The following is a 266,543-nucleotide window of genomic DNA, read 5'->3' as shown; positions in this document are numbered from 1 at the left end:
AGATTCACAGAATCATAGAATCCTTAAGGTTGGAAAGACCACTAAGATTATCTAGTCCAACTAATCAACTAATGACTCTGATCACTCTAGATCACATCACTCAGTGAGACTACCTTTTTCTTGAAAACCTTCAGAGATGGTGACTCCACTACCTTCCCGGGCTGCCTGTTCCAGTACCCCATTCTTTCTGAGAGGATTTTTTTCATAATATCGAAGCTGGACCTCCCTGGTGTAATTTAAGTTCATTATCTCTTGTCTTATTGCTAGTTACCTGGGAAAAGAGATTAATCTCCACCTCACTACAGACTCCTTTCAGGTAGTTGTAGAGAGTGATAAGGTCTGCCCTGAGCATCTTTTCCAGACTGAACAATCCCAGCTCCTTCAGCCTCTCCTCATAAGACTTGTGCTTCAGTTCTTTTACCAGCTTTGCTGTCCTTCTCTGGACACACTCCAGGGCCTCAATATCTTTCTTGTACTGTGGGACCCAAAACTCAACACAGTACTCAAAGTGTGACCTCACCAGTGCTGAGTAAATGATCTCCCTAGTCCTGCTGTCTGCACTATATCTCATATAGGTCAGGATTACATTGGCCTTCTTGGCCACATGGGCCCACTACTGGCTCATGTTCAGCCGGCTGTCAACTAACACCCTCAGGTCCTTTTCCTCCATGCCGCTTGCCAGCAACTCTGCCCCAAGCCTGTAGCTATGCATGGGGTTTTAGTAAACGACTTGGCACTTGGTCATAGAATTAGCCTCAGCCCATTGATCCAGATCCCTCCCTCTGTAGGGCCTTCCTCCCCTCAGGCAGATTGCCGCTTCCTCCCAGTTTGGGGTCATCTGCAAACTTACTGAGTGCATTTAATGCCCTCATCCAGAGGGCCAGCCCCAGTACTGAGCCCTGAGAAGCACCACTCATGACCAGTCACCATCCGGATTTAACTCCATTCACCACCACTTTCTGGGCCTGGCCTGCCAGCCAGCTTTTTACCCAGCAGAGAACACAACTGTCCAAGCCATAGGCTGCCAGCTTCTCCAGGAGAATGTTCAGATTCTATCTCTTCCAGTGAATTTACCACAAAAGATCCAGAACTTGTTTCTTGCTGCAAACTTCTCTTCCAACCCTTTCACTACTCTTTTTCCTCATTTTGGCCATGCGCAAACAATTTCATGGGAACTTTTATTCTTTTAGTAATCCTCTTTGAAAGAAGATCAGTGATAGATGAGTGGATTTGCTCCAAATAGCAGCCCTTCTCTTGCCATCTCCAGACTCATAATGCCTGGTCATTGTTTTGTGGGCACCTTTACTGATCAGCCCAGACCCCAGGAGCTGCCTTCAGCCTCTTAAAACAGGTGCTTACATGCCTGTAGGTAATGCCTTTTTTTTTTTTTTTGGCAGTACAGGTTTGAGCTCTTTGCATGAATCACAGTGCAGCAGTACTGAGTTGCCCATGCTCGCAGCCATTGCAGATCCATATGAAGCGTGCAACTGAGAGCTGCTTATCTTGCTTAGGACCTCATCTCCAGCTGAAGCAGATGCTTGGAGAAGGGGGAACTACAACAGCATAGAACAGCCCTTCCCCTGAAGCTACCTTGCTCAAGATCTTAGTTAATAATAAGAGAGGACATAAGTAGCCAGAGTCTAAAGAAAGAGGAAATTGAAGGCTGAAAGAACATACTGTTCCCATGGGCATCAGATTGTAGGCTTGAACTGCACAGGCACACATAAGTTTTTCAGCAAACTCACTTGTTTACATTTTTCTCCTCTTATATCTTTAGACACGTAATCAACATCTGGGAATGCTGCACACTGCTGTCTCTGTCTGCCCAAGAAGCGTTCTGGAAGTCATTTGAGCAGGAATTGCCACATTATCATATATATGATCGTCACCTCACATAACCCTTTATAAGCACTTTGGAAAGAGGTCTTCATATAACTTACAAAAAATCAGGAGCACAAGACCAAAGTGTAGGGAAGCCACTATGGAGAGTAGGAAAGTCTTTCTTTGCCCACAGTTTTCATGCATGTGAAGTTTCAGTCTGTCTTTTGATACTTTTCCTACATAAGGTCTACCTTGTCCAATCCTTCTTAGTGAATTGGATGGGACCTGCCTGCTGCACCAAGATCAAGAAACTAGAAAAAAAGTGCTGCACAGGATAAACAGTGTGCATGAGAGATGTGGAACTACAAGTCTCCCATATCAGTTGTGGCAATGCAGATGTGTCCTGATCAGAGACAACCTGAAAGTCACAGAACCACAGAATTGCAGGGAATTGGAAGGGACCTCAAGAGATCACAGAATCACAGAATCACAGAATTGTGGGGGTTGGAAGGGACCTCCAGAGATCATCAAGTCCAACCCCCCTACTAAAGCAGATTCCCTACAATAGATCACACAGGTAGGCATCCAGAAGACCAAGGGGGGTGATCCTCCCACTCTTTTCTGCAGTCCTCATCTGGAGTATTGTGTCTATTTTTGGGCTCCTTGGTACAAAAAAGACAGAGATCTCCTGGAGAGAGTCCAGCAGAGGGCCATAAAGGTGATAAAGGTCCTGGAGCATCTCCCCTATGAGGAAAGGCTGAGCAAACTGAGGTCTGTAAATTTACTTTCTGTAAATATCTTAAGTGTGGGAATCAAAGAGACATGACTAACCTCTTTTCAACTGTCTGTTGGGACAGGACAAGGGGAAACAGCCATAACCTTGAGCATAGGAAGCTCTGCACCAATATGCAAACAACTTCTTCACAGTAAGGGTGATGGAGAACTGGAATAGGCTGTCCAGGGAGGTTGTGGATTCTCTTTCTATGGAGATATTCAAGACCTGCCTGGATGCCTACCTCTGCAGCCTGCTGTAGAGTGGCTGCTTTGCAGGGGGGTTGGACTCGATGATCTCTCGAGGTCCCTTCCAGCCCCTACAATTCCATGATTCTGTGATTTCCCCTTGGTGAATCCATGCTGACTGCTCCTGATAACCTTCTTCTCTTCCAATTGCTTGGAGAGAGTATCCAGAACAAGTTGTTCCATCACCTTTACAGGGACAGAGATGAAGCTGACTGGCCTGTAGTTTTATGGATCCTCCTTCTTGCCCTTCTTGAAGACCAGAGTGGTTATTCTCTCCCATTCACCAAGACCTTTCAAAGATGATAGAGAGCGGTTCAGCAGTCACCTCTGCCAATTCTCTCAGCACACGTGTGCATCCCTTTGGGCCCATGGATCTGTGTGCATTGATTTTGGCTAGATACTCTTTGACCAGATCCTCTTTGACCAACAGGAAATCTTCCTTTCTCCAGACTCTTTCTCTTACCTCCAGGGTCTGGGATTCCTGAGGGCTAGTCTTATCATTAAAGACTGAAGAAAAGAAGGCATTCAGAATTTCAGCCTTCTCAGCATCCCCTGTCACCATGCACCCAGCTCATTTAGTGGAGGAACCTCATTTTCCCTAGTCTTCCTTTTATTGTTAACAAACTTGAAAAAACATTTGTTCTTATCCTTTACCTCCTTTGCAAGATTTAATTCCAAGCGGGCCTTAACCTTCCTCATTGCATCCCTACAGGACCTGACAAAATTCCTTTATTCTTCCCAGGTGGACAGGCTCTTTTTCCACATTTCATAGACCTTCTTTCCTTTTAGTTTATCCATGATTTCCACACAGGCCTCCTGACACCTTTCTCCAATTTCTTATGCTTAGGTATGCACCGATTTTGAGCCTCCTTACCTTCTAATGCTCTAGCCCATAGGATTCATCCAAGTAGCTCTTTGAAGAGATCACAGTTAAATATCAGGATGGTTGAAGTCCCCCATATGAACCAGTGCAAACAATTCGGTGTTTTTTGGCTCCAGTGTTTTCTGGAAACTTTGAACAATGTCAAATTTCATTTTGATACTGAATAGAAACAAGAGTGCAGAATTTCATACAGGAAGGATGTAATAGGTTTTAGTTGCCTTATAAAAGGGGGGTATTTGGAAGTGGGAGGAACTGTGATTCAAAAACCCCTATGAAGGGTTATAAAAAAGAATCATGCACATACGCAAATTTTCATTCTGAGTAGCATTCATTAAGTAGAAAGCTGCTTGGTTCATGCAGCAAAGCTGAAACTACACAGGGCTTGTTTCGTTAACTTTTTACACCATTGCTCCAATCCACATAATTCCACCAATGTTGGCAGTGCTGAGAGATGCAATTTTGGTTGTGTTTCCATTGACTCACTAGCATGCTAACCACTATGCCTTTTTCCATTCTGACCAGTGAGTCATACTGAGCAGTTGAAGGCACTGAGCAGTGGCTAGTAGTTTAGAACAGACTTGAGAAGAGCTGCAAACTGGTCAGCAGATGTGTGACTTTGGGTGGCTTTGCACTAAGTGCATAATTCAAAGGTGTTCAAAAATCTGTCTCTCTGAAATGATCTCCCCATTAATATGAGTTTAAGCTGCCTGCCTTGCACATTCCATTTTTGAAAAAGCAGAAAATATCAATGAAGTAGCAAATACGAGGTGCTAGGGCCAACCTTTTGATACTAGTTCCTTGCTATGAAATGTATATTGGCTGGTGATTTTATTCCCTCTTAGTTCTTAGAAATGCTTCATTTAATCCACAAAGAAGTGTTTGTTTTCTGTCTTACCCACTGATGGCAGATAAAAGTGATTGTTGTTTATATCCCCCCTCTCTGGCCCAACTTTGAAGTTAGCTCTTCTTTCAGCACAGTTTGGGCTAGAAACCTTAAGAGAGATGACCCTTCCAACCTGAATTATTCTGTATTTCTCTCCTGCTGCAGATACTCTATGCAGCATTACCTAGCACTGCAGGCATTATGAGTGCTTTGGAGCCATTATGAGAAGTGCTGCAGTATTCTCATTCATTGCCATGCTGTAGCCATGAAATACAGGAAGATTGCAGTGCTTGGAACTACCATCACTGTTCCAGCAGTGTTATTCAAATGAATAACAATAACCATCTTGAGGGGGGTTATTTTAGCATTTAAGCTCTATGCAAAAATAGGGGAAAGAAGATAAAAGCTTTATTTATTTTTGGTAAATAATAATTTGATGTTCTTTCATCTGCAAAGGTGTAACTCATGGATAACCATTTTTTTTGCCCCTCTCTGAAGGCAGAAGGGGCATGTAAACGTGTTATTCACAGCACTTGGTTCTTATGATGCATGAAAATAATTTCATCCCATGTAACACAGGACTATAGCTGGAAGTGAAGCTTTGCATTTTGTACTGGGGAAGGAGCCTGAATCTGTACCCCCTGAATCCTGAAGTTCTCCATACACAAGTAGGGCTGAAGCAGCAGCAGCAGCAGTACACTGTCTGATTCCCAGCTAATGAAGCCATGTCATGGCAGTTCACAGTAACAGTGTTTTTCATATCAACTCATTGCATCAGTGGGGTCACACATTTTTCATATTTCATTATACATTGTCTCAGAGTGCTGCTGGCAGTCCCAATAAAGCAGAGCAGCTTGGATGAGTCAGGGGATGCTGCTGGAGCTGTAATTTGAACTCAGTTGCTGATTACTTTTCTGTGCCATCTTTGCAGTGTGACATTTTCTCTTATAAGCTTTCTGTGCTGTCAGTTTTCATAAAGGTGTGAGGATTTAGGGTGCCTTGTTACGATTTTGAAATGAGGTTACAGAAGCCTTGGCAGTGTGGGGAAAGATGAAGCTGCTGAGAGCCATGCTTCACAAGGGGCATGTTCCTTGTCAACTTCATATCTCAACATTGTTACCTTCCTTCTGAGTAATATGGGGAAGGTTGGAGTTCCTTTGTCAAAATTTCCTACTGTTAACTGCATTTTTTCCTAACACCTTTCACTTGATGTTCTCAAAGTACTTTGATTAAGTTCATTCACATTCTTGAAAAGCAGGAAATGTTGAAAACTCCTTATTTTATGCAGTAGGCTCAGTGGTCTGCCCAGTGTCTGACACCACCTCACATCTAGAAATAGATTTTAATCTCCACAGTCTAGACCATCAGCTTTTCCCACCTCCTTCTTGCTGCAACTTCCCTACAGTCACACTTCTTCAGCTTCTGCTTTGCACTGCTGTCTGTGTAAAAGGAGAGTTACTGTTTAAGACTGAGGGATATTAGAGGATACCAGAGCTGTTACCTCTTTGGAAGTAGCTGTAGAAAATTCTGATGTGATGCCACCTGTAATAATGCTCTGTAGAGCAGTGTTGTTTCCAAGGTTATCATAAGCCTTTTGGATTACCTCTGTAGGTTTCTGCCTGAACGTATGGTATTAAATCACTGTTTTGTTAATAGAAAAAGGAAATGCAAACCTTAAGTCATAGAGTCCCTGAAAAAAAAGAAAAAAAAAAAAAGGATAAGGAAGCTGCACTCATAAACATTAGTGAAGTAACAACTGAAGCAAGTTTTCGTGGGCTGGGAAGCTGTCCAGATGCTGCAATATATCTTTTCTGTCTGCAAATCTGAAATGTAATGCCTTGGAAATCATAGAATCATAGAATGGCCTGGGTTGAAAAGGACCACAATGATTATGTAAGTTCCAGCCCCCCTGTATGTGCAGGGTCGCCAACCAGCAGACCAGGCTGCCCAGAGCCACATCCAGCCTGGCCTTGAATGCCTCCAGGGATGGGGCATCCACAGCCTCCTTGGGCAACCTGTTCAGTGCGTCACCACATCTGTGTGGAAAACTTCCTCCTAATATCTAACCTAAACCTCCCCTGTCTTAGTTTAAAACCATTCCTCCTTGTCCTATCACTAGACACACAAACAGTTGTTCTCCTTCCTGTTTATAAGCTCCCTTCAAGTAGTGGAAGGCCACAATGAGGTCTTCCTGGAACCTTCTCTTCTCCAAGCTGAACAATCCCAGTTCCCTCAACCTTTCCTCATAGGAGAGGTGCTTCACCCCTCTGATCATCTTAGTGGCCCTCCTCTGGACCCATTCCTAAAGCTCCACATCTTTCTTGTGGCTGTTGTTGTCATTGGTGATTTACAGAACTCTACACAGAAATAATTTCTAATAGATTTACTAGGGGACAGTTGGCCCATGCTGGCACAGCCATCCCTCAGACTGTGGCATGAGGAACCATGTAACTTGACTATTATACACATATAGCAAGAAGTCATGAGTAGCTAATGAACAGAAGAGTACGCATTATTTGTTTAACTCTGCTAATAATAAAGAAGTTAGATGATCCTTGCTCTTTAACCTCTGGCACAGTTAATCATAGCAATGCAGGCTTTTGTCAGAGCAGCAATATAACTGCTCCTTCCCTCTCCACACATCAGGCTGTGAAAGCTGCCCCAATAAAACTTGTAGTAACTCTTGCAATTTGTGCTAATAAATTCATTCCCTAAAGTTGTTGCAAATTACAGAGCTGTTGCGATTACTCTTCCAAGATCATTACAGTGAGGAAAAGCCAATTTGACGAGTGTGTGTAATTACAGTTTCAAATGTCAGGACAGGGCACAGTATTTTTCCAATTACATATCACTGCTGAAGTCCGGGTGGCTTTTCCTAATATCCTTTCTTAAAAGGTCTTTTTTTAAATTGCTGTTACTGCTATTGTCATCACTATTTACTTTAGCACGTATGCCTAAAATCCAAACCAGTTCTCTAGCTACAGTCCCATACTGAGCCAAGTCAAACAGGGTACTGCAGTATTTGAAGGTAAAAATGCCAAAAGGAAAGAAAAAGTCCTCAGGGCTGCAGCAAATGATGGCATTTATTCAGGAGCTAAGACAGATGCTTCGGTCTGAGTCAGTGCTGAACCCCTTCACAAAATTAGCAGGCAGTGCTTTTCTAGGACCTTTTTATGCAGGAGCTGAGTAACTGAGTCCCCTTTTTCATCAAATACGTCCTCATCTTTTTTTAATATTATCATTTATGTCTATTCTGTGGGCTAAATTCCAGCTCAACTACTTTGGTGCTATCTAAAAATTGGTCATTTGTACTTTATATAGTTTTCTTGGAAGAGAGAGCTTTCTTGGAAGAGCAGTCATCACCAGATCATCAAAGGCAGAAATATTCTGAAGCTTTTTATGATTCTTTCAGAAAGATACTTCTTCACTGAGCTTGTTGGATCTTTGAATAAAATTGATATTAAACATATCTTTTGTCAGTGGCATGCAGCTCATGTGCAACTTGATCTCTGCTTCATCAGCAGTCGTGTGAGAGCTGAATTTTAAGCCCCAGCACCAGGAGTGGGAAAGAAAGGCAGGAAAGCAGTGTTGGTGAAGTTGGTGACACCAGTGAGGGTGGCTTCTCCAGCACATGGCTTCTGGTCACTGCTCTTAGCTCTTGTGATGGTGAGAGCGGAGCATAATTATGGCAGAAAGAGCAGATAAATAAATTTATGTATTTTTAAGTTATTAGTGTCCGAAGGAGGTCTACAAAGATGGGGAAGGTCAGGAGGGCAAGATGTGTAAGGAGGGCCTGAAGTTCCATGGTGTGTTCAGCCCAGAGCAAAGGAGGCTGAGTTTGGACAGCACTCTCAGATATAGGGTTTGGATCTGGGGTGGTGCTGTCTGGAGCAGGGGGTTGGACTTGATGATTCTTGTGGGTCCCTTCCATCTTGGGATGTTCTGTGATCCTGTGATTCTATAATGCATGTGGAGTTTTGAACAGATCTGTGAAAACTATCTTCTTCTCCAAGCCTGCTTAAAGTTTAGCTTCAGAATGTGTAGGTTCAGCTGATTCTTGAAGTCTGCTGTGATAAAATAGTTAGGAAAAAATGTTAAATTCTAATGCAGAATAAATTAGAAAAAGCAATCAAAGTATTTTAAAGCTATTTTTCTTAATCTAAGAAGTGATACAAAATAGGCACGAGTACTATTTTCTCTGTTTTGTAAGTCTCACACAAAACCTGTTTCCATTTATGGCTCAGTTTAATCCATGAGACATTTTTTAAAGGAGGCTGCAGTAGCCAGCTGTAGCATTTCCAAAATCTGTGGACCTGGCCTAGAGCTGAACATGGGTCCCCAAATTCCAGAGGTGTGAGTGTAGCCATCTGACTGCATGGCGTGAAGAGCTCAGCTGTGATTCGTGTCATGGAACTGAGATGTCAATGGTGAGCGGGTCTCTCCTTCACATCATTTTGGTATCATTAGAAAGCTCTCACATGGCATTCTCTAGTACATACCGTGACTTACAGATCATAATATCGCTGTGAAATGCTGGGGGGGAAATTCTGAACTAATCACTCATAATAGCTCTGGACAGGCCTACAGGGTAAGTTTGAGGTCAGAGCTGGATTGATCTTTGATGTGAGAATGGCAGTAGCTATAATTCGCTTACTGGTCATGGGAATGGGACTGAGCCAAAACCAGTATTCCTCGTGCTAGATGAGGGAGAACGGGGTGAGAATGTGTCTTACTAGAGTTTCATTTTTACAGCAATGCAATGGACCCTGTGTCTGCACAGTTCATTTATGCTAATGCAATAGAAATACTGAGCAGAACACTCATTGCTCATGGGGTTTCATACCAGTTTCGTGCTCTCTCTGTGCAGGTTTCTTTGTGTCAAAGTAACAGTCACTAAAGCAGGCTGCTATTACCCAATCCATGTTATGTGGAAAATGAGAAGAGATGCTTAGATGGTCACTTCTGGCCATATGGTTTTTGAATCCTGATATCTGGAGTGACAAGACATCCACTGCAGCCAAGCTCCCAGCCCTGCTCTTCTGTTTGCATTTCAGTTACTGCAATGATTTCTCTGTTCTTTTGCCTTTCCTTCTTTTGTGGTATTGCAAATGATTGGAGAAGGGGCAGGGAGGGGGGTAGAGAAAATATGGGGAAGGGGCTTCTGCGTACTGTCACTATAACTTGTGACCTTTTGGATTTTCATGCCAGCTCAGCCATCCACCACTCCTCATGTGACTGTCACCTCACATTATTGTAATAACAACTGCCAGGCCCAGAGATTTAATGGTGGAAGTGAAAGTGTCCAAGAAACAATCTGCCAGCTTAAAATTAACACTGTTGCTGCAGGCAGATACTTCTCCAACTCTGGACCTATGTAGTTGCTCAAAATGGCCTCCTGTTTTGTCCTGATCCAGAAGCAGCTTCTCAGCAATGTGCTGGGACAATCCCATGCTCCTGGTGTTGGAATTCCGCTCCCTTATTTCACCCTGCCTTATGTCCATACATCTGCCCCATGCTGTTGCACAGCTCCCCACACGCTATCCCTCTTTGCTGGCTCTGAGAAGTGGGGCCACTAATGAGTGCCATCAAGTCAAAAGGCCTGGGGTCTGTGTGGGTGGACAATAAACGTGGCTTTCTGCAGCTGTGCCAAAGGAACTTCATCCGTCCAGAAAAGGCTGTGCTGCTTTGTCTGCAAGCAAGTCCTCCTTCCCATATGAGTACCACTGAGGTCCCAAGTCTCTTGCAGCACATGCCCTTATGTACATTTCTTACTTTCAGAGCATCCATACATCTTTCTGTTCCTGGAAGTTGGTAGTCTTCATGGTGATTCCACTCCTAACCATGAAAGATGGTCTCTGCAGGTTGCTGTTAGCCTGAGGTGCTGTATTTCAGCTTCACTCCAATTATAGATATTATGCCATACAATTATACATATCTCTTTTATGACACAATACCCCAGATCCATTAAGGTATTTAGAACTTCACCTCTGTTAGTTTCTAGGGATGGTAATCCTTGATTAAACCTGCTTGTTGACAAGTGCACACCTTGATATCTGCATCAGGTGCTATGCGGAGTGTGGTCAACTAACATTAAATATCTCTCTGAGGACTTTACAAGCTCATATTACGCAAAAAGATTAGGAAGCTTTTCAGTCGCAGTGGAAATGTAAGGACATACTTGCATCACCCAGCTTTATGCCCATTATTAAATGGGAGAGAGGAGGTTGTTTTTTCTCAGCTTCCCTCAGTTGTCATTCTGGATTTGGCTCCTGCTTCATATCTACTACTCAGACTTGAAACCCCTTTATCCTTATGCTAACAGCTACCTTAGGAGTGTACTCAGCATCTGCTTATTGCTCTGCAGCAGGCCCACAGAGTATTCCAGGCTGAACAGTAAGGATAAATGTTGTGGCATTTGGAAATGTGGATAGCTTGTACCATTCTACCTTGTGCTTCTGAAAGTGGATAGAGGGAAGGAAACCAGAGCAGAGATTTGCCTTACGCATATTCAATAGCCTTATGCTTGCTTTTTTTTTTTTTTAACCTCAGTCAGAGATTTTAGCATCTTTTCTGCTGTGGAGACCTCAACCAGGTGGATTCAAGCTAGGTCAGTTCTGCTTTCTCCTTCTCCAAGTTCCTTGCATTTGTGAAGGGATTACAGACTTTTTCCAAGTGTGACCACTAACTGCTGTTGTCAAGGCCCTCATTACATGGCATTTACATATCTTGCTTCATTATCTTGTGAGCAGAAGGTGGCTGGAGGACATTTTTGCTGCTACCCTGTTTGGCTAATTATGAGCAGCTCCTGCTCACCTGCTGTGCAGAGGTGACAGCAGTGACAGCTCAAGGGAAAGATTGCCTTACCCCAGGGATATCTGGAGATCCAAATGCAAAATTGGAATATGGAGAATGCAACATATCTGAAAGCCAGTCTCAGTGGCCATTGTATCTGTTCAACTGACAGATTTGATGCTGTCTTTGCTCAAATACCATTCTGATACCGTTAGCATAGAAACAAAAATATATTTCCTTGACCTATTCTCCACCTTTCTATATAGGCATGGTTTTTTTTTCATTGTCAGGTTCAAAAAATGTGGTACCCCAAGTTCTTAAGGTGAGGTTATACCCGTATTTGCAACAGTCCCGCGCTGCCATAGTTGGTTCTGATCCGTGATGTGCTTTTCTCACTATTGCTGGAAGTTGTACATTTCTTAGTTGGATTTCTCTTGTTTGTGGTGCTGGGTGAGAACAATTTTTCCTCATCACCACAGCAGGTGTTTCTAAGAGCCCCTGCAATGTTATTTCAGCAGCTGGGACTTGTACCCTTGAGCCATGCAGCTCCTGAGCCTTCTGTTAGTTTTCAAACATGCAGAATTTGCCATCACACCACACAGCTTACCATGCCTTCTGCCTATCCACATGGCAGGTGAGTTTTGTAAAAGCACTCTTGTATTTTATTGCCTTACCTCACACTGTGTTTGATCCAGTAACTGCTTTCACCAAGGAAGAAAATGCCTACATGGCTATTAATGTGTTCAGCTTTTCTAATCACAGAAAATTCTGATGGCTTGTCAACTACATCCACAGAATAACACATCTATTCCTTTTCTTTGCTGTATGCTCTAGGTTATTGTATTGCATTGAAAGCTCCAACAGCTTTATTAGTGCACCAGGATCTCCATTATTCTTCTCACTCTAGTGTATTTACAGTCTCTACTCATCATCAGAGGTCACTGTGAGTCTGTCTCTGGACAAATAGCTTTGAAAGTGAAAAAACTTGGTGTTATTATTTGCTTTAGATGGATAAATGAAAGGAAAGTAGTTGCCAGTAGATGTAAAGACAGACATGGAAAGAGTGAAAAAGAGCTAGAAGAACTCTAAATCCTCAGAAAATAAAGTTACGTGTTTGGGTTGTATGTAAGATGAGAATATAAAAGGGCAGACATGAGAAGCAGTAGCAGAGTAGCTTGTGCTTGTATCTTATGACATGATTAAGAAAATTTTTCTGCTCATAACTTGAACGTCTGGCTAAATTTTATGTCCACGCAGCACAATGCAGTTTCAGCACTTATTAGTTCTGAAGCTCATGATTTAAGCTAACTGGAAATCACGGAACAACAGAATCACAGAATCAAAGAATGGCTAGGGTTGGAAAAGACCTCAAAGCCCATCCAGGTCCAACCCCTTGCTGTGGGCAGGGACATTTCCCACCAGCTCAGGCTGCCCAGGACCCCATCCAACCAGGTGTTGAACATCTCCAGCTATGGGACATCCACAGCTTCTCTGGGCAGCTGTGCCAGTGCCTCACCACCCTCAGATTAAAAAAACGTCCTCCTAACATTTAATCCAAATCTCCCCTCTTTTAGTTTAAAATCATTCCCCCTTGTCCTACCACAGATGTGGACGGACATGCCTTTCACTACTAGGTTAAGCTACCTCTGTAGCCATATCCCCAGTGACACTTCCCATGGTGGAGCATGGGAAACAGTGGTTTGTCTTCAGGAGCCAACAAATTTTCAACATAAGATGAAGGGGATGAGAACCAGAAGGTGCCATTCTGCTAACTGGAGGCAGCAGCACCCATAGTCCTCAGACTGTTATGAGCACAGGACAGTTGAATGAGGAAGGTACCTCTGGAGGTCTCTGCAAATCAAGGTCAGCTGAGATCAGACCCAGCTGTACATAGCATTATCCAGTCTTGAAAACCTCCAAGGATGGAGAATCAGCCTGTATTTTTTCTTCCCACAAACAGAAAGTTACCATGCATGTCAATGAAATATCTTCGTGACTCAATGAACGTGGAAACTGCATTGAAGCTCCTGTTACTCTACTACTTCTGCACTCCTCTTCTGTGTTGTTATCTTTATCACTATCCCATTCTAAGTGATGTATTGAAAGCTTTGCATTTTTTCGTTTAAAAGGAGTGTGCTGCTTCTGTGCCCCAAAGTACTTAGGAGCATAGATACAGATGTATGCTACACATGCAGTGGAAGTCAAAGACATTTTCTCACCCTACATTAGGCACAGCTCTCATGTGGTTATTTTGATGAAGCATGCAAAAGACAGCAGTTAAAAAGAGTGCATGATTGTTTTTTATGCCAGCAATGTGTTAGACCAATTGCCTGGGGAACTGTCATTGTCCCTGGCTCAGTGGCGGTGCAGCTCTCCAAATGCCCTGGCAACCTTGCACCCAATAAATGAACTGTGCTAATTGCTTGAAACTCTTTTTATGCCTTCTTTCCAAAAAATATCTTCATATATTTAAACCTAAGCTTCAGTATATCAGCAGCTCAAGGGAAGGTCCTGGTTTACTAAATCCCCAAGTCTTGGACTGATAAATCGTGACATATGGGGTTTAGTCACAGCTAGACCATTCTGTATCCTGTAGGAAGTTACTGTAGCTCTTTATGCTTCTGCTCATTTTTGACCTTTCTAGTCTGATTCTGTAAACTTAACTTTTAAGCTATTGTCTCTTACTACTAATTAGACAGTAAGTATCTTGCAACCCCAAGCAAATGCCCATGTGTACTCGCTATTCACTGTTTGTCTGTTGCTGCTTGCTCTCTACTTGTTCACAGGAAAATTCTTAAGAATCTCTGTCTTGTACCACTGTGGAACGAGATGGGGAACAAAGCTTACAACAATTCAGCAGAAAATGAAAAATTGTTTCTTACCCAGCAGTTATAATAACCATCGTGAGCCTGTCTCTCTAGACATGTGATTTCCCAACATTAAATGAATTTGACATTTACAGCTGCTTTTATTTGTTCCAAGAGCCTTGCCTCTTTGTTCCCACTTAAAAGTGCTGTTACGCTCAGAAAATTGTTAATATTGGCGCCAAGGGGGTTCCATATTTCTTACGTCAAATTTACTCAGAGCACAGACATGGATCAACAGCAGGAAGCTCCCTGTTTTTTGTGGCCTTTGGGTCATGGTGGGAAAAGGTTTTTTGCTAACTCGTAGCTCTGCAGACCCAGATCTTAGGATTCTGCCTGAACAGTGCAGAAGTGATGGAAGGCAATGAAGGAGAGCGTGACATACAGTGGCTGTGCCAGCAATGACACAGGCGGCCGGCTTCATGCCCTCATCTCTCTCCTGCTGCCACAGAGGATTTATGATGTAACAGGCTTCGTCGTGAGCTGAATACGAGTAGCACTTCTCCTGGGCCATAGTACAGTCAGCATTTTTGCTGCATTGGCTTCATTGCCCTATTTAAATACTCCAGTGAGCTGACAGGCCAAGTCCAGAGCTGCATGCTAAGATCCCATGCTGTGCTGCAAGCAGAGTAATGACAGAGTTGCAGGAATAAGGAAATAATGCAACCTGGAAGGCAGAGATTGACTAGGGAACAAAAAAAAAAACCTTAGGGAGAGTGTTGCCAAAAATTCCATCTTCCCTGTCATCCACTGCAGAGAAAATAATGTTCGTATAGTTACTGCTGCATGAGCTGTCTGATGCAGTCTCTGCTGTCAGTATCAGAGAGCTGCAAGCTGCCTTCATACATAACAGACAGATCCTGATTCCCATAAGCACCAGGCTGGGATGATGGGATCACTTATCATTTCACCAAGATGAAACTCAATTAGAAAAAGCAGCTTTGCTGCAGTGTGGACCTCTCTTTCTAGCATACTCTCTATTGCCTCTTGCTTACACTCCAAATATGAAACTCTCAAGTGAGGATCACTAGGTGTTCATGGTCCTTTACACAATGGGATCCTGTTCCTTCCTCGTCTGTGACTATCACCATCACATCAGCATTCACTTATTTACATCAACTGTCCTTTCTTTAAGAAGGTCTACTGACAACGCTAATGATAGCGAGGACAGAGCACTGCTTTTCTCAGCCATGCCTCTTTTCAAAAGTATAAATGACTTAGCTCTTGATGGCACCTTAAGTAACATTTTTGCAGATACCAGTGATTATTTTCTGAGTTGGCTTTTCTCTTTTATGCCTACCTGATATTTTTTTTACACTGTAGTATTTTATAGCTTGCCAACATTTTCCATTTAAGGATCTTGATGCATTTATACCTATGAATGTTTTCGTTTTCCAGATCTGTGAATCTGGATCTGATCCCCCACCACTTGTCTCATTCAAATACATGCCAGACAGCACTCACACACTGCCAATCCTACTTCTCTTTTACACGCTAACAGCTAGGAATCTCACACAGCAAACTCCCAGCTATTTCAAAGACCTTGGACACTGGCAGTAATTTTCATCTCTCCTGCTTTTTTCTTTCTTTTTTTTTTTCTCTTTGTGTGTGTGTGTGTGGCCTATTGCAGTGGTGGCATTTAACTCTGTGCTGTAGACATTTTGCTTTACAAATATGTCAGCGTTTGCCCAGCAACGCACCCAATGGAGAGTCACCTGTGTATGATATAGCTTGAGAAAGGGAAGCATTTAGGATTTGTGGATAATATTATTGTTATTCTTGTTATTTTAACCCTTCCAAATAATAACATAACTCATCCACCTGGTTATTTCAAAAGCTCTAGGTAATGTGCTCTGTGAAATAAGAACAGTCAATTCAAAATTCCATATTTCTACTGACACAGGTACTCTTGGTATTTTAAACACTGTATAAAAACCTTGTGTGGATAGATTTGTTATCCTATTTTTAATACACTGAAGCAAAGAGGAGCAGCTAAGGCTGAGGGGAAGCTTATTGCCAATGTAAGGACGCCACAGAATCTGTCTGGAAGCTGCAGAAAGAGAAGAATTTTTTTTTCCCCTATTTCCATTCCTCCAGTCTTTTCCAGTTCTTCCACTTCTTCACATTCAGTTCTGAGTAGATCTAAGAGCTCAGTCGTTAAGCTGAATCAGTTCTTGCTCACTTCACTGCAGCTGTTCAGTAGAGCAGGTTTATGTGTCATGACTGGTTTTATGATGTGGGTGGCACTCCTGTGTACACTAGGTTGATAGGAGCTAGCTTACAGCCCCTTCTCTTTTAGCCTATTCAGTGTGCACTGAAGACTGCTGAGGCTGAGATTATTTGACTGTCCGTATCTCTAAAATGACTTCTACCTATGTTTCTCCCTTAAAGATATTAAAAGATCTCTGAAACCATGCCTTTTAACTGATTGTTCTGAGAGTTGACTCTGCCTAAAGCACCTTGCCAGTTATCTATATTAAGGCAAGGCGAAACAGAGATTAAAAAACAATAGCCCCATGCTGCTAAGCTGCCTACCAGCTGGTCCAACTTAGCAGCATATGCCAGTTACTTCTACTCAAGAAAAGCATCAGAGATTGGAATAATAACACAGATGGAAGATTTTAAAGAGGTTCAACCAATACCATGGGGGTTGTACCACCAGTGCCATTTTGTCAGCGTCATTGTCTTAGGTGTTCCAGTGCTGGTGGAAATGGTAGCTTTAGATGGGACAAAAAATGAGCTTCCCACTATGCTATTTTTGCCCATGAATATAGGCTGTCACAGCCTTATTCTAAACCTGCAATTACTTATCCATGCCTTTATGTGGCACTTGTTGCTAGAGATGGGTTATCTTCTGCCTTCCTCAGAATTTCCCTGTCATTCTTCATTTGTAAAATCAAACCTTCTGTGTCAAGCCCTGGACTGCTGCTAAATAAATAGATGTTTCGCTGTTGTGGGAAATTTGCCCTGGATACAGAGCAGGGAGTAGATTGAAAAGGTCAGTGTCAGCTGTGATAATTGATAGAATGATGAAACTTGTTCCAGTTGAACAAATAGGGTCATTCATATGTGCTAAACACATATGAAGTACAGTGGTGGAACGTTGATCTGGAAAGAGGAACTTCTCTTCAGGTTGGAAATTCAGGTACAGCTTTTGAATCCACATCTAAAGATGGGCTTTTGTTCCCCCTTAAAGTTTTAAGTGCACTTCAGCTTTTGAAGCTAACCCACTCTGCTGGAGGACTGCCCAGTCTTGCTTTGGCTTGCTTTTCTCTGGATTCTGGCCACATGAGAGATGTTAGCTACTTTGGTTGTATTTTAGAAACATGGAAAATGTGGCTCATGTAAGCTTATGTTAATGGATTGCTGAACTCTTCAGGCAGAGGTTGTCTTTTGCACTTTCCATTTTGTGCTCAATAAGGAAGTTTGTTTTTGTCTAAATCTCATCCCTGTTAATGGTTTGCAAAGAGAACTCTTCTGCAGAAGTCTCAGGTTCTGCTGAGAGCAGGAAGGGAACCAGCATTACCATGCAGGTGTATCATTTCCTCTGCGTGATTGGAGCTTTGCAGCTCTTTTCGTTGCTCTTTGATGTCGCCTTTTGCTGTACTTTTGACTTGTGTTGATGTTTAATCATTGGTCAGCAATGCTTGAGCTGTCTCATAGCTTTCTGAGGCCCACCGATGGCAGTCACTCAACACACAGCAGCCTTGTTTTTGTACCAGCAGGATGAGAGCTGTCTAACAGAAGCACATCCTACAGGAGCTTATGGACAGACAGCCACTTCAACTTCTATCTCATTATAGATAAAGATATGCTTATCAGGTAACAGCAATGTAAGATTCAAAACAGTTATTTGACAAAATATGATACACGTTTACCTTCAAAATTAGGAGCTATCAGTGAGCATCTGCAGGACCACTTTGCTGTGAGGCCCTTAGGTATATGGCAAGTTTCTTTCCATATGGCAAAGAATAGGCTCCCCCACATCCCTGAAGGCTTACCGTTAAAAGGATGGTTGCTGTAAGATAAAGTGTGACTTCATTGTTTGAATTTTCCCTTTATTTCTTCAAGTGTGATTTCCTGCCAAAGGTATGGCAACATCATCTTGGCACTGAAATGGCTCCAAGGAACAATGGTTGGCTTAACAACTGTAGGGCTGGCTTTTGAAATAATTCACTTTTCTTTTGGCCATGGTTAGGCCACAGCAGATAACCTTGCTGTGCATGGCAGGCAACAGAATTAAGGGGACTGGCCTTGGAGGTAGGGAGAAAGGGCAGAGGGAGCTCAAGATCTGAAAAGTGCCATCAAGGGATCTGGAAAAGATTGACATCATGCTGTTCCGTTGACTTCTGTGTCATACAGCTATGGTGACTGTATCCACAGTTAACCCAGTGTTTTCTTCCAGTGAAGAAGAGAGCTCATAAAGGAGCGAAATCTGTTGGCTGGCTTTGGAACTGTGCTGAAGCTCACACTCAGCTGTGGGCCTTTGCATTCTCCTTACTGGAGGACAATAGACAGGCCCACTGCACAGGGTTGCATGGGATTCACTTACATGAGTGGGGGAAGAGGTTGACTGTGTGCCATGCAGCGTTCCTAGATTAATTAGAAGAAAACTTGTGCATAAGAGGGTGGAAATAAATCTGGCAACTGGAAACCAAAAAAGTGGATTTCTTAGGAATTACATTAATAGCTGACGACAACAACAGGATCAAGATGAGTCATATGGACAAAGGGCAGAAATGGGACAGTTTCTGATACAGATTTAGAGAAATCTAGCTGTGGAACAGCTCAAAAGATACCTTCAGCATTCATTCCTGGGAACAAGAACATGGAGATCTGTCTCTCCTCTTGTTTATAGCAGGGTAAATCTGGATTGGATCTGTTGAAGTTGTGCAGTTGTGGCACAGTGAAAAGGAGGATGAAGATTCGCAAACCCATTACCTACAAAAGGAACAGCCCTCAAGAACTAAAGATAAACTAAAATAGCTGGCATCAGAGACTGGAGAGCTGTTTCTTCCTATATAGCACTATCCAGTGCTATATCCTCCACAACAGTAGTTAGCCCTCATTGGCCCAGCTCTTGCTGACACTGGCCTTCTATCAACAGCCTCGGAGAACTAGATACAAAGTGTCCCTTTTTTCCCCACTGCTTACATGGATGAGTTAGTGATAGAGCTTGGAAGAAAATCAGAGGTATTGAAATTCCTGCTTGCTGCCCATTTTCAGTCTCCACTTTCTCCTCTTGGCAGAGTAGCGCATATTTCAGGATTATTTTTCCAGTTTTAATGGAGAATGCATGCTTGTATTTTCCAGTTGATTGCATTTACTTTAGATTGCAATATTACAATTTTATCATTCATTGTGGCCTTCTGTTCCCTCTAGTGGTGACTAGGCTTTCCATAAGGCATAGCTACACTGCGAGTTTAGGTCTGAGCCTGCTTCCAAGATCTAATATGTCCTCCATCTGTATTGTTTACACAGATACTCACTAATAGGGCTAGGGGACATTTAATCCAAGCTATAGAGGCTGAGAATCATCCCAGTGTGGACCTAAAGATTACACAGCCTGGTGGTCTAGCACCAGCATGTGTCCCAGAAGCCCAGTAGTTTCCTAACACTGCAAGCACAGGATCTCTCCAACATGGACTTGATCTTCTGAAGGGCAGTGTGAGTACTCTGAAGCATGATTCACAAGCAGGGTGCAGGATGCAGTCAAACTTTGTTTGGCACAACATGCCAAATGAAGATGTGTGGATCACAGGACATGGTGTGCTTGAGCCAAGATCTCCTCCTCACCATGTAGATAGGCTCCTTTCAGGGGCTCAGGAGCCTGCCATTGCCTTGGTGATTGAAGCTAGCTCTATTTGTACAAGCAGGGAAGCTTAATCTGCTATAGTGCAGAGGATTAAGAACAAGTCTCTGCAGCGCCATGCAAGAAGGGTTGATGTCAAGGATGATGTGAGGCAGATAGTATATTTTGTGTAATGTGTAGCCAGAGTGAACGTACTGGATTGAGTAAGTCATCTGCTTATCATTCCTCCACACTGCAAAGAGCACATCATCTTTTCTGTATTTCAAAAGCCTTTCATCTTTGAGAGCTTCACTAAGGACTAGTTTCTCAGGCTTTTGCAATGGAAATGAAAACCCCGTCAGAAGGAAAATCAGTAGTAATGTTGTACTGGTCCCTGATGAATGTACAGGAGTATGTACTAGCACCATCTAGCCAGCATCCCCATCATTGCATCACCAGCTGCATCTTCATTTTTTTCCATCTTACAACATGATGCAAGTAGTTATATTGTATTTTAAGTTCTGGCTCTCAAATACTGCCTTGTATCCTTTATCTTCCTGCATTATTACACATCCCCCACAGCTTCCCACTGTCTTTCAAGGCAAGGATGCAACCTTGCAGATGAAGCCATCAACTATGCCCCAGTGCTTGGAATTCAGGAGAAAGAGTGATGTGCTGGTGATATCATAAACCTCAGACCCCTCTGACAAGGGGGAAAACAGAATGTTTCTCATTCTACTTACCATAAGTGCCTGAAATTTTGAGAAAATGGCTATAGAGCTTGTGTTGAAGCTTCCCCGGAAAGAAGCTCTTGCTTGACAAAAGCATGACCCAACTGCCCTAAAAATGGAGCTGTGAAGTCACCTTACTACCTGCCTTCTCCAGGTGGAGTAGCTCCAGGCATGGATCATTTGGACCCAGCTTTCTGATTTCAAGTCCATGTGTCCAAAGCAGCAGGGGAAAGGCCAGAAGAGCAGCAAGAAATCACCTGAGGCAAGTAATCACCAGAGATTAGGAGATGCTGTGGCAGCAGCCATTCCTGTGTGCCATGTAATCAGCACCCCATTTCATGCCTTGGAATCTGTCTTGGTTGACTTCTCTGTCCTGAGGCTTCCACAGCTCCTGAGCTTGGTCTCACCACCTTTTTTTGGGCTGTGCTCTGCCTGGGTGGTGATACGGATGTGGTACAACCACATGTGAGTGAGGGCAGGATATCCCTGCAAGTCCCCTGTCCTCCTCCTCCCCAGCAGCATGTGAAGGTCGCTGGCTCCTGGGTAAATTTCCATCAGATGCGGCACTCTCCTGTTGCGACTCAGCATTTCTGACACTCGACTGCAGCTTCTCTTTCTCATTTGATCATTTTCTTGGTGAGAGGAACTAGCAGCCGTTACTAGAGTGATCTGGCCACTGTCCAACAGTGTGTGTATTACTCACACATTTCCCTGCTAGCAAAAGGCTCTTCTTTCTCTCTGTCTGGTTGCAGCCTCTTCCTATCTTCATCATTAGATAGCTCAGAAGGTCAGTGCTAAAACAGGCTTTCTTTACAACCAGAGGGAGGGTGAGCCCAACTGAACTGCTTCTTCACTGGGATTGTCTCTGATACAGCTGAAAGCATGATCTTGGAAAATGGGATATTTTGGGTAATGCACTTTACTGCCCTGATTGGGCAGATCTCAAGGTCATTTGATTGTCACTGAAAAAGAACGGCCAGATGTTGCTTCTGTTGCACCAGCATCACGAGACTGTAAGATCTTCAGTTCAGCACTGAAATCTGCATACAAAATGGGTTCCTGCTCCCTCTCCCTAACAACCGTCTCTCCTGAAACAGCATTAAGGAAATACACAGCCCAGTAGCAAGGCTGCTTAAAATACCTGCATGGCTTTGTTGTTTTTTCTTTCTTCACTGTGAGAACATAAAGCTATTAACTCTAATCCCCTCCGCAGTACAACCAAGCTTGTCTGCAGTTCATTTCACATATGTGGCATCTTAGGAGTTTGCCTGAGCAATGGGGAAGGACCAAGCGCTGGCCTGAAGCCAGTTCTTTGATCTGTGAGCTCAGCCCATCCCTTGAGGAAATGCTGTGAGGAGGTGCTGAGCACTGAAGCCCCCACAGAGGAAAGAGAAGCAGAGCACTCTTGTTTTCCCTGCATCTGTTATGATCCTTCACACAAGGTCCTAACCTCATCGCCAGGTGAACACAGTCCTTCCACTGCCCTTGTGCCCCCAGAAGTGCTTTTTGCCAATGAATTCTCTGGTAACAGGGAAAGGGGAGAGCATGACTGTGACCACAGCTATCTCATGCTGGTCCACACAAGGGGCCAGGCCTAAAGAGAGAGGGATTTCCACTGAGGAGAGTGGAAACTGGGAGTCACTGTCCTGAGGCAACTACCCACTTCTAAAGGTTTAAAGCACTCTCTGCTTCAAAAACATTAAAGGCAAACTCCATACAACCTCTAGACAACCTTTTTGAATTACCATTCCTGAGTACAGAGGAATATCTTATCTTCTCCAGCATTTTGTTTCTGATATTTTCTCCCATGACGGGGCTTGCAAGAGCCTTAAAGTTCTGTGTACAGAGTTAGTAGGGTAAATGAGGGTAATTATTCATACTGTCAAACATTATACTGCTCTGAACCGAAATACTTGGCTGCAGTGACAGTATTGTAGCCAACACAATGCAGTGCAAAGCAGTGATAAAACCCAAATGTATCCACACACACAAAAAAAAGTCAGCCTGTGTCACAGTGGTCTGTGATGAATATGAGAATAATCCTTGCAGCTGCAACCAAGAGAAGCAAAGCAAGCAGCAAAGCTGAGCTCTCACAAGCATACTGTATATGGAGTGCATTTCTGCTGTTGCATGACTTTGGGCCAGATTGAGCTAGGCCAGCAAATGCAGTGTGCCAAGCTGTAGTGGGGCATGTCCTTTGAAAAGGTGTGCTAACTTGACTGAGGCTGTAGGACTTCACCTCTTAGGTCCCCAGCCCTGCAGCTCCCCAGGGATACATTTTTTTTCAGTGTAAATGAAAGCAGGTTTGAGTGTCTCCATGGAAATAACAGAAATACTGCTTACCCATGAGGCTGCATTCCAACTGGATTTAAACCTGGAATACAAAGTCTTAGCAAGGGGTCATTTCTGATGTAGGAATGGGCAAGCAGCTGACCAAAAATGTGTGGCCCATGGAAGTTGTGGAAAAGCACTGGAAGACACGCAGGTTTGAATACAGTGGCTAACAACCTGAGCCTGAGCTGAGTTGGATGGCTCATTAAGCTCAGGCCATAGGTATTTGTGGGTCAAGGGGAACTGGGTAAGGAAATACAGTTGTGGAAAAGCTCAAATTAATGCTGCAACTGAGGGTGAACATTCAATGTGAATGTGCAGTGCTGCACGAAAGGATATACAAATGTGAAAAGGAGATACAGGGCAAGACAGTCTGAAGTATTTGATGAGTGAATTCCAGAGCAAACCTCCCTGGTCTGGGAAGGAAAAAATTACAGATTATGTAGCTTTGAAGGTGCATCATATGGGAAAAGGGTTTGATTGTCTTTGAAGAATAGAGGCTGTAGAGAGATATGAATTACTATCCCAGGATGGTCCATGTTGGTAGGATTTACATGAAATTGAATCCACTGTAGAGGATTCAGACCAGAAGGGCTGCAGCTGATACAGGACATTCTCAAAGATTAGAAAGATGATTTTTTTTGGTAGGTCAGATGACACTGGAGAGATTGGCACTGTCATATCAGGGTGAATCATATTATCCATCCAGGAGTATGCATGGCAAATATGAGACGGCCTTGTGTATGAAATGTAGAGGCAGATTAGTTACATGGAAGAAGCTGGGCAAATGCACCACTGGGAGAGAAGCTTTTAAGTATAGTGCTTATCTTGGTAAACTTTAAAAGTTGGGGCAGAACTTCTGTCTTGTGATCACTGTTGCCTTAGCCATCTTTTGGAGTGTGAGGCTCAGCTCGAAGTAGGGAAATGGTGCACGAAACACCCAGAATACAGCTCATCATAGGAGCTCTAGACTATTTCTTGGATATTTTAGCTCTCAAAAAGGAAATACATTGCCCTAATGTGCCAAATATCTTGATGATTAATACATTAATGATTAATGGCTGAGGTGCTAGCTAGGTGTCTTCCAGTGGCTTCATAGAGGTGTCTGATGAACAAGAAAGACAAAGTTGTAGCTCAAGCATTGTTGAAACCTTTGTGCGCTCTTTTGCCTCTTTTTTTAATCAGTACTTTCTGTAAAAATTAGAAATGTAATGTGACCAGTTACTATGCTTATGCCTCTGTCCGTGTTATCAAGACATGACCAAAATTTTCTTCTTAGGTGTTGTACTATATGTGTAACAACAACTCCATATTCACTCCCTCTTAGTAGATGTGGGAGCAAGAGTAAATCTGTACATTTCTAACACTAGTTCTTGACAGTATAGAATGCTAAAGGGACCCTACTGATAATGTACAAGTCAGGGCTGTGCTGGGTAAAAGGGACATAATCTGTTCATTCACTGCCTCTGACACTGTTCTGTACTTAAATTCTGCAAAGTCAGAAGAAGCTCCTTTTTGAGAGACCTCCAAATAGAATGACCTCCTTTTCTTCTTCCTTGGAGAGAGGACACCCTTCTGCCTACAGTGAAATGAAGCAAATAATAGCATCTGCTAGTCCAGGGGGCATCTTTCAGCAGTGGAAGAGTACAGATTTTGCCTGGTGTTTTCCCTCTTCCTAAAGCATGTGTTAATGGTTTTGACCTTTCTAGTAATTTGATTCCAAAAACTGTGTTGCTGCACCTGAGCCCTGAGCTGTCATTTTGAAGAGAAGATTATTATCGCTTTGAAAGCAAGGCAGAGAGCTGCCTGTTCAAGCCCTGTGTGGAGATCTCATGTATGGAGGTCTTCCTCTCATTCTTCCTGTGCCCTCGGTTCTGTGCCTGCTGTCAGGCATATCCCTTCTCTTGGCCATCGTGAGGGTACATTTGCTGCCAGTTCTTTGCATCCATGTAGTAGAGAAAAATTACAGGAGAGCCAAGCTGGCTGTGGGGTGATATCAAAGGAATCCTGTACATATGTACCTATGATCAAGATGTGTTCATGTCTGAGAACATGAACACGTCTTGATCCTAGGTACATGTGTACAGAACTGTGTTTGCCTGAAGCAGAAGCTGGCTCACACAAAAAGGGTCTCTTTCTAGATCTGTGTTTTCTTGGCTCCTCCCTCAGTGTGAATAATCCATAACATTTTTGTGACTCAGTGGATTTGCGATGAAAATTCATGGCAATATTTTCCAGGTCCCAGTCTAATACCTGAGCCCCGACAGGATCTGTTCCCCCACATCTCTGGCATTTTGCACAGTTATGTAATGTGTCTTACTCACAGTGCCTAAATATGGAATATGGCCCTGTAGTGGGGAACTTGTGAAATTCAGAGTACGCCCCAAACCTCCACCTTGGTTCAATCTTGGAAAACTCTTCATTCATGTTTAGTTTTGCACCTTCTTTTTAGTGTGATTTTTTGGTGGTTTACATTTGCAGATAGTTTGCTCTCCTGGCAGGAATAATTAAGGTCACAGCTTTATTTTTATCTTCTGCTTTTGCATTGCCAAAGTCAAATTACTGTATAGAAAGGAAGTCCAATTAGCTGCATCACAAGGCTAACAGTCACAAGCCTGGTTGTTTTACCCCCCTCTTCTCCCATTCCTCTTCCTCCTGGTCCCTAAATGCTTATTAAAAGCAGCAATTGGAGGGACAGGGCTGTACCAAAAGAGAAGTAATCTCTCCCATACAAGCCCCTGAGCTCATGGCTATGTCTCTTATATCAATTGAACAAAAAGATGCTGACAGTAAAAATCATTTGGGAGGTTCACTGCTCAGTGCAGAGCAATGTCTGTTCTCAGTGCAGTTTCCAGTTGCTTTATGGAAAGTGTCCATTATGCTGTGCATTACAAATGTTGTTTTCTCAGGGTATTCAGTCAGAAGCAGACATCACAGAGCCTTGTCATGGGCCAGTTACATTGAGGAATTGCCATAAGAGAGCTATTCAGATATTTTTGTGTCAGATCTCTCCTTTACAATCCTCCATCTCATTTGGAGATGGAATTTTGCCTGGTCAACTGCAAGGTAGAGGTAAGCCACTTTGCATCAAGTTCACATTCAGGAATGCAATTGGGACTAGACAGTGCCAGGCATAACTATTGCCTGCAGCATCTGCCTTCTCTGGGCCATGATCTCCAGACTGCATTGCTCTATTCATACAGCTGTGGTCTCCCACAGCAAATGCTGCCTACCTTAGGGTTACAGCCTGAAAGCAGACTCTCCACTGTACCAGCATCTGGAAAGCAGGCTCTGTTTCGCAGGTGGACAGAGACAGATGGAGGGAAAGTGAATTGCTCAAAGTGGTGTGAGTAATGCCACTGGCAGTGCCCAGTCTTGAAGCTAAGCCTAGCTTAGGCCAGCTTCTGTGCAACGTGATAAACTGGACTGTGTCATCCCTGATCTCCCTGCTCCTGCCCCACAGAGGCTGCAGGTGACTGGCACCACGATGCTGCAGCTGCACCTGTGCTGGCTTTGATCCCACAGTGCACCTGGGGGATCTTCTTCTTTCTTTCTCCTGAAGTGTCTATCGTGACACTGAAGAAAAAAGCAACAAAAAACACCCACCAAACAAAACAGAGGCTGATTCTTCATACAACAGGTGCTCTGTCTTAAATTAAAATAATCCTCTCTGAGCCTTGATCCTGTTTTGCTCAGTCTTCATGTTTTGGGCACAATATACAGTTAGGTGAATATTTTATAGATACCACCTGGCAGAAGAAACACTGTCATTTGAAGTGTCAGTAAGGCTGAAACAAAGGCTTTGTTGTTTGCTAATGTTCAGAAAATAGGCTCGCCTCGTGTTTCTTCTCTTCCCCTTGTTTCTTTGTTACCACCTCCTAATTCATTCCAGTCTGCATTTTCCAGTTCTTCCTTCTTTCCTTCCCTCCCTAGATTTGGTTGCCTGGGTTTCCTTACAGGAAGGTGATAACTCAGCTGCTTCATATCCCGATTCCATAGAGGTTCCAGTAGACTATGGGCAAAGGGTGAAGCTGTCAACTTTTTTTCAGTCTGAAGTGTTGCAGTGTGATGAAGCTGGATTTCCACAACTTCTCCAAACTGGAAGCTCAGAGTGGACTGGCCTGCCCTGTTCCTTCCTGAGCAACCTTTTTCTGCCCAATTTCTTCTTTCCATTTGTCCAGGTCTAAGATCTGCTTGAATCCTGTCTTTGACTTGAGAGCATTCTTACCCATGTGCCCTATTCCAGACTTCCTAACCTTCCTCCTAGTCCTACAGCTTGGCCAGGATTCAGGCTTGAGGAGACTGATAGGTTGGTAATTCACTCTGCAGTGAGAGAGGGATGTAAAAGAAAGATACGATGAAAATCATCCCAAACAATATTTGCCAGTTTTGGCAGCTGTCCTTCCAGAGAAAGGAGTTTCTCTGTTTAATTAATTACCCATGAAGTGGTGTGTACCCATCTTGGTACTTTTCTGCTTCAAACTTTGTCTAGCTGTCCAACATCCCATGAAACAGATGGTTTCCTGAAAATGAATTCTTGCTGTCACTGTCATTTCAACCTAGGATCTTTGGCAATCCCAGGACACTTTTCATACTGTTTGAGATGCTTGGATCTGGACTAGCTAATCTGGGAGACCTTGTTATTGTTCTTTGAACAGTACAACCCTCTTTGCTGTGATGGATTTTTAGGATAATGCTCTGGGTGATGTGCTTTACTTTTAAAAAGATAAAGACAGAGAAGAGCAGAAATACACACAGAAAGCTGTCAAATAATGACAAGCAAAGAGATTTCTAAAGCTCTTTTTTCAAACTGGTTACTTGCCATTCACTGCTAATGGTGTATTTGTGTCTCCAGAAAAGGTAATTAGAAAGAAGAGAGAGTGGCATGTTTCAGGAGCTAGATGTGTTGGAAAGGATAAATTGCTCCAACTCGTAGTGATAGCAGTTAGTCAAGTGTGTACTGTGTCATTCCAAGGAGGAGGGCGTGCTCCATTGCACACCATCTCTACCATCTCTATCAGTGCTGACAGTAATAGCTTCAGTCCCATATTCCTGCCTTGTTTCCCTGTCATGACTTCCCCCTGCACCTTCATCCCCTGAACATCAGGCAGCTTTCTGCTCCCACATTACACATCAACTCTGAGAGAACATCCCCTTCTTAGCTATGCTGTGCTGTCTATGCTTCCACAGCTTTTGCCATCACGTGCTGACCACTTTCACAATTTTAATCCCCCTCCACTTCTTTCCTCTTCTCTTTCAAGAATTCCAATGGGACTTGTCACTTCTTTTAAATACATTTTTTAGCCACAAACATATTTTAGTCTTGTTTGTATAGCTTTACTCATCTCACAATGCCAGTGGAGAAAGTGAAGCTAAACACACATGGTGGTCATCCTAGAGATGATCATGTCAAAATCAATAATAGACTTCCAAGTGCCCCAGTTTTGGTGCATGGTTCTGGCTGTCTTTCAGGGCATGGACATGAGCTGTTCTGATTGTTAGCACTCTGCTCCAAGATACTTACTAGGTCATAGTGCCTGCCATCACAGATCAGCCAGTGGGATGGGTTGTGCCTGCCCTCCTAAATGTGCTCCAGTGGAAAGACAGCTAGGAAATCAAGCTGGTGGGCTTCAGACAGATGGATGAGAGTCATTAGCAAGATCCCATCACCACTCCCAATTTGGCAATACCAGCCCTGCAGGAATATTCCAGATCTTTTCCAGATACTTGAAACATGTACCTGGAAGCCATGAGCATGTACGATAATGTTATTTGGTGCTGTGTTTTCAACGTGTAGGCAGGCTTTGTGCAGGCCTCAACACAGCTCACAGGAGTGAACGTAGTTCAGCTACCTGGAAGGACATAAATGCTCTGATTTGTTGTAGGGAGTGTAACAAAAGGGAATAAAACTAAACATTTATCCCATTTATGGAGGGTTTTCTATGTGTCTGCTGTGTATTTTCCCCTCTTGGACAGGGCTGTCGGATGGCTGTCACCACACTGAAGGCTTTTAAATATAAGAGAAAGCCAACCTAAACCTCCCTCATCTGGTCTGGATAATCTGACTGATCTCACCATTCCTGCCGAACAATGGAAAATTGCCTGAATATTTAAACATGCATTGTTCTTAGGGAAACAAAATGTTCAGCTAGTTTGGTTGCCTTAGCAACATCCACTTCTAAAAATACAAAAGAGACAATCTACAAAATAAGTGAACATGTAGAATAGGCAACGAGTAAAAAAGCTTCTTCCTCCCTGACCCAGAGCTACTGGGTTGTGGGCACGAAGTGCCTTCATTTAAATCTCTGTGAAGGATTTAGGGTGCATCTTCACACACAAGATTGCACAAGTTTAATTTTAAGTAGTCTAAAATGTGACTACTGTTAAACTCAGGCAAGCCTCTGTGACATCTCTTTTGTACTGGCTCCAAAGTGATTTTTGACAATGGTACATTTAGAGTGATGTAAGCACAGAAGACACAGATCCACCAGAATAAGTAGCAGGTCACTGCTGTATCTGCTGGAATGGAAGGGGGCTACATTGGTAAAAATTAATTTAAAATGATCAAAAGGCAACATGAGACAGACCTTCATAAGGAAAGGAAAAGAAACAACCACCAACTCCTTTGTGACATGTCGTGGAGAGGGTCTACTCGTAACTGGGGAAAGTAGTGAGAATGTTGCATGTGAGACCCAAGGACAGCACGCATAAACAAGTACTACTTCAGTTTTCAAGAACTGTAACAGTGGAGAACACAGGGCAAATGCTGTGCATATAGGAAAGGAAATGACTGTGATGGAGATGAAACCAGAATGTAAGCATCCCTATCAGCTCCAGTCATGGGGACCAGAATATCTCAGAATATTGAGATAGCTGGCATATGAAATGGCATCTCTTCTAGGGCGGATTTTTAATTAATCTATCAAGTTGGTGGTGGCACTGTCTGACTGCAGAATAACAGATGCACCACTTCTGTTATCTCCAAGAAAAGTGTAATCTAGTGAAATGCAGACCCACTTTCCTGACCTCCCCAATGCAAGCAGCTTCAGAGCCAATTTGTAGGAATGAATAATGAAAAAATATGGAAGCAAACGAGCAACGACGCAATACACTGAATTATCAGTTTGCTGAAGGTAGAATGTGCCAAAATAATTTGATATCTTTCTCTGATAACTGTTTTGGCCAGAGGAAACGATGTTGGTGTTATCTGACCAAACTACAGTAAAGTTTTTGATACAGTTCCATATGCAGAAGTAGTCATTAATACAGAAGATATGAAAAAGTTAGAATGTGGATAAAGTAACTGGCTGATGGGGAGACAGAGGTAGGTTGTATGAAGAAGGAAGGTATCAGTTAACAAGAATGGAAATCAGAAACTGTCTTTGCTGGTGTGTTAGCTTTAAAATGCAGAAATGTATCCACTTCCATAACAACATCACTGTGGTATCTCAGCAGTTGGCAATGCCAGAGAAGCACAAAAGTTTGCACAAGCAATAGGTAATATTATCATCACAGAAGGACTGTGAGCTCCAATGTATTAAAATTGTGAAAAGACAAACAATACCCTACAATGTATTGAGGGAGAGAGAGAAGACTGAATAGGTTATACTGTGCTCAGGAGACATCTGAACTGAGAAATGATGTGCACTTCTTGTCAGCTACTTACCAGAAATATGTATTCTTGTGGCAACAGGTAAAGAAAAGAGCTCACAGACGATACCAGGAACAGGTTTGCTCCTAGCCTACATGGAGAGATGGGGAAAGAGTGGCTTTTTCAGCCAGCAAAATGAAGGAAGAGAAGGGTTGCATTTCTTCTCTATAAATGTATCAAGGGATAAAGACTGGAAGAAGAGGAAATAATTAATGTTGAAGGATGAGTTTATCCCAGGAACAAATGGATATAAACTGACCATGAAGGAACTTAGCCTGGATATTAGAAGAAAGCTTCTAGCCCTCGGAGCAATTAGATTTGGGAACAGTCCTTAATTGCAGAAGCGAGGAAAGGAGCCCAGCTTGCTTTGAGAGGAATTTACTCTAATGATAAATACATTTTGTGCCTTGCCTGTACCCAGCCACCCAGAATTTTCTATGGCTCTATTTGCCTGCTGACAAATCAGTTTGGGAGCATTGGTTACCACTTTGCCTAAATGTAAGTCTGTGCTTTCATCCATACCAGTACAGCTCAGAGTGCAAACTGGTGATCCACTGGTCATCCCACTCTTAGTGGGGTAGAGTGGTAGCAGGGAAAGGCAAATGCTAAATACAGCAGAAGGTCCTTATCTAGCACTGAGGAACACAAGATGACTCCACATTTGCCAACTGGGGATGCAGTCCTGTGATGCTGATGCCAATAGATGAGCTGAAAGAGCTTCTTAAACATATAGACCAGTTGTGGAGGCAGACAGAAGCAGCCCTGACTCTCTCCGAATCTGCGTTCCTGTCTGGAGCTATGATTTTGCTGAGTCTGTTCAGGTGAAAGCTATCTTTTTTCTGGATGTTATTAGGCCTGGTTTTACCACCTAGAAGCTGTTTGTCATTCTGTATTCTGTTACCAATACAAAGTATGGCTTTGGGAGAGTCTTGGTTTATGCAGTGGATAGATATTAACCCAGCAGACTTGGCAGATCTTGCTCACCAAGGATAGAAACCATGCAGTGATGTCCCAGTTTGCATCCTCTTTTTATCCTGTGTTTGCTCTGCAGCATTGCACCTCTCTCTCTCTGCAGTGACATCCCATGCCAGGCACAGCTGGTGAGCATCATCTGTGATGCCCTGAGGAGATCTTTGGAGACCAGGTGTCCCAAAGCACAACACAAACCTGTTGTGATGTCATGTGAGCCAGTGGGCCACATGCCCTCCTGTCAGTATAATGCAAGGAAGAGAAAAAGAGTTGATAGAGAAGAAAGCAAAGGCAGCAGATACTGCAGTTGCTATGCAAAGCTGTTGAAATGAGCTGAAGTGACTATTCTGGGGGAATCTATGAGTATAAGGCAAGGAACTTCACGTGTGGGTATGTTTCAACAGGCAGTGAGCTGCAGCTCAACTCTGCATGTGCTTCAGCTTGGAGAAACAACAAATTATATATCTTTTTACACTCTACTGTAATTATTCTGTCTCCAGAAACAAAATTTATGAGCAGTCTGTCTATACCACTGCAGCCTTTGGGATGAGCAGGCTTGTGAGAGGCTGGTGTTTAAGTAGGGAAATTTTCTGTGAAGTACTGTAACCAACGTGTTTTAAGTAGTGATGAGGATGAAGACCTTTCTCATCATGTGTGTGCCTTTTTAGCCAGGCAGTCTCAAAAGCAACCATGGTGAGCATGATGTCTGAATAAATAGCCACTTGCAGAGAATCCTGCCTTTCACTGTCTTCCTGTCTCTGTCACATTTGTATGGATGCAAATGTTGGTGCAATTGCAGCAATCACTCACAAGGAAAATGACTTGGTTATGTATAAATGTGGCTAGTGCCACAAGTGTCTGAGAAATGATTAATCACAATGGATCCGATTTTCAGATGAATCAAGTTAATATTTGTCTCAGAAAAAAGTATGCAGGGCAAGGTGACTTAAACTAACATTTTACCCAGCTGACCCTTATCAAGCAGAGAGATTAAAAAGGATCCAAAGAAAATGTTATTAAAAGGAGTTAAGGTTTGGCTCTAACTATGCCAGAGGTTGATGTCCCTTTAGAGACTGCTACACTGGCCAGAGATTTCTGTGTGATTTCCCAAATAGCAAGAGAATCAGGAGACATAAAGCTGGGTCTTTCAAATCAGTGCTTATGAACTTCTTATCTGAAGAGCAGAAGTACTTGGTAAGATGTTAAAGATTTTCTAGTAAATTCTGTGAAAATACACTCTGAAATTAAACACACCTTCCTGATTGCAAACAACAAAAGGGGAAGGTAAATTATTTTTTATTTACATAAAGAGGGAAAAAAAAGCTAAACAAACACAACATTTTATCCTAACTTTTCGTTGATTATGAAGGAAAAGCAGTGAGCTGTGGTGTTTCTTTCATAACTGGATTGCTAAGAAACACAGCTCTGCTCTCTCTCAATCCAACTCTGTTGATCAGCCTTCTGCCTGTTTTGTATCACAGACTCTCTGACAAAGATCTTTCCCACTCTCTCCTCCCCATCCTCTCTCACAGCTAACAAGCTCACACACTATAGTGAAGACTTAGGGGCTCATATCTCACCATCCCCAGCATCACACCTCAGTCTTACCCTGTAGAGACTTTTCAGTCTTCCTTGCTGGCAGAGTAGTTGAAGGAAAGCCCACTTTGTGCATGAGCTTCTGCTTTGCAAAGCTTCACACAAAGCCTTCTGATTTGCTCAGGAGTATTCTTCTTCTTCCCCTTCATAGCTCCAGTTTGTGATTAGCCAAATGAATTATGTTGGCTCATCCCCTTTCCCCTGAGGCATCACATCCTGCTAATATCAACATATTCTAACCCTGAGGCCCACAGGTCAAAAACAGTGAACCCATGATGTGATCTTCTTTCCATTGTGTACGTAGTACTGCTTGGCCTCTCCCATCAGGCTGCCTACTTGTCACATCCCCTTCTCCAACAGTGATTTCCAGCTGCTGGTTTCCCACCACCCCTTCTCAGAACTGTGCTTAAAATTGCTTTAAAGTACCTCTGGGAGCTCACTGGCACAGAGGACTGTCATCACAGGCTTTGTGCATGTGTGGTGATGTGGCAGTGCATTGCCTCACAGTATGGGGACACAGCATAAGGAAAAGGAAAGGAACAAACAGTGAACTGAACTCCAGCAGAAGTTGTTCTGCTGAAGGGTGTGTTGGCAGACAGCCACAACATCTGTATGTGTTTGCATGTAGTTACATTCAGCTCATCTGTCATAGTCTCCTACATTGCTTTCCAGCAGGTGGGAGAATCTACAAGGATATGAAAGCTCATCTCAGTGGGGAGACCCCAGGATTTTCTCTCTTGTCAATTACAAAACATCCCCAGCTCATCTGTCACCAGCTTTTTGCTTGTGGCTTTGATGGCAATTACTGATCTGTTCCTGAAACTCGGGGCAGATATTAGTAAGACAGCAATAACACCTTTACTCCTGTTACTTCAGTTGAAAAGAAAAATGGTCTTAAACCTGGGGATCCAATTGGGCAAGGCCAGGAGATGAGCCAGGAGATGTTGAAGAAAGGTCATCATACCCTATGGTTGCTTCTGCCTTCCCCTTGTCAAAAGATGTCCTGAGCTCAGGAATATCACTATAGGCAGACATTGGTTCCTGCTGTTGCTTCTACTGCACAGCCATTGCCTGGGACCTGGTAGGAGTGTGAAGCCAAACTTCCATTATAGTATAAGTAAGTGTATTGTGTAATAAGTAAGTGTATAGTATAAGTAAGTGGATTGTGAAACTTGGTCTAGAGCAGGTTGGTTTCTATTCTCAGACATGAAAAAAGCTTTGTTACAAGATATTTAAGGAAAAGTTCACAGGGCCACAAGAAGGAACTGAGAAAGTTTGGCTTGTTCAGCTTTTCTGTCTGAACTCAGAAACTCCCGCAGGATTTCATAGATTTTGAATATGGGGTTCATAATATAATTGGAGGTTTTCACTTAACAGCTAGCAGAGGTTTTCCCCTAAAACAGTTCTAGGTGGATTGAAGTACATGGCAAAATGCCGTGAATGTGGTGCCAAGTTTATGTTAAACATGAAAAAAAAACACAAAAAGAGTGGATGAAATTCTCACAAAATCTTCTCATTGCCAGTTTTTTTGTGTTTTTTTTTTTTTTTTACAGGACCAAGTATCATTTTGTGCTTAACATAAAAACCGCCTCTTGCGGAATACCTTAGTGAATTTTAGCCAGCAATGGAAAAGCAAAAGGCTAGCATAATGCCACCTTGAGTTCATCACTCCATGTGAAGTAATGCACCTTGCTCTGATGCATTAGTTTAAATTAAACACCACTCTCACCATGCTCGGAACATGAGCAGAGATTCTGCAGGCTTACAAGCAAGCAGATCCCCAAAGCCAAACCCAGACTCCCCTGAAATCAGTTAAGTCCTTCACTGTCTTGGATTTCAACAGAGCTGGGATTTTGCTCCCACACTTGCTTTCATCAGAATAGCCCTTTTTTATGCTTGACATTGCTTGTACCCAGCATACGTCCCGAACCATCTACCTGACCAGTGTCCTCACTTCAATCTTTCGCTATCTTCCACAAAGAATCCTCTCCTCTGTTGTTCCCAAATGATTTCCTCACCCCTCCATGTCCTACCTTCACATTCTGGGTTACTGAGGAGAACCCATCTTGAGGCACTAAAAACAGCAGGATTACCCACCAGAAGGGCTGAACCTACAGCTGCCTGTCAAGGGAGAGTGTTCCCCATTAATTCTCTAGCTGATGTACTCACCACTGTACACTCACAAAGGCATCCCACCCAGCTCTTTGCATTCTTTCCAGAAAGTCTGATGGGATCACAGCACAGCAGTGGGCACAAGAAAGGCTGCCCTGATGACTGCCTTTAAAGACGTTGTCAGCACATAGTGTTCATTCTCAAGTCATGAAGTTTATTCTGGGACCACTTGAGAGCTTCAAAGGTCCATCCCCTTGCCAGGAAAATATCTGTGCTGTTGAACTCTCCTTCAGATTCTCTCCACGTGCCATAAAGGGAATGTTCAGAAACCTAATCTGAGGGGGATAAGGCTGAGAATTCTTGTCTCCATCGATATCATTAGGCATGAACTCTGACGATGCCTTATGAATCAGGCGGCCTTTCTAATGCACATCAGCTGTGTCATGTGTCTCCAGCAGGGAGGTAAGCTCTCATGTGTCACTATTGCTTCAGACTGCTGGTACCCTGTGTGTGCACTTAGGAAGACGGACGGCCTATAGATAGGACTGCTGCTAGTTAAGCAAATAGGAGTGACATGTTTTTCCCTTGGGGTGAGAGTGAGAGATGAAGAATGGTCTTGTGACTGAGGCACTGAGCTGTGACTCAGAAAAACGGAAAATTCTGTTCTCATCTCTATTTCTCAATTCTTGAGTGACCTTGACACATCACAATTACTGTTTCAGTTCCCATCTTTGAACTGGGGAAGATAATGCTTTCTGTGTCCTGCTTTCCTATGTGCAACTTGTTTTGTGCTCTCCTGTCCTCCCTGGTGTGTTTTTGTCACCTCGCCCAGTTAGCCCTTCCCTGTGGACAAGTCTTTAGATGCTATTATGACTCCCCTGAGTAGGACAGAGCAGAGCTTTGGGCATGCATGGGCGTTGCACCAATCCTGACAGCTTCTTGCTGATCCTATTGTCTTGGTGCATTTCAATGCAACAAAGGCTGTCACAGTCTCTTGAGCATAGAACTCCGTGGTCTGAGCCACAAATAACAACAGGCTCAAATGGATAAACATCAGATGCTAAGCATTCACTGTTAGGTGCTGCATTGCAAGTGAAGGCAGATAGTTAACATACTTTGGGTACTTCACCCAGAATATCAAGATGTGCTCTCAGTTCTGTTGGCATAGACTTGATAAATCAAAATACATAATTCTCGTGGGAAAGGGTTTATGTCCTATGATTTGAAAGGCAAAAGAAGTGCCAAATGCTTAATCGTATTTGGAAGGGAGATGATTCCAGCAAAGGAAGGGCTGTTTTGGACACAATATATAAAGTGCCAGCAATCGTACAGGAAGACATCTGAAGAATGGAAGCCACTTTCTTAAGGCAGAGAGTGCACACTAATCAGGTGGGAGACAAAGGCAGAATACATATCCTTGCAGAATAGACATTTCCTCAGTAAAACGTATCTATTGGCAGGATCTCTTATAGAATCATAAAATAGTAGAACTGGTTGAGTTGGAAGAGACCCTTAAGGGGCATGTAGTCCAATTCCCTGCAATGAACAGGGACACCTACAGCTATGTCACCTACAGCTCTGAGCCCCATCCAGCCTGACCTTGAATGTCTTCAAGGACAGGGTATCCACCACCTCTGTGGTCAACCTGTTCCAGTGCTTCACCACCCCTATTGTAAAAAACCTTTTTCTTATATCTAATCTAAATCTCCCCTTCTTTATGGTTTGAAACCATTTCTCCTTGTTCTATCACAGCAGACCCTGCTAAGGAGTCTGTCTCCTATCTTATAGCCCACCTTTAGATATTGAAAAACCTCTGGCAGGTCTTCCCAGTCCCCTCTCTTCTCCAGGCTGAACAGCCCCAGCTTGCAGCCTGTCCTCGTAGGGCAGATGTTCCATCTCTTGGATCTTTCTTGTGGCCCTCCTCTGGACACATTCCAACATGTCCATGTTTCTCCTGTACTGAGGATCCCCCATCTGGATACAATACTCCAGGTGAGTTCTCACCACCATGGAATAGAGGGGCAGGATCACCTCCCTCAACTTGCTGGCCATGCTGCTTAGGATGCAGCCCAACATACAGTTGGCTTTCTGGACTGCAAGGGCACACTGCTGGCTCATGTCAAGCTTGTCATCCACCAGTGCCCCTGGTTCTTTCGTGCAGGGCTGTGCTCTATTCTTACATCTCCCAACTTGTACTGATGACAGGGATTGCCATGACCCAGGTGCAGGAACTTGCACTTGGATTTGTTGAACCTCAAGAGGTTCATCTTGACACATGGCACAAGCCTGTCTAGATGTCTCTGGGTGGCATCCCGTCCCTTGGGCATGTTAGCTGCAATGCACAGCTTGGTGTCATCTGCAAACTTGTGGAGGGTGCTGTCTCTGCTCCACTCCCTTGTCCCTGAGGATAGGTTCTCAGGGGGTTTTGTTGGCTAACTGCCTGAAGAGCTGGAATTTGGCTTTCTTAAAATTAAACTTCCTGATTTTACCCTTTGCCTGTCCAATATCCCTTAAGAGCGTGAACTCCACCATTGTATGGTCACTACAGCCCCTGCAGCCTTCAATCTTGATGTCACCCATCAGTTCGCTCATGTTGGTGAGCAGCAGGTCCAGCATTGCATCCCCCCTGGTTGGGCTATTACCCGGCTCAGGAAGTTGTCCTCAATACATTCCAGGAGCACTGTGGATCACTCACAGCTCACTGTGCTACGTTCCCAGCAGAGGTCAGGGTGGTTGAAGTCTCCCAACAGGGCGACAGCCTGCAAACACGATGCCTGCTGAAGCTGGAGGAGGAAGGCTTCACCAACAGGCTCCACTTGATCAGGCATCCTGTAGTGGACCCCCAAACCACAAGTCTCCCTTTGTTGCTTCTGTCTCTGTCACCCACAGGCTTTCCACTTGCTCGTGGTTGTTCTTAAGGGACAGCTCTTCACACTCTATTCCTCCCTTGATGTAGAGGGCAGCACTTTCTCCCCTCCTTCCTCACCAGTCTCTTCTGAGCAGCTTGCAGCCATCAGTCATGGGAATCATCCCAATGGGTTTTGGCGACAGCAACTACGTCATGGTTTTCCAGTAGCACAGTGGCTTCCAACTCCTGCTGTTTATTTCCCAAGCTGTGTGTGTTGGTGTAGAGATACTTCAGCTGGGCAGCTGGTCTTGTCATCTTCCTGGAGGATAAATCCTTAATTCTTTTGAAGTATTTACCATTAGTCTTCCTGTTGCCTTCATCATCAAAAGATGCAGCAGGCTAAGACCCCTGCTAGCACTTTGTCCCTTTAACTTAGCTGTGCTATCCTGTACCTTGTTATGGGCAGGCCCTTTTCTCCTTCAAATCTAGTTTAAAGTCCTGTCAATGAGCCCAGACAGCTCCAGGGCCAGAATTCTTTTCCCCCTTTAATCCAGGTCTTCTAGGGCCTTACAAATCCATGCTAAGTCAGCTATTGAGAATGACTTCTTGTTTTCAGAAAGCGAGCAGAGTAAAGCTCTGTATAAATGGAAAAATCTGGTTGAAGGAAGGGATTGTGTAAGGTCTTGCTTCAGAATCCAAAGCTGCACTAACTTGTCTACACCCTAAGAAGAATAAGAGCATTGGGATGGGATCAGTTGAATGGCAAGTGAAAAATTGAGAGAGGATGATATAGGAAGATCTTGGGAAGAATCTGGGTGGAAAGAAGGAATAGCGACAAGGAGGTTGGGGAGAATAGGGTAAAAGAATGAAGTAGGTGAGTTATTGAGGGAGTGAGAAAGAAAAGATGTAAGAAAGCAGACTTGATTAACAGAGATAAGCATTTCAGTGAGAGTGCGGTGAGGCATTTGTTGAGCCAGGTGTAATTTGAAGCAATCCTGTGTCCATATATTGCCTTGAATGGTGTGTCTGTAACCCTCCTGGTAGATCTTGGGCAGGAATGCTATATACTTTCCTCTTGGATGGGGAGAAGTTTGTTATTAAGGCTCTGGCCTCTTCTTTAGTATCTCTCAGTATTAGAGCAAGTTAAAACTAAAATGTTCTGCAAACACGCTTATAAAGAATGACATTCTTTTCAATGCTTGAAATTCCTTAATGTCTTGTCTGTGATTTGAATAATCCCTACAAAACAAAAATGTATTTTCAGGTATATCTTGCTGATAGCAAATGCAGATGTAGAGAATGAGACAATTTCACAGATATCCTACGCCATCAAAGGAAGAGTCTTTTTACGTTAGGAAATAGCTTCGTAGGTTCTTCCTGTTATTTTTACAGTCCAGACAGATGCTGTTCTAGCTTATATATAGGATGAAGCTCTTTTTGCTTCAGCTTTCCTCCTGTACCAGGCAGTCACTGACTACTCAAGATCTAGATGTGGCAGTTATTACGAGCTTTACTTATTTTACTGGGAATGTGTTTGTGTAATGTGTTTTCTGAAGTTCTCTGGTATATTAGGATTTGAAGATAGCTCAGGAAAGGAAAGTGCGATACAAACTGTTGGATTAATTTATTTCAGTGTATGTTCTTCCTAGAACTTGTTCAGTTTGGAACACAGTGGCTAAAACAAGTGCAAAACTTTGCAAAAGTAACTTGCTAATGAAAGTGAAACTAGGGGCTTCTTACCCTGGGAAAATCTGCATAGAGACTACATTGTGAAGTTATCAGAGTGGAAAATACCTAGACTGCACACCTCTTCTGGCATTTGTATACGTGCACCTCTAATTTAAACAAGCTTTAAAACATTGTTGTATGCTTGACAGTGCATTAGAAATTGTTCTGCCCAGCCTTGGCAGTCACCTTTCCTTCTGATTCCTGCACACCATAGCCCTACACCTCCAGGTTCTTCTGGAAGGTCCATTTCACTTGACCTTCCAGAAAAGCCACAATGCTTAACCCCAATTATGTATTCCTTAGTTTAATAGTTGGCTGCAGTAGGAAAATTAATCAGATTCTAAAATTACTTCCATGATTAAATAAGCAACTTCTGTTTACAGTTGCTTTTATCACAACATAATTTGTTAATAACCCTCAAGAATCTTCTCTCAAAGCACCCCACTGGCTAGTACAAGCTACAGCACAGAAAGATTACAGAAGGAAAATTGCAGAACAAACAACCTTGCACATAGGTTGAGCCTCATCTCTAACTATTGTGCATACTATACTGAGTCTGTGAATCTAGACAGCATCTAGTATCTGGATGACAACTAGTAAGGAGATTATGCTTGGTGCATGAGTTTCATATCACACCTCCCATACAAACAGGCAGTCCCACCAAGTCCTCAGGAGCAGCCAGCCTGTGGCTACTCACCTGCCTGCAACCCACCAGCAGCCTGAGGGCAGTTCTCCTATTGGGTCTGGGGACTGCTACCATAAAGACAGAAAGAGTGGTCTGAACACAGAGGCACCTGGAGCCTCAGTAGATAGAGAAGTAAAGAAACTGGCAGCAGCAGTGTAGAGCTGAAGCTCTTGAAACCCAGAATTTATGATGTCCCATGAATAAGAGAATCTTTTTCTCAATTCCTTGTATTTCCATAGACTGTATATTATGACTAGTCTCTCTTTGGCAGTGGATTTACATGAATGTGGCTGTACTGCACCCAAGTAAATTGCATTTTGTTCTCAAGCATTCCCAAGTGTTATCTGTGCAGTCCTGGAGTCTTAAAATGCTATGTGCCTGGCAAAATCAAAAGAAAGAGATTCACCCTGTGGGACAGGAAACCCCTTTCAGAACTACAAGTATTTTGGGATTCCAAGGCTGTGCACATGCACACACACACATACACATAAATAAGAACTGCTCAGCTGTAGCTGGTTGAACAGCAGCTGTTGGGCACTGTGTGACACCATATACACTTAATCAGTTGAAGAAATGCAAGACATCCATTTGTTAAGCAGATGCTGCTAGGACACTCAGGGAGGGAGAGCATACTAAGAATTTTGACTGAGGTACATAATTTCCAATAGTAATAGTTAGAAAAGGCATCTTTAAAGATTTGTTCTATTGCTTTTTTACAGTGCATCAGAGAGCATCTTCAGAAGTCTGAGGGTTATAGCAATGTATATGGGGTTACATTCCCTAAATTAGGAAGAGCTGTTGGCTCCGTTGATGCCTTGCAGAGAGATGTTGATAAATTAGAGGTCTGGGCAATCACCAACTGAATGGTTAACTGGAGCGAGTGCTGGATTCTATAGCTGGGATGGAGCAACCCTGGGTATTTGTAACAGACTGGGGGATGTGATGCTAGAGAGCAGCACTACAGAAAGGGATCTGGGTTGTGGGTGACAGCAAGTTGAATGTGAGCCAGCAGAGAGCCGTGGCAGCCCAAAGGGCCAACTGTACCCTGGGGCGCACCAGGCCCAGCACTGCCAGCACCCTCCCACAACTCTGCACTGTGCAGCTGTGGGTGCCACAATTTATGGACATAAAGTGTTTGAGAGTGTCCAAAGGAGGGCTGAAAAGCGTGAGGAGCAGCTGAGATCCTGTGGTGTGCTCAGCAGAGCAGAGGAGCTGAGGGGAGCCTGATTGCAGCTGCGGCTCCTCACAGGGAGCGGAGGGGCAGCGCTGAGCTCTGCTCTGTGTGACAGCGATGGGGCCCAAGGGAACGGCATGGAGCTGAGTTCAAGGCGTGTTTGGATACTGCTCTCAGATGTAGGGTTTGGATTTTGGGTGGTACTGTGTGAAGCCAGGAGCTGGACTTGATGATCCTTGTGGCCATTTCCAACTCGGGATATTTATGATTCTGGGAAGACTTTATGATACCATGTATTGGTTCAGCCCTTTAAGCAGAGCTTCTTTTACGTGTCTCATCTGAGTACTGACAAACGTGACTCACCTTACTGATAATGAACAAGTAAGACCACAGAAAAGAGGAGTAAATAACTACTATTTAAAGTCAGTGAGAGAATAACTAAATACAACATGCTGAGCTCTTTTTGAAAACTTTATTCACATAGGGAAACCAATCACCAGGCAGCAAACAGCTTATAAACTGTGAATCTCTACAAAGAGAAACATGGATAGACGTGGTTTATAACTAAACTAGAAAAAAAAAGATACACAGGAAAAAAACAGAGGATGCCGTGGTAACTTGTATCTGCTGGTGTGACTAAGGTAATTAAAGTGGCCCATATGGATTTCAGACCACCCACCCACCTCATCCTTAGTCAAGTCAAAACAAAGCATTAATTTTTTGAAAATCTGCAGCAGTAGAAAAATATAGGCCTCTAAAAGGCTTATTAGACACTGCTAAGATCATTTCTGATGAGTATTTCTGTTAATTTGGCAATGTATGTAAAACACCTGGGGGGTTTTACTATGGAATGTAAATCAAGGTAGAAGACTTTTGGAAGATGTTCCCCTGCAGGGCTTGTCTGTCAGGTGGAGGAGATGCAGATGACAAGGCATTGTGGCATCTTCTCGGCTTGCCAGTTCTCTCACATGCATCTCAGTAAGCCAGATTCTCCTCCCTGTGGTAAAAAAGATGAATTCCCTAGAAATAAGTGGCACAGAGTGAGCATGAGATCATCACTTGAGTGTGAGGTCACAAGCAAATCCTCTGTATAGAGCAGCAAGACTCACCTTGTAAGGTGAGCCACAGATGGGCCAAAAAATCCATGGCCCTGAGAATTACAGGTTGCCCACTGTGAAATATTCCAGTCCAAGTGATTTAAAGTGTAATAGCCATTGACATGCAAAATTAGGCTCCTCAGTAATTTATGCCATGCCTTCAGTCAGGAGTTCTCTAGCAGTTAGATTTCTTGGTTTGCATATGGTGTCTTCATCCTATCACCAAAGATGGTACATCTCCTCAAATGTGGCTTGTTGCGTGAAATCAAAATGCCTAGTGGATAATCAGCCAGTGCTGTCCTCAGGGCCTGACACAGTGCTCTGTGTGACATTTTTGCAGAGCATTTCTGGAAGCTGTTGCAATACTCAAGTAACAGTGGAACTGTTGGAGCAAATTCCTATTGTTCTGTCCTCCATTATGTATCTTCTGCCCCTTCTCATGTTTTAGTTTCTGCATAAAACACTACTGTTTCTGATGTCCCCCATTTGGATGATAATGTTCTTGGTTCTGGTGTGCAAATGGATTGTGCAGCCTAAAGAGACTAGGCATTGTTTTTAGGAAAATGTCACTGCCCAGTGATTAGCACTGTAGAGAAGGAGGAAAACTAGAAGGTTTTCAGGGGGTTGCTTCAATACTGCAGGCAGCATCTTTGTTTTCTTGCCTCTGGAGATCTGAAGGTCCCTGAGCACCTCTGTTCTCACACTTCTGCTGGGGCTGGCCCTCCTTTTCCCTTTTGTTCTTACAGGATTCCTCTTTCCTTAGTCAGGATCTTTTGGATAAGATGAGCTCTGTGACTGTATACATCACATTCAGTCATCTTTTCAATTCCAGGCCTGACAAAACTACATGAGGATGTTTTGCATTTCACAGACACACTAGAAGGACATACCAGCTAAAAAAAGATGAAAATTAAAAAAAAGAAAAGAGAAAATAGAGATGTTATTAGGTTTATACCAATAGTCAATAGGAAACTGTGCTCTTTTTGATCCCTAAATATTTCCTGTAATGTTTGGGAGAGATGCATAGAGGTGCTTTTTGTCTTTGGATTTGCTCATTTTCAAGTTTCCTAGTGGTCCTTGCTGACTGCTTGTAGCAGTAAAGCAGAGAGGATCCATAAGGTAAGTCCCAGCATAAAAGTCAAAGAACATGGCACTAAGTTCTGCTCTGGTCACTATAAGAGAGACAGCTGCAGCTCACACATCCTCTTGTGGCTAACAAAGAGCAAGAGAGAACAGATGCTCTTGAGCTCATCACAGCCCTTCTCCTGCCCACCTGATTTCAGCATTTGTCCCAGTCGAGCTCCTCCCTGAGGCTGTGGGACAATTGCTCAGCAGATTGAAGCAGCAGAAGGCTTCGGTCAAAAAATCAGAGCACAATAGCAGTTTTGAACCATTGGGACTGGGTTAACTGACTTCCTTTTCCAAAATAACTGAAAGCATTGCAAATTAATACTGTTATCTCTCTGCAGAGGGGAGATTAGCATCATCTATAGGCAGTCAGGTCTTTGATAATCCGTTCCTGGTATAATCCATTCCTGCTGCTTAGCACAGAAACAATACAAGGCCATAAGAGAATCATGACAAGGCACAGTTTGGAATCTTTTTTTTTTTTTTTTTTTTTTTTTTTTTTTTTTTTCTCCCCTAAGAAATGTTATTAAAAGTGAAGCTTTTTAGTTCTGTCCTTTAAGTTGCACATGAGACCCTCGGAGATGGGTATAAAGACTCAGGAATGTCAAGCGGACAGGCAGAGTGAGCTCTTCAGAGCAATCACAGGGGGAGAGAGAAGGAGTAGCTGCAAGTACATTTCAAGCTCAGCTTTATGAAAGAGAAACAAATGGCTGTAGACTTTGAAGGCTGGCGGCTCCTGGGTAGAACTGCTGCCTCCTTTTAAAGTGGAACTGATGGAAAAAATCATGCGTACTGGGACAGTATTTCAGGACAGTGAGTTTTGGGAAGTCCTCCAATACTGTGACAAAACAAATCTCAAGAACTGTGACAGATCAGTCTCAGAGGGTTTGCATTGTGAGATTTGTCTACACAGAGAAGTTGCAGTGGCTTTAAATATCCCGATGGAGGTAAAGCTCTGTGCTGGCCTTTACTGTGAATGAATGTTATATTTGTATAAAAGTGTATTATGCCAATAAAACCATTTCTGTTTGTTAAAAAAAAAAAAAATACACTCCTGACTGATATAGTTATGGCTTAGCAAGACTCGCTCAGAATTACTTAAGCAAAATATGTGGATCATAACTTTCTGTCTATTCCTATCTATTAGCCAGTTACATGAGGGTAGGAGCTCTGGCTTGAGCTGAACTCTGGTGAAGGTATCAGTAAAGTCCTAGGTTGGCCTGAATTGTCTTTAACTATCTTGTTCCAAATATAATTCAGAAAATATTGTTCTAGATAACAGCAATAACGAGGGACTTCCACATACAATTGTTGTGCGAGAATATCTCCTACAAATAGTTATCAGAGTTAACTGGCCTAGAAAAAATAATGCCCCCTTGTAGCCAGTGGGGATGACCTTGTAGTGAGTGGGAAATTAGATGAGTGTCTTGCTGAGTAACTAAATTCAGCTTTATGAGCAGATATAATCAAGGTTTTCAAATAGGTAATTCAGCTTCCACAGCTGTTGGTTTTCTGAATTTTTTGACTTTGAGCTTTCTTTGACTGAATGCCAGTTTCCTTGTCTGGTTAGCAGTTGAACAAAGAGTTTCAGTATTGTTTAACCAAGATGATTCTTCACCTGTAGTAAAACTCACAGTTATGTAAAATCACTTAATGTTGACTAGATTTTATCTTCTTTAAATCTACATTACTTTAGCAAAGCTGCAGTCAGTTTACAGTAATGCTAACAGGTCTGTGTAACTTAAAATGATATTTTGTGTTAACACAAACAGAAGCCAGTAATTATAGATGATTCTAGTGTTATATTAAATAACAAAGATCTGTGTAGCTCAGTAACATAAATATTAGAAAGGGAATACAGCTGAATTCTTCCACAGGTGAGCTGTATTTGACAGTAACACATGCTTCAGTTTCTTCCTTGTAAATAGAGGAAGACAAGACTTGATCCTGTGGAGTGCTTACAGTTTTCTGAAAGCTGTTATAATTGTTAAGGCTAAGAGCACCTCTCTTGCTTGCAGCAGGACAATGGGAGCCCAAAAAGTAAGCAGCTCATTTTGTGAAATATTTATATTTTCATCCCAATAAAAGTACCTACCCCATCTGCAAAACTACAGTGAAGCAAAATACAAATATATTAGCTCAGAATCACTGTTAAGGGCTTCCTAATAGATTCATACAAATTTCACCTGATCTCCTTCATATTTCTCTTCACTGCATCTTCTGTCTTTAGAGAGCAGGTCATCTTCATGGAGCACTGAGTACAGAACATGCTGTTTGCAGTGCATGAAAATGCAATTCATCATAGAAAGCGAGTTCCAGTGTCAAAGACTGGGCTTTCCCATGGCCCTTCTTACCCCAGCTTACTCTGATTTTCAAGAAATTTAGGAGAGTAGAACAGCAAAAGTATGCAGATCAAAATCTTAATGCATTTTTGGGGCTACTCTGTGGCACAGTGGGTGCTTAACAGCTTGAATTAGGGATGAAAAAGGAAGAAAGATACAATAGAATTCAGGGGCCTTCAGTCAGTTCCTAGCTGTCATGAGATGTTAGTCACTCCATTCTGTAAAATTCCCTATCTGTAAAATACATTTAACAGATGTAACTGTTCTTTTTGGGAACTCCCATGAAATTGTTTGTATCTGCATCAAGAAAGCTGTGTAAGCCATTGACGTAAGCAGGCAGTGCAGTGTTGTTGGTTGTGTTTTTTTTTTTTCCATGTAGTATATTGACCAGAAGACTTCCCATTACAGGTGTGAAGGAAATGCTACCTGCATTTTCGTGGTTAACTTATAATTTGAAAAAGAAGGTGAAAATCTACATGCAACGTTCATAATGTGCTTATTCTGTCAGCAATAACATATGAGGTGAAGTTTGATGGACTTCTGACACCGTCCCACAACTTACCAGCTATCTTTTAGATTCTTTGTTTCTCTCTTCTTCATAATTGTGAAGATATCTTCCTATCATATTAGACAATGAAAGAAGACAAGATTGTATGCATTCAAGTGGTTATGAACATTGAGGTGTGTTTTATGGCTCAATAACTAATTACAAGTCTTAAAAACTGTTTGTTTTGTAAATCATGACTTTTTGCCCTTTCTGTAGCCTCTATCCTTTCTTTCTTTCCTGCCCAAGCCAAAGGGTTACTCAGGTGTGCCTCCTATGCCTTGTACATTCAGTACAGCATCAGGACATGGTGAAGAAGTGGTGCAAAAGTGTTGCTCAGACCCAAGAGGAGACAGAAGATTTCTCCTGATGTCTCTACTCCCTTCCCTGTTGTACTGTAGGAAACTCGAAGTATGATCTTAGGAACATGTTTCTCACTTTGAGCCTTTTAGGAACGTTATGGAAGTGTATCCACCTTCATCTCATCTTCCCTGAAGCCTCTTGTAACCTTAACTGAAATAGCAAAGAATGCTTCTTTGTTGGGAAGATAAAGACATAAGGGAATAAATGGGAAAATAAACTCTTAAGAATAAAATAGATAGATAAGATAGATAAGAATAGATAAGAATCTAGTTGGAGCTGGTGATGCAGTAAATCCAACTCCTCATTTGCTGTCTTGCAATTGTCATTTGTTTCTGCCATAACACATTAATGCAGCTGAAAGGCCAACTACTTAAGCCACTAGATGATTGCTTTTTTTTTTTTTCTTTTCTGTTTTATGCCCACTATATATTTTCATAGGTTGGACTGTCATTACAGTGAAGGTAAATTTTTTGTCCTTTTCCTAGGGTCTAAATGTATCAGAAAATAAAGTCACAAAGGTATTTATAGTATCACTTGCAGTGTATCTGAGTATACCTAAAGTCTAAAAATACCTATTTTAATTAGTGACCTCTTGGGAGTGAGCTGAGAGTTCCATTTTTAGATACAAGATATTGAAGGACATGGAACTCCGGGACAGTTTCAGGACAATAATGTAGCACAGATTTCAGTAGCATAGTTATTTGCCCAGCAGATGAATTGGAAAAGTTTGTGATTGTGCCATTGAACATCAAAGTGTGCTTATACTGTGATTACAGTGTGACTGAGACAGCTTTAAAGTCATGATGTTGTATGTTAAATATCACTTCGTTAAAACATGGAGGAGCAAGAACGCTGTCATGGGAATGTGCCGGGGTAAGTTTAGGTTGGATATCAGGAAAAACTTCTTTACAGAAGGGGTTGTTAAGCACTGGAATAGGCTCCCCAGAGAGGTGGTTGAGTCACCATCCCTGAGTATGCTTAAAAACCGTTTGGATGTGGTGCTCAGGAACATGATTTAGCAGAGATTTGTTAGAGTTAGGGTAGTATGGTTAGGTTGTGGTTGGACTTGATCTTTTCCAACCTGAGCAATTCTATGATTCTTTTCTTATTGCAGGTGGTTTTCTCTTCTATTCCTTCAGTGGCAGGGAGGGATACTGAGAGGCTCAAAAAAAAACCCTCCTCATAAATAAATAGCTCAGAGATTGCTGCAAACACAAGAATTTTGGTTTTTTTGACCATGGGGCAATTTACTTGGCACCTGGCATGATGGCTGCAGATGGAACTCACCTGTCTGCAAGGGGTAAAAGGATCCTAGCCCAGGAACTGGTGGGACTCATTGAAAGGTGTTTAAACTAGGTAAGAAAGGGGAAGAGGACAAAATGATGGCCACTGGAGTTGAGTGCGTAGTTCAAGGCTCAAAACAGAGCTTGATGGGTGATGAGGGTGGAGTTCAAAGGGATGAGGAGGACAGGGGGATGCTGCTTCCCTAAAGTGCCTGTATGCTAAAGTGCACAGTATGGGAAATAAACAGGAAGAGTGGGAGATGTGCATGCGGTTGCACGACCACAATCTAATTGCAATCACGGAGACTGGATCTCATTGTAATCACAGTGGTGGGGCAGCTTGCATGACTGGAATGTTATCATGGAGGGCTATGTGCTTTTTAGGAAAGATTGGCTGGCGAGGTGGGGTGGTGGAGTTGCTCTTTATGTGAGAGAGCAGCTAGAATATATTGAACTCCACCTGGGGGAGAGTGGTGTAGCAGTGCAGAGCTTGTAGGTGAGAATCAAGGGGCAGGCTTGTAAGGGTGACACTGTTGTGGGTGCGTAGTACAGGCCCCCTGATCAGGAGGAGGAGGTTGATGAGGCCTTCCACAAGCAACTGGAAGTAGTGTCACGATCCCAGGTGCTGGTACTTATTGGGGACTTCAATTATCCAGATATTTGCTGGATAAGCAACATGGCCAGGCATGTGCGGTCCAGATGGTTCCTGCAATGTGTTGAAGACAACTTCTGATGCAGGTAGTGGAGGAACCAATGAGGGGAGGGTTGTTGCTGGACCTTATTCTCACTAATAAGGAAGGGCTTGTCAAGGAAGTAAAGGTTGGGGGCAGCTTGGGTTGTAGTGACCACAAGATGGTGGAGTTCAAGATCCTGAGTGGAAGAAGCAAAGCAAAAAGTATGATTGCTACCCTGGACTTCAGGAGAGCCAACTTTGATCTCTTCTGGGACCTACATGGAGCTATCCTGTTGGCTAGGGTGTTAGAAGGTAAGGGGGCCTGTGAGAGCTGGTCAGCATTTAAACAGCGCTTCTTCCAAGCTCAGGACGGTGCATCCCTGTGAGCAGGAAATCAGGAAAGGGTGGCAGGAGACCTGTGTGGATGAGCTCATGTACAAACTCAAAGGAAAGAAGGTCCATGAAATGTGGAAAAAGGGTCTGACCGCTTGGGAAGAATATAGAAATGTTGTCAGGGCCTGCAGGGATGCGATGAGGAAGGCTAAAGCCTGCCTGGAATTGAATCTGGCAAAGGGGATAAAGGATAATAAAAATGGCTTTTTCAAGTATGTTAACAGTAAAAGGAAGACTAGGGGGAGTGTGACTCCCCTACTAAGTGAGGGGGGTGTTCGAGTAATGGGGGATGCTGAGAAGGTGGAGATACTGAACGCCTTCTTTGCTTCTGTCTTCAGTTAAAAAGCTCTCCCTCAAGAATCCCAGACCCTGGAGGTTAGTGGGAGGGTCTGGGGAATGGAAGACTTCCTTTTAGTCAGGGAAGAGGCGGTCTGAAAGCGCCTAGGCAACACCAATGTTCATAAATCCATGGGACCTGATGGGATGCATCCACAGATACTGAGGGAGCTGGCAGAGGTGACTGCTGAACCACGCTCTCTGTCATCTTTGAGAGGTCTTGGAGAATAGGGGGAGGTGCCTGAAGACTGGAGGATAGCCAATGTCACTCTAGCCTTCAAAAAGGGCAAGAAGAAAGATCCAGGTAATTACAGGCCAGCCTCGCTTCTGTCCCTGGAAAGGTGATGGAGCAGCTTGTGCTGGATGCCATCTGCAGAAAACTGGAAGAAAAAGAGACTATCAGGAGTAGTTAGCATGGGTTCACCAGGGGAGGTCATGCTTGACCAACCTGGTAGCCTTCTATGATGTTGTCACTGGCTGAGTGGATGGGGGAAGAGCAGTGGATGTAGTCTACCTTGATTTCAGCAAGGTGTTTGATACTGTCCCCCACGACATCCTTATAACAAAGCTGAGGAAGTGTGGATAGATGAGTGGACAGTGAGGTGGGTTGAGAACTGGCTGACTGGCAGAGCACAGAGGGTCATCATTGGCAGTGAAGAGTCTGGTTGGAGACCTTTAACTAGCGGTGTTCCTCAGGAGTCAGTACTGGGTCTGGTCTTGTTCAACATCTTCATCAATGACTTGATGAGGGGACAGTGGCCACCCTCAGCAAGTTTGCTGATGATACGAAGTTGGGAGGATTGGCTGACACGCCTGAAGGCTGTGCTGCCATTCAGCAAGACCTGGATGGGCTGGAGAGCTGGGCAGTAAGAAACCAGATGAGATTTAACAAAGGCAAGTGTAGAGTCTTGCATCTAGGGAGGAATACTTGCATGCACCAGTACAGGCTGGGGGATGAGCTGCTGGAGAAGAGCTCTGCAGAGAGGGACCTAGGTGTCCTGGTGGATGACAGATTGGCCATGAGCCAGCAGTGTGCCCTTGTGGCCAAAAAGGCCAATGGCATTCTGGGGTGCATTAAAAAGAGCGTGGCCAGCAGGTCGAGGGAGGTGATCCTCCCCCTCTACTCTGCCCTGGTAAGGCCTCATCTGGAGTACTGTGTTCAGTTCTGGGCTCCCCAGTACAAAAAAGACAGGGATCTCTTGGAAAGAGTCCAGCGGAGGGCCACAAAAATGGTGAAGGGCCTGGAGCATCTCTCCTATGAAGAAAGGCTGAGTTGAACTGGGTCTGTTCAGCCTTGAGAAAAGATGACTGAGAGGGGACCTGACCAGGTCTATAAATATCTAAGGTGTGGGGGGCAGAATGGCGAGGCCGGACTCTTTTCAGCAGTGTGTGGAGACAGGACAAGGGGAAACAGCCAGAAACTGCAGCATAGGAAGTTCTGCACAAATGTGGGCAAGAACTTCTTTACAGTGAGGTGACGGAGCACTGGAACAGGCTGCCCAGGGAGGTGGTGGAGTCTCCTTCTCTGGAGATGTTCAAGACCTGCCTGGATGCCTACCTGTGCGACCTGCTGTAGGGAACCTGCTTTGGCAGGGGGGTTGGACTCGATGATCTCTAGAGGTCCCTTCCAACCCCTACAATTCTGTGATTCTGTGATTATGTACTAAATTCCTAAATACGGATGCTTTGGTTGGAAGGTATTTATTGATGGTATGCATGGAACTCATCTTGTAAGGAAAAACTGCACATTAATCAGTGGTAGAAGTTTATTTTTTTTTACACAGTTATACTATAGAACTGACCTCTGAATTTTGTTTATGTGTTCCTGTTTGGAATAAATGTGAGTGTACATCTAAGGCAGAAGGCAGAATAACAGTACTGTGTTAAGTTGCCAGATTTATAGTCTGTCACATCCCTCTGTCTGACTAGCCCTGTTAGGCAGAGTTAATATTGCTGTGGAAAACTGAAATGAAGATTGTCTAATTTACTAGATTTCAATCTTAACTAATATTATGGTACGTAAATGGGAGGACAGAGGAGGAAGCATTTATCTTGCACAATGCAGTAAAACAGTGATTGTGATTGAAAAGTGGTTGTGTCTTGTTCTATTTGCTTTTGTTGCCCTCAAATAGTAATGGTAGTAGACTATTTCCTTGACTGTTTCCTTTACATACACCTCTTGTCACTAGTCACGTGCAGATGTTACTGCAGGTGAGCAGGGGAAAGAGTTCAGTTGCTAGCAGGTCTACCAGACCTCTTCCAGCTCTCATACTGGAGTAAATTTCAGCCAGTTCGCTTTTCATTTTACTTGCTTCAAGCTTTTCTTTTATTTACTGCTGCGTAACAGCATGCAAGTGTGACAAGAGATCATACTTACTCCTGTGCTTTCACAATAATAGTGTCACACTGACTTTGGTAAAGCACTGCCTGGTCCTGAGTGTAAACTGGATCAGACTGGCATCCATGGGCTGGAGTTTTCCACAGGGCACAGAGGAGTGAGGACTGTATCTACTATCTCATGGAGCTCCCTTAGACCTTTGTGAAAGTACTAAGTGTTGTGCTTATCTCCTTGTTCCTAGTTATTAGCTCTGGATAGTTTAATAACAGTGAAGTTATTGCTGCTTTCTGTGATTGATGTGATATGCTGTCCATGTGCAACCAGTGTTGTGTGTATCCAGTGTATCTGCATGCATAGCTTCCAGCTGTAGTTATGTTAGATGAAAAATGTGAACCAACTCTGCTGAAACCAATGGGAACTTTCCCATGACTCTGATTTGAAGCTAGACATAGCTGTATTTTGACATGAAATTTATGCACACTTCCTAGAAATTGCCCCCACAGGACAGTGTTGGAACACAATGTTGGAGGAAGATTTAATAGAAACTTGTACAGCTCTGGACAAAGTTATACTGGTGAATGTTCTGGGCTGTGCAAGCTGAACTCTTCCAACTCCACTTACAGCAGGCCCTCTCTTTTGTTGAAGAGAGTGCTATTTTTGGTGGTTTGGTCTTTCAGTTGCCTGTTCTCCACCAGTTGTTGTCAAATACATTGAATTGTTATACAACTTCTGTATTTGTTATGCTATTATATGACCATGCATTTATGGGAACAAAAGGTCCAGCAGGTCTATAACGATTTCTGTTTCTCAATGGCAGGAGCCATGGCAGCAACAGCAGATACATGCTAGGAATATCTCCTGACGAGAGAGCAAGAGCAAGGGTACATGTAGGTATCACTGTGCACACTGACACTCTCCTCCCAAGGGAACTGAGGAAGTAAGCCAATTAAGCTGGAAATAGGCAGTGTTAATTGAAGATCTTTCTGTCTGACTCTGCAAAGATTTAACCAGACCAAGGTTTGGTAGGAGATTCATTTTAAGGCACAACTGCTTAAAAATTCCCCTTATTTCTGTGCTGACAGTCAGAGCCTCAGTCAGCTGCCCCAGTGGTAAGCATCTACCTCCACACTGTGTGTCTGCCTCTGTGTCCCCAGCCTTTTTCAGTTCATCAGGAACTAACACTGGAGATCCAGCATGTCTTTACTACTGGGAAGTTACACTATTCAGATGTTGTTATTATCTTGAAAATTTAGCTGTATAATGCTAAGAGCCAGAAACATACAAAACTGTGTTTCTCTTCATAGGTCTGCTGCTGAAGTCTGACTGTACTTAGTGGAAGCTTTGCAAAAGATACACCAGCAAGACTAGCACAGATAGTACTCTCAAAAGAAATAATAATAATATAAGTTATTCAGGTGAGTGGAAGTAGCTACTATGGGACATTTATTTCAGGTTAGAATGTGCCCTTGAAACTAAAAGCTTCTGATCAGTCACAGAATAGGTGTATCAGTGGTAACAAATTCTACCAGTGCGGTCAAGTTCTGGCCATAAGACAGTTTCCATGTGATGGCCTCTGTCTTTGAATTCAGCCCTACAGCTTGTATTGATGTGGTTTTGTACAGATAACTCTTCACCAGGAACTGAATGAGAATGTTAACTTGCTCTAAGCAGACTTCTAATTACCTGTTGAAAAATTAAAATAGGTTTTGGCCACAGTACCTTGGGTTGGTTTTTAAGCTAAAGCATGCTGTGTCTCATTTGTGTATGTAAGAAGAGCTGGGAAGAGGGATGGGTATGAGATAATAATGTTTGCAGGCTATTCATTTGCTTGGGCTTGATAAATCTCCCAAGAATGAGAAGTTTCACAGGGACATAGCTAAGGTGAGAGAACGAGTAGCAGGTTTCAGGTCTGTGTAGATACACATGCATGTTAGTACATACGGGGGATCTAAAGGCAGGTAAGATCCATTAATACACCTCATTTGAGCTAAATGCAGCCACAGTGCCAAGGCACTTAATACCACTGTCTGTCTAATGATGTTTCATTAGCACTATGTTTTTGAAATAAATTCTAACTATTATGGATGATAGGAAAAATGTGTATGATTTCTTGCATTTTGCTCAGTGACTGGCCTCTTGTTGAGAAAGGGCCATCATAGAGTAGATGAATCTTATGCAAAGTGATCACCATAAAAGACTGTGAAAGATAAAGGACTTTGTAGTCCATTACCGGTCTTCTGAATCTTTCATGTTATTAAATTAATCTCATTATAATGCGTCTTTTCAACAGGAAACTATCAAATGGATCCCAAGAATGTTGTCATTCTGACACAGCTCATTCAGATTGACTTTTTATTGTGAGATAAGTGTAGTTGGAATATACCAGCTACACTTATGTACAGAAGATGAATAGTTTAGATGTCTATTTGGAACCATTGTAACTAGATCTTTTCTCTCCAGTAATGTAATTTTGTCTTGCTGTATCTAATTGTGGGTAATTGTTGACTCTTACGATGAGGTTGCTCTGTTTTTTGTCTTAATAATGTCTCAAAAGCCTTAAGCTATGAAAAATAAAGTTTACCTAGAATTGTCCTGAGTGATGCCACAGAAGAACACCTTCCTTGGGCTTTCAGGGATTTCATAGTACAGAATTTATTTATTTATTTATTTAATTAATGGAAAAGAACTTCTAAAACCTCCTGTAAGATGAGAAGGTCTGTGAATTGGTTCAGTAGTCAATCCTGACATATGAGACAGAGACTGAACTAGCCAGGTGTTCTCTTAACCACATCATACCCAGAAGCCGTTTCTGATACTCCTAAAATGTAGAGTTATCACATGATGCTTAGGTTTATGTTATATTTTGCTCATTTACATGCGATTTGCATGAGAATTTCTCTCTGGGGCAGCAGAATAACTGTTTGCTGTGCACTGTTAAAACACCTCAGTGGTCTTTCTTTTATAGATAGTTTAGCACTTAGATTATGACTTTGGATGCTCCTTGCCAGCCATAGTTCTCTCATGCTTGAGTAAGAGCTAACTTTTTATTCAGCTCTAGTTCTCTGGTCCATTTGTAGCTATCCCTGTCTTAAATTCTTCAAAAAATTTGATCCCTGCACTAGGGGGCAGTCAGAGTCAGCTGCACCAGCTGGTAGGTACGTCACAGCAGCCCTACAGAAGTGGAAAAATGTGTGAGCAGATGGGGCTCCCAAGTCTCAGGACTTGCCTTTTGGTCCTTCAGCCCCATAGTATTCATTAGTTTGCCAGGGCCATAAAGTAGCAGCACAAATACTACTGTTTTTAATCATGATTAAGAACCTGAAGTGTGATGGCTTCTGGATCCTACTCCTGAAGGCACTGATGCAGTCAAACCCTCTTCCTTGGTTGTCCATAACTGCAGCTTTGCATGTACTGGGTATTTTTTGGACCCACCTCATAAATATTGCATGCAGTTAAACCAGAAGGAAAATAACTCAGTAGTAATGAAATGCAGTAAAAATTGCTGAATGACATGATTCCAGTGGGATAGAACTTGAACAGCTGTCTATTGAATTTCAATAGACATCTAAGTGCTTGATTTTTGTCTAGAAATTCAAGAATTATGTCTACATAGTCCACTACACTTCTGTGCAAGCCATCAAAACATTGGCTTGCTCCACATCACCTTCATGAATGGTAATATTCACTTGTTTGGAAGATCCTACAACACTGCAAACCCTCTTTGCATTGTAAGACATTAAGAATATCCCTTTCCTCACCTGCTTGCTCCTCAGGGTGGATGAACGTGCCTGGCTTCTGGTTGCAGTGTGGTATTGATTCGTGAGCATGTGGCATGCAAGGGCAAGATGTTGGGTAGATCCTGTTAGACAGAGAGTGGACTCCCCTGGGCCACAGTGCCCATGAGATTTGGAAAGGAAAACAGTCATGATTGGGGGAGCATATGTGAAGCACAAAGCAGAAAAGAAGATGGAGTTTGATGGAACTGGGATACTGGGCAGCTATTTTGTTTAGGAGAAAGGGATTTTTCTCATAGGCAGCACTGCATTGTCTGTAACATTTGGAATTTACCTCTTGAGAAGCAGGCACTGCCTGCTGCCTTTGATAGATGGTGGATGTCATGGAAGCTAATGCATCCTGGCCTAGCAAATCCTGCAGCATGTCGAAGGCAGAACCCTGGCAGCCCCTGCTTGGAAATTCCTACCCGCGTATGCAAATTTACAGCACCATAAGCATGAGGAAAACATACTGAAATAGGAATCTCATGTTAGTACCCTGTTGATGTGTGAATGGCAGGTTTCAGTGGAGAGCAGTCCTCTTTGCAGACCAGCACCAAATAGATTTTGTGTGAAAGCTGTTCTTTTTCCTTAAAAAAAGTGACTACAGGCAGGGAAATGGTCAGTTCTGTTATCGGCTGTGATTTCAGGACCATGCAACCAAGCCATGTTGGTCAATCCTCCTTCTCTTCCACCCCACAAGCACTGCTGGGTGTGCACTAGCAGCCAAGCCTTGTTTTGTTCTGCACAATCTGCAGTTGACAGCTTTTTGTTTTTGCTTGCTGCTGCTGTTCGTGGCTCCGGTTCATGGCATGGCAAACACAGAACAAGCATTACCAAAAGCAGAGCCCCATACGGAGGTGATAGTTTGTATCTGGAATTGATCCAAATTGAGTCTTCCTTCTCCCTTTACATGCTTAGCAGAAACCAGGAAATATCTTCAAGGGATTTTTCTTGTCTAACTCCTGCTTGTTGTTTCTGTAAAGGGCTGGCAATTTATAAACATTCCCGAAGTATAAGGTGTGTTCTAAACATTTGCTTTCTCAGGTTTCAGGTCTGTTTATACTATGATACGGTGAAGTTAATGAAGGGCAATTGAAGCATCTCCCTGCTTGGTTTTCTGCCTGGCATTTCAAGTCACTCTGGAGCAGGGATTCCTGCTGTTATCAAAGATGGGTATCTCTGGGGTCAATCCTGCATTTCTTTATTTTGCATGCCCTGAAATCCTACAGATATCTCTAGATGACAATTTGCCAATGGCAGCACCAGATCTGCCAGCAGGAATCTTCTGTGTTGAGGCTAGAGATTTATGTCTCATCTTCCTGTGCTGGGTGTAATCCTACTGATGCAGAATAAGGACACAGGGAGTACAAATTCTTGCCTTCTGATTTCATAGTATTTCACAACACCTTTGTGCTCTTCATTTCTGCAGGGGACAATATGTGATGCAGGGCAGTAAGGAGAAGGATTGCTAGGGCATTAGGAAGTGCTTGCTGTGATCACTGAGTCTTATCTGCTCTTGGGCATGAACAAATCAATCCTATGAAGGTTCTCTTTTTTTCTTTTTTCCTTATTTCTTTTTGTTTTTTCCTTTTGTTTTTCTTTTTCTGTTTCTTTTCTTTTTCCTTTTCCTTTTGCTTCTTCTTCTCTCTTTGTCTTCTCTTCCCTTTTCTTCCCCTCTTTACCATTGTTTTCATCTCTCTTTCCCTCTTTCTCTTCCTCTCCCCTTTTTTCCTTTTTTCCTTTTTCCTTTTTTTTTTCATTTCTCTTTCCCTTTCCTTCTCCTTTCTCCTCTTTCTCCTTTTTAATCTCCTCTTCTTTGAGCAACAAAATTTATTTTAACATTCTCTTCCAAATTTTCAGACAGCTCTGGCCTCAAACAGGAGCTGATGTAACAAAACCCCATGAGAGAGGTCTATTCTTATTATATTTCTGGCCTAATTTTGCTATCAAGAGAGATTGATTCTCTCTGATCTTCAGGGTGGTATCTAAGATTTTGGACGTTTCCCTTGATCCCTGTGGCACTTGACCAGAACACATACTCTGTTGTACAGTAAGTACTTGTCTGCTTGCAAGAGGGAAAAAGGCACTACACAGGTAAGCTGCTGTCAGTTTGGAGAGCAGAAAGGTGGGAAAAACATATAGCATATAATATGGAAAGAGCATAGCATAAAATGACACCTGAGGCCTTAACAATAATGATCGCTCTTCAGGTCAGGTTTTCCTGCACTTGAGGTATGTTACCTCCTGAATAATTTTTCTGTACAGTAATGTTTGTAAACAAGCTGCTTTATTTATGAATAAGACACTGAAAGACAGAGTGATACAGGAGACATTTCCTCCACATCACACAGGTGATGGGACTGTTCCCAAGGAGGAAATGCTGACTTACAGAGATGGACATAGGCCACTTTTAAGTGATGTAACAAGCACTCTACAGTACTAGTCCATCAGCCATCTGTTTAACCTGGCAAAAACAATAAATCCTCAGATAGTTTGCCTTTTTCTGTAGCTTTGGTGGCCTTTTAAAATCCAGCTTGGTAATATCTGTGCAGACTGAGGCTGAAGATGTGGCTTGGGTTGTGAAAGAAATGAAAACCAGAGAAACTAGAGAAGTAGAGGATGGTTGTAGGTGCTCCGCATCACCTCCTTTTCTTGTGTTGCTGGATATTACTTCCCGGCAGGAATACACAGGGAGCTTCTTCTCACTGCACTACGCCTGATCTTGCAGATAAGCAGGGCTTTCCTTTTCCCCGGAGTTCTCAGTCTTTCACCCTGCATCAATAGTAGCTTCGTGTCAGACTCATTCCTGGGATATCATTTTGGGAGCTCAGAAGCACAGGCCTTGTCATTGAAGTCTGTATAGAAATGTGTCTTTAAAAAAAGAGTTGATAGTCCTACTGTTCTCTTAAATCCCTGGTGGATCAAAATCAAGTCTTCTATGTAAACCTTGTTAAAGGCTCTGCAAGTCAAATCCTGCTTTCTTGGTGCTTTTCCCCATGGGTTTTGATGTGCCTCAACAGGTAAATGGCTAATCTGGAAGGCAAACATGATAGTGATGATGGCCAAGGAAATTAAGTACATTGCCTTCATGCTGCTGAATAAATGCAAGTGAGGGCAGAAGAGATGGGGGAGCCCACTGTGTTTCACTGAAGTGAGAAGAATTGCTTGAGAACCATTTCCATGGCAGCCGTTCTGTTGAGTAAGTAGTATTTTTACTCAACAGTTTTACAGACTAGAACTGTAATTCAAAAAGCAAAGACATATACAAAAAACAAAACAAAACAAAAAAAACCTTGATGATAATTTTTGTCTTTTAAAGTAAGCTCTATTTCACTTTTTCATCTCATTTTCCTTTCTTTTTTTCGTTTGCAGAGAAATGTCTAATATATATGTGTCAATTCTACACGATAGCACATAAAATGAGAAAACTTTTCCAATTTTTTTTTCTCCTCTTGTTTTAGAATTTGATTCAAGCCTGTAAACAGATGCATTCTTCACTGCATTAGCAATTTATTCCATTTTTAATCAGCCACATGATGCTATCCAAATATCACTTAACCTATAATCGTCTTTTGTGCAGAAGCCCAAATATTTGTATTGCTAGTAAGAACTCATTAAGGTGGCATTCTCATATTTTTAATTTTTTCCGAGTGCTGCTGAGTAATTAAGTTACAATGTATTCAGAGGTTTGAAAGGCTGCAGTCTGAGTAGTCTCTGTAACTATAAAATAACAGTCCTGAGAACTAGCTATCCAGTTAGTACAATTAGTCAGTTCTGGTAACAGCAGGTCCAACCTGGTTCAGAGGCAATATGCCTGGTAATGTATCATATCATAGCCTATAGTGAGGTTTCCTTCTGAGGATCAGTACAATCACCTCGACTCATGTACACAAAATATTCTTGCAAGTCTGCACTGTGTGTGGTATTGCTAGGAATGCTGCTGTTCTAAAATGCTAATTGTTTACTGAAGCAAGAAGTTTGTGGCCTTTTTGTTTACGAATAGATTGTAGCAATGTGTGAGGCCCGGGCAGGTTCCATTGAATTCTAATGAGCTTGACCTAGCAGAGCTGAAGAGAAGGCCAGGAAGGACGCATGTGTGCGTCTGTGAACATAAGCAGATATTGTGGAATCATGGACATTGCAGGTCTGAAATACATACTCAGCCTTTAGATCAAAGGATCAAGTGTTTTATTTTGCCGATCTACCTAATAATGTTATGCAAACTCCAAAGTACCAGTGTTTGGTAAACATTCACTTACCCACCTCTGATACGGAGCAATTGCAGGAATCAATCACTCACTAAAAACTCACAACAAACTGGGCTGTGATCTGTGGCTTGGGGAAGGGAAGCCCTTATTCATTCAAATGACAGGACAAAGTCTTATAGCTAATGCCCTTGCTGTAGTTTTATGTGTGCTTACCTTGATCTTACAAAAGGAGCAGAAGAGATGAGTGCCAGGCTAGGGGAAAGCCTTGAGTACTGCTTGGCTGCCAGTATTGCCCAGAAGAGCTTTCCAGGGGTGCACAAGTGCTGAGCTATAGAGGCAAACAAGATCTCCTTGGAGGTGTCCAAAAGAGTGATCAGGGTGAACGGATCTTCAGTTGTCGACCCTTGGGTTTGGGGAAGGGTTGAAGAGGAAGGTGAAGGGGCCCAGGCTTTTGGAAGACACCTGAGGGCTCCTCTCTCCATTTCTGCATGGTGTTGCACAGGTGGCTGTGGAGGATGCACTTCAGCACTTCCACAAGGCTTGTGTTTGGGCTGGGAAGGGTACCTCAGCTGGCTGGCACTTAACTGTGTGTACACAGCATGACTTTGGTGCTCAGGCTGAAAAGCAGCATCAGCAGAGCCCAATGGAGCTGGCCCAGAAATTTCATTGTCAGGTTAAACCCCATTGGCTATATTAACACACAAGATGGTACAGCAGTTGATGTATGTTTGTCATGACAGGTGACTGCAGAAGTCTGGGAAAGGCAGCAGGATCACTACAGGACAGGTCAACATGACCTTAAGGCAGAGAAACAGCATGAAACTAGTAGAGATAGAGAAGGAAACACTCATCCTGTGCTTCACATGTTACTGACTTATCGTTCATAAAGCTGAATGGTATTGCAGTGCTTTGATGACACCTGAATAGTGAAAAGTTCAAATGATGCTCTCCTATGATCAGCAGCAATTCTGCAAGCCAGCCAGAATCACTTTCTTTTTCCTCTGCACATGTGGCAGAGCAGAATTACAATTTTTTCTTATGGGGAAAAAAAAAAAAATTAAGCTCTTAGAGCTGGCAAGATCTTTGTTCTAGGTGTAGCTGCATTTTGGTTGTTTTTCATTCCTCCATACGAAGCATTTTCAGTTTTATACATAGGTTGCTCCAAAAGTAATGCTTCCTGTTTATTTCCATGGAAACTACAACAGCTACGAAGAGTGCATTAACACTATTTGATAGAGCAAATCATCAGCTACAGAGCATTATTTGTCAGCATAGTCATCACCATTAGCTGTGCATTTTCAACAGTGATGAACAGGAACCAGCATGCTGTGCTCATAATAATCTGTATCAGCGGAGGTGACCCATTGTTGCTGTCACCACTGATGAAACGTACCACCCACTGCCTCACTGTGCTCATATCCACTGTACAGTCTTCACAAATGTTTAGAAAGCATCAATGAAGGTCAGCGAGAGCCGTTTTTTCCACATGGAGGAATTCAGTGGTACCCCTTTGCTTCATAAGCACTTCCATGTCAGACAGCATTCTGTCAGACTGCCCCTCTGCTGCCATCTGTCACACAGCAACAACATATAAGGGAATATTTGTGGCAAGGTTCAGCATCTGCTGCCATACCACCAACATCTGCCTCTGATGTACTAGACCAACATAATAAAATGGGAGGTGTTAGTTTTGGAGCAGCCCTTATATTATTTTAGTTTTAGACTGTTTCAGTCTTAAGTGAGCCCAAACAATTGACCTAAAAATTCTAAGACAAAATGCATTGTTTAATACAAGGAAAGTTGTGTCAGTTTTAAAAAATGAAATGTGCTCTCATCAGCAAAACAGTGTCTTTAAGGATCAGGTCTCAGGTTCTGAATCTGCAAGTGAGTGCTGATTCTAGTAATCCAGTATCTTACAAGCTAGTCAGCACCCCACAGTGTCACATTGAGGCTCAAAATATACTTAAAGCAGCTGTGTGCTACAGCCATGCATGTGCCCACCCATTTGTTTACGGTACTATCCTGAATACAAGGTCAAAACTTTAGTGTAACTTAGCTATGATTCTATAAAGACAGAAAATCCAATATGCTTTCCTTCTTGATTTCAAAATAGTATGCTTTAACTTAAAACTTTTCCATTTTGCTGGATAGCAAAATGTACTGAAAAAGTGAACCTGGCTAGATGTAAATGGTGAAGATAAAGACTCTTAATTGTTCTGACCCTGCAAAGAGCAAATCCCAAGCACACAAATCAGTGCTACTAACAGGAAAGCAAATCAGCTCCTTAGCATTCTCACAGCTATGTCTGAGTCATGGCATTTTAATAAACGCCACAGAGAATGCTATTGCAAATTACCTAATTATTCGAGGAAGAAAATCCCAGCCTAGGTTTTTTTTCTAACGAATCTCTTCTTGCTATTGCCGTAGGATTACTCTGAAAAAGGATGGCCTTAACGCTGTCAGGACCTTGGTGGAAGTCTGTGGGAGTTTGCTTTAACTGTAAGCTGCAGGAAACTGAAAAATGGAGTCTGATGGTAGGTGCTGTTTGGTGAATGGTTGAGCCAAAGAAGGATTTTCTGATCCCCGTGACATGCTGTGGCTTAAATATATTCAGGGAGTTGGTCCCGTATCTTCCGTTGTCTTTTTGTATAAACGTACCAAAGTTCAAAAACTTGTTTAGAACAAAGAAAGCAGTGTGTTTTCAGGAGTCATGGGTAGACCTGTGCAGCAGCACATAAAGGAGTGACTCCATGAGGTAGTTAAAAAGCCAGAGGCCATGATGGATTATCTGATATGCAGATGGGTTGTGCTGTTTTGCTGGAGAGAAAAAGTGACTGCTGAAGCAAACATGGTGGTACCTAGCAGCTTGCTGCTGGCAGCAGTGCTAGTGATGCACAAGTCACAAGGAGAATGAAGCCAGTACATTGGCGTCTGAGCATCTCCCACAAGCATTTGAGGTGTCCCAGGTTTCCTGAAGAAGGACAAAGCATAGAAGGAATGAAATACTAGGTTGAGTTGTGTCCTGCATTTACCTTGCGTCCTTGCAGAAATCCTGAGGCCACTAAACCAAATGCACATACTTCACAATCCTTGAGTCAAGAACACACAATCTCACTGAAAAAGCCTTCCCCTAAAGAGATCTAGGAATATGTCAGTTCTAATGCTTGGGTGAAGTTGTCTACTGAATTGCTACACGTATAGTGTTGATTTTGCTGTTGGCATCAGTAAACCACCACAGATGAAAAGTTCTCCAAGAGTTGACAGAACCCGAGGGAATGGCATGAAACTGTGTTAGGGGAGGTCGGGGTGGGAGTTAGGAAAAGGTTCTTCATCAGCAGGAGTTGTGGGCACTAGAACAGGCTCCCAAGCTGCCAGTGTTCAAGGAGTGTTTGAACACTGCTCTTAGATACAGGGTTTTATTTTTTGTGTGGTCCTTTGTAGAGTCAGGAGTTGAGCTCTATGATCCTTATGAGATATTCTATGATTCTGTGAATCTATGATCAAAGTCAGGCTATGACACTTCAAACTGATCCTGCTGGCCTCTTAGAGTTACTGTCACATATTCCTGGGGATCAGGAAGCAAAACCCTGTGCTGTTCTCTATGTAGAAGGTCTTTTAAGCCATCTGTGTACACCCAGGTATAGAGAAACATTGCACCAGCAATGAATCTTTCCCTGGGCAGACAGTGAGGGAAGAGGGTTTATTCTGCTCTTCAAGTGCCTCAAAGGCTAATCTTGATGGCAGTGAAATCTGAGAGCTGCTCTTTGCTGAATCTCTCTATCTGTGATCCACAGTGGGCTTTGTTTTGTTTTGCTTTGCTATACAGGCTTTTGGGCTGTGTTAGCAATCCTGCTCATGTTCACAGGAGCACAGCCTACTTTAAAATAAACAATTTTGCCTTGTTAGCATAGATCTTCACTTGTGGCTCCTGTGGAATAACCAGGCTGTGAACCTAGCTAGGAACTTGGAACAGCAAATTAAAGCCTCAGTTAGCATCTTACTTCTAAAGGTGGATGTGATCTAAGATAAAATGTAAAACTAGTTTTCTTTGTGTAAAGGTACAATATTGATTAATTCATTATAACACGTCAGGATGTCTGTTAGAACGAGAAGCTTGAAGAGAAATACGTTTTGAGAGAGAAGGAAAAAGACAAGAAATACAAAGAACCATCACTTACCTATAGCTACTGGAAAAATGTAAAGACATATTCAAACCCTACTGTGTCCATATAAAAGATGTTACATGATTTTAAGCATTTCAAGTGCAGCACTCATGTTTAGGGTGACCAATTATCCACCACATTTTCATGTCTAGGGAGATGAAAAGCGTTACAGTAATTGCAGGGTTTGATCAATATGAGTCATTTAATGAAAAAAATTGTAGCAAAGAACCCAAACATCAATTCAAATGCATTTTATGCCCCAGACCTGTTTAATTATGCAGCTACGGTAACTTGGATGGAAACTGATAAAGACTGTATCAAGTGTGTCTTAATAAGAGTTTATTTGTAAACAGTCACTAAAGAGGATAATAAGTAGGACTACATGACTCCTGACTGGCATTGCCTTTACTTAATCCAGCTGAAGAGCATGCATGCATAGTTAAAAGCAGTTTAGTAAAACTTCAGTAAAAGTGGAGAGTCATCACCCTTTGAAAGGCAGAAAGAGGAATGTGCGACAGCTTGCATTATGACCTAGAAACTAAATCTCTCCACTTTTTATATCTGTTCTGCATCAAAAGCAGAAATATAGCCCTGCTCCAGGAATTATAAGGTGCAATCACACAGCCTGTAAAAATGTATAGAAAATACATGTGTTCTCTGAACTTACCTTTACTTTATTGTGCTTTTAATCTACATTGTTTTTCCTAATCTTTGGTGTTCTATGTTTGCTAAAGCTATTCAGGGATGCAGCATCAAATGATACCATTTGGTTGCAGCTGTGTTGCAGCTCTGCCATTTTTATATGAGAAGGTAGCCTCTCAGCTGTGCTCATCCTAGGTAGCAATACCCACAATTAAGGTTGCACAATTATTTCCATTACAAGAGTCTACTTTCTTTTTTCCCCCTGTAAGTTTCTTACAACCTTCCTAAATTGTATTATTCAGGCTGAAATTTTCCTTGCTGAGTGTCTTTGTTAGGCATCTTTTACTTCCTCATGCCCTCAATTATATGCTCTAACTTCTGGTTAGCTCTGCAGTGGTCAGACAGTTGGATTCGATGATCTTTGTAGGTCCCTTCCAACTGAACTGTGCTATTCTGTTCATGTTCAGCACATAGTTTTGAAATTTCTAGGCTTTCTTCTTTCTTCCACTTGAATAGTTCCTCCTTTGTCTCAAGTGGTAAAAGGCTGATGAGCAGATAATGCTCCAGTTATATTAATAAACCTCATGTGAGGACTAGGATGAAGTTTTGATGTTGCTTTTCTTTACTTTTCTTGCTTTTAATGCCGTAGAAGCTTTATGGAACTTAATTCACATAACACCATGAATGCTGCAGCCCTTCAGAAACCTAGACTGGCCTTGTGACTGTATTCAGTCCTCCTCTATGGCATAAGAATGGTATGGAGAATAGAGCTAAATACTTCTGAAACAATGACACCAAGGTGACAGGCTTGAGAGCTACATCCACCTCTGGACTTTGCTCAATAAACTCTCTCCTCTGTGACTTTTCACTCTTCACTAAGAAGTTTCAAAGTATTTTCTTTGTATCAGGCTTCTTCCTCCGTTTCTCTCTGCTACTGGTGTTGATGAAAGCAGTAATATATTGTGAATAAAGAGCACATGTGTGGCTAAAAGCAAGAGTTATGGCAAGGCATCAGACCTTGTATCGCGATAACTAGATGACATAAAAAACAGTCCAAGTTTGGGATTTTTTGGCATATAATGTTCTATTTATGTTTTTCCTCTTCTGATAGAAGCTGTAGAAGCTGGTCTTTGAAATAAACACAAATCCAGAGCAGCTACATAGACAGGTCTATTGCAAGCACAGACAACATAGGTCTTTGTCTTGGGCAGCAGACTGTCACAGTGTCTGCTTGCCCAAAGAAAAAAAAAAGATTTTGACTTCTGTGTTAGAGTCCTTTCTTGGCAGCTGCTGGAGGCCCTAATGCATGAGAGCAGGACCTTGACATATCTGACACCTCTTCTGTTTTTTCCTTCCCTGCTGCTCTGACATGTGCCTCTCTTCTCTGAGCAGGGAAGGTATATTTGCCCGTGCTGCTCAGTTGGCTTCTTCCGTAAGAGATGGAGTTACTGCTGATGACATACTAGAATAAGATTCCTGAACATTACTTCACTTATTTAAAAGCATTTAAGAGTTTTTCTTCTAAAATGCACAATATTGAGCTCTAGGAATGATCCACACAACTGACTGACACTTTGACGTTCATGAGTAATGCAGCCATATCAACCTCAAGTCAACCCAGGAGCCTCACACCTTGTGCTCCCCAACACACATTTTAAAAAAGCTTAAAAAATGATATATGCAGAGACAAATAATGTCAAGAAATAATAAACTATTTTTAAGTATGTGAACAAAGCCAGCAAAAGAGTTTTCTGTATTCTCTGGTCAAATTTACTCTTGGTGTAATATTAAAAAATGGATAAGCCCAACAACTTCACACTTGACTTCTGTTGTGGAGTACATCATGACTGATCATCCAGGCAAGATCACAAGGCAGACCATCAGCTGCACTTGACTTAGAAAAAAATTGCAAGCAGTTCATAATGTTGAAAGTGTTCATGCTTGAGAAAGTTGTAGTGCTAGAGTGGCTTTAATACAGGATCTCTGATACGCTACTGATGTTATTTAACTCTTAGTACTAATGAGTTTAAGTGGCTTAGTTATCTTAAACTGCTCTAAAGGCTTAGACTGATTTAAGCAGTTTAGCTTAAAGTTATTCCAGTCACGGTTCATAGGGTTGACAAGTTTTGATTAAAGCAATATATTGTCAGGTATTGTCAACTCATGCTGTTCAGCTCTGATGAATGTTCAACATTTTGAAAACAGCATAATTTGCAGGCTTTTTTTCTTAATTTTTTTTTTCTTCTTCTAAATAAAGGACTACTACATATTAAAATAGAAGCTTTGCAGCACTGATGTTCAAGGCAGAAATAATTTTGCTACAATAAGGATATTCCTAATACTGGAACTAAGAGTTGGTCTGAAATTCTGAAACAATATCTCAGTGTTCTTTGGCATCAGAAATTTGATATTTCCTTGCTTTTATTTTTCACTGGGCTCTTAGAATTTTTCTCTAGGAACAGATTGCTTAAATAACAGTTATCTTTTCTGTAGTGTTTCACAACTGCTCAGGAAAGTGTTTGCATTGCCCACTCCAGTTTAAAGAAACATGGTTGACAATCCCAAGTTTTGAAAGTTTGCCACTTCATTTTCATCCAGATACAGTAAGAAGGACACCAGCACCTCTCCTTTCTCCTTGAGGAGGGAACATGCAGTTCCCATGAAAGAAGATCAGATCAAGACCCATTGGATCAACTGTCTGTCTGGAAGCATTTTTGTAAGAGGCAAAGATAAAGGACCATCTCAAGAATCAGGAAGAGGTTAAGGGCACACAGAAGAGAAAAGAGGGAGAAGACCGAGGTTGGGCAGGGACCACAGAGGCTCCAAAAGTCGTGGCACTGAGTACAAGCCCTACAGCTGCGTGACAGAACATGTCAGCATTGCTAATGGTAATCTGGGGAGTGAAGCTTTTTCCGGGACCAATTGATTGTAATCATATTCTGCATTAGCACTGCTTTCTGAAAGGGCATCTGGAGCTCAAGGTTCAAAGGAGGATTGCAGCCCTGCTTTTCTTTTTAGTGTCCCTTATGTTAAAGGCTTCCAAGACTAAGTGGTTGGCCTCGTCTTACTATTACAACTCCTCACTCCTCCTGAGAGTTTATGTGCTCGTTAGCAGTGAGATCCTCTAAGGAGGGGTTGCTGTGCCATTAACTCAGTTGGAAATGTAAGAATGGACCTTGCTGAGTGAATATTTATGTCTGAATGATGCTTAACATACTTGGCATACTGCTAGGAATACTTCACTAATAATAACTCACAGTAATGTCTCAAGTAGAGATCGTTATAAACACGGAAGAGGAAAGAAGCAAGAGGTGTAGAACATTATGGCTGTCCATTCATCTTGGATCATTTTCAGGAAAATCCTTCAACAGGCATATCTGAGTTAAAAATTGCTTTTGCTGCTGCCACAAGTTCCAATTAGTGAAAAGAAATGATCTGTTCTCTACTGCATTTTGAATGAAGAGGTAATTTTGTGTGTTCTTTTATTTATTTTTTTTCTTTTCAGATAATGTCACTGAAACATTAAAGAGGATAGCTGAATAACAAAGAATATGAAAATGCCAATTGCTCTTCTCTGGTCTTCAATTTATTTTGCAGACCATAGTGGGCACAGACACATTAGTTATAGGTGCACATGACATGTCCTCTGGGTTCTATCTCACTTCTGTCATTTTAAAATGAGGCTGGAAGCATTCCTCTGCTCTCTTTTTACCAGTCATTCCCAGCCCTTTAGCACCATCATCACTTCACTGCTTTACATTATAAATACCTCCACCAACTGTCTTGTAAGGACAGAGACTGCTACTGTATCCATGTGATTCATGGGAAACCGAATGAGGACAGTACTTAGTGGTTTATCCAAGGTTGAAAACCTGGGTAAGTCAGGGAGCTGGACCTGCATCTCCCAAGTTCCAGCCTTTCCTTAAGGCTTCAGAACTTATCAGAGGAAGCCCCCACTCTCCTAGCAAGTACACAAGTGGAATGGTACACAAGTACACCAGTATAAGTGGAATGCTGACCCTCTGTATTAGATCAGAATTTGGAAAAAGTACATTAACTCTTTAAATCTCAAAGGTTAACTGTTGCGTTTAGATAGGCACACTTCATTACGAAAAGCTCTGGGTTGTATATTCAAGTTTACATTATGTAAAAGTGTAATCAGTTCTGAAACAGTACGGTAAAAATCTTACTGCATGTGGCAATCTTACAAGAAATCACAGAACACCTAATAACAAAGACGGGATCGTTTGTGTCTTTGTAGCCTGGACCAATTTTTCTAAAGAGCTAATGGGTGAGAAGGATCAAAAATTGAAACTACTTATCCAGATCCTAATTGTCCCAGCAAGATCCCTCTTTATGGGAACTTGTGAAGGAACCAAATAAAGTTACACAAAAGACTGCATCTGGGTTGCAGAATAGAAGTGGAAAGCACACTGGGAATCCCAAGAAAAATGCCTGCACAAACAACGTGAAAGAAGAAAATGTAAAGCTCAGAGACATTTTTCTGCCCTATTGCTTGAGACTACAAGGATTTAGAAAAGAGTTAATCTCAATCACAAGGTAAAGGAGTAAGACTGCTCTCAAGGATGGCAAAGTCATGTCAGAGCCAGAATCTTTACTGCTCTGTGATGACACCTCATCTGCATAAGCTGTGAAGTCCATAATGAGGTCAACACAGTGCCTGGGTGGCTGATCAGACATAGCTGTCATTGACAGAAGAGCCTGCAGAAAGTGGGAGAATGAAAGGCAGTTGTGTGGTCTTCTGAACTACCTTTCATGTCACCAGGAGGAAAGACAGAAAGGTGCAGCTTATGATGCAGCATGGGAAATAGAAGGAAGGAAAGTCAAAACTAGGCCAAGAGAACAGGGCAGTCCAGGAGGAGATGTGAGGCTCTATCCCAATGCTGGAACAAGCATGAAAATACAGTAATCACTCTTGGGCTGAAAGTGTGGAATCTGGAATGATTCTCCCTGGCAAAGAAAATGACCAAAAGGATTTTTGAATTGACACGTGGGCTAAGGTAGGACAAAAGGGCCGATGTGTTCTTAAACTGACCTCAGCTTAGGATTGAGGAGAAGATGTGAAAATGCCTGAAGACATTTTTTAATGGTTATTCCAGTTGAAAGAATGGATGGAACTTGTATTCCTTTGGTAAGTGTCAGAAGGATAGGTACAGAAGGTCAGAGGAGTACTTTTGGTCTGTGGCTGCATCTGATACAGATGATTTCATTTGTTAAACTTCTGATTCTCATTTGTAAAAACTGGATGGTACCCCTCACTCCTTAAAGCTGAAATACTGGGGAGCACCTCCCATGGTGAAGTAAGCTATCTTATGCCCTCACACATATTTGCCATGCAGTCAGAAGAGAAATGAGGAATAAAATCCAAGTGGCCACGTGCTGTACAATGGTTTAACCTGTTCCTGAGACCATAAGTTGATACAGCTGTGAGACAGCCTCCACCAGCATCCTTGTCTCAAAAAAGAATTACATCAGAGGGACAAGTGCTGCTGATCAACATTCTGTGCTAGATAAATAGGCAAGATAATCGCTTAGGCTTTTATCTTAAGGAATTCCACTGTGAGAATGATAACAAATTGCAATTGGCTAGTTGTAGTAAACAGAGAAAAACTGAGAAAAAAAAAAATCACTTCCTTTGGCTAGGTTGGTGAGTCAGAAAGAGTTATAGCCTTTAATTTCTAAGACCCAATGCTGTATGTGTAAAATAAGGTTAATATCCTTTTCCCGCAACCTCTTAGAATTGTTCTGATGATGTGTCCATTAAGGTTGCAATAGATAAGTTCTTCATGGCTGTAGGACACATGCACTGTTCAAAGCTGGCTTCATAAGTTGGCCTATCACCTGAGAGACCTGCAGTATGGTACGATGTTGAGAGTACCAGGAAGAAATACCATTTGTGTGTTCATTTTGGGACTCAGCTTGTGTGCAGGGTACAAGGTGTGCCAACAGGCGTGGAATAAGAACAGTAAGAACAAGCATGTCTGTTTGATCTACAACTTTATGAGATGGTATGTCCAAGAGTAAAAGTATCATGGCCACATGATGCACTGTGCTGAAATAGTGCATACTTTGCTGTGTCAAAGGCTTCTTGAAGTAAAGTGACACTCTGTTCTGGCAGACTGCGTGTCATGCAGTCTGCCTGTGCTTCAATTACTTCACGATGAGTCAACCGTGCTCTGTCCTTCCACAGCTAATGTATGTCCCCTATATGAGTGCAAAGCATTCTCATGCCATCTTGTGAGCTTTGGCTGAAAAGGTTGTTGAAATGTGCTTGCATTTGGTCTGGTTAAAATGTGTAGCACGCAATGGTCTAATAGTACAAGTCCACCTATCCATAATTGTAGAGTTCAAGCTCACCAGTTCCCTACACACTGTAGTACGAATTCCTCAGACGAAACAACCTGTGATTCTGCAATTGAATATCATACCACAGTATCCTTCCTCCAACAGGGAACAAAGGTTTCATATGCAGTTTTAATCCTGGCATTTCCTACCTGTGAGTCCATGTTTTTGTGTCCTTGATGATGATCTTTTTCTGTGTCACATGATCCTAAGTCTACACTTCTGAGCATTTCTCTATGCACTGCTTGGGTATTTTGTCTAGAGATCTTTAGCTGTTTGCTTTTGTGTCTTCCTTTGCAGAATTTCTGCTACTGTTCTATCAGTAATCCTCAGTGATCGATTTGGCTATGAAACAAAGCAGCCTAAGACATGATTGCATAAGTATCTACAATAATGAGACTAAATATTTTGGCATTGAAGAGCTGCTTTAAACAGTGCTTCTTTTGTGGTAGATACCTACTGGAAGTTATTGAAATCTCATATCAGTATTTTTGTTAAGTTTTAAAACATACTGCTTCCTTTATTACCTGCATCCTTAGCAATTCTTCTTGTCATTCAACAAATTAATAACGCAGCTGTGTTAGAAGCCAGTTTTGCATCTGAAGGCAATTCAGCAACATACTGTGCCAGATGTCAGGTGCTGGGGCCAGCCTGGAACAAATACTGAGCTGGTTTGTTACTGGACTCCTGGAAGCAGGGCTGCTTTCACAGCTCAGCCAGCAAGGGATGAGCAGCCTTCTTCACTGTGAGCCTGCTCCTGCTGTGCCTAACCAGAGGCTGCTGGCAGCACTTCTCCCAGCAGAAGCTACAGGAGCTAACCTCACCTTTAAATAGGAGCTTGCCCTCAGTAAGATCAAAAACCTTCATGCTGAACAGTGTGCACTTTTAAACAAATGCAGCACCTCTCCAGAGCAGCATTAAGCTTTACAGCAACAAATCAGAAGTGGATGTAGCTGCTGTCGGTATGAGGAACAGATACTGAGGTCTACGTCTGTGACAGAAAAGGGAAGGAAGTGGGAAGAGTGGCAGTGACCCTGCATAGAGGGCTGGGGGTTACATCTTGCTGCTAGTCCCATTGCTGCAAATAGCAGCTGTCTGTGTCCTCTAACCCAGTGGAAGTAGAGGTGGCAGTAGCAGAAGGCAGTCAAACTTTTTAGTGCTTTGGAATAGACAAGGGAGGCATTTAGGTCATAGCTGGTTTGCATGCTTTGGTTTCCTGCTCTGCAAAGTTAACTGTGCTCTTTACTCCCAGCCCCAGCTCTGCACCTGTCTGCAGCAGCCCTGGAGCAGAAAAAAAGTGAGCAGCATCTCCTCTTTCTCTGAAGGCAGAGCAGTGCTGACTCTAATCAAGATGATGTGATGAGGGACAGCCACAGTTCTGCCTGGATCCCAAGGCCCTCCCTGCTGGTTGTTAGGTGGTGTGAGAGAAAGGGAATTAACAGATGGAAATGAAACAGAGAGGGTGTCATACAGGGGAAGTGTGGGTGTTCAGAAATGCCCAGTTGTAGCTTTTGAGGGCACCAGACTGGGGATCACAGTGTGTTCTGCAATAGAATGGTTAGAAAGAATACTAGGCTTAACAAGTACAGAAATGAAGCAGGGAAACCAAGCCAACTCAGAGAGTGTAACCCAGGAGGTAGTTCAACAACTTGCAGATTTACATGGAGTTGCTTACTGAATTGCTAGGCCTTGCCATTTAATATGAGTTGCAAAGCTTAAAAACAAAAATGCAGCTTCTAACCTCTTTCCATTTTCTGATATACCAAACATGTACAGCAGGCTTGTTTGGATCTCACAAAAGGCTGGAAGGTGACATTTCCCACAGCGAGCTGTGGGCGGGTCGGATTGGAGCAGTGTCCCTGCTGACCTTGCACGCCAGGAGCACTATACTGAGTTTCCCTTGTAAGCAAGGCTTTGCTCTGGTTTAGGAATTGGGCAACAGTTCAGGCTGAACGACAAGAGCCCACTGAAATTTAAGGGGTGGTTACCTGACTCTTTGCACTGGTTTAAAACTCATCTTGAAAACTTACTTATCGATTAATTTTTTAAATTCAGTTTAAATTAACTAGTGCCATTTTCTTGTGGTAGCAGGAAAAAAAGATCAGAAGGGAAGAAAATGGACGAGTTCAGTGTGTATGTGCATGCAGCCTTTAAGAGTAGACCTGGCTCAAGCATATGGGTGCAGCTGTTTCTTTTGGCTTTAAAAAGTAAAAGTCCAGAAACTTTACTACCTTCCAGCTGTTGATAGCATACCTAGCTGAGACAGTCTCAGGTTGGCTTTTCATTGCAATTTCAAAGAACAGCAGAGCAGAAGCATGCCTAATGTTGAGAGAGGGGATAAAAAAAGTGTCACCATATATTAAAGTTATGTTTTCTCTGCCCATTACCTACTCCTTTCTGTCAGATGTGTCATTTACCTTCTCTATACCTGGGATAGTGCCTGATGACAGTCTTCTTTGGTAGTACTGGTTTCAGATATTGCTACTTTGCTTCCCAACATCATCCTCTTCTCCTTCTCTCTCGTCCCTCTATATCTCATTCCTGCTCCTGCCACTGCATGTTACTGCCATGTTCATCAATCACTGTTTGCCCACTAGTGCTGTCAGTCTGGTAACTGTTGAGTCTATAAAATATCTGTGGTTCATGGAGCAGTACACAACTGCAGGTCAGCCTGCTTGGAGGTGAAGATGGCACAAGGAATGAGGATGGGGAAGAGGCAAAAGCAGCAGGCACCGAAGACCTTGCTGCCAGCACACTGTAGGTATGGAGAAACCACAGACTCAATTTTAGCGCTGAACAGCAATGAGAGGAGGTGCTGTGAGTCATCACTAAAGGATGTTTTTGAAGTGTTTTGAGATCCTTACAGATACCTTGTAGAGAAATGTCCTTGAAGAGCAGAAATCGCTGTTCTTACCCTACAAGTTTTGCTAGGCTGACAGTAATAAACAAGAGCTATAGCAGGTTGTGGCTAGCCTTAGATCATGAACTCCTGCTTGGGAAGAAGAGATCACATAAGAGTCATATATTTTGAGAAGGTGGTGGGAGGTGAGGGGCAGTTTAGGTTGCAGATGCTTCACTATTGTGTAATTGCAAGAAGGTGGAGACGACTCACAGCTGTAGGTCAAGCTTTTGACCCTGTTCAATATGTAGTGGACTATGCAATTTTAGTTGAAAAGGCTGCAAATGCCGAGAGCAGTAAGGCTACAGTTTGTGGTTACCAGTGTAAATGTCTCCCATTCCATGCTAGCTGTTCGCTATCATTCTGCCCCTGCAAAGTTGTCTTGTGTGTGGTACTAGCACAAGTGTTTATGTCATAATGCTGTGAACCAAATTTTGAAGGGAAAGTTATTTTTCATCCTGAGCTATTCAGCAGCCAGCTGCATGAACACAAGACTCTGTACAAGTGAGAGTGTAGATCAGGAGCATGAATGAATGGTTAAATGTGTGGTGCACCAGGGCAATTTTAATCAAGTTAAGCAGTACTGGTGTCTCTGTAACCAGAGCGAGAGAGGGAAATGAGCACTTGCTGCCTTCAAGAAGCCTTGACTTTTGCATATTTAAATGACAGATGAGCAAAACATGTGCATCAAGATTTGACAGTTAATTACAACCAGGAGCAAAAATACACAGGTTGGGCAGAAAGATCTTATAGAAGTATTTTGTTTTGCAGAAATGTGTTTGAAAAGGAACAAGCACATGCAGCCCTCTTTCAGTGGAGCCTTTGATTTGGCTGCCAGTTCACTGCTCTCATGAGATATCTTGTTCTCCACTGAGGTACTGGGCAGTCACCATCGTACCCATACCCTCTGCTGTGCAGCCTAGCTGCCACTTTTGGTCATCCAGCAAGCTGGATCACCTTTCTGACCTAGCCAAAAACTCACCCATCAGAAATGACTGGATCTAGCACAAAAGAAAGGCTTGAAACATGCAGCAGCCCAGGGGCTGAGAAGTTCAAACCAACTGTGAAATGATCAGGGTAAAGATGAGAAGCCTGTGTTTCTCCATCTTGTATCTGTTTACTGGCACAGGCTGCCCAGAGAAGCTATGGGTGTCCCATACCTGGAGTTGTTCAAGACCAGGTTGGGTAGAGCCCTGGGCAGCCTGAGCTGGTAGCAACCCTGCCCATATAATGGAATTGGATCATCTTTAAGGTCCCTTCCAACCCAAACCATTCTGTAATTCTTTGAATGTGGGAGCAAGAGGATAGTGTTTGGTGAATGCAGTTGGCCATGTAATGCACAATATATAATGCTAAGCAGATGGTTACAAAGGAGGAAAAGCTGTTTTACAGAGCTCTGAGATCAACTGCTGCGTTAAATGTTTTGTACATGAGACCAAAGTAGAGCAGGTAGCAGCTCTTCTGCAGTGACACTGCTGCTGGGTTTTGAGATGGGAGTTCAGCAAGGATGGATCTGCTTTGATAACAGTAAGAAGTGAGGAAGGAGAATGAGGAGAAAAGAGGGAGAAGGGGGAATCAGTTGTGGAGGGGGCTGTCTGGAGAGCAGGAGCAGACACATGCGAGCAAACTGCTATTTGGGAAGAAATGCCTAACATAAAATTGTAGAGAACATGGCTGGAACTAGATGATCTTAAAGGTCCCTTCAACCCAAACCATTCTGTGTATGATTCTGTGATTCTGTGGTTGACATTGTGACATTATGAGTACAACTTTGAGCTTTCTAATATGATTCTGTGTCTGTTTCTGCTAGCCTCCAGTTGAATGATATATATGCTTGGCACATTTTTTCCATAAGCCTGAAGGCTCTGGGGTAAAAGTCTACCCATGACTCTTTGCAAAAGGAGTTGGTCTTATGTAGTTTGTAGTATGAGGAATATTTGCTTGTAGAGGAGCTCTTGCAGGTAGGTGGGCAAAAGAAGGGAGTGCCCCTACAGCAACAAACATCTTTTCTTTGCCTGTGTGTTGTTGCTGTACTCTGCTAAGCTCAAATACCACTGTGTTTTGGGAGCCGGGAAGGACCTTGGGAAAACTCTGAGGGATCCCATGGAATGGGATGCACTAGGCCAAAGTGAAAACTGTGCAGCACTTGTCCTTTAATTGCCAGCGCTGTGCTTGCTCATGGAGTCGCCATGTTCTTCTGACTGGACTCCCCATAGACTTTTTGCCAGCCTAGTTTTGTAGAAATTCTGCATTACTTTGTGTGGGGGTCTTTGCACAGCACAGCTTTAAGCACTGCAGCCTGGATCTCCTTTTCATTTTTATTTATTGCTTGTTTGCTTTATTCTGCCCTTTGTTTCTTCCATCGTATTGTTCATTTATTTGCACTCCCTTTGTGCCTTGTCTCAAGGCTGTTAGCAATGTCTCAGTGCAGGGAATTCATTGCACTAACATGTCATAGTGGAAAGAGCTCCCATTCGCACACACAGGAGTATTTTGTTTAAAGGGGGAATGGTGTTATTCACGGCTTCATGTTTGCACAGCACAACGTTCAAACATCATCCCCTTTAGCACAGCTTTATCTCCTGCTGCTTATGACAGAGTATGAATCGAGGAAAAGAGAAATAGTGACAAAGGAACTAGCTGGAGCCTGTTGAAGCCTTGCTGAAGCCCTGAAAGAGCAAGCAAGGCCAAATCCAAAGCCACAGGCCCCAGAAGGATTCTGTGGAGTACAGGCTGTGACTTGGTGCAAGGCATCTAACAGGCAGTGAGAGCACAGAGCTGGGTCTGCGCCTATGGGTGAGGTGGTCACACTTCTGCTTCTGAGCTGCTGTGGATCATAAATGCACTGCCTTGATCTGCTCTCAGTTGCAGCATGCACCCAGGTGATCAGCTGTGAAATGCAGCAGGTGAAAACCAGGTACATACCTACATCTGAATAGCAGAGAGGACAGTGTAGCTGCCAGGCAGCCCTGCAAAATCTGTTTCTGAATGTAAGCTAGTGCCTCGTGTTCCCATGAGCGGCTCAGGACAGTGGGGCCATCAGAGAATCAAGTCGCCACATCAGTAGTGAGAAGATTGACTCCAGTCGGCATGGTAAAATGAAGGATAAATGAAACAACATGCCCAAAGCTGGGAGGGTTAAAATATGAACAGAGATGCTTGGGAGGGGAAAAACAAGGATTCCCGTTCACCTGCACAGCAGTACAAGTCAAGCACAGGACCTTCCTGAGTCTGGGCTGGAGGTGGGGAATACAAGCCCTCCTGGTGCTCATTTTAGTAGATTAGGGCTGTGCTAAGCTGATCTGCTGGAGCTTCTTGAAGAAATAGGAGGTGGGGATGGAAAATGGACACAACTGGTGCCTGTGGGCAAGGGGAAAAAAAACGAAGGTCCTGAAACTAGGCAACGCTATGGCATATAAAGCTATATAAGCAAATACTTGATTCCTTGTTGCCTTCTGTAGCTACCTCTACTTTTAGCAGTGTACAGTCTGCCTTGGATAGCACTCAGCAAGCAGCACATGCCACAAGGCTAGAAGAGAGCACGGTTTAAGCTGGTGTCCTGGAGTGAGAGGAGAATTTGCAGGCTTACTTAATACAAGAAGGATTTGATGAAAACACAGCTGCCTATCTGTGCTCTCCTTATGCAAGTACATAGCAGCAGCTGGCTCACGCTGGGACTTGGTACTGGTCCTTGGCAAGACTGGACCGTGGAGCTGCTCTAGTGTAAACTGGTTCTGAAATGCTACCTACTTTACACTGAAATTAGATGTGTACAAGTACCCTTGTCTTGGAGCTTTCCAAGTTTATCCTTCAGACGATGGATATTTCTTTGCATGTTGTGAGACTCGGAGACTTTTCATTTCAGTGATCAGTAAAATCAGTGATTCTAATAAGCAATTAAGCCCACAGCAAGTCAATCACTCTATAATTAGCTCCAATGTGTGTACCTATTAGCTACAACATCCTTTACCTGCCATTGAACAGTCAGCAGTAAAAGGTGTGAACATTTTTGTGACCTTGGAAATGCATCTAAAAACTGAAGCAATCCTTTCCACTCAGTCCTGCAGACAACTGAGAATGTGCAGGAGATGCCTGCTGCATGGCACGCTGCTGAGGAAATCCTCAGCTAAACTATTTAGTAAAGTTTGCTTCTTTTTATCAGCCTTGAGAAACTATGACAGGTGATTTCACCAATGGGAGAATGAGGATAAACAGAAAAGCAGGCATTATTCCGAGGGTTTGGCTGCAGTAGCAACATTTTTCTCAGTAGCCACAGTCTCTGGTCTCTTTCACACCTCACCTAAAGCTCACTGTGTGTTCACACAGAGATGACCCAGCTGATCTTACTCCTTACTGAAAGATGATTTCTATGCCAGACTAGCAGAGGCCATGTGAGAGCCAGTATGGCTTGACTCAGCAGAAGATGCTGCTGCTAACCTGGCTTGTTGGACCCTGTGCAGGAGCCAGCCTGCCATTGGGCAGCTTGTGCCCCTGCCTGCTTAGCATCTGTGCTGGAAATCTGTGGAAGAAGCACAGATCCTACCAGCTCCTGGCTGCTTCCTGTGGCCTTGTGCTCACGACGGTGTCTGTCTGTGGCAGCAGAGACATTACAACAGTCCCATTAAGGCACTTTTTGTCTGGATGTATGTCACTTTTGAAACAGGTCTAGCTTTACAGGCAGGACCAGATTTTTTTTAAGCAATACAGCAATGTGAAGACATAGGCATTTAATAGGATTTTAATGCTACCAGGCACTGCAGGGGAGATAGATACCTTAGTGGCACTAATCCCTAAATTGGGGTGTTGCGTAAACGTGATTGCAGTTTGGATTTGGTTCTCTCACTGCTCTGCCTTTATGTATTTTGAATGGATTCTATCGAGTGTTTCTTTAATGTGCCAAAATACAGGTATACATTTAGAAGCTAGTATTCATTCCAGTAATATTCTTTATCATCTCATGGTATTTTAGTGTGCGCATACTTCATCAGATACGAATGACATCACAGAGAAAGCAGCTCTGCCATGTCCCATTTAGCAGGAGCACTCTTTTCCTCTGGATACACGCCCTGCTGGAAGCCATCACTGCACCTCACTGTAATGTCTTCCTGACTCTGCACATGGACTGAAGCTATACAGACTGCTCGTGCCAAAGCAAAGGGCCAAGCTGAAAATGGGCAGAGGCTGTATACATATGGGGGAAACCTTTCAGGCATGACAGGAAGATTTGTATGTAGAAGATGCTGAATGGGCATCCATCAGTGTCCCAGTGAGAAGTGTGCTCGTGAAGGGAAGGCAAAAAGTCTAATGTAGGGGCTGGCCCTGCAGGCTTCTGGGGGAGGAAATTAAAAAAAAAAAAATCATTCTGCAACGTATTTATTTTGTGTGTGTGGTTTTTAAGCAAAACCAGAATGCTTTTACTGAGTTACCATTTTTCAAATGTATCGTTTAGATTCAGCTGGAGCATTCAGAATGACTCAGGGTGCTTTTTCTTCTCGTTGTTGACCCTTAGCTTCATAGGAAGTTTAAAAATGGAAAGTTCTCTCTTTCCATTGAAAGAACTGTCACTGCCATCAATGTCACTGCCATCAATGTAACCTAGTGAAGGCCTTCTGCTGAAGTGCGCTTGGGACTTTTCCTGGGAATGGTTTGTGCAAACGCTGTGAGGAGCTCAAAGGATGAAAGGAGCCTGCGGCAGTTCCTTATGTAAAGAGCAGTTTTTTGCACTGTGGATATTTCATGTAATTTAATTTACACTATTCTATCACTGATTTCTATGTAAATACCCCTAAATAAAAACTTACTGCTCAGAAGGGGTGGCTCATCCAGCACTGGAATACTCTGTGCAGCCCAAGCTATTTCACAGTGCTGATCTTCACAGACAGGTGCTGACTAGACCCTGCAGCTGTTACAAAACTGGCAGAGTTCCTCATCTACTCTCAAAACTTTGCACCCCAAGGAGCATAGCCTGTCTTCTTTCACCAGACAAATGGTTTTCAACCTTTTTTTGATTTGCCAGTCACTAAAAATTCCTACAGAGGTATGGACTTCTGTGGGTCAAGTAGATTTCTTTTTCTTGTTCTTTATCCATGGATTTTAAAATAATTCATGGACCCTTGGAATCTCACGTCCCGTGGCTTGAGAACTGCAGTACTAGGTCAGTCTCTTTAGATCATTTTAGATCTAGAGTGATTTCTTCACAGAAAGCGTTGTTCAGCACTGGAATAGGCTCCCCAGTGAGGTGGTTGAGTCACCATCCCTGGATGTGCTTAAAAGCCATTTGGATGTGGTGCTCAGGGACATGATTTAGTGGTGGGTTGTTGGAGTTAGGGTAGGATGGCTAGCTTGCAGGGGGTCTTGATGATCTTTATGGTCTTTTCCAACCTGAGCAATTCTATGATTCACCGTGATGAAATGAACAAGTCTAAGACCAGATGCAAGTACAGTAGAAATAGGGTGTGCAGTTAGTCCTGCTTTATTAGTTTGTAGGTAGGTAATGCATTCCTACGGATAAAGCTCTGATGTAGCAGCCAAAAAACTGGGTAGCAAAACAGAACCTGTATTGTTGTGCAACGTGCTCTGCAAAGTAGAAAGTGTGGCTGATGGTTGTGGAGAAATGGGATGGGTATTTAACTCAATATAGAAGCAATACTGGATAGAAAGCTGGCTTCCAAAAAGGGCAAGTAAGCAAACATGGTCGTTGGTTGCAACAAGTTCTGAAAAAGACTTTTCCTGAGGTACTCTGTTACAAAAGAGGGACTTTTTCTGGGACATTACTAGAAGCAGGTTTCCTACAGTGCTTAATGTTTCCCAGCGCTTAAAAGTTTGTGACAGAGAGAGTCTGTCCATGTCCTGGTGCCATGAGAAGAAATTTTCACTGTGTAGAAGACCCAGATCTTCTGCATGGCAGGACACAGTGGGAGTATAGTACTTCATTTAAAAGTTCAACACATCTCCAGTTAAGATGATGTGAGCTGGCTGCAATTCAGCTTCCTCTTTCAAATTGCTGTCATAATCTTTGAACTTTGCTAACAGGCTTTGGAAGACCATCACATTCAACTAATAAAGTACAAGGGCTCAATCTTCCATTCTGCATCCAAATTGCTGTCTGATAGCAACCTGCTGGTAGGGCATCATGTAAGATATGGGGTTGTACACCTCCTCTATGAGTTAGTGGGCTGGTGAAGCTATCTGAGAGATGTCACATAAATTTTTGCAACAGTTTGGTGGAGAACTGAATACAGAGGAACAGCAGAATGTCTTGCTTTCCTACTAAATGTGCCTTCAGCCTGTTGGGTAAAAATACAGGAACTGTCTAGATATTGCTTTTTCTAAGCTGGGTAAATGAGATCTGTACTCTTGCTGTTCGGATATGCCCCCAAATACTGAGGAGGCTGCTGCAAAACCGTGGCTAATTCTTCACGTTGTACAATACTAGAATGTTTTAAGTGGTTCTTGCTGCTGTTCTTGAAGCTGAATGTTTGGAACTACTGTGTTTGTTTTCAGTTGTCAGTTTTAACCAAGACTAAATAGGAATTTGTCCCAAAAGGAGATGATGCAGTATAGGAAGTTGTTATTTTCATGATTGCAAATGAAAGCTTCCAAGTTTTTTCAGAAAGCATCTTCTGAAAAGAAAATCTGTACAAGGAGGAGAAGACTACTCTATTCTCTCAAGGAGTCAGTCCTAATTTGGTGGATTAAGAGAACAGCATGCTTGAGATTTTAGCCAGAAATAAGAGATGCAGGAGCATCCATCCCTTCTTTTGTAAGTACAAAAAGTATATCAAGCACAATGTCTGCATTTTGGTTTTCCTGTGCTAGAATAAATCTAGATAATTTCTACTGCAGACAGAGAGATAGAATATCTTGTGGCTTCAGAGTCAATCTGGGACAATCCTGGCCAACTGCCCATGACCCACTGCACTTGTATGCAGATTTTACTCTATATCTGACCTCTCATCCCCCCATCTATCTGCTAAACTCTGCAGATGTCACATGGATTCCTAGGACTTGCAAGGACAGAATACTTGTCCAATAATCTTGTTACTCCTGGAAAGCTTTTCAGGAGCAGAATGAATGTGTTGCTTTTCAGGTCTGCCACAGCCTTTAAGTGTCTGGCTCCCACCTCTCTTTAGTCACAGGTACTGCTACACCATTAGAAAGCTGCCTTAGAGCCACTCCTCTGCTTTCACTTTGGTATATGTCTTTGCCTTTTTTTTTGGTTCAGAGATCAAGTACAGTGACACTTGGCATTTGCAGAACACTGTAACCTATGCAGAGTGTTGCCTGGATAGAAAGCTGCTGACCCACATGCCATCTGTATGAATTAGGTCACACTGGCTGTGTTTTGTCTTCATAGTACAGATAAGGGATGTGATTTATCCTTCTGGAAAGTGGGCTGAAAGTCAGTACTCCCAGCAGCGCTTGTGGTGCTTGATTTACTAGCCCTAAGTAGGGATAATAAAAACAAAAGGCGAAAAAAATGAGAAAGTGCAAGGTGCATATTGTGTCCCAGCAAGAGCATGGCGTGTGTGTGAGCCTGGGCACTGCCCAAAGGGGAGAATGTCTCTGCACTGACTCTGAATAGAAGTCTGTATTACTGTAGTGATAGTAGGAGATCCCAGTAAGAAGCAAGCCTTATTTTACTAATCTGCAAGCAAATGCACAGGAATATGCCATCCTTGCCCCACAGGCATTACAGTACATTTGCTGGGAGGGAAGCAGGAGAAGGATCCCGCTCACAGAGAACTGAGAGGAGGTATGATTTTTCCAATGTCATATTAAAACTAGTGGCAGAGCCAAGACGTAAACCCGTTTTCCCTCTCAGTGCTTTACCATCCTTTCTTCGATTGCCCTTCTACCACTGTGCCTGCAAAGCTGTCATTCTGAAGAGCATTAGGATCTGCCTCCAAAGTGGCTTCGGCACGGTTTCTCTCTTCCTCACCCCCGCACCTCTTCTCATTAATTTCAAAACTCCTATTTATAAACCTGCTTAAGGCTGCTTGTTCAGGAAGGAGGAGCCGAAACACTCAGCACACAGCCTAGGAGACTCAACAGCGATGCAGGCAGAACTGCTTCTCACTCAAAGGGTAATAACCAGATGGAACAAGTCAGCAGGAAGAGTGCCTGAAATGTCACAGAAATGAGATCAAGCAACAGCTAGAGCTTTTTGTCTGCAGGCAGAAGGGGGAGAATCACAGCATACCAGGAAAGAGTAAGAAAGAAGGGTTGAGTGGAAAGAAAATATTTAAGTGGGTAAGCACATCGCACTAAATGGGCTAATCATCTCCCCAGACCTTCATACTCCTGTTACACATTTTTGACACTCTGTCCCAGCCTCTCTAGCAGTGATGAACAGGAGGCCTGAGGAGCTGGCATGCTGCAAAAAATGTGTGCCATGCTGCTGACTGTGAGCGACTTGTCACCTCTGTTGTGAAACAGATCACTCCCTCCCTGCATCTCACTGAGATGCTCTTTGTAAACGCAACGCTTGTTTAGCTCAGGCCTGCTGCACCTGGTGACTTTGTGCTGGCAGGCTGGAGAACAGACTGATGACAATGTGAACTCCTGTGATGGGAGAAGGACCTAAATAGCTGTCCTACATTGTATGGCACTGTATGCAGCAACCTGACTTCCCTTAACTTTCCTCCTGATGGTGTTTCACGGTAATGATCCAGGCACGACCCAGCTATCTCTGCTGTGCCAGAGAACCATAGGACAGTTTTGAAAGACAAGTTCATCTCCTGTGAAGAAAGAAAAAAAAAAACAACCTTGGTTCCTAAGGTTTATGTAAAGAATAAAACAACTACAGTGAGCCATAAGGGGTCACATTCATGGGTAGAAACAGAACCACATTGTTCACAAAATCAGAGGAGAACAAAGAGGTTCAATGAGAATCCAAGAGCCATTTCTGCCAAGGGACTGGCATCAGTGTGCAGAACATAACCTCACCTCTTCCGCTTCCGGCTTATCAAGTGATTTCATGGGGCTGCTGTACAGGCACTTCCACAAGCTGCTCCTCTTTCCTGGGTTTGTGCCACGGAAGGCAAAGGACTTGCTGTCACCAGCTCTGCTCCACTCTTCTCCAGCCTGGATTCCTCCCATCAGTCTTGCTAATACCAGATTAACTCTCTTTGCTATCTATACTATTAGGTGATTTCTCATTTGATGCATTATTACATTACTTAAGAAAAACATTTTAATGCCCACAGTCTTGCCAAGCTAAAACCCCAACGGACTAAGTGACTTTTTATAGATCTACTGAAGGATAGTCATTCCTACAAGACATCCACAAGGTATCAGAGACACAACCAGGGGATGAAAAAGTCTGAGGTAATGAGACCAAGAGATAGAGTAACATAAGGAATATAATGCGCACAGTTACAGTTCATCTTGATGATTTTAATAATTGTGTACTGGACATATCAGGGTACTGAGATACTCTCATAGTACCAGAAAGTTTCTAAAAGTTACTCAATATGTAGTTGCTTCCTTTGCTGGAGGAAATCTAATCCAGTTTATGGTACATTCTGACATATCTCAGCAGAAACTCTCTGCTATTATCAGAGAAAAAACATCTCCTCATCTTTAGCATTTCTGTGTATGAGGCACAAATGGAAATGGCATTATAAGTGAGTAATGAAAATGGTCACAGATCTAGAAAACCTGGTGAAAATGGGAATGACTGAAGGAATTGGGTTTTCTGGGTTTAGGAAAAAGAAGATTGAGAGGGAACATAGAAAACTGTCTTCTGATGATGTTCTGAAAGGAACAAGGATTAATTGCTCCCTGCTTTTGTGACTGAAGAGTTATACAACAAATAGTGGGCAGTTCTTTTTGTATAAACAAAAAATTTTGGTTAAGTATTGGAAGTAGATTTATACTGAAAACGAGAGGAGTGAAGCAGCGGTGGAGGCTGTGAGGTCTGTTCATGGAGTCTTTTAAAAACAAAGCTAGTCTAAGCATATTTTCTTTATTGTAAAGAAGGGATCCGTGAGGTTCTTATCAGTAAATGGTCATCTCCATTGGGTTCCCCTTCCCTCTGGAAAGGAAGACAAGAGGTTTGGGTAAAACAAATATAGCAAAAAAACCCTTTATATCTCTGTATGTGTAACTAGGCCCTTAAGTTTCAGAAGCATCTGTAAAGCGGGGCTTGGGTGGAATAGGCCACAGAGGTAACAAATGGGCTACTCCTCATCTTCAGGGATGTGAAGGGAAAGGAAGAACTGGAGGGAATGGGTTTGTCGTGTCACTAAATAGAAGGCTTCAGGGATGCCAATGGGATTCTGCCTGTATCTCAGTGACTGCGCTTTCAAATGGACAAATAAATAAACTCGTAGTAATAAAAGATATTGATGGAAATATCCTGGCATAGCCAAAAGGGTTCACTATTTCAGAGGTTGAATAGGAGAGAAATTCTGTGAAACTCAGATGCCTCTATTCCTTGCCCAGGGCCCGGAGAGAAAAGCTCAACAGTACACAGGCAAAACAGATTTTAAAATGCATCATCAGTAACCTATGGTATAAAGCAGTACATTTTTAAACAGCATCCACCAAGCTTGAGTTAAAACATTAGTTTTTCTCAAGTGTATGTTCTCTTAATAATACTACATGTGAGTTGCCACTGTATACATAGAAATATAGTATGTTTGCCTTGAACTGGGTTGATCTAACCTTGATTAGTTTTTTTTCTCTTCATCCCAAGACACTTGCTGATAATTTATATTTCTGTTGTGTCAATGTTTTTGGTTTTGCCTTATTTTTTTAAGAGTTTTATTTTATCAAATATAGGGGTTCCTAAACAGTGATAGATCATGAGTCATGGCCCTACCTTAAACTTTTCAACATAATATGTAAGATTGTGGGCTTAACTCTGGAAGATGACAACAAACTGTACTTGTTCTGGACATAGTCTGATTCAGCTGAACTACTTGCATGCTCCAAGTTAAGCACTAGGAGGGAGAATAATTAAATCAAAACCTGTTGGGATAAGGAGAAGCACTCTAGCACTGATCATAGCAATGGTAACCCCACTGACTTCAGTGCAGTTCCTCTGAAGGTAATTGAGATAACAGGTACTTATCACAGGTTTATGATAGTAAAACGTTGCTTTGGTTCTATAAAAATTATTTGAGTTAACAGAACCTAATTAATATGCCTCCTCCAAGAAGATTAAACTTGGAATAGTCCTGTCTAAAGTTCACCATGGTGACAGGAGCAGGCTGTCACACTGCCATTGTTAATGGCACGGAAGGATGAGCTGTTGGGACTAGGTTGGTGTGAACTGGCAAGACCTGGTCCAGCTCACAACAGATGTCGCTCAGCTCACAGCTGCTCCAGATGAACACCCTGGCTGAGGGAGGAACTCCTTCTGGAAACCTTTTTAGGTAGGGAGATGTAAAACTGAGGCTGTGTGTAAGGCTGCTGGCCTGCTAAGGATGGCAGCTTGAATTCCAGCTTCCCTGCACCCTGTGTTGTCTAATCTGTGATAAGACAGATAATCCTGTTTTCTAAGAACCTCCTGAGATACAGCAGATTGATGTGACTTCTTACCTGCAAAGGCATAATGAGGAAAGTACTTCATAATGGAGATGTTATTAGCATAGATATGACTATGTAAGGATAAACTACACTATTTATAACTATGTTGTTTATAAACTATGCTGTTTATCTTCAGATGCCATTTGTTGTTACTGTTGCTCCCTGCTACCTGGTTTCTCTTTTTTGTTTGTTTGTTTTTGTTTATTTTTTCCTGTTCCTTCCATCCCCATCCTGCTCAGATCTGAAAGCCGTACATTGTGACCCAGCAGTGCCTAAAAGAAGCCTTTCTGCAATCACATTCAAACCAAGTATGTCAGCACAGCAGCATGCTGCAATGATGTTCAGGAAGCCTTGGCTCAGCTCAGCACTAACATGAGCATCTTTATCCCATTTACAGCACAGAGATGCCCAAAACCTGATGGGAAATGCACAGACCAGAGTTAAATCCGTCCTACTGTCTAGATGTTCATCAGCACTTTCTGTCTTAGTGTGGCCCAGAGATGAATAATGCAAGAGACTAGTTGAGTCATGTGGCCTCTGTTTTCTCTCAAGTTCCTTGGATGAACAGAAGTTTCCCATAAAATGCTGTTGTGTCAGAAATGCATTTACGGCTATCTTCCATCCCTTTCTTGCTTCAAAGTAGCAGTGCTTGGACCACTGAACGTGATTAATGAAAATGAAGGGTAACATCAAATCCAGAGCTCCTGGCTTAGGGAAACAGACTTTTCATCCTGTCTTTCCTATGCAAACTGCACAAACTCGGTCAGGAAGCTGCCCAGCCATCCTCCCAAACGACCTGCTCTTTGCAGTCACCAATCCAGAAAGACTGAGCTTGGTGCAGAGCTGCAGGCCCACGTTCAATTGTCTACTCATTGTCTACTAACACAGGGGTGTTGAAACTACAGAATAATAAGAAAAGTACTATTCTTTCACATACACTTCTGGTTTTCTGCAGTTTGCTCTCCTTGCTGTTCCCTGCCCCTTCTGTAGTCTCATAGTATGTAAAATATTCTTCATTGCGTAACTTACAGTGTTGATGTCACTGTGAAATTCGGTGCTTGGCTGATGGATTTTTTTATTAGATGCAGTGATTAGAATCTAAGCAGTTATGATCACTGTAAAACTTCTGTAAATCTGTACTTGTTTCCAGTGGGATTTTCTCTGTTTGTTAAATATCTGTCTGATTCAGAACATTTATCGTGACATGGGAGAATGAGTGTGTATGGAGAAGCGTGGGGGGAAGTTCTGGATTTTAAAAGCCTCATCAGATGACTTAGAAGTGGCATATCTATATTGTAGAGTAAGGTGCTTTATTTTTTAGCATGCTGACAACCGCAAAACAGCTTGCAGAAGAAACATGCAGACTCAGAAATATTGGGAAGGAGGTACAAAGCGTATTTTCATTGCATTTGTGAATCAAATGTAGCCCAAGGCCGATGCAAACTACTCCTCTTGAGCATGCTGGGAACTCTAGGAGAAGGACTAAAAAATTCCAGTGCCTGGATTCCTAAATGCCAGGCCAGTTGTAAAGGATCAGGGATCAGTAATCACCTGGAAAAGGTGAGGAGGGGTCCATGAATCTCTTGTGCTGTCACATACAGTCAAGACATAAAGAGGAAAGGGGAAACTGCTCTTCAAGTGAACCCATGTCTGTACATCTTCTTTGTCTGCATATGTGATGACTAACTGGAGTGTCCTACTGAGAACTTACGTTCCGTCAGATGAAGAGGGAATCCTGTCCTGCTGTATGCATCTGATTTGCTCAACTGAGTGGTGGGCTTGCAGGAAGGGCAATCTTAAAGGAGGTGTTTTTTCCCATTAGGCTGAAACCAGTGTTTTTCTTGTTCTATTTTGGTGTTGTTTTTTTTTCTTGGCACATCTGAATGTACCTGCAGGTGTAGTTACTTCTCATAATGGAGTGCTGTCTTCTGGTTTCAGATAATCCACTTCTGCTCTAGATTGTAGGTGCTGCTCAGCATTGCCTAGACTGTCCCTTCAGTACCATTTCCTTTCCTTTTTCATGGCCATCTTGTATCCTCAGGTTGACAGTTTTTCTGTCTCCTGCTCTGTGTCTCTACAGACCTTGGAAGAGCAGAGCCTCTTATCATTAAAAAAAAAAATAAATTAGAAAATGAATGTTTTCGAGCACGTGTCCATGAGCACATGCAGTAAGTATGTCCTTGGGAGATACCAACTCAGATTCAATGTTTAAACATGTGTTCTGGGACACACTGTTCATTCTGGCGATGTCATCCATAGGTGTTTCTGAGGCACTACACCTCATTTATCAGTTCAATGTCATTTGGCGTTTTCCCTCGCCCTTTCGCCAGAAGGAAAAAAAAAAAGCCATAGGGTCAATGTTTATAAAAGGTCAATAATTCCAGATTAAATGCAAACGTAAGGCATACAAAAAAAAAATTCTCCATTGAGCAATAAAGCACTTAAAGTTTGACTTTGTTATGCAAGAGAGAGACTTTCCAGTTGGCTGGCAGCTGTTCCTAAGGGTGTCTTTGTGGTTATTGATTAATTAAATCTATTGTTACTCACTTCTCTCATTAATCCAAGTGTTTTCTCTTCACTTGTGTCCCTGCACAACCTTGTTTTAAAGGCTTGGAATCTGTGAGAGGCAACTCCTCTGAATATCAGGTTGCTTATTTGAAGTGCTAACTCTTCCTGTTCGGAAATCTCTAGGTGTGGCATTTTATACCTCACAAGAATAAGAAAGCTGCTTAAAGTTAAAGGTGGCCCAGCCCCCGTCTCGTGTTCAGAGGTGGAACGCTGTGTCCATGTGTAATGGAGAGGAGGATGCCAGAGGCTGGACTGGATGCACAGCCCTGCTGTATGCAGGGCTGCACTCATTTCCAGTGCCAGGTGTTCCCTGCTGAGCTGGGGGGAGGTGCTGTTCAGGATCATAAATCTCCAGTGGAGTTGTGAAGAGGACCGGAGAGCAGTATCAGCAAGCCATGTAATGGTTTGCTTCCAAATAGCCTCCAACGGACCATCCTCTGGTTGTGTTCCCAGCTGTTAAAAGGCCTGAATGACACTACTGCCCCAGCACTGGAAGGCTATGTCTGAAAAACCAGTGAAGAGCCCAACTCTTGCTAAGCCACCCAGTCCCTGGCATCTCTGTTTGCTGTACTGAGGGTACTTTGTTCTCAGGTTGCTGGCCCCAAGCCATGATTCATGTCACACAGGAAGCTGAGCCACTGCCAGCTGGGAGCAGCTTCTGGTCACTGTCTCCAGTCATTGGTGCATGGCTGCAGCCTGTCAGCCTGGCTCCTGACTGCTCGCCTCGCAGGTCCAAGCGTTTGCTTTCCGTTTAGAGCCTTTGAGATAGCAGTCTGTGCTATGAGAATTAATGCATTTAGAAAACACCAAGACTGAACTAAGCACCTCTGGGTACCAGGAGCTTCAAGACATCAGTGCAGGCTGGAAGCAGTCGTCAGAAACTAAGATGGACTGAGTTCAAGCCCAAGCACAGGACACTCTTCCTCGGCTATGCTTCTCCCCAGCATTAATGCTCATTACGAGATTATTTATCACAGCAGCCACAAGTCAGTCATGCTTCCTTCCTGCGTGATGCCAGTATTATTTCCAGTGAAATACAGGGATCGTGTCATAAGTGAAATGACAGCAAGCGGGTCAGGAAGGCACTGCTCCACCCCTCTGCAGCAGGGGAAGGGAGGAGACAGTCAGTTTGTGACCACTTGGCTGCTTTATAGTTGTGTTTGGGAAGACATGAAAGAGGCCTGGAAATTCCAGAGGGCTATTTTAGGAAATCCTTTGCAAGTGCCTCTAGGAAATGGGCTTTATCCCAACAATTCAATTAATTACAATTAATCAGTTGATACTGAAAGCAGAAGGAAATTGTATCTTGCATATTACAGGATTTACCTAAGTATTCTGGTTTTTAGCTCTTTAGCACCTGCTGTTTGTCCTTCTGACAGTACTTTCAGCTGGCAGCACCAATACCTTTGTACCAGAAAGGTGGGCTTCCTCTTCTGGGAATTTCACAATAGTGCCTGCTGGCGTCAGCAGCACCGCTGCAAGCTCAGTCCTTGTAAAGTGCAGGTACATACACACAGTGCATAGGCTGGTCTTCCAGCACACAGAGACACACGGAAATGTCCATTTTCTCCAGCTGCATTGAGGGAAGGTGCAGCCAAATTGATGTAGACAAAACAATATATTTAAACATAATTGCACCAATTATCCAAGGACACTGTTTTTAAATCAACAGCCTGTACCTTACTCTGATTGAATTAAATCATTACAAACCTCAGAGGCTGTTTAATACTCTCTCTTCCTGTCTTGTTTAAATCCCTTTTCCTATTGTCTGCTTTATCAATCAGTGAGTGTGCCTTGTTTGAGGTGCCTTCCTCTCTAAAGCCTTTCACACACAGAGCGATTGTCCAGCAGAAGTTCCTTATGACCTCTCCCAGCCTCCAGAGGTACGTTTGCAGTTGTGTTAGAGGTGCCACAGCCAAAGCAGATGCTGGCAAACTCATTTTACTCTGTTTTTTAACAGAAGGATTGGACCCTTGAAGGCCACAGCAAGCGGTGGTGTGGGTGGGTCATCTTATCTGCACTCACCCTCTTTTTGTTTTCCTCACTTCGCTCTTCAAATATTTCTTTGTCAGTGTTTCAGATCACTTCAGTGAGGTGGGAAGAAAAACTGTTTTTAAAGAGCAAAGTGACAGCTGGATGGCCCGAACCTTGTGCGCTCTGTCTGCTCCTCCAGGTTCCCTGGAATGCAAGTGCCTGGCCCCATGCAAACTGTGGCCCCAAGCAGTTCTGCCTTTCTTTTGCTTTAAAGTTGCTGGAAATAGGTTGCCACAGGACCATAAGAAAAGAATCCTAAACATTTTAATGAGAAGGCATTTCTGAATTGGCAATACTCTTGACAGTGCACAGCAGAGCTTATAAATAGAGCTTCAAGTACCCATGATGTCACAGACCACAGGAGCTTCTGACTTGAGATTTACTACATCAGATCATGGCTTGCTCACAGGCTCGTAACTTGCAGCCTATTTACAGTCAGTACACCCTGTATTATTCCTAAACCACCCCCGTGTTTAGTCCATACGTAAATGCTGCCTGGGATTGAAACAGTAAACAACCAATTAAAAGTTTAACCTCATCCCTTCCAGTTTTGTCCTATATTATTAGCTGAGGATACTGTTGCCTAAATTAAGGTGTTTAAGATAATAGAAGTTATTTAATTTCCTGTGCGTGTTCAGATTGATTAAGTAACGTTCAGATTTTAAGTAATGTGTTCTCAGGAATGAGGGTAGGATCTCACTCACTTTGGCCATGTTTTGGAAGAGCTCACAGTCAAGGCTGAAAGATTTAAATACAGGCCACTGTAAACCTCAGCCATTAATGAATCCTGAATTTAACAACTTTAAGATTGGAAAAACCCATGTCCCTCTCATATCCCCTACTATTTCTGATTTCCAAGGACTTCAGGCTGAGTATTTGGAAAAAAATTCTTCTCAGAAGGAGGGGTGAGGCAGTGGCATGGGCTGTTTAAGGAGATGGTGGAATAACCATCCCTGGAGGTGTTCAAGAGCTGTGTAAATGTGGCACTGAGGGATATGGTTAGTGGGCATGGTGGGGATGGGCTGACGGCTGGACTAGATGATCTTAGTGATCTTTTTCAACCACAATTATATTATGACTCTCTGACTCTATGGCTTGGTCTCCCATAGTCCAGAGAAAGGCATTCAGCAAGAAATCTACTGGAAGAGCCAAGAGACCTGTCAGCCTGTGCCTGTCCAGCTTGATACACTACAAAACAGACAAAGCTCACTCTAAGTAAAATGCTATGTGATGATATCCAGCTATCTAAAAACTGATATATGCAGGGATCTGAAAACAGACAGGAGATAACTGCATTATTCAGAAATGGCAAAATGGGAAATAATTTATGTGGCTGCTCTTGGATGAATGTCTGTAAACATCATTGGTACATTGGTATATGTTCTCTTTCAAAGCTTACTGTAAAGCACTCCTAAATCTATCATTGTGATTTACTCTTAAAGAAAATAATAATAATAATAATAATAATAATCAGAAGTCTAAGTCTACCAGAGAACAAAAGTAGTTAGTAGTACTAACAGCCTGTAAAACACTTCAGACTATGCCTTAGGGTTTCACAGTCTGTGATCTTAAAAGCATAGCATAGCCTGTTCTGCTGGAAAGACTGCCACTGTCCTAAGATCAGAAACTCCTTTTGTGTTCTTGTGGGACAAACTACCCAGAACAGCGAGTAGAGAAAGATCAAATACTACATGTCAGTGTAATTTGCAAGGGAACACACGGGAAATTTTTCTCTAGCTAACTGGTTGTTTCTAAATGTTCATCTGTATTAATGGAAGGGCTTACAATGTTAGCAGCTCCTTGATGGAGTTGGGACCGAGTGCAGGTGCATGAGAAATCTAATTTACTGCAGTCTTCTCTGTGGAGAGTTTACATTTTGTTCATAACATTGTTTAGTAAATAGTGAGTTGGCTAGTTATTTGGTACTGGTGGCCATAAAAGAGATGTATACTGCACAGTATTTTAGCAATATTTCTTGTAGCAAGGTTCAGTAAGGTAGACTGGTAGAGCTCAGAGGGTTATCATCAATGACACAGAGTCTGGTTGGAGGTCTTTAACTAGTGGTGTTCCCCAGGGGTCAGTGCTGGGCCTGGTCTTGTTCAACATCTTCATCAGCAAACTGGATGAAAGGATGGAGTCCACCCTCAGTAAGTTTGCAGATAACACAAAACTGGGAGCAGTGACTGACGCACTAGAAGGCTGTGCTGCCATTCAAAAAGATTTGGACAGACTGGAGAGTTAGGCAGGAAGGAACCTGATGAGGTTTTAAAAGAGTAAATGTAGAGTCTTGCACCTGGGGAGGTACAACCGCATGCATCAGTACAGGCTAGGGGCTGACCTGCTGGAGAGGAGCTCTGCAGAGAAGGACCTGGGGGTCCTGGCTGACAACAGGTTGGCCATGAGCCAGCAGTGTGTCCTTGTGGCCAAGAAGGCCAATGGTATCCTGAGATGCATTACAAAGAGCGTGGCCAACAAGTTGAGGGAGGTGATCCTCCCCCTCTGTTCTGCCTTTGTGAGGCCACATTTAGAATCCTGTGTCCAGTTCTGGGTTCCCCAGTTCAATAAAGGGATCTTCTGGATGGAGTCCAGCAGAGGGCCATAAAGATGATAGAGGGCCTGGAGCATCTCCCAGGTGAGGAAAGCTGAGTAACCTGGGTCTGTTCAGGCTGGGGAAAAGAAGACTTGAGAGGGAATCTGATTAATGTTTATAAATACCTAAAGGGAGATGAGAGGCATATGGATGAGACCAGGCTCCTCTTGGTGGCGCGTAGAGATAGGACAAGGAGTAATAGCCTAAAACTTGAACATAGGAAGTTCTGTACTAATGTGCAGAAGAACTTATTTACAGTAAATGTGGCAGAGCACTGGAGCAGATTGCCCAGAGAGGTTGTGGAGTCTCTCTCTATGGAGATATTCAAGACCTGTCTGGATGCCTACCTGTGCAACCTATTGTAAGGAACCTGCTTTAGCAGGGGGTTGGACTCGATGACCTCTTGAGGTCCCTTCCAATGCCTGCAATTCTGTCATTCTGTTTAGTAGATGGTCTCAAAGCTGATTTGTATGTTTTTACTTATGGGTCTGCTTTTCGTTATCTGGTATGTTCTCAGACTCTTGCTAATGATGTAGGCAGAGTGGAAGTTGTGGGAGTGCCAAATGCTTTCTTTCTCTAAAGAGTAGAACCAAGGTACTGTCAATGTCAAAAAAAAGCACTGTCTTTGTACAAAGGAAAGTTACCTGTGAGCACTGCTACTGATCTCAGGTGTTTAATCATCAAGGAAGCACCCCCCAACATTTAGAAATAAAGTATTACTAAATACACAGAAAGACCTCACTTTTTATGCCTCCTGGATATGGATGTCCTTAGTGTACAGGGCAGTTATGTCTCCAGGCTTTTTGCTGTAGCCATGACAGCTCAAATCCCATTTTCCTTCAATCAAAGCACCTGTGCAATTCCTTGACAGTGGAGACTGCATCTTTAAGGAGAACATCAAATATTGAAAAACTTCCCTTTATAAAAATACACACATTATTTGTAACATCCATCAACCAGACACTGACACATTGCCTCTGGTTCAGGGTAACCCTGGAGGCTACCAGGGGACCTCCAAGAGGTGTCACTGTGTGCGTTCCTGTCCTGCTACCACTCACGGCACGTGATAGCAGTAGTGTGGACACTGAAGAGTTAATGACCATTCAGATTCATTTTTCTTCCTTTCTAATTAGATCCCAGAGGAAAAATGCCACAAACCTCAACCGTGTCCTTAATCTCCTGAACAAGAGAAGCAGTATTAAAAGAAAACAGCTCCTCCTGGGAGGGGTGGATACTCCTCATTGTTCCAGTGCCAGGTTCCTGGTGCAAGCCCTGTAGGCTGGCTGGGGCACACAGGTCCTGCTCACCTGGTCTGGGCTCCTGCCAGCATCGTGTGTGGCTCCAAAGCAGCCTGCATTGTGGAGGACAGTGGAGAAAGGGAAGGAGAAGCCCAGGTATGTGGTGAGGACCATGCTCGCCTCTTCGATACAGCTTCTTTCCAGGCTGGCAGCACGGTGGCAGAGGGATAAGAGGACAGGTGTCTTGTGCTTGCTCGATGGAGCGCTGGAGTAGTGCCTTCCCTCACCAGCTCTGTTGGCTCCCTGGCACCATAAATACCCTATGAAGAGTGTGCTGCTCTGAATCCATGGTGTAGAAAGCTTTGGCCAGCCTGGCCAGTCTGCCAGTGGTTTCTGTGTGCATCGGGAAGACTGCATACAGCTGCCCAGACCATTATCAAAAGAATTGGGACACAGAAGTGCACTCACTAACCCACCCTCTCCTCCTCCTCCCTGTGACTCAACAAGTGGTGTAAGCTGCAAACAGCAACCTTATCCCAGCAAGCGAGTGCTTTATTTCCATAACAAATTGAGGTATTTTGAATTTTAAACCCCACATGTTTCTCTGAGTTATACAAACACAGAGGCATCTAGATGTTCATATACTGCCTCGTTAGAGCAAGTGGGAAAATCCCTTCAATAGTATGTGCCTGCTCCATGGCTACATGGCTGAGCAGGGTTATTCAGAGTGTGCAGCAGGCTGACATAAAAGCCCAAAAAGAATGCAGAGAAAGGTGCAAAAGTTTCCCAGGTGAACCTTGGTAGAAGTAGAATGTACTGGAGTCCTGGCTCCCAAATCAAAAGTCAAGTGCTTCTGTGAATGAACTGATGCAGAAAGCTATCTAGCAGGAGAAGAAGCAAAGAATATTGAAAGAAAGAGGGTGTAGCTAGACAGGTAAATATTGCATTCAGTGTTTTCCAGTGTACTGTATTTCATTTTCCTCTTCCTGCTTCCTTGTTGAGACAGAAAGTTGTCATCTGGACACAAGGAGAAATTTCCCATTGATTTGTTATATTAAGGTATATAGGGGAAGTCTGGTGGTATATAGCTTTTTTCAGAAGAGCACTGGAACAGGCTGCCCAGGGAGGTGGTGGAGTCTCCTTCTCTGGAGATGTTCAAGACCTGCCTGGATGCCTACCTGTGCGACCTGCTGTAGGGAACCTGCTTTGGCAGGGGGGTTGGACTCAATGATCTCTGGAGGTCCCTTCCAACCCCTACAATTCTGATTCTGTGACTTGAGATGTTGATGAGGAGGTCCCAGAGAAAGTGGCCATTTCCTTCTAATAGATTTGGTATTTTAATCAAAGAGGTGTTAATGAACTCAGTGTTAAAAGCAGCTGCTCATGCCTCATACTAGAGCTCACCTTCGTTATAATAGCTCTGCTGAAAAGAAAAGAGTGATTTCCTGGTATGGATTCAGACCTGCGTAGGCTTTGTCTCTCTGGTTTTCTTCTGTGAGGCTCTGCCCCTTCCATGGAATAGGCAGCCTGCCTCTGTCTACTTCCCACCTACCTTGGGATGTCCAGAGTTACAGCAATCAATGACACGACCCAACCTTATCATCTACTTGGAAATTATAGAGCTATTAGGAATGCGGAAAATACATTTTCTCCCCCTCTTCTCCCTCTAGGCAACTGCAATCAGCAAAAGCTTTAATGTAAGTGCAGTGATTCAGGAAAAAGCAACAATAGGAGTTGTTTTGGTTTGGATGGTTTTTTTTTGTTTTTTATTTTTTTTTTATTTTTTTCCTGGTATGGCTCCTCTGCTATCTGGGAAAATAAACTGCAAATGCAATACTGAGCTCTGCTAGCTACAACACTACACTGATAGCTGTGCTTTGTGTGGGGAAGACTGTGAGATCTGAAACTGTGCAACTGGTGAGGCAGTAAAATATTTTGTTAAAAACTGCAGCACCCTGAGAGTGAAGGAACTAAGCTGTAGGTAGATAGGAAAAGCATTTGACAACATTATGAGGACATTCACATGCACACATAGACTTTCTAAGGAGAGCTTCCCAATACCACTATGTATGTGGCTTCTTGTCCCAGCTTGCGTAGGCTGGGATGCCAAAAGCAGCTTGGTATGAATATCACCAGGTCTTTCTGGCTGACAGGTATTGACCATAATACTAAGTGGCTGACTCAGTTTCAGCCTAGTGGCCTCCTAAATCTCTCAATTTGTGCCAGATATAAGGAGATCTCCATCACGCGGGTATCTCCAAAGCACCAGATTGAGGCCAGCACATCCGGGCACGCAGAGTACTAATCAGTCCTCCAAGGCTGAATCATCATCCGTTCTTACCAGACCTGGTTTTGAATCAGGTCAGAGGATCAGCTGTTTATTGTAAAAATTCTTAAGCTCTCTATCCTTCCTTGCCAGTAAAGCTATTCAGCTTTCCACTGCTGTTTCACAGTTACCCTATGTGGCCTGTGCTTCACTTCTCCTTAATGTTGCTCTCCAGAGAGAAGCAAACATAGCGTCACCCTTGGTCAGGGCAAGGTGCCCTCTGTGCATGACCTTTACCATGTTAACCTGCCCTCATCTTGCCTGACAGTGTTAATTGCCTCTTAGGGCAGCTTTGTCTCCAACCCTGGGAGCTTAGGATAGACAGCTCATGCTTCCAATATTTAGTTAGGAACTAGTAATAGCCACTTGGGATTCCAGTATGAGAAAAGGAGAGGCTGATCACAGCCCTGTTTCAGCACTCCATTAGAGCAGAGGAATACCAAGATGCACGTTAGTTTCAGCTGAACCCTCTCCCTTGCCGACACAGGCTCTTCCTCTTCTCCTGTCTCAGCTCTGCAGCACAACCCACGTGAGGAGGGCATGATGCAGTCTGTTCTTGTTTCTTCCTTCTCTGGGTTCTATCAGAAACACCACGCTGAATCAGAGGCAGGGGCTGTGACTGAAATGAGAAAACTCAGAAATGCACAGATTTTAGCCCCAGCTCTGCAGAGGAAAACTAGGCCTCAAAAATTTGTGAGATACTGAGCAAAACAGTGGCTACAGAAACACTGTATGAATTAGAAACTGCCTAGCAAGCAGCAAAAAAGGAAACCGGAAAGTGGCCAGCTTAACAGAGGTAACAAACAGGAGTCAGGGGTGCTACATGACCTTCTACGCTCTTGGAATATCTGTTGTTTTTGTAAATTTGTTTGAGAAGAATCCCTGCAAGATCTCTCTTCTGTTCTATTGGGTGGTGATGGCTGGGTTTTCCAGCACAAACATAGCTGTTCTACAGTGAGAAGTTTCCAGCAGGGATACTCTTTTCACATGCATTTGGATGAGAAGTTATTTAAAAGCCCATGCTCCACATTTGGTAGTTAGGGACAGAGTACCACAAACCAGCAACACGTGTCGAAATATTCTAGTTCCAGACATGTAAATCTAGCTGCTGGCAATATGTTCCCATTGTATATTAAGCAGCACAGATCTGGAAGTATCTGGAAATACTTCCTGCATCCAGATCTCCCCAGCAAGAACCATGTCTTGGGCAGGCTGTGTTTTTATTGCCTTTACTGCCTTGCTCAGATGATAGCCCAGTGCTTAAAGTGAGCTGTGTGAGTAATGGGATTTCAGCATAATGGAGCCATTTGCATCTGCCCAAATGAAATGGTGTTTAATGGTCTGTACAGTTATATGACCTCTGGTTGCAATCTGATCAGATATTGCAAAATAAATGGAGTCTTACTGATAAAGGGAGAGGAATGGAGGATGTTATAGGGGGAAAGATTGAAATCTAGGGTATTGCCCCTGTAGGGGTGATCACTAGGTGGCAATCTTATATCTGAAGCAAGAAAGGCCCATGACAGTGCTAGAAAATTCCATGCTACCAGCCATGTTTTCCATGAGATGTGTAATCATGAGGTCTAGACTCTTTGGGTACCAGTTCTAATTGCACTGATTTATTTTTTCTGGGCAGTGTGTTAACCCTGCACCATTGCCAAGTTCCAGTTATTATAACTAGGTTTCCTTTCCCTTGATTTTTCCATACCTGCGGGTTGCATGTCAGATAGGTCATATAGTCTTCTCCTCAGGTAGAGAGCAGTATGTGTAACCTTGCTATTTGCAGTTAGAAAGCTGCTATGAAATAGACACACTGTGCAAATATAAGTTGTAGATTATCATGAACCAAACCTGCCATTAAGACATATGAGAGGTGGAAAGCTTGGTGCTTACAGCAGTGAGTGGCCACCTTATAGATCTTGCTGGCCTGGTTTGTCTGTGCAAAGCCAGTCAATTGCTCCAGTTTGATCAACATTGCTTTTAACTCAACACTGCAATTTAGGCATCTTCGCTGAAACAGTGCTGACTTGAGAAATGCTTTCATTTGGAGCTTTTTAATATATACAGAAAAAGTACTGCAAACCATTTCCAGAGCATTTGACCTCATTCGCAACCTGTCATGTGGGAAAGAGGCCATGAAGCAGAAGGAGAGTGGTTGTGACAAGTCAGGAGAGCACAGCAATGGAAGCATTTGTGATATGTGTTGTCCTAACAACAGCAGCTTTCTCTAACCTAAGATTTCCTGTTTAACATCTTGAAGAATCTCTGGGTATGGCCTGTTACCTGAAAGGAACTTCAGGAGAGGGAGGAGGTGAGAAAAAAAACACACGCTGCTGCTTTAGGGTGCATCGATGAGAGAAATTGTTCACAGCCTGGAGCCTGAAGCTTTGCTTCATTCACACAGATGTGGAGGACAGGCAGAGCTGGGGCAAACACACCTGTCATACCTTTGCCATGAGTGTGCAGGTCCATGGTCTTTCATGGGGACCCTTCTGGGACCACAGTCACTTGACATGTCACCAAACTCTGTACAAGCCTCAGTACCAACCTGTGCCCTGATTCAGTGAAGCAAGGCGAGAGAGCTAAAAGGTGGCTTGGGCATGGTTACATATCAGGTTGTGGCAAGGCCAAAGCCTTCCAGATCCTTGTCCTTCCTCTCAGGTTAGAGTAGTCTCAGTTGCATGTTCAGAACTTAGCCTCACAGCTGAGCAGATAATTTGGGTCCATTGCAACCGAGATGTGAACCACTGAAGCCTAAAACTTGTTTCACTCAGCCTGCCAGCAACCACCGACTGGAATTTGACAGCTAAGCACTGCTAGTCTGTGTTTGATTTACACTGGCGGCCTTCTCACTGGGAGTCAAGGTCAACAGGAGCAGCACAAGGAGGTGAAGAGACTGTTACAGCACACAGAAGCCACCCAGACACTCACATGCAGCTTGATTTCTCACTCTTTTTCATTGCTTATTTTTCACAAAGCATACCCACAGATTTAGGTTGTAACCCCAGAGGTGTTGCAACAACTCATGTCACATTTCATCTTTGACACTTGCACGGTCTGCTTTGCAAGCAGCCTGGGCTTTCCTGGGCACACCAGAAAGCACTTGCACAACGGCCGATACTAGGTGAGCTGCACACTGAGGCTGGCACATTGCCACAGCAGTGTTGCCCCACATGTTGCAAGGATGAGCAAAGCATATTGGCATTTTGGGAAAAGTTCTCTCTTGTGTCTAAGCCAGAAGTCTCCCAACTTGAGGAGCCAGTTTGAGCTCACAGAATCACAAGCAGGAGTGGAGGAAAGGCTGGGATATATAGGAAGGCCTTGAGCCTTTCATGTGGCCTGGTCTATTTGTGCTTGTTCCTTCTCACCTTTGGTGAAACACTGTTTGCTTCTCTCTGAAGGCCATTTCCTTCCCAATCACCTACTGTGTCAGTCCTCGAGAAAGCTTGCCTGGTCAGTCAAGCTTCACATCTCCTCTTCTCTCTCTTGACCTTGTCCCCAGCCATCTGCCCCATCCCCACCTCTCAGCTGCCTGGAGGCCTCCCCACGTCCCAAAGAACTTGGTATGGGGGCTGGGAGGACAGCAGTGCTAGTGTAACTGGTTTGGTCAGCACAGCAAGCTGCCCAGACTGCAGCAGGTGCTCCTCAGGGCACGACAACCATTTGTACTGGCATCCTGCACTGCCTTGTGCTCCTTGTCCAGGGAAGTTAGGGCCTCACAGACCAGGGAGCAGGCTTCTGCTGATAAATGATCCTGTCTGACCTATGGGTGGTAGGAAGCCAGCAAAGAACATTCACTGGTGCTGGGTTCAGCAGCGGGGAGTTAGGGATCTCCATGAAGCTAAGAAAAAGGATAGAGATGCTCTACATCCCCTTTAGCCCCGTGTGCACATCCAGGCACAATCAGGTGCTGCCTGCTGGTTTGCAAGGGAGCAGTGTCCTTGTAGAAAAATGACTCTCACCAGCACTCTTTTGCAGTCCTGAGTGGTTGCCCTGAGGGAAGTGGAAAAAGCCAAGGGGGGAGTCCTGTTCTGCAGCATTTTCTCCTTGAACTCCAGAAGGATAGGTAAAGTAATGTTAAATGGCCGTGGACTCTAGCAGCAACCATGTCTCTGTTGGGACATTTCTGCCTAGCTGGCGGGGATTTGCATGAATGTACAACAGGCAGCCCAGGGCAGCATGTTGGCTGGGCAAGTTGTGTTGTGGCATTTTGCTGGTACTGTTTGCCAGTGTCCAGATGTTCAGGAAGCTGGAGGTGTGCACTCCTGGCCTCAACAGGTTTTTTTTCTGCTCCTCCTCCTCCAAGGGCTGATATCCAACAAGCAAAGAGCATTAGGCAAGGACAGCTAGCCCCTTTCTTCTGCCAGTTAAGTTTTCAGCAGGAGATTCTTGCTCTGGACTTCAAGCTTAAGCCAAAGAAACTTCACTGGAGCAAGCATAAGTATCAGATCCCAAGCCCTGAGTTGAGACTCGATCTTCACTTCTTTCACATCGGAAGGGCAAAGCCAAAATGGGTTATTTCCCTTTCATTTTTTAATTCCTTTTGCCTCAGTGCTGTGGACAAGTGCAAAGAACTTCTGGATCTCCTTTCTTTGGGCTTTTTCAGATACTGCTGGTATCCCTGGAACAAGTGATCTTCCCACTCTCTTACCAGTGATTTTATTTTTTAACCCTATTCTCTGCAGTGAGTTCCAGTGAGAGGGGTGGCCTGTAAGCCTGAGATCACCCTGCTCTCAGCGAGCCAGGACTTGTGGGAAGGAAATCTTTTCAGGCCAGGAATGTGTTAACTGTTCGGCATTGGCTCTCCCATCTGTGTGTTGTACTGGGGATTTTCCACCGGTTCTGCCTGTTCCAAGTTCTCAGCTGGGTGCATTTTCCCACAAAGATGTGGCCTCAGAAATGCCATCTTCATTGTAAAGTCACGCAGGTAAAGAAAATGGTCAGAGCATGGTTCTCATACTCCCTCCTTGAGAAGGAGGCACTTTGCTTTATCTTGTATTATAACTGAGACTGAGCCTTTGAAAAACTACATGTCAGGGCTGAATTATTTATAGTCATGTCAGACATTCCTGAGTATATGGGTAAAACCCAGGATAACGTATCCTGGTATGCAACTGATGAGAAAGGCGTGTTATGCTGACAAAGATGGTGTTTGCCAATCAGAGATCTTTGTTGTTTTAGTAGCAACATCAAACAACATGTCGTATTTTATGATTACCTTAATAATCACATATATAATAATGCATTTTGTCAGCAGCAGACTTGCAGCAGGAGACAAAAGCCAAATTACATTTGTGAATTTGACTGGAGGAGGTCGCAGTCTGTTCTCAGGCCATGTTTGCACTGCTCGCCAGAACAAAATATTACTTAAATAGAAGGCTGGAGACACTACATTGTAGCTAATATATGACCCATTAGAAATGCTTGAGAAACCGCAGTAAAAAAATCTCCTTATTTCTAATAATTTCTCCCAAATAAAGCTGTGGGGAGGGGAGGCAGCTGTATCGATGAGTCAGTAGTGAGTCCAGATCTTGATATGTAGCTGTTTATTTTCTTCATAGTCTATTTGCCCTTTTTAAAAATAACACAGGCTTTATACACGCGCGTGTTAGCTATACAGTGATACACTGTTGTCCTGCTTGTCCTTTAAATAATTTCCTACTTAAGAATATTCCAGCACTTGTAATGCTATGCCTTGTATTCAAAAAGTGCTTAGGTTTAGTGTCTGTGCTCACCTTTTCTTAGTGTAATAAAGACCTCCACATCTCTAGATTTCCATGTATGTGGGTATTCCCATTGCCCCCCGTGAGAGGAAACTGTGGTAAATCATATCATTCATTAGAGAATGTCTGAACCAGGGCATTTGGGAATTCTTACTCCCTGCTTTCCTGTTGAAATGGGCTAGAAGGTTATTCAGACTGTTGAATCTGAGCCAGATCTGAAATGGTTTAAATGGAGTGTCCAAGAACAAATAAACCATTTTGGTCTTCTCAATCATATTGCACCAATATATGCTTTGCCTTCAAAAGCAGGTAGGCTTGCTAAAAAATTAGATCCTCTGATTTGCTCTATGCTTATGCAGAAACAATCTTGATTCACGAAATACAGAAATATTTTAACTTCCACCTTTCAACTAAGGAATGGAGAGGACAAAGAGTAAAGCAAGTTTGCCTATAATAATGTAATGCTTTACGTTTCTGTTTAATAGACAGCTGCAGTGGAGAGAACAAGCTGTTTGATCTGTGTCTTCCTCTTGACCACCAAGCCTGTCTCTCCTTGGGAATAAATGTATGCATCCCTGACAAGCCATTGTGCTGGGGAATCCAAGCACTTCGTATTGTGTTTTGAAGGCAGCTCAGGTTCTCTGCTGTCACACAGAGTATGCAGATTTGATTGTTATTTATTGATGGTTTTAGTTCAGGGGCATACATTTATTTTCTGGTAAATCTCAGACAGAGGTAGAAGTTTCCTGGCCATAAAGGAAGCATTGACATCCTCAGTGTATTGACATCTGCGGAGAGACCACTGAATGGAACAGTTAAATAAAGTGTGGGAGAAATTGAGTTAACTACTGTTGGCTCTTTGTCAGAGCTGTGTGACTTCTCATACTGGAGTGAATGTTTTTCCCTAGGTTTGTTTTTCTCTTAGTGACTTGGTAAAGTATAATGGTGATACTGACAATGTGCATGCAAATCACTCTGCCTTGAAAAGTTTTGCTGTCTGGTCCGAGATATACTAGCTGGGAGAACACACATCCAACTCATATCTGTGCTGGCCCTAATATAATTTCATCTGTGCTTGCAAAAAATAAAAATAAAAATGCACAGCTTAGGCTATTTAGGTAGCTAAGAAAATAGCTCCTCCAGTGGTATGAATGGAATCTCTATTACTGAAATATTTTTGTCATGGCTCTAGCAATATATATATGCTGAAAAATCCCCTCTAGTGTAGACACACCCAACAGGAACATATGTCCAGCTCTGTGGGAAGGTCAACTAGGTGGCTAACTCTCATAGACACATTTGAAATCAACACTGTCTAAAGCCTGTTGTATTTTTATTCTTTTTTTATCCGAGAGTTTATACTATTTGTATTCCCAGTGGGGTCTCTGGCTAATGTGGCATCACCTTTCCTCAAACCCAAATCCAAGGCCAACCTGCTGGTCACCCTGTCTTCAGCGTGGGCTTTCAGCCATCCCCAGGCAGCAAAGCCAGGCCTGGAAGCCTGGGCTGGGCTGCACTGGGATGGAGAGAAAGTGCCACAGGCACTTGGAAGGGATGACTGAGCTTGTCAACAGCAACAGCAAAGCCTATGTTAGCTTAGCCGTGGCCAATCAAGGCACATTCCCATCTAGTGAATTAGACCTGCCCCCACGATGCAAAAGAAGTGGAAGATTTGGAGTGTTACACCAGTGGGTGTAGGTTTCACTTGTTTTAAGATACACAAATCCTAAGCCTATTTTTCTTTTCTGCCTCTGGAGCTAATGCGTTTAACTCTCAAAGAGGAGACAGCTGGTTGTAAGCTTCAGCTTGTCTTGATGTTCATTTTCTTTGTAAACGAGCTTGCATATTATTCTAGCTTAATGAGATCTTTCTACAGATAAAATCCTTGGAAGGGGCCCACACCCCTCCCCCCACTCTGCTAGGTTTCTGGTTTGATTCCTTTCACATGTCCCTTCCCCAGTGAATTCATCTGAATGTTACGTGGCATTAATTAAGGATCTCAATTGCATATTCGCCTTTGCAAAGTCGTGACTGACTGACAGCATGAAGAACAATGGAGAAGCCTTAACAAGGCCTGGCAAGGCACGACATTGAAGGGCAATCAAAGGGGAAGAGCTTCAGCAGAGGCCTTCAGGTAAATCTCTGTCTGGCAACTGTTATTTCCTTAATCATCAACAGCAGGAAACCGTTCAACCCTGCTGCAGTTGGTGATAAAGTGCTCCCCCAAGGCCCACCACAAGATGAAATAACTGTGTGGCTTGAGGTAGAACAAGCTGTTCTGTAATACAGTGGTATGGTTGTTCAGGGAAATCTTGAGAAACTTTCTTTCCAGCAGGGGAGTGAGATTGGGGCAGATTGGTGCTGGGCTCTATAGCTGTGCCAAGATCAGGTGCTTGTGACACTGATGCAAACAGGCTTCCAGACAGGAGGTTGAGTGTCCCCTCTTCTAGGCAAGGTCCTCGTCAGTAGGCTAGAGTTTCACCAGGTCAGTCATCCCTTCTGCTGGCCTCCTGGGGTAAAGCTTGACAAAGCCTGCGTTTCCTCACACAGGTGGTCCATAGGGTCACTAAGATGTCACCTTTTTGGTCTCCTAAGCAATGTGAGAAAATCTTGAGGCAGAACAAGTAATTAAACTTGAGTTTCCCATTGGTATTCCTCAGGGAATTACTTCTGGGATTTCCTGCCTGCAGACAAGATCACCACAGCATGTAGCAAGAGGGCACAGTGGCAAAGCACTACAGCAACATGGTGGTCTGGGATCTGTTTAGTTTGGGAGCAGCAGCACAACACAGCAGCATTAAAGCCTTTCCCTCCATCTGTCATGCCTGAAATGGCATTTACGCAGGCAGATCTCTATGCCAAGGAGTCACATTACAGTGCAATTCTCTGTTAACCATGTTACTGCATGTTTTTTTCCTCCCCTGTGTATGCAAGTCCAGTCCGTGTTACAACTCAGGGGACAAATTCCTTGCTAAAACAGAGTTTGCCCTTACGTGTAATAACCAATACTGCAGTAGGATTCTCAGGCACCTTCACTTTGCAGCGTGGCGAGGACTCTCACACCAATGAAGGAAGACTTCCAAAATGAGGTGTGCACTATAAAATTTTATAAAATTTATAATTATAAAATTATAAAAATCTATAGAGGTTGGCAATATCCTTTTAGGCAATGGTGCAATTATTATTTTTTTCTTTATTTCAGCATCTCCTCCCTATTGTATGCCAGTCTCCTGAGCTGAAAAGTATTACAGATTGGGTGTTTAGGTGCTGGCAGAGCTCTTGAGAGACCTGGAACCAGGATCATTGCCCACTGCAATCTTTTGCATCTGGGCTGGGAATGTCCCTGAGGATATGTTTGTATCAGGTGAATCAGGTGAACTAAGTGTCTGAGAAGCTCTTCCTTTTTGCAGGCCACAGCTGGCTAAACTAGCCCAGGGACAGCAAGGCATGACTATCTCCCCACTGATTTTATAGCTTTTCTCTTTAAGAGGCTGAGTGGACTGCCAAGCTGGCTCAGCTGCTTATGAAGCCGTTACTGAAGCACTGTGGTTAACAACTCTCAGTATTGATGTATATTAAGACCAACATAAAAGGTTTCATGTGAAAAATGGACGTACTGGCTCACTCTAAATGTTTATCTGTTCTAGTTTCCTCTCTCTGTTGATTGGTAGCAGATGCATAAAGCAAAGTGCATGAAAATGGTGAGTCTCTGGTACACTGCATGCACGAGGGTGCGGGTTCCTGAAAGCTTCCTAGAATCTTGCTGTTTAATAGCCCCTAATAGCTATACTCGTGACTTTGTCAAATCACTTTTCAAAATGTCTTTTTGGCATCCACAGCACTATTGGCAGCAAGCGACAGAATTTAACTGTGCATTTCATAAAGCATTTCCTCTTGTTAGCTTTGAATCTACCACCTTGAACCTTTGTTTTGTTCTGTGTAGTCCTGTCGTGTGACAGAAGTGCATGGCAGCCTTTCTGCAGTCACCAAGTGTGTCAGGAGGAGCTTGTTTTTCCCTTGGAACACAGCAGTATAACTCCCAGTTAAAATTCCCTTAGAGCAACCCCAGCAGGTCTGTCACTGACGCACCTCTTCTCTCTTTGCTTTGCAGACATGAAAGCTTTGCCCATGCAAAGCACCAGTGCACAAACATGACTATGCAGCAGCCCCACAGGCAGAAGGCAGGACTGTGCTGCAAGAGGGAGGTGGGGAGGTAACGTGTGCCTGCGCTCCCATGAGCAGTTGGTAGGTCAACAGAGCAGCAGCTGTAGATTCAGCCCCTGGGGCTCAACCAACCTGACAGCACGCAGAGCTGTCCCTCAAGTCATTTGAATGAAGAAGCATAAACATTATGAGGTCCCTTCCTATATTAAGGAGTCCCTGCCCCACAATAGCTGTACTAGCTATTGTGGCTATAGCAATACTTATGACACAGCATTCACCAAAGGCCTGTGCTTCTGATTTGCTTTCCAAAGCTGTGTTCCCAAGTCCATATTTGACAATTTGATAAAAGACTTGATTCTTCAGGAACCCTTGAGTTTCTATTAAAAGCAGCGAGAGAGCAAATTTCTGCTCGTTAGAAATTCAAGCCATCTACTGAGGAATCTAACTATGGAATTGGACTTTTATTTTATGATGTACTACTGTCCTTTGTCTTGGGTTGTCATAGAGCAAACATGATAAGCTAGCGACTGGCATAAACTTTTCAGTCATTTGCTGAATGTTACAGCAGCACAAAATGAAGTAGAATTACCAAAGGGTCAAAGGCATAGATTAGAAGTGGCATTAAGAAATGGCAAGAATTGCTGATAAGTCTTAGTATCTTTGTTTTATTACTTCCCTGTCTCTGTCAAATCTGCAAACACATTGAATCATGTATAATTGAACAACAGCTTCATTGTGAAACCTGCCATTCTTAGCTCCAGTACAGAAAATATCTTTAAAAGCCACCCCCGCTTTCTGGCATTGTGCAAAGAATTACAGGTCGTCTGCCATAGGTATGCACCACATGCAGCATCATCTTCCTTCAGTCCTGCTCTTTGCCCTGCTGCCCTCCAGCTCTTTGTGCACCTTGCACGAGTCACCAGCAGTGTCCTCTGGGCTGGTGTCCCACAGCTGCAGGGCAGGGCAGGCAGCGCTGTGAGGACATGTGCCAAGGTGACCTTCAGGTTCCTGAAGCCTTGCCCACACTTGGCACGGCACGCAAGCAGACTTCCCTGAAAACACTTCACAATGAAGTGCGTTCTGCTTCCTTCTCCTGTGGGCTATTGAAAGTTGCATCTGCTACCTGTGATCAATCTTACATTGTTGATTGCTCTTATGTAAGTAAAAAGATTAGATGTCTTGGAGCATTTGCCCTACATTTCACTGTTTTGCTGGTCAAAGCTGAGCTGGGTAGGAGTGTGAAAAAAACAAAACTTGTGAAAGCCCTGATGTTGACAAGAGTTATGTCACCAAAAAAGCATTTTTGTCCAGATAACTGACTTCCTTTTGGAGAACGCGTTCTGTCGCTGCTCTGAGCTGTGGCTGTACTGCGGTACTGGCAAGCCTCATCTGGAGATCACAGAATCATCTAGGCTAGACAAGAACTTCAAGAATCACGCAGTGCAGAGATGCCCAGCTACACAGTCCAGCTGGGTGGTGACTCAGTCTGTGTGGTTCTGGCAGATACTCAACCTACTCTGATGACCTTGGTGCACCTCCTCAAAATGGTATGCACCTATTGCAAAGTCTAGGCATGAGGAGGGTGTGCAAGAGCCTTCTGACCTGCCTCCGACTTACGATTTTTAATCGGTGAGATACTGCAGCTGTGGGCTCAGAGGTTGTTCACCTCTGCTTGTTTCAATTCCATCATACTGGACACTCTGCAGCAGAAGATGTAATGGTTTGGAGGAGGCTGGGTGATCCTTTAGGTCAGATGACAGATTCATGTACGTGAGATGCCCCATGCTATATAATACATCCCTCTGTCTTCCTTAGAACATGTAAGGGTTTGCAGTACTGATGTTGCCATAATTTAAACTCACTGGAGTGACCTAAACTGACCCAACCAAGGCTAAAAGTGACAGTTTCAGTTTAGATAAGCCCTTCATTGGGCTATTTACATGATATCAACCATGTGAGTAACATTCTCAGACCTGAACAGCCCCTCAGACCTGAACAGCCCGCTCTGTTACTTCAGTGGGGATTTCTTGGGCTCTTTTTTTTTTTTTAAAAAATTATTTTTTGCTGTTTTAAAACTTCTCATGCAGTCAAGATCAGGCTGGAAATTTCTCTGCAGCAGTGGTGCATTCCCATTGCCTCTTACTCTCGGTTTTAACCTTTACTCATTTTGCTTTCAGCCAAAATTGCTGAAAGCCCCTTCCTTCCAATCTGCACACTAAAGATTATGAAAAGCTAATGAGAAAAGCTAAAACTCATTTGATCAGAAAGAATAATTCCATCTCTCTTCTGTGGCAAATGAGAAAATCAGGCAAACACAATGCATCTGTCAAAGACAGTTGAGTATCCTGTGTTTTATTCAGCTTCATGTAAGGGCACTATAATAAAGGTGAGGGCTTAAATCCCCGACAGGTTGACTGTATGACTGAATGACTCTAATGTTGTTTCTTCAGGGCTTGTTAGAGCTCTGTAGCTCTCCACATAGAGGACTGAAAGCCTGAGGAAAGGGCTGGGCTCAAGAGATCCTGGTAGTACAGAGGGTAGATAGCATTGCTATAGCAGGTTGTGTCTGCAGATCTCAGCCTAGCCACTACATCCAGCTTTGCTGTTGTCCCTGTGAGCTCTGGCCAGATAGGTCTATGGATCAGGGTGCCAAACATGCAGTAACTATTATTTGACTTCTAAGCATTGCTCCAAGTTCTCTAGAAAACATCTATCCATTGTCACCAAGGTACAGTCACATTTCCACACCTCTCAGTTTCTGCCTCAGGAAAAGGTAAGCTTTAGTGCTTCCTATCTTTACTACTATTATAACATGCAGCACTGGAAAACTTCACATATAATTCTGAGCTTTACCAATGATCTCGGGATGCTGGTACAGCTTACCAGTGCTGTGTGGCTACACCTAATCTGGCAAGATAAAAATATTTATAGGAGTGAATTATCTATTCTGTAGAGGCAATCCTATGTTTTTCTGCTTTGCTCAGTTTTATGCTTTGTTCCACAGTGTATTTGAATCTTTCAGTACTGCTCCATCTCACCCCACTTTTGGGATAGGTGGAAAGATGAAATTTATGGCTCTCAGAACTGCCTTGAACTCCTGTGGAATGCCTGTGCTTGCAACCACCTTGTAAAGCCTGAAGACGTTGATGTTTCTGTTTCAGCTGCACTGCTGACATGGGGAGGGAGACAAACTGAACCACTGTACATCCTCAAGAACTTTTAAATATAGCAGCAGTGTCATGAGAAAGGTGTTGAGACTCAGAGAAATCTGCATTCATGTTGGTGTAATAATTTCAGGCTGAAGAAAAGCAATGGCTTTCTGTCCTCCTTTTTCTTAAGCTGCTACAGACCAGAGCTGTGTTCCCAAGAAAGCAGTGACTACAGATTTGCAGAGAGAAGTGTGTCTGTTAGAGGGGAAAATATTAAAAAAAAAAAAAAGTTTAAAAAAAAAAGTAGTTTACTAAAAGCAAAAATTGGTTTCAATGGAAAACACACATCCAACAAAATGCCTGGAACAATTTGACTGCAGCAAATATCTGACTTCATGCTTCAGTCAAAGATAAGCTATCAGGCTGACTGAAGAAGTAACAGAATGAAATTATACTGTCTGTGTTACGCTGGAAGGGCAGAACAAATGATCCCCAGACTTTGCAGTCCTGAAGAACTGCGGCATTTTCATGAATTTTCTATGCAGTGTTACTTGCAGCCAGACAAGACTCTTGCTAGCTTGTGCTTCCTGTCTTGCCTCTGCCCTTTGGGTCTGCTGCAGAGCATGATGTGGTGGGGTAGGTAAAGAGTACAGTAGGGCTAGATCCACAGAAAACCTGTTGGGCCATTCTGGCACTCTGGAATGATCCTAAACAGGGCCCTTCTACTCCCTCTGGGAGGGCTTCTTTACAAAGGATTGCTCAGGAAGAAGTCATCTCAGTGAACTAAAAGTGTGAATTTCAAATAGGTGAGTTAACCATATTAAAGTGGACACCTTCAGTAAGAGTTAAATGGTGGGCTAAATTAATTTGCTTCAATTTGCTTTGGAGGTGGAGTATACTGTAGAGAATAAACACACCTCTAAGTAAGAATGCCCACGTGGGGCTCTAATGTGATTTAATTATGTTTACAAGTTTTGTTAGCTTGCCAAAACTCCATTCAAATGAGGTTTCCAGACCATCTTCATGCAGTCATACCCGTAGCCTCTCCCGCTGATGAAACAGGCACCTCTCTGCCTTAGAAAAGCGGTGGTGCTGGGCTCAGTTCATTAATATCTGGAAAGCATTTTGCTGTGTGGGAGGCACGAGGCAAGATGCACCTCATTCTCAATCACAGGTCCAGCACAGGCAGGCTGTGGGCAGCTGCCTGCTAGCTACAGGGATGTGACTGTCACCTGCATGGAGCTGTACCTGAGGCAACAAAACACCGGTTCTGTTTGCTCTTCTGCCCCCAGCTTCCTTCCAGGTACCTCAGGTACCTGCTTGTTCTAACAGGGACCACAACAGCATCAGCGTACTTTAAAGAGGAGAGGGGAGAGAAGAATTTGCAGGCCTATTGTGAGCACCTAATGCAGGTGACTCTTCCTGTGGCATTTTGTTACAGGAACTTGACTGCAGCAGATTCCTGGAAATCTGATCCCTGGGATAAATGTGGAAGAACCAAAACAGCAAAATCTGTCCAGAGCTTCACACATTCAATTCAGAGGCAGGTCAGAGGATCCCTGGCCTGAAACAGGGCTGTTGGCATAAAGATAGCCATCGTCATCCATATGCATCCAGTGGGCTTAGGTGGAGGCAAAAGGTACACTGAACAGCTCTGCTGCTTTCAGAGTCACGGCCTGCTAGCATGCATTTTCTAAGAGACTGATGACATTTAAAGCTCTTTGAGTAAACTGTTTGCTTTCCATTTTAAACAGGAAACTCATTCTGCTGTTTGTCACAGAATGAAGCACAGCGATCACCGTTCCAATCAAGAAAATGTTTGCCATCTCACAAATGCTGTCTCAGAGAACAAATACACATCTTTGCTTTTAAATACAGTCTCATTAGTTATGCTGGGACAGATTCTCTTACAAAGGTATCAGATATAACAGAGCATCCATCTTGCTAACCTCACCAGCCTTTTTCCAGATGGTGTTTTGAGTACAGTATAGATGAGAGGCCTTGCTAACCAACCCATTATTCAATTAATTAGCACTTAGAAAGTAAGGATATGCCTAGCAGCATGTCATTCTGTGTGGCTTGCTTCTTGTAGTGCAGCCAGATAGGATGGAGAGCCACTGTGCCACCACAGGTAACATGCTGACCACTTCAACTGAAATACAAAAGGCAGAGTAGTTTGTATGTGCTGAGAGTCCAAAGAAGAAACTCAAAGATTCTTATGCTACAGGCTAGTGTGCTCTTTGAGGTTGTTGACATGTAGGTGACTGCTCAAACACAATTGTGAAAGTAAGATGAAGGTGGAGGTAGGCACCTCGCTCATCAGATACACTAGCACATATCTACAGTGTGCCTCTTACTGCTCAGTCTGCAGGAAGGCTGACCTCTGGGCACCCTGAGCTGATGATGACTTACATAGTGACACCATGGACAGCTTTAAACACTTCTGCATGAGCTGTGATGATAGGTAACAGTGCAAAGCCCAGCAAAGGCCGTAGTTGCTCATGTGTAGCTGTGAGACCTGCCCTCACATCTACGCAGCTGCTGGCCTCCCAAGTTTACACAGATGAACATAGAGAGGCTGCTGCCACATCACAGAGCTGGAGGGTGAGGTACAGTGTGCCAGATAGAAACTGCTGCTCCAAAGTGAGAAACAGATGAGGTTTGGGACTATACCCATTTTTCTTAGCTGTTAATGTATTCCCTGGCTTGGGAAACCCTAAGCTGTTTACACCTGGGAGGTTGGTTGGTCACTCTGCATTTGCCCTGCTCTTAGGAGATTCTTTGAACTATTTGCTACTGGCCACAGCTGAGGAAGAAACTGGCCTAAGTGGACTTTGATGTGTTCCAGGTGTGTCCAGTCTTATGTCCTTAAAATTGACGTGACCAACTTGTGATAAAACTGCCTAGACGAGGCTGTTTTGGTAATGAGTGTTCATTTGTGAAGCACTTTGAACATACTCTGATAACAGCTGATCTTTGATTACCAGTAGAGACAATTTCAAAAGGAAATACAGATGTGAAGGAAAGGGAATTTGCATTAAATTCCCAACCCTGATTGCCGGGGGAATACCTTAAGATACAGAGAACTACGTACTACTTTGTATTTTGGGAATTTTTCCAGCAAGAAAATAGCGCGATTCCAGGTCCTGGGGTCCTTTGTCTTTTCACAATCATGTGGATTTACACAGCAAAATGAAGATGTTGCCTCATGTCAGTAACAGCAGCAGCACATGTGCTGTCCTCCTCTACCTATCACTAGACCAGACATGATGGAGTGGCTTGTTTATGGTGTTCACTTCCTTCTGCGTGGAACTTGTGGTTTCATATTCAACAAGAAGTTCCTGAAAAAGAGCAGAGGGATCTGCAGACACAAGTGCCAGGTCCCACTCTGCCTTTGTAAAACAGATTAGCTTTGCTGTGGGCCAGGCACAAATGTCCATGTGAAAGGTAACTGAGCTACATGAGCAGAAAGGCTGAACCACCGAAGTCAAAAGCAGATCTTCCAAGGTACAACAAGCACCTAAAAATACAAACTGAGGTCCATCTGGCTTTTCCAATGCTCCACGTAGATCTGGCCCTTCATCTTCACTGATTATAAAGACTTCAGCACTTTTTAAAATCTTATTAGGTACATGTTTGCCTCCACTGGCCTGTGTACTAATGACTCTCATATGGAGCCTTTCTCAACCAGAAATGAGGTTATGTGACATGCTGTGGACTGTGTAGGACTAGTTAAAAGAGAAGATTTCAGATTCAAGTGTGGTTACAGCACTGAACTTAAGCCAGGGGAATGAAGACAGATCATTTCCATCACAGAACTGAAGTGTGTTCTGTCACAATAACTGAACGTCAAAGAAAACCTCAAGACAGATTCTCCAGTCAAAATGTGGTCATTTTTAACATGTATTAATTTACTGTGTTTCAGGTCAGGGTGCAGTGTTGTTATCGCAATATGCTGCAGTCATACCAAACAACCCAAAACAAAGCAAAGGCCAACAAGAGTTCAACAGAGGACAGCAGGCTTTCCAGTTGCTAGAGTGAGCTACCTTCATATGGTAAGAACTTACAGTGTGAACAACAGTGGAGCAATCTTTAAAATTATTAAAGACATTTGTTAGTTGTTTTAGGGAAAGGATCTCCCATGAGAAGGAGAAGAAAGGCCTCAGACAAGCACTGCAAATCACGTAGCATCCCACTGTGGCCCTGACAGAACAATTAAAACAAGTTGTTTAGGAACAAGTTGAACCCTAACTTTCCCATTCTGATTGCCAGTTCCTGTGTGGGGCTACTTAGATAAGTCTTGCTCCTGATTGCTAAAGATAGAAATGTTTTCCAATCAGATTTTTGTTTTACTTTTTAAACTGTGTTAGAGCAGTCCTCAGAATAGTTTTGGAGTTTGTTTAGTTCTCGTTCCCTGACTTGCTTTAGTGCTGGCAGTCCCAGAATGGCCAGTCCTGGAGTCAGCACAGGTCTCACTGGGGCAGCCAAGCAAGCTGGTGCCTAAATACAACTGCCATCAGAAACCCCTGTCAGGAGTGAGCAGGAACTGAAACCTTATGATCTTGCTGCCAAGACAGAAAACTAACAATGGCCTGTTTCAATGGTGCGTATTTCTGCTCTATTCAGTAGGAGCCAAACAGGAGACATTTTGTGTCAGCCAGCAGGGGGTGAGGCTGAAGCAGACCTCTGGAGTTGCCGGCTCTGCATCTCCCCAAGCTGTGCAGACACTGAGCGAATCAGGAGCTGGTGTAGCTGTTGGAGCTCGGTGGACAGCTACCAGACAGCTGACTGCCGCTCCAGGAAGGGCTCCGGGTGCCCGTTGGCACAGGATATGTGCTGTTCTTGCCAGCTTCATAGCTGGTTCCTGGGTAATACTTCTTCCCTGTGTGAAAACAGGGTGGATTTCCTGCAGGAAATTATTTTCATATTATCTTCACTGAAGAGATTAATTTTCTCCTCTTCAGCCAAAAGGAGAAATCCTGGCAATATGGTTTGACTTCTGCTGCCTTAACAAGTTGCTGTTGCATCCATCAGAACCATGTTGATAGCTGGCAGGTTCCGTTGCTAGTGGGTGTGCGCAGACAGGGTGACTCTGTACTGTCCACCATTGATATTTATCTCGGCTATCAAACACCAGGCACACAGCATGCTGTCTGTCACGCATCCCCCTTTCCTGTTTCCACTTTCCTGCCAGCCAGGCCACTCCAGAAACCACCTGGTGTCCTGCACCTGGTCTCCAGATCATCATGAAGTGAATGTTTTTTTCTCTGACTAAGCACACGAGCCTTTGCCTGCCAGGGTTGGTGAAAAACTTACACCAGTTGGTCATTGTTGCAGAAAAACAGCTCAACTTGCATGGGTTAAATCAAATCAAGACTGGGGTTGGTTTACTGATTTATTAAGGATATGTGATTAACTATCAGTGAACTGTATATTCAAAACCAACACTAGCAACACATCAGCTGACCCACAGCGTTAAGACACTTAGGAAACACGAATAAATTCCTAGAAGCTCCTAGGCATACTTTTATAACCAGTCCCCAAAGGTTTTCATTCCTTACACACAGATACCCACCCCAGTCTCTCCAGAAACGGGGTCATTTCTGGCAGTGCAGGTCCCTCCCACTCACATCCTGCTCCAGCTTCAGGGCTGCCCATGCTGCTCCCTACTGATGCACCCCACTGATGCTGGGGAAGGCACCCCAGCAGGTTATCAATGTGCACTTAAAGTGTGAGACCCTGCCCGCAGGGTTAGGTTGCTGCCAGCATCCCAGACAGGATGCACCTAAGCTGGGAGAGTGTGATGCCAGCAGGGCAGCTGCTGCCAGCGCCAGGGTGGGTTTCCACTTCTTCTCTGTCCCTCTTTGAGGTTTCTCCCCACTCTGATAGATGTTTTTGGGCTTCTTTTCTACATCTTTATGATGTCTTTCAGATCGATGTCTTGTCATCTCTTGCTTACCACTTAATTCAGCTGATGGTAATTCTCCTCTTTACCCTAGTGGCTGTTTCCCCCTCCAGCAAGATCATTTTGGTGTAAATGCCCTCTCAGAGACTTCTGGATTTTCCATTCACACGTGCTGTTTATGCTGTTGTTGTCCACACCATCTCGCCAAGGGTGAGCTGTGCAGGCACCCCCACAAATAACACTACACTGCCATAAAACTGGTATTAGAGAAAGGAACAGTGGCTTCACAGCTGAATTTTCTGTTCTATATTTACTTATTTTGCCAGTATCTACCAGTTCACAACATTTTAAATGTTGTTAGCTCACATAGCTCTGTGTGGCAAATCCGTTCAAATGCATTTGTCACATTCATTGGACCAACCATGTGTGTCTATAAGCTAATCCCTCTTGATCCCACATCTGTGGGGAACAAGGAGGAAGACCTGGAAGCTATTTTTGCCATACCATGCTCTGGGACGCTACAGGTCCCACCTGAGCCAATGTGAGGCTGAAAATCAGAGGACAGTGCCATGCAGGACCAGGAAGCTGTGTGGGAGCCACACACTGGCACTCCCCTCCTGGGTAGACAGAGGGTGATTCTTGAAGGTCATTCCTCTTCCCCCAAAGCCCCATGCAGCTACCAGGGGGGTGTAAAAGGTTATAAAATGCCTGTGTGCCACCAGGCCCCTGCTTTGAGCAGGAGAGGCTGGGTTGTGTGCTGCAGGGCTCCACTGCCCATGCAGTTCCTCACCCCCTCTCACCTGCTGTGTGTGGCTGCAGGCCCTGTGCCAAGCTCTTGAGCAGCTGCCCTTTTCCAGCTCCAGGCACGCGAGCCTGAAGAGGCCTAGCCCCGTTTGTTGCTGGTGGCAGCCTATGAGCAGTAACTGTTTAATGTCATTTTGCCCACTTCTGACATCTTATAGTAGCTCTCAGTCCTACAGCCTGTGAGCTCCTCCTCACAGCATGCCTTGCCTCTTCCTCCATTGCATGTCATAGCACAGACCGCAGCTGCCTTCAGAGATGGTTCTCACACTTTACTTATGCTTTCTGCCCGTGACCGTCAGCCACAGTGCCTCATTTCCCAAGTCACCACGCTAGACAAACCATGGCTTTGCTCTGCTCTATGCCATGTTCTTCTCTGTTGCTGCTGCATCAAATGTCTGCCCTCCATCTGACCTTCAGTGGGACACCTTTGCTTTCTTCCAGTCCCATAATGCAGGAAACCACAAGGAATATCCTTGTTGGACAACTATGGCCAAACCCACTGGAGGAAACCAGAGTGCTCTTCACAAGCCAGCTCCAAAGGGTGGAAAGATAAACCCTAACAAAGTCCATCCCACGGGTTTTTCTTTCCTAGGTGCTACTGCACAGCTCTCCCCAGCCCCATCCTTCCTCCCGCAGCTAATCTGGATGTGGATGCCTTTGCACATTTTGTTCTTTGTTCTTGGCAGTTTCTAAAGTTGCCTCAGGCTCTTATCACCTCAAAAGATCAGATCATATACTGGTGGCCTTAGAGACGGCCTGATTGATATCTGAGCAGTCAAACAAATGGTAAATCTGAATAAAATATGGCACCCTGTTGCCTATTAGTTCTGCTGATTCAGGGAGAATAATGTGCCGACATCAAGCAAAGCGCATGTCTTGAGCGTGCATGGGATGGCAGCTTCAGAAAAAGGTTTGCAGAAACGGTGCACAACCCTCATGGAATGCCTTCTGCCCATCCTGGACCCTGCATGCCCTGTCCTGTGCAGTTATGGGGGTTTGGTGCTGCTGCCAACCTAAAAGGGATTCTGTGTTTGCCCAGAAATACAGACTCTTGCAGGAAGTTTCCCGATGATCCTTAAGCAAACAGCAATGAAGCCAGGCTCTCCTGCAGCTCAGCTTCCACAGGCACCATCAGTTCTGGTAGTCAGAGAACGTGCTCAGAGAAAGATCATGTTTCCGAGTGGCCATTTATGCTGTAACCGTGATATGGCTACTCAGGTTAGATGGATCATTCATCTTAGTTGCTTTCTCCAGACTTACTCTCAGTGGCCATAAACCTGCTGTTTTCACTTTGGGTGTCCCTGTTGCTTGGACAGAAGGCAAGGAGGGGAGGGCTGCATTAGTTGCTGCCATTCCACCAGCCCTAAGCCAACTTGTGTGGGATTTTCTTGGCTTGTAGACATGGCCAGACACAGCATAAGTGGACAGGCTGCCTCATGAACACATTTATGTGGCAACATCACACATCTGCACTCAGTTCCCAAAGTACTGGCTGAGGCAGGGCAGGGTACTGAGGCCATGAGGGGCACCCAGGATATGAGAGGGAGCCGGTTTTGTTACCAGGCAGCCAGGCAGAGTGGGCGGCCCACAGCTGAGGATGTTGCCTTGCTGGCTACAATAGCTATAGCACTGGGATCTGTGCAGTGGACATGGGCAGCTATTCCTCCCACAGCGTCTTGTTTATTGGCTTGATTGTAATCACAGTCCTCTTAACTCGTAACCGATACTCCTCCCTACAAGGCACACGATGTTCACTGGGTATCAGATCCTGCTGTCTGTGTTTGCTCTTGTTATCGCCCACCATCAGCAGGTCTCTTTAAAGATGAGCTCTGACAAACACCACAGAGAAAAAGAGAGATGCCACTCATCCTCTTCCCCCTTGGAAGATCAGCTGTCTGAATGCCATTGGGAGCAAGTTCCCCTAACTTACCTAGGACAAAAGTCCATGTGGCTGGCTCCTTTCATCACCTATAAGGTGCCACAGAGCTGGCTTCCTCTGATACCCATGTTACGCCATGGATATCCATGGAGCATTCAGCAAAGCGGCTCTCCCACTTAAACACACTCAAACTCCCCATTCTCCTGCATGACACTTCTAGCAGATGAGCCTGGGAGGCTTTGGGAAGCACCATCAGGGTGTCTGTCCCCACGCAGCCTCAGCAGGCCAAGGCCCCATAAACTATCTCAGTATTAGTTGCCTCAGGGGCTTTGGCTGTGCTCTGGCCACGGGACCTGTGAAGGAAGGCTGGGGGAGCTGGGTTTGTTCAACCTGGAGAAGGCTTCAGAGAGACCTCATTATGTGGCCTTCCAGCACTTGAGGGGAGCTGATTAACAGGAGGGAGTCCGACTTCTTACACGGGCAGATGGTGCTAAGACACGGGGGAGGCAGTTTTAAACTAAAAGAAGGGAGATTTAGGTTAGATTAGAAGAAATTTTTCACTCAGAGGGCGGTGAGAGGCTGCCACAGCCGCCCAGAGGAGCAGTGGTGCCCCATCCTTGGAGACGCACAAGGCCGGGTTGGATGGGGCCGTGGGCAGCTGAGCCGGTGGGGCTCACGTGGAAGGGGCACCCCGCTCACCGCTCTGCGCCGCACGGCCATCCCCGCGGCCTGAGCTCCCGCCCCGCCTCTCCCCCGCTCCCCGCGCCGCAGCCCCGCGCACACCGCCGCTTGCCGCAGCCCCCCCGCGGGTCACCTTGCCAGGGCGGCTGCGCCCCGCGCCCTCCCTCCCCCCAACGGGGAAACAAAAGAAGCTGCCGGCAGGTGCCGAGCGGCGGGGGCGGCGCCTGCTTTGCACGGAGCGCCCCGCACGCGAGCGCGGCGCGAGGCCGCTACCCGCTCGCGGCGCCACACCTGCGCGCGCGCCCGCCAGCGCGGGCGCGAGCTCCGCACGAGCCCCTCACGAGCCCGACTCCGCCTGCCTGGCACCGCCCGGCCCGCCTCGTGCCCCGCCCTCGCGCCCCACCGCCGGCTCCCATTGGCCGCGCCGCCGGGGGGGCGGGAGCCGGCGGCGTATATGAAGGGGCGCGGCGGGCGGGGAGCGCGGCCGCTCCGTGCCCGGTGGGCTCAGCTCGTTTCTCTTTTGCCCGTCGCCGCCGCAGCTCGCGGTAGCGTCCCCCGCCGGGCCAGCGCCGCCGGCCGCCCCTCAGCGCGGGCGGGAGCACCCACGCCTCCTCGAGCCCGGGGCGCGGAGTACCGGCCGGGGCCCCTCCGATCCGACGTTCATTCTCTCCCGCCGCCCCCCGCCCGCTCACCATGGCCCGCGGGAAGGCCAAGGACGGCGACGGCAATTGGAAGAAGTTCATCTGGAACTCGGAGAAGAAGGAGCTGCTGGGCCGCACCGGGGGCAGCTGGTGTGAGTGCGGGGCTGGGGGCGGCGGGCACTGCAGCGCGGAGCGCCACGCCTCCCTCCCCTGCGGCGGGGCTGCGGCGGGGCCGGGGGCTGCGCGCCTACCGCGGCGGGGCGGGCGTGCAGGTGGGGCGGGGCGGGGTGGGCCGACCTTGGCGAGGGCGCCTCGTCCTTGGGGCGCCTTCCCCGGCGTCGCCGCGGCGGGCGGGCGGCCTCCCGGCTGCGCCCCGCTTCTTCCGCTGTATCTTTCCCCGGAGAAAGGACGCCGAGCTGCCTGCGCCTCGCCGCGAGAAAGCGGCTGTCCGTTTCCGCGCCCGCGAGGACGGAGAGGCGGCTTCTTGCGGCGATGCTCGCCCTCGCGGGGCGCCGCACGAATGGCCCTTAAGACCCTTAAAGAGGGTTTTGCCGCTTTCCGTGCGCACGCGACGCGGGTGCCGCAACCTGGCGGCGGCTGCGGGCAGCGTGATGTTGGGTAGCGCTGACCGTGCCTTCCCTGCGGCACGCCTGTGTTGCCCGCCAGGTGCCCGTGTCCGCTTCAGGGTCACTCCTTGAGCTGCTGGCCCTATGCCCAGGCACGTGCCAACCTGTTGCGGGCCACTTTCTCATACGGTGCCGTGTGCTTGGGCCCGGACCTGTGTGTTTTTTGAAAGCTTGACCTTTAAGGTGCCTTTGGTGCTAAGAGCATCCTGCCTGGGAAGCTGATCAAATGTGCTACCTCCCAGCACCGGCCTTTTGATGTTACAGTGCTCAAAGGCATCGTTACGCTGCAGACAACGGCGTTAGTGTTTGGTTTGTTACAACAGCACCTCCTATGACCGTGCTCTGGAAAAAATTTCCAAATGCTTCTGACGTCACAGCCACTGGCTTTACGCTGCCTGGATACCAAAGAGTGTTTTTTAACTCGTGGAGAACCGCGCTGTTGCACCGAGCTCTGCCCGCCAGCCCTGGCTGTGGTACGCACCAGGAGGACAAGAGAATGGAGTGCGTGCTCACCGCATCCCTCAGCCTCCATTGCTGGTAGTTCCCCCTGGTCCTGGTTCCTTAGCAGATGAGAAACAACCAGCCAGAGACAGCTGTGTTAATCAAGAGGCTTCTCAGCTGATGGAGGCTTTTGTGCTGGGGCTCAGGAGAGGAGGAATACTTTCACCTGCTGCATCCTCCCCTGCCCTTGTATCTGCTCACCTTGAGGCCTCCAAACAGGCCTCTCTTCTCCCTGGCCTGCAGCAAGGTCAGGGCATTGGGATCAAGTGCTCAGCGCCTGCTGCACTGCCTGGCTTGTCCCTGCGGCCCCATTAGCATACAGTTGCTTGGCATGGGCTGGCTTATCCTGGTGATGCCTAGTACGGCATGTTACCGTGCAGTTAATCAGTTGAGATAATCTCTGTAAACCAGTAACCGATACCCAGAGTATGAGCTGCGCTGTGTCCGAGGTTATTTTAGTCATCTGTTCAGATCAAAACCGAATTCAGTCTGTCATTATTAGAGAACTCTTTTTAATTGGAATTGGCAGTGCTGAACTGCCTTTATAGATGCAAGTGATTGGCAAATACGGAGTGCTTTGATGCATGTAAGTCCTTCCCTACACTTGAGACGGAGCATCAGTGATTATTTGTGCCTAATTCCCGCTCCTGTTCTTGGATAGAAGCCAAATTCTGTATTACTAGGGAAGGTCAGACTTTACCGGTGCTCATAAACCAGAATCTAATAGCTCTTTAAGATTCCCTGGAAGCAGCTTTGAGGCTTGGAGAAATGTGGAATGAGCGTCCTTCAGAAACCTACTATGTGCGGCATGTTTTCTCTGTGCTGGGCTTGCGTCCCGCCAAAGCCTGTCACCTTGTGGTGGCATTGCTTAGCTGAGGGATCCATGGAAATAAAGAACACAATTTAACCTTTGTGCTTCAGAGTACTGAGAGTTTTGGGGCTTGATTCATCTTTCTGTTCTTCTCTTGCAGTTAAGATCCTCCTCTTCTATGTCATCTTCTATGGCTGCCTGGCAGGGATTTTCATTGGGACCATCCAAGTGATGTTGCTCACCGTCAGTGAATTTGAACCCAAGTACCAGGACCGTGTGGCACCCCCAGGTAACTGGATGGAGGAAAGTGATGGCTGGTGCAGACTGTTCTGGGGGCACTTCAATTACTCACCTCAGGGAGGAGGATGAAAACAGCATCTCCTTGCTGCAGTGCATATTGCTAGGGGGTGGGTATGTTCCAGGCCTTCTGTGAGCAGCACTGGTGCTAGAAGAAAGTCCTGTTAGAGCTCAGGCTTGCAGCACATTAGGCTTTCTTCCTGTCTGAGAGAAGCCTGAACCTGGATTAATGTTCTCCCCTTAAACTGAAGCAGTGGGGTGATGTTCAGACTTCACTTGGGAATGAGCTGCGCAAAGAGCTTGGGTTCAAATTCTTTCATAGCCACTATGTTCCCATGGGGAAAATGGGGGGACAAAGTAAAATGCTTGTCAGTGAAAGTGGGGTGCACAAGGAGTAAGGGGAGAAGGTTCCAGTTCTGGATGTGCTTAGTGAATCGCATTGGTTAATGCTAAGTTGTGAGCTCCGGGAGGCAACTGCAGCAGTGAATGTGCAGTGGGAGGATCAGAGGTGAGTCTGGTGTCTCCCGATGCACAGCTTTTCTCTGCTAGATCAAGCATGGATCTGCCAGAAATGCAGGTATCTGCTTGAGCTGTGCCCAGCCTGCCTTCTGTGCCCGCTGCCGCAGGGTCCCTGCTCTGCCTGCTGCCTCCTGCGGCAGCTCTGCACGTGGGGGGAGCTGCGCAACTGCTGCCTTCCTGTATCGCGGGTGACCTTGAGGCTGCTTGGCACTGGGTATGGTAACGATCTGTCTCCAGTTGCTCTGTAAAACAGCTTTTAATAACGGTGGTATTTAAGTGACAATTGTGAGGCTGATGGCTTGTGGCTGCAGAAGCTGGCTCTGGTGTCACACGGCGTCTTACAGTGCTGCTGTCTGCGGGGCTGTTCTGTAACCATTCCCAGCTCCAACAACGCAGGGAGTGCTGCCTCACCAGACGGTGCTGGTATCTCGGCAAAGAATTGTCTCTTGTGGATAACTGCTTTTCCACCAACACTTTGAGAACAGAGAAAGGAACTGCTGTCAGCTTGTGGCAGTTCTTAAGGTACTGGAATGGCTGGGATAAGCGCTGCCCTCAGTGCTGATGCTGGCTGTTCCCACCTCTGCATCAGGCCGTGATGCTGGCGGTAAGGACTCCATACTGCTGACACTGACCAGAGCTATTGTCTGCATTTGAAAGACAAACATGGCTAATGGGGAATAGATATTTCTTAAATGTGGTTTTCCTCAGTTGAAGCTCAGGCGTGAAATAACGAGCAGAAAAGTGGATCTTGGGTCGCATCCAGACAGTCTTGCTGCTTAGTCCAGTGTCACCTAATTACTCATTCTAGGTAAACTGTTAGGATCACAAACTGCTGTTAGGCAGAGCTAATTGCAGAGCAACTCTGTAGTAAAATTTCTTTGCAAGATTTCAGCCTGCAGGATGTTATTTGTCTTTTAATTGCCAACTGCACCACTGAGCTTTATCTTCTCGTAACAAATAAAGGGAAATGAATTTCAGGATGCTGGCTTAGTGTGTACTATAGAAATTGAAAAAGGAAGAAATAAAAAGGTTCTAAGGGATTTTCTGAGTTTGAAATGGGCTTTGGGACTGAAATCAAGCAGTATAAGAGAATCCAACAGTGAACAAATGGCAGCATGCAGCCCAATAGAGAAGATTTAAAGAACAGCTGTAATGGCATATGCACACAACACAGCCCTTCGCAGGGCGTCATCTGATGTTTTTCTCCATGTGTGGACAGGTGAAGGGTGGCTCTTACTGTGGTGTCTGTTCCTTGTTCTGCAGCATGGCACCTCTTAGACCACAATACATCATAAAGCTTTCATAGAGACTGAGCTTGTAGTGGGGTGCAGGGGATGCTGTGGGCAGACAGTAATCACTGTGTTCCTGTAGTATGCAGAGGGCTCCCTGTACTGCTAACAGAACTGCACCTCTGGCAATTAGCATGTGTTCACTCACATGGTGAGCATCTAACTAATTTTCCATGAACTGACAGCCCTGCAGCCTATGAACTATGTTTAAAAAAGTGTTATGCAATTCTAGTTCCTGGTTCTTGTAGGGGGAGTTGCAAGCAGAGTACGTATAGTGGCAGCTTGATAGGTCCCAGATGTCCTGGAAAGCTAGAAAACCTGATTTTGTGCCTGTTAAATCCTTTGTCCTTGAGCAAGACCATTTTGTGATCCCATGTGGTTGGGAAGGGTGAATACTTCACTCTCCTTCAAGGTTTACAGGAGGAAGTGCTGTAGAGGCTGCTGTAATGTCCTTTTAGTTCTGCGGTATGAAAGGTTCCGAACAGCAGCAGAAGATACAGGATGTTTCCTCAAGTTACTGATGTGGGAATATAGCCGTAAAGTGCTCTTTGTAGCCAAATGTCATTTGTATGCTAATTGATTTGTGTGCTGAGCACAACGGGGATGTGATGCAGCTTTAGGGCAGCTGACTGCCATACCTTCCATGGTGCTTTTTGCTCTTTCTCCCTGGGCTGGGAGAAAAGGGGCAGTGTAGTCACCTTTTGTCCAGCCTTGCTGCTGTAGCAGCAGGCACAGTAGGCTTCCATGCGTGCTGTGCCTCGGACTCTGCTCTAGCCACAGCACTCGCCCTGCTGGCAGGGAAGAGCCTCTTCAAAAAATGAAGATTTAATATTCTGTGTTGAAGTCCATTTTTCTTCTTCCCCAATGGAAATGGGGCTGTGTATCCTGCCATCTCGTGGTTCTCCTGCGGACCATGGTGTGCCTTGCAGACAGTGCTACGTATGCTTTGAAGTGGTGGCAAAAAGGAGGTGGCCTTTTCTAATTGGGAGAGCTCATGTCTCTGCTGTGTTAAATGTTGCCTGGGCAGCATCTGCTGGGAAGGGCTGCTCTGCTGTGTGTTCTCCATTCGGTTTATTCAGCTCTGATAGCAGCGGAGAGATGGAAGCCAGGGTGATAGGAAAGCCCCAAGAGGCCTGTACCACCTCCTGTTGAGTCACACTTCTGCTTCTGTCTCTTATCTCAGCACCTAAGCATGAAAAACATCTGAATCTCAAGCTCTAGGGACACTGTCTGCCTCCTCCAAGCCAAGCAGATTTACTGCATTTCTAGAAAACTTGCACCTGCTTTCTTGAGCTTCTGGGACAAGATAGAGGGTGAGTTAGAGTTTGGAAGGGCATCAGTTAGCATGGAGACTTTGAAAGCCCACCCTCAGTGTGTGGGGTGTGAAGTAGGATTGGTGTAGTGGTTGCTAAATTTGTCATCTGTGTCACCCAAGTAGTGTTTAAACTTATTCTGAACCACGGTGCTGGGAAATGAGCACTGCATGATGAAGCAACTGTAGTTCCTGCAGGCTTGCACAACCGCTGCTACTAACAGCCCTGACCTACTGCTTCTAGTTTCTTCTCCTTCACCTTCAGGACAGTGCTTTTTCTCAAGTGGTGCTCCTGGAGCTTAGAATGCTAGAACACGGAACGTTCAGTTGGAAATGAAATGGATTAAGTGCACTTGTAATCTGCGGCAGTATTCTGGGAGTGGAACTGTGGCTGGAAAAAGAATTAGGGGCTTGTCAGACTTGTCTGGTTTGAGATACTTTAGCACATTTGGAATTAGATACAACCTTTCAATGGTTTCTGTTACTGAGGTGAGGCACCATTTGTCTCTTGTGCAGACAGTGTCAGTCAAGTGAAAACAGTGATCTTACTGCCTAGCAATGCACTCTGCGAGGCAGTTACAGAAAGAGTATGTCAGAATCAAAAGTGGTTTTGTCACTGTTTTCCTGGAAGTGAGTGCCTTGATTCTTCCATGTTATGAGCAGCGTCACCAGACGTGACTGGTAATAACACGAGGTGACCTGTGGCACATGTAATTTGAAAATGGAGAGAGTTTTGTTTGGACTTCTGGCTGTGGGAACATGCGAGGCTTCATTTCTGTCTCCTAGAGTTTGTTGATGAATGGCTTCCTCGTGAGCACGAGTCCCTGAGAGCCTTATGCAGCCTTTTACTTCCTTATTGCCCACCAACCCCTGGCAGGTAGCACTGGGACGATTCAGCTCGCACCCTGATGCTTGTTTCAGTTCTCCCTGTAGGGATGAGAAGCTTTCAGAAAGATCACAATGTTTTAGAGAGGGTTCCCCCTCTTTTCTTAGCAAATCAGCATTAAACAAATTTGCTCAGGAAAGGTTTACCTATGGTGCCACTCTGGTAACGGTACTGAAGCTTTTGTTATCCCTTCTGTGCCATCTATACATTCATGCTCAAAACAAGGAAATAAATGATAGGCCTGTGCTTAGGGCTGTGCGTGCAGTCAGTCACGTGCGTGTGAGTACGGAAGTTGTGGTGGAAACCACTGATAGGTTTTCAGTCTGCATCGAGCACCTTTTGTCTTCTCATAGGTTCACTTGTTTGTCTCCAAAGTGGAAAAGCTGATCCCTACTTTGTTCTTGTCTCAAACAAAGCAAGCCCCTGTGCCACCAAAGCATGTGCTGGGCTGAGGGCAGCCAAGCTTTGCTGTGGCTGATGGCTATGGTCAGGAAGAGCTTTCACTTGGAGCCGCTGCACGAGGTGCTGGTTGGACTCTGGTGCTGCTCTGCAAAGGTTTGCAGGATGGACTGGGAGCCTGTTCTCCAGGTCTTGTGGGTGGCTGGAGGATTGGTGCTGGGCTCTCCTGGCAGCGAGCTCGGGGCTTTCACAGGGGCTGCAGGGCTCGCTCTGCCCTTCACCCTCACTGTGCCTGCCTGGGTGGCTGTGGGTGCGATAAAAAGCAAGTGGGGACTTCCTTGCTGCTAGCAGGTCTGAGTGAGCTAGCAGCCCAATGGCCTGAGCAAAACTTAGCAAGCCTGGCCAAGCTTTCCTCAGTATTATATTTACTCAACTGATAACTGTAACTTGAACTCTGGAAGAGGCAGGCCCAGTGAGTCATTTTGAGTAACTCCACACTCACTGCTTCCTGGTGGATCAGTAACGTGAGGAGAGTTGCCGGGATAGGTTGAAGTCCTTTACTAAAATCAAACCCAACTTATTTTATGCATCTGTAACCATTGGTAGGACAGGAAAGCAAGGAGCTGCTTGAAAAGAGGTTGAAAGCTCCACTGACTTTGAAGGGTGCAACTTAATTCTGCTGATGGAATGGTGAATTGCTTCTGAATATGTATGTAATGCTGAGCATGGGCAGTTTGTACCAAAGGGAGCTTGGAGTGGGCAAAGCTGCTTCTTGGAATAAAACCTGAAATTGCAAGCTGCTCTCCAGGTGTCTCACTATGTTCAGCCACCAGGAGCTGCCTTCAGAGGGAACAAAGCTCATCTTTGTCCCAGGTTACAAATTCCATCTCAGTGGGTAGGGGGAGCGGTGAGCTGGCCGAGCAGCGGCTGAGCAAAAGCACAAGAGTGGCCTTAGGAAAATGGCTGGAGTCACAAGCTGCTGCCAGCTGGGGCCAGTCTGCTGAGCTGCCCGAGCCTTGCTCTGAAGAAACTTGTTGGCAACAGACCTCTTCTGAGCTGTCAAAGGGAATACTGCTCTCCTGCTCGTTTTTTTTGTTCTTGCTAAAGTGAAGATGGCAAACTGAACAAAAGTTGAGACCTGAGTAATTACAGTGGCAGCCACGAAGGCAGCATGAATTCCAGTTCCCATTGCTTTAAATTTAAGTGTTAGCCATGCATCAGCGCATTCAATTAAAACATGACCTAAACTTCACGCAAGAGCAGCTATTTCCAAGTCCCATACTGACAAAGGGCTTAGTGTTTTTCATCATCTATGGGCACTGCTTCTATCTATTCCATGCATTCTTTTTCTACTTGTCCTCCTGAAGTCAAAACTGGAGCCAGTCAGCCCAGGATATAGGACGGCCTTGAAGCATCTCTCTTGGTGGAGTGGTGTTTCCCAACTCACAGCATTGCAGCTTTCCAGGTCATCCTGTGAGGTATGCATGTGTAGGAGCCAGCGTCCCTGGGAGCTCACAGTGTGGCTGCTCTCAGGTGCAGGCAGCTTCTTGCTGTTGTTGGTGAGGAGGCAGGGGCCTGCAGTTGTCTGCTTTTCTGGAGGAAAACCTTGACTTGTAGCCTTCCTTCTGGAGCTGTGATTTTTATCTGTGCAGTGATGCAAACCTCATGACGAATATTCCAGACTCTTGGTGGAAACTGGAGATAAGAGCCCTTCAGAACCTCCCCTCTAGTGAGCTTAAGTTGTTTTCTGTGAGTCGTGAGGCCTGAAAAATACAGATTAGTAATACTGCTTTGTGCTTTCTGTGTGTAGTGCTGCCCACAGGCCATGCAGCTCTTCATGTTTTCTTCCTGATTTTGTTTTCCTTAGGACTGACTCAAGTCCCTCAGGTACAAAAGACAGAAATTTCCTTTACTGTCTCCGATCCCAAAAGCTATGACCCATATGTGAAGAATCTGGAGGGGTTCTTAAGCAAGTACAGTGCTGGTGAGCAGACTGACAACATCGTATTTCAGGACTGTGGAGGTAAGTCCTGGTTATTTCCTACATTGAGGGCTCTGACCAGTGCCTCTGTTGGCACATGAGGGTCAGTAGTGGCATTTTCTGTCTTCATCTGTCCCTTTCCTCATACGAGCACTACATGGTAGACTTTAACTGGTGGGCTTTGGTTCCAGTTCTGTCAGCTGCTCATTTAAAGATGAGTTTGGACAGACCGGATCTGGCTGGGAGTGTACCAGAAGTTTATTGCAAAGGGTATGTGGCTGGGGACTTGCAGATTGCTCTTGGAGAAGATTGCAGCTGATTCTCCACAGCATATAGCACTGACTTTATAACTTCCATGAAAGCCATGGGAGGTTTTACTGGTGACTTTGCTGGGGGACTGTGTCAGTAGTGTTGATGCAGTTCTGCAAAACATCTGGAAGATTCTAGAGGGCAATGAGATGATAACCTGTTAACACATGCATGTAAAATCTGTGGGGATCCCTCGGTTACAAAAAGTTACCAAAAAAATCTCTGTGCTCTTGTATTGCCAACGTTTGCCCTCGTGTAGCCCATAAGAACTCTCAGTTAGGCAGACAGCCCACAGACGCACGGGGCCGTGATCAGTCTTTGTAGGGGGAGGAGCAGCTGGGCACAGGCCTGTGCCACAGGCCCAGGAGGTGGTATTGGAGGTGGTATTGCCTGTGTGGGTGAGTGGAATCCTGAGGGCACAGGGATGCAGAAATAGGGCTGTCCCTGATGAGAAGAGGGTCGCACTGCATGTGATTGTTCTTCTGTTCCTTCCCTCTGGTAGACACACCTGCGGATTACAAAGAGAGAGGACCATACAATGATGCCCAAGGTCAGAAGAAGGTCTGTAAGTTCAAACGTGAGTGGCTGGAGAACTGCTCTGGGCTACAGGATAACACCTTTGGGTACAAGGAGGGCAAACCATGCATTCTCGTCAAGCTCAACAGAATTATCGGCTTCAAACCTAAGGCAAGTACCTCCTCCCTTTCTAAATGAAGCTACTGATGAGGATGGGAAGCTGGCTGCGGATTTGCTGTGGTTCTGGAAAAGTCTTTCAGCTTGTGCCTGCTTTTCTGTCTCTGTAGAGAGAGATCAGTATTAACCCCGTTCTGCAAAGGAGAGACTGTGAGATCACCGTATGGCCGGCTTTAAAAATGGTTTCATTAAAAAGCAACAGAAAATGCATACGGCAGGTTCACAGCAAGTAGCCGTGAGCCTCATAGTGCAGACTCCTGCTCAACTCTGGTGACTTACAGAGCCTGCTAACTGAATTACTCCAATGAGGTGTTTTCTTCAAATGATAAAAACCCACGTTACCTGTGTGCTGCTACATGACAGTCCCAGACCTATGGTGTCTGCAGTAGGATCAGCCAGTTGTGTTGTGCTTCAGACACCTTCCCCAGGTGCTGCAGAGCTGCCTGCCTTGCTAAAACCACTTAGTTCAGTGCAGTAGTGCTGTATGAGGTATTAGACTATGAACTGTAAACTACATCTGGGAGTTTGGTACAGCTCTCACAGCAAGAAAGACAAGGTGAGCTCTGGGTTACTGAGTGCAGACTCAGAAAAACCATGAGTGTCTGCTGTTCTGCCCCATGCTTGGTGCTGCACTGAGAGACAGGTTTGTGGCAGCTGTTGAAGGAAGTTAATCTGGGCAGGAACTGCTTTTACTTTATTTTTTTCCCCAGCCCATTGAGATGCCAATAAATTGTATGAGAACTCAGAGGCAGAGTACAAGTTATTGAATGAGGCAAGGTTCTCAGCACACTGCTCCATTTCCTGGATGTAAAGCCACGCGCTGGTACATCAGGCAGCCTGCATCACCATCAGTAGGTGTAGTTGAGAGGAGGGGGAAAGGCTGGCTCACTAATGTGGTTGGAGGCAAACTTGTCTACGAAAGGAAGGCTGTCCTGTGCTACAGGAGATCAATTGGATCTTGAATCATCTGATCCCAGGTGGAAACTGTGTGCAGGAATTTCCTGTGCTGTGGGCAGTTGCAGGGTGCTGTGAAGATGCACAGTGTGATTGAGGAAGAGGAGGGTTTGGTGTGTATTGAAGAGCAGGGTCTGGGTGCAGTGTGACTTAGTGTGTATCTGAGGCGGTGTTCATTTGTTCCTCTATCTCATGCTTTGGCAGAAGCCCTACAGCTTGCATATAGGGAATGGTGTTTGCCAGGCTGATCTGAGCTCTGCACACAGCTGGCACTGCCAGCTTTTCTGGAGTCCTTCCACATGGGTGATGTCAAAGTTCAGCAACGTTGTCAGGGTGTGACCACCTCTGTCGTTCTTTGCTGTGTGTTTCTAGTCCTGACTGCGTTCACCTGGCGGTCGGGTTGGCAATCTCCCAGCACTGCATCTCCTTCTGCCACTGGGTGACATTTGCACAAGCAAACAGGAGATGCTTTCTTCAGTGACTCTGTGCAATGAAAGTGTCTGCAGGAGTAGATAGCAGCTGTACTTGGGTGCACTGCAGTGCTCACAGTTGTGTCACTCTGCCTGTCTGTCCCAAGAACCGCCAGCGATGGCTTGTGGCCTCAGGGGCTGAGCCAAAGGGATTCCTGTTGGCTGTGGTTTGGTGCCACCGAGCTGTGCTGCTGCACAGGTACCCCAGTCTGTGTGGATGCATCATCCAGTGTGTTAACGTTGCACTCTTCTGGGTTTCTTCCAGGCACCAGAAAATGAGAGCCTCCCTGGAGGTCTTGCAGGAAAATACAACCCCTATCTCATCCCTGTCCACTGTGTTGCTAAGGTGAGTGAGATATAACAATGGAGAAGTGGGGAACTGCAGGCAGAGTCTTTGTCCAATAGTAACTGCCTCCTGCTGCCCTTCAGCAGGTGGTTGGGGTGGCTCTCTCGTGGGAGCTCTTTCCTCAGTAGTGGGAGCTTCTCAAGTGCCCTCGGTGATGAACAACAGCAGTGCCCTCACCAAGAGGGTGAGGCCAGAAGTGGCTGTAGGGCTGCAGAGAGTTGTACTGCAGTTCTTAGCAAGGATGGCTGGGAAACTGCTCTGGTGAAGAGATATTTACTTAGGATGCTAAAGCTGCTGAAAAGGAGCAGAGGCTTTTTTGTTTTGTTTAACCGAAGACAGTGGTCACACAGAAGCTGTGCTGACTTCTGAATGTACAAAGAAATGGTTGTGTGAGGTTTTTAAATAAACAAATTGCGAAAAATGCTCTTCCTGGCTGTGCATGCTGGGAGGGCACAGCTTGCGAGCTGGTGGGTAGGCAGCTCCCTGGTGCCCTTCAGGTTGGGGCGGTCCTTGTGAGGCTGTGGATGCGAGGAGCAGCGGTCACCGGAGAGAGGGCACAGTACTGATAAAATAAACCAGCCAGCGTGAGAGAGCACAGCTACGAAATGGGTGTTTTCATCATTTGCTCTTTTTCCCATCTCAGAGGGAAGAGGACTCAGACAAGATCGGCGCGGTGGAGTACTATGGCATGGGTGGTTACCCAGGCTTTGCCCTGCAGTACTACCCGTACTATGGCAAGCTCCTGCAGCCACACTACCTGCAGCCACTGGTGGCAGTGCAGTTCACCAACCTGACCTATGATGTGGAAGTGCGTGTGGAATGCAGGGCCTATGGGCAGAACATCCAGTACAGCGACAAAGACCGCTTCCAGGGACGCTTTGATATTAAATTTGACATAAGAAGCAGCTGATTGTAAGCACAACTCTCTCTCTCCCCCTCTTCCTCCTAGCCATTTAAAAAAGGTTTAAAAAAAAAAAAAAGAACAAAAAAGAAAACCTACTAGTCTTGAACAAACTGTCATACGTATGGGACCTACACGTAATCTATATGCTTTACACTAGCTTTCTGCATTTACTAGGTTAGAATGTAAACCAAGTGTAGCAATAGCGACAAATATTTATTCTACTGTAAATGACAAAAGAAAACAGAATTGAGCCTTGGGACATGCCCATTTTTACTGTAAATTATAATTCCATAACTGACTTGTAGTAAGCAGTGTTTCTGGCCCCTAAGTATTGCTGCCTTGTGTATTTTATTTAGTGTACAGTACTATAGGTGCATACTCTGGTCATTTTTCAAGCCATGTATCGTATCTGTTTTCTACTTCTTGTGAGCAAAGACTTCTGCTGTCCAAGGTGTAAATACTCAATGGGACTAGAACTGGCATGATACTTCTCATTATTTTGTTCCTTTGAAAAGAAAGGCCCACCTGTGAGACTCTATTCAACAGCACTCCATAAGGCTTCTGACTTTTCTGTGGTGTTAGGATGTTTTCTTTGGAGGGGTGGCAGGCTAAACTAACTTAAGTGAGATTAAAGAGAATAGATGACTGTGTACTGTGCTTTGTAGCGAATGCTGTCTCTCTCTCCACCTTTTCCCTCATCCTCCAGTGTGTCTGTGAGAGACCTGGGTCAGGCTATTGCTGTCCTCAGTGATAGGCACAACTCTTTGCTTTGTATATTTTCTTTTTTCTTTTCTTTTTTTTTTCCTTCTGGAGGCATCGCACACTGTGGTGCTAATGTCTTTATTGAATGTTTTAACCATTTTCATGGTGGATGAATTTTATATTTATGCAGTTGTACAATTTTATTTTTTCTGCAAGGAAGTGTAATGTATGAAATAAACCAAAGTCACATGTTTGAAAATAAATCTTTATTTTAAACTTTATAAAAGCAATGCAGTACCCCATAGAATGGTGTTAAATGTTGTCTAAAGTGCAAAACTCTATGTTCTAACATGTAATACTTGCCAGGAGTACAGTGCTCTTGTTGATCTTGTATTTCAGTCAGGTTGACATATTGGACAAATAAATGAATGAACACTGCTCTGTGCCCGTGCCTTCTGCTTTGAGGGTGGGAGCTCTCAGTTGTCCAGAATCTTGAAGAAGTACTGCACCTGTTTCAGAAATCAAAGGACGTCATTCTCATTTCCACCTGAGCTTGAGAGGTTGACACATCCATAACATCCACTGTCAGTGTCATAAACTGCTGCTGCCACCTTTGACCAGATGTTATGCGTCTGCTCTAGAACAAAGTGACCTAGGATGAACTAGTGGCTTCCCTCTCTCTCAGCTAGTTGCTCCCTCAGAGGCTGCAGCAGTACCTGCAACTGTGCTGTTCCACAACCACTCAGTTGAAAGGTTCAGCACTTTCCTCTTCACTTCACACTCTCTGAGCCTGGGGTGTCAGCTAGTGGGTAGTAATAGTGCATCCTTAGCACGAAGCAGCCACCAGAGGTGAGTGCCTTGGGAGCAGGGAGGGCGTGAGTCACAGCAGCAGGAGAAGGGAGCTGCAGGGCTGAGAGCTGGGCTGGGTGCTGCACTGAGCACAGGGTGCTCCTGGCAGGGCTGCCCAGAGACTTGATGAGGTTTGGCAGCTAGCATCCTGCTGGAGCCACTATCATTTCACTCTGGGTGAAGCGGATTGCCAGGCAGAATTTCTTTGTGCTGAAGTAACAAAACATTGATATCCCCAAAGCAAGCTCTTGAAAAAGCCTTCATAATTGGAATGCAATATATTAGAAAAGCAGCCTGCTGAACTTTTTGCCATCTGCTAGGAGGACAAGCGCAGCTATTGCATGCTACAGCATTTTGCATAAGCATCTGATCATCTCCAAGCAGAGCAGGAGCAGACTGGAACACCACCTTCAGCTGTTTGATGTGCTGCTGGGGCTCAACAAAGACATGGTAATTGCACTAAAATCCTCCCCTGCAGGCAGGCCAAATGCGCAGCGTTAAGAAGGAAGTGCAGCCATTTGGCTCCTAGAAGTCAGTGGGCTGACACTGTAATCAATCACAGGGGTGCCTGGATCACAGTTGCCTTAGACACGGCCTCACCCCTACAATTCATGCCCTACGTGCATGGCATTAAAGAAACAAAAAGCTTTCATTTTCAGAGCACCAAGAGATCCAGATAATTTATCTCATAACTTATCATGTGAGAGCAAAGTCCAAGCATGAACTACTAATAAAAATAAGGTCTTACTTCAGGGTTTGGTCTAACATCATAGAAACCTTACAGCACCTGTCGTCCTTCAGGAAGCACGTGTCACAGCGCACTCGTAGCATACACCCTGATTAATACACTATAAAACAATACAACTCCAAGCTCCTATCCTCAGCTCACACCAACTCAGTGACCTCACGTCACCCATGGATGAGGTGCCCACACACCTGCCAGCCTCCCACTGTGGGGACCAGCAGGTGCCATGACAACCCCGCTATCAGCAGGCTGCTCCTGGCTCCAACCACAGTGGTCTGCAGGCTGTTGGACTTCTTGCTTGTTTATTTTTCAGATTGTGTTGCCTATGTAAAAGCTGTTCTCTTCAGGTTATCTCTTCCTTACTGCCCAGCAGTAAATCACCCTATAAACCAACCACCCACCTGAACACTTTGTTCCCTCTGCCAGGTTGGCTCAACACCGTTAAGTACAACTATAACCATTAACGTGAACTTTATCACCGTGTTGATACACGGCACCTGTGTTTCTGGGTTACACAGAGATGCATAAAAATACTAATAAAATAAATAGCAGCGTAACACATTTAATGACAAGCATCTTTAAGCCTGTGCCAGCACTACCACTTGCACAAATACACAACAGCCATCGGTATTAACAGTGCCAAATCTGAGAACTTTTGGACTGGTGCTGCCCACTTGGCCCCAAGCACCTGAGCTACCACGGCTAAAGCCTGGTGCCACAGACACTGGGCTGGGCCCCTAACAGCAATGCTCACAAAGCTGTGGGTAGAATAGGTCCCGTGGCTGTGAGAAGTGGGCAAACTTCAGGCAAGGAAACTATCAGATCCCACCACTCCTTTGGACAGCTCTGTCCCTCCACGCCGTAAGATGCTGAGCAAGTGCCTCCTGCTCGCTATCTGTTGGCACCAGAATTGTTTGCTCTGACCCCTTGGGTCCTTCACTGCCCCTGACTTTTGGCAGGCAATCCACCCAAGCCTGGCTGAAAGCATCAGCTTACTTATGACCTACAGGTGACATGAGTACAAGCACAGCAGTTATGCATTGTATAATGTGAAAATGAGGGCCACCGTGTTCTCTTCGTATATAATTATGATGTGGGTCAGCCACCTCCCAGTGCCCATTAAAACCTATTAGCGTCTGAGACGGCTGTGGTACACGGAAGGCTCTTCACCCCAAGAGCCTCACCCTTGGGAGAAGCTCCAGGCAGCAGGGTAACAGCTGTCCCGCTCACATGACAAAGCATGTGGCGCTTTGCAGAGATGAGAACCAAGGCCAAAGACTTCAGTACCACCAAGAGACAAGGGATGCCCTCCCAGTCACAGGTCACAGCTCCAAGAGCCCAGCTCTAGAAGCACCATGCCATCTCCCAAGGGGAGCCAGGGCTGGGAGGTACCCATACTGAGCTCCGGCCAGGGTCAGGCTTTCCACAATGCCCGACATTGCAGGAAATACAGCCACTCTCATTCCCAGAGTCCAAACAGCATAAACCACAGGAAAAGCAGCTGTGCGTGTATAAAGCCTCTCAGCACACCTCACGTTTGACCCAAGGCAAGGTCAGCTCCTATGAACCACACACGCCTCCGGTCTCTTCACAAGATGAAGAAGTGGTAGGGGAATTCACCTCTGCACACACCCGGGATGGGTCAGAAACCAACTGACTCCATCTCCTGACCTTCAAACAGTGCTGATATTCAGGCGTGCTCATTCTTTCCCAGGGATGGAAGAGGATTAAATTTAAGATCAGCACTCTCCTTGCAAATCCCAGAAACCATCTACCTGCTTTACAGCATGCCGCTATGCCCGCTCCAGTTCCTGCTCAGGGACTAATAACAATAACGTTCAGGAAGTAATAACAGGGATGAATAACCGCGACTTTCTGCCTCTGACCTTACAAACTGCTTCAGCCGGGAGGAGCTGAGAGCTGCTTCAGTTCCCTGAAGATTTGCTTCCGTCACAAACACATCTTGCACAACTCACTCTGATGGGGTCGGCCGCTCCCGCTGGAAGCTTCCAAATGTTACCGCAAAGTTTCAGTAGTTAATAAGGAAGGCGATAATGAATTCCAGTCTAATGCCATGGCAGAGCACAAGTAATTATCATTTGAACAACGTGTGCACGGAGCATGGAGAGACAGGCAAAATCAGGAAAAAAAGAAAAAAGGAAAGAAATCAAATGAGGTGTCCAAGGGAGAGTAGCAGATCTTGGTAATAACCCAGGACCCAATGCGGTCACCAAATGTCCTGAAGAATTCTAGCATAAGTGGTACAGACACCTACAATTTACTATTTTTACTCAGTAAACAAAGCAAAAAACAGTGCTGATGACAGGTGTTGGCCCAATGATGACACGGAATGGCAGAATGGTTTGGGTTGGAAGCGACCTCAAAGACTGTGTGGTTCTAACACCCTACTGCATGCAGGGCTGCCACCCACCAGCTCAGGCTGCTCAGAGCCCCATCCAACCTGGCCTTGAACACCTCCAGGGATGGGCATCCACAGCTTCTCTGGGCAGCTGTGGCGGGAACTCACCACCAAGTAAAAAATGTCTTCCTTATGTCTAATAAAATCCCGCCCTCTTTTAGTTTAAAAATGTTACTCGTCCTATCACTACAATCCCTGACAAAGAGTGCTTCTTCATCTTTCCTGCAGCCCCCTTTGGGTACTGGAAGGCCACCAAGTCTCCCCACTAAAAAAGGAGAACAGCACAGCTCCCTCAGTCTGTATTCAAAGAAGGGATGCTCCAGCCCCTTGATCATCTTCACATCTCTCCTCTGGGATGGGAGCAGGACCTCACAACTTGGCCTTGGTGAACCTCATTAGGTTCTCACAGGCCCACCTTGCAAGCCTGCCTCTGGATGGCATCCCTTCCCTCCAACATATCAACTGCACCACTCCGCTTGCTGTCACTTGCAAACTTGCTGAGGGTGTGCTCAGTACCCTTGCCTGTGCTGCCAACAAAGTTGTTAAACAGCTCTGGTCCCTCCATCGACTCCTGAGGCACATCACTCTCCCCCTGGACACTGAGCTGTTCACCACACTCTTCGTGCAGCCAACCAACCAATTTCTTATCTACTTTGTGGCCCATGCATCAGATTCATCTTTCTTCAATTCAGAGACAAAGATGTTGTGAAGCACTGTGTCAAACGCACAAGTGAAGGCAGATGACATGAGCTGTTCTTCTGCTTTCCTCTCTGTCCCTCCCAGCTCAGGGTATCCTATGATTTGCCATAGAGACAAAGCAAGGCACACATTGAACACGTCTCACAGCACTGTGAGACACGCAGCAATCATTATGTCTTGCCATAGAGAAAAATCCTGGCAATTAAAGAGTACCTTAGCAGTCATGGTCCATTCATACTGACCCTTGGGCTGGCAGTTCTGGACAAGTAGTATTAGAATGATGAGGAGACACGTCAGTAAAAAACACGCTGAGATCACAGATTCAATTCACATCCATCATTCAAAACATGCCAGCAGTTTCAGTTCTTCTTCATCACTGCCAAATCAGAACTGGTAGCCGTGAGATGGAAAGCTTTCATCCCTTTATTAATTTTGAGCCATCAGTCATCTCAGTGCCTTTCAAGCAGCCAGACACTCATCAGTACCTTCTCCATGAAATCCCTGTGAAACTGCACCTTCTTGACTCAGTGCAGGTATCTAGCAACATGATCCAGGGGGATGTTTGCTAACCTTAATTTATAGCATCACTAACAAGTACCACTCTCCCAAAACACTGAAGTCTTATAATTTTTATAGGTCATCTCACCTTGAGGTCACTAGTAGGAAACAAAGATCTTTTTGTTCATTAATTTTGTTTTGAACATCAACATGAACTTGGAGCCTTTAGTGCATGCCTGCAGGCACTCAAGGCCAGGTTGGATTAGGCCCTGAGCTGGCAGGTGGCAGGGCTGCCAGCCCTGCCCACAGCAACAGGGTTGGAACTGGGTGGGCTGTGAGGTCCCTTCCAACCCAACCATCTGTAATTCTATGATTTGCTAATGCCTAAAATGCCTTTAAGCCACACTTCACTCAGCACGTCACTAAATTGTTAGGTTAACACACCCAAAACATGTAGATTCCTACCATCTTTCCAGGCAAAAGCAGTGTAGAAATGAAAACTGTTGTCAAAGAAGAGCATCTAATTCACTGACCATAAAGAATTATTTTCACATACACACCTGAAGAGAATTTAATCCTAGCAAGTGTGTTTAAACTGAAAGTTACTCATTCTTGTCTCTCTCTAAGGCATCAAGCACTGTAAGAAATAAGGCTCCTCAGGCTGACTGAGACTGGACACACGTGTTTCAAGTGTCCAAATTAATGTCTAAAGTACAGCTGGGAAAAAAGACCCTATGCACACAAAAAAATCCCCACACCTTTGTAAGGAAAGGTTTTAATAAAGAAAGACTACTGAATAACATAGTGCATATCCTGCTTTATGCTGTGTGCTGAAAACAGCCACCTCAAACATCATGTATGGTTATGATCAATTCAGAAAATATGGTGAAAGGGCAATGGGAGATACACGTTTTGAAATTTTACTGTACATTAGAGAAATCTGGACTTTAAACAGGATGTAAAAGAATCACTACAAGACCACAACCAAAATACAAAGAAAGTGAGCTTTATGCTATTTACTATGTAGCAGCACAAGAAAACAAGCAAAACAAAAACATGACAGCAAGCACTGCTTTCACAAGGATCCAAGGTAACTCACTGAGTCCCCAGAACCACTGCCTCTATGCATCATACACATCAGTAGGGTCACTTGCCTGCTGTAAAGGTGGAATCACAGAATCATAGAATTGTTCAGGTTGGAAAAGACCTTAAAGATCATCAAGTCCAACCACAACATACTACCCTAACTCTAACAACTCTCCACTAAGTCATGTCCTGAGCACCACATCCAAACGAGTTTTAAACCCACTCAGGGATGGTGACTCAACCACCTCCCTGGGGAGCCTATTCCAGTGCTTAACAACACTTTCTATAAAGAAGTTATTCCCAATATCCAATCTAAACTTACTGTGGCGCAACTTGAGGCCATTTCCCCTCGTCCTGTCACCAGTGAGAAGAGACCAACCCCGCTCTCACTGCAATCACCTTTCAGGTATTGGAAGAGAACAGTAAGGTCTCCCCTCAACCTCCTCTTCCCCAGACAAAACAGCCCCAAATGTGCCTACAATGCCCCAGAGCCAGGCAGCTCAGGTGTAGACAATACACAAGGCCCAGCATCACAGGTGTCGGTGCAAGTTGCAACCCTGAAAAAGCACCTGAGATTTCTCAGTAAAGCTGGGTGTGGATGTGTTCTCACAAGCCACAGGCGCCACTGGGGCTTCTTGCCAACAGTGAGTTATGGCTCTCCAGCCTACTCTCAGAGTATGGAAAGTCACAGTTCTTCTGATTAATGCAAATAGGGTGGAAGTTATCACAAAGAGAGGACAAGAATGTGTAAAGCAACAAGTACGTAAGTGAAATAATGAATAAAAGCAGCCACCCATTTAAGCTCTTCCCGAGCAACACAGATGCTTTGCATTTGGCCAGGGGACCTAACAGGATGCCCCTGGCAGCAGGACAAATGTTATGACACATAAGACAGTAACATAACATGCTGCAAAATAACAACAAAACAGAAACACCATGCAGTCCACAAGCAGTGGTCTCCCAGGCACCGTCATAACTCCTGTGCAGACCGTAGCTCTGTGTTGATAGTGCAGCAGACAAAAAAAAAACACCTTCCATGTAACATCAGTAGATGTGGAAAGCTCCATTCTCCTCTGAGACAGGTCAGCATTGGGAGCCCAAGAGCTCTTTTCAAGTCTCAGCAATCCTCACTGGTTACAGCACCGTTGCCACGGGCTGAGCCCTGAGCTGCCACATCAGGACCAGGCTCCTGGCACATGGATGACCATGCTCCTGTTCAACAGCTGAAATCTATGTGATAACTGCCACAGGAAGCCCTCAGTTCCTCAACACAGTGTCCCTCAACACAGCGTCCCTCCCCAACAGAACAGCAATAAATGCCACTGAGGTCAACACAGAGAAACTTGCCCACATAACCATGAGATACACTTGTAGATAGGTCACTCCCCATCTATACGTCAATGCACTTAAGATTTGAAGAGGAAGAGGGAGAATTTCACTCTGGCTGGTGACTTCAAGGAGCCCGTGACAACAGCCAGTATCCTTATAGGTGATCACCACCATTTTGTTCATTCTGCTCTCTATTTGCACAGCTGCCAGCACAGGATTATCACTCAGGGCCTGAGCCCTCAGTATTACCATAACAGAACACAAAATCAGTACTAGTATGACACTACACTTTGAAAAATTGGTTATTATTAACTGTGCAAGAAGAATTGGTTTATAGAGATTGATAACTCTTAATACTGTCCATGTTGTTAGCATCTACGCTAGATAGAAAAACCATGTTTGCACTCCAGTCTTCCGTCCAGATTAACACAAGTCTGGCTTTGTTCCCTACCCTCCATGCTTCAACATGATTTTCAACACATACATGTGTTGAATGACGAATGACTTCAATTCTTTTCTCATACATATACAGTGGTCAGTCACTGACAAAAAAAGGGGTTAACCCAATACAGAAAGTACAAATGCAGCTGATCATTTGCCTATCTAACCTCTGAGGCAAAGCTGGGAGGTGCAGCTAGTTGAGGTCAGGAATAGGAATTCATGTTAAAATATATTTGCAACGCACAGCCATGTGCCACAGGATAACAGCGCTACTATTACAAGAAGGAAACGTGAAGGACTCTGTGCTTAAGAAATAAAAGGAGATTTTGAGCTTCTACATAACAAAACCCACTTATTGCTTTTGCTGTAGAAGGCAATGTTTTTTCTGTTCTCGCTTTAGTCTGCCAAAGAGCCATTGAGTTGCAGCTTAATTGCTGTTGTGTTTCAAGTGGAGGAACATGGAGGGCAAGAGGAAGCAGGGCCAGGGATTTGGGGCTCAAAATGAGGGAACAAAGGTAGCAGTTGAGTCAAAACCACAAAGTGGGCCTCAGATGAGTTACAAAGAAGCATCGTGCCTTCTCTCTGCCTTGACCTCCCCTCCACAAAATGACCTTGCTCAGTGCAACGTGGACAGGTGCCAAAAGCCAAGCACACACAAGTTACCAGGAGAAGGTGAGACTTAAAGAGCTGCTTGATTGACACTCACTGGCTGCTCCTCTCTAGCACTCAGAGAGCTCCGGCCTGGCAGAACGAGAAGGAACCAAACCTTGCATCTCACCCTCAAGAGGAAGTACAAGGGCTGAACTATTTCACTACTCTGTTTAAACAAGGTTCTAATTTAGTTTGCCTGTCTAGCCCACAAGCACAGTAATTATACAACTGATGTTCAAAATTAGGCTGCAAGTGACCCAGTATCATCATTTAAAAAAAAGAAAGAAAGAAAAAAAAAATCGATCATCAACAACGTGTTCAAAATCCATCTACTGTTATTTTACACTTTCTCTTCATATAATGATCTAGTGGGCATGGTGGTGATGGGTCAATGGTTGGACTACATGATTTTAGAGATCTTTCCTCATTCTTTGATTCTATAAGCCTATGGAAAAAGCTTAATTTGCTGTACAACTGTATATACAGCCTGGGGAAATGTTTGGAGACAGAATTCCAGTGCTAACATTCTCTGATATGCTAAACTATCACCAAATGAGAAGAAGTTTTCCTACGCTCCAGGTTCTTTCTGCCCTGTTCCTGCGGCTGTTGGATAAAAAGTGTCAAGAAGTTAAAACAGAGAAGCACTTGGAATCATAATAAGCATTACCTGACAATACTCACTATAGAGCAGAGAGACTAAAATTTCCAACTGCGGCCAGAAAAAACTATTGCTTTGATGAAAACTTGCAAAAAAAGAAACAACAACCAAACCTTCATATTTTTCATTTCTGTTCACTGCAGATGATTAAAAGCACCTTACCATGGATTATGCAGCTCAGTGTGAGCCCCTAATAAAAGGCTTCATTGCAAAATTGCCGTATGACTGAGTGAAACAATGGCTGCTTTATTAATATTTTAAAGGCTCCCGAGGGAAATACTGTACAGCTGAAATGCCCTCAGTGAAAGGTTCATTGCCATGCTATGCACTTCTGCTGTGTAATGTTTTACAAGACACGCTGCCCTGTGAATGGAGAGAGTTAGTTCTCAGCTGGTAGGGGCAGCTTGCATAATGCCAGACAAGTTAATCGGTAACAAGCAATACAGGAGACCTTTGTTCAGAATGTGACACACACGAATTCCACACTAAGCACATTGACGCCTCTGAGAGTTACTCATTGACATGCTGTATTAAACCGTTTGGACTATACCTTGGTGCACCAAAAGATGAGTTTAACAGAACTTCATCCCTCCAGTGTCTTCTGTCCTAAACCGCTGTGTTACAACCTAAAGGCAGCGATCAGCTCGCGGTTGGTACAACAGCATTTCCACCCTGCAGCACACCCACACGTAGAGATAGTGGCAGTGAGGAGGAAGGAAAGAAGCAAGCAGAAAAAAGGCAGGTTGGCAGGGAGCAAGAGTGCTCCTGTAACAGGACTCCGTTCTGATGGAAATGGTTATGGGAAGCATTTATCATGTCTCCCTGCTGCAAGGTGAGTGCCTCCTCATTCACTCTGAATAGCACATGAGATCAGCTTGCTCCTCCTTGACCCTTCAAATAAATGCAAAGGGAAAGCAGGAACAAGGCGTGCTTCTCATGGCACTGCTTGGAACACCAGACCAAGGTACAGCTGGCTTCTAGCAGGTGGAATGCATGCTGCATCAAAACCCAAGGGCAGCTCTTAACCCTTCAGAGCATTTAATTAACACTGAGCCTAAGGAAAGCAATACTGGTTTGCATCACCCACAGCACTGGTGTGGACTAAGCACAGCTGTGAACTGGCCCATCTTGTCACTGCTTAGTGTCTGTCATTGCCTCCCACTGTCCTGAGGCTGGATTCAGCCAGCTGAACTTCCTAGTTTCAGAACATGGGCAAGTCTGTTCTGCAGGTCTCTGCCAGTAGTTTGTACAGCTGGCTGATACCACGTGTGTGTTTAGAAACAGCAAGCCAGGGGAAAGAGCTTCCAGCAGTACAGACTACCTGCACAGCCAACATTTAAAGTAATGGGGGAAAACATCACACCACTATGGCACAGAATAATAGAATTGTAGGTTGCAAAGGACCTCAAAGCCCACCTGGTTCTAGCCCCTGCCATGGTTAGAGCTGCCATTCACCAGCTCAGGCTGCCCAGGGCCCCATCCCATCCAAGCTGGCCTTGAATGCTCCAGCAATGGGGCACCCACAGCTTCTCTGAGCAGCCTATTCAAAAAGAAACCATCAACCAATCAACCAACCAACCAACAATCATCTCTCAGAAGACAAACACATCCCATTCTTCCTGATAACAGCAAAACCACCCCATCTAAAAGGTTATTGTCGTATCTGCAGAAGCCACAAATAGCTCAGAGGCAAGGGAGAAGGCCAGCAGATGATCCCGGAGGAGGTTCTCACTACTGCCTGGCTGGAAGGCTGCCTGTGACACTAAAAGCTGACCCATCTGCCTCCACAGTCCCCCGAAGGAAGTGCCTGATGGCAACTGGCAGCCACACGGAAACATGCACATCCTCCAAGAGGAGTCAGTGGAAAGAGCATCCACAGATGCAGGCACAAGGCCAAGAAGAAAGCTGGCACATTCTCCATAAAAACTGGCTTGACACCTCTGTCCGCTCTACTGTTTCATACATAGCCTAGAAGACACACACTCCCACAGCAAATGCCGTGTTATCGTCCACTAGAAGAATTAGTCATCTAATAACATATCTCCCTCAGCAAAAGCAAGGTTATCCCACCCAGAACTCACACACTACAGGACTTGGTTTAGTGGGGAAGTATTGGTGGCAGGTGGACAGCTGGACTAAATGATCTTGGAGGTCTTTTCCAAGCTTGGTGATTTTATGGCTCTGTTTTGAATCATTTTATTATTTATCTCACTTATGGCAGTATCCTCTACACGTACACATAGACACACATGCCTATTAGGCATTCTTCAATAATGCAAAGAAGCTGCAGGAGACCGACCCTACCCAAACACCATGACACGGGAACACAGAGCTTGTGGGGACAGCCTGGACATGGCAGGTTGCACCTCAGTGGAGAGACCTTTCAGACAGCCCACATAGGAGTAACCTGTACTCCCTAGTGTCTGGCTACAGTGCAAATGCCCTTAAGGAACCACTCACAAAAATACCTTGAACTGCATGGTATGGGTAAAAATTTACAGGCAGAGCATGATAAAACCCAGAAATACTTGTTTTGTAACAACTGCAGGTTTAGGATAGCAGATTTTTAATGGCTGCAGATGAGTGGATTCCTGCATAATCTGCAAGGTGTTCTGCTTGGTGGAGCTGCAAGGAACTGAGGTGTGCGCACAGCACCACCTCCTGTGGAAAGTTGTACTCATTGTACTTCAGCAATGTGAGATTTTCACAGACTGGTTTTTAATTTTCTTTCATTCTGTAAGGGGGCACATCAATTGTGAAGTCCAGAAGCCACAATACATTCCAGAGTGCTTCAACTAAACACAGACCAGGAATAACTAATTTCAAGGAACCTTGTTTGTCCAGGGAATGCTGATTCATTGGATCTGATAGTTTGCCAACACACCTATTTCAACAGCACTTTTTACCAGAAATGATTCTCAGGTCCAAGACGGTGAGTGGAGCCAGAGCAACCTTTTCACTGCATGCACATGAAAGAAACAGATGCAACACTGTCTCTGGTGTATTGCTCAGATTCAGAAAAAAATGTGAACCCAGGTGAGCACTGTAACTGTCTGAATGGTTGAAATAGTGCCTGGTGTTTAAAACAGAAAAAAACCGCCAAGATGTAAACTGGCACCTGCTTTGCATATGGAAAACAAATACAAACGCCTGCTCTGAATGAATATCCTAAGCAACATTATCAGTTCACCCGAAAAATAAAGAAATTGAGGTTTTAGCCATTACCTGTGAAACGCCAACATTTCATAAATACTCCACGTCTCACAGATTTTTTTCCTTACTTCCTCCTTTCTCTCCTCTGCCCATTCAAATGGAAGATTTACAGGAGAGCTGTGAATACAGACTGTGCTGAGCTATTTGCGTCTATATGTTGTCACTTACGACAATACATTTTGTACTGATACAAGGACACACAAGTACATGAAATCAATAAAAAAGTGCCTGGCCCAGTAAGTCAAAGTGCTCATCTAAGTGGCTTCAGGGCTCACTCCTCCTGTATCAGCATACTAATAAAAACATTAGCTGCTAGAGCTTTACAACTGAAAATACACTGGTTTTTCCACATGGCCAGTTGTATTTTAGACTCACTGCATCATTCCTCATCTGTGGAGCCCAAGCAAGTTATTCATTAACTCTCTGATATGTTTCAGTCACTGCCCAAAACGTGGAGTAGAACGTAGAACAAAGATAGGACTTAAGGGTCAAACTAGTGGGAGCAAGTGCTGGTGTTTGATTTTTAGGGTTTGGCTTGTTTGTTTGTTTGTTTTTTAGATTAAAAAGTGAATGTTCCTTTTTCCAGGTCCATGCAAAAGAGGACCAACAGAAAACACTGGAAAACTACTGCACTACATTAATTACGTATAGTGTTCTAAAACTACGCAGGTAAGCTGACCCTTCCTTAGTTAATCAGCCCTTGTTCCTGAGAGTGCTGCTCCCTTTCCTCCCCAAGCATGTGCCTTTCTTGATCATGATTCTGGGGAGAAAGTTCACTGCCTTCCGTTTCTACTAACCACTGAGTATATGAACCACCAAGGACATAAAGAATCTGACTTAACATCAGAAAGCATCTGATCTTCAGGTACCTCTCGCACCTCCCTGAACAGTTAAAGGACATCACTCCATTTATGGGCAATCAGCCAGCACTATAAGCACCTTTAAAACCTCAGCTAGGTCTTCAGCCATGGTTGATAAAAACTGCATAGGGTGGTGGGAAAATATTAAAATATGCAGTATCTGGCACTGAGGATACCTGAGTCCTCAAGAAAGCACTGGTATGTTCCCTTCTACACAGGAACACATCTTTATTGTGCTTTAATAAATGCCATGCACTTCAGGTACACAACGGGATAGTGAGTTAGCCAGGCATCTCCCCTTTCCATACCCATTTTGTTCTGGAAGATCAGAAGTTCCCAGAAGAATTAACATACACACATCAACCTCTTCACCTTCCCAGCGACAAAGCAGCAAGAGCAGCAGTCCCTTTTGACCATTTTGCCCTCAAGCTCCTATGGGCAATGCTGATCCTGTGGATGTGTGCACAGAACACGTGACCACAACGGAGTCTGGATTGTGGCAGGGACCCCCAAAACACTGCATTAACATTAGCAGTGTAAGTACTCTGTGTGCTGGCTAGCTCTTTGTACAAACCCACAGGGCTCTCTGCAAGCTCAGAGTTGAGGAAAATCCACTCTGCAGGCCCTTCAGCCTGTAAGGTGAGGCAGTACTGGAAATGGGAGCATCTGGAAAACGGTGATTCAGCCATAAAACATGGTCAAGGTTGCACAGAAGCTCTGAAACAAATGTAGCAAACACTATTATTCACTGTCTATCAGACTGACTCCGTCTGCTTTTGGGGCTGCAACAGTTGGGTAAGGCCCTCCTCTCTGGCTGACCAAGAGTTTCGGAAAGATTACACCACAGCATCCTCCTTCCAAAAATACTTATCAGGTTTAGGGGTGGTGCAAAACCTGACAGGATTCAGAAGAGAAATTACACCATTTCCTGTTCTGCAAATTAAAATAGAATACAGAAGGTGTACGTGGTAGGAAACAGAGAAAAAAAGAGGTTTTAACAACTTAATGTCATTATTTGCAATAATGATTCTGCAATTTGCTTTCTAAAACTAGTTGCACTTATTTTTGCCTCCTCCAAAACGGAATACTAAGTCAGAACATCTACATACAGAATAGGAGAGTCAAATAGTTTCATGCCAAAATTTGAAAAGGGGTTTGGCCAAACTCACATAGAATCAGCACCAGAGTTAAAAATGAAACTCTGAAATTCCTAGCTCTTGTGCCTGACTTCAGGTTGCCAAATTTACCTTTTAAAACAGCAAAAAGGAGTGCAATGATTTGCGTGTAGTCTGGGGTTTTGAACTACACTGGATGATACCTGTAATAGAGTAGTAATCTGGTACAAAAAAACAATGCCACCTGAAGAAATACTAGTGATTATATGCTTTCCTTTGGGATTTTTAAAAGGTTTGTTCATCTTTGTACTGTACACCTAGTAGGATGGATTTCTTTCTGCCATTTCAGTCAATGAAGTAACAGCAGTACGTTTACTACAATCTCCCCCTCTACTAATCAGTTGTCCTACAAGGATACTGTAAAGTTTTTATCAGAACAGCAGCATTAACATCTCAGTAACAGTTACATCTTCCAGGACACAGACATAACAAATGCACACAAACAAAACTGAGAGAAGCAAACCCCCACTGCTACATTTGGCCAGGGAGCCAAGGTAAGACTGCCAAGCTCATTCTCCTCTACAAGTGTTTTATCTATTTCTGGGTTCTCTCCCTCTGAGGCTAATCACTCTGTTCAGTTCAATATATTAAAATATTCAGTTATTCATTACAGAATGAAAATATTCTCCACCATTCATCAAAAACAGCATATTTCCTGTAAATGTTAGCCTGGTCCGGTGCCTTTGGCCAGTTTTCTTCTGTAGTTGTCCTCCACACCACAGCATCATTTTGCCCAGGACATACAGCACCATTACAGTTAATGGGGACGGGCAAGGGGAAAGCCTGGCTTCTGCTTGCCAAGCAAGTGAGACGTCCGTGACTAATTTTAAGTACAAAAAGCTTATAGAGGAAATTTTTTCCCCAAGAATCACCTCTGAGCACACTGGATCATTTATTTTTCATAATTCGTGACAAGCTTAAACAAATTCAGATGCTTACCTACATTTTCAGGCACCTCCATTTCTTACAAAACACAAAAAACAAGATCTGAGGAAACACCATAAAGTACAGTTCTGACAGTAAAAGGCTTCCATATAATGCTCATTTGTCAATCAAATTTAAGCACTCAACTGATGTCCTTTACAACTGCTGCTTTAGCCTCGACTATATAGAAGAAACTAGAAACATGAAGAACCACATTCTGTATACAATTAAGCCTATATTAGCTGTAAACTCAATTTAAACCATCAGCAAAATGGAGTTATAGTTGCTCGGCGCCATCATACACGAGACCAACAGTGAATATGAAAGAGAGAATTCTGCTGAAGTACTAAAATGCTGTATCAGTGTTGGTAAGATTCTCTTCTTTCTTGTGGATTACGTCTTTTTTTCTACTGCCATTTAAAAGAAATAACTGATAGATCTTAGGCACATGATGACAAATACCTGCTTGCTTGTTTAAATCCAGACCCATTGCACAGAAATTAAAAGTTGCCAACTTTCAGTGGCAGCTTGGAAATGGTTTAAAAAGCTGTGACTTTGTTGATGTTGGCTGCAATTTTCAATTAACACTATACTATTTTTTAAGTTAGATGCAATTTCCTGTCAAACAGCACTTTTAACCCACACATCTAATTTTACCTCACACTGGGAGATCATGACGCAGTTAGCTGCTCTTCCTCCCTCAATGAAAACACTTTTGGCCATATAAAGTTATCCAAGCTAGGAGAACTCTCACTGCTTCATCATGTTGCTATAGTTTGACAGCAAACCACTCATAAATGCTTGTAGAAAGTACAGTAGAAGCTATGTACACACTGAAGAAACACATGCATCGATAAAAAGATCCATCCAAGATACACTGAAACACCACTTCAACATCTCTTGTCCAGACCTCATCTTTAGGGCATGGCATTAGGTGACCGAGGTTGTTCTGCCTTTACAAATTCCTTTAATTCACTTTTTTCCATTTTATTGGACTTAATGAAAGCATACGAAGCCAAACTCTTAGTAAGTTACTATAAAACATGGTAAATTCCATATGATGTGCATAATTATGCCCATGTATCAATAAAGCTAGTACCTATGCGAAGAATTTGAACCTTTAGTGCCTGAAACATCGCAGGCCTGTCACAAGCTCTCTGCTGGGACATACCAGACTGGGTGTTATAGTGGTCATTCAAGCAGAGGCCATGAAGGTGTCCTTGCTGAAGCACTGCTAGATGTTGGTGTCCAGTTCAAAAGATACATTCAGCCAAACAAAAGACTCAATTTTCATTTCACTAAGTATTCTAGCATACTTTGTGTTCAAGAAAAGTGCACAGATCAAGTTTTTACAGTATCTGAATTAAATGAGTTTATTGCTCTTTATAAACTTTTTGCTTTTGCTTCTCAGTGATCATTGGAATCCAGCAAAGCTACTCTACAAATAAAACATTTCAACAGCTTAAAATAGTGTCAAGTGCTGTTTTTCACCTTAAATTTCCTACGATATAAAAGCATATGTTTATCTAACAAGTCTTACCTCCAGAAGTCCATCTTCTGGTAGATCTGTGCAGTGGACAGCATTCTGAATCTTGTTCTTCCCAAAGACAGCACGCAGAGTTCCAGGTCGGAGATAACGGGCTATCTCCTATTAAACACAAGAAAATCAAAAGACCTCGTGAACGACATGGTGCAGTAGAATCTTATAATGCAAAACATTACTGTGTTATACTAGCATATGTGGTGTGCTAGAAAAGAAAACAAAGAGGGTAATTTCAATTTGAACTACACAGGGACAACTGCTAACAAGTCAAGATCAAAATCTTGAATGTCTGCTTGAAACTGGGCCAACTGAGGCAGCTTAGTTGGAATGTAGGATTCTCCACATTACAGATAGTCCTTCCTAGCATTTGTATCATTATAGTTAACTTGTGTTAACAATTTTGCAGCTCCTGAGCACAGAATGTGCTAGTACTTAGTGAGCAGACACCAGCACAGAGCCTGTAGACTGCCTCCATGAGCAATGCACTCTTCCTCAGAACCTGACATTGGTGACAATGAACTACTGAGCAGTGTTTCAGCTATCCAATGCTGCTGTGCTTCTGTGACCCTGTGACCACCACCAGTATGGTTCTCAGCTAAGGAAAGATGTTGTCTTTGGTTTGATCCTTCTCCGTATCACTCCAGATTCTTTACATCTCTGTTCTTCGTATTGACATTTCAACCCTCTTTCTTTATCTATAGTACCAAACTTTTTCTTGGCCTTCAAGAGTATGTTTGATTATTGTAGCAGATACCGCTCAGATCTTGAGACAACAATCCTCTCTCATCTCTGCTATGGTGAATTTCTCACCTTATACATCACAGGACTGCTTTTGTTGGCTCTTACTCCCACTATCCTCCTTCTTTCAAGGCACACTTCAACCCTGCTGTACTTCTCTGCACTATCACCTTGCAGACTTACCTTTTGACCCTTTTCCTATGCTAACCACACCAAAACTTGTTGATCTGTCCTCCCTGCATTATTAGAGAGTAATCACTTTGGAAGTGGCTAGCATAGTTTTACTGTGCCCCTCCCAGGTGTTTGCTTTGATGTCTCAGCTGGTCATTCCTGACCCTACAGCCAAATCGCCACACTGGATTGTCCAAGCGTTCCTTAACTTTTTGGGTCAAGGGCTTTCAAAGCAACTTCAGTAATGGCTCCTGGCTAACGTGGAAATCTGTGCACAGGTACAGATGAGAACCACCTGCATGACGCATGCTTTCCTCTGGGAAGAAATGAGTCCCACAAGAACTCAGAAGAGCGTATCTGCCAGCACTCTTCAGCCACTTTCCAACTTCTTTCATCTGTCACATCTCTTTCCTAAACTAAGACAACTGGACTTTAAAGGCAAGATTTTCTCTCAGCCCAGCAAACCCTAGCTGTTTTCCTGTAATAATAATTAATAATTATTTCCTGTAATAATAATCTCTTACCTAATAAATCTATCTCTGTTTCCAATGCTGATCTAATATACACCTAAAAGACAAAATGCTTTAACACTTGAAGCATGTCTAACATGGTAAAAGTTTCAGTTCTCCACTGCTACATTACAGATCATTCAACATCTCTGAATATGGATGCCGGGGATATTTAATAAGATACTCTTGACATCAAGCAAGCTTTTCTTTAAAGGTTCATAGTTTGATATTAAAAAAACAAATAAATGAACAAAAAACCTCCTTACACTCCTCACTAAAGTCTTGCGATGAGAAAATCTGCTGGAGAAATGGAAGTCATACCAGCTATATAACACTTCAATCAATTACTTCCTTAACTGCTGATTCCAGTAAGAACTAACATGTCAGAAAGCTGGCAATAAGCTTGGGAATATTACAAAAAAATGTTTGTGGCCAAGGAACGTTTGGAAATACTTCAGTAAAAGATAGCTTAGATCTCAAAAGCTAAACAGAGCACGAAACACCTAACTTTATCTCCTATCTATCAAACTCTTTGGCTGAAACTGTTCCCTCCTCCTACGGGTCCAAAAATGATAGTTCTTAAGAAACTTTCCCAAGTTTTTCCTCTTTTCTCACAAGACTCATTTTTGCTTTTTTTTTTTTTTTTTTCCTTTAAAAGCAGCAATGGCCATTTCATTTACCATTTGCCCTTAGCTCCCATTTCTGCTTTACAACTCCACGCCAGAAGACTTTGCTTTTGTTCTTCACTTGGACTCAGCTCACTCTCACTTGGGCTGGCAAAAGCTCCCACTTTTTGAAGTATATGACCTATTTTTCCTCCAGTTTTCCTACATGGGATATGACACATTCTCCTGCTCCCTTGAAATTCATGAACTTTCCTGCACAAACAGGGACTGATTCTGTTCTGTCTGCCATCGGATTAGATTAGAAGGAGCAAAAGGTAGGTGTTGCAGCTCTTTACGTTGTTAGCACTTGATTAAAAAGAATCTAAATAAACCTTTCTGGCCATCAGTTAATAAGCAGAACAAGAGGTAGGACATTCTCCATTTACAATTACATAGCCAGAAGAAGAAAACAAGCATCAATTCCAAAGTGTTATTAATCTATCTCTTATAACACACTGAAAAACCTCCAGTAAACAAAGTAGCAGTAAAGGACAGGGATACAAACAGCTGTATAAGACCCATGTACAGGTGTTTGCATGTATGTATAGCTGGAAATCTTGGGAATGTTTCTGAGAGGTGGGAAGAAAGTTCCTTAGAGAATTTAGTCCTCACAGCACATCTTAATATACACTCTTCAGCTCTATGACAGGATACTTGCTGAGTACTTTATTTATAGTGCCTTATATGCAACAACAGAGACACAAATATAATAGTTGTGGGTTTTTTATGTTTTTTCTTTTAACCATTTTTATAAGTTTGCTGCTGAGCCTAGTTTTAGGAATGCATTTTGCATAGTAGCCATTTTCAAAAACTTTCTCAAAGGCTTAGCTAAGGCAATAGCTTCAAGTTGTGCCAAAGGAAGTTTGGTCTGGAGGTCAGAAAGAATTTCTTTATGGAGAGGGTGGTCAGGCATTGGAATGGGCTGCCCAGGGAGGTGGTGGAGCCACCATCCCTGGAGGTATTTGAGATGTGGTGCTTAGGGATATGGTTTAGCAATAGACTTGTAGTGTTAGGTGAATGGTTAGACTTAACAATCTTCAAAGTCTTTTCTAACCTAAATGATTTTATGATTCTGTGAGGGTACAATGATTGAAGAGTTAAGAGCAACTCCAGCTGTTCTACCATATGTCTAAGAGAGGGAAGAACGTGTGTGTGCGGGAACTTCATGCATGTGTGCAAATGAGAATGCTACAAACTCACTTCTCCCATGAAAATTACACTATGTCTGCAGCAGAGCCAGCCAAGCTAGGCTACATCTTCTTGGATCTCATGCAGCAGGTTATTTCATCACACTTTACAGACTGGGCTTTGATTTACAGCCCTTTGAACAGCTTTATCCTCTTACACAAGCTACAGTCACCTATATTTCATGTTTCTATCCAACTTTGCCCTATGAAAATACTGCTTGTATGAAATACAACATGCTAAAATCTATCTCTATATGAGCGGAAGGAAAAAAAATCACCAGTGATATTGGTAGAGTAATATGTCAAAATCAGACTGAAAAATCATAAACGTTCTTCATGAGCAAGGCTTGTGAATCACTTGTCTTTCAAACAACTGATTTTTCATGTGCTGGAGAGAAAGTTATTATTTGAACTGTTAAAACATATTCCAGCCAAAACTGCAGATTTCAAGTAAATTAGCCAGATTGTTTTTTAAAGCATCTACTTTATTTGGATGTCTGGAAGGGCAGAAAGGTCTGTACCATGCTTTACTGTTGTTTAAATAGCATTCAAGCTAAAACCAAAGCTGCAGTCACTGGCTCTGTGTAGCAACCCTTTCCTCCTTCCTCACCCGGAAACCACAGAAACCTTGAATGTATCAAAAGCACACTCAAAATTTTATAGCCTAGAACTGTGTTCCACTTAAACATCAACTGGAACAAGGGAACCTTGACAATCTGTTGCTAGTTCTGTTGAGTGAAGCAAAATAAAAGAGAACTCATGATCCATTCCTCACCTATTACAGTGTGCTGCCAGAGCAGGTTCATTCTTTTAGGTTTGCTTTCAGGACAGCAGCATTGAGAGGACTTCTTGTGCTGCAAGAAACCCTGCACAGTCCCCTCTAAGCTTCAGCAAAACATCCTGTTTGCCTTCTTCTGAGCCCTAGCTATGCATTGGTTCCTTGCTCCTCTCAGCACTCCTCATTCATCACTCTTTCTAAAAGCTTTATGATGACCTAGTCTCCCACTCCGTATACTCTGGGAGTTTCTTCCTTCTCTGCTTCTCTATGCTCAGCCACTGTCATGAAAGTGATGGCCTGTGAGGGTGCTGTATGATTCAGAAGGCAGGAGGCAGAGCCACGCAAATAAAATAGATGCTTTTCTCTTTCTACTGACCAGCTATGCCTTTTTTCAAGAGAACAGAATTCATATTAACAAGGAATAAGGTAAATGTCAGTACTTGCAGTGGAATTTGTCTGATCTAGCCTTAATCACCTGAAAGCTGATGGCAACTGAGCTTCCGCTGTACTGAGTGAAGGGTGATAAGCCCCTTCAGAAAAAGATTCCTTCACAGCACAGTTTGCAAGGCAGGTAGGATAACTGTCTTCTCTTCCCATCAACACAGCTTTTCAGTGAGCTCTCCTCTAGGGAGATTTTAGCACCAGTCACACAGCACGGATTGCAGCAGGGAGCTGCAGAGAACAGTCATTCTGACACAAAAAGTAAAATAAAAAAGCTAAACCTCTGCTATGCAGAATGCAATGCTAGACCAGTGTTTCCTGTAATGGTTATTCAAGTGAAGAAACACCAGAAAAATACTGTTACAGTGGGAGCAGGTTCACTTGATCGGTCTGATACATCCTTCCCAGAAGCTCTCACCCAAAGGCAACGGCTATGCTGTCAAAATCACATTTGTGTTCACAGATGACCTTGAGCATGATATCAAAAGGGCTAGCTTGCCTCAACTTGCTTTGTATGTATTCTTTGCAACGCATACTTCCTCCAAACTCTAGCCAACCATTTTGATAGGGGTGTTTTCTCCATCACCACTTCAACTCTGACCTGGCTGACACTCCCCAGCTTCATACAATGAGCCACCTTATATTCAACATCAGTCACAGCAGAAGAACGTGACATCTTCGAGCTCTTTCACCAATCTCAGGACTGCTTAACACAGCAAATGCACTGCTGAGCCTTCTACCTACATTACTGAGAGAAAAGCCGAAAGGAGATGGTACCGTCATCACTGTAACTGAGTAAGAAACCATTTTGCCCTGAAAGCTCTGGCCCTTCTGCTGACAAGTACTTCAGAGACTTTCTAAAAACAAAACGAGGTCAATGTTAAAGAGAATGCAGCAGGTATCCTTCAGCTTTCATTTTATAAAGCTAACCAGAATGCAAGTCCCTTGACACATTGATACATTTTCTTTTTCCTCAGGAGCTGCAGCAATGTCATGTACACATATGGACTCAGTATCTAAGGCCGTACACACACAACTAGGGGAGTCAGTGTTATCAGAAACTCTTTTGTATATTCTGCATATCATAAAAAAAGTTAAACCAAAACGATCCTCTCTGAACACACATACATACCCTTCACCTCCTAATGTTTTTCAAAAAATGAACTGATGTACAGATTCTCAGGAGTCTAGAAAGACAACACTGAAATTCTTAATAAAATTTAGCATAACCTTCTATCATCTGAGCACTACACATATGACCTAGACATCCAAGCTGTCTTCTCCTGATGGATGATAAAATATTTACGTTCCCGATCACTTACTGGATGTCATCATTAATTGAGCAAAGTCTGTGTGCATACAGTTACATTTTTGAAGTAGTGTGGTTGTAAAGGTTTGTTCAGCAAACTCAATGATCAGAGCCAGTCAACAGGAATGTTTTCAGTTGCAAGGCTATAGAAAGTGCGTCAGAGACTCGTCTTCTGAAATCAAATAGTTTTGCAATGATAACAGCAAGTAATCAAATCATAGTTTATTTTGTTACAAAAGCCCACACTAGCTTGGGTTAAAAAAAAATCCATCTGCTCTTCTGTTTACTTTAAAGTCAGCCTACCTCTGAACTAAGCGCTCTGCAGCCCAGTATCTTCTTGAGTTTTTGTTAACAGCCCTAAAATTATGTTCTGTACTCCAGTGTTGGCAGGTTTTTCTGAAGCTCACAAGTCTGCAGAAGTTGTTATACTGTCTGCTTCTCACCCTGCATCCCCTTGAGGCAATATCACTCTCTCCACTTCACTCCCACACACCCTCCCTACGGAGCCTCCTCACTGGCGGCCCAAAGGTGCCACACCAACTCTCCACAGACTTCTCTGTGGGCAGCAAACGTGGCGCATTTGCCAGCCTGAGACAGCATTTTTGCTGGTCTTAGCACTACCGATTGATGTATGAGCAATTCGAATGATAACCGCCCTGCTCTAATTTATTTACTGTTGTATTTATGTGCATATCTGACACAGCTTACGGGCTTAATTTAGATAAGAGTAAGAAGCCACACTTTGGAGTTAAGTCAGAGCTAGATTTGATGACGTTTTGAGGATAACTGACGTACCAAGTGTTAGTTGGCCACAAATTAAAGATAAAATACCTAGTTATCTTGCTTTACTGCCGGGGTGGAATAACATATTACACACATTACTCAACAAGCTGGAAAAAGCATTTAGTAACGAAAAAGCAACTAACTCCACAAGACATCAGAAAATATAGTATAACTGTAAACTGAGTTATTAGTTACATTACTTCAAGCTTTAAAGATGAAAGGTTGGTCCTACTGATCCTTTTCCACCACCTTCAATGCATCCACAATTTCATCCATTTATTAACTCACATGTAAAACAAGGATAAAAAAAAAATACTAGGCTGCAGGAGATATTCTAGAATATTAATCCATGTTAGCAAAACATACAGAGAGTCTCCAGTGAAAGTCAATATGAAATTGCAAGACATTTTTAGCCTGCAGATATTTTGACAAAGTTTTCCCCCCTAAGAATAATTGCAAATTACCTTTTTTTCAGAAATTATAGAGACAGAATTTCACATTTGCAGAAGCAGTCCAGATATCTGACTGAGAAAACTGCTTCTAAGCTTCTACCAAGATTTCCCAACTTGAACCATCAACTTCAACAGAACATGCAGACCTTTCTCACTTGGAGCTTAGCAACAGAGAGTGATTTCCCTTCCACTCTGCGCCCTGAAGCCTCTCCTAGCCAATAGCCTGCTTTTCCTTGGATGCAATAGCGCTGTCATTTCTTCCCACACAGTTGTGAACAGTCGTGTTCAGATGAAAGAATCAGTCATTATTTTGTGTAACAACTATATTCTCTAAAGCCCCTGCTGTGTTCAGGACAAGTTGTACTAGTGAGCGTTCCTATACGTATCAAGACCAAGTTCCCGGTCTGAAAACCCTGCCATATGAACAGACATAATGAAGAACAGAAAATATGAGGAAAACGGAATAGGAAGGCAGAGAGAAAGCAATTTCCTAGAAGCACAAAGAAATACGTACTTCACAAGTATCATAAGCTCTATGTCTAGTTCTTAGCTCAGATTTTCCCAATCCAGTTACTCAACTATTCTCTCCTTGACTTAATGCTGCTTTAATGGCAGTGTAGCACATTGTTGATAAGTCATGGTCTGCAAAATCCAGACCATTCAGGTCACCAAAGGAAAACTGAGAGTTATACAGGAATATAGCATTATTCAATTGGAAGGGACCTTGAGAGATCATCTAATCCAACTGCCAGATCAATTTAGGGCTAACTAAAAGTTAAAGCACATCACTGAGAACATGATTCATAATGACTCTTGAACACTGAGAGGCAGGGCATCCACCAGCTGTCTAGGATGGTTTCCAGTGTTTGACCACCTTAAGAGTAAATAAATCTTTTCTGGCTCTTCCCCCAGCACAGTTCTGTGCTGCTCCTATCCTGTCACCAGTGACCAGGAGCAGAGCTCAGCACCATCCTCTGCTTCTCCTCCTCAGGGAGATGCAGAGAATGAGGGCCTCTTCTCTAGACTGGGCAACTTGAATGCCCTCATGTCTCCCAGCCCTGCTACCAGCTTATGGCCCTCAGTGAAAGCTTTCAAGTACCTTAACATCCTTTTCATATTGTGAAGCCCAGAATACGCACAGTATTCAAAGTGAAGCTGCACTGATGCAAAATATAGTGCAAGAATCACCTGTATTGATTGGCTGGGTGTGCTGTGCATCTCAAAACTTGATTTGTCCAGAACGATGTTGTGAGGGACAGTATCAAAAACCATACTACGTTCTGGAAAGATTACATGCTGTGCCTTTTCTTTCATCTACCAAGCAAGTGACCTTATCTTAGGAGATCAGATTACTAAAGCAAGACTTCTCCTTCATGAGCCCACGATGATCTGATACCAGCTTTGTTCTTCAAATTTCAGTTACTTCTTTCAGTAACACCTAAGATAATCTAACTTGAGGACTAAGGTTAGACTAGCAGAACTGTAATCTTTCCTGTGCCTTCCTTTGTGCCTTTCTTGTAATTAGCATCCTCCATGACCTTCCAAGACCATCAGTAAATTGCTGGAAGGGGTCTACTTCAAACATCTCCCAGAAAGATGAGGGCACATGATCAGACATTTCTCCTAATTGCCTATAGAGTGACTCTTCAGTGTTGGTGATCTATAGACACCCATGACAACATCTGCTTTGTCATCCATCCCTTAATTTTCATCCAGAGGTTCTCTACTGAATCATCCCTAACAACAATGCCAGCACAGTCTAAACTATCCCTTACATACAGTGAAACAACTTTACTTTGTATGCCCTGCTCACCCCTCCTGGACATTAGATAGTTTTCCAGCACTCCGGTCATGAGACTCATTGCACTGAGTCTAACTAATTTCCATGTCAGAGCTCTGGGAAAGGACCAGAGCTTCCAGTTTATCCCATCTGTTCCTCCTACTGCACAAGTTGGTAAATAAGCATTTCAGATGTGCTCCTGAGGCCTCAAGGCTCCCTAGAGCAGCACAAGTGCTCCTACAACCCTTGCCACTTTCAGATGCTATCGTTCCATCCCAAGGCTTAGCTTCAGTGTTCCTAACAGTATCCTACTTTCTCCATCACTCCTAGTTCAAAGCTTTCTCAATTAGTCCTGCCAAGTTACAAGCCAAAAAACATGATCCTCATCAAGATGACTGGATTCTGTACCTAAAAGATATAAGTCCTGAGGAGGCAGCAAACTTTTCTGAAAAGAGGGTCTGATCTGCAGATGGGATATTTCAGGATTATTTCAGGATATTTTTCTGACTATAACTTGCTGTTGTTTCTTTGCAGCACTGTCTTGATATTACACTGGCTATGTGGGGTATTGGTTCATCTGACCTTAGTGGGAGAACACACATAGATTCCTCTTTTTCTATCTTTTCACATCACTTGCCTACCATACCCAGAGCCTCATGGTTATCCCACAGATATGAAGAACTCCTGCTCACGCATCATCTGCCCCAACCTCATTCTACCCTTCAGACCAGTAAGTACAATAGGTGCAGAGAAAGGGAAATCTTCTAGATAGATATCCAAGAGAAGTCTCATGTGGACATAAGATGCATGCCATCACACTGTAAATGAAGCTGCTAAAAATTCTGCACAGGTGGCTCTGTGTAGTAAAACAGAAGAAGTCAGCCTAAATCAAACAGACCAGCAAACAGAACCTTAAATTCTTCAGGTTCTCAGCATTTTAATTATTCATTTTATATCCAGTTTTCTTAAATATCTTTGTTAATAACGCACAGAGACAATAAGACCAGCTCAAGACTTAAAACTCTGACTGCAGCTGTTTTCAAAGCTATCAGCAATTGCACAGAGGAGAATTTAAAGAAAAGTAATAAAACCAATGAAATATCCATCATCATCAAAAGTCAATCTAGACTACCTATTTATTTCTGTTTCAGAAGGGAAGACTGAGGACCCAGATTTACTTTTGCCCAATTTAAAGCCATCATAATGTAGCTCAAGCAGAAAGTAAATTCAAGTATGTTTTGATCACAGCATGTACATCTCACAATAATTTAATGGCATACAAAGCACCTACAGAATTTCAGTCCATATACACCTTGCTGAAATGACTTATGCCACCTACAAAGCCAACCAATCCATTTTAGGGGAAATTCACCTGAGAAACTGATATATCTCCTTCTAGCAGTGATCAATCTCCCACAGATCAATTTATTTTGCATACTCTAAGATCAATTTATTACCAAATTTAAGACCAAATTATCACAAGAGTACATAAAATACACTATGATTTGCATTTCTTTTTCTGTTTGGTTATGATTAGGTCTACCACCTATTTATTAACCAAGCAGAGCTTGAATAAGCATTCCTCTGGGATAAGAGCTTTTACAGACCTGGTCATCCTCTCCAGCTGTCTATTCCAAGAGCTCTTAATAAAGGAAAAAAGAAAAGTCATGGTCATCCAGGAATTGCCTGCTCCTAAGTTGCCAGCTGAAAGACATGAAATCTTTTGGGACAGCTGCAGTCAACTCCAGGATACACAGGCTCACACCATCATCATGGTTATATGGAAAAGCAAGGGTACTACTGCCTTTTTCTTGCATTTTTGTAGTTTGCTCTGCTGTACATTTTCAATGAGCACCTGTGTGCACTAACCATAGCTGCCTTCTACAGTACTCCGGAAAAAAACCCTTGCAGTGTGGCAAAATTCCAGCTCGGTGTATTATTTTCTTACATTGTTTTTTACTGAAGATAAAATTCATATTACTTCATAAATTGGAGTATGCATAACAGTAGTACAAATCTACTGTGTTCCAACCTTCAGTTCCCTTGAACTCAGGAAGAGTTCAAGGGAAGGACAAGCCTATCTACAGTCAACAAAAGCCTGAATCAGGCATGTAAGGCAAATGCTTTTAATCTATTCAAATCAAAGATTCTGCAAAAACACAAGGTCACTGTGACCAGGATGTATATCTGTTCTACGCTATGAAACCAGAGAAGGAAAAAACAGTTGTTCAGTGCATAACAATAACATATTCTTCCCCAGACAGAGTGACGTCAGCATTTCCCACATCTTCTGAAAATACTGCTCCTTTTTTCCAAGAAAGGACTAAGGTCATATGGAATTTTATTGTTATTATTATTATTTATTTCAGTCCCTCTTTTCAGAGATTAGCTTTGTATATTCAAAAATCTTGCTGTTCAGCGTAAAAGAATGATTTGCTGCCTACTGTAACCAAACAGAACACAAGGGAAACAAAGGAAACAACAGCTTAGACTGAAACTAACCCAGAACCAAGCACATTTTCAAGGAGGCTCTTACCTTGTGCTTTCATGGACTGAATATTTCAATGAATCTATTCCCAGAAATATCAGGAACTAGGGAAGAAACCATCACAGAGTATTTCAAAGGGAGAAGTTTAAAAAAAAAAAAAGGCAATCACCAAAGAAGTTGGATCTTCCATGACTGCAAGAGAAGACTGTAGCCTGTGGCTTCTGATGGCTAGATTTGATAGAATCATAGAATCAAATCACAAGGTTGGAAATGACCTAAGATCAGCTAGTCCAACCGTCTCCTCATCACCATTGCCACCACAAGCTCTAAACCACATCACGCAGCACATCGTCCAGACGCCTCTTGAACACTGCCAGGGACGGCGACTCCACCACCTCCCTGGGCAGCCATTCCAGTGCCTGACCACTCTCTGAGAGAGTTAGTTCTTCCTTATGTCTAATACGTGTCTTATTGTCAAAGATTGTATATGGACTAGGGGAAAGAATATTCTCATTTTTAGAACAGTATTTTAACTCTCCCGTTGGCAAGGTAATCACATTTTAACCCAGTCTAGCAGGGAGAAACAAGCCCTGGAGAGAGAATTCTATAGGTCACCTTTGATCAGCCTGCCTGTGATAAAAGTACATTGTGTATTTGTTGGCATCAGGCTGGTGTCACACAATCATCTGGTATGTTAAAAGCCTACGTCTTTTTCTACAGTAGTGAGAAACAAAACATTTCTCCCCAGTCCATCTACAATACGCAAGGAATGAAAGACAACTAAGATTCTGCATTTTAAAAGAGCTTTTTTCCTTAAAAAAAAAAAAAAAAAGCAAAACAAATGCTAAATGAAACTAGATAAGAGAAGCATTTTAAAAAAGTTACTTGCTTTCAGAAATAATATACAGTCCATCTACATTACATAGGTTGCTCCAAAAATAATGTCTCCTATTTATTCCCATGGAAACTACAACAGATACAAAGAACACAATAACACTATTTGACAGAGCAAATTCTCAGTTACAAAACACTTATTTCAACACAGTCACTACCATTAGCTCTGCATTTTCACCAGCGATGAACAAGAATCTGCATGCTGGACTCATCAAAATCTGCCACAGTGGGGGTGACCCACCGTTTCACATGGTTACTATTCACATCACTATTACAACATCATTTCTATGAAAATTTTGCCTACGCAATCCGTCCATCTTTCGTTGGTCCAAACAGATGGAAGCCAGAAGGCACCAAATTCAGACTATACAGTGGGTCTGGTGGGACAGTCAGCCAAGATTGGCAGTGACTTCCAACTGGTGTGGGCCTCAGTGATATCATGTTGCAGAAAAAAGGCTGTCTTCTTCTCTGGCCTGACTCTGGAAGATCAAGCCTTCAGCTTAGTCAATGTTGTGATGCTGTGGTCAAAGTTGACTGTCCAAGCTCCAGGAAATGCAGCAAGATCCGAAAGGACAGCACACATCACTTCACCTGTTCAGGGCTATATCTTAAACTTTTTTCTTTGATAGAAAATTCATGTCGTTAGTCCATGGACTGCCATTGACACCAGATCATAGTGGTAACACCAGATCTCATTACCAGTAATGATGTGACCCAGGAAAATGTCACCTGTAGTTTCATATTAGTTCAATAGATCCCGACAGTTTCTGTCTGTTCCTGTGTGAGAATTTCGGGGAGTCACCTGGTGCAAACTTAGTGATAATTCAACATTGCCACTATCATTTCCAACATACTGAAGATGATATTCAGCTCTGTACACAGTTCCAAGGTCATAATCCATTGATATGCACCTGATTGAGACACTCTTCATTTTGTGATGTGACAGTTGTGCACAGCCATCCAGAACACAATTTGTCTTTCATGTCGCTGTTGCCATGCTGAAATGCACCACCCACTGCTTCATTGTGCTTACATCCACTGTTTGATCTCTCTAAATATTCAACAAGCATTGATGAATATCAAGGGGAGCCATTTTTTCTTCACAGAGAAATTCAATTCCACATTTATGCTTCATTTACACTTCCGTGCCAGATGCCATTTTGTCAGACTGCCTCTCTACTGCCATCTGTGACATGACAGCAATATGTAATGAGGTACTGGTGGGATGGTTCAGCTTCTACTGCCATACTAACAACATCCGCCTTTGAGATTGTGGGCCAACATCATAAAATAGGAGGCATTACTTTCAGAGCAGCCTTGGTATATACTCAATCCATAATATTACTCTCTGAAAAATAGAGTACAGTGAAAACTTACTGAGACTCTAAACAGACAAATAAAGTACAAAAAGGTCGTGGAAAAAATGATTTTCTAAAAAAGACCTACAGATGGAGAGTTAGAATCAAAATCCCCCAGGATTGAAAAAAAATCAGATCCTAAAGGCTGAGTAGACAAATTTATATGACTCACAACATTTGTAAGAATCTTGTGTTCATCACAGAAGCCTAAAATACCATATTTTTAATAACACCCACCTATTGCTTTGAGACGCACACAGTCTGAGTGTAAAGGGAGCCTTTACAATCCCTAAGACAAGCTTTAAGACTTCCTTCACACTGATAGACACAATTAGTCTGTGCGATTTCAGATCAACCTGAATGTCTTTACCTTCATCTCTGAAACATCTACTGAATGGCACGAAAGTTCTTAAGCAAGAAATAAAGTTTTCTTAAAAGTAAATATTCTAAGTATAGCTTAACTCTTTATAAAATGGTTAGGCCTAAGATGTGTTGTAAGGAAAAGTCTAGAAAACCTAGCTTCAGCATTCTTTCAGAATGTTACACATACTGAGCATAGCTAGGAAGTCTCTGTGGCAGCACAGCAAGTCAATGAAGATGGAACTGAACTTGGCAAGGTATTCCACAGGTATGTAGGTCAGAAGAGACGGGCCACAGAGAGCACACCTCCTCTGCTAAGTAATGAGTCCTTCTTTCCTACAACAGATACAGAGAAGGCTGAAGTCCTCAGTGAGTTCTTTACCTCTGTCTTCACTAGCAGCCAGGATTCTCACATCCCTGAACTTCACATCCCTGAACCTGAACCTCTGTGTGGGAACTGGGGGAACAAAATCCACCTCACTGTAAGGTCAGAGCAAGTCCGAGACAGACTCCTAAGACTGAATGTGTATACAAGTCCACAGGGCCAGATGACATGCATCCTGGAGTCTTAAGGGAGCTGGCTGATGTGACTGCCAAACTGCTCTCCATCATGTTTGAAAAGTCATAGTAAAGTCCTCCAGGACTGGAAAAATGGAAGATATTGCTCCCATTTACAAGAAAAGGAGGCAGGAGGATGCAGGGAACTACAGGCTGATGACTCTTACCTCTGTGCCCAGGAAGATCAAGGGACAAATCCTGGAAGATGCGTTAAGGCACATGCAGGACAAGCGGGTGATCTGACATAGTCAGCATGGTTTCACCAAGTGAAGGGTGTGCCTGACCAATCTGGTGGCCTTCTATGACAGAGCGATGGCATCAGCGGACAAAGGGAAGGCAAGTGATGTCATCTACCTGGATTTCTGCAAGGCCTTTGACATGGTTCCCCACCACATCCTTATCTCTAAATCGGAAAGAGATGGATTTCAAGGATGGATTGTTCAGTACATAAGGAATTGGTTGGAGTTTCGTAGCCAGGGGGCTGTGGTCAACGGCTCTATACCTAAGTGGAGGCCAGTAACAAGCAGTGTCCCCCAGGGTTCTGTTTTGAGTCTGGTATTCTTTAATTCTTTAACATCTAATGACATAGATGATAGGATTGAGTGCACCTCAGCAAGCTTGCTGATGACACCACACTGAGCGGTGCTGTTGATATAGCAGAAGGAAAGTATGCCATCCAGAGGGACCTTGATAAACTCAAAAGATGGGCCTGTGTGAACCTAATGAGCTTCAACAAAGCCAAATGCAAGATTTTGCACTTGGGTCAAGGTAATCCCAGATATGTTTATAAACTTGAGTAGCCCTGCTGAGGACTTAAGGATTGATGAAAAACTGAATGTGAGCCAGAAGTGTGAGCCTGCAGCCTGGAAGGTCAATAGTATCTTGGGCTTCATCAGAAAAAGAATGGCCAGCAGGGTAAAGGAGGTAACTGTCCCCCTCTATTCTGCCCTCGTGGGGCCCCGGCTGGAATACTGCATTTAAGCCTGGGGACCCCAACATAAGGATGCTGAGCTACTGGACTGGATATGGGGAAGGGCCATAAAGATAATTCAAGGACTGGAGCACCTATCCTATGAAGACAGGCTGAAGGAACTGGGCTTGTTCAGTCTGAAAAAGAGAAGCCTGTGGGCACACCTCATTGCAGCCTTTCAGTTTTTAAAGGCAGCTTATAAATATGAGGAAAATCAACCTTTTACATGGGGAGATAGTGACAGGACAAGGGGAAATGGTTTTAAATGAAAAGGAGATTTAGATTGGACTTCAGGGGGAATTTTTTTTTCTTTTTTAACCGAGTGATGAGGTGCTGAAACAGGTTGCCCAGAGAGGCTGTGGATGCCCCATCCCTGAAGGCGTTTAAGGCCAGGTTGGATGGAGCCCTGAGCAGCCTGATCTAGTAGTTGGCAACCCTGCTTGTGGCACAGGAGTTGGAACCTGACGATCCTTGAGGTCCCTTTCAACCAAATCCATTTAATGATTCTATGAAGATCAATAATCAATGCTGTTAATGCCTTGTGGCACATCCTTGTTTTCCTTCAGTCTCTGGTCTTATGTTCAGCTTCCTCTTGCTAAATGCAAGCCATTTATTCCAGCCTGGGACCATGCACAAGGAGCCCAGAGCAAAGTCTGATATAAGGGAAATACAGGGATGCAGATGGGCTTGAGGCTTCTAAAGCTAATGCTGATTTCTGAGAGGTCATACAGAACCTTTGATAAAATGTTGGTAGCTTCCTCAAAGCATCCAGAAATTTCAGTTAAGGGGCCTTCATTGTCATGGGATACAAAAACATTGTCTCCCAGAACCTTCTCTCCAGTGGATGCAAGCAGCAGACTGCCCCCCAGTCTTGCCTCTGTGGTGCTCGTGGGCTTGATATCAAACCAGACAATACTTTTTATTATCTACTTATCAAGTGACTGTAATTTTTGACTAACACTAAGTCCAACAACTTCTGATCTAGCATTTATTTAGGCAGAAAATGTCACACTGTTGACACTGTCAAGTCTTGTAGTTCTGGAGCATCAAATGAGGAGTGTCAGATAAAAGTTTTGTTCAAACTGCAACCTTACCAACACAGCTCAGTCACACTGGATTAAAGGCAGAGCTCAGTCTTGAGAACTTTCAGCATTTAGTCTCCTGATGATGACTGCCAATCATGACTAAAAATAGCAATTTTTAAAATATATCCATTTACTTACTGAGAATCAATGTGCGCCTACAAACTCCTTTTCCACACTAAATGGTCATCATATGACAGTGATCTTTGGGCAATAATAAGTAACATTTAAAGCAGCATCTAAAAGCAACAGTCTCTGCCACCACTCTAGTTTTCTGATTTCCCCACAAAGATGTATTTCAGTGAGGCTGAAGTCCCTTTCCCTGTCAGAGGACCATCACCATTAAAGGTGATTTTCAGAAGTCAGTATGTAATAAACAAGAGCTGAGTCATCTCAAAACTGTAACCAGATTGTGCATCCTGCAGCCGTAAAACATACATACATATGAAAAAGCCAGGTGTCAGGGGGTTGGCAGACCTTGCGATACCCTTGCAGAAGCAAGAGGACACATCGGGAACACTTTGAACACTGCACTCATACCTGTAAAATTTTTTAATCAGATTCTTAATTCTCAGCTGCTCCTATGGCTACGACACAGCTTTGAATAGAAGAACAAACATGACATTTATGAATGGCTGTTTTCCAGTACAACCAGTGCAGACTCTGTCCATTTTAAACAAAGGAAAGCAAACCACTACCACAGATGTGGGGTTTGACATCCATAGAACCACAAGACCTAAACGACAGCAAGCTGTAACACTTTTGGAGGCAAATGTCACACCATACGCCAGTGTATCTGGCAGTCTAAAGCAGTGGTGACAGCTCATTACTACAGCCACATTATAGCCATGGTCCATTAGCGTACAGCAGTCTTAACACTTCCTTTCTTCTAGACAGGGTCTTAATAGGTCCCCTGCTCCCCCTGAAGGTAGAAGCCCTAAGCTTACTTTGAGCTGTGTGAACCAGCAGCATCAGCTCAGCCAAAACACCACAGGGAAGAATCTCTCTCCACGGCCTCTTTCTCAGAAAAAAATTACCAACTAGCAGGCCTCAGCACTGTCTGTATTACATTTTCATTAGACCTGCAGAGTTTGATGGGGAAATTAAAAACTGAAAGGACAGAGTCAGATGACTGACCCTGGATAACATCTAAGCAATTCAATCATGTCTTTCCCATTGCAGGCTTAGACAGCAGGATATCGTAACTCAAATCGATCTGTTTGCTGCTCTAGCTGATAATGGTCTGGCACTGAATGAAAAATTTTATTATTATTACATGACTCAGACTCTCTGAGCAGGCAGTTTAAGATATGAAAGTCTTCATTAGAGAATTAGATTAATAAATCGTATTTCTCTTGAGACACATTGTGTATTTGATTGTCAACACCCTGATTGAGGCTCACCAGGATACAGGGAGATCCACGCTGAAACAGGTCTGAAGGTATCACCAGAAGACACATACTTGGCAGCTTGAAAATAACCTTTATATTTCTTTATACTTTTCTCTGAACTCATTCTTATGTGTTGTAATAAAAAACACTGTGCTTCTAATACACGGCTGAACATAAACATTTTTTAGCCTTGCATGTAGATCATTTCCAGTGCTAGATGTTCACAGGAAGGCTATCCAGATAAAAATCTTACAGCAATAATGCTCTTTGGCTCATACTGTTATCCCTATTTAACTGATGTGATAACTGAGGCAGAAACATATTGAACCTTTTGTCCAAGGTCACACAGTGAGGTCAGGAATGGAGCTAAAGCAGACTCCCACTCTTCCAGTTCACTGCTTTGCTTTAAACCAGCCAATCTCTCTTTCAGCTCTTTGTCACTGATGCAAAATTACAAAAGAATATTAATACGCTGTTACAATTAAAATTGCAAATCCCCTACATAAAAAGAAAGCAGGTTAGGATCAAAACCAAATATATGAAAACCCCCCAGCAGACCCAGCCCATCAGATGCAGAAATACTGCACCACATCATCCCATCATGTTAAAAATATTTCACAGCATAAGGCACTTGAGTAACTTTCAGTGTACTGCCACTCCTAACTAAAAGGAGTTAAGATTACTATAAATTACACAATCAGCCAGAAGCATGTAGCTTACACAAATTCCTTCAATCACGTTACAACCAACCTTTTCATTTGTGCATGAAGGAAGTTCAAAGAACAAAAAAAAGCCATAGATCCAATTTCTACAGTGTTTTTCAAGTGTTTTATGAATAGAAAGTAATCACCTCGACAATTCCATGACAAAACATTACAAGCAGCTAATTCAACACAAGATGATGTGAAATGAAAGCTGTATCTTCAGATCTAAGTATTAGCAAAAGGCTTTTACGTGCTTCAGAGGCCAAAAAAACCACACAAACACCCATCAGTTGAAACATCCATCCAACTGAACTCAAGCAGTAACAGAATCCCCTGGACTATTTATCCTTGCTATGAAGCTGAGGTTTTCAGTGCTAATCTTTGCTTCCAGTGACACGTGAGACAACAAACACCTAAAGGCTCTTCACTATTTGCAGCAGTCCCACCCACATTTTCTTCCCTGTCCTCAACTCAGCATGGAATAATCTTTGGTGTTTTTGGATAAGGCATGCTGTGCTACATTTACCCCATGGTGCACTCCCATTTCTCAAGAAGAAACATAACTTCTTTTCTATTTAACTTTGGTTACAGTTAGCAACTCTTATTTCCAAGCGAGTGTGCACTGAAGTTCAAGTTAATTGACTTATCAAGTCCTCCTACCAGCTTTCTAGATCAGCTGCCTTTTTACAACAGGTGTATTTTTTTTTTCTCTCAACTTCAGAACCACACCAGTGAAGAGAGTGAGATAACAGCACCCAGCATGAAATATACAGTTTGATAATCTACTTAACAAGATTTGATAAGGTGGCATGATTTTGAAAAAGGGCTTAGTCAATTCAGAAACCATAGAAAATCTGTGGAACTCAGTCATTTCAGAAATCCCATTCCTACTCAGAATTCAAATATCTAAATACAAGTGTTCCACTGCTCATAGGATCTTGATATCTCACACCTCCTCACTTTTGGGTCTTAGGAGAGACTGGGGCTTCCCTGAGAAGTTTAAGACTGGTGTGAAACTGAGACTTTTTTTTTTTTTGAACAGGACATGATAATTTTGTAAAGAGCAGTATTTTCAAGATAGGCATCAGAACAGCCTGTTAACTTTTTATAGAGTTGCTGCAACAATATGTAAAGCATGAATACTTATTTATAATAGCAGATGTGGAGAGTCTTCCATTTCTGTGCCCTCCACACCAACTACCAAGAAGCCTTCCAGGAAAGAGAGATCAAGGTGCAGAGGGATGTCGAGAGTAAGCTACATGATCCGTCTGAGGTCTGGCTGCAAAAATAAACTATAGGCCTGCAACCAGAAGACAAGACAACCACCACAGCTGATCTGAAAGTACAGAGAGGCCTCAGTTGAGGCCACCATAACCAGAAAAAATCTGGCTGTGCTGCAGAAGGCTAAGCTATGTATGATTAAAGATTCTGACAGTTCACCAACAGTGCAACAGCCCAGACAGCCATTCATCAGCAATGTACCACTGTAAAATGAGAATGCAGGAAGCAGCAGGATCTGCAGAAAAACATTTCTCATTGTCCATTCACTATCCAACAGGGACACACACACACACACCAAGACCACGAACTGTGACACCGATCCGCTCAATCAAGTCAGGGACAGTAATTTTGAGAGTAAGAACAGCTAGCACAGCTCATTACAGACAAATGTCTTTATCCAACTTTCCAGATTTCATAGGTTATTCATATTCTCCTACAAAGAAGCTCAGAACAGGTTTTTGGTTAGCAGCCTTCCCCTAATACCACCCAAGACGTTTTAATAAAGAATTTAAAAGCTGTATTATAACGAAGGATATTTTTGGCAGAGAGCCTTACTGACCTGCGGTGCTAACAAAATATTACCCAGTTATAGAAAATAGCACGAAGTTCCACTTCATTTTTAGCACTGTACACTTGGTATAAATTGCTAGCTTATTAAAGTCTAGTGCTCAAAATGGAACAACTCTCATTCTTTTTTCAGCCTTAATGAGAGACTTGGACAAAAACTGAATTTATTTCTAATCAACATCTTGCTTTGATTTAGCAAAATATGGATCACATCTCTTTGGATGCCTTTATAAAAGAAGCACGTCCCAGCCATCTCCCTGCAAAACCAAGAACAGACTTAGAGTGCTGCTGACAATCAGATCCAATTGCAACACATGACTTGCCACAGAGTGGTTATTACATTTGCGACGTAGCTGAGATATAATTCACAGCACACGTGACTGAGAGCAATTCATTACGTAAGTCAAATTCCAGTTCCTTTACTAACTTTTAAACACGACTTTGCTTTGAAAGTAATCACTGTGATCTCAATACTACTAAATGGAAAATACTTAACAGGAGCCAGAATGACTCAGATACATTCTGTACTATAGCTACAAACTTTTCTTCACTTGTTTTTCTAAATAGGTTGTACACACACCAGGACTTAGCATATATAAACAGATGAAAAAAAATACAGATAGATCCAGATCTCCTAGTCACAATACATTATTTGCATGACACGTTTACTTTAACCACTAGAACATCAAGTGCACCGTATCTTAAAGGTCCCTCCATCACGGTCTTTTTCAACCTCGGTGATTTTATGATTCTATGATAACCTTGCTACATAATGCAACTCCAATGTGGCTTCTGATACCTTTATTTGAGACAGATATTTTCACTGTAAGTTCATTGGGGAGTTTCACTGACTACACAGGTTATGAATGACAGAAGGCCACTGAAATACTCAGTCACTTCTTCCTCAAGGACAAGCCAGTAACACAGTCTGAAGAGACACACATTTCAGGTAAAGATCACTCTTGAAAACAGGCACAGTCACTGCACATGCACTTTACATGCTTGAAGAGTCAATTAGCTTGAAATTCTGATAGAAAACAGCATACAGAAATACTAAACACAGCTGCCTATCTTCCAAACATACATCAGTGCAACTGCTGTGAAGATGGTGTCCAAAAGTTGCAGGTTATACTCTGTTTACAAGATGCTAACTGAACAGAGGAACATTTGTAACATTCAGTGTGATCAAACAGAAGGGGAAGACAGGTTTGGACAATGCCTTTAGCTTATACTTCTCCAGATCTGAAGAGAAATATATCCCAAACAACTCTACAGTACCAGTAAAAATCTTCATGATTTCCCCCTCCCCCCATGGAAACTGTTAAACTCACCCAGCCTGCAACTAAAACATGAAATTATAATATCTATTTATAATTGTAATATCTAATTTCATTGCCTCCATCTTGATATTTCTCCTTGTGGCTTCTGTGTGGTACGTTAGCATTTGCTATTTAACAAAAAATGGCAAACCTTTTGAGACAGCGTTTATGCTTGTTTTATGCTCGTCTCCAGACTGCTTACAGTATCATGCATATCCAATTACTTACCTCAAGAAATTAAAAATAAAAGCTGGAACTATTAGCATAACAAACAGCTACGGTAAGATTTGCATTTTTTTGTTTCCTTACAAAAGCCACAGAAACTGTTTTTTTTTTTATAGTTTTGTCTTAGAACAATGCTACAGACTGCAGCGCACTAACAACTGATTTACACGGGCATACAACAATAATAACCATTTGTTCCAGCTCTCAAGACTTGTGCTAGAATACTTACACATCTCTAACCATGATTTATGGATAACTTTATTTTCACATAAATATCATCATAGTATTTTATCACCTGTTTTAGGTAAGACTGAAGAAATCACTAGAGAATTTGCAAACTGATCCGAAGTCTAGCATTTCACTTCCATAATAAGGTGACGCTCACATGTTTTGAGGAAATGCAGCAGGTATATGGCAGTCATACCACACTGTAATATTTCAGTTCACATAGATTTCAATTCATACTCAAGCAAGTACTTACAGGGTCAGAAGGACCACAAAAGTCTCTGAACACTTTTGGAAGTTCAGGCTGTATAATCTCCATTGCTATGCAAGGGCCCGAGCACAACTCTGTAACCATCTCCTGGAAAAGAAAAAAGACCAAAACAAATCTGAGCTTTCAGCACTATGGAGGGTTGCATTCCCCCAAAAAACTTGATCCAAACATACCAGATAGGAAAGAAAAAAAGAAATACTGGCGGATTTAGGAAAGCAAAGACGGGAAGCAAAGATATCATTAGTATTCATAAATACATATATATATACATATATACATATACATACATATATATATATATATATATATATATATATATATATATATATATAGCACATTTTGTAACTTTGTTTACATGGTGGAGATGGAGATAAATTGAACATTCTATCTCTGGGATACTGAACAACATGCAACAGTATCCACAATACCTTAAATTCTTTTACAGGTGCATTCTTACTAATCTTGACTTGTATTTCACAGAACTGCCTCATAACTTGTCAGTCTAAACTGAATCAATACTACACTTTGCAAGGCATAAGTCTGAAAAATGACACCATGTTGAGCAAGTTCTACAGACATCATGTTTAACAACATTTCCTATAGGAAGCACAGGACACAGCCTATATTTGATGGCTTAAAGTCAAGAAAACATCTCTTGGGCTTTTGGTTCTGTCATTTCTTTGTGTATTATGAAAGCTGAAACACACAGGACAATAGAACCAGGAATTTAAATTGAAAGGAGTGCATGGCACATCATTTCAGGAAAAAGATCCTTGATCTGGCAGTATTTCTTGTGTATGCTCTTACCAGAATCTCGGTTACACTGAAATAAACCTTTTTGCTGGAGCCTCCTGAAGTGTAAAGAGATATCCTTGAGTCCTCAGTAGATGATAAATACAGGTTTTTAGCAAGCTTAGGCTATCTCCAGACATTAGTGCCAATTTAGAGTTTGTCAATTAGAGACATAGATTTCAGAAGCAGAAATATGCTACCTTAGTCTAAATTGATTAAAAAAAAAAAAAAAAAAGCACTAGGAAAACAATGGAGTTCACCTCTGCATTTTATGAAGTATGACAGAAATGAAATACTCAAAAGAACCCAAGTCAAGCAACACTGTTCCAAAGAGTTGCTATTTTTATAATAAATACCATGTTAAGAGCACATGCTTCATCTTAGCACTGTGACATGAATAGACAGAATTTTAGCCAAGTGCCTCTATCATTAACCTGCTCCTAGCAAATGTAGGTAGAAATATTCTTGAGAGCACGTGAGTAGAGTGCAGGCTAGTTTCATGCTTTACAACAAAATAATACATATTTCCCTTCCAAAAAAAGCCTCATCACCTTTTCCTCTTCGGTAGGACTTGTAATTTAATTACAGCTAAATTAATTTTTTTTTTAGCAAATGATTTATTCATCAGATAATGTGGCTAGTGGTCAACCAAGACCATTCTTGAAACTGGATGAAGTTCAAGCATTTTTGATTAATAAGGTGAATTTGGAGCTAGCACAGAATCTTTCTCTTTTTTATCAGTAAGCAAAATCCTATGTAGGATCTATTGATTAGAGGAGATACCAACAAACCTAATTTTTTTTTTTCAATTTAGCAACTGTTCAGCATTTTTTTCTAACAGATATATGTTTTATGTACAATACATCAAGCCTTCATCTGACTGTAAAAGTGTAACCAGAAGAAATAAGAATACGTTTTCTGAAGAAGACTTCTGGGTGATGAGTATCTTCCTCTTCTGCACCAACTTACTTTAAAATGATAAATAAAATTCAGATCAAAACAGACGGTTCTGAGTTACAGGTATAAGAGGTCATATTCTTTCTTCAGTTCCTTATTTCAAAATGTAGTTCTTCCTATTTGCCTATATGCCTGCACTGACAATATCTACTGCTGTTTCCATATGTGTCTTTTCTGGATGTCTTTACCATCACGATCAGCTTTCCCACATTATCCTGTTTCACAAATAAGCCGAGTGCGTGAAGATATCCCCTTAATTTCAACTAAGTGTGTCAAGCACATATGGCTTTCAGGACGGAGCCCCAGATTCTCACTTGAAATCCCATCTGAAACAGATTTCCTTATTTACTTATCCAGCTTAAATGTCACGTTCCCTTCTGAGTAACTTTTCAGACAAAGTATGTAACTTTACCACTTATCTGAGGGTCAGAGCATATACCAAACAGCAGAAAATGATAGAGACTATCAAATTTGGTTCAATTTGTATTTTTATAATACCAGAGGATTCTCTGGGTCTTGAAATACCAGTCAGGCACTACCACATCTGAGTTCTGTAACTCACCTTCAAGTCTGTCTGTCCAGTCTTATATGAGTTCCTGGCACAAAGGATGTTAGTAGAGGAAATTTTGTAAGTATTCATCAATCTGACAGCAAACAAACAGCGTCCCTAAACTATATGAAGAGGAATCTATAAACCCTGTTGAAGTTGACTAAACAATCATAAAGGAAAGAAAAAGTCACATTGTCAGAGTACTATTAGTAATTGTCTGGAATAATAGAAGTAACTGAGTAGAAATCTTTTAATAATTTAACTATTTATAAATTAAGGATAATTTGCATGGTACATATCATGGCAGTGAAAAGAAAATCATTACTAATTGTAAAATGAATAAAGGTTATAGGGAAACAACAAGTTGTCTTCCTGATTCCTGTTGTTCTATCTGCCATTAGGAGGCTTTATATTGCAATACAACAAATCTTAGTAATATCATGTGATCTTAGATGCCCCTAGGATTACACTATATCTTAAATTTCTTAAATTTTCTGAAGGTCCACAGAAGCCAGATCAATAAACTGAAGAACAGCTCAGAACATCACTAGGAAACATTCCAGTATAGCAGCCCCACTGTAAACAAAACAAGACATACTTATTCTGGTACAAGCTACAAGCAATATCAAACTGACCAAAGATGTATATGCTATATATAAATATGTATATATACATAAAATGTGTGTGTGATACATAGTTCTACCACAATAAAATAATTTACCTGAGGGCTTCTTTCTCTCTGTTGTATTTTACAAATTACTTAGTTCAATAATTCCCACAAAGGATACTCCTTTCTTACAAGATAAGCAGCACAATTTTGGATATGACATACATTTTATTTCAGAATAAGTTAGAATTGGACAAAACCAAGTTCCTAGAGGAAGTATTATCACAGTCTCAAGATGGGCAGATGTGACCACTTCCTTGTTTAATCATGTTTTATTTATAAATAGAGACTTTTCAAATTTATGCTTACCATATATTCAGCAACAACACCTTTGTAAATCTCATAAAACTCTTCCACATTTGCACGCTCCATGTTGAACTACGAAAATAAAAAGTGTTAGTCATTCACATTAAATGGAAAAAAATAGATAGCCCTTCATAACCATCAAGAATTCAGAATGCTATTCTAAGTTCCACCCAGTAAAAGAAATGGCTTTACAACTGTAATATGTTTATCATCCTTTTAGCCAATGGTCCCACACGCAAAAGAGCATAAAGTACCTTCTTCTACCTTAAACATCAGTAGACAGTGTACTTCATTTGTAGTGTTGGCTAATGCCACTAAGATCTACAAGAGGATCTGTTTGTTGCATAGGAAAGAGAAGAAACTAGTCTTCATTTCTGGAGTATTTGAATCACAAGGAGATTTCAGATCTGAAGACTTTCAGAAAACACAAAAGGCAGTTCTTATAGGGCTACTCTCAGGAACAATCTCTGTCCAATTCCCTTTAAATTCTGCTGGTGATGGAATTCTGAACACGAGCCAGCAGTGCGCTCTGGCAGCTCGAAAGGCAAATGGGATCCTGGGCTCCATCAGGAGAGGGGTGGCCAGCAGGGACAGGGAGGTGATTGTCCCTCTCTACTCGGCTCTTGTGAGGCCCCATCTGGAGTACTGTGTCCAGGTGTGGAGCCCTCAGTACAAGAAAGACATTGAGATTTTGGAAAGGGTCCAGAGGAGGGCGACTAAGATGATCAGGGGGCTGGAGCACCTCCCCTATGAGGACAGGCTGAGGGAGCTGGGCTTGTTCAGCCTGGAGAAGAGAAGGCTGCGGGGTGACCTCATTGCAGCCTATCAATACCTGAAGGGAACCTACACCCAGGAGGGGAGTAAACTCTTCAAAAGGGCTGACAACAGCAGGACTGGGGGAAATGGTTTTAAGTTGAAGGAGGGAAGATTTAGGTTGGATGTTAGGGGGAAGTTCTTTACAAGGAGAGTGGTTAGGCCCTGGAACGGGCTGCCCAGGGAGGTTGTGGATGCCCCGTCCTTGGACGTGTTTAAGGCCAGGCTGGACGGTGTCCTGGGCAACCTGATCTGAATGTGTATGTTTGGTGGCCCTGCTAGGCAGGGGGGTTGGAACTACATGATCCTTGGGGTCCCTTCCAACCCGGGTGATTCTGTGATTCTGATGAGGATGTCAATCTTTGAAGTGTCTTCAAAAACTCTCCTATAAATTCACACTAACTGTAAGTTTAAAGACTTGTAGGATGTTAACAATCTTTTCCCTAATCCTAACTAGTTCAGTTTTCAAAAGATATCTTAGGTGTTCCAGAAAACATCAGCATCACTATGCCCCTTCTAGCCACGTGAAACTGAAACACAGAGATGAAGTCTCTCCAGTCATGGATGAACAGCAATGGGAAACAGATCAGCTGATCAACCAAACAATAAAATACAAATATAACAAAGGCAGCACTGATCCTAAAACATAACTACACAGCTGGTACGAGGGTTTTGTATTTCAGGAAGTCATCTCTGAATTGCTGTCAAGTGCATATAGCACAGTTCCAGCCTCTGTTTATAAAAAAGATAAAGACAAAAGAAAACCTACCATCTGCAAAGCCGAGATCTGAAATCCTTCATTGATGATGGCTTTTATAATCTTTCCAGCTAGTCCTGAAAAAACATACAAAGTACAGTACTCAAACAAAAGAAGTTAGAATTCCAAAGTATTTATGCTGCCATAACAGTTAAGCCAGTGTCTATGCAAAGCTATGAAAAGAAGCAGGGGGCAAAGCTCCCTATCTAAATACTCTCTATTTATGAAATTATAATATTTTTATTCTCTATCTAAAATGATGCAGTAATGATTTTGAACAACTAAATTCTATTCAACTGCTGAAAAATGATTAGTTAGGCTCTAGCCAAAAAGGTTGCTGGTGAAGTCTTTTTTTTTTTCTGAGATACCCAGTAACTTCAAAATCAAGATTTACATCCATACTGAAGTTCCAATACCAGTATTTGTAGCTTAAGCAGTAATCAATTCAGGGCATAGGCTACCTATTTTGCAGTCTTACACAGTGTTCACCAGAGCTGGATCCAAGTTTGAATTAGAAACAATGCAGAACGATAATAAATATCAGCACAGAAGTTCATGTCACTATGTGAAAAGCACAGTGAAAAACAGCCCACTGCTTCTGAGGTTCTAACTGACAAATATGTTACTACTGATCATACTATTTTATGCTATGAATGTATGCTCAAAGACCCAATGACACTGAAAAGGAACAAAATTAATGTAATAAAATATTAATATAGGAGAACAAGAACCACTGATTTTCCACTGAATGCGCGTTTCAGATTGCCTACACTTATACTAATCGTGCCATTTGAAAGATCGTGGCAGCGAAGCACAGTACTCTGTTATTTGAGAATTGTAGAGCATTCCTGTTTTTACATAACAAAACTGTCTGCCCTCTAGTACAAACTGTGAGCAACTACAAATTTCTGGACATTGATTCAGAGCAGAGTATTCTGTAATGAATTACAACAGCAAAATTTGACTCTTAATCATTGAATCCTTTTATTAACTAGTCTTTAAGCTGAAAGTTGTTGTTTTTTTTTTTTAATAACATTGCATAAATTCAGTAAATGAAAATAAAATAAAGCTGATATCTAAGTCCTAGCACACTCGAGACCTGAATTGTATACTGTCTGCTAATACCTGCAGCACACAATTGTAAGCTTCCTACACATTAAAAGGTCAGAAGAAGTTCTGAATAAATAAAATAGATACCTGGAAAGAATCATAGAATGACCTGGGTTGAAAAGGACCACAATGATTATGTAAGTTTCAACCCCCTGCTATATGCAGGGTCGCCAACCAGCAGACCAGGCTGCCCAGAGCCACATCCAGCCTGGCCTTGAATGCCTCCAGGGATGGGGCATCCACAGCCTCCTTGGGCAACCTGTTCAGTGCGTCACCACCTCTGTGTGAAAAACTTCCTCCTGATATCTAACCTAAACCTCCCTTGTCTCAGTTTAAAACCATTCCCCCTTGTCTTACCACTATCTACTCTCATAAACGTTTGTTCCCCCTCCCGTTCATACGCTCCCTTCACATACTGGAAGCCACAGTGAGGTCTCCCCAGAGCCTTCTCCAAGCTAAACAAGCCCAGTTCCATCAACCTTTCCTCATAGGAGAGGTGCTCCAGCCTCTGATCATCTAACTTCTAAATAAGTGTTTTTTACAAATGAAAATGAAAAAACTTGTGCCTGAAGTATTCACCACAGCATTTTTGAAATCAAGGCTCATGTAAAACCACCTTCCCCCTATAAAATGGCACAAATTTTTTCAAAAAAAATATTTAAACTGCTAAAGGGAGTGCCTGAGATTTGGGTATGTATTCAGTGCACGCAGCTCTTGGGGCTTACAGAACAAGTGGAGGTGAGTGCAATTCCTGTTGTCAAAATATACTGTTACATCATGGCTCACTTACACTGATAAAAATTTCCTTTTAACGCTCATGTAAAGCTAGAAAAATGTTTTCCCTATTTTTCAAAGGAAGTTTTTAAAAAATGCAGCAGCAAAATGAAGAGACTAAGAAATTTACACAGGAAGCACAAGACTACATAAAAAAGGAAAAAGACCTCTAGTTTCTTTTTGTCCACACTACAGAAAAGGTTGACCAACCCAGTGCATCTACACAAAGGTCTCAGGGAAGCAGCAAGCCTATAACTGTGACTTCAGAGACGAAAGGCCAGCTTGGGAATCCTCCAGGAAATAAAGAAATAAGTAATCTGCAGCAAAGCATAAAAACTTCTTCATTCTCAGTCTTCAGATACAATATTCCAGTTAACAGCCACTGGCTTATGAGAAATCAAAGACGGAAGAAGGGACAGTGCCAGGCAAAGGGCAGTCAAGGTTACGTTGATATGAGAAAGCTGCTTGGCCCAACAGCTGCCCTTCTCCATTTTACACTCTGTCAGTAAAGAATAGCCCGCTTGGACAGGCCTTCACAGCTGGCAAGAACACTAAAATACTCATCAAGTATCAGGTTCTGAGGTACCAGGGGGATCTGCTTTTTTAGAATTTTATCCTCAGCCATTTTATACACTGTAAGCAAAATTCCTCTTTTAGATTTAAATTTTCTGGGCTGCTCCTTCACTGAAGTGTTAAGATTTTTCTTCTCTGTAGAGATGGGACAGGCTCCTTTAGTGATAGAAGTCAAATAAAGTAAGAACATTATTTGCAAAATGGTCTTTAATACAAGATTGGTTTAATATTTAAACTTAATAAACCTATTGAGATTGTCCAGTACCTTTATTTCTGACTTCACTCTCACTCAAAGACACAGAGTGCCAGAACTGCAGCATTAAAAAGGCTTAACCACAAAAATCACTGCCACCATTGCTCACAGACAGATGTCTCTCTCTCTATAGAGATATGTAAAGGGGGAATGGCTGTTAATATATTACCTATATTATATACTACAAATATTAAAATATATAAAAATATAAATACAATAGTATACATAATGATATATATTATATATAATACATAATTATATAATGTATACTTTTAATATATTTATATATAATTTTTTTGTTTATCTATCTATTTACAGGGGTGAATGGTTTTAAATTGAGACAGGGGAAGTTTAGGCTAGATATTAAGAGAAAGTTTTTCCACACAGAGGGTGTTGACGCACTGGAACAGGTTACCCAAGGAGGTTGTAGATGTCCCATCCCTGGAGTCATCCAAGGCCAGGCTGGATGTGGCTCTGGGCAACTTGGTCCAGTGGTTAGAGACCCTGCATGTAGCAGGGGTTTGAAACTAGATGATCATTTTAGTCCTTTTCAGCCCAGGCCATTCTGTGATTCTATATGAATATGTATATACCATATAATCTCTTTGAGAGAGTCATGAGATTTCATTTATGCTTGCAAAACAAGATGTTAGCTCCACTTCCCAAAGGCAGGAATCAAGGCACAGGAGGATATATGAGCTGTGAGCCTCCACTTGGCCTCCACTGTCTCAATCTAGGCAACACATGCATCACTTCTCCCAGCGACGCCTTCTTTTTAAATTCTATCGCCCCAAATAGGAACAAAAAAACAAAGGCCATCCTGAAGCAGATGAAACGCACAAGCTCAAGGTTCAGCCTGAGATGTTTCTGGCTTTCAGCCAATTACATGACTGAATTGGGACGTATGCTCTCCTTTGTGGGCAGATAAGGCCAAGGAAAAGAAGAACTAATTAGACAAAGTGTTATTTCAGCAGCTTTTCACAATGTGTTTTCAACTTTAAAATCCAGATATGTCATGGAAAAACAACTTTTTCAACTTTTTAAGGACCCTCCAAAAAGGGCCAGTGCATGTTTAAAATGCGATTACAGTAAGAACCCAAATCAAAGCTGCAGATTAGGCGCTAATTATGATGAATTTTTAATCGCAACACACCAAAGAATCACAAGTATTACTAAATACAACTAGGGAATTTAATACTAATCCTTACAAATGACAGAAAGAGAGAGAGAGCACTAAGTCTCCTAGAAAGCATTGTTACTATGCAAATTACACTGGACAAATAATCTTCCAACAGAGTTTAATCAGATGAAATGATAAGGTCTCATAGTGACACTTTTCTGCAACACAACATTTGAAAATTGCACTCCATTAAGGAACAGAAAATAGCAGGGAAGACATCAGACTGAAAAAAAGCTACAACTTCTTGCAGAATTATGGATTGGAATAAAAATAAAACAGTTCACAAAAGTCACCTAACAGCACTTTAATTAATGGGATGTAGCAGCTGTGTTCCTGGGATCTGCCAGTCCCAGGCACTACCAACCACCAGCCCTATGACTAAGAACATTACATTCTCTTCCCTTTGTTCTTGGCCCATTTCCCAATGTAACCACTCCACTGTTAAAAGCTTATTAAGGAAGACAGTCTGCCTTCAAAGCAAGTCAGGCATCTCAGTCTCGATGCTTCATTTACTTATTACCCTTCCAATAATTGAAAATAATTCCTCAGGAACAATAGAAGATTTTTCACAGGAATACATAACCTGCCATCAGCAATGATATCAATGATCTACCTAATCCAATAACATATTTCCAGAGGCAACCAATACAACACACTTAAATTAGCACCAAGTAGCTACTCATTTTGTGTCTGGCTTTTTTTGACATTTGGAAATGCATTTCTGCTTCACATTATAATGAAAAGAAAAAGGTTATCTTATTCTTTGCTGCCAAGGTTTAAGCTTCTATCCCAGAGGATCACCAGGTTTGGCTCTAAACAGTCTTTTTTTTTTTTTCCCCTCCATTTCAAAAGAAGAGAACGAGGGACTCAGAGCTGGGCCTTCTTGAAATGTATTTCAGCCATAGGTCAACAGTGCTCCAGAGAACAAATTTTACTGGTCCCTTCTCTTATTTTCTACTGAAAAATAATGCAACTCTGAGCATTCTTATTAAGCAGTGCAGATACAATTTCTAAACACCCCAAACCACAATCACACTGATAGCCCGCAGCTTCTGATCTTCCAGCCTCACTGCGCACTGTATGAAAAAGGATTTCCAGATGTTTTTTATTTGCTTTATTCTGGAGCAGCAAAAAGCGGACTACAGGGGGAAAGATGATCTTATGAGTGACCCACATCAGGCAAACAGAAGGAAACTAAAGCATCACACTTTCCCTTGAAAATAACACATTCAAGCACGCCACCTAGAAGAACGTTTCCACAGTTATCATGACTTTCATTTACTTCTTTCTTGAGCATAAACAAAACTAAACACAGTATTTGAATTGAGACTGCACCACTGATTTATACAACAGGATCTAGCATCATCACTCAAACCACTCACATGCTTATTAGCATATTTTTGTTATTTCTCACTGAACACTGTGCACGAGACTAATCATGAATGGTTATAATTACAAAGAGGAAGTGGTTAAAACTATTCCTTGCAGTTTGCGTTAGCCCATAATTATAAATGGCAATTTTAATCTATTGTTGCAGTTATCAATAAACACAACTCTAGAGGTTAAAGCCCTCAAGAGATTCTCTAGAAATCTGTTCCAGAATATCCTAATTTTCTAATTTTCTATTTTACTCCCTGCAGAAAGTTTGCCAACTCTGTCCAAGATCAATAGTAAATGTACTGTAAGTTCTATCATTTATTTTTGCCTTGGCAAAAGACCATCTCATACCTCTGCATTCTGTATTTTTGACTCATATTGCTTTTGCTGCTCGTTATGTTATTTGTGAAACAAAGTGCCTAGAAACAGGAGGCGGTGCACAGGTTGCAGCCTTACCAGCACTGAGTAGAACTAAACTGTGTCCAACATTAACAGTGCTGATTGTGCACACGATATATCACTGTTCTGACCACTTCTCTGCAGGCTTTTCACCAACACCCAGACTGTTCTTATTTTACACTTGTGCTTCCTCTATTTTACACTTGTAGCTTTAATTTTCCTCCCTCCACTGTAATGCTATGAAGTTGTTCACATTTTCATCTTCACATTCTGCAGTTTATCAGGAACATTTTGAATTCTCATCACATCCTCCAAAACTACCGTAGGTACATGGTACCAAGTGTGCTCTGTTCTTCCCCATCCCAGTCATCAGTAAAAATATAGACAAGAACCAAGGATGGATGCCACGACCTCACTTGTAAAACCCCTTTAATTTCACAAGCTCATGTCTCCAATTCAGTGTTAGGGAAAAATGATTTAAAGCTAATCAGATGCTTATTTTGCACAGCTCTAAACATACATATTATTTCTGGATGTTGTGTTGAGGGACATGGTTTAGTGGGAGCTATTGGGAATAGTTTGAACGGTTGGACTGGATGATCTTTTAGGTCTTTTCCAACCTTGGTGATTCTATGATTCTATGATTCATTAGAGGAAAATTTTGGTTCCTAACACCAAGGGGCCCTAATGAAAGCCCCAGTATTCAAGTGAATTAAACTACCTGGATCTGATTTATCTTTCTTTATATAAAGTGTACTTAGAGAACTCACAGACCAGTAAAGCACGTTATCCTTTATAGAAGACATGCTGGTAAATTTCCATCATATCATCATTATCTAAGTGGTTTAAATTAATTTATAGACTCTTGACTCATCAGCTTTCCTTGTATTAAAGCAGCGTAATTAGCCTGAAATTCCCTGGACCACTCTTAGAAACTATTAAATCTAACTACAGCATTAACTTCTCACTAACACATTACGAAAGAAAATTCCCAAATGCAGTAATAAATGCTCCTTCTTAATGTCTTTCTTGCAAAACATTAAGTCTGTCTTCTGTACACAGAAGGACGTTCAAGTCTTCCTAGTAGTATGAGATGCGAGCTTCAGCAAAGATTAGCGGTGCCATTTTGATCTTTTTTTTTCCTATGATGTATAGCTCCTTCTCTTTCCTTCTGTCTCAAAGATTGAATTTGGAAATCCTTTCTACCTTCCCCTCTACCTCATTAAGTTTATTTTTCATAATTGGAAAAATAAATGTCATTTCCCCTCTAGTCACTGAAATCACAGAATGGCCTGGGTTGAAAGGGACCTCAAAGATCATCAATCTCCAACCTCCCTGCCACAGGCAGGACCACCAGCCTCCCCATTTAATACTAGACCAGGCTGCCCAGGGCCCCATCCAATCTGGCCTTGAACACCTCCAGGGAAATCCAAAAATCAGACTAAGCTGGGAAACCAGTGCCAAGCTGCAAAAGCAGGCAGGAAATAACTGAAAAACAACGTAGGCTTAGTTTCAAAAGACAAACATCCCAAAACCAGAATATTTATCATTACAACTTTACAGTTTACATTTATACATTTATCATTTACAGTAAAGAAAGTGAAAAAAAGACAAAAGTGGATGGACTGATATTTTAGTGGAAGCTAAAATGTTCTCAATTTTAAAGTGGAAAAGAAGGTTGTTTTTAAGTGATTCTTCATTTCTCTGTAAGAAAAGAAAATTACCACTAGACCAACACTCCAGAACACCTCAACACTCTAACATCTCCAAGAAATATCTTAATGCCTTTAATTTTACATAAATGCTTCTTCTTTCAGCGTAAATCCTTCTGCAAAGAGATGTCTGCATCTGAAAGCATGGTGCATTACTGGGTAGTTTTCATTTGACTGCAGCATTAAGACTGACACACTGCATGTGAGACTATCCAGAGGTCACACTCAAATTATCTATTGTACATCTCTCAAGTTCCTGCAAAGATTTGTGTTCATCCTGCTTATCACCGATGCCTTTCTGCACTCAAACTTGTAGGAGTTCACAGCATCTACCTTTCACCTTTCTGTAATACATACTTAGAGACAGAAAATATGCTTTTAGATTACTTAAAAGAAAATGGTATCCCTATTTCTTTCTCAATTATAAGAAAACAGCTTTCTCAAAAGCCTGTTCTATTTCTGAAATCTCCTGGAAATAAAAATGAGTTACTCAGACTTTGTCTGTTTAAAAACTCAGGGTGAGAATATATGATTTCCAGAGCTTGTTTACAATTTTTCAAAACCTGACATAATGTATACAGATTATCTTCCTAAAAGGCGAGATAGATGCTGTTATCTGAGAACGATGACAGATTTGCACCTCTCCTATTACACCCTCTCTTCTTTCCCAGTTTATTTACATTCCTAACCGCATACACGTAATTACACTTATCACACTACAGAAGTGAATTGGACATTTACACAGTGATGTATTCCCATTCAAAGGGCAATAAGTCTGTTGTAGATCAGGAACGGTCCTCCTGTTTGCAGTCAGACATATAATCTACTGCAACGCTGGATTTTAGTTCTCTCTCCAGTCTGCCTTGGAAAGTAACTTCATTTGAGTTCTTATGTGGGTGCACTCTTTTTCTGCCTTAGACTCAACTGCTGTCTTAGCTTCTCTTTTCTTTGACAAAGTAAAACTTGTCTTATGAGTGAATAACTACTCTCAGTTATGATTTTTCCTAGACTGTATAAATAAGGAAACATGATTCTTACACCGAGCTTTCATGTAGCATTTTGCTAATCAAAATAAAACTCTGTGATTTGCTAAGGCAGTCCAGTAAGTATTAAGAGAGCTGGTGATAGCTCCCAAAGATTTACTATCCATTCAAAACAGAGTTAAAATGATATTTGTACTGAATATCTTTTACTGAATATCTTTTGGAAAAAAAAATCAAAACTGTCCTGCTTCTTTTGTTTTCTATGAGATTTAAATCTTAGTTGAACAATTATGTGGAAGACAGCACTGTAATTACTGTGTTTTTTTTTTATTTTAATTACAAAAAAGCATAAGATTTTAGTAGTAATGTTAGAAGAAAATATCTAGCTTAACACATCCCAGAAGAACAAACCTGTCTGTGTAGGCAGTCATGCACCTAGCAGTTCTTGAGGCCATAGAGGCTTCTGTGTCTTTAGGCAAGCTTTTCAGATTGCATCAGACCCAATGAAGTCCCAATTACAGTTTTGTTTTTCAAGTTCATGTCACAGTTTTAGCCTCAAATCTATTTTCAAGAAAACTCTGACTTCAGAACTCGCGTCTCAAACTTGGGAGTGCAGAAACAGAGGGCAGGATTTCAACTCTTGAGCTCTGTGCTGTAAACTATGGATGTGAAAATGTGAAATGTAACACTTCTGAACCCAGCCTTTACATCCTGATCATTGCTATTTTCATTTTTTTTTTCCCCTGCTCATTTTACAAGGAAATAAAATGAAAGCCATATTAAAGAAACTTTACAATCAAAGTCATGAAATACCAAGCTCTAATTCCTACAGCAAACATGACTAAACTATTACACATAATAAATTAAAGTTAATTCCATCCAGTGATTTACAAAGCACTGTTTCTACTGACAAAAGAGTTGTGTCATAACTGTCATCAGAGCACTAGATTGAAGTTCATATATTTTGGTGTATTTATAATTTTGCCTTCTGAGCACTACTGGTAATATCTCTGGACCTCATAACATGAAGGGAGTTACAAAAAGAATGAATGTCTAACTGGTTGCAGCTGTGACCTTGTATACCCGAGTTATCAGAAGCTCCTAACACAAGAAGCAAGTGGGAAACACAGCAACACTAAAATTCTCCAATTGTTAACAGATCAAGCCCTAAAATCCTAGTTAACGTACTGAAGATGCGTGCTCACTAGTTGTCATCCTTCTTGGCTGAAAACTGGCCCCAAGACAAGTGAAGGAGGTAACCAGAAGACACTGAAAAGTATGGCAGACTCCAGAGGGATCAAATCAGGCTGTGACCCTCAGATATACTTCTGGTCAGATCAAGTATGCAGCTCTATGCAGCAGATCGGTTTTTTCAACAAAGAGGAACTGGAATGCTTTTGCAAACGCTCTTCAGAGTTCACAGGCAGAGCCCTGTGCTGTGTACTGGGCTGCTTAGCAACTGGCGTTTCTGTGCACCGGTCAGGATCAGGTCAGCAAGGCCAGAGATTAAACTCATGGTGACTTTCCACTGCTTTGGCACTGGACAGGAATCTGTAAACTCTCTACGGTAATCAAAGCCAGCTTCTAAGAATGATTCTGTCCTTGAATTAACCAACGTAAACTAAAGATTAGATCCAGCCTTCTGATAGCAAGGGAAGCTAACTAAAAAGCTTTTTTGCTTATCTATGGCTAAGCAAACCCTTTCCTGGATCTAAAAAGTTGCAGATTTTTTCCTTCTAAGAACTACTCACACAATGGACTCTGCAGGAAAAAAGAAAAAACACTGGAAAAAGAAATAAAATTCAAATCAGAATCCAGTTAAACATTCCTATAGAAATAAAGACTAAAGTTTTAAGTAAGCTCAAACGTGCAAGAGAAACTTCATGTAATTGTACACATGTAATGAGCAGATTACATTCATGGTAATTAGATAAGTTCAAGCTCAGCAGTACATAGAAAATTACAGAAAGGTTTATTTTTAGATACTCAATAGTGAAAATTCATGGAGCACAAATCAAATCTGCAGCGCATAAGAGACTCTCCTACATTGACCCACATAACTTTCCTCACTGGGCCTCAGACAGACCACCTCCTGGCACTGATGGCTGCATGGGATTTTCTCTCTCTCCAGATGCCTTATTTTACCTTACATTTTACCAGCCAGAAAAAAAAAAAAAAAAAAAAAAAAAAAAATCAGGAGTGGACAACTGCAGCAGGGAGTGCTGCTTTGTTGGGAGGGGGTGGGGAGGAGGGAAAAGTTGCTTATTTTTTTTTATACCACGCAGTCTCCTACCAGCAATTTTGCCTGAGGGGAAGCTCATTAGTTGCTATAGCACCTACTCTAATTGAGAAACGGGAGACATCTCAGGTATCACCAAACACAGTTACTAATAGCTGTTAGAAGAGAGATGAGATGAGCAGGGCCTCCCTCTTCTGTTGCAGACCGCTGAGCCTGAACAGGTCTCCCAGACTCCAAAATAATCTCTATGGGGAAGGAGGACCAATCATACCAGAAGAGCTGCCACTCTGCAACAGACTAGAGAGGAGTACAAGAGTAAGGAATACAGAAGAAGGCAGGCTAAGATAACCAAACCCTCCCTGGGACACTCCTGGACCATTGGGAGGAGAGTTCCCACAGCCTTTGTAAAGAAGGATTCCTCTCATATCTAACCAGTCCAGCTGCAATATAAAGCTAAAGCAGTGCTCTCTACCAAAGGGGGAAGTTGCTGCCCAGTCACAGTGACTCTTCCCTTCCTTAAGATTCACTCCCTGTCAGAAGTCAGGCTTCTGAAAAGATTAACAAGACAATCACAGAATCATTATCTCTAAGAAGCGCAGGACGTGTGGCTATGGAAATAGTCAAAGTAATGGCAGAAAGAACAGATAGAAACAACTAAATTTAATAAGATAAAAGCATAGCCAGCCTGAGTTCCATCACTCTTGATAATCATTTTAAATTGATAAAAAGTTTTATTAGCTTAGAAAATGCAGTGTTGCTTCCTTCATTCTGTTGAAAGAACTTTTCAAAGCAGTATGGATGGAGAACATGCACACAAGGTACACTATTTTGCAAATTTTAATTGTTTGAAAGCAGTAGTCTACCTTTCCTGTTCCCTATGGTGTGAGATAGGACTATAGTAGTGGAACCTAAGCTTCACTTCTGACCAGTCTTTCCAGCTCTCACTCTACAAAGCAGGGTGTGAATTTGTATTTCCTGCTTATCTGCATCTCTAATTCTTTCTGCAACACACACACACACACACACACGAGTACAGCCAGGGCCAGAATTTGACCTCTGGCAATTCAGAAAAATCCAGAGAAGTTCAAGAAAAATGAAAATAATAGACAAGGCACTATGAAATCTACAGAAGTGAAGATGATTAAAATTAGGGACAACTTTCGCTCACTAAGAGTTTGAGCCCCCATATATGACACAAATTGCATCTTAAGTATGAGAGAGCACATTTCAAGCCACCCACTTTGCAATTTTGAAAAAGTAAGGACATTAACAATCCTACCACAATAAAGTCTGCCTTTTGCAAATGTTTAAATAGTTAAGTTCACAGTTTTAGCTGCTGCCTATATTTTCTTAAGAGGAACATCTTCCTGTCTGTGCTGCAAGGCAGATGTATCAGGAGCAGATGACTTCAAAGACCTCCAAAAGACAACAGGCGTTTTTATCAATGCTGAGTGCAAAACTCTTCATTGTAAAAGTTTTTTGGTTTTTGTTTTGTTTTGGTTTGGTTTTTTTTTGCCAAGTCCTCCAGATATCCCATTTGAGATATGAAAGGTCTGGAAATTGCCACGGCCATTTCTGCTGTCTCTATTTTAGCTGTCCATAGAGAAATAACTACTGTGCTGCATCTTACCAAGAAAAATCTAAACGTGCTCACATGAGAACATTCATTTTGCACTCAAATATTGTTGAAATGCCAGAACTGAAATATTTTACTGCACTTACTGCTCTTACACATGCTCCTGTATCTAAGTACATGACACAAAAGTGAGATTATTCCAGCACGGTAACAATTCGGCATTAAACTTTTCTGATGCTCATGTAGTAAATTTGCAAGATATGCTCCAGAACAGAAAGAACCATGGAGTCCTACAAATATTTGCTACTTCCCATCCCCACAGTACAAGATTCTACAAGATTCACATCTGAAAAAAATTCCCTTTGTGAGAAGTTTTAATGTAATATGTTACTGTGTAAATGGAAGACACTATAATATAAGCAGGTGTCCTGCTTTCATGAGGAAGCTAACCTCCACTAGTGTGGTAGACAGATAGGAATAAGGATACGGTTAAGTTATCACAGCTTAAATGAGATTCATTGACTCTTTTTTTTCCTCCAATCTCTCAGTGTTTATTCTGAAATTAACAAGTATCCACACAGCACACAATCCATGATAGTAAACTGAAGAAATACTAAAGGCGTATGAAAAAGGCTTTGCACACTCTTTCAAGTACAATCAAATGCTCCGCGTTCCTGCAATTTCACACTGTCACAAAAAGTGGCAGAGGAACGATCATGAGATAAAACAAAGTAATTTGCTTTCACCTCCACTATTTATACTGCTTACCTTCATTAACTGCATGAGGCTTAATAATGCAACACGTAGAGTTTGTGAATTTCGCACTGTTGGCTGGTCCATGGCCTCCACTGGAGGGAAAGAACAACTCCAGCTCCTGAAAACAATTGCAATTGAATTCACTTTAGTTTTATCTAGCTGCATGCATGAGCTTTCATCATAAGTAACAACATCCAAAGTACTCATAGTCACAGAAAATTATTGATTTTTGCACTACAAATGTAGGTTATTGTAGGGGAGAAGTATATCTTTCACTCCCTGGCAACATTATGATTGCTACAATCATAAAAACATCATTTGAATGTTTCTTGTAGGTTTTTTTTTCCCCTTTCTGCTTCCACAATACAATCTATTTCCACTCAGAACATTCAAAGTGCTGCTACTGCTGCCACAATCATTTGGCAGATGAAGCATTCCCAGATTTCTAAATTCTCTTTCCTCAGAATTTTTTGCAGATCTACTCCCATATACAGATTTTAGCTTCCCTCTTTTCATGACACATTTTCCTCCACTTAAGCAATAACACTATGAGCACCCAATTTTTCCTTATACAAAACCAAACTCCATCCCACCTGCTTACAACTATTTTTTTTCCTTTTGTATTAAAAAAAAAAAAAAAATCTTCACCTAAAATTGTTGGCTCCACTCTCATGACTTACAGACTCTTGTCCCCCTTCTCCTCCCCCTCAGTCTTAGTGAATGGAAGATGAACTCAATTACTCTGATTTCTGAGAAGAATCAAAAGAACCTCTTTGTTTCCCATTACTTCCTTTCCTCCTGCCATCATTATTCAGTCTTAGACTACAGCAAGCTTGACACCCAAGCTTCTTTCCTCAGTGATTTTTAGTATTTTTTTTTAAAACTGTTCACTGCCAGCTTCATGCTTTTTCCATACCATTTATTCACATAGTTTACACAATCTGCCAATAAATATTAGTCAAATGCTTGAAACACAGATTCCATTTAAGACCTATTGGTCAAGTTAAGTAAGAGAATTGATGAATTTCTATTTAAGGGAAATAATAATATCCTCGAGATACTACTACCAAATCCATCTAACTTTTTTGTGTGTAACACTAAGAGCGCCGAAGGCCATTTCCTGGAAATGTCTCATTTAATTTACTAGCTCAATTCAGATAGAATAAACTTAACTACTTCTCAATCTTCTCCTCATGTTACTATGGCAATTCCTGTAATCCTGACTTGAACAATTACACAGTTTTCACTGATGGATCTTTCAACAGGAAGGAAGGTGAAGCGTTTTTATTTTCTGGTGTTTTTTTTTTTGTTTGTTTGTTTGTTTTTTTGTTGTTGTTCTTGTTTTTTTTTTTTTTCCTCCTAGCAAGCAATGCCCATTTTGAGTGCCCATAATATCCTTATTTTGGTGACATGCTGCAACCCTCAAAGACCTTGTGCCATTCTGTTAACTAATGTTCATTCTAAAAGCAGCAGCGAGAAGGAGACAACAAAACACTTCAAATATTTACCACTTCTTTGGTCCATTAAATGCCAGAAGAGAAAAGTATCTAAATAATGCTGAAGAGTAGGATAATGAGATGACAAACAAAATCCAAGTGATGCCTTAAAAAAGCAATTTTTTTATTCATACCTAATATGAAGAAAAAATTGTCCTACAGAAAGAAAAATAATCTCAAAGTACATCAGGGGCCTACTTTGATTTGTCATTGCACTGTTCTACTCTAACTGCTCAGTGTATAGTACATCCATTAGATGTAGTTGGGACTTTGGTTTTCTTTCAAGAAAATTTCATTTAGGTCCCTCTATTTTCTATTTCTTTTCAGGAAAGCTTCTGCGAACTGCAACCAACTAGTTTCCATGGCAGCTGCTATACAAGCAGACAGTTCTGCACCTACAATGTTAAAATATGTAGAGGCCTATTAAATTCACAAGTTGAGTTGTTTTATCAGAGATTGGTATCAGTAACATCACAAGGATGCCTACATCTGCAAAAGTTCAGCAATACAATAATTTTACTCATAAAAATACTACACGTGAGCAGGGCCTTCAAACTGTTGAAATGTAAAGAGAACTACAAGCTTAAGCCAAAGCACATAATTAAATTTCCAATCAGAATCTTATGCTAATACATACTGTCTCCTACACTCTCAGGTAAAAAGTTGGCACAGCAAGTCACTGCAGCACATAGAAGCAAAGAGAAACTTTTCCCTTTGTGCGTGAAGACATCAGTCTACTTAACCAGAATTACAAAGACTTGTTTAAGATTCTCCTTCATAAGAATTCAACCTCTTTCTGGATATGTATCATTTCCACCAGACTTGCCACCACAAGAAGTATTTCATGTCCAAAACATGACTTGTCAAAACCAAAGGTGTGCAGAGAAGCCCCACAGGCCATGCACCATGCAGACGCCTGAGCATGGTGCTTCAAGCAATGCCCAGGCCTCACAGCGAGTTTCCCATGCCCTGCAAACCCACAGCAGCTGCAGCTACGCTCACCACTAGCACATCATTGCTACACATTTTCTAGTACATAAACTGCCAACTACCATGAGGCATCCCTCAAAAGAGGGAATCTTTTTCAAGTTTGTGCTACTGCAGCTGTTTCAGGGTAAAAAAGAAGAAAGACCAGGATCCCAGAAGCAACAATTATCTTTTCCCTGCTAGTTTAGAGCTAAGATAACAGCGCAGTACTGAAAAACTGTTCAGTAAACTTTAGCCATTGCTTATCAGCAGATCTACCCAACATCAGTGTTCACAAACACCTCTGTTCTATGGAAATGCCAGTAATATTTAATCACCCAGTCCTAGGGCTTTTTCTTAATACTTTAAGAAAATACAGACTACAAGGAGAAGGGGAACTCTTAGAAGCCAGGCCCACTGTATTACCTTCCAGAACACAAAGCAATACAAAATGGTCTGTCTTCATAAATATTTGATATGCACAATGGGAGCAGAGTTTTTAGAGGACTAGGCACATTGTCCTGATCAAAATGTCCAAGACTTCCATTTATGGCAAATATAAACAAGATTCCTGTTTCGAGACAGTTTATTCTTCCATGCTAAAAAAGAGAATACCTATTCATTCAGAACTCAAATGGGAAAAAAAGAAATGAGAAATTCCTGACCACTTGCATTATCAAATTAAATTAATAAGAAAACTAGTTAAGAAACAAAGTCAAAAACTTACTCGAGCAGCTGAGGCAACTGAATCTGGGCCATGAGCTGCATTTCTTATGCCATCATGTCCAAAGTTTGCTCTAATGCTGTCTGGTTCATCAGTACGAGCCACTGCAGAATTTGCAGGCCCCAGTAATGTTTTCCATTTACAAACTGCATCATCCCGTAAGATTTCCATAGCAACAACAGGACCACTTGTTATAAACTGGAGAAGCTCACTGCAAAATGGAAACAACATATGGTGATCTGGGCTGTAAATTAAAGCCAACGAAAATATGTGACCCAGTAGAGAGGTTCAGAACTCAACTCAGCAAAGACCTGAGCAACCTAACTTTGTAGCTCTGCTTTGAGGAAGATTTTTCTTCTCATTGTTTTGAAATGATTTATAATTATTTGTTTCTAAATTTGAGAAAATTCCTATATTGAAGATGTAGTGAATAAGACTGTAGTAGGGAAGACCAAGCAAATAAGGACAAAAGCTTAAGGTTCCTCAGATAACTATCATTAGTGTAGATAGACATCTGTGAAATAACACCACAGGCAAAACTCTTGCTTTTTATCAACATATTCAAACAATTACTCAGAAAAAAAAAAAAAAAAAAGTTCTAGATCATCTGATCTCCATCATGGTCAGATATAGCCTGTACTCAGTCTCACTGAAAGGCTTGAGTTTGGACCCACAGTAAATCAGTTGCTGTTGCAGAACGATAAATATGTCAAGCTCAAAGTGATGTACTTACTTATAAAAAGGTTTTGATTGATGGTCTATGTAGAAATCAGCTGCTTCTTTTCTGGAAAAGTAAAAAGATGCAGCTTTATATAGATATATACAAAGTGTATATATGAGTACACATATATATACACACACTCACACATATAACTCTGAGAACCACAAACTATCATTCATCAATATTTTTCTATTGATAACGCCTTCCCGAGTTGGAAAATTTATGGGGCATTCATACCCTGTAAAAGAAACTACACAGATTGCTCCAGAAGTAATGCCTCCTACTTATTTCCATGGAAACTAAAATAGATACAAAGAGTACAACAACATTATTTGATACAGAAAAATCTCAGCTACAAACAGTAATTTTCAACAGTTACTTCCATTAACTGTGCATTTTCACCAACGATGAACCAGAGCCTGCATGGTACTCTTATCAAAACTCGCACCAGCAGAGGTGACCTACTATTGCTGTCAGTGTTGAAATGCACCACCCACTGTCAAACAGTGAATGTGGGCACTGTGAGATCTCCAGAAATGTTCAGCAAGCAACAGTGAATGTTAATGGGCATCATGGAAAAATTCAATGACACACCTTTGCTTCATCTGTATTCTCATGTCAGGTGCCACTTCATCAGACTGCCCCTCCACTGCCACCTGTCACACAGCAACGTGTAAGGAATACTGGTGTGAAGGTTTAGTCTCCACCATAGTAAAACAGGAGGCATTACTTTTGGAGCAGCACTCTTACACTTAACTTTGTCATATTTAGCATGGTTAGAGGTGTAACTGACTCCTGTTCACAATCCTGATCTGGGAAGGAAGTCATCACTAAAACTAAAGATTTTCAAAGTCACTGATGAGCTCCACATTCTTAGCTTGGGAAACAAACACAGCAGAAACACCCTCCTGACAAGCTATTCACTGTTACATTGCTTTGATCTTTCAGTTCAATTTGAGTGTATACGTCGGGTAATGAAATCTGGTTTTAAAGCATAAACAAACAATTCATCTGCTTCAGTGAAACCTATTTCCTTATTGGGGCTAGTGTTTGATGACAGTGAACAACAGCATATTGCATGATCTGGTTTCTACTCAGTATCCAGAAATGTTACAATTCCAATAGGTAGCACAACCCCTCCAGATTAGAACATGCTTTCTCATATGCTTTTCTCTTTTATAACTGAGTTTGGTCACGCACTTCCCTCAGGGAAAAATCCAGTTACTACACACTGTCTGCTCCCATAGCAAGGGATTTCCATGAGGAGAGCTCAGTACTTTTTCAGGTAAAAAAAGGCCAGCAAGCACACAAAGTGTACCTGTACTGCAGCTGTTATTTAGTCTCAATACCTGAGTACAAAGATAGCACATCAGATGCTGCAGGCTAAATGCCAGAATATTCATCACTAACACAGCATGACGGCACTCCCCAAGCTCTGCACTCCCACAGCCATGCCTCTAGTAGCCCTGTGCTCAGTTTCAGGGTCCATAGTGCAGACCCTCCTTCCATCCACCTGTGAAACATCACTCTTTGGCTTTTCACCTTGCCACTTCCTGAGCTAGACAGCCCACCCTCCTCCCTCCTTTTTCTTGAATGGCTCCTCATGCAAACTCTTGCTACCTTCACTGCTTTTTCTGCATGACAACAGCTAGAAGAATCCATGAGAGTTTTCAAGTTCAGCCGTTATCTTGCAACTGCAGCTTCAAAACTCCAGTTCAGAAGTGCAGGTTTGGACTTGCTTGCTTTCAAATCCCACTGTGTACCATGTTCTGAAGCTGGAATTTGCTGAGATGGATAAACTCTTGGAGCAGACTAGCAGCTGAAAGCAAGCAGTAATGCTGATCCCCCAATCTGTGTACAAAGCTCATAATCAAAGCAGAGATGCATAGAAACTGAAAGATCCCCATCTGAAAAATTCTTTCTTAAGGTAAAAAACATCTCCTGAAATTTTCTGGTCTCCACAGTTTCACTCACTTCAAGCAGCTCCCTTTACTGAAAGACACCACCTGAATATATTTCAAGTAACATGCTGCAAGTCAGAACCAAGTCATAGTAACTGTCATCTGCAATGCAACTTCTCACATCTTTCTTCATTTGCAGTCCAGACTTAGGCCTGATATTGCCAGAGGCAAAAAATAACCTCAAGAAGTACCTAAAGATAATTTAATTTCCCTGACAAAGATTTTAACAATCACAAATTTCTTCTTTGAGGAATCAGAACAGCTGTCTGCCCATTGGAACCAAACAGTTCCTGGTTGGTTGCTTCAAAACCAATGCTAGTCACAGGAATACTTGCACTCTCAAGCTCCAAGTTTCTGCTTACAATTCACTATTTTATCAGAACATCCCTTGCCGAAATTAATTCATCAGATAATTTTGGAAAGCAAATGGGGAAAAAGTACACAAACAGATTCCACACTGTCATTTCTGAATATGAAGAAATATTTCTGGAATATTTTTTCCTGTATCAAGTTGAACTCTACTATTCAGTTAAGAATTCCTATTGCAAGAAATATAGAACTATGGTTGTGCTGTATAACTTAGCTCCTTTTTCCATTTCATCTCTTGTTACTGTTCTGCTTTTAAAGAAAGGAAAACAGTGTTCACCAGGAAATAACAGACTCAACTCACATGCAATTAACTTCTGTGTCTAGATAGCTGACCTATCAAAGCAGGTATCTGTCCTCACTTTTGTATCTTGGCTATAGCTTAAACAGAGGCATAAACCAAGTTAACAGGGATTGCCAGATGAATGTCAGTAATGTTTTCTTCACTGAAAGCAACAGATGACGATGCTTGCTTGAGTAAGTATGCCAGATCTAGTAGAAAATTTTGGCAAAACCACTGTTCCAGCATTTTAAAATGGCAATAGCAAGAAACAGTGTATATTTTATGCAGAGAAACTACAAATACTCATACATAATTTAACTAGATTTAGTACTGAGGCTCAATTTCACACTTAATAATCATTTTCAATTTTACAAGACAAGCAGGGAGTTTTATATAGGCAGTAGGCAATAAAAGTTTAATTCCCAGTTTCCATTTCCTTCAGATCACACAACTTGGCTCAATAGTTCTCCAAGTTCACTGACACTGAAATAAAGAACCACTCAACACTTGAGAATCAAATATCTCAGACTGCAGGAAAGCAAGCCAAAAAAAAACCCGCTGGATTGAAAAACACTGAATTGTAAGCCAGCATTGCAAACCTGACTGAACTCACAAAGTGGAGTTGTTTGAGAGAGCATCTGGGACCAGTCTCATCAAACACTGTAGTAAGTGAACACAGACATAAGAGGAGGTGCTCACTTTTTTTTTTTTAATTAGTATTTCAGAAAGCCAAAAAGAACTTCAAGGTAGGATAAAATTGTTCTTGACCTCACAGAGAAATCCCAAGGAACCATGAAAATTGTACTATTTAATACTTAATAGCTTTTCTTGTCAAAAAGATGTTGCATATCAAAAGGCTTGGCAATGCAGCAACTGAGAAATACCATAATAATCTTGGAAAACTCTTGTAGGATAAATTAATCATCTTTATGGGAAAGCATTTTGCAGAGGAAACCATAATCTTGTGGTTGAATGAGACAGGTGGAGAGCAGCAAAGGGTGCAGGGGGAGCATCCAGGGAGATGCACCTGTTCAACCCTGCAACGTGATCAAAAGCTCACCTGCTTTGCCTGGGTTGCCTAGTTATTAAAAAGCAAACATGTTCAGGCTTCGGGAGTACAAATTAAGACAATGAATTTACAGAGAGTGAAGAAACCAAGTACTTAAGACAACTGTGTTATAATCTGTAATATGGCTTATATCAGGAAGTTACAAGGTGAGCACATGCAGAGAAGTCATTGGTGAATGTTACTGAATTGCTGAAGTAATGCTAGTCACCTTGGTTCACACAAATTGTTGAATCACCCATACTCATTTGCACAAAGCTTTGTAATACTTTATTTTCTGTATGTACTTAAAAACCTACACATTGTTATGAAACAGATGAGCCTTCCCTTTATTACTCACTGGAATGGATTTAATGTGCAGAACAACATGGGATAAACTTCAGAGAATGGCCTGAACTGCACAAATAGTACATACAATAGAGCTGACCTTATAATCTCTTACCTTGAAAGCACCATCATTTTGGCCTTAGTTATTGTAAATCCTGCATTAATAATGATATCTACTAGTTCTCCAATCTTTGGTGTTGCATCAGGTTTAATCAAAGCCAATGTTCTGAAAGAAAAGGGAGAGAGATACAGCCAACATTACTTTTCTTAAAGAATTTAGTGTGCATGTCGAGTTTATGCTCAGATGGAAAAGCACCACAGAAAGACATTCTGCCACAAGCAAGCATTCTAGTCCCACTGTCTCACCAATTCCTATGCTATTCTTCAATGTCTGTGCAAGGCAATGTTCCAATGAGAATAAGCTTTGCTTATTACAGTTTCCTCAGCTTTCTAAAGCCAAGTCAGCCCATAGCGTCCCATCAGTTGCCATTTACCAGCTTCTTCCCTCACTCTGAGAGCAAATAATCTGATCACTTCTTCAAGTGGTGCGTACCTCTACCCACAGTAATGGCTACCTTTCCTAACCCAAACCTCACAGCAACTGTTCACAGCCTGCTCCTGAAGCTTGGTTCTTCTCACATGAAATTCCTTGTATTCTCAACACTTGCTTGTTTCCTGATATTCTCAAACTGATATTCTTCCCACAGAATCCATCCAATTTAAAACCCACACTTTTTAAGCAGTTTGTCCACGAGATTTTATTCAGTGATTTCAGTTTTAAATATTCAAGAATGATAACCTCATAGTCACACAATGTGCCTTTAGCAAGACAGAAAAGAACACTTTCCTAGAGCACAAAAGCTATGAGGAATATTCAGTCACAAGGAATTATGAGATACATATTAAATTTTTTGAAGTACATCTCTCTCATGCTGCAAAGGTAGATAGTTTCTCTATGCTCCTCACTCCCTGCTTTGAGTTAGAACATAACTCATTTGTTTCCTTCTCCCTCCCTACGCTCTTTCCTTAAGTAATCATTATATACATAAAAAAAAAAAATCAAGCTGCTCAACTTCTGTATTTAGAAATATTACTTAAAAACATGCATCTCCTACAAAAATCAAAATGAAATGATTACTGTATTATTATTTTAAAAGTTTAGGAGGCCCCAGTGACAAGAGGGTCCAGTTTTCCTTCATACAGTACAAACACTCCACAGTATGAGTTGTGTGCCACGGTAGCTGACGCTGATAATGGACACAATAAAATGTTGGGAGATAAGGTATTAGTTACTGACTGACATCTGTATTCTAAGAGAGCCCAAAAAAAAAGTCTCAATGCTCTCCCCCACATTTTTGTTTTCAAGTACATCCTATCTTTTCAACAATTATCTTTTTATACTGTACATCCCCAAGGCCAGGACAGTTTTATTAGCGTGCTTTGCATCAGACCAAGTACACCAAGCACTAAATATATTATTAATCAAAAGTAACAAGCAAAAAGGAAGGTCTGTAAAATGGCATTTTCTATTTGCATTCATCTTGTGGTGAGTCAGCTTCAAATGTGCTCAGCTTACAAATCAACAGATGATTTATTCAACCCTGTATCTCTGAAACTGTCTCTGTGACAATCCTGAAGAGCTCTTTCACTCTTTCCATCTTTTTACACTGTTTCTAATAACAAAGGCTTCTCAAGATAGATTTTTTTAAAGCAGCACCTCCATAAATGACAGGTAAATAATGGCAAACTTCTCTTTTTATTTAGCAGCATAAAAATGAAAAGCAACCCATAGGTTTGCAGCAGTATATTCCAATGAGAGCAAATATGCTGAGGATACAGGAGATGGATGAATTTCTACTACCTTTATTACCTTACCTTAGGCAACCAGAGATTACCAGATGCTTTGGGAATGAACAGGCTATCTATTTTACAGCAAACGTAAAGGAAGAGAGGTGTCAGAGCGGAAAACAAAGAGGGAAATTTGAATGCATGCAACATCGCATGTGAAATTAAGAGAGAGACATAGATGACCTTCCCGGCTCAGATACCAACGCAGATTTCCACAAGGATCAGAAGGCTTACATACACAGATCAGAGGGGAAACATAACACAGGAAGACTTGTTGACTAAAGGTAGAGGCAAGCAATTATAAGAAATTGCATTTGAATAGTCAGCTGAGCCTATGCTTCAGTACATCGCAGTCCAAACCAAAAATGATTTAACCCTGTCTTCATGCCAGAGAAGGCTGACCTCAGGGAAGCGTGCTAGCATAATCCACGTGGCCATAGCCTGACAACATTTCCCAAGGATTTAATAGCTCCAATTTATTTTGTGGTATTATTTATCATATGACAGAAGGTGCCATGTGCATCAAGGCACATGAAGGTGAGCAGTTGTGTGCTAGGCCAATGACAAGCATACCTTCACACAATGCATGATGTACACCCTGGCTCAAGAAGCTCTCAACTTTCTCATTTACCGTGATCACCAAGGATCAAATCATTGAATAAAATCCCCAGTGAAGTTGACATTTCCCTCCGGAATTATTTTTTTTTTTAATCTATGCTATTAGACAGGCTGTTCAGCACAAAGTGCTAACACCAGAAATAAACAATCCCTTACACTTCTAACTTCAAGCTTTCCAGTAAAACTCTAATTCCCAGCAAAGTGCAATGAAACATTGCTTTAAGTAGTAATTTACCTGGAAGACACTAATAAAAACCGCAATGAGCAAATCTAACAAAACCTTTTAGCTAACATCAGTGTATAAAGTGTGTAACATCTCAGTATGAGCTTTTCAGAAGCAAGCAGGGCAAGAAAAAGTATAATTCAAGATGCTGAAGCCTGTTCCTGAGATTTGATAAAAAATGTCTTATTTTTAGCTTTAATTAGCAATATATTTTTGTAGTCTTACATGATGCAGTCTGCAAAGTACTTTTTGAAACAATTTTAGGTCTAGGAACAAAGAATGAAAACTCATCCTGGTTGCTTACATTTTCAGAACGATTGTTTGACAGTACTCCAACGAGTGCTAAAAAAAAAAAAAAGCCACCAGGAGATGGGAGCTGATCAAAGAAATGGTGCACAATTCATGTTGTAGCTATGCTTGTGAAACCTACTTATTAAAAATAAGCTACAGTACGTGCAAAAGTCCTATGTCATGTAGGGGAAGAGATACTGATTATGTCAATGACACAGCCAATTTGAAGAGACTGAGTATTTCTGCTCGAGACACAAGTTTTCTCATACCATTTTCAAAATCATGGATATTAACTGACTTTGAGTACAGACAACTTAGAAAGTGCACACTGCTCAGACAAGTGTTTACTTCAGGTTACAACTGCCCAGGATCACAAATGGAGGACTATACAACAGAAGTCACTTTCTTAAAGCAGTGTTTCTTTACACAGCGTGCTTTAAGTAAATACATGCTTACCTACCTGTCTTATTTCCTTACACTGGCCTCTTACCATGTGTTTCACACCTCATGTAATTAGAGTAACATTTGCTGGCTCTCCTGACAAGAACAAAGGCCCCAATTCAAAACATTCACTTTTTTCTTCTTATGTACATCGCTTACTTTCCCTCACAGGTCTTTTCTGAGCTTTGTCTGCATGCATATTCAGCAGCCAGAGAATGTACCTCCAAAGCTGAGATAAACAACAGATTATCCTGTACAGTATAAAGGCAAGGAAAGACAGGAATATTTTTCCCCTCATACAACATCCACAAAATTATTAGCAACATTCCAACTAGAAATTATTTTTAGGAATTAAGTGCTGCAGAAATCTTACTAATAATAATGTTTAACTAATAACTGCTTTAAATGCCGTGAGGACCAGGCCAAAAAGACAAACAGTCCACATGCAGCCATTTTGCACAAGGATTCCTTTACTATGACCCTGTTTACCCAGTGAAAGCCAGCTTCTGTGAAGGAACTGGATTTTGAGGATATCTTGCCTGTTTAAGACACCTTTCATTATGTTCCCCAAGGCCATTCTGAATATGTAACATCACTTGCATATTTATGTTATCTTTCAGCTGACATTCCTAAAATGTTTTCCAAATAGCTTACGTCATAAATTCTCTCCTTCCTTTTGTAGAGCACCCCCTCTCCAAGGACCACCTCACTGACAAATCTGTGGTGTTGCTGGCTATACAATGTTGCTGTACAAACATACAGCTACACTTACGAGAAAAATGTTCCACTTTATCACAAGCCACCTTTTCTTATTATAAATCCATCAGTACCAGGGCTTATGCAAGTTTAGGCAGAGCATGAAACATGCAGCAATAAAAAAATTACACCGAGATAAAACCCATAAACAAGACAGATGTAATCTACTCAACACTCCAATGAGAAACACAGAGCAGTGTCATACACAGAAGTCCTTCTCTGCTATTCTCCACCCTCTTTGCTACTCTTCCACCATTTGCAACTCCAGACTGAAGAAAAAGCACCAGAAATCATCCTTCTGGAAGCTTCTTATGAAAACTTATTATGGCAGTCATTTCCAAGGCAATGTTTTTGTGAGGTTAGGACAAAGATACATGCCAAAACTTGCAGCTGTTCCAAAGTGTCCAGTTATGCTTCTTCAAAAAGAGTTCAAACTAACACCAGACAGTGGAAGGGAGCAATAAAACTGAACAGGGCTCACTGCAACACCATGCCTATGAAAATACTCTATGAACTTCTTTAAAAAAAAAAACAAACAACAAAAACCTGGAGCAAATGATCCAAATTCACTAATTCCTGAATTCAGAAATTACATGCAGTGCAGGCAAATCAGATTTAAATTTCTCTTAGAGTAACCTTATTGTCATTCTAAGTTTCTCCTACTACTTTTGTTCTTGGATGGGTTTTTACCTATTAAGTTCGTCTTAACATACAACCACATAGGTTTTATTGACATTCCCACTCCACACTTCTCATCCTCATGCATGCATAGTTTATGAAATGCTGAAAGCATTCTCAAATGAAAAACCTCCACAGTGAGAAAAGCAGTAGAGGATAGGAATGGCCACTCTCACTCCAGTCCCTACTGTTCTGTTACTACTGATAATACAGGGTAGATGTGTTTGGTAAGGTACTAGTTTTCTGCACTGACTGCAGAGAGGCAGGAGGCAGTTTGTAAGATTGTGGCCCAGTATCCATTAAGGTTACTACACCAATACTGCCCTGAGAGAATCCACAAATCAGAAGAACGCTACTCCTACCAGCTCTGCAAGGAGTAACACAGCTGAGTTGCAGCTCATGTTTTCCTCCTCCACCTCTCCTCTTCAGAGAGATCTGGAGAATGCAGCAGACACCGTGGATAAACTGGCCTTGAAGATGCATCAGGTGGGAGGGATAATGGTGGGTTTGCCTACAAGCAGGGAACTTCTTCCCTCCAGCTATCAGTATGCCAGATGACTGCAAACCTCATGCAGACTTGTGACTAATTCCTCCTTTTCCCACAGTACAGAAATCTTATTTTCAGCAAAGAACAATTACCCCAGTCATAAAGGAGGATTTCAAAAGAAAAACAGGTTTTCTTACCTTTCTTTGCGGCTTCCTAGCTTGCGTGCTGTATATTGATCTCCATAGTCCACTAAGGAAAGATGACGAGAAAACACAGTAATTTTGTTGCCCACAAACAGATCCTCAAGGTGTAAGCTCTCATACTTGGTGCGCTTTAAAAAGGTACGATGGTTCTTCACATCATACTGCAGACAAAAGAAGAATAGAACCATAGAACCTTCTACAGCAAGAGATCTAAGCTGTTGGCAAACTCAACATAATTCTTACTTTTCCTTCAGAAATTTCCATAGCTCTGTGGGATTGAATCTGATCATTAAATTGATTTTATTCTTAACCCTTTGAACTTGCACATGCACCAGGAATGCTTAGAAGATAAACGGAACAGATGTGTAGTTTTAAGTGGTCTCAGGGGGATGGCTGTCTTCGCAGTTTTTATTTTATTACTTGCTTGTGCTAATTCCAACTATGGTAAATAGTTCACGTTCCTAGTGGCTAACTCTGCTCAGTCTCAATCAGAATTCCCCCTAGCTGGTCTGTGCTGTTTCACAGGCCAATGGCTTGAAGCAGTAGCAACCATAATACATGCTGTGGCAGGTCTTGTCTTCAGGGGACTGTTCCAGTGATATTATGCTTTATTTGGCTGTATATAACTCTGAATTAGGGATGGATGGATGGCTGCAGCACTACATTCAGAAGTTCTCACTGCCTAGAGCAGCAAGCTGAAATGCCTGTCAAGACAATTCAGCTACGTATCAACATTCTGAGCAAGAAGGAAGACATTAATGCACAGTTTTCTGGGTGGACTGCTAAAGCACAAAATACAACCTCATGAACAGTTTCTTCTCTACTACACATAAATATTACAGATCCCTTCAGTCTCTTAGAGAAACAGAATCTCAGGAAAGAAAAAGTTTTGTCCTCTTTAGGCCAAACTTTTTTTTTTTATACCTCCTTCTATAAGCAGGATTCCATAATAAAAACATCCTTAGCTCTCACCTGTACGCTCTCAGTGTTCTTCAGTTTCAAGAAGAGTCCTATTAATTGAATCAAGCATTAAAACTCTTAATATCTCAACTAAAAGCTTGATCATACCTTCACTGAAGCACAAACAGTTCCTAGAAAGGCACACCCCCTTCTGCTTCTCTCTTCTCAAGCAGAAGATGAAGAGGGAAGAAAAAAGAGGCACCTATCTGTATTTACAAATCCTTTGGAGTGGAATTTTTTATCTAAAATATAATACAAATGAAAAGTCACAGCAGAAGAAATGTAAGATGGCTTTGATTTTTTGTTTTCTCTCTTCCTTCTCTTATGTATATGTAACAGGTAAATTGTCCACAATAATTCTCTCTAGGAATGTGTCCTTTTCAAAGATCTCTATTTTAGGAAATCTCTAGAAAGAGAAGTTTGGATTTAAAAATTCTGCATGAGAGTTAACTGTGGAAAACTTGGATAGTTGGGGATGTCTCTCTTAACGTACTCAGTCTGATCAGAAACAGTTGCTTGCTGTCCTTGGACAAAAACCTGTGCTGCTTTCTAATGTCTGCAAAGCAAGCTGGAAACTTGTCATGTTATTTCCACTGTATTTTTCCTTCACGGGAAGGAGCAAAATATGAAGGAGTAAAAAAAACAAATGGAAACCTGAGAACCTCATAACATAAGCATTGAACAGCTCTATTCCACCCTCAGCTAGAGCTGAGGAAAGGAAAGCTACCATTGCAGAGATGGGAAGGGTGATTGACAGCTCTCTCATAAGCAGAGAGAAGCTGACTCGTGTCCATTACCTCTCTTCTCCAAGAATGCATTAGAGGCAAAGTGAGCAGCTGCCATCTCCTTGGGAAGATACAAAAGATCCAAAAGAATTTTGCAGTAACCAAAAAAGAATCACCAGACTCCAGATAAGTTTTAGAAACCATAAATAAATCCAGAAAATCATCTTAAATGTAATTTCTGTCTGCAAATTCACCCCCAAACTGAACTTGCGGAATCGCTTCAGCAGAGATACTGTAGGCATTTTTGCTTTTTTAGCAGTTATATTGATCTCACAAAGTCCATGCAAACTCATGACTGCATACACACAATACTGCCTCAACCCTGAGAACACACTGGCAAAACGTACCAAGTCATAGGTGTTTGATGCATAAAGCCCAAGAACACCTTGAAAGCTATGGTTTTAAGATATCTAGGAGAAATGAACAACAATTTTGTCAGCCTCCACATGGTTGTGTAGGAAGATTATTACGGCTCCTGACTGATTAGCTCTGATGTCTCACGGAAAAAAAACCCTCACGTTTTGACAACTGTGCACACACATATCATACAAATAACTAAGTTAAAAGGGACAACATCACAGTAGAGTTTATTTCAAGAGATTATCAGTAAAAAGTGCACAGTGCATCTCCTCACAGGTGGGTACCATGGTTTCAGTAAATAACAGTTTGGATAAGAAAAAGGTGGATTCGGATAGTTCTGTTATTTCTGTGTTTGATATTTAAGGCAAGAAAAATTTCAATATATTTTTAAAATTAATACATGTGAATATTCAAATTTAGGCTATTCTCAGACCTTTCGATCCTCATTAAAATCTAGCAAACTCTAGTCAAAAATCACTAATTCATTCCTAAACGGAAGCACAAAGCACTGGCTATTTTACTGGATTATCAGTGCAGGATTATCTGCACTATATTTCTTGCTTTAACCTACTATCAATTAAAAATGAGGATTAGGTAAATGTGGCACAAGTCAGAAAAGTCTATGCAAGAGCCAATAATGGAAAAATTTGGATTCCACTCGCAGAAACATCCTTCCCTGCTGTAAAACCAAATTAGTTCACTGTTTCCTCCACTTTGATAGAAGTTGTTTACAGCTAACGCTTCAGAGACTTGTAGAATTCTAACTGAAAATTGTTCTTGTTAAGGATCACCTTCAATTTGTGCTTCTCATGCAGTAGGTTGATGCTGCTGTGTTCCAAACTTAAATCCAATAAAAGATTAAATGAAAACAGATCTGTGAAAATGAAACTCTCCAAGCTTAAGACAAAAATCATTAATATGGAAGCTCTTGTAGATGCTCCACTGTGAACTACCACACTTATCTCTATTTCTCAAACTAGAAGAAAAGCATGTCTTCAGCTACAACCTAATTACCTGGAAAAATAATTGGCAGTGGTTTTCCATTTTATAAGCAGTTTAATTATTATATTTAAAATTACTGTTTTTTTTATTCTTACCATTTCAACTGATCCATCTTTTGGATAATACAGAAGCTCATAACGCCGAAAGAGTGAAGCATTTGGGTCATACCATTCAGCAGTGAAAGCATATCTGTCATCTTGACTCTGCAAAAACAAAAGCGAGGGCTACTGAAGTAATCATACATGTAATAAATAAGATGTGCAATTTTGTTGCATTTGTTATCAGAAAAGCAAAAATTGTTATTGGATGCACTTGCACACCCTGCATATCATCATTTGATAAATACAGCTGGTGACATCTTTTCACTTGTTACACATCACCTTTTAAGTGATGATAAAAACAATATGGCAGTTTTCCAGGAAATATCAAAACTTATTCTGATTCCACCAGCCATGAAATCTGGACTTTTGTAGTAGTTCTTGTGAGACTTTGTTACATTGAGTCAGGGATTAGACTTACTTTCATTTGTTGAAAAAGTGTGCTTGTTCCCAATTAAAATACTGAATTTTGTCATGTTTCCCCACACAGATTACAGGAAAATCACTTTCTTTCTGAGCTGTGATATCTGAACTTCTGTTAATGTTGAGAAAAACAGAACTAAGGACAGTAAAGTGATTCAGGAGTTAACCTCCTGAAATGTATATAAAGCATAAACAACCTGAATGCATTTACAACTTATTTCCTGCTCTTAAGAAGCATGCTTTTAAAGGCAGACTGCAATAATTCTAGATCTGTAGCTACCCACTTCGTTGCCCCTCACTCACCCTTGAGGGAAGCAAGCACAAAGGCGATGCAATCCATGTGGATGTGCAGCTCTAGCACCTCTTAGTGGCATATGTTAGCTATTCTGCAATATCAGCTACTTGATAGCTGTTATGTGAAGTTACAGCCAACTAGGCCTTTTTGTCATCATATTTTAGAGAACAACAACATTTTAATTGCTTCAAAGACTTCCCACTAAGAAATGGGACGAAGGCTTCACGTGGGCTTCCATGACTATGGAAGTAGGTAAAAAAATCATAATCACTTTTGCAGTGAGTAGAAGCCTAAAGAAAGAAAAAGATAACAAGTCCACAAATCTGTGATCTTGCTTTTGTTGTCAAGTGCATTTTTTGCTTCAACATCTTCAGCTTAAAACTGACTTAAGAGTTTTTCCAAGGTTACAGTCTGAGCACAAGCAGCAATGAGAAAGAATGAGATAACGAATCATTTCAGAATTTCACAGTGTGATGGATAATTAGGTGTAGGCAGTTAAAAGCATCATGCCCTACTGTCAGCCTCTGTGGTGCCCCTCTGCTGCCAAACAAATACAGGATCCTATCAGGAAAACTCACCCAGTGCCATGTGAAGGCTGCAAAACTCTTATTTCTAAATGCACAAGTTCATACAGCAATGAACTCAATATTTGTGCAAGTTACTTTAGAAGTAACTTGCGTTATCTCTACAGCAGACACTACAGCCTTTGACATTATTTAAGCACATCTTTTAGGCACAGAATGATGCACAAAAGTTCCCTGCAGACTTACCCTAGTTTCTGATCCTTAGTTAAGTTAGTCGTGCTTGTATTTTCATTGCTACTGCCATCATTCGAGATAAATGTAAGCCAGAATAAACACCTTCCTATGGCAAATCTCACACTTTGTTTTCCATATAGGCCAGTTCTTGACAATAATGAGGGCTAACAGATAATAAATGACTAATTTCAACCTTGTTCTTAAATGCACTCATACTGCTGAAAGACAAGACAAAACATTGACTGATGAATTTGACCACCATCTTATAAAGGATGCATGTTATATAGAACCACAGTGAACCGATGGTCTGCTGAAGAGGTTGTCTGAAAAGAAAAGCAGTTCTTGTTCCTAGAGTACTAACTACAGAAGAGGACTTCTGCAGAAGGCTGCATCAAAGTTCATTTTCTGAGATCTTACTCAATGCCTGAGCTTATTCATTTCTGTTATTCAGCAAGCTCTACTGCTTGCTTTGTATTTATATACTTTATATTAGCTGAATGACCATTCTGTGTTATCTTCTTTTAGGATGGTAAGCAAACCCAAGGCAAAAAGACTACTTAGTCTTGGAAAGTGCCACAGAGACTACACTCTCAATGTACAGCAATGGAATCAGTAGGAAAGTTTGAATTGATTGCTATTTTATACCTGAAAAACATGTAGAGCTAGTAGTTTTCTAAAACGATCATAGCGAAGAAGTCTGTACATCATTCCAGGAAATGGCTGAAGCATGTCAGTTGCTAGTAAAATCCCATCAGTGTGAACAGTTTGATTAATAACAGAACAAGGTAATCTATGCATATCGTAACAAGAACTCCTCCCTTTGAAACAGTTTCCATTCATTTCATCTCTCTGCTCATCACAATCACACACAGTCTCTTCCTTCATGGCTATGCTACTAAACAAGCAATAAAACTTAATTTTCTTTAGTCTTCACATCAGTGGAAAAAATTCCGACATCAGAAAACCCAGAAGTAACTGCCTGCTTTATATTTAGGTACCAATGGTTTTAAAGTTGCTGAATTCAAGTTCAGTTTTTACAGGCTCTTTCCATTGTGAAAACCAGCGCATAAGAAATCAGTGACATCAGAAATTCACCTAATGTGAAGATGAAAAAAAATAATCTTTCTTCTTTCATGGGCTGCAGAGAAAAATGTTTTGATACACATCAGGTTTAGCTAGCTTGGTTTTCTTACTTTATATTTCTATGTATGAATATGCAGTAGAAGTATGGTTTCTATGGTTCCGTGCTTATGAGAAACATTTACTGAAATACAGCTGAACTTTTTTTTAAAAAAAATCAAATATTGTATGTACATAGTACTGAAAGTGATGTAAGTAGCAGCAGCTCTCAGCTAGCGTGGGGCTACATTGTGGAAGCCAAAGCACTCATAAAAACTCATGCTGTAGAGGGAAATGGTTTGTCTGGAACATAGCTGCCAATGAAGCCCATAACCAGAAGGGAGAATGCTTAGTAAGCTGGGCAGGAAAAGATGTCTTGCTGTATAAAACTCTTAAATTTCCACAGGGCTTCTGTTCAACAGTAAAACAAAAATGGAGCTTTCAGAGATTCTCAGATGAAGGAACGTGATGGAACAGTGGATGGAACAGCAGAGTTCAGGCACTAAGGAACTTGCATGCAAAGGTGGAGAAATAACATCCCTCCAATCCAAACTAGGCAGAATATATTCTGATGTTTCCGACTGCCACATCACTTCATTCTTATGGGATGCACACTTTTATACTCTTCCTCTGGTTTTGACTAGAAATTTCATTGTGGAGCTTTTCTTATAATGGAGAAAACAGGAAATAAGTGCTTAAGTAGTCTGTTTTCTACTGGACATATGTACTTTCTGGCTCATCACAGTCTAATAAAAGGGCAGCTAAAAGGATTCCCTGTGTTAGTATACAAGTAACTTTTTTCCCCCCCACAAGGGTATTGCCTTTCATATGACCTTTTATTATACAGATAATTCTGTTTCATCAGTAAGCCTGATAATAATATCAGTTAATATTAATATTTTAATATTTTTCTACCTGTTTGCCAATTCACGATCTCCAGCTGTAATCTCTCTGATCTCTAACTGAATAGAAGCAACCACCCACACATACAGTAGTTACCAGCCTGCAACGTTTCATAACCTCTACAGCTTAATACTCAAGAAAATTTCACATGGAACTATCGAAATAGTCCTCAGAACTAAAGGAGACCTAAGATATCTAGGAAGTCCACTTTACATGCTATCAGTAATCTACTGGGGCTTACATGTGCTATCAGAAACTTCAACGTGCATGAAATATGTGACGTGGACTCACAGACCGCTGCCTGCATATTTAAAGTTTGGGAGTCACAAATAATATCACTGTTCTAAGTCAGTAGATTTACATCTGCTGCTCCTTCGATTTTCCCAGTAATTCTGAAATCAGATCAGAAGGAGAACAAAAGCACATGAATCAACTCCCAGAGAAGCAATAAAAAGACTGCAAAAAACCTCAGAAGCTGAAACGGAGCCAGAAAGATCCATCTTGGTCTCAGCATTCTGTATTTTGTAAAACTCTGTGCTGTCACAGGGGAAGGTGTGCTCAAGTATGGATTTTAATGGTAAAGCTGCTTGTACAAAAATTAATGGGAACACACTGGGCTAGCACAAGAATGATTCTCACATCGAATGGGTACTTCTCATAATTCATAAAGAAAACTTTCCAGAAAGCCAGCCCTGAATCTTCCTAACTATAGCTTATATAGTTCTTATAGAAAAATGCAATAATTTTTCCCTTCTATGTCAACCTATTGATACTGTCTGACATATTTTGGGTGAGCAGGAATATTTTTAATAAAAAAATATGGTATCAAAAGTCAAAGATACAAATTATTTCAAACTCTCCAGGTGACAATATGAGGCTGAATCCAACATAAAGAAGTCTACTTATGCGCCTGCCTAGGGAGCTGCATGTCCAATAGGACACCTGGCTTTACAAGTAGCACCGTGTGCTTCTGAATCCAGACAAAATGTGTCACTTTAATTAGCTTTAAAGGTGGTCTCTGCCAGTGGGCTTGGAGTGCTTTTCTTTTACGTAAGGACATCTCAAATGTGACAAACGTGATCCGCCCCCTGCGGATAAATTCATGAACCTGAAGGACCAAAAAAAAAAAAAAAAAAAAAAAAAAAAAAAAAACCAAAACCATTTTAAACAATCTGAATCTCTACAAAAGTGTTACATAAAACGCTGAACTTGAAACATCAAACAAGACATGGCAAGCTAAATTAGATTAGAAGATGGCAAAAATACTTAATGAGTTGCCCACCTCCATTTGCACAAGTTTTTATCCAAGATAATAGGAAAATGTCATGAAATGTCTTCTGGATTGTTAAGTGAAGGTTGATGGAAGACAGGAAACAGAACTGGGATTTCTCTGCTCCAGCTCTTCATGGACTTCCTGTGCTACCTCAGGCAAGCCCACTTAACCTTGCGTGCCTCTTTTCCTCCAAAAAAATCCTTACTCTAGAAGGGATGCCCTTCCCTGGGCACTGGTAAATAGAGGATATTCGTATCAGAAGAACTGTAAAGCCATTTTAGTTTACATAACACAGGGTATAGCTTGCTATAATGCAGTCTATACCTGAACTGCTACAGCAAGATGCTCCTCAGAGAGCAAAGGAAAAGTCAGCAAAATGGATAGAGTCACTTTATCACAGACTTGCTGTTTCATTATGTAAGCATGCCTTCATACCTTCCACATTCCCTATGTTCTTCAGCTTGATTAAGTAAGAAGGTCTGTACACTTCACTTCAATAGGCGACAAGATTAAGCAAATACACTTTTATATCACTACACTCTGCCTTACTTTAAGGCCACCTGACATTAATAAATAGCAAGAAATCATAAGAATGAGGCCTGGTTTTCTGCACTGGCCTTTCTCAACCCTGACCATTCTTAATGCAACTTTTCTTCAGCTCAAGTATTCGAACAGGCTCAAACTCACCTGGATTCTCTGAAGTGTCACTAGGGCTGTACTCAGTGAAGTCTTCCTTTAAAAATGCCTTGGAAGGTTCCCTCCCATTCCCAAGACACCCAGAGGAACACCATTATACCTCTATCAAATCTACCTGACATCTGCCTGTAAACCTCAAACTTACCAGGGGAAAAGCAAGGGAAGAAGATGGGAGTCAGACACGCATACTGCGATAAGCTTTGTTTTGTGAGGCAAACAGGTTGAAAGCAGCTATGTGAAAAAATTCTATTTACACAGTACAAGTAATTTTTCATCATCAATACTTCATTAAAATAGATATATCAATTTGTGAAAGAAAAAGGTGCAAAAAAGTAAAAAGAAAGTGCAGAAGTAACTCAGCTATTAAATGCTAGCAACCATTTTGCAAGAAATGAGAGGTTTCAGACATACCGGTGGTATTTAGCAAATAGCATACTGAGTGGCAGAAAGTGTTCTCATTTTCAGCATTGTAATCACCCTTAAATCCCAAAATAAATCCTCAGCAACGCACGCTTATTAAGTTCTGTTATTCAATCCATCTCTGTCTTCCACAGTTCCAATACAGGATATCTTCCAGGTAAAACTTAAAATCACAACACTGCGTAGATAGAGCTCTCAATTAGCTCTGTCTCTTAAACCTCATCTTCCTCCTCCTCTTTGTTCATGTTTCTGATATTGGCACCAGCATAATTTTAAGAACTGGTATAATTCTTTAGAACATCCCGCCTCGCTGCTCTTGCACCTCCCCCCACATTTGCAACAGGCTTTTCTTCAGAGGGCCAAAAAGATCACTTTCAAATTGAGAAACACCTGGAAACTGCAGATTCCATGACAGTGCCTTGACTACAAGCAGTTCTCACTCAATGTCAAATTCAGAAGTTCACTGGTGAATTTTGAAAGCATCTCCTTTCCCCCCCTCAGCATAAAGCAAATCCTACCTATTCAAAATTTTACATGAATTCTTCTAGATAACTTTATGAAACTGTTGGTTTGTTATTAAATACTTAATATTAATATATAAATTAAACACAGCTGCAAGTACAACATTCACCCTACCATAAACAGCTGCTATTTTCTTTAGTTCCAGTTTCCTAACTCCCAATATCACAGGTGTCCAGCTTCTCAGATGCCTTTAGAACTGCCTGCTTATATGACTTGCTGCTTGGGCCGTCTGCTGCGAAGTAATGGTTATTTCTGCCTCTGTTTTGACCAAGTGAATCATCTTCGACTGGGATTTTGGCTCAACAAAATGATTCCATATGTGCACGGGTCTTCATGAGCACAGCTCTAGAAGGCTGAAGACAAAATTCTCTTCTCACATTCAGGAATGTGCACAGCTACCTCACAAAGTTATCTGGCCATTCTGTCAATTTACTAAGGAAGAAATCCTCTTACTACACCATGCGAACCCTGCAGGCTTTGCATGAAGCATGTAGGCATGATTAGTGGAAGATACTCCCTATTTTTTTCCCTGTCCCTCACATAAGAGAGTCAAGAACTGAAATCCTCAACGTTTAATTCTAACCCTCTGTAATCACATGTAATTAAGTACTTAAAGGATTCATGTTATCTAATGATGTTGCAATGCAGTTCCTCTAAAACAGCCACAGGATCCTGTATTGCTATTCTAGCTTTAGAAGTCCAGCCAAACACAGTCTGTCGTGGAATAGCTCCTCATTTAACGCATGAGCCATGATGCAGTCATATGTACATAGGTCACTCTAAAAACAATGCCTCCTATTTATTTCCATGGAAACTACAACACATATAAAGAGCACAATAACACTGTTTGACAGAGCAAATTCTCAGCTACAAAACATTTTTTCAACACAGTCACCACCATTAGCTGTGCGTTCTCACCAGCGGTGAACAAGAGTCTGCACTGGACTCATCAAAATTTGCGACCTGCTGTTTCACACCTGCTTTGAGATCATCATTGCTAGTGAAACGTTTCCCATCTGGTCTATGTTTCACTGGCCCAAATAGGAGCAAAAAGTTGCTACATACAATGGTTGTGATAGGACGGTCCAGACAAGATCACAGTGCGTTCCACCATCTTCCAACTGGCATAGGGGCCAGAAACATGGTGTTACAGGAGAAAGGTGGTCTTCTCTGGCCTAACTCCGCAAGTCAGAGCCTTCAGCTTAGTCAGCATTACAATGAAGTCGTCAGAATTGACAGTAGGGGTTCCAGGAAACCAAGGATAGCCCCTTTCCTATCCCAAAAGGCAGCGCATATCACTTTATCTGCTGAGGGCTCCATCTTTAACTTCTTCTGTAATGAGGAATTTGCATGCTGCCACTCCATGGACTGCCATTTTGACTGTGACATGTACTGGAGATACTACGTCTCACCACTGGTAATGATTAGATGTAGGAAACTGTCCCCTCTAGCCTAGCATTGGTTCACTAGATCCTGAGGAACAGACAGAACAGCGTATGCAAGTTTCTGTGCAAGCATTCATTATACTCATCCATTCATTTGGACTCAGCTTCGCAATATTCTAACATTGCCACCATCACTTCCAGTGCACTGAAACCAAGTTCCCTCTTGTAATCTGCCAATCTGCATTGATTAACTGATCAAGACACTCTTCATTTTGTGATGTAACAGCTGTGCATGTCTGCCCAGAACATCACTTGTCTTTCACATTGCTGTTGCCGCTGCTGAAATGCATCACCCAACACCTCACTGTGCTCACATCCACTGTCTGATCTCCACAAATATTCAGCAAGCATCAATGAAGGGCAACAGATACCTTTTTTTTTTCCCCCCACATGGGGGAATTCAGTTCCACTCCCCTGCTTCACCCACACTTCCATGTCAGGCATTCTGTCAGACTGCCTCTCTGCTGCCATCTGTGGCATAGCAACAAAACGTAAGGGAATACTAGTGGGAATGTTCACCTTCTTCTGCTCTACCACAACCTTTTGAAGTCATGGGCCAACATAATAAAATAGAACGCATTACTTCTGGTGCAACTCTCACAACTGCTCTTAGAGACATTAGTGCTCTGCAGCACACTGTTGGCCTCCACCAACTCAGGAAGAGTGTGACACTGACTGTAGTGAAAGCAGAGCACTTCCCTGACTCAGAAAAGCATCCATAACATAATAACTTATGTCACAGACCTGGAAGATTTGCATACAGACTTGGAATATTTGAGCATACAGCTTAGGTGCTTAGAAAAATTTATCACAAGAGGCAGAACCACAGAATGACCCAGGCTGGAAAGGACCTCAAGGATCATGAATCTCCAACCCCCTGCCACTTGCAGGACCACCAAACTCCCCATTTAATGCCAGACCAGGCTGCCCAGGGCCCCATCCAACCTGGCCTTGAACACCTCCAGGGATGGGGCATCCACAACCTCTCTGGGCAGCCTGTTCCAGCACCTCACCACTCCCTCTGTAAAGAACTTCCCCGAACATCCAACCTAAATCTTCCCTCCCTCAACTTAAAACCATTTCCCCTTGTCCTGCTGTTATCTACCCTTTCAAAGAGTTGATTCCCCTCCTGTTTGTAGGCTCCCTTTAGGTACTGAAAGGCTACAATTAGATCACCCCACAGCCTTCTTCTCTCCAGGCTGAAACCAGCACTGAACCAACACTGCCCTGATCAGCTACCGAATGCTGGGTCTTTGACATTGGAGTGAGGTCAGCATCTGCATGTGACCCCAGAGGGTAAGAGGGCTATATATGCTTTGAGGTGCTTGTGTGCATTGCATTACATGCTCTCATCCGCATTGCATGTATACTTTTGAAATACAAGCTTGGCCAAAAATTAATGTTGAGAGCAATAGTCAAAGGTTGTCTTCCTTTACAATGACCATTTCTCTGTTAAAAGCTCTTGGAGGAAGACCTGCATACTCACTTATTTGTTGGGACTGACAAATTTTTCAATTTGTTTCCCACAAATCCTTATTCCATTAAATTTGCAACCCCCAGTAGAAGCCATCTGGAAAATGTGAAGCAGAATAAAAACCTGCAGAAAGCTACAAGCAACCGGAAGTAAAGGTTTGAAGGAAAACACCTACAAATCTTGAATGAAAGTTTTCAACAGCACTTCAGCCTAACCTAATTTCTACAGCATCCTTAGATTATCTCAGCTCATAATAATCCTCTGAAAATCATTTTTAACAAGAACTGACTGTTTGCCTTGGAATCACAGCTAAGGAAGTTTGTGTCCTTCAGCCCACTGATACCATCAAGCACTAACACCCAGGAGTTTGTGTGAACGTTCCAAAGACCACACATGCTGCATCTACCTCGAACGTTCAGAGCACATAACAGTGTAGTAAAGATTTATGATCCACTGAAGTAAGCAAACAACTCTGCTGACAGGTTTCTTATTTACTACAGCGGGCACTTAAAGCAAGTACTTTGCCTACACCACTGTTTAACCAACTGTTGAAGTTAAAACACTATTTTTCTCCTAAATTGTGTCAAGTATTAACTCTAATGTAACTGGACTAAATCCAGGTTTCAGCTAGCAGAGATGTCATGCCCATTTACTCTATACTCTGCTGTTGATCTAATGACAGTTAACATGAACAGAATTTGTCATAAGAAAAGAAAAACATTCAGCAGCTTCCCATTAGTGAAGTCAAAAAGTAAAAACCTCTGTGGGGTAAAGAAAGCAAAGCGGGTACTTATAACCCTGTTCTTAAATTCTGCCATTTCTAATGAAATTATACAGGTCAATTTTATAAGTGTTTGGCAATTTAAAAATTTACTTCTCTTCCCAGAGCATAGAACTTTCGTCACCACAGTTTGGAGCAGACTACATTAGTTCCCAGAGATGTGAAGGTCTCTTATGGATGCAGGCAGCGACTGAAGGATACGTTCAGTCTTGTATATGGTTCTGATCACATTACTTTTCCCCACCTTCACAGCTGTATTTAATGCTCAGCACTTTCAGTAAAAAGACACTACACAACCCACTTCATCCTTTTGTGAAACAGGATAAGTCATCACCATTCCTTTCACATAATAGAAAGATTTGATGGATAAAATATCCAGATTTCTTGTTTAACCTGCTACCATGTTTCTCCAAAACCATGGCAAAGGCAGCTCAGTTAGTCCATCCTCATTTCCCACTTCTTCATACTCCTCACTGCAATGCAAAAACTGGACACTGAAAGGAGGAAGAGCAGGGTTGCTGATGCTGCCCAGCCTGCCAGCTCCACAGATGCCACCAGCAACCACTGTTAGTCCAACAGCTCCCCAGAGAGGTGGGTGAGTCACTGTCCCTGGAGGTATTTAAGAAATGTTTAGATGTTACACTAAGGGACATGGTTTAGTGGGGAAATACTGGTGGTAGGTGGACAGTTGGACTGCATGATTTTAGAGGTCTTTTCCAACTGTTATGATTCTACAATTCTATGTCTTCTCACCACTGAACCGTGAATGTTCAGGCTGAGCAGCCGCAGCCCAATTAAGAAATGTGCCATAATAGAGAACAAACACATTAAGGTCAGCATTGTAATTAGGTAACTAGAAAACACACTGCTTTACTTAGTCCTGCTCCACAATCACAACTCCAGTAAGTGAATAAATATACAGAAAGGATAAAAACAGAAGGGCTACTAAATTTAGTGAAAGACCTAAATACGCATGGCATTGGTATAAAAGAATCTGCACATAGCCTCAAGTATGCATGCACACATTTCCCACTTCCCATTTCTATACCTCTGCATACCTTCTCTTTATAAGCATGCTAGAATATTCTGCAGAAAAAAAAGATGACTTTTTAAATGAATAAGGCAGTTAAAGAATCCCACGCAAATAGAGAGCCTGTTATATTCTCAAGAATACATTTCCAAGAGCCACTTACTTGCAAGTGTAGGAGCACCATCTAGCGTTCAAAGGAAAAAAAGCAAAAATGGTAAAAAGCAAATGGTATCCTGTGCTCCATCAGAAGAGAGGTGGCCGGCAGGGAGAGGGAAGTGATTGCCCCTCTCTACTCTATTCTTGTGAGGCCCCAGCTGGAATACTGTGCCCAGGTCTGGAGTCTCAGTACAAGAAAGACAGAGCTGTTGGAGAGGGTCCAGAGGAGAGCCACGAAGGTGATCAGGGGACTGGAGCACCTCCCCTATGAAGACAGGCTGAGGGAGCTGGGCTTGTGCAGCCTGGAGAAGAAGCAGCTGTGGGGTGACCTCATTGCAGCTTTTCAGTACCTAAAGGGAGCCTACAAACAGGAGGGGAATCAAGTCTTTGAAAGGGCTGATAACTGCAGGACAAGAGGAAATGGTTTTAAGTTGAGGGAGGGGAGATTTAGGTTGGATGTCAGGAGGAAGTTCTTTACTATGAGAGTGGTGAGGTGCTGGAACAGGCTGCCCAGAGAGGTTGTGGATGCCCCGTCCCTGGAGGTGTTCAAGGCCAGGTTGGATGGGGCACTGGGCAGCCTGGTCTGGCATTAAATGGGGAGTTTGGTGGTCCTGCAAGTAGCAGGGGGTTGGAGATTCATGATCCTTGAGGTCCCTTCCAACCCTGGCCATTCTGTGAATTCTGTGATTAGGCCAAGCAGTTCTTACACCCATGAAATAGTACTTTCAGTGATTATTCACAGTGGCCACAGCTGTAGATAAAAGTCAGTAAATAGAAGTCAGTGTTCACGGAAAAAGCCTCAGGGTTCCAGGCTCACAGCAACAGGTGATCCTTACAACCTCCATTTTTCAGCAGTCAGCTAATCATTAACAGAGTATCCCACCTGGATGCAATAGATCCCTGCAATTTTTATTTACTTTCAGGAACTTAGTTAAAACATTTAACCGAGCAGCCAAAAGTCCTTTTCAAAGATTCACTATTCTCACAGATTAAATGCATAGAAAAAGGCAAAACCTTGTGCTTCTCAGAATTTTGCCACTGGCCAGCAAAACCACTACAGACTGTAAAACAAGACATGCAAGATGGAGCTGAGAGAGCAGGACCTGCTCAGCCAGGGAGGAAGAAAAGTGAGAGAGACTGCAACCCTCAGCTCCCTGACTGCAAGATGGGGCCAGCCTTTTCAGTGTGAAAGCAAAAAGGCAAAGGACACAAGCTGAAACACAGGAATTTCCAGTGAGGATTTATCTGATTATTCCTTTCTTTAACCAAGAGGGTGGGAACACCAGGACAGGTTGCCCAGGGGAGCAGAATCTCCATCTTTTGATATGTTCAGGATGCACCCAGGTGTGTCCCAAAGCAACCTGAGCTGATTAGAACCATTTTTGAAAGGCAGGTCAGACTGGGTTACCCCAGCAAGTCCTTCCCAGCCTAAACAATGTTTTCATTGTCAGTTTGGCTGCTTCTTGCCAATCTTTCTTTCAGGGTCACATCCATCAGAACTTCTCAGTTTCTCCAGATCCTACACAGATGTGTGGGCTTCTTATGGTAACCTGAGGTGCTTTAAAAAAATAATTGAGAGCTCAAATACAACATTCTTAAGTATAAATTTTATCCATATGAAATCTGCTTGGAAAAACACTTTAAATAACCACTGACTCTGTCAATAAATCTCTTTTTTTAATCATAAACTTTCAATTGGCAACTTCTCCTTATGCTCCTGGCAATGCTTCACTGAATAATTCCCGAATTTCTTCACTTTCTAACAATATTGAAAGAAGAAAAAAAAGTCAAATCCATACAATTAGAATAGATGTGCCAAGTTATTAAAAACTGCAGCTATAATCTGAAGAATCCTGAGTGACAATTCTGGGTAATAAAGGGAGATTAAAATGGAATTTATCATTATGTAATTCTAGATAACTTTGCCTTTCATACCATCAGCTACTTCAGACACATCAGTCAGAAGAGCTATCATTGCATCTAAAATTGCTTTCAGGGATGGCAGCTCCTGCAAGCCACAGCTCAGAGTTGGCTAGAGTAGGAGGCAATTTATCCCATGGATTTTGAATCTGTCAGCTTTATATATGTAGAGTGGTATTTTATATAGCGAGTCATATCATAAAGATGGCAGTATCAAACCCAAAATGAGTTCCTGGAACACAGTTTTCCACTGCTGAATCAGATACATCTCACAGGAAAGTTATATTCTTTTAGCAGTTTTCATTCGGCTCATACAGGGTCAAAGATTCTGTTATTTTATCAGATATACCTTCTGCTGCATTCACAGCCCACCTGCCCAAGAGAAAACTAGCATTACTAGGAAACATTAGTTCAAGAAGAAACCATATCATAATTCCAATGCTTATAAGAAGATTCAACATGCAACACTTTTTATCTTTCCCAATGATGAAATGCTGCAAATAAGAGTTAACCATTATGTCAGGAAACATGTTTGTGCCATGCCAGCTTATAATGGAAAGGCTTGGGCCACTTACTCTGCACAGGAAAAAAATCAGGGTGGTCATCTGCAGTGAAATTCAGCCTTGGTTTCTGGGCCACAAAAGCAAGTCTTCACAACTATTAAGAAAGCTGTTCTCAAGGGAAGGTTTTGCATCTTTTTCAGGAAGAGCTTAAAAAAAACAAACTTTTAAGTACAAGAGTTTTGCAACAAAAGGTACAGAATTTATGAAATAACTTCTAGTCATTTGCAAATGTGCACTTGTTCAGCTCTGTGAAGTGGGAAAGTTTTGCCTCTCTATATGATCATACCTGAATGAGAGTTTTCTTCACACAAAACATCCCATTTTGCCAGCTAATCCACTATGGCTGAAATTACTGGTTCCCAAATGAAACTGCAGCCTACAGCTGCCTGTGAGCTGTACTGCCTCTATAACACCTGCAGCTGAAAATCTGATCACAACAAGATACCCTGGCAATGAGCAACCCAGGGTTCTGCAGCTGTGCTGTAGGAATGGCTGATGTACTACTTACTTTCTAGCATCCATTCCCAAATCACAAAGTAAGTCTCTTCCACTGATGAATCAAAGCTGTTTTTTAAGAAGTACTGATTTTAAATAATTACTCATTTTACAAGAAAATTACTTATTTTTCTTCCCTGCCTTAACTAAGCACTTCTGTATTAGTATTCACTGAGCCGGGCTTTGGGGATTTACCAATGAACTGAAGATAACAACAAACATATAACACAGTTGTTAGAAAAATCTTTGTTGGAGTGTGCTGAACTGCTCATCTCCAGTTATACTCAAGATAGTGGTCAACATGGCATGATTGCAAGCTCGGGCAACCTAGCCCAGGAAAGTCTACCACATAGATGTTTTCCTGATTTTGTAGAAAGAACTAAGGAAGCTGAAAGCTTAAATTCCACTACGTGCTTCCACACCCATAAAATCAAACCCAGATGACATCCTATTAAACTAAGCCACATGTTCTTTACGTGCAAGATGGAAAAAGATTTTTAATGTTCTCTGCAGTTATCGGAGCTGTGGTGACAAGAATGTTTGCATTAAAGAACGGAGGAAGAGTCATTTATTTTTTAACTCCATCTTTCTGAGAAAAAGATGTTTCAAAAAATGTACGAGTTAGATCAAATGCTTTAAGTCACAGTACTAAACCCTTAGAAAAAAACATATCTATAGCAAAATGGAAAGCACAGCAATGACAGCAGAATAGCAAGATCCTAAGCTACAACAAGCAAGGATCAGCTCAAACACAACTGCTGTAGAGCTGTAGACACAGAAACAAAAGAAAGAAGATGCTTACCTTTATAAGGCCTCACAAATACAGGAACCTCCAGAAGGATATCCTTACCTCCACTGCCAACCCTTATATGAGGTCTGGGAAAGAGTGGATACTGCTCCACCCCCTCTGGTCAATCAGGAGCACTGCTTGCACCTGAGCTCCCCTGAGTTGGCCCTGCCTTCCTTCCAGGTGTTCAATCACTACTTCAAGCTGTGACTTAGCATTTTCACTACAGTATCCCACTTCTAGGATGAAACTGAAGAAGGAAAGTGAAATACAGAGTTTCTTCTTACTGCAGCACTCACAGAAGCAAATAAACGGGTTACAACTGGAGAGGTAATTTAGCTGGTTTAAGCCAGAGCACAGAACTAAAAAACAAGGAAAGAAAGAAGAGTTTAAAGAAGTTAGACATACTCGCATCAGCACATTAAATGGTCTCTGATGCGCTAAGGACAGCAGCCACAGAAACCTCAACCCACTCGTACTGTTGAGCAGCTGTAGAGAACGGCCTCAGGGACTAGAGGAGATCAAGGCTGGGACAGCTCACTCAACTGCAGGCTTTGGAAGATAACAGAATGAGTTATTAGAAAATCAGTGAGAGTCACTGAAGACAAAACGTTATACAAAGTTGATAACGTTAATGTGACAAGAAAAAAATCCTGTCGTGACCGTTTTCCCTTTCAGATATGGTAACTGGGCTAAGTAAGTAAGGGAGAAGCCACTGATGTGACACGCTTGGCTTTGATAGGACCTCCAATCTAAGACACCCCATGTTCTGGCAAGTGAAGTAGGGAACTGCGACCTACATTAAAGCACAGTTACAATTGCCACATGCAGAAGTAACTAGGAATAATTCTCTTGCAAGCTGTAAGTCAATTTCAAGTGAGGTTCCAAAATGTTCTGTCACCCACCTGGTTTTATGTCATGTTTTATTTCATTGCCATGCTGGCAATGAAACAGAGAAGTGCACTTTCAGAATCCAGGCTTACACTAAGCTGGGAGAAACTGCAGTTTGGTAAACAGAGCTCAACGCGATTTTGACGATCTGAGAAATGGTCTGAAATTCTGTAATCCCATAGAGATGGCTGCAAATTATTACAGTGACAACCAAGAAAATAAATTCAAATATCTGGGGGAAAACAAACAGCAAAAACACGGGGAAAAATCCCTGAAGGTTACAGTGGATCACAGTTAAATTGGAGAATGCAGCCAGGAGCGGGAGAAAAGAGAGATCGTTTGGCACTACGAGTAACTGGGACACAAGAAACAAGAGTTCTGCTCTGTTTAGTGGCAGAGAAACCTCAGCTGGCACATGTTATACAGGTCGGACACTGCACTGAGAGAAAATTACACACAGCAAAAACTAGATCTGAGCGTGCACGAACAGTGAACGGGAAAATATCAGGGCACGAGCGTCTGCGATAAGAGGGAGAAATAAGATTGTGAAGTGATCGTCCTCAAGCTCTTTAGCGAGTAAGCGACAGAAATGGATTCGATTTATATCCATCAAGCACTAAACCGGTAACCTCCTGCGGTAAGGAAAATAAACCAAACACAACAGCGACTTATACAAATCATCATTAAGTCGTGGACCTAGCAAGAGACCGCGGTGCCCCTGCCGCTGGGTGCCTGTAAAGGCGGGTGGGGGGCGGCGCCCCGTTGCTTTAACCCCGAGCGAAGAGCCCACCCAACCGACCCCAGGCCCGGCGCTCACCATGGCGGCGGCCGCTTCACTTCCCGCGGCCCTGGCAACGGACGCCCCGCCCTGCGCTGGGTGTGAGGCTGTTCCGGACGGAAGCGGAAGGTGGGCAGCGGCGCTGGCGGAGGTGACGGGTGCGGGCTGTGGAGCTGGTAACGTGTGGGGGCTGTGTGTGGGGGGCGGCGGGCGCCGGTGTGGGTTGGGGTTCGAGAGCGGCGCCGGGCGGGAAGGAGTATGATGGAGTCACGGAGGGTGAGGGCTCTGCGTAAAGGAGGGAGACTGCAAGGAGGGATTTGAAGAATGGGAACTAGAACTGGACGAGCAAGAGATGGAAGTTGAAGCCCGGCCCTCGGTGAGAGAAGCAGCAAGTGCCAGACGGCTCGGATCCTTCTTTTGACTTTTCTCGGGTTTCGGGGGCGTCTTTGCTTTTACATTTGTTTTGGTGTGGGCTTTTTACCTCCTTTAGAGCTTATAGTTCACAGTAAACAGTGTATCAGTGTGCCACTGAACTGAATTTTAGAGGCTGTATTCGAAAACAGGTTGATTAACTTCCCTTGCTGAAGATGCTTTCCCTCCTTTCCTCCTCAGGATTACGTAGTTAAGAAGAGCTGACTGCTAGCAAGAAAATGACATCTCTAGAAAAAAGTAGGTGGTTGGTGCGGTATCTGAGCTGAGTGGATTAAAAGGTCTTTAACCCGAATTCTAAGGTCTTATTTCTTTAACTGCATGAAATGAGCAGTTAATTGAACTAGATCTCCTAACGTGGTTTTGCCTGGAAAAGCAGGTTTGTCATTTGGGCAGTTACGTGTCTACACCTTTGTCTGATAGCCCTCTCTGGCCTTTGGAAATTGCTGGCACTGTCTGAATCCTGAAAGTAGAGCACTGTAATGGCAACACTATTGTGTTTTTGAAGTCCAGCATGGGGAATAGGACAGAGGATGCAGGCACATGTTACTCCCTGCAGTAAGAGAAATAATGGCAGTATGTGTAGCAGTGTTCTGAGAAGCTTTCCTGCCGTGTCCACTGTGGGGAAACCTTACTGTGATAGCATTTAACTCAGCCAAAAACGTAATGACCTTCAGCAAAATGAATTACAGGCATATTTGGGAATCTAGAGCAGAATGTAGCCTTACTAGGAGTACTGGGGGCTGTTAATTAAAAATGAAATGCAACTGATATGTTGGCTTTTTTAAATCATTAACTCAAAACATGTTGTAGTACTTAAATCCTCTTAAATTTCTTATGGTGTTAGTAGCTGTATAGCTTAATAGCAGCTTTGGATTTTTAAATAGATCTGCTGTGATTTTTGTCAGCTCCCAGAAGCTGAAGTTCACTGTCACTCCATAGGTAACATTGTCAGGAGTTTTTCTCCTTAATGGTTCTTGATCATATCTGCACATCTACCCAATATTTTGTGATGGAAACTAGTAAAATTTATCAATGAATTTGTCATAATTAGCAGTGCATACTTGAGTAAAAGCTTTCTAGATTCTAATTTGTGTTTGATAGCTCCTGCTGCAAAGGACTGTTTTGCAGGCAGTGTAAAATTAAAACTTTCATCTCTGAAGTACGTAAATGAAGGGAAGAGTTGCAATGACATTAAGATGGTAACTTCCTCTGCTATTTCTGAACTGTAGTTGACTATGCCTCATCACCCATCCGAGGACCTGGAGATGGCATGGAAACAGAGCAGACGGGTGAATCTGTAGAAGTAAGCACTGGAGCCAGCGCTACAAACCATCACATCCACCACAGCCCACAAAAAAAAGCAGTCTCATCGCTGAGTCCTGGAGTTCTCCAGCTAGGGCAGATACATGCTGATAAATCAGTAGAAGTTGAAGCTGTGCGTATATTAGTCCCCAAAGCAGCTATCACCCATGTAGTTGCAACTAAAAATGCTAAAGTAGCTAAATCGGCGGGACACAAAGGAGACGCTTTCCATCAGTCAGATGGAACTGCAGATCCCAAGAAAGAACAGACTGACCTCAAAAATGCAATCGAAAAGCTGAAGAATTCAGAAAAGCGGTTGTTACAGGATAAAGAAGGTCTCTCTAATCAGCTGCGTATACAGACAGAGGTAAGAAATGAAGGGTTTTTTTTTTTTCCTCACAGTTGAGTTGCTTTGGTTTATTTAGCTTGTGAATAAAATCAAAAGTAACTGCTATGACACTGAAGCTTTGAAACAAATTGTTTTCTTTTTGAACGTACAAGATAGAGAGTAGAAATGCATCAGAGTACTCTGGTGCTTCTCTGTCAGCAGATAAAAATATCAAAGCATGAATCTGGGAGAAACAAACACACTGTAGGACTGCAGGGAAATGTCTTTTGAGGTGCAAGATCTTTTCTCATGACCCAACACTTAGTAAAAAAAAAAAGTTACACCATAGAAGGAGGTGTAACATTACTTACAAATGACTTATGTAATCCTTTGCTATTTTACTGAGTCAGGACTAGAATAGGACTGAAACTTTCTTTGTTTCATGTACCATGTTTTTATTCTTCCTCCTCGAATGCTGTTAAAATTTAAACAAGGAAGTGTTAAATGTGCGTTACTCTTAAAATTTTGTCACACTGGAGTGGATTGTGAGGCTTATTATCCTCTCCTTTGGGTGCATTCCATTCTGGAAACAGAAACTGCTCATTTTAAATAATAAGTTGCCTAAGTTGTACTGCGTACAAAAGTAGAAAGTGTTTCAATCCATATTGGTAATGATCAGATGGTTTGGTCTAATTCTAGGTGAATCGGGAGCTGAAGAAACTCCTTGTTGCTTCTGTTGGAGATGATCTGCAGTATCACTTTGAGCGGATGGCTCGTGAGAAAAATCAGCTTATCCTAGAAAATGAAGTCTTGGGCCGGAATCTGTCTCAGTTGTCTGAACAACTGGAGCGCATGTCTATACAGTGTGATGTGTGGCGAAGCAAATTCCTAGCAAGCAGGTATTCCCACTTCAAGCAGCATTTTTCTGTAGGCTTTTGTTATATGCACCCACTGCAGCACTTGGGAATGTGTATATGTGTGTATATATATATATATGCAGAGGGCAACCACAACAGCTATTGTAAGACACTTACCATTTAGTTTCAATCAGAGAAGAGATAAAAAGAAACTAAGCTGCTTGTAAATCTCAGTAGTTCTGCCTTTCAAAAGTAATAGTGTGGGTCCTAATACTCCTAAAATGCTAACTCCAGTTCTTGTTAACATAAGAGAAGTTCTTATTTCTGATCAACTGTGTAACTGTGTCCAGTTTAGGGTTTGAAAATGTCTTCCATGACAGCTGAAAGTATGATGCAATCACCAATTTGTTTTTTTTTAAAAAAAAAAATCATTAATTTTTCAGGGATCTACTAAAACCAGCAACTAAGAATGGAAGAATAGAGAGACCTCTTCATTAAATGTTTGTTTACAGAAGGAACCCTACGGTAACTTCTGTACTCATAAACTAATACATTGTAAGAGTTAAGAGCAAATCTTAAGCTGGTCTAAGTGTCAGTCTCATTTGACAAGGGATTAGACTTTTAACTTGCTAAGTGTAGATGATCTATCAGATCTGCAAATAGTGATAGGATTTTAATCTTCTATTGTACTCATCTATAACTCACTGCATTTTAACTAGTGATGCTTAGTGCATATTATGAAAATGACTTACTGCTTGAAGGAAATGAGAATGTATGATCTAGTCCATTTAAATTGCTGGTATTCAGCAGTTTTGATGTACTGAGTGAATGATAAGCAGTTGTGATAGTACCATCCAGGCAAGCATTACTATCCTAGTTTTACTTGTTTCTTCAGCATTAATATGAATCCTAAGGTCACTGCAAGGGAGCCTCTTCCAGTAACACTTTTGACAGTGTGGAGATGTGATCAAAGTAACACCTGTTCTATTGTAAGGCTCTCATTCATTCAAGTCTCAGATTCCTTGCTGGTAGTTGTTAAAATGCATTCTGTTCTTGGTGTTTGCAGTATCTCAGGCATTGAAGTACCAGCTCCAGGGGTCTGTTGGCATAGAATAGCAAAATATCACAAGCAGTTCTCACATGCTTGTATCTGGAGCATTTGACATCTAGGTATTGTGCCCTGAGAGAAGCAGTGAAGTGGATGCAGTCTGCAGCCATAGCTGTCATCTTTAGAAACGACTGTGAAAAGATGTGATTACAGTGTACCTGCAAGAAACCTGTCAATAACAAAATGTATTCAGCTTTGTCTGTCAGGATGTTTGTGCACCGTGCTCACTTACCCATTTGTATAGAGTGGCATAAGATTATTTAAACTCAGATAGTCCAAACGTAGTTTTGCACTTAAATGCTTGTAGTTGAATAGAAATTACTCTTAGTGCATGTCCTTTGTAATTAAGTTGACAAGTTCTGCATGGGGAAGGAAGGGGAATGGCAGCTTAATCCTTAGACTGAGCTGATTAAATACTGTCTGCAATAGAGTGAAGGTGACTTTCAAGCTGCTCACTTAAATTACTAATTGGAAATGTCTTTTGCAGGGTTATGGCTGATGAGCTAACCAACACCAGAGCAATTCTTCAGCGTCAAACCAGAGATGCACAAAGTGCAATTCAGGATCTGTTGAATGAACGTGATCAGTTCCGCCAAGAAATGATTCATACACAAAAGTATGATTTTCCTAATCCAGACTATTTCTCTACAAACTTCTCATTTCTGTTGGTTTATTCTGGGCTGGAGAAGAATTGAAATAACTTTCCCCTATTCCTGTTACATTTAAGAAAAAAACAGATATGCAGATGATTATATAGCTGCTTTTCATTCTCAGTGTTGAAAGCCAAAGTAGCACTAATTCTTTCCCCAGTATTCCATAGAGTTGTGAGTTCTTGAAGGTCATATAGCTTCAAGGTATGAAGGTAGAACTAACATCTCTCATATCCGCAGACTATATGTAGTTAATCACTTACTGTCTTAACTTCAAGAATCTTCTCTTTCCAAAACTAACAGATTCTTTTACCTGCGATGACTTTTCAGTGCTTTGTCTGACAAATGTCTTTTAATTTTTTCCACTGTTAAAATTCTGCATTGGTGAAGCCTTGTCTGTGAGAGTAACCTGCTTTGCCTCCTTGCTTTAAATAATGAAACCTTTTTCAATTAACATCTGACTTGTACAGCAAATTTGGGGAAGATTGCACTGAAGCATGTGTGCTGATAGTATGGAATATGAAACCACTAGATTATTTTTCTCTCTCCACAGGCTTCTAGAGGAACTGATGGTTTCTCTTCAGTGGGGGAGACAACAGACATACTATCCCAGTGCCCAGCCTTACACTACAACAGAGCTAGCAGCTGTGAACTGTAAACTAGCCAAAGCTGTAAGCTCACATCTTCTTGGAAATGTTGGAACTAGCAGTCCAAAAAAGACTTCAGCAGCGGTGGAATTTTGCAATACCCCTGCTGAGAAAATGGCTGAAAGGGTAAGAACCTTCCATACAACTCAGTCTTTCAACACACCAGAGGGGCAGGATCAGGATCACATTTTCAGAAGGAAAAGCCTTGCTTTGTGGCAACTGCTTAATATTGTATTTAAAAATGATTTGCAGGGGAAACATGCTGGATAGAGCTGTCTGGTGTTTAAAAATCAAAAACACGGAAGAATAAGCACAACATAAATAATATATGTATTGTTTGAAACCAAGTTGAAAAACTCTGCTTTTGAGCAGAAAACCTTCCACGCTGTTACAGAAGGATAAATCCTATTAAGCTTAGCAGATAAATTTTCATTCTCAGCTTTTCTTCTCATAGGTGCTACGTGTACTGGATCCAGCTGCACGTACAGAAACATCACCAGAAGCTTCTTTTTCTGAGACTTCTCCCTCTTCCTTCCTTTCTACAAAGAAGAATATTGGAAGGTTTCACCCATATACAAGATACGAAGACATAACTTTCAATTGTTGCGACCACTGTCAAGGAGAGCTCATAGCCCTTTAAAAACATGGCTGATGTTTATGACCACACATGCACTCTTTCTGAAGAATTCCACTAGTTGGTGTTCAGCAGGCTTCCCTTTTTCCTGTTTCTATATAAGTGGGTTTAAAATTGGAAATCCTGTATTTTCTGCTTCTCTGCCTCTTGAAGCTAGGGACTGCCAGGATTTCTTTATTCTGTGGGCTGCTTTATTCCTCTTCAGTCTGAAAAACTACTTTCTTCTACAAAGGCAAGACCAAAGACTTTATGCTGGTCCAATTTGTAGAGCCTAGAGATCCCCCTGACTACTTAAGTTTGACAATCTTATTAGCAAGTCTTAATGAATTCATCATCTTTACAGGGAAGTAAAAGCATAAACTATACCAAAGCAAAGGAAATGCTATATTTTTAATAAGTAATAATCATAGGTCATTAGGATATAGTCAGCTCCATGGTTCTTTAGTGTTATCCAAGGCAATGAACTGTCCTCAGGTGTATGTTCAATCTTTTAAATTTAGTCATAAGGAGTGTAAGCAATGAGTCTTTATAGCTGTAAGCTCTGAAAGAGTGCGGAGGAGAGGAAAAGAGCTTGAATGAACTCTAGCTACAACATATAAATAGTAACTGGTTTTAAATGGATTCTTGAAAACTGTGGAGTGATATTCTTGTATTTTCATGCAGGTAAAACAATGGCTTTTTCCTTCTCTTTTGTCTTCTACAGTCATGCTGTTAAGTAGTCAATCCTCAGAAAAGAAACAGATACACCTCCTTTAATACACAGTGTTGAAAGCTAAACTAGCATTAGAGTTCATTCCTTGCCCACAGTCTTCCTGGGTGTTAGGGGAGGCTGAAGATAAGCACTACTTTTGCAAGTATTTTTACTTTTACAAGTATTAGTAAAAAAAATATTTTTTTACTTTATGATTTTGTTACTGTGAAGCAAGTTCAAATGAATATTCCTACAGCTTATCTGCTAAATCCAAAGACAGGACGTAGAAGAAACACAGGAGCAAACGCGGAGGAAAAGCAGGAGGATGCAAATAAGCATTTTTAATTTAACTCCCAGATTTATCATAGGTAGTGCCTATCTTAGGAAAAGGGTTTCTACAATAGCTGCTTTCACCCCCTTTTTTTTTTTTTCTTTTAAGTCTCATACTACAAACAGAATTAGCAAGTTACAAGTTCTTGCTTTCTTGGGCATGCTTTGGTTTGCATGAAGAATACAATAAATTTTCTTTGCTTACAAGTTACAATTTTGGATTTAATACAGCTCATTTCAGACCCTGTGTTCCCCGCAGATAACCTTGATTTCATAAGTCATTTCAGCACATTCTCTATCACGAGTTCCCAATATCAAGGTGGTGGTATATTTTAATAAACGTAGCAAACATGGAAATGTACACAAGGAATTCAGCTTCCTTGATATTGGCAAAGGTCATAATTTACATTATCTTTCATTTCATGGAATAGAAAATTACTAAATATGAATGCATCAGTTTGACTCACAGAAAAGAAGTTCCAGAAACTTGCAGGTTCACATACACATTAGCCTTTAGTCACCACTTCCCCTAGTTAGAATAGTTGGGCTGGAACAGCTGCTCCACAAGCCAATAGAAAGTGGCAAAGATTCCAGAAAGCATTTTTCAACACCACAAGTTGCACACTCATCACAAGCAGCAAATACCAATATTAATCCAGAAAAAAAAAAAATCAACATCATAATAGCCTGCATCCAGGAATTCATGGTGGAGTTCAATATAAAGTGCCTTTTAAAAGGAAATGTATTTGCCACCCCTGCAAACAGATCTTGCTCTCATTTTGATTTGGTCAAACCAAGAAGATCCCTGAGTTGTGCATAAAAGCAGGCTTTTCAACAAAATTAATTATAAATAAATAGCAAAACCATTGTCAGTGAAGGGGACTGTTGAATTTGCTAGAAAGCTTTAAAAACACCACAAAGTCAGTAGCTGTAAACAGCAGTAGCTCAAGCCATAAAAATTAAGAGGGCTGTCCCCAAGAACTCAGTGGTTACCTCCAAATTTTCAACTGTAATTGTCTCTGAAGCGAAAAGATCTAGGCTCCGAACTAATGCTGTGCATGTTCTGCATCTGTTTTGCTCTTCTAGCTTCTAATCGAAGCTGCCTTGCTGCCTCTTTAGCCGCCAGTTCTTCAGCTCGCTTTTCTTCTCTCTTTCTTTTTAGCCATCTGTAGAGAGAGAAACACGACTCACAGATAAAACTGCAAATTTTATTTCATTCTTTCAAGGTAGGCTTGGCTTTGTTTAAATAAAGCCACCAGGATAAAGGTATTACGGCCATGCCAATCTAAAAGCCTATCTGCCACAAGCATGAGAGGCACTACTTCATCCCAATACTCCTGGTGTCATTTTCAAAATGGATTTCATAGGATTCTACTCACTCCTTAAAAGCTCTGTTGCATTCCTCTGTCCTTGGAAAAAATGTAATTCCCTCTTCCTGCCGTCTCAAAATTTCTATTTGTTTTTCTTTCATGTGTTCTTGGTGCTTTTTTTTAAGCCATAACTTGAACGCTTCTTCTGGATTCCTGTTTCTCTCCTATTTAAATAAGACATATGCACAGGGGTCATCTTTAAACAGCCTTTATATTAACTGTACTCTTATAATTTTGGAGCTCTGCTGACATCTCCCATTGACATTAGAGAAACTTGTAGCATTGGATGTTTGCTGACATGTCATGGAATAAATACATGAGCAAGCACTCAAAGCAGCACGTTATGAAAAATACAGAATTTAACTTTTTCAGCTCGTTGAAACATAGGAGAACTTCAGAGCATCTGAATCATCATTCTCTGGTTAAGCCACACACATTAGCTGATTGCCAACAAATTCTGATGGTAAGGAATAAACTTTAAGGGCTTTCTGCTCACAGCTGGGCTCAATTAAGTCATCCACTTGATTAAAAAAAAGGGCATCACTGTCTCTCCTGTGATTTTATTGTGAATAAGTTCACAAACGGAGCCTGTATGACAAGAGCCAACTTGCCAGGCAGAACCATCCAGAACATGCAAGTCAATGTAGCTCCTCCCTGCAAGCAATATGACAAAAAAAATTCCCATCACTGGCCATTTTCATAGACTTAGCTAAGAACCCAGGCTTACAAATGGAATCAGATCAGTATGACTCCCAGTCCTACATTAGGGTGACCTTACTTTGGTGTTCAAGTTTTCTAGTTCCTTTGCACGACGAATTCGCTTTTCTTCTTGCACTTGTTCTTTCTTCTTCTGTAACCAAGCTCTAAACACCATCTCATTCTCCCTTCTCTTCTGTTCTTCTTGCTCTTTCTTCCTTTCTTCTTCCTTGTATGAAATTAAGAGCAAGTAAAACTTTACTGAAACGACTGCCTTAATCTGCAAAGGCCTTATTGTCACAATGAAGTGATTTGAGTGTCACAGTGAGTGATTTGAATTATATTCTGACAAAAATATTGATGAAAAAAGGGATAACCAGACTATAGCTAGTTGGTACAATCTTTAGGAAGAAACTAGTCCAAGCACTTCCTTGCAGCTTCAGGCTACATATAGATACTCCCAGTCTAACTGCCTTTTGAGATTACCATCATTTCCATGGTACATCTCGACGCGTGAACATTTCAAAAGCAACAGGTCAGAACTTTCAAATGGATGTCTGACATCTGCCCAGTTGAGCTGATGTGAAGGCAGTCATGGGTAATTGATACATTTTAAAAAGTAAAGAAACACTCTGACTTGAGAGACCACTAAATCCAAAAGGATATTTAACTACTTATTGGAATGCTGGAACTACCTTAGGGAGCTTTTTCTGGGCATGAAGTTGTAATACACTTTCTTAGGGATGTATTAATAGCTCAGTACCATTCCAGTTCATGAAATGAATTGATACTTAGAAAATTGAGAACTTTCTTCTAGCTACTAATCACATTTTAGCTAACAAGTACATACAAGTAGGGGAAAAGACTGCAAACAGTGCTTCAGAAAGCTGATGAGGACATTTTACCACATTTTGATAACCCCACTCATTGCAATAGTCTTCTCCTCCCACCTATGCACAGCATCTTTACTGAAAGAAACCCACCAAAATAAGGCAGATGGATACCAATAACATCAAGAATGTTTCGTGCCTGTGAAATTAATCATGCATTTGTTCCCCTTCAAGAATGAAGAAATGAAGAACTACATTCTTATGTGCTTCATAAATTGGCCAACAGAGATGTAGTGCACACTGTTAGTCTAACAGTGGACTATCATACTATTTACTTTAAATATGTGAAGTATGTGGTCAAGAGATCTAGTCTTCTGTGTACGAATTAACACATACAAAATTACCACATTAGTAACTCTTCACATTTCATACCTCTTGTTACTGATCTATGCCTCAGCAAACTTTCCAAATAAAGCATGCTAGAGGTATTTTCATGGATTGAAAGGCCTTCAGAACTACTTAGCCAGCTCTTTTAGAACATCGTGGCACAGCAAATTGGTAGATGCTTCCATGACCTTTTTATTCAGTGACCTTATATTTAAAGCACCTGACTGGAAGCCTAGAGGAGTGTGAACAGCTTGGGTAGAATCCATGCTACCTGTCAGGTCTGGAAGGAACATTTTTAAATGTGACCATTATTATGCTCACATAGAATTTGTGAATTGAAACGTTGCTCTTCAAAAAAAATTAAATATTTAACTCTTAAGTAGAGAAACAAATTGCAACATATCACAAGCTTTTTCCTTTCTCCAATTGCATCACCAAAGTGAAACAAAGCAGCCCTATTTTTAAAGACTCCACTAAAGATTTATGAAGCTCCTGCTAGCAGCTGTCAGCAGCTGATTCTGCTATTAAATATTTTTCTGAAAAGAAGCTGAAGAAATAATAAAATATTGAGTATATAAATCCCTGAATAGACAGGGATTTGATTTTCTAAAATATACTTTTTTTTTTCCCCCCTTTTATTTGACTGCCCTGTATAGACAAGAGAATAACAACCTCTGCCATGGGAATATTTTTTTCCTTTTGTCCTCTGTGTAGCAAGCAGGTAAAACCAATAAGGAAAAATAATATCCATTCACAGAGAAAGGGAAAGAATCCCACTTTGCAACAAACTCATTAAGAAAATTTACTACAACAGCCATGCAAAATATTTATAGGGAAAAAAAAAAGTATCTTGTTGCATTATCTTTCAAGGTGATATTACCTGCATGCATCTCATGCAGCCAACAAGGCATGCTCCTTGTGAAGTCTTCCACACATTTGAAACACATGCACTCTTGTTCATAGTTCTCACAGTCACTGTCCTGTGTAAAATCCTATTTTACAACTAAACACTGTCCCATATGAGAGTTGTCTATTACCTGCTTCATCAGCACCCAAACGTGCACCTGCATGACTGTGGTTTCCCCACAGATTACACTGCAATGTGGATGTGATACCTTGTACAGTGTTTCAGTAAATAATGGGTTTGCAATGGAATTTAGAGGGAGTCAATAAACAAAAGCTGTAAGTATAGAAAAGCAAAAGAAAGTCTATTTATGAGGAGTTGATTAAATATTTTGTTTCTCCTGTGAGCAAGGTATAATCCTATGTCATTATCTGTAATTCTGTTGGGTTTTGGTTTGTTTTAAGAAAATGAAAGGAATTTTAAGAGATTCTATGCTAACTCCAGAGAATTAATATTACTACTGCCTCTTTTATCATAAAAGAACAGAGTAAATGCTGTAAACACATAGCCTTTATGAGGCAGAGGAATGCGATGGTCATTGTGATCTGCTTGTTGCCTCTGTATCTTTACCTCTTTCCTCAGTTTTTCCTTCCTTTGTTCCAACTGCTTCCGTAGTTCTTTTTGTCTAGGAGAAAGGCAGTAAGTGGAACTTCTCAAGGGCACGTTTGCAGACTGTGCTCTTGGTGGAGTCTTCCGTTTTCCCAGACCTCTTGCAGCAATGATAGCAGAATTTGGACGATGTTTAGGGTGAGATGGAGGCTTAGGCAAAAAGGCACACTCTTCTGCAGCAGGAGAAAAAGAACGTATGCCTTGTCTTATTGCACGTACTTCCTTCATTCTAGAGACAGTGCCAGAAGAACTGAGGTGAGAGGATTTTGGAGGCATACGCTGGGTTTCAATATCAGTGAAAGAAACACTTATTGGGGGCAAAAAGCCCTGGCTTTCAATATCACGTAAACTTAAGAGCTCAAACTTTCCATCTTTTTCCACTAAGACTTTACCATTCTTCTGTTCTTCATTCTTGCCAGCAGGGAATGAAAGTGATGCACTTTCTGGTCCCGTTTTATTAGAAATATGCAACTGAGACAGCTTAGTTGAAACATCACCTCCTCCTGCAAGGTCTGCTTTATAAACTTCAGCATCTTCAAGAGGAGGAACCTCAAGATCCACCAAAGTATCCTTAAATTTTAATTTCCGCTCTCTGTTCTCACCCACAGGAGCCTGATTCTCCAGCAGTTTGTTGGCTTCCTCAATTTTTTCCAAGACATAACGCTTTATTTCTTCATCTACCTCCTCATCCAGTTCCTCTTGGTTTTCCAACTTGGATTCCTGGATAGAGCATTCACTATCAGTATCAGAAACCTGGTCTCCCTCTTTCGTGTCAGATCCAGACATCAAACTTTCCTCCTCACGGGGCTTCACTTTCACATCTATGCCTCCTTCTGAAAGCTCATCTGGATTGTTTTCCATTTTCTCATGGTCTTCCTCAAAGGTCGCCATGACTTTAGCATTTTTCCCCTCAAAGTCGTCTTCTTTCTTTTCAGGAGTCTGAAAAAATAAGCTCTTTGTCTCAATTTATTCTCTCAACAAAGAACAGTATCCAAGAAACAGAAAAGAAAGAGTGGAAGAGGAAAGCAGTACTATGTACATGTATTTTAAAAGGGGCTATCACACAGAGAACAGATTAACAAATAGCTTTTTCCGCACTTATAAAACATTTTCTCCATGTACATATCTACCCAAAGCTTAACTAACCATGGCTCGAGCACCGAAGCAATCAGTGATAAGGTGAAAACAGAGCAATATGCTGCACAAGTACTCCAAGGAGCCTGCACTAGAAGCAGTACTTTTGTACCAAACACATTTTCAATGAACACTGAATTTTTTGTGTTAAGACAATTGTAAGCAAACTAGCCAGGTCACTGGATTAATTTCTGCTGTCATTCCAAATAACCTTCCTTGTCAAAATTCAATGAGCATACCCACGCATCTCAAACCACAGTGAATTTAGTGCTTAGTATGCTTAACGTATATTCTTTTGGCCTTCTAAATATAACGACTAACATTTAATTTAACAAATACCTCTCTTTCACCAAGGTTTTCCTTCTCCTCTTCATTAATTAGCCATTCAAGGTCTTTTTCAAAGTCATCCTCATATTCTTCTCCTTCTGTTAAATTATCCATATTTGCCAGACTACCCTGGTCTTCATTGTCACTCATTTTGGTGCTATGGTAGAGTGATGCTATGAAAGAAGGAAGAAATGCTTTAAAATTCCAGCACAGAACACAGCTATCTCCCACAGCACCCACATCAAACTTGCGAGCAGTATCAGTACAACCACGTAAGGCAGTGCCGCAGCATCACAGAACTAAGGATGATTTAAAAATATGAATGGCTTTGGCCTTTCCAGCTCTAATTAGGAGGAGGAAGATTTGAATCAAAGCACAGCAAGACGACATACTCAGCATCTCTCCTACAGTTTTTGACACACAATCTCCTAACTGGTATTCTCCTTATTTAACAAAAAGATCGCTATTTTCTCAGTTTTAGAGGTATTATGAGCTTTCAATGCTCCCAGGTGGGTTTTACATCCTCAGCGTTGCTCTCTACCTGCTTGCCCCCCTCTCCTTTAAATATTTTTAAGTTACATTACAAAGCTGTGGGATTCTAGAAGATCTATGTCACAGCTTAAAAGAGAAGGAGCCAACAAAAAGCTTCTATTAAAATGAAAGACACTCACTGACTGGGCAGGAGCCATCTGCTACCATTACCAAACATATACAAGCAGCCAGCACTCACACCATGTTATTTCCACTAATATTTGGAGTCAGGAAGTCAGACAGACCACGTGAGACTGACGGAAAAAAGATTCCATTCTGGTTTGAATGGATGAAAAGGGTAATGATGGGAAAGAGTAGCCAGTTAATCAAGCTGGATATAGTCAAACTCATGACAGAACTGAAGATAAGCCACCATAATGATAGAGTCTTTTAAACATCTTTGGACTGCACAGCACATAGGTGCCAATGGCTCCTGTTTGGATGCCAGGGTGCCTGCCTGGAATCACTCCCACCTAAAGTCACAATAGGGTTGAAGGTGTGCAGAGACACAGGCCAGACAGCTGATGATGTTCTTTTAACAGCGTTAGCCACTCATCATTCACTCCCTAATTTGTTTCTACTTGTTTATTGAAGCAACATAAAAGGAAGCTGTTCAAAAGTTCCCTTCCTCTTTGCACCCTTTGCTGTAACCTGGAAGTTGCCGCTTCCACATCTCTCTCCTATAATTACTTTGCATCCTCACAAACACTATAGGATCTCAATATGAGTAAGCACGTGGCAGCACAACATGGGATGCAGGAATTAGCTCTGAGCCAGGAGGGCCCCAGAACAGTAGGACAACTCCGGCTGTTTGATTTGCCCTGCTGTTCCAGACAGGAAGGGCTGTGCCTGGACTTCCCTCTCTGCCTAATTATCTTGTCATATGTTCTGTAACATCCAAAAGCTGCTGCTGAACCTTTTCTTTTATATTCTGATGAGCATCACTGAGTTCTCAGTTATGTACTCACACACAGTTCTGTCTCTCACAACTCTTTGTTCTATGCATGATGAGTGCATTGTTCTTTTAGGCCTCGAAATTTAGTCAAGATTTAGTTACAAGGAAAGAACAGTTATAAGGTTGGTACTTTTATTGCAAACATATACAAACAACCCTTATGAAAGCTCCTTATTGTTTAAGCCATTCTCAGTTCAAGGAAATCTGGACACTTTTTTATTCTTAGCTCTCATTTCTGTTTAGCTACCACTTGCTGGGATAATCACTTCAGGTCACACCAGGTCACTCTTGAGTTAAAATTTTCGAGACTTGTTCTGATTCTTGTCTTGACTTTCTACGCCACATCTATTTCCCCTCACATTTTACCTGCACCTCCACTCATGACAGACACAAATCTTTTTGCTTGGAAAGGCCCCTTCCTTCCCAAACTCCTTTGCTCTGGGTAGTGGCACATACCTTAGTTCCTAACAGAGGTTACCTTACTCTAGGACATACTCAGCACAAAGAACTACTCCTCCTACACTTCTTCATAATTATGTGAAGCAGCTTTAAAAGGCACAGAGCTGAACTGTGCCTTTAACAAAACACATTCACGACAATCTCTGCTGCTTAATAGTGAACTTTTTTTTGTTTTTAAATGATGCAGATAACAGAAGAGGCTAGCATGAGTTCAACCTCTTCTGTCTTAGCATGAAGCAGTTGTAGCTGAAGAGGTACTGTCAGTTTAGCTTAACAATCCTGTTCCAGAAGATCCTGAATCAGCTCCTGCTCCATTGTGGGAATTATGAAGTAAGAATTAAAAGCACTCAGCTTCAGGAGGGACCAGAAGTTTTTAGCAAATCTCAGATCTTCAGTTCCATAGAACAGTTGGGCTAGAAAGGGCCTTAAAGCCCATCTGTGTCCAACCCCCTGCCCCCCCGCCCCCCATCAGCTAAAGCTGCCCAGGGCCCCAACCAACCCAGCCTTCAACACCCCCAGAGATGGGGCACCCACGAGCTTCTGTGGGCAACCCGTACCGGGGCCTCACCGCCCTCTGCGTAACAAATTTCTCCATAGCGCGTCATCTAAATTTAGTTTAAAGCCGTTACCCCTGGTCCCACCAATGGAGGCCCTTCTGGCCTCAGGCCCACCCCTCGGGGCCTCGCTGGTGCTCAGAGCGCGGCTCGGCCCGGCGCGGTAATGTTGCCATGGCAACAGCTGCCCCCCCCACCCTGCAGCAACGGTCACCACCGATGGCGGCCCCCGAGGGCCAAACTCCCTCCCCCGTGGCCGTCGCCATGGCAAAGGCGGGCGCGAGCCCTGCCGCCGGGCGGCGCCACCCCGTCGCCGTGGGGACGGCATGGCGGCCCTCTGGGCCCATCCGCGGGCATTCCGGTGCCGGAAGCTTTGCGCTGCGTCGTTCATGCCGCGGTATCAAATCGGGAATGTTTGTTAGTGCTACACCGCTGGGGAGGTGCCCCTCTGTGATAATCGTACATCGCTCCGACAGCTTTGAAATGTGAACTAAGAAACAATCCTAAATAAAATTACCTTCTGGGCTGAGATGGCTCATCCCCACCAGCCTCTCCCCCCAAGCTGCAGGCCCAGCCACCCTCAGGTCACGCTAAGAACGGGAATGTTTTCCCTGTGCAGAGCATGGTGCTTCCCCACACTTCACTGCGGGGCACATCCCTTCTCTGAGCTCCTGCTGGCGTGGAGGCTGTGGCCACAGCAGCACAGTGGGCACAGGAATGGGACAAGGAGACGTCCTGGCATGCAGCTTGTTATTCTCAACATGGCAGTAGAGCCCTGCTTTGATTTAAAAAGGCCTAACAAAGCTGAAAGAGACAGCCTAGAACCACACCAGAAGGCCAAATGCCTCAGAGAGAAGGGAGGGCCCCACGGTGTTTACCTCAGATAACGCGTTACCTACTGATGGAGGTCCCTGCTGCAGTAGCAAAAACTGGCCTCAGGCAGGGTCAGATAGCCTGTATGTGAAGATGACACTCCAGAGTTTCAGTTCCCCACATTTACATGCATAGACAAGTTCACAGCATCTAAAATAAAACTTTGATATTGCCCCAGTTCTCTCTGTGCTCTTCTACTTCTAGCACACCCTTCATCTTACAAAGCAGTGCCACCCTTTTCATTTACCAGAGATGCTTTATTCTTCTAATTACAAGTCAGCCTGATTGTAAGACAAGGATTAGACTCAACTGCTGAAAGATCAAGCTTTAATGCCTGATAATGAATATGTAATTATATTTCAAGATGAATCTAAAAAGCATGCACATGTTTTTGAACCCGTGTGTCATTAAGTTTATGTCTTCAGATGTTCCTTTCTGCGATGGAACCACAACACAACATGGTTGTGAAGAAACACAATGGAAACAATAGCTGAGCAGTGCAGCACTCCAGGGACAGGTTTCCTACATGCTGGTTGCTCTTTTTTGTGTCACTAATGCACCAAATACTGCATTTAGGAAACACCAATTTATTCAGGACAAGTGTGCTTAACAGAGAAAGGCTGTGTGACACCTGCAGAGAACCACTGAACAAGCACTGCCACATTTTTAGTAGGAGACAGCTGACACTGTCACATGTCACTAGGAATAGGAACTGGAGCTGCTAGCCCCCTGCCCTCCTTCATAACTAAAGTCTCTCTTTCCTTCCCAGTAATTAGCTACAATTGTGCCAAAGTAAAAAACGTAATCATATCTGTGCAGAGCCCTTCCCTTCCCTGAAAGCACAACCAAAACAGCCCCTGCTTTACACATGCACACAGCCACAGCAAATTTTAACATAACTCTGCAGTGCCCTCGCAGGCTCTCAAGGCCAATGACAGCCCAGAAGCACAGCAGTGGGTGCTGCCTGCTGTACTGAGTCCTCTAGCAGCTCCCACTGTTCCTTATCTTTTGAACACAAGCCTCTCCCCTAACAAGGACCAGAAGTCCAGGAGCTATGTAAGGACCTCAGCAAACCGAGCATAGGATGCACAGATTCAGTTCTGACACTTACCTGAAAAGGGTACCAGCCACCACGTCCCAGGGAAGCAGCTCAGCCACGCGTGGTATTTCTCTCGTCCCTATCAAACGACACCTGCTGCTAAGGCAGGAATCCAGTTTGTGGCAGTAGCTTGACGTCCCTTCTCAGCTACCACTGTGGCAGTGTGCGATGGGAGGAGCAAGAGGGATTGCCACGGTTCACGTGGACCTGCTTTGCTCACAGAAGAGAAGCGGCATCAGGATTCTTGTCACAGCACCTTTCATCAGCAGCAGAGATGTGAAACACTTGAATCTGCCTTGAAATGTAATGCTATGCTATCTGAGCTATTAATTAGTCCCCTCCTTTATGCAAGCATAGATTTTAATCCCCTGCACGTTCAAGAAGCTAATGCTGGCATTCCTATTCACCCAGATAAGGCAGAGAATGAAATTCACATGTCTGACGTACTGACAGTTGTATCCATCCTGCCTCAGCAATAAGGCTCTCAAGGAAATACTTGCAAGAACTGCATTTTTTCCTAGCATACACACACACTCTTCCCAGTCACCTATTTTTTCCTCTTAACAAGCAATACAGAAGGCTTGTTGGCTACTCCCCACACCTTGCCACAGTCTGGTAGCCCAGAGAGTACTTCCCCCCTTAAGCCCAGCCTGCACTAGCAGGTAGCAGTCATCTCTTCCAGAAGCACAGCACAAGGACAGCTTCCTAATATAATCAAGCGTAGATGTGCCTGGACAGGAAATCTATAGTGTTCTGCCTTAGAACCTCAATTTTGTAATCTGATTGATGTAAATAGAAAGATCCACCTGCACAGTAAACACACCTGCTTTCCCTTGCAGTCAACCTTAATGAGACTTGTGCTTCCTGCCCAGGGTTACCCTGCACCAAGTTTTTCCCTCAGCTGCAGTCTGTACTAGAACTACAGAATGGGATTTCTGAACTGCTCAGCAATTAAGGAACCCCAAGGCAAGACACTCACACAGAGTTCTGCAAACCTATACAAAACAGAGCCAAGAAGATGATAGTTGATTCTTTGCATGGTTTGTCCAGATTTTTTTTTCCCCCTTGTAGCAGAGATGCTCAAGACAACCTGCAAACATTAATGGCAGCAACGCCATGGATTAGCAAAATATCAGGATAGAAAGACATTGACCACACATGGTATCTTGAAAAATTTTTATTTAACAAAAATACCTATTAAATTAGAAACAAGGTGAATGGGTCCTACCAACAGCATCAACATGTTTACAGGATTTCATAGGCATCAGTAATTCTGTGTACAGCTGCAGTTAGCCACTGGCATTTCATCACCACACCAGCAGCAGAACATAAGAACATCCATAGCCTTCATACTTTGACAGGCCTGAAGATGTACACAGTGTAACATGCTGCTCTATTACAATTTCATTACTTTTGTAGGAAAAAAAAAAAATCATTGTTACTGCTGTAACTCATAACTATTTGACTTTTTTTTTTTTTAATAACTGTGTTGCTCCCCATCAAACATTTATTCTCTGTAATAAAAACAGTAAAATTGAGCTGCTTCTTTCAGTCACTTGATACAAGTGCCATGTATCCATGCCTCATCTCATGTCACAGCTGTCATCAGGCTAAGGAGTCCAAAGGACAGGAGATGCTCTTTCTACTCCTTTCTCAAGACACCCTGTCAGCTAGACTTCACAGCTTCAGATTTTTTTTTTAATACATTAAAGAAGGGAACGTATACATGGTGGCTTCAAGTTTCTATTTCAGGATAAGGCAGTTAAATTTATGCATTTCAGTGTCACTACAGCTGAACCCTGAAGACACTTCAGGAGGTGGGCCGCTGATACTATGAAGCTCTGGAGAGTGCATCTCCTTGCACAGCCAACCTGGAAGAGCTCCACAGACCCCAGAGAGCATAACCTCAAATGTGTTAGTCATTCATTTTGTGTGGTTAAGACTAAGGCTCACACAAATGATGAGAATGGCTGTACCTCTTCCAGGCAGGAGAGAAAAAGCTATGAGTTCTCCACAGCACAAGACGGACCAGGCAATAAAATGAAGCTGACTCTTCAAGGCTGACTGGAATAACTCCAGCTGCACAAGGAGTAGGCATGGAAAAGAAGCAGACTGTACAACATGTTCTCCCATATGCTTAAAACCACAACCTGCACAGCAACAGGGACAATTTACAGGACATGCCCAGAGTGCTGTGCTGGTTATGGTGCCTGAGTACCCAGGTGCCCAGGTCTAGGACAGCTCTGTTTAACTCCTCACCAGTGCTGAAGCAATTTGGAACAAATAAATTATTTTAAAAATCAGCTATGAGGCAAGACCCAAATTGTCCAGACCAAAGAAAATAAAACATTTCTCCCACAAATATTCTTTGCTTTGCTTAAATGGAAAAATGAGGCAGAACTAGTGATGCAGACCCACCAGAAACAAAGGCACTTTAAAATGGGAAGGAGTGACAGAGCAGTAATCAGTATTTCTCAAGACCTCAAGAGTTCATTCTGTTAAATACAGTAACTGAAGTAAATACAGTAACAGCAGTCACAATTCTGAGGTTACACAGAACAGTCTAAAATCTTGCAAGTCACCTTCCTCCTCCGATGATGCACTCATATCCACCATCCCACTGAGATAGCCCAGCCATCAAGGTTATGAATCAGTGACTCATACAATTGCAAGAATCTGCAACCCTAGAGGACAAAGGCAAGGACATCAAGTGGTTCTGCAGACTAGCACCTAGTCCACTTGAAAATGGATCCCTCTTGGGCTCCCCTACAGCTTTACATTCCCTTGGGCACAGGCCTTCACAGCAGAAGTAGCATCACTGAGAGCAATTCAGGGCTGCCACAAGTTGCCCCAGGACACAGTTAGGCTTTTGGAGAAGCAAAACTATCAGCTATAGTAAAAATCTGACAGCAGAGATAGGAGACAAGCAGCAGAAACAGTACAAACAACTGAAGGAAGCATGTGCGTATGCAGAAATCTTAGTGTCAGAGACCTCAAAACAAAGTAACCAGCATCACAGGGCAGGCACTGTGAGAACCATGCTGCAGAGCACAGGCCTAAGGCCACCGCCTCTCCTGGGCCCAAGTCTCTGCAGAAAGAAGTCTGAACACACCCTTTATGCAGCAGCATCTTAACAACAAGAGTAGTGGCTGACCAGGCAATCCTAAAGCTGCCTTTCCTACAGCAGCCTCCAGATGCACAGCCTTAGACTAAAACGTCCCAAGGCTTTCATTTTTTTGAAATTTGTTCTTCATTGCGCATCCCAAACATGCAACAGAAGAACAAAAGGCATTTTAGAAAGAAGATATTTGTTCTTACTTACGTAAGACCTAATACATTTACCTTTTAAAGTGTACTACTAATATAGTATAAATATGGATCAAGTACCATCAAGATGACTGCCTTGGGAAAAAAAGGCAGAGATTAAAAACAGACCTCTGTCTTCATATGTAGCCACAGTCTTCATGTAGTACACTAACAGCTTTCAGGAGACCTGCTTCGCACCCGCTCTTGTCTTCTGTGGGCTCTCATAATACTGTATAAACCACTGCCCAAGAACACCAGGGAGATAGCCGCAAAATACGATGCATAAATCATGAACTGCAGAGAAGAGAAGGAAAAAGTGACTAAACAAAACAGTTACTAAACACGTAAGAAGGTTAATTCATGAGCTTCCTTATTCTTAAAGATCAGGAATTAGTAAGCATTTCTTTATCAGCAAACCCTTGCCCCAGAAACTGGTGGCTGAGAGACTTCACAGCCTAGTTTTACATTCCTCCCTCCCATCAGTAAAGAAAAAAGTCTGTCAAACCTGAGTGAAGATGTCCAATCCAAGCCCACTGGCATCCACGACAATTAATGTGAGTAAAGTCTGAAGTGCTAAGGCAATGAATGTGTTGACCCCAAACACCAGAGCATACCGCTCCACACTGAGATTTGTAGCAATCTGAAACCTGGAGAGACAGGGATGGACAGAAACATAAAGATGGGGAAGAAGAAGGGAAATGTAAGACTAGGAGGAACATCTCTGTATAAGATAACTAGGCAATGGAGGAGCTACATGTTCTCAACAGCTAAATTAGCTTGCACTGGTAGTATACTTGTCTAACTAGGATCAGACTAGTGGAGACTCCAGAGGCATATAAGAAGCTATAGATACTTTGGGAAGCTTGTGGGTTTCAGTCTTATTGAAGCAGCTCTGTCTGATGCAGTCTGAACAGGTACAATGCCCTCTAATCTCAAGAACTGCTGGCAACCTCTAAGCGTCAACCTAACTCAGTGCGGGCCGTGGCCTCCTGCACAATCCTGAACAGGAGTTCAGGATCCCTTTGCAGTTACCAGTTTCACCATCTCCCCTCCAAAGTACCTGGGCTGTCACACAGCACTGGGTATAAGCTCAACAACAGCTGCGTTTACCTCCTCAAAGCAAGGAGGTAACACTGAAGAAGTCTTCTCCAGTATATGTTAGGGAAAACTGACCCCACAATATGGATTAAGTATTGTCCTCTCCTCATGGCTAACACTTCACCCCCACCATGTTTACAGATTGCCAGGGCAATCTAATATTTAAACATTCAGAAAAATATATTTTTAAATATTTTAAAATATTTTTTAAATAAAGCCATTTGAGCTTGGGCACACTTCCAGCAAAATACACACCGCTGTGCCACAGTTTCCAACTTGAATCAGAACACAAACCCTTACAACAGATTTCCTGAACCAAGGTGAGACACTGCTTACATAGAAAATAGGTCAGCTTTCACATCAGTTATAGTCTTGAGAGTAATTTACATTAAAAAAAAATATACACTTACGTTGCTATTGTGATTAGCAGCATGTAAATAATTCTGAAGACAACATAAGATGCATAGCACACCCAGATGTTGTGAACAGTGTTCATAATATATACAGCAGCAGCAATAAGAAAGGAGAACAGGGCAAGTGCCACTTCACCCCACATGGCCCAGGATGTTTTTATATGACCCACAGCAAATACTGCAACAGCTCCTGTGAAGGGAAGGAAAGCATAACTATTAGTTACTGCACTTGGAACAATTTGGACACAGTATTAGTCGTATGGCCTCTACTACCTAAACACAAGTGAAGTGGAAGACACTAATGCACACACCTTAGCAAATCTAAGCTCCTATTTATGCTAATGGGGAAAAACAAAATAGGTCAGTGAGATGACTCCTACTGAAATCTCCTGCCTGGCTTCATAAGCACAGCAACCTCGTGACTCAAAACATAGTTGCTCTGATCATAGAAGTGTTGTCAAGTATGCAACAGAAATGTAAACACTGCTTTACAGAAGCACCCTGTTAACAGTGCTGTGGTGCTTCAGGGTCTGCATTCACTGGGTGTACACCCACTTTGACAGGCAGCTGCTAGAACTCTCATTTAGGAGGCAGGAAAACTTACACTTACTGTCATCTTCCCACTGGGCTCATTAAGTGAGAGCATGGGATCAAACCCAGATCTAAAATGACAAAATTTCATTACAAACTATTGAGGCCATAAAAAAGAAAATCTTACCACTGACTGTGCGCAAAAAATCCTTTTATAACTAGAACAGGTCTGTAGATCCTGCTGGATTTTAGAAAAGTGGAGATGGAACAAGACAGATCCCAAGATGGGTAGCATGAAATATGCACTTCTCAAACTTCAGGCAAGGTGCATTTCATGCACTGTCACAGCTGTAACTACTAAGAAGCCAAGATATCTATTACAAGAAAATTCCTATTCAAAATAGGCTTTGTTTTGCAAACAAGTGAAAGAGCAACCAATATTGTAATACTGCTGCTAGAACTAGACAAACAGCACACTGATAAAGGGAGGCTTACTGGAAAGCTCTGAAAAACAGGATTGTATTCAGCATTTGATCACCGTACAGAAGTGCTACACTGCAACATCTAGGCTTTGTAGCCCTCAACTGGACTGTTCTCTTAGAAAAATCTCAAAACACAGAGGCTCTTTTTGTCAGGGCATCTGCAATCCTGTCAGATCTCACAATAATCTTGCAGACTAGAAAAGGTAGTTCTTTTTTGCCTTGGAGAAAGAACATATTCACTCCAACCAAAACTCTTCTTCCCAGTGCCTGCTGTGATACTACCTGACTGACATTTTGTTCTCTGAAAGCCTGGCTCTCCCTAGCAGAGAAACACTAATATGCAAAAAGAAGCTAGGTCCTAGAGTCTTCTTTCCATCATCTCATTAATTTTGAGACTTGGAAGGAGGCATTCAGTGTCTCATTCTGGGGATCTAGGAACAACTCAAAGTTGTATTTCCAATAATGCTCAAGGTTATACCAGTCCAGTACCTGATTATAATATATACAACCTGTGTCCAGCAATTAGACACATATAGCTGATCCAGTGTTTTCACATCCCAGCCTGATGAAGGTCTGCCACAACCCTAAGAAACCGCATAGATTTGGCTAAACAGTCAGTTGACCTGACTAGAAAGAATAACATTTATGTCACACAGGACAGGAAATGAGAGACACATAAGTCACTATGCTCTATTCAAATCCTTCTGCAGAGCAGCACATGTACAGGCAGGGATAGCAGCAGTATGTTATATGAAGGTAAACAGATATTACTCATAATTGATCACAGGATGACTAAGATCCATGACAACGGCAGATGAAATCTGGGATGCACCAGGACAGAGATCAGAGATTTCCGGTAAAGAGAGAGAAGTGCATTCATGCTCTTCTACAAGATCAAGGGCTCCTTGAATAAAGCTGAGTGCTGTTCTGGTCCATCCATCCATCCATCTTCAAGAAGAAAGCAACTCAAATCAGATATGACACAAAGTTGGTGCAAAGAGAGGCCAGTGAGATGAGCTCAAATGTACTAAAGAATAGGTACAAAAGCTTGGCAGCACTGGCCCATGGTAAAGAACATCTACAGATAGGCCAAAACGAGAAGCTTTCGTCAAAAACATAGCCTTTATGTGAAGTCAGAAATATACTGCTCATAAATACATTCAAACTGGAAAACAGAAGTGAGAGCATATGCATTACTGCCTAGAAAGTCAGGTTATTAGATGATCATCTCAGATTCCTCTAGTCCTATTATACATAAAGATCACAGAATGGCTTGGATTGCAAAAGATCATTTTGTAGATCATCTAGTTCTAACTCTCCTGATGTAGGCAGCTGCAAACCACCAAATCAGACACTAAATCAGGTTGCCCAGGGTCATGTTCAGCCTGGTTTTAAACACCTCTAGGAATGGGGCATCCATAACTTCTCTGAGCTTGTGCCAGAGCCTTACCACCCTCTGAGTAAAACCCTTCTCCCAACATTTAATCTAGATCTCCCCTCTTTTAGTTGAAAACCATTCCCTCTTGTTCCATCACTATCAAACCATGGAAAAAGTTTGCCTTCCTCTTGATTATAAATGCTTCTCAAGTGCTAGAAGTATACAAAGAGGTCTTCAGAGTCTTCTCTTCCCCAGGGTGAACAAGCCCAGCTTTCTTAGCTTGTCTTTGCAAGAAAGCTGCTCCAGCCTTCAGGACTTCATGGCCCTGGATGCACTACTCCAGATGGGGCCTCATGAGGGCAGGGCAGAGGGGGACAATCACTTCCCTCATGCTGCTAGCTACCTCTCTTCTGGTGTAGCCCATGGATACAGTTGACATTTCAGGCTGCAAGCACATATTTGTCCAGTTTCTCATCCACAAGACCCTCAAATCTTTCTCTTCAGTGCTACTCTGAATTCTTCTCTCAGTCTGTATACATATTTGAGATCACTCTGACCCAAGTGCAACGCCTCTTGCACCTGGCCTTATTGAAACTCATTAGGTTCACACCCTCCTGCCTTTCCAGCTTGTCCAGGTCTCTCTGGATGGCATCCTTCCATTCTGTCATATCACTCGGCTTGGTGTCATCAGCACGCTCTCTGAGGGTGCACTCAATCCCACTGCTTAGGTTACTGAAAGCTTTCAGTTGAGATTACTAGTCTTCACTTGTTCCAAATACTTAGTCTGTGTTAAGCAGAAGAATTTTTTGGTTCTCTTTTGTGAGTGGTTCCAAGAGAGAAGCTAATTCATTTTCTGAAAGCATCTCCCAAAATGACTCAGCCCTTTGCAGAAAAGATATCAGAGGGGGAAAAAAAAAACAACAACAACAAAAAAAAAACAATGTAGCTTTGCCTGAGTTGAGTGTCAACTACCTTTTCTAAGGCCATTGTTTACAGGATTTGATAAGCATAGAATCATAAGGTTGAAAAGGACCTATAAGATCATCTAGTCCAACCGTGCTCCCATTACCACTGCTACCACAAGCACTGACCCATATCTCGCAGCTCCTCATCCAGACACCTCTTGAACACTGCCAGGCACGGCGACTCCACCACCTCCCTGGGCAGCCATTCCAGTGCCTGCCCACTCTGAGAGAAAAAGTTTATCTTTATTTCTAATCTCCTCTGGTACAACTTGTGGCCATTTCCTCAGGTCCTGTTTTTTTGCCTGGGAGAAGAGGCCAAACCCCTCCTCATCACAGCCTCCCTTCAGAAAGTTGTGTAGTGCAATGAGGTCTTCCCTGAGCCTCCTCTTCTCCAGACTGAACAATCCCCGCTCCCTCAGCTGCTCCTCATAAGATCTGTGCTCCCAAATCCCTCACCAGTTTTGTTGCCCTTCTCAGGGCATGTTCCAGGGCCTCAACGTCTTTCTTGTAGTGAGTGGCCCAAAACTGAACACAGTAGACAAGGTGCAGCCTCACCAGAGCTGAGTACAGAGGGATGATCACCTCACCGTTCCTCCTGGCCGCAGTATTTCTAATGCAGGCCAGGATGCCGTTGGTCCTCTTGGCCACCTGGGATCTCGATCTCAAAGATTTGAAGAATAATTACCTCCATATTTATACCATTTATTTATTTTTACTTTTTTTTTTTTAAATCTCCCTACATTATACCCCCTTAACACAATAAACTTAGATGCTTAGTAAAGACATCTCAGAACCTGACAGCTTCCCTCTGAAGCATTCTCCAGCTGAAATAAGAAGATGATGGTGACCTGTTATTTCTGCACCCAGACACTGACCAAACTGGCAATTTCTTTCCCTTGTTACCAATTATTTTCTTTCCTGAGGCCAAGGCAGGATAGCAGCGGAAGACAAATAAAAATAACTAAAATAAGAGCCAAGGTATCATGCTGTGAAGGCATATCAGCACATGCTATTTAAGTGCCATTCAAAGAAAACTCTTTAATAGTCAGAATCACAGGATTGGAAGGGACCTCAAGGATCATGAATCTCCAACCCCCTGCCACAGGCAGGGCCACCAACCTCCACATTTAATACTAGACCAGGCTGCCCAGGGCCCCATCCAACCTGGCCTTGAATACCTCCAGGGATGGGGCATCCACAACCTCTCTGGGCAGCCTGTTCCAGCACCTCACCACTCTCATAGTAAAGAACTTCCCCCTGACATCCAACCTAAATCTCCCCTCCCTCAACTTCAAACCATTTCCCCTTGTCCTGCTGTTATTTACCATTTCAAAGAGTTCATTCCCCTCCTGTTTATAGGCTCCCTTTAGGTACTGAAAGGCTGCAATGAGGTCATCCCACAGCCTTCTTTTCTCCAGGCCCAGCTCCCTCAGCCTGTCCTCATAGGGGAGGTGCTCCAGTCCCCTGATCATCTTTGTGGCTCTCCTATGGACCCTCTCCAACAGCTCCCTGTCTTTTTTGTACTGGGGGCTCCACACTTGGATGCAGTATTCCAGCTGGGGCTTCACAAGAGCAGAGTAGAAGGGGACAATCACCTCCCTGCCCCTGCTGGCCATCCCTCTTTCAATAGAGGCCAGGATACCATTTGCCTTCCAAGCCACAAGGGCACACTGCTGACTCATGTTAAGTTTTTCATCTATCAAGACCCCCAGGTCCTTCTCCATAGGGCTGCTCTCAAGGACTGCTCCTTCTAATCTGTATGGATGCCTGGGATTCCTCCAGCTCAAGTGCAAAACTCTGCACTTCGCCGTATTGAATCTCATCAGGTTCACCCGATCCCAAAAACTCAATGTTTTGACCAAGACTCAATGTTTTGACTCAAGAATTAAGTTGCTGACTGGTTCAAACCCAGTTAACACATTAGATAAGCTTCTAAAGCTATAAAACAGACAGAGCCTCCCACCAAACTCCAAGATAGGGCTGAACATGCCAAAGACAGATTTCAAGCTTGTTTGTTGGGATACCATGATTTCTTCTGCCCCCAAGAAAGTACCGTGCACAGGAGATGGTTAGAACAATGTTCCATCAAAGAAAAGGAATATATTACAGCAACATCTAAAAAGCCTCTGGAAGGATAAGTTAGCTACATTAAAAAGGTATTGTCCTAGTACTGATAATGAAACACTATTAAGCAACTTATTAGACAAGTTTGTGCGCTGACCAACCATCTTGGCCCTTTCAAGTCAAGAGACACTTCATCTTAAGTAGCCTTTCTTCTTAACAGTGCTGAAATGACTATATGGCAATTCACTGCACCCTGCATGTGTACAGGAAACTTTCATATGTTCCCTACACTGCCAGAAACAAGCAGTAAATGCAAAGAACATTTACCCTGGCTTTGAGTGGCTAAAACAACAACCATCCCAACTGCTTTAAGCCTGTAGCTACAGTGGCAGCCAAGAAGGGGCAGCCAGATGCCTGGAGCCTTCTGCCAAGTCTTTCAGAATAACTGACTCAGGATGCTCCTTTAAATACCTATGCACTGGATTACAAGAATTAGAGCTTCACAAAGCAAACTCAGCGCTGAGTACTGCATCATGCATGTCATGGAAGACTCATCTCAAGTGCAGAAATTCCCTCTCCCGCATATATAGGGGAATATAAGACATGTCCAAAGTGCGCTTTGGTGACACTCAGGGACATAAGACATTTTTCACAGCAGAGCAGGAGCTACATTAGCAGCTTACCTAGCAGCGTTGAGGCTGCCTCCACACCACCATTGTAGATCTCTGTGCTTTGAGAAGGCAGCACCATCTCCCACAGGCCCTGAGCATAGTTGATGACCTGGAAGTAGCCACAGGTAGACAGCGCCCACCAGACTGACCAGCACAGCATGGTCCGAGAGGAATAGCACTGCAGGAAGTCCCGCCAGAGATCCTTGAGCACTTCTAAGGCATCTACTTTCTGCTCCTGCATAAGCTGGAGAGGGAGGGAAAGATAAATGTTAGTCTATGAATGCTTCAGGCTGCTCTGCAAAATTATAGCTTCCAAGAGGTCTGGTCACTGAGGAGTAACAGAACCACTTTAAGACACAAAGTTGCACCAAGCAATGAACAAGGATCCCTGATGACACAGAGGTCCCAGGAGCTGATCCCTGCCCTAACCAGGTAACCAATGTAAGTGCTGATTCCTTACATGGGATGGAAGGTCTCAGTCACAAGCACCCTCCCTCCCCATTTGTCTTTCATTACAGAGCAGTAACTGCTGGTTACCAGAAGCATTACATGAGCAACTGACAGATAACAGAGAGAAGAGACTAGGGACAACAACCACTTTGAGGGAACAAGATCAGAAGTCAGTCATTCCTCAAAGGCAAAAGCATCACTAACAGCTCATTTATTAAATCCTAGCAAGTCTGGTTGAATTTGGATCAGCATAGAAAGAACTCAAGTAACAGTATTTTTAAAAATATTTCTCCTCACAAATAAAAGTCAATTTTCCTTAGTCCAGCATTCAGGGGTTAAGAATTCAACAAAGCAGTACCATTGCACCACTCTCTATCCCTGTTAATGTCAGTCAGTGCTCTTAGAAGAGAGATATTGTGTGAGGATCTAAAGAGAATGAAAGGTCCTTCCATCAGACACCATCACAAACGACAATTCTTGCACATAGAAGTTCTTTGACAAAGCAAATGAGGAAGGAGTGAACCTTTCTCTTCCAGATCTTTCTAGAAAGAACACAAGAAAGAACACAAAAGGGAAAAGGAAGAGGAAAAGTCCCACAAAGTGGTTAGAAAAAAAATTAAGTAATGAATCTTAGGGATAACATTCCTCACCACTTTGTTCCAAATCAGCAGAGGAAGCAAGCACGCATTCACTTTGTAGCCAGAGCTGCTTGCAAAGTCCACCCTTCTCACATCAGCCCGAGCAGCAGTTAATTTACATGGAATGTGATTCAGTCAAGACCCTGATCCCAGCTGCATTACCAGCCCCATGAGCTGAAACTCCCTGCAGGGAGACCTGCCAGTGTGAACTTCTGCATACACAGCCATGGCACAGCACTGCTTGCCTTCAAACCACAAGTTTCATTTTGAGATGTCTCCACTGAAATCCCCAATAAAGGCTGTGATCTCACTCTGTCCTGAGCTCCCCTTTTACACTTCTCAAAGTAGCACCAATTTCTGAGCATCATTATTTAATAGTACACGGTCCCCTCAGTGCTTTGCCAAAGGCAAGATGCTTACTCTGCACAGACACTGCTTCTGCAAAGTCCATCAGAACAATGTGAGAAGAGGTCAGCACACAAAGCATGCAGTTAGGTGCAGGAAAAAAACAGTAGCTGTGACTGTCACACACTGCAGACTCTGATTTGCAATCTTGACAGACTTATGCCTGATAAGCAGGACAGGCCCCATCAGCCCCTCCCCCTATCCCTCCTGGCAGTGCTTCTGTACATTAGTGGTAGTGCAAATAATGGTACATTCATCAAATGTGCTTGCCATTACCTTAATTAAGGCTGCAGCCAGGCAGCAGTGCCTCTCAGATTTTGGCACCTGGTGTGACCCAACCCCAGGCTGGTACTGAATTCCTTCCCCTTCCCCCTCTCCCCCACCTTCCCCAACACCAGTTCTGGAGCAGCCCTGTCCCTGGCAGTGGGGGGTGGGAGTCAGATAAATAGAAGGGGCAGAAAGGTGATGTTAATCCTGTCATTTATTGGCACTGAATTTCAGTCCTGTTTAACAAATATTCAGGCAAGTAGAACATGGATAAATATACTCTTGCTTTTAATCTCCTCAGCAAAGCCACTCCTGCCCTAAAAGCAGAAAATCTGCAGAAGCACGTGCAAACACCACTGAGGTGCCATGCTGCTGCCCTTCCTTTCCAACAGAAGGCAGAGCAAGATAAAGATATATGCATCACTTCCTTAAGAAAAGAAAACAAAAGACTCTATCCAGCATTTCATTTTCCCCTTGCCAACTCAGCAATGGGGTATGTGCAAGTTGTGCCCAAACCACAGCTGCCTGGCTGCTAGGGCATAAAGCTCCCTCGTTAGCAAGCAAACCCCAGCCCCGACACACACAGGAATAACACAACCCATCTCTAAATTAAATAAATATAAGCCCAACTCTCCATTCCTCTCACTCCAGGGACTGGCTTGCTTGCGAGGATGAATCACACCTCAGCTGCCTGAAGCAGCAGACACGCCTACGTTGTGCCCTGTTCTCAAAGAAGCATGACTTCTCACTGCTAGGAGCAGTGCTGACTCTCCTCAGGGCCCCAAGTCTACCCTGTGCCACCACAGGTTCTCACACATCTCAACAAGCTGCAAAAACGTGTAACAGCCTGCAGCTGGGAGCCCCCCCCCCCCCCCCCACTGACTGTGCTGGAGGTCACAGGCCTGCAGCAGCTGGAGCACTGCTAGCATCAACTGTGGTGCACAACTAGAATGCAGTAAACTGAACACCAAAGATATCCCCTGCAAAATATCCAGCACCAGTCTGTAAATGCTCTCCAGGATTACCACAGCTCCCTTCCTGGATCATAAGACAGAAACCAATTGCTACATGCGTATTACTGCAGTTTGCATAATATTCAAAGGAGCAAAAGCATTCAAGACGTGGGTACAGAAAGATCAGTTTCTTTCCTCTGAGAGTCACAGGCATATCTAGAAGTGAACAGCATTTGGACGAGCACAGAACTTTCAGCACCCTGAGATACACCTTGTAACATTGGATAGAGATTTGACAGCCAGAGAGATCTAACTAAAACCCTGTAATAGGTGCAGAGTGACTTCAGAAAAATCAAGGAGCAGCCTACTAAGCTCAATCAGAAAGAGGAAACCAGGAAAAGATTTGCCCGTGCCATAATTAAGGAAGTGGGGTAGGTGAAGGGATGCTTTTTGCTGTTGGATATTGCACCTGCGTACACAAATAAATGAGGCGTACGGAGGATGGAGCTCACCTTTTTCTCTGCCAAATGTCCCTCTCTGTTTAAGGGCATTTTGACCTCATCCTCCCATCCAGGCACTCTTGGCACACCGGGCTGGTCCTGCACGATGGCCCCATTCTTACAATCCATGACCTTCATCTCCAAGCTGAAGGGCTGAGTGGCGGCATGGTGGAAGAAAAGGCTTTTCCTTGGCATCGGCAGGAACCACGCTGTGCCAAAGGCAACAGAGATGGAGGTCAAGGAGATGACATTGAGTCTGAAGAGGGACCACCCTGCTAGGGACACAAGAAGCTGCCCACACACAGCACCCACTGTGTAGCCCACCAGTGTGGCACTGCGGCAATAGCTGGTGACCTTGCGGTACAGATCCACATCCACCATGCTGTAGATATAGGAGTAGTAGGCAATGTCTGTGGCGGTGCCCATCCCATAGAAGAACTCGAGGAGCTGGAAGGCACGCAGCCCTTGGGCGTAAAGCAGCAAGAACCAGGTGACGATGAGGCTGAGGCCTTGCAGCAGCACCACAGGCTTGTAGCGCAGGTAGTCCGTAGCCAGGAACACGGGGAACAGCAGTGCCAGGTACGAGTACGTCCACACCGGGTAGATCTCGTTGAACACCTGAGGAAGGAGGAGAAGAAGAGACGGCGGTCACCCCACGGCGAATGGAAATAAAGAGTGGGCACCCGGTCCCGAGCAGCCCAGTACCTGCGTCTCGGTGAGGTTTTTGTGCAGCCCCAACAGGTAACGGGTGAGAAAGGGCTCCGAGGGCCGCACACTGCAAAAGAAGCCGTAGGCACACAGCAGCCCGGTGGGCAGAGCCCAGCAGCAGCCGGAGCCACTCCTCACGGGCCGGGCCCCCCGCAGCCCCGCCATGCCGGCGCAGGAGGCTGAGAGGTCACCTCCCTCCCCAAAGGCACCTCCAACCGCCGGCCCGCCGCGCGGCTCTTAAAGCCCATTCGCTGGCGCTTCGGAGGCGGGACTGCATACCGCTCTCTCATTGGACGAGACCTCCTTCTCCCGGGCAGGTCGACCAATGGGAAGAGGGAGGTGGGAGGGCTGTGGCGGGAGAAGAGCACGTGTGTGGGGGAGTAGGGGTGGCGCGGCCGGCGTCTGGGGTCCCGGAACTGTGGGTCGCGGGTGAGTGGGGGAGGCACGGAACTGGGGTAGGGAAACGGTGGGGGGAGGTGGCTGAGGCCGGGAGCGGGCACGGGAAAAGAGTGGAAATACGGGAGAGATGAGAGAATGGAGAAAACTGCAAAAACTGTTCATCCGCCCGTTGAAGAATTAGCAGAAAAATGCATCAGTTCAGGAAAAGATGTATACAAAACGGCAGTAACCGAGAGTCCACTAGAGAACGCGATTCAGTCTGAGCATCGCATCCCACGTCTGAATGGTGTAAGTGGGAGGTCCTCTGGTTCCACAGCTTACAATACGCATTCAGAACTGATTACTGAAAGGAAGGCTGATGCCTCTCTTGTGTATGGACAGAAGGAAAACTCGATCAGTGTGTTGCCATTGCAGTCCTCCCCTTGCCATTCTACTCCAACAGCTCCCCACCTCCCCCTTCTCCAAGGGCAGGCACAAGCTTTCCCTGGAAACCAGCTCAACAAACAAAGCCTCTACCTGCTGCTCTGCACTGTGCTGCCCTGCTCAGCTGTGCTGTGCTGGCTCTTTCTTTCCATCAGCTTCTTATCTCCCCCACTTTTTTCAGTTTAGGAAGATAAAGAGCTGGAAGCACTCCTGTGGTTCACTAACAGCAGTACCTTGTTGTCCAGTCGAAGGAAATACTAAACAAGAGAAGAAAATGAAGCTATTACATTCAAAACAGTTGTCTAAAGCATCACCCAGGACTGCTGCTCTTAAAGCTTTGTCAGTCTCCTTCTAAACTGCTGCTCTGCTACTTGATCTATCCCACACTGGTTTACTATCTACCTATTTCACCTCATCCTGTGCTGCATTCCCTTGATCTCCACCTCATTGCTACCACTGCTATGGCTTCCTACTCTATCTACCTAAGGTTTGTTTCCCAAACTAGCTGATGCCATAGAAAGTTCACAAAAGGGTCTCCCACCTTTGCCATTGCATATCTTCCTCCTAGCTGAGGCTCAGTGCATGAAGATGTGAAATAAAAGCCCTCAAAAGGCATCTGGTTATGCACAAGTAGACAGGCAAGAACAGGTTCTTCTTGGCCTTAGAATAGATTCCTTGAATTGCAGGTTTTTATTACCATCTCCATCATTATAGCTGAATAGATATAGCTACAAAGTATTCTAGGTCAATAAGAATACCTAGCTGTGTAAAACTCAGCTAAACATTTTGGGCGTCCCTTGGTGCATCCTGCTTAGGGGCAGCACTTCCCACAGCTTCCAGGCTGCTCCCAGAACCTGATGATTGGCTTTTGTCCTTCCTAAAATGGCAGCCCCTAGAGCAGACATGTCCCACCTGTTACTTATATATATTACCTATATATCTATATCTGCTCTAAGATTAATGCCTGCTTTTTCATCGTGTTGCCCACAGTGTCAAAGGCAGATGTAAATGGTACAGCAGTAGAGGTTGAACCTTCCTGCTAATATTCCATGACACTTGGTTGCTGTGTGACAGATGGCAGCGGAGGGACAGATACTCTGACAGAATGGCTTCTGACGTGGTAGTGTGGATGAAGCAAAGGTGTGTCATTGAATTCCTCAGTGAGTGTTCACTGACACTTACTGAAAGATTTCTGAAGACCAAACAGTGAATGTGAGCACAGTGAGGTGGTGGGTGGTGTGTTTCAGCAGTGGCAACAGTGACAGTGGGTTATCTCCACTCGTACATATTTTTACAAGCCTGGCTCACGGGCTCTTATTCACTGCTGGCAAAAATGCACAGCTGGTGACTATGTGGAAAAATCGTGTTTTGTAGTTGAGAATTTGCTCAATCAATTAAACAGTGTTATTGTGCTCCTTGCATCTGTTGTCATGGAAATAAATAGGAGGCATTACTTTTGGAGCAACTACATGTGTGTGGCCCAAGACAACTCCTCTTCACTCATTCAGCCCAGGCAAGTCTAAAGGTTGGACAACCACGCCTTAGAGTTTCACCACGGGATCTGAGCTATGGTTTCCAGGGTGCAGGCCAGAGCAGAAGTTATGTCACTCAATGTGTGTACCTAGGTGATACAGACAGCAGTCAGTGAACCTAGATTTGGCTTCCGAGTGCTGTGTAAGAAAAAGAACCTGCAAAGTATTGTTTGAAGCACTCCAGGCTTTCTGAGGGCTTCTTTTGCTCTCCAAAGAACTCACTTTGTTTTGTTTTCACAGAACACTTTCTTCCTTTGGAAACAAGCCAAAAGTTTCTTGTCTGGATTTTTACTTCTTTCCTTTCCCAATCTTCATTTTCTCTCTCCACCCCCTCTATTCTAGTAAGAACAGTATGTTAAGGTTAAAGGGGTTTGATGGTAGAGAAAAAAAAACAAAACCCTCATTTTTTTTCCCCCCAAGATGGAAAACGTGAGCTGTGAAAAAGCAGGATTTTGTTTGCATTTGTCTCTTAATCATGACTGCTCCCTACCATTCTCAATAAGCACATACATTATTCATTAGAAAAAAAAATTAAAAATAGAAAGTTTAAAATAAAGAAGTACAGAACAGTAATTCCCATCTCTCAGTTGTAAGTTAAGTTCCAAAGCCAAAATAACCTTACAATTTACATTAGCACTAGACAGCAGTGTGGTTCTCTCCAAGGCTGTATGTTTGTTCACTTCTAGCTTCACATGATGTGAAGAGTGTTTTGAAAATAAATGCCTTCCACACGGGATAAAACTATTTTTTTCTGAGAAAAACATTTTCTTACTGGAATGACTTGACCAGTTTGAGTGATCATAGAATCACAGAATCACCAAAGCTGGAAAGGGCCTCCAAGATCATCTGGTCCAACCATCCATCTACCACCAATGTTGCCCACTAAATCCTGTTCCTTTGTACTACATCTACACATTTCTTGAACACCTCCAAGGACAGTGTCTCTGATGACTCACATTGTGAGGATTCCACACATGTAATATAAGTGGAAAAAATGTAACATCTCTCAAGACCATAACAGTCAGTGCTAATCTGCCAGAAGCACTTGACATGTATGACTTAAAGTGCCAGAGTGAGTTATGGTATGGATGTGCTGTGCGATGGCTGCCTTCTACAGACACAGCTTTGGCTTGCACAGCTCCTGAACATACCCCATCCCATTTCATTGGAAGGTACAGCTCATGTAGCACTGTTGGACAAAACAGGAGCCCAAGACAAGGATTTAGCCAGACAGCTCTGTATCATCCCTGATATGATCCTGAAGTTAAAATGTCAATAGGAAACCAAAGCCATAGGGAATCCATTAAAAACTTGGTCCGATCTTGGATGCAGTGATGCAATTTGCATTAAAATAAATGTCACGTGGGTAGTAATAAGCAAGTCCTTATCTTCAACTCGTCAAGTAATTGCAGTGGAGTAAATATGAATCTCTGAGAATCCTACCAACCTTGGCGGCTGCAGGTCATTGCCCACTGGCTCAAAAAGCCTTTCCTGCTGGGTTTCCCTGGACATAAGCCCACTTGTTTCTCATGCAGCCCACTCCTTTGGTGGCATTTTCTGTGCTGTGCAACCTGACCACTCAGAACTGCTGTCAGTGTATGAGTTTTCTCAAATAACCTCCAGTTCTTTGGCCGGCCAGGGGACATGCTGGCTCTGTTTCCTACTCCTCTGTTGCACAAGCAAACCTTGCAATCCACCTGTACTTGCCCAGAACATTTCAGATTTTCAGAGCAATCTCATAAATTGCTGTTGGCACTTCGGAAGAAAAGAATCACACCAATCCCTTTAGAAAGGTACTATTGCTGTTTTCCTTAGTGCTAACAACTAAGAATCCCTTTTAGTTTTAAGTGAGGCAGCAACTATCACCCCTAAAGAATGCTTTGTTGGGCATGGGATCCAAGAAGCTCGTCTGAATGCACAGTTCAGTTGCAGACAATGACATTTTCAGGTCACGCCTTACCTGCACTATAAACTGGGAGAAGTTTCACACAAATATGCATCAGATGGGAGTACTGGTAACCAGTTCTGGCCCACAGTTTGTTGTGTAGGATTTTGTAAAATGCATGTGTGAGGGAAGTTCTCTTAAAGTCTTACCAAGCTGTTTGGAGAAAAGCCTCTGTATGTTAAAGCTTCCTCCCCTCTTGAAAAGCCAGTATGTGAGAGCACTAAGATGGTCCAGATGACTCGGGAACTCATTAAAACAAGGGAGTAAAACAGACTTTTTCTTTGCTGAACATGGACAGAACAAAGGCACGTAGGTATGAGGAAAGACAGCAACTAATTTCTGTGGTTTCATGATTATGCCTGTTTAATTAATCTGAGGAAATAGATTTTACTAACAAGCCTATGTGTTGGAATAGAGATGGAAGAAGGCCAAATTATTTCTGAAATGAAGCATGCTTAGTTTACCACAAGGCCTATAGATTGTAGTGATTTTTAAGGACAGATTGGTTGCAGTCTTGAAGGTCTATCTCTTCCAGCTCCTCCTCACAGATCTTTTGATAGTGTGAGGGCTCTGAACAGGAGATTTACAGAAATTTGACAGCCATGAAGGGTTAATTCAAAAGCACACACATCAATATCTTTACTCAGATGCATTCATTTCCTTTACCTCCTGTGTGTCTGGGGTTTGTTAGTTTCAGACACTGAAGGTCTCTCCCCTGTTGAAGAGAATAGCCTTGTTCTGAGTACAGAGCACATGTTTCCCCAGCATCTAAAAAAATGAAATAAAACAATTTCACTGGAGGGACAAATACACCGTTATCCCATCAAATTGTAAATGAGTGATTTTAAAAAAGCATTAAGAACAGAACTGTTTCAGCTCCATGATCCTTTCCTCTTACTTTATTCTTAAAAGATTACTTGAGTTCCGCTAGGATATTCTTTCAATGCCACGGCCATTTTGGAGCCATTCTGGCTTTTTGAGAGCCACAAAACTGCTGCAGGAATGTTGCAATTTTGTTTTTTAGAGAAATGAAGCGAGGGTCAACAACCATTGCCATGTCCATTTTAGTATAATCTGATCAATTGCCATTGAATTGCAAGAAAATGTCCCTCGTTAAAAGAATACAACAGCCCTTTTCTATTGCAGGGAACAGTGAGAAATATTTTCTGCTTCTGTTTTACTACAACACGATCTGGAAGTCCAAGATATTTTAGCACAGTATTTCTATGCCAATTCATCTTATTTTTATTTTTTCTGAAACGTCACTGCTTTTTGCCCATAGTTTGTGCCTCAATGACTGCATCATTCCACCATGTGTCTCCTCCAGTGCTGTGTTCATCACCTCTGATCTTGCTTGATCTTGTGTTCAACATGGCTGGTAGGCCACACATATCCTGAAAGCTGTGCATGGGGAAATCACTGAGGAATCGGTTGCTACAAGATCTCAGATTAACCCTTAGTCTGAGATGAATCATTGTACAGCAATAGACATTTCCATTTGGGGCAGAGCATTTTTGAAATGTTTTTCAGTCAGTTGCAAGGAAAAAAGTGAAAAGTCACTTAAGTCTGCCACAGATGGGGATACCAGTGTGCAAATGTTCATGGTGAATGCTGGAAAAGAGCACAGTGGCTCAAGCAGAGTTAGAACAAACCCAGTGCTTTCATTAAATGTAGAAGCATGTGGACCATTCTGAATTTGTGCCTTTAGACATACCTATGTCACAGTGGGCTCAGCATAGCATTTCTCCTGTTAGGAATGGTGTCACAGAAGTTCCCAGGACCCCTCAGAATGATTCCATGTCCCATTTTGGAAAGTGTTACATGAACTTCCAAGAAGATGGAGGTTATTGTAATTAAAGCATAATGTAAACGCTGGGTGTAACAAAGAAGTGGAGAATGGGGCACAGTAATGATAGGAAAATGCGAGTGGATAAACTGGGTGGATGAGATACAATGAGCATGAATAAACTTAACAAAATAAAGGAGTGAGAGCAAGAAGGGCTCTCTGAGAGGAATGAGTGACTCACTAATAGGAAACAGCAATTGGTTACCCCAGGATAGTGTTTCATTTCTGTGATGATAGATGATAACATGTTAATAAACAGTCTTTCCTCACGCCTTCCTCCTCCAGGTATGTCTCCAAAAGATCTTTTCCTGTCAGAAATGTTCTTCCAGCTTATTACTGCATATGAAGTTGCAATCCATTGTTTTGCCACTTTGGCACAGTCCCATAATTCTGGTTAAGCCACCTGTGCTCACAGCCGTATCAGGGTGCTGCTGAAGGCTGGGCATCTGCCAGATTCCTACCTGGTGCTTTTTCCATGGAGTTTTCTTGGCACTTCGCACAGGCATGCCTTCCTTTTGCCACACACACTCAGTGACATCACTGAAGTGTCCCAAAGCCCAGATCCACCTCTGCATCTATTTTCATGTACACTTTGGGAGATAGACAATCCACGTTGACTCTGATTCCTGCGTAATGTGCAGCATCGTATTCCCACCAGGAGTTGCTCTGCCTGTGTTGTGAATGGAGCCACCCACTAGGCAAACAGCAGGACGCCTTGGTGGAGGTGAGCCGGCTCAGCTGCAGTCCTGCTACCTTGCAGCACATGAGGCGTTGCCAGAACTGCCAGCAATGAGCCAGCAAAAAAAATGGAGCCTTCATCTATTCTATGAGAAAGAAGGCTGCTGTGCTGCCTGAATCGCCTCGAGACTTTTCAGTCTGTACAAACCTGCCTGAATACTGAGCTCACATGTCTGGCTCTGAGCTGCTCAGCTGTGTTTATGTGTATGTCCACCTCACTTCCACAACCAGTTGCACAATTTCTGTGTGATGTAGCACGGCCACTGCCTCTGGAAAGCAGAAGGGAACACTCAGTGGCATTTAGTGAGAAAAACACAGGGATTTGTACACTGCTATCCCTATACCACGCTCTGGAGATGCTTTGGGCCCCCCAAGGCCACCTGGAAGCATTAGAGGGCAGCAATTCTGTTACCTTTCATTTGAGGCTACAATTAGCTCTGGGGCTTTGAATCAGGAGGGCAGTGCAAGGCACCCTCAGACTGAGGGGAAACACTACTGGTGAGATACAACTACTCCCAGGCCTGGCACTACATTTCTGCTTTAGTCCAAAAGAGCTTGTTTGCTTCACGTTCTGATGCACATCTTTATTTTCTGCTGTGAAAGAACTGCAGAAATTCCTGCTCCCCTTAAGTATTTTGCAGTTCATTTCAACATACACAGGATTTATTCCATGGTGTGTAAAATGTGGTGCAAGTCTGACCATTTTGATGGTCTTCTAAAGCCTTGGCAGATTCAGTCTATGCTGGCTGCTTCATACAGGTGATGAACACTCTTCCAGCCACCAAAGTGCTCACTAAGCATAGATTACCTTCAGTTTGGTTTGGCAGGTCCCACGCAGGCATGTTTTTGCATCTCCCTTCCTGTGAACAGAAGGAATTTGTCCCCAAATTGCGTATGGAAATACTCTGTGTAATTCGTCTCATTAGGATGGAGTTAATTTTCTTCACAGAAACCCCCAGGTGCTTTATTTTGAATCTGTGACTAAAACCATATTAACAAGGCACTGATGGTTTGGCTATTGCTGAACTGCTTGCACAGCGCCGAGGCCACCTCTGTTTCTACTGTGGGCTGCAGCGAGTGGACAGGTGAGAGGCTGAGAGGACAAAAAACCACAGCAGCTAGTGCAAACTAAGCGCAGGGATATTCTGTGCTACATGGCATCACGCTCGGCCATAAAAGCTGCATGAGAGCACGAAAAGGAGGGATATTCAAGGTCATGGCATTTGGCATACTGAGGCCCTAATTTCCAGGAAGTGGCTGGATTTCTGCCCACCAGTGGGAAGTAGCAAATTAATTCCTTACTTTGCTTTGCTTATTAAACTGTCTTTATGTTGATATGCAAATGTTTCTTGCTTTTGCCCTTTTTGTCAGGGGGAGCGAGCAAGAAAAGGGGTGGGGGCTTCCCTGCTGGCTGCAGTCACCCTGCCATGGTCCTTTTTGGTGTCCAAAAAGGGGTTTGAGATTATGGCAGATTTGATCAGTGTGCCAGAGGATTTGTTGCTATTTGAGCTGTGTAGCTGTGAATAAGCAGGGTCCTGAGCCTTCATTAGAGTCTGGTGCTTATTAGAGACTGTTTTTGGCTTTTGCTGTTTAGAGCACTTATCACCTTACTCTGCTGTGCCTAGGAACGTTTTGATAACTGCACTCACCACGTACCCAGGCTGGCAGATTGCTTGGGCAATGCTTCTGTGCCGGACGTGCTGCAACTCCAGTAACTCAATACAACACTTCTCCCCTCCCGAGCAATGACCTCAGCAAACGGAACCCCAGTCATGGACTATGAACTCAATGGATGTTTCACAGAAGTGAACCATAGGCTCAGAGAATAATATCTGTGAACGCACGCATCAAAGGATGAGAAGCGAGGTGGTGGTTAGCGAGGATCTTGAAGATGTATTATAGTGTAAGAGCTGAGTGTGATGTAAACAGTGTGGAATAAGGAGTGGAGATCGTACTGAGTCTGGCAAAGGATGGAGCTGATTTACTTCAGGGATGGTGCTGAGTTGTGGATTTGTGGCTAAAAAAATGTTGACAATGGTTTAGCTATTACAGAACAATATTTGCACAGTGTCAAGGTCTTCTATTTTTTCCACTCTTTCCCTCCAGCTTGTAGCTGGGGGATTCACAAGAGGTTGGGAGAGGACAACAAGGACAGCTGCTCAAACTGACCAAAGTCCCATCTGTTAACAAGCATAAGCAGAGCCTCCAACTTGGAAAACCGATGCAGATGTATGTAGTCCTGCTCCTGCACTTGTCTAAGTCTAATAATTGCTTATTTAGAATCTTTAAGAACACTTCTTAAAGCCTTTTGAAATCATAATTGTTAAGGCTGGAAAAGACCACTAAGATCACTTAGACCAACTGTCAGCCCATGCTCACTAGCCATGTCCCTCAGTGCCACATCTACACAGTTCTTGAGCACTTCCACAGACAGTGACTGCACCACCTCCCTTGGCAGCTGTGCCACTGCAGCACCACTCTTTCTGAGAAGAAAATGTGTCCTCATATCCAACCTGAACATCCTCTTGTGCAATTTAAGGCCATTACCTCTCATCCTATTGCTGTTACCTGGGAGAAGAGACCAACCCCAAACACAGACTGTTTAGTACATCTCTCACAAAACTCTTGTTCTGCCAAACTTCGCAAGCATTTAATATTTGTATTCTAGGGTAAACAGTGTCTCCAAAGTTCAAAATTTTT

General features: G+C 42.7%; 5 protein-coding genes and 1 long non-coding RNA gene across 16 annotated transcripts; 3 read left to right on the top strand and 3 right to left on the bottom strand.

Moving 5' to 3' along the window:
* The first annotated feature begins 53,191 nt into the window (after nt 1–53,191).
* Nucleotides 53,192–69,030, top strand: LOC125698450 (uncharacterized). The gene is made up of 4 exons (XR_007379192.1): nt 53,192–53,263; nt 53,681–53,791; nt 62,788–62,894; nt 67,764–69,030. It is a non-coding gene; the product is annotated as an uncharacterized LOC125698450 (long non-coding RNA).
* A 51,479-nt stretch (nt 69,031–120,509) lies between these two features.
* ATP1B1 (ATPase Na+/K+ transporting subunit beta 1) lies at nt 120,510–133,057 on the top strand. The gene is made up of 6 exons (XM_048926915.1): nt 120,510–120,818; nt 122,765–122,893; nt 129,174–129,329; nt 130,099–130,283; nt 131,979–132,059; nt 132,703–133,057. The coding sequence occupies exons 1-6, from the start codon at nt 120,719–120,721 to the stop codon at nt 132,967–132,969; spliced, it is 918 nt and encodes a 305-aa protein (XP_048782872.1). The 5' UTR covers nt 120,510–120,718; the 3' UTR covers nt 132,970–133,057.
* Nucleotides 133,058–133,739: 682 nt separating this feature from the next.
* On the bottom strand, nt 133,740–224,569 carry NME7 (NME/NM23 family member 7). 6 transcript variants are annotated; one of them, XM_048926857.1, is made up of 13 exons: nt 224,464–224,506; nt 221,486–221,619; nt 207,693–207,800; nt 204,485–204,651; nt 199,061–199,171; nt 194,955–195,005; nt 194,225–194,432; nt 191,048–191,153; nt 178,116–178,180; nt 176,537–176,605; nt 173,247–173,348; nt 150,753–150,860; nt 133,740–134,174 (listed from the first exon to the last, which is right to left on the bottom strand). In XM_048926857.1, the coding sequence occupies exons 2-13, from the start codon at nt 221,513–221,515 to the stop codon at nt 134,142–134,144; spliced, it is 1,158 nt and encodes a 385-aa protein (XP_048782814.1). In that variant the 5' UTR covers nt 221,516–221,619; nt 224,464–224,506; the 3' UTR covers nt 133,740–134,141. The 6 variants fall into 6 exon arrangements, with proteins under 6 accessions (XP_048782814.1, XP_048782805.1, XP_048782823.1 ...); XM_048926848.1 differs by lacking the exon at nt 224,464–224,506 and adding an exon at nt 222,771–224,414; XM_048926866.1 differs by lacking the exon at nt 221,486–221,619 and having other exon boundaries at nt 224,464–224,569.
* BLZF1 (basic leucine zipper nuclear factor 1) lies at nt 224,511–231,194 on the top strand. 4 transcript variants are annotated; one of them, XM_048926806.1, is made up of 7 exons: nt 224,511–224,600; nt 225,037–225,093; nt 226,086–226,525; nt 227,186–227,385; nt 228,939–229,067; nt 229,655–229,874; nt 230,203–231,194. In XM_048926806.1, exons 2-7 carry the CDS (start codon nt 225,075–225,077, stop codon nt 230,386–230,388), a joined length of 1,194 nt encoding a protein of 397 aa, XP_048782763.1. In that variant the 5' UTR covers nt 224,511–224,600; nt 225,037–225,074; the 3' UTR covers nt 230,389–231,194. The 4 variants fall into 4 exon arrangements, with proteins under 4 accessions (XP_048782763.1, XP_048782790.1, XP_048782781.1 ...); XM_048926833.1 differs by having other exon boundaries at nt 224,526–224,553; XM_048926824.1 differs by having other exon boundaries at nt 224,559–224,582.
* Nucleotides 231,195–231,481: 287 nt separating this feature from the next.
* On the bottom strand, nt 231,482–243,439 carry CCDC181 (coiled-coil domain containing 181). 2 transcript variants are annotated; one of them, XM_048926728.1, is made up of 6 exons: nt 242,144–243,439; nt 237,673–237,833; nt 236,161–237,138; nt 233,552–233,698; nt 232,783–232,937; nt 231,482–232,569 (listed from the first exon to the last, which is right to left on the bottom strand). In XM_048926728.1, exons 2-6 carry the CDS (start codon nt 237,808–237,810, stop codon nt 232,407–232,409), a joined length of 1,581 nt encoding a protein of 526 aa, XP_048782685.1. In that variant the 5' UTR covers nt 237,811–237,833; nt 242,144–243,439; the 3' UTR covers nt 231,482–232,406. The 2 variants fall into 2 exon arrangements, with proteins under 2 accessions (XP_048782685.1, XP_048782692.1); XM_048926735.1 differs by lacking the exon at nt 242,144–243,439 and adding an exon at nt 240,163–240,262.
* A 112-nt stretch (nt 243,440–243,551) lies between these two features.
* On the bottom strand, nt 243,552–257,159 carry SLC19A2 (solute carrier family 19 member 2). Of its 2 annotated transcripts, XM_048926755.1 has the most exons (7): nt 256,958–257,159; nt 256,265–256,870; nt 253,052–253,283; nt 246,946–247,138; nt 245,943–246,084; nt 245,567–245,731; nt 243,552–244,815 (listed from the first exon to the last, which is right to left on the bottom strand). In XM_048926755.1, the coding sequence occupies exons 1-6, from the start codon at nt 257,123–257,125 to the stop codon at nt 245,606–245,608; spliced, it is 1,467 nt and encodes a 488-aa protein (XP_048782712.1). In that variant the 5' UTR covers nt 257,126–257,159; the 3' UTR covers nt 243,552–244,815; nt 245,567–245,605. The 2 variants fall into 2 exon arrangements, with proteins under 2 accessions (XP_048782712.1, XP_048782704.1); XM_048926747.1 differs by having other exon boundaries at nt 243,552–245,731.
* Nucleotides 257,160–266,543: the final 9,384 nt, after the last annotated feature.

The sequence above is a fragment of the Lagopus muta genome, chromosome 1 (assembly GCF_023343835.1).
Source record: "Lagopus muta isolate bLagMut1 chromosome 1, bLagMut1 primary, whole genome shotgun sequence".
In the NCBI taxonomy this organism is placed as follows: Eukaryota; Metazoa; Chordata; class Aves; order Galliformes; family Phasianidae; genus Lagopus; species Lagopus muta.
This window is presented reverse-complemented; position numbering and strand designations above follow the sequence as displayed.

Bases quoted from the DNA above. Each gene is read 5' to 3' on its own strand.
- BLZF1 (XM_048926806.1), top strand. The intron at 226,526-227,185 runs GTAAGAAATGAA...GTCTAATTCTAG, and splicing joins AGCTGCGTATACAGACAGAG to GTGAATCGGGAGCTGAAGAA. The intron at 229,068-229,654 runs GTATGATTTTCC...CTCTCTCCACAG, and splicing joins GAAATGATTCATACACAAAA to GCTTCTAGAGGAACTGATGG.
- ATP1B1 (XM_048926915.1), top strand. From the start codon at position 120,719: ATGGCCCGCGGGAAGGCCAAGGACGGCGACGGCAATTGGAAGAAGTTC. The intron at 120,819-122,764 runs GTGAGTGCGGGG...CTTCTCTTGCAG, and splicing joins CCGCACCGGGGGCAGCTGGT to TTAAGATCCTCCTCTTCTAT. The intron at 122,894-129,173 runs GTAACTGGATGG...TGTTTTCCTTAG, and splicing joins GGACCGTGTGGCACCCCCAG to GACTGACTCAAGTCCCTCAG.
- NME7 (XM_048926857.1), bottom strand. From the start codon at position 221,515: ATGACCACCCTGATTTTTTTCCTGTGCAGA. The intron at 195,006-199,060 runs GTAAGAGATTAT...TTACTTTTCCAG, and splicing joins AAAATGATGGTGCTTTCAAG to AAAAGAAGCAGCTGATTTCT. The intron at 176,606-178,115 runs GTAGGTTTTCTT...TTATTTTCGTAG, and splicing joins AGATCTCGGCTTTGCAGATG to TTCAACATGGAGCGTGCAAA.
- CCDC181 (XM_048926728.1), bottom strand. From the start codon at position 237,810: ATGAGTGACAATGAAGACCAGGGTAGTCTGGCAAATATGGATAATTTA. The intron at 232,938-233,551 runs GTAAGGTCACCC...TTATTTAAATAG, and splicing joins TAGAAAACTTGAACACCAAA to GAGAGAAACAGGAATCCAGA. The intron at 232,570-232,782 runs GTGAGTAGAATC...CTCTCTCTACAG, and splicing joins TGCAACAGAGCTTTTAAGGA to ATGGCTAAAAAGAAAGAGAG.
- SLC19A2 (XM_048926747.1), bottom strand. From the start codon at position 257,125: ATGGCGGGGCTGCGGGGGGCCCGGCCCGTGAGGAGTGGCTCCGGCTGC. The intron at 253,284-256,264 runs GTGAGCTCCATC...CTCCCTCTCCAG, and splicing joins GACATTTGGCAGAGAAAAAG to CTTATGCAGGAGCAGAAAGT. The intron at 247,139-253,051 runs GTAAGCTGCTAA...TTCCCTTCACAG, and splicing joins GGCAGCCTCAACGCTGCTAG to GAGCTGTTGCAGTATTTGCT.